Source organism: Cheilinus undulatus, linkage group 6, assembly GCF_018320785.1.
Source record: "Cheilinus undulatus linkage group 6, ASM1832078v1, whole genome shotgun sequence".
NCBI classification, from domain to species: Eukaryota; Metazoa; Chordata; class Actinopteri; order Labriformes; family Labridae; genus Cheilinus; species Cheilinus undulatus.
Window position 1 is genome coordinate 36,898,978 of NC_054870.1, and position 203,101 is coordinate 37,102,078.

Consider the following 203,101-nt stretch of genomic DNA (forward strand, 5'->3'; position numbering starts at 1 on the left):
TACCGTTTCATTATTTCAGCTCCATTCTCAGTTAAGAATTCCAATCACTGATGTTTTCCTGCTGTTGTTTGCTTAAAATGCTGTTCAGAGTTTCTCATATGGGTGCCTTTACTTTTATTTTGGTTAAAATGTAGTTACAATAGTGTTTTCTATCTCGTGTTAGATTAAAATGCAGTTAAATTCAAGTGATGGGAATTTCAGCTCTTTTCAGTGATCCGGGTCATTTGGCTCACCTCACCGAAAGGAGCCGACTCTTTCAGCTCTCAAACAGCTCTTTATTTGGGTACCAGTTGGCTTCATTTGACCTGCCTAAATTATCAATTATATGACATATGATTGATATTTGTGCTGGTAATTTATTCCAATAATACTTTTTTTAATTGGTGAAAATATCATGTCATTATTTTTCAAAATACACTGTTCTGCAAATACACTGTGTCCCCCTAACTCAGGGTTTGCCTGTGGTAGAGCAGTGTGAGCAGACAATCATCTCTACTAATCAATCAAATAACACCCAGACACACACATTATGTACATATATTAATAATAACAATAATAATAAAAACAACAACAAAAACAATATAAAATAGCTCTCAAAAGGGATCCTGATCTTATCAGTCACCGACCGGCTCTTACCAGCTTTTTCACCAACGATACATCACTACTACATTAATCTTAAAAGGTTGTCTGTCTGTTCCTTTTTGTCTTCCATACATCGTCAGGCCAAATAGTAAAAGGTTGTTCTAAAAAATCAGCCCTTCATGAGTTCATAGAACACATTTTTACTTTAAACAGTAATAAATTCCTTTAAGTTTTTTCTCATTGTAATAAAATTATTTGACAATCATGCTTAAATCTGTAGAATTTCCCAGAATGTCTGTCGGCATTAGACACTTTTGCACCATGAGTGAAGTTACCACTCAGTTAGACGAGTCCCACCTGTGGGAGGCAACGTAAACGTAGCATGATGTGCTAAAAATTAGACAAACTTTCACTCATTGTTGCTCGTAGTTACTCAAGTTAGTGTACGTTGGGTGGCACTGACTGTTCAAAATTGAAGTATGTCTTTCTTTCAGCTTAGACATATACATGACTAAAAATAAACTTAGACATGTACCTAACATAGGGATGCATGATATTTTCGGTCTGATATCAGTATCAGCAGATAGTTGATTAAAAAGACAATCATTGGTATTGGCAGATAGCAGCATTTTTGACAATATTTACAACTACAATACTGACTGTAAATATTAGCATATAAAGACTCCAAGTATCAGCCATATGTACTTATATATTTCTGGAGTTTTTGGCTGGACCAACAGACCTACATCAGTTTAAACTTTAGGTATATTTTAAGGAATAAAGTTTCTTTTAAGTATGTTCAAAAGACTGAAGTTTTAGGTCCAGAATACATGTTTAAATATCAATATGAGAATAAATAAATGTGTAAATACTTGCATATTGGATAGTGGCAAAAATCTAATCATGCATCCCTGTCCATACATTTGGAGGAGTGCTTTACATTTACATGTACTTCATATTTGATGCATACGGCCCCAGGCAATTGCCTACCTTTGCATAATGCTAAAACCAGGAATGGTTTACTTGAGTTTCCTACTTATATTAGGTCAATGTGATGATAAAAGATCATCTCACTGGTGTTTTTTTCCTTCTTTTCTTGTTCAAATGTTCATCTTACTTGTATTTTTTTCCACATTCTTTCAGTTAAAAATGCCCTCTCTGCTGGTAGCTCCTTTTATTTGGTCAAAAGTCCCCATCATCTGTGTTTTCCTTCTTCTGATTGGTTAAAATGCCATTTAAGTGTTGACAAGCTCCAAGTAAACAAATCAAAATATACAACCCTTCCTTAAGTGTTATGTATCCAGGGGTTTAGCACATATTGTAACTCTGGGCCAATTAAAGAGTGAAGAGGGCCCTCCTTAGATAAGCATGGGTGTGTTGGGAGGGATGATCAGGGTGGCACTGTCCCAAATCTAGTGGGCCACCCTAAAACAATACCAAGTTAAAGAGTCTATGGTAGTGTGTTCAAAATTTGGAAATTCTTTAAATTGTGACTTTGGACATGCCTTTTCTTCTTGCATCTATAAGAGTTAAGCTTAGAAGCTTAAAAGTTGCTGCTCTGATGTTTGACCTTTTTAAATTATGAAGTTATACACCTGAATATAATGTTTTTCAGGTCAAGTCACACCTTTATAGTAAAACAGCTGTTTCAGGATGTTCACTACGCCCCTCTGACTGTAATATGTGATCAGAGCAAAACAAAGGCCAGTTTCATGCCACTGATTTAAAGCTAGAATCACTTTTAGTTTTTGTTTTTTTCCAGTTAGTAATTGATACTTTAAAAAATGTAATAAACATAATATTTCTCCAAAATATGTTTAAGCAAAAGTAAGATGACTGATTTCGATATGAACTCAAAAAAGTACAAGTATGCAAAAAAGCTACTCAATCACAGTCACTTCAGTAGATGTAATCAGTTATTTTCCAACACTGAAAATCGGCTATAGTAGGTGACATGAGTGGAGATAGAGGGGGTATAAAATTAATTTCATTCATCTGTCTGCCACAGATGGGCACAAGTCACTTATGTCAGGTCTCAAGTCTTTAAGAGCATTAAGTCTAGATCAAGTCTGTAATCATTTCAATGAATGATAATGATAATGGCTAAATAAAAAATAGCATTACTAAGGGCAACAAGCGATTATTTATACTTAATTAGACAAGCAATGCTTAGTGAGTTTAAGTACATCTGTAGTGTATAATTACACTAGGTCCTGAAAAGAGTTTACGAGAGAAAATGATGATGTAAACTACTGTCTCAAACTTGAGTCCCGGCACTGATCAGTCCCAAAAATATCTGGATACATCCATTGTAGCTGATCCCACCAAGCCAATAAGTCCGAAAACAGTGGATGCAATATAAAGTGGTACCTTTTGCACAATATACACAAAAACTTGTTTTTAAAATGAAAACTGTGCTAACATGCTTATTAAAACTAAAGCCAACACTCTCTGTGTTTCAACAAAAATAAGAGGTATACTGGAAAGTCTGAAAATTCAGTTAAACATCAAATCTCTCTCTAGTTGATAAAAAACCCACAGGATGCTTTTATAAATCCAGCAGCCCAAAAATGTATCCCTATTTATGACACATATCTGTTTTCTAAAGCAGAGGTAAACAAATCCATCAAAGTCTAAGACCACCTAAAACAGGCAATGATCTTAAGAGGTAGCAAAACCACATGAATACAATAAAAAGCATAATTTGAGTCTCTCTTTTCAAATCCTTGCTAAATAAAATCAAAAGTTTCAATCAAAATGTTGCTATAACGGTAGATATTTAAAAAACACAATACCTCTAAGTAGACATTTGCATATAAAAGTTTATTTGTCTAAATTGAAATAATATCATGGGAATGAGTAGATCTACATTGAAGGGATAGTGATACCTCTAGGTCATTGGTTCCCAACCTGGGGTCCGGGCCTCCCTAAAGGGTGGCACCAAAGATCTCAGGGGGGCATGAGGCTTTTTCAACTCTGAGGTTGTTGAAATTTGACTTGGACATATGAACTAAAATCATGATAAAACACTTTCTGGAGAGTTGATACAAAGATAAAAACACATATGTAGGCCTAGTAGGATTTTATCAATGAAAATGATTGAAGATGATGTTAATTTTTTGACAGTAATGCATCCTGGGGGGGTCTTAGCTTTTCTTTGATACAAGTAGGGGGGACTCGAAAGAAAAAAGGTTGGGAACCACTGCTCTAGGCGGCACTAAACAGGTACATAGAGATATTTCAGCATGTGTCTCATTGTTGGGAATAGAAATTATTTAATATTTTGCATCTCTTCCCTTCTTATTTACAAAGTGTCATAGTTCAGTCCTTTCTGTACTTCTCTCCAGCTCCGGCTTTTCTCCATCACCAGAGTGTTGAACCATGCCTGTGTGTATATCTTCTCCGAGAACGTATGACAGATATATACAGAGGCACAGACTTAACTGTATATGTAAGTGTACATCATCCAGTACAGTATATACAAATCATACACATACATATGTGATATAAACAATGGAGGATCCACTGTTGACTTCTCTTTAAGTCAGATCAGGATGTGGAGGTTTTTTCTTCGCTGGGCCATGCAAATGAGATGAAATATGAATGATTGTTACGCTTTCCGAGAGGCTTTGTGATAGAAGCATTCTTTTTAGAGTAAAGTGTGTCTGAAAGTTATGTGAAGGAAAGATGAAATATTCCAGTTATATCTAGAAAAACAAGTGGATTCTGATTTAGATATCTTCCCTAAACTGATATTTCCATGATGGTGCAGCGTGCAAAAGTCCTTTGATAGAAGTTGGCTCTCTGTGGCGGCGGCGTTGGTGGCATGATCCAGCGAGGAGGGACAGGTGGGGGGGAATCCCAGGGTGTGGGCGTGTGGGAGCGGGAGGGAGGGGGGCTGACGTCAGGATGATGCTGAGGGTGAGAGTACGGGTAGTGATGTGGATACGGGCGTGGGTGGAAATGGGGGTTGGACTGGTGATGTGGATGAGGATGAGGATTTGTATGAGGGTTAGGACTGGGGCGTGGATGCGGGTGAGTACGAGGGAGATGGCGTGGAGCAGGAGCCGGAGCTGGAGCATGATGTCAGCAGAAGTACTCATTGGGCTGTCCCTCTATCTTAGCTGTGGCCTCAGAGTCCAGGCTGGAGCGTGCCGACAGCAGCCTGTTGGACTCCTCTGGGTTCAGTCTGTTCAAATACTCGCCCTCCAGACCTTTGGCCTTGGTGCCAGGCGACAGAGTCTCAAAGGTCACATATGAGTCTTGGATATCCTTGGATTTCTTCCCCCAGTACTTCTGGATGCGTCTCTTGAGCGCCCCACAGCACACAATGACGGTGAGCGGGACGGCGATGATACAGGCCACTGTGATCACAATCACGTTAATGAGCTTCTGTGTGCCCGTAGCACTGGCTGCTTCATCTGTGGAAAAAATCACACACTGCTCCTTCTTGGGGATCAGCCCCCGTACACATACACAGGCAATGTACTTGGTCCTGGGCACCAGCCCCTCGATGGTGACCCGGTTCTGTCCGGCCCCCACGTTGATCTTCCTCATGTCCCTCTCTCCAAACACAGCATACAGAACACTGAACGCTGTTGTGTTCTTTGCTTTAGGGGCTCTCCAGTTCAAGGAGATTGTATTGTCTGTGTCCCCCACCACCTTCACTGAGCGCACCACCCTGTCCGGGTCCTGCTGTAGTGATGAGGTGTTGGCCGCCAGGTTGCTCAGATTAGTCTTCTCCAGATCCAGCAGGGTGTCTAGGTTTGAAGAGGTGGCTGTCCCTGGGGTGGCTCTGTCCGCCAGGCTAAAACTGGCCTGTTCAGGGTCAGGATTGAGACCAGGGGGGATACCTGGATCAAAGGATGATGTAGAGGCAGTTGGAACCACATATCGAGCCACCAGTTTTTCCTGGTAGGCAGCTTTGCCCACCGGATTTGGTTTCTTGACTTTAGGTCTCTTATCGTTGAGGGTTTGGTTCCCCTCTGGTTTGGGTGAGTTAGAGACAAGCAGGGAAATGACGGCTTCAGCGCTCCCTGCATAGTTTGTGGCCTTGCAGATGTATTTCCCTGAATCACGGTAGGACACAGCTGGGACACTGAGGATGGACCAAGTGATTCCCTCTTTTGAGGTTTCCTGCTGGACTGTGGAGGCAGAGAAAGACAATTATTACAAATTAGGAAATTGAAACAGTGAGATTCCCTCGTTCATAAATGTGCAAATGGAAACAAAGCAGGTGATTATACAGTGTTGCATTGATTATCCTCAGTGTTGCATAACTCTGTGTTGTAGCCACAGCTGTCAGTCAGACTTACAGCTTTACTATCTCCACTGGAAGCTTTCTGTTTAATTAACAGCAGCTCTATACTGCAGACAAAAGCATCTTATCTCAGGCTAAACACAGATACACTCTGACATTCAAAGATCTGCTGTCCCACCTGTTCCATTCAGGGCTCGTCCATCCGCTCTGCGCCACGTCAGATCAGGGATGGGAACCCCGATGGTCCCACACCTGAGCAGCACATTGTTCCCTACGGCGCTGCGGACCCGTGCCACAGCTGTGTGGATGCGTGGGAGCTGACAGCGCCGCAGCTCTGCATCGCTGAACAACACTCCAGAAACACTCTCTGGAGCCGAACACCTCAGTCTAGTGTCAATGAACGCCACCGAGAGAGTGGGAGACTTCTGGAACTGGACCAGGTCGTAGAGCCGGCAGTCGCATACCCAGGGGTTGTCATGGAGACCTAAGGATGAGGGAACAAGTGAGGCTAGAGGAGGAAGACGAGAGTCCAGCTGTGTGCAAAGTGATAGAGCAGCCTGCAGATGGCCGATGTGGATGTTAGGATGCTAATCCTGTAAGAGGATTAACTTTTAATTCATAAACTACATCATGACCATGACTACGGCAATGATGGTGGTTATGATGAAGATGATGGTGATGGTGATGGTGAAGGTGGTCTGGCGATCAAGGTCAGGATCTTGTCATTCCACCCTCGGAGCAGCAGCAAAAGAGCTGACCCTGGATCAGCTGTCTGTGTTTCTGAGTATGAGGATGAAGTAGAAACAGATGATGAGCACAGGAAAAATTAACTCTGTGTTTCATGTTTTACACATACAGATGGCATGGAGGTGAGGCAACACTGTGCATGAAGTTTTTCTAAATTCAAGGGCAAAAGAGAAAAATTCTTGGGACATGTAAATAAGTGATACTTATCTTTGGTTCTTAAGGTATGAATTGGACCAGAAAAGGCTGAACATAAACCAGAAAGAGGAAATAATTGCTCCAAAATTAAATGTTAGTAATGTACTACTAATAAGTACTATTTGAAATTATAAATGAATAAGTTATTATCAAACAATATTGATATTAATTAATATCAGCCTGGCATTCATGTGGCTGTTTACAGAACTAAAGGAATTATCAACATTAAGTTTCCTCATAAATATGCATCATATGCCAAAAATAACTTTATTCTATACTACATGATGGTACCTAATTTTTTTAAAATTATGTTTAAATGTTAACATAGGTAGTTGTAGTTGCTGAAAAACACATAAGCAAACAACTCCTGCTTAAAACTGCATTAAAATTTGCATGAAATCGAAGGAATATTATACGAATAGTATCAATACATGGTTATTAGAGCGTTAAACGCCGATAATTAAATCGTTTCCAAGCGTCTATTGGCCAACAACGTTATCAATTAACACTGAAAATTTTAATTTAGAACTGGAAACAGCAGTTGATGTGTCATTTATTTGCCATTTTCTTAAGTTGCTGTTTAAAAAGCCATGCGTAAAATTGATTTAACGGTCCTTTACGCACAGTGTTGCCAGGGTGTTCTTGGTATTTCATATTGTGGCAGTGGTAAACTTGGAATCGAATGGCTAGATGAAGAGACTGATGATATCAGGGTGCACACAGACCCTTACCAAGTATCATTTTGGAGCTCTCTGGCCCCTGCGCAGGTTTTGCCGCCAGCCAGGTGGACAGCACCTCCGCCGGCAGGGTCAGCAGGCTGTTGCTTGACAGATCAAGATAGGTGAGGTTCTTGATGTAAGTGGTGGCTTCCGCGGGCAGCGAGGTGAGCTGGTTGTTGTGCAAATCGAGAAGTCTGAGACTGGGCATATCCATGAGAGATTCCCAAGGAAAGGCGGTAAGGGCATTCCCGTCCAGGCGAAGCTCTTCCAGGTTGTACAGTCCCCGGAAACTGTCCGGGTTCAAGGCGGACAGCGTGTTGAAAGACATCCAGAGGAATTCCAAACTGGAGAGGTAGTTGAAGGCTTCGCTTGGTATCCGCTGGATGGCCGTCTTCTCGATCCGAAGCTTGGACGTGTCAACAGGGAACCCGACAGGCACCAGAGAGATGTCGGGATCATTGCAGATCACGCTCCTGAAAGAGAGACGGCAAAAACAGAAGTGGTTTCACCCCTTTAAACCATTCTTTCAAAATTACGCGCGAGACATTTTCATATAAGTGAAATAAAATTTGTACACTAGTGTTTAAGTGTCAGTAAAACATGTTTTAAATTTTAAAGATGGAAAACATGTAGTAAACATACACTGGCTAATAAATGTGAAAAATGCTCATTTCCCAGTCTATCCAAACACGCATAAAGCGCGTAGATGGGGGTTGAAAGTGCCTTTGAGAGATAATCCTGCATTAAATAAAATTGGACCGACATGCACTCCCTGAATTATCTTTGGTGCACGTGTTCACCTCCATGCAAACATCTGTCCTGTTTAAGAGGACGAGACCTGTCCGTCTACAGAGATGCGCCTTTACGCACAAATTAGAAAACACCTGAGCGTGTTTCTATATAAAATCAGGTCCATTCGGACCCTCTTCTTACCTGGCTTTTGATCCATCACTCAGGTTGTGGTAAAAACAGCTGCACTGCGTTGGACACGAGCTCACTGGGGAGAACAGTTCACCTGTGGCCACGCAGAGCCCCAGGAGCAGGACGAGGAACATTTTGGCCCACTTTTACGCATACGCAGCTTGCCTACACGCGCCCAGTTCGCGCCCACTGAAGTCAGACAGACTTGCCTTTTTCTCTCATTTACAGCAATATCTTCCGCATGGCTTTGTCCCACCGCTTCGCTGTCCCATAGTGATCCGACTGCTATGAGTCCCGAGATAAAAAGGATAGACAAGGATTAGCGAAAGGACTGGCGTTCTTTTCATTTGGATGCGTATTGCATCCCGGAATCCGATAGGCTGCGCAGAGACGTCCCTATTTATTATCACAGAAAAACACTTCCGAAATGGTCATAATCCACTGTGATGTTTGGATTTTTTTTTTCTGTCCCTCAAATGTAGCTTGTTCATTTGAGCCCTGCCGTGACTGTTAATCTGTAAGTGGACAGCGCTATGTTTTACCACAAGGTGGCCCCTATATCATAGCCTGTGGCTGCTACCTGGAGCCACTAAACAGATGTTCACTTAACATTTTCCTTGATCTGCCATCTCTTTTTCTTGTTTTAATATTACTACAGTGAACAACTCAAAGGTACTGCAGTTAAGGAGCAGATACAGTTTGTAATATAAAAACACAGCCAAATACATTTTTATGTAAAAAAGAGAAAATGATAGAACCATAGAAGGTTTTATAAACAGAATCAAAGAATTAAAGTGTGCAGTTGTGACCATATTCTGAACAGAATGGGATGTTCACTTTTCTTTCTCCATAAGGCACAATGCTCTGCATTTTATAATGTTCCTGCTGCATCCATTTAATGTGCAGACACATCAGCACGAGGATATTTAAAAGAAAAGGGCAACCCACCCATACGGGTGTAAAGGAGAGAGCTTCCTGGGGCCCAGCCAAACTGAGGGCCCATGGAGGTCAGCAAAACCATGGTCTATTGTTAAGTTAATATGTGAAAACCATGTTTTATTTGGACATGAATAATAACCACTCTTATCAAAACAACAAAAAATACATTTTATGTCTTTATGTTGTAGTACAATAAAACATTTTCAAAATTAAACCCATTTTCTTGAAACAAAATTACCTTTTTGGTGGTGCTGAAAAATCTTACAGGGACATAAAATTAAATGAGTACAGAATGAATTTGAAAACTGGCAAAAATTGATTGAAATTGGAAAAGCAGTTAAAGGGTGGCAAGAAATTGGCTAAAATTTGTAAATATGGGTGGTGTAAATGGTGAAAAGCAGTAGAAAAGTGGCAAAAATGGGCTTGAAGTGGCACAAATTGGTTAAAAAAAGGCAAAAACAGGGATAAAACTGCAAAAAAAAGGGCTAAGGGAGGAAAAAAAACTGGCAAATATAGGTGGAAACAATGGTGAAAAGCTGTAAAAAAAAAGTGACAAAAATGAGTTTAAAGTGTAAAAAGTTGGCTAAAAGTGGCAAAACGGGCAGTAAAAATATTGAAAAGTGGTAAAAAAGCAGAAAAATGGTTTAAAGTGGCAAAAAGTGTTTGGGGGAGTGGTTGGCTAAAGTAGTGGAATAGGTTATAAGTAGCCAAAAAATCGCTAAAAATGGCAAAAATGGTTTTGACATGAAAACAAATGTGCCAAAATAGGTGTAACAGTGATGAAAAGGGGTTAAAAAGTGGCAAGAATACATAACAAAATCTTGACACTCTGTTTAGCTCTGTAGTAACTGTTAGCCAGGGTGCTGCTGATCTAATACACATGCATTCATACCATCAATAATCACATCTAATCACAACTAAAAACAAAGATAAAGGAGGAGAAGAAGAAAATAAGATCGGTGTGTTTCTCCCTGTCTGAATGGCACAGACTCCTGGAGGCCATCAGATTTCACATCAGTAATCCATTCGGTCAGAAACCCAAATGCAGGAGGGAAAAATCCTCCTATTGTAAAGCCTTTGTTTTGCAGTTTAGGTAAATACTCCATGAACGAGTTGGCACACTTCCACCACTGTGGAAGTTCAGTTCAGTATTACCCTTGGCTGGCACTACAAAGGCTGCTGATGCTGGCATGCAGAGATGACGAAACAGAGGGCTAGTTTGACTTTGTGTCTGACTTGGCCTCACTTTACATCTGACCTACATACACACACAGAGCACAATAAGACAGGAAACCAGACAAATCACTCCTGATGGTTAATAATGGTGGATTAATAAATATACAGTACAAACATGTTGGGAGGGTGAACTGCAGTCGCGCTCTCCTCTAAGTGTAGGTGTGTTATTTAGAACAAACTTTAATTCTTCCATATAGAATCAGGTGAGTGCTGCACAGGGTCGAAAAATGTATGAAGAGGTGTGACAAGGATCAGATGCTCTTCAAGGATAAGCGGACAGAGATCAAAACTGCAAATTCAGAAATGACTCTTCCAGGTTGTTTGCAGAAAAGTCCAGAGTACAAAAGGTAAATTTTGTCAATTGAAACCATGACTTATAAAGGTTGGTCGACTAACTTTTTTCCACAAGGAACACAAGACAAAGACTAGCTAAAAATAGATCCTCGATGACCAAAACTCTGTAAAAAAGTACGTTTAGTTGTTTTTTTTTTTTATCAATGAGAGTATATGAAACTAAAATTTACATTGCATTCAGTTTTTTGCTAACTTTGATTGGGCTGTTGTGGGTTTGCATTAAAGAGGAGCTTCCATTTATCCACTCTGCCATCAAGCCAAGATGGGTGGAAGGCCGCAGTGATGGTTGTCCTTCTGGATCTTTTCCAGTCTCTACACAGGATCTCTGGACCAACAGGTTCTTGGTCACCTCCCTTACTAAGGCCCTTCTACTCCCACTGCTCAGTTTGGCCGGGCTACCAGCTCTTGGATGAGTCCTGGTGGAGAACTGTGGAGGCCACTGTGCCCTTGAGAACTTTCAGTGCAGACATTTTTTTGTAGCCTTCTCCAGATTTGTGCCTTGCAACAATTCTGTCTCTGAGCTCTGAGGAAGTTCATTTGCTTGGTTCTTGCTCTGTCAGCTGTGAGGCCTATTATAGAGAGGTCCAAATCATGTCCAATCAATTTAATTTACCACAGACGGACTCTAATCAAGGTGTAGAAACTACACATAAATTTCAAGTGTTTTGCAAAGGACCTGAATACTTATGTCAATGCTATACTTTAGTTTTTATTTTTAATAAATTTCCAAAAAATATACAATTCTGTTTTCCCTTTGTCATGATGGGGCACTGAGAGTACATTAGTGAGAATAACAATGAATTATTTTCGACTGCAGCATCACACTGCAAAATAAAAGTAAAATAGTGACATGGGGTCTGAATATTCTAAGAATGCACTGTCATTACGTTTTTGATTGACATTCAAAATTCATGTTATGAGAGAACACAATCTGTAGCTTTTGCTGTAGAAAGCGGAGATCTCAGGTTTTCCACGGTGCATGGAACACACAACTATGATTTGCAATAGGTTTAGGCAAAAAAATGTTTTGACTAAAATGTAATCTTTTTTTTGTGAGCTAAATCTGGAATAAACACTTTTTAATTTTCCATCAACTAAATCTAGAATAAAACTTTAAAGTTAAGAAATTACTAAAATGTGAATAAAGCTTAAAGGAGTCTTAATATGAAGACTAAAGCTAAATTCAAAATAGCTGTCAAAATCAACACTGGGACATGGACTCTTCTGAGTCCATCCCTGTCTAATAAAGGATTGTTATATGACACCAAAGAGCCCAGGTCTGCTTTTTTTACTCTGGACTTTGTTTGCAAAAAGCTGACCAGTCATTCCTGCATTTGTAACTTTACTTTGGATCTACTGTCATGCTACTGTTCGGGACTTCAGTGTTAAAATCCCATGTAGTCACAGGTTCTCAGTATGTTGGGTTTAAGTTGGTGCAGGTCTCTAATGAGGCTCTAACGTGTTGAGCAATCACGCTCCCTCCTGTTTTAAACTGAAACATTCCATATTTGTCTCAAGTAGATAATCTCATTTACTGAGGGTAATAAAGCCTGCCTTTTACGCTGTATGACCGTTGTATGTAGGCTGGACTTTATTTGAGGTGCAGTGTCATTCTTAGTGTGCAGAAGTATCATGAGAACAGCCACGTAATGAAATAGAATTACAACAAATAAGAGTGGAAGTCCTCAGGCAGGATATTAATTGAACAAATATGAAGTTAGATATGTACATTTAACTTTGGAGCTTCTGTGTGGCGTTACTTTCAACAACAAAAAAAATCATTGAAATCTTCCAATCATGATTTATTTTTTTCACAATTTCTTTCAACTTCCACAATAATTTCCCCTTGTTAAATTTCTTAAACGTACTTCCAGAACCGGCCCTTTAAAAAAAAAAAAAAAAGAATGTAAAGTTTCCTTCAGAGAAAAAAAAGCAATCCAGATCTTTACCATGTTCACTTTACACATTCTACCTATGTTTCTCAAGTTTTTCTGATCTTATAATCCGCTGATTGAGACAGACCTCGGCCACACAATGTCAGGCTTGTGTCCGCTCTAACCCTGTGGCATGAAAAGCTGCAATTGATGTTGCAACTACATGAAACATGACAAATCCATTGTGTGCTTAGCATGATGGCTGGATTTGATGTTATTAACACAAATGGCAGCCGGCTAAAGCGGAACATAGGAACACAGGCTTTTATTGTACCACACATGTTTCCCCTTATCGCACATGAAAGTCCAGACTGAACTGAGCTTTTATTGACTTTTGCTGTGTCTGCCGTCTTTAAAAAGTAATTTTTCCTCCTATTTTGGGCAGATGACACAGTTTGTTAATCTCTGGAGGTCAGTGTGTCTGTGAAAAGTTTGATTTCCTGGAAAATAGCAACAAAACAAATGCTTATGTATTAAATTTTAGATACAATGGTTGACAGAAGGGTAACCTTGTCCCCGTCACAAGGGGTGAATGATGAATACAGATCAGTTAAAGGCGCCAACATGGATCCTCTGTAGTCTGACAGTTGTCTGCTATGGAAGCCCAAAGCAGACACACACACATTTTTCCTTGTTTTCCTTCAATAATGAGGAAATTTTGTTTAATTTCTTGAGATCATACAAATGTTAATCTCAGAATAATAGTATTTGTTTTTCTGTGAAGTGGCTTTATTTCTTCAGATTTAAAGCAAATGACTAAAATGAACTTCTTGTAAAAGAAACAAGCGGTTATCCTGAGATAAAAAATGAAAAGTTAGGATGTCAAGGGAAAAACCAAAGAGATGTACTTGCTTTCCACAGGAAAATATAGTTGAATAGAACCACTGTCCTCTCTGGGCTTCCGTAGTTTCTGAAAACGGTATAGACTCTGTCTTCACACTTATTAACATGTGGTTCCCTCTGGATGTGACATCAATCGCCACTTATGAAGAGCCATGGTAGAAAAACAGAAAAGTCTGAAAACTAATGTTATTTTATCTTAGTAAAAAGGAAATGTATGGAAGCCCTAAGCTGTCATGTTTACCTTTGTTAACAAGAAATTCCTGTTTTCTTAAGGTCACATTGTATTTATCTCAGCTTGTTCTCCCATGATAACACATCAGTTTCTTAAGATCTCGAGAAATCAACTAAAATGATCTCATTATCACAGACTAAAGCCTGTGTTGACAAAAATAAATACACTGAGGCCTCAAGAAAACAACCAAACTTTTGTCGATATATAAAAGCTGATGGATGCATGCCTGTCTCAGTCTACATACATTTTCCAGATTTTGGCTCGACTGCATCGTCAGACGTCAGGCCCAACTATAAATGTTGGCAGGGACCCTATACAAGTTCCCACTTTTATCTCGTGTACACAGCCCTGCCCACAGGATTAGCTTGGCCCCTGAAAAACACACTGAATGGGCTCTCCACAGTTCTGGTTTATCGATGGCATAAATGCATGTGTGCTGGGTCAGTAGCACTGGCGCTGGCATTCATCCTGACGGACAGTTACTTCATTTTGAAGCCGAAAAGTGTGTTAAAATATTACTGGCTTCTGATGTTGAAATTATTTTTTTGTGCCACCCTCATAACCACTTTTCCATCCATTTTTTGCCAGTTTTAATCAATTTTATGCAATTTTTACCAATTTTTGACACACTTCGCCCTTTATTTATTCTGTGTCTATTTAATCAGACAAAAAAATGAATAAGATGTGGGTTTGTTTTTTATATCTTGGCATGTTTCGACTGTCATCTGTCTGTCAAGTGTGGTCAGCCTGATAGATATGTCAGTATCAGGCTGACCACATCTGGGAATACCAGCAGAGGTAGACAGCAGAAGACAGTCCAAATATTTCAAGGTAAATAAAACAAACAAAAACATCTACATTTCTTGGATAAAAGAGAAAAAAAAAAAATTAAGATAAGAAGACAAAAGGAATTCACTTGATCTACCTGTTCATCACTTTTCCCACCCCTTTCTGTCACTATTTTTCAACCCCTTTCACACTTTTTCTGCCCATTTTTGGTACTGTTGACCTGTTTTAACCACTTTATGCCAATGTTTTTGCATCTATTAACCCTCTATTTTGAGACTTTTCAGTCCTATTTCACCCCCTCTTTAACTCAAGTTGCCACTATTAACCCATTTTGCCACTTTTTAAAAACCAGTTTCACCATTTCTTTTCCCATTTTGCCACTTTTCCATTCTATTTCACTTCCTCTTTAGCCCATGTTGCCACTTTTATGCCATTTTTGCAACATTTTTAACCCTTTCCTTCACTTTTTCTTACTGTTTTTGTTACTTTTAACTAATTTTTGCCAATTAGATGCACTTTTATCACTTCTGACCCTTTTTTAACAACATTTTGCCGATTTCTTTTTTGCCTCTGTAAACAAAGTCTGCCACATTAATAGATTTTAGCTACTTCTCGTCTATATTTTGCCTCTGTTAACCTATTTTACCGGTTTTGACCCATTTTAATTCTGGTCAGAGGGGTTTACATTTGAAAAAGGCTACATGAATACAGATCTTAAGATCATTCAGAATTTCTAGATAATGCCACCGTAGTATCACAGGTGATCTGTGTTAGGGCTCTTTATCTATCAGCCTTCCCCTTGTGAGTATGACGAATTAAAGAAGGAAAATCTTAAAAGCCTGGGGGAGATGGGGTTAAAGGAAATACATGTCTTCTTAAGGCCACCATAGCTTGTAGATGACAGCATAGTACCCATGTGTTCAGACTTATTGATGTTTCTATTTTTATCCGCAGCCTCTGGTTATGACATCAAAAAGAAGCACAAGCCTATGGCAGAAATGATCAAAGTCTTCAAATGAGTGTTTTAAAGGTCAGTGGTGGTCTTGTTGTTCTTGAGTATAGGAGTATATTTGTGAATGGCAGAATGCTGCAGCCCTGCTCACACCTGTTGTGTCTCTTAAAGCCACACGGAGCTGCACGGCTGCATCAAACGTGTCGCCTCGTCGTTTGACATCAGCAGCGGCTGCATCCTCACCGGGGCGCGGACGCACAAAGGCTTGTTGTGTAACTAATTGAGGGCTTTACTGTTGCGGTGGGCAAATACGCATTAAGGGCTGCGGTTTGTGTGGTTCTGTTCATTAAGGCATTCCTGCACGGATTGGGGCGACAGAGAGAAGGGGGGCTTTACATAATGAAGTGCATGCTTTTCACGTGAAATGCCCCTTTAAAAGCGGGCTTCCTTCACTCTCATTCAGGCACATCGTAAACGAGCCGAGGCGAGGAGTGAAAAGTCTGTGACAGCTGCACTTAGGGGCTTTTTTTTCTGGTCAGATCGGCTTCAGGATGGTCTCGTCGTACCCGTTACCGGAGGGCTTCTCCGAGTTTGATGTGTTCTCCCTGGGATCATGTCTGCTGGTGGAGGGTGAGTGCTTTTGTTTTCTGCTGGAATTCAACCAAATCCTGCGAGGGCTGTAACATCCAACTGTGACAGGACCTGACGCCACCCGGTCACTGACTTCCAGCTGTAATGTTACAAGAGGACAGATCCCGTTTTGTGTGTTAGATCGCAACATAACCTCCACTTATAGACTGTCAAGAAATACCTTTATTGTGAAAATGTGACAGTACGGTGCAGCGTAAGGTGCAAGAAGCGTTTTGCGCACTGTTACTGAGCGCGTAAACACTGCCTCCACTCACACTTATTCTTCCTCTACTAAAGGTCTGCTGGGCTTCTTTCTAAACATGGTGACGATCGTCTCCTTCCTCAAAGTGAGGGAGCTGAGGACCCCCAGCAATTACCTCGTCTTCAGCTTAGCGTTAGCTGACTGTGGCATCTCCGTAAACGCCACCATCGCCGCTTTCTCCAGCTTCCTGAGGTGAGTGATGTAACCAGCCACCTCCTTCTCATAAGGTCGGAGTATACAGTGGGAAAAAATGAAATGTAATGAGCATATAATATCGCTGATATGACTGGTAATATCTGCCCTCGAGGGGAATTAATCGACCTGGATCTGCAGCCTTTAGGAGTAATAGACGAGAGGAGCAATCAGGGCTGCAGAGTGCAGGGGGAGCGGTCAATACACTCACACAGCCTGTGCCATAATGTGCAGAGGATTTCAGCCTGTAATCAGGAGATGAAAGATGCTGCTCCAGGGATTAGATGGACTCTTATTTGTATTATTCCTTAAATATACATCCATAAGTGATTACGCATTCTATTAATTTGATTATTTGTGCTTTAAATAGAGATCCATGGGCTGAAATAGGCACATTCATTGATTGATTGCTTTCTTCCTTTAGTTTCACTGTGTTAGAACATGATCATATTCAGCACAGCTTTTGGCAACCATTTTTAAATATTCCCTTTATGCCAAGTTTGTAAAAATGTTCAATACTTTGCCACTTTAATATCCCATGGTTTTACATGATACAGTCTTCATTATCTTAATGATCACTGGTGGGAAAATGTGCCAAAGCCTTAAAAAACCATCTATTTCATTAGACATGTGCTTTGAAGAGGGAATAATCCATCAGCATGGTTTGACTTTCATGAATACGTCAGCATGGCTTCAATAATGAGATGCTGCCAAGATATTTGTGCAAGTTATAAAGTGTGCAGGAGTTTGATTAAAAACAAGAAATATGCCTAAAATTTGGGGTCTAGGCCTCTAATTGTGTTGTCAACAGGTATCAGTATTGTTTTATGATTACTAATGTCATACTAAAGTTTAATATTCACCACAAACCATCTTTATATGTGTCTTTACTTGTGTATGAATGCCCTGTGTCTCCAGATACTGGCCCTATGGCTCCGAAGGATGCCAGACTCACGGTTTCCAGGGCTTCGTCACAGCTCTCGCCAGCATCCACTTCATGGCTGCCATCGCCTGGGACAGATACCACCAGTACTGCACCAGTAAGTCAACACCTGCCATTGCACCTGTAGGTGATGCATATTCAAATATTTCCCCTCTCATCTGCAGAAAAACACTTAGCATTGGGACAAACACTGAGTGGGTGTTTGCTCCCAGTCTCAAGCTGGTCTTAAGACCTCATGCTATTCACACAGGCCAGCTGATCAACAAGTGGCCTGTTGTCTTTAGATGTGTTCTGATCAGCACGGATAAAAAAAATAGCACAGCTTTTTGTGTAAGCAGATATGTAAAGGGGGTGAAAACTGCAACGTGGGAGACTGGAGTGTCTGCGGAAACACTTTTCTTTTAATAGCACAAAATCAGCCCTGAAGTTATTTTTACTTTTGACTTCACACCCTACCATCTTTTCCTGTAGTTAGACAGTGAGTTACCCTGGTGCTTTGGCCTTTCAATGATAGTGATAATGAATATCTTACTTTGTCCTCCTCAGGGACAAAACTGCAGTGGAGCAGCGCCATCACTCTGTCTATCTTCATCTGGCTGTTCACCGCCTTCTGGTCCGCCATGCCCCTCATCGGCTGGGGAGAGTACGACTACGAGCCCCTCAGGACCTGCTGCACCCTGGACTACAGCAAAGGAGATAGGTACTGTTAAGAATCACATGCTTCACAATGACATGAAGATAATGTCAAAGCATTCTCTTTTATCTGGTTTATATTGAGACTTTTTATGTTGATGTTTCCCTCCACAGAAACTACGTGTCCTTCCTGATCCCCATGGCGATCTTCAACATGGCCATCCAGCTGTTTGTTGTCATGTCCTCTTACCAGTCCATCGCACAGAAGTTCAAGAAGACAGGAAACCCCAGGGTAAGAAGAAAAACCTCTGTTTGCTTTTGAAGGCTATTTTATATCTTTGTAGTTTTTTTAAATTGAAATATGTTGCAATCTTTTAAAGAAATAAAACCCTCTAATATTTGCATTAACAAGTTGATATTGCCATTTTTGGAGAGAATTTTATGGCTAAAAATTGTATATATTCTTTTCTTCCAAACACTCCAGATAGGGAATTTGCTAATTCAGAAACAAATGAGCAGATTTGTTCCAGAAGTGAATGAATAGTGCTTCTGAAAATATTAATTTGTGTCTGAAAAATTGAAGTACTGCTTTCAAACGTTCCATTCTCTCTGTTTTTAATGATCATTTCTTAAATCAAAGACCCTAAAAGCTGCTTAATTCATGTAGTGACACATGATCAGATGAATTAGAAAGTTATACCAGCATTCAAAATAGGACTTAAAAAAATTCCTACAATGAGTTTTGTATAATGGCTCTGAAGTGAAAATTAAAGAAAACAAATCACAAAACACACAAAAAAAGAAAACACAACGTATGAGACAATATTGGTGTCTTCTTATTTGCTATGCTCTCATTTATTTGTGTTTTGTGTTGTTGTTGATTGTGATTTTTTAAATTTAATTGTTGTTGTGTTTCCTTACTTCTTGTTGTGTTTCTTTGTTGTGTGTTTTTATTCGTTGTTTTCTTCTTGTTTTGTTTCCTTGTGTTTTTTTCTGTTTGTTGTTGTCTTTTCTTACTTTTTGTGTTTTGTAAGTTTTTGTTGCTTTTTGTAATTTTCTTTTTTGTATTATCATTTCTGAAGTTGTGTTTTTGTTGTGTTTTGTGATTTTTTTGTATGTTCTATTTTTTGTATTATTGTGTTTGTTTTCTCGTCTTTTATTTTTTGGTCACCTGTTCTTAAACAGTGTTGTTTTCTTATTTGTCACTGTGTTCATGATTTGTTTCTTTTTTATTCGCATATCAGGGCCACCCTACATTTTAGCTGGGTATAAAGAAGACTGAAATTGATACTGAAGTTTAAATTTTTTTTTTTTAATTTAGCCTTGGTTTTAGTTTAGGTTTAATCTTACAACAATGCTTTGTTTCAGTTTAATTTATATTAGTTTAGTGTTAGTTTTGGCTTTTTCAGCAATAAGGGACACGTGTCAGTGGAGACACAAAGAGTCAGAAAAAGTTAACATAATGCAATTTTTAGAAATACATTCAAACACTTTTTTTTAATTTAAATTTGATATTCGAGTACAACTAAAGACCTAAAATTACCTTTGTGTGAAGTCTTATGTAATTAAATCAAACCATATTTTTCTCTCAAGGCTTGAGTGTACATGTCAGTCAGTCTGCTGCTGTCAAAGACTTAAACTAAGGAGATTTTGTTTCTAATTTTATTTCATTTTAGTTATTTTCATAAGCACACAATACAGTTTTTTTGGCAAAGCTTAGTTTAATTTAGTTTCAGTTAACAAAATTAATTTTTACATTTTAGTTATAGAGTTAGTTTTAGTTAGTTATAGTTAACTGATGCCTGTATGCGACCTATAAATCCAGAAACAAGGCCATCACTATAGAGACTGACTATTTTCATGTGGCCATTTTTGATGCATGAAATCACTGCCTCGGGGTAGGTGTCAGATGAGGTGATTCACCGCAGACTGCAGAAACAGCCTTTGTTTATATTCCACAGCACAGATTCACAGGGAGCAACAGTTAAATTAGAGTAGGGTGGGATTTTTCAACAGAAAAATATAAAAAAAAACAATCAGCAAAGAGATAAAATATACTGTTTTGTCCATGGGGGTGAACCAAAAGTTCCTAACAGTAGCTTTAAGTTGAGGAACAGGCTCATTTTTGCTTTGGTGTTTTTATCGACCATTTTAATCACAGGCTTGATTCAGAGGAATTTAGAAATTCCACTAAAACCCAACAGGCTTACAGCTGTAACTGACAAAATGTTTTATCATGGTGTAAAATCACTACAATCATCACATTCACAGAAAGATTCTCCCTTCTTCAAAGCCATTCATCATAGAGAATAACAGGATTTCCTCCATACCGACGTCTTTGTCATCTTTTCCTAGAGTAACTTCCCCACGTGGACTCTTTTCAGAGAAACAAAACAGACTGTGAATGTTCAGCGTGCAGCTTGTGACATATATAGGTCACTGCCATGGGGGAAAAGCCAAGCTCTTTGGTTTGGATCTCTGACAGTAGCAGCTCTTTGAAAATAAACTATCTGTGAACAGAGTTCAGTAGTTGCTCTCCTTAGGGGCAAATCAGGTTGCCTCAATCCACGTTGCATAAGCCCATTACTCACAGTCATCTGAGTTGGCCGGAGACACTTTTCATTACAAGCACAAAAAGCTGCAGAGGAAAGACACCAAGCTCTCCGCCGCACAAAAAAAATGCAATTATGTAATGTCTACCCAGTATGTGGAGCACATGACATGTGTGTGCTGTAAACATCTGCAGGGATTTCATTGTTCAGACGCGTCTCAAAGTTAGGAAGCGGTGAGGAGTTGTGTCAGATGTTGCTGCATTTAAATATACTTGAATGCCTCTGGAAGTGGCATGTCAGGGCAGGACTCTCTTCAGTGTTTTCACTCATTATGAGCTCAAATTTTGTTAAAACCCAAAACACTTAATTGAAAGCTTTAGTGGAGACCCAAAATATGTCAGATATGTTTGGCTGATTTGCAGGAATTGCTGAAAAAATGGTCCAATTTCAAGGAAATTGCAGCCATTAAATAAGAGTAGTGTATAGAAGGGCTTAGGCATCATGCAGCTTCAATACAGAGATGAATAAAGCTGACTTAGAACGAATGTGCTACTTTTACACAGAGTGGAATGAAATTAAAGCCACTGAAGAAGTCCATACTGTAGTAGAGCTATATGTGAAGGTGTTTAACTTTGTAAATTACTGCCATTAGAAGATGAAGCTGTGGTGTATAAGTATTATAAAACATCAGTGGAAATTCAAAACAAGCTGTTAAAGAGTGCATAATCCTGCCAGACAGGTATGGGTTAGTACCAACCTTAAAATATCAAAGATGTGAAAAAAAGAAGATCTGAAAGCTAAGAGGTTAATTTTCTCTCTGTAGGTCTTAACTATGACTAAAAATAAGCCTATTTTGACCCCCAGCTTACAACAACCTGCTCCTTTACTTTTTCTGTTTGCTAGTACAACACAGATGCTGTTTTCCTCTCAGTCATTATCCGCGGCGTGTGACTCGCCCCGGAGTAAAAAACCTCATGACACGAGGCATTTTTTCTTTACTCCTTATGGTTGAACGGTAACCAACAATCTTGTTCTGATCCTCTTTCTCCCGCTCTCTGTTTTCTCCTCTTTTCATTCCTTTCTCTGTTTATCCCTCCTGCTTTGCTCTCGCTCTCTCTCTCTCTCTCTCTCTCTCTCTCTCTCTCTCTCTCTCTCTCTCTCTCTCTCTCCCTTCCTCTCTCCTTTTAGTTCAACCCCAACACTCCTCTGAAGACCATGCTGTTCTGCTGGGGCCCCTATGGTATCCTGGCTTTCTACGCTGCCGTGGAGAATGCCAACCTGGTATCCCCCAAGCTCAGGATGGTAAGCACAGCCAGAATATACATGGCCACAGAAACCCTCATCAAAATCTAAAGAGTTGCATTCAAATCATTTGATTGTAGGCCATAAAACTTCTCACAGTCTCCTCTTACATATGTAAACATTTTAAGCATTTGCAGACATCTGACTATGAGTGCACTCACTACAGAGGGTGGCAGGAGCACTGGTGCTGACATGCATGCATTTTAGTGCATGGTTACTTTCCTATTGTGTATCTGGGAGCCACAAAAGTAAGAAAAAGTAACAAAATAGAGTTTGAATTCCCAACACACGTTTCAGTGATTAGGTGATTCACTCTGAAGGTGCTCACAAACAGAGAAACTTGTGAGCCTGGACTGAAAGAAGCCTTTCTCTGTCAAGAGGCAGCTATCTGCCTAACATAGCTGTATTTGCTGATAACTCTTATAAATCTCATCATTAGACATGTTTTAATGTAACGCTACACAAACATTCATGAGAACTCTTTCTGCTTTCAATATCTCATCTGTTGTAAGTCAATCAGAAACAGGGTCACACTTTGAACTGTAACACCGGTGTTTGCTAGCATTAGTCCATTCAGAGCTGCTGTTGCAAATGAGAGATTGCATTGTAATGTAAAAATATACACATTTTATGCTACATCATTGGATTTTCAGGTATGGAATACTGACATTTAATCAGCTGCTGAGCTCTCTGTGTATAAAATGGGCCTTACAAAGATTGACTCAGGGAATTTGTGAACACGAGTTCACAACACGAGCTCTGGCATCCAGCAAGTAAAGTCACTTTTGCCAGCCAGGCTGAGACAGGACAGAGTTTGTGAAGACAGATGCAAGGTCAATAAATATTGCAAATGTTAATCTTTTTTTACTACAATGTAAATCGTGAAAGCTACACTGTAAGAACAAACAGTAAAAGGTTGTTAAAATAAGTTAATTTAAAAATCCAAAAGAGCTATATCAGCTAGATTTTCTGAGTGGATAGAACACCTTCCTTGTTTTAAGTTAATCATACTCAATCTCTCTGAGTGTTTTTGTCAGTCAGCTCAAATTATTTGTCAGTCACCCCTAAATCTGCATAGATTTCCCAGGATGCCTTTGGGTATTGCACTCTTATGCACCATGAGTGAAGTTGCCCACTCAGCTAGTAAAGTCCTGCCTGTGGGGTTAATAAACTGAACTCTGTGGATGAGCAGTTTCCGGGTTAAAGTGCACCTTTAAGACAAAAGGGAAAATTGCCGTGACTGAGAAACACATAAATTATCTATTTTAACTTCAGTCATACTCAAAGAATTATTTCCACTATGTAACAACTTTTATGTAATCAGTTATAACAAATATTTTGAATATTTTCAACTTGTTTGGTTCAAAGCGTATACATGGTTTGATGGTTTGGTTTGATAGTTTATTTTCAACATGCAAAAAATAAAAGAAAATTAATATTCATATAGCAATGGACAAACATAAAAACAGACATGAAATTGTTAAAAATAGCACTTAATAATTTGGTTTATTGGTTTAATTACTAACTTCCTCATCAGTATAAACATGCAATTATTAATTCATTATCAAAAGTTAAAGCTGCTTTTTTATTATCAAAATCCTAACTGATGTTTTTCTTTATGAACATAAGTATAAATACACAAATGTACAATTATTTACACTGTATGTAGATCTTTTGACATGCAGTTCATATAGAACAATATGTCATAATACATTTAGTGCTCAAACATCATTTAAAATATATATATATATATATATATATATATATATATATATATATATATATATAATTATAGGTTACACTCATATCTAAAGAGAGAAATAAACTTTTGTCAAAAAAGGAACATGCCACTGTTTATTTAAAAACATTCCAACACACTAGTTTCCATTGGAGTTTCCTCTTTTTTATTTTTTACAAAAATGCTCAAAATATCTTGCATTATGTTATCATTTCAAGCTTTAGAGATATATTTCAGTCAAATATTTAAATAGACTAACATGCTTACAGAGTTTATTTCGGGAATAACTGTCATATTTTAGAGCTCCAAAGGTTAAAAGGGCATATTCAAAGCCCCTGTAAGGAGTATTAAACTTGTTATGAAACACTGAAAGTAATATTAATGCTACTTTATGACTTCACATAGCTTTCAAGATAATCAGCACAAAGGCTTACTATTTCTATGGAATTAATATAAATTCCTTATATATAAAAACTCCTGTGGAGGGGTAGGTGTCAAGTGATAAAATGCTCATTTATGCTCCCTTTAGAAGTAAAATATTCACTATTATAATAATAATGATCGCCCTTATTATCGTGCAACTCTTTCAAGTTGGGTGGATGTTAAAAGATTAGTTTGTTGTACCTTACTTGTTTTCTGTGTGTGTGCTGAGGCAGGCTTGCATTTTCGAATAACTCTCACAATATTCTTCGCTATTTCCTTAAAAAGTTCCTCCAGTTTTCATAGTATTCTTCTTTGTTATGTTGTGCTGCTTTGGCTTGAGCTGTTGACTAGGTTGCTCAACACGGCCCAGATGATTATTGGAGGTATTGCAACATTCGCAACTGTTCCAGCAATTGTGCCGAAATATGGACAAAATTAAAGCAGAGTATGATCAGAAGGCTCTGCATTTGTAGCATAAATGAGCCTTAACAGCATGCTGTAAAAGCCTAGAGTTTACATTTTCCATAGCTAATATAAAAGCACAGTAATCTACACACTGGCTGAATCTACCTGTTGATTTTCTGTAGGGTTATTACAAGCTTAATGCTCCCTCTGATTTGTTACCTCATTGACATGTACATCTCCATCCTGCAGTTTCTCCTACAGAGAGATGAAACAGAACACATGGCTGCTTAATTCAATCAGCTTGATAACTTTGTCTTAGTGCATCTTAATGAGAATGTGTAACCTTGCACTGAAAACCATGTTGTCTCTGCAGATCGCGCCCATCCTGGCTAAGACCTCTCCCACCTTCAACGTCTTCCTCTATGCTTTGGGAAATGAGAACTACAGAGGAGGCATCTGGCAGTTCCTCACCGGGGAAAAGATTGATGTGCCTCAAATTGAGAACAAGTCCAAATAAACTAAGCATGCAATAATAACACATACACTCTGTCCTGGTGGTTTCTCACAGGTACTTTGATGTTTTTCTGTCTGTGAGTGTACGTGCATGTGGCGTGTTTTGGATGCTTCTTCCTCGTAAACATCTGTCCTGGATTTGTAATCTTTTGTTGCTGCAGCTGTATTTTGTAAAAGACCAAAAAAGCACAAACAATTCCTTTTGGGAGAATCGACTTAAAGTGACAGTAGCTCATGTTACCACCCAAATGCATTTGACTTGGCTATTTCTGTAACAAACACATGATTTCTCTGGTATTCTTACATCATTGTGGAAATTTTTTTTATTGATTTAATGAAGTAGGGGCAGACTCTCATTAAAACAGCATTTGCTCAGAAATTCTTTTAGTAAACAGAAATTATCAAGAGCACATCAGTTTCAAGTTTTAAAAGACAAATGTTACAGTTAAGTCTTCTGAGGACCAAAAAACAAGATTTTAGCTATTACTATCAATTTTCTTTCAGCTTTTTAATCCAAGACAGCTATTCAACATTGGCTGTCTTAGAGATGAGGTACCATGTGAGTGACAAGTCAACAAAAGGTAGCAATGTGAGCTTCTTAAAGAGGGCAGGACTAAAAATAATTAAAAAAGCAAAGAAGTTACAACAGAGGATTGAGGTCTCAGATTTCTATCTGGAGCTGTGTCCGTCACTGCATACTTTCACTACTCATATTTAAGTATGTAGTACATTCTCAATTCATAGTACGCAATTTTGTGCAGATTAGGGCTGAACGATTTAAGCAAATAATCAAACTGCATATTTCCCATATGCATAATATTGCGATTAAATATGGAATAAATTCCTTATCTTAGGTATTTCTTAACAAGAAAGCAATAGGTCATTCTATATTAAACTAGGGCTGTTAAGATCAATCAAGTTAATTGGGATTAATCGAGGTCCACAATTAGTGCATTTTTTATTGCAGTTATTTACACAGTTTATTGTCTCTTTCAACACACTTTGGCTAAGGTAGGTCAGTAGTTCAAGTTCATATTGTTATCTTAGATCTACCTACAAAAGCAGCTCTGTATCTAAACAGGAAGTCAATTACCTTTAGTTTACAGTAGAAAAACCCAAAATGATACAAAAACAATTTCAAATGCAAAATAGTGGAAATTGAAAAGGTGATAAAAGGGTGCGATTAATTGCTATTGAAAATGTTATCTTTTGACAGGCCTTATAACAACCTCACAATGTTTGGTGGATTAAACTAAGGCTGTTGTGATTATTTGACTCAGGATGAACTGTCGCAATGAAGGAAATGATGATTTCACATCTTTCTTGTTTTTTAAACATGTACAAAAACAAGAAAAATGGGATTTCCTGTAAACTATTCACAATACTGGCACTTGAATGTTTGAATGACGGTAGATCACAGCATCTCTGCTTCAAAAAATTGTGTTAAATTGGTATTTTGACACATTTCAGGTCAAAGAAATATTGCACCATCTGCAATTTGAAAATTACAGTGAGACATATAGCAATATAATCTAAATTTTGTATTAATCACCAGGCCCTAATGCAGCTGACTATAGATTGGCCAGAACTTATAAGAATGATACTAAACTGCCCCCAAAATGCAATGTGGCTTTCAGACTTACCAGCAAACAAGCAGCATAAAAATAAAGTAATTGCACTGTTAATGCATTTTAAATGTTATATAACACTCCAGTAACTGCCTAGCTGTACAAATTATGAACATAAGTTTATTATTAATGAATTCTATACAGACCTGCGTTCACGCTAGCTAGTGGATGAGAAAACATCACAGATAAACTATTGATGTAGAGATGATGGGCTTTAATATATGGTGGAATGGTTGTTAGTTTATGCTGATACACTGCCGTATGTTTCAGCACATAGTAATAGTATGTAGTGTGCAGTTTTGGACACAGCCAAGCTCTGCAGACAGTTAAAAAGGTTTCCCCTCCTTGTTAAGTGCCTGTCAGTAACATGTAGAGTTTACATACACCAATGTCTCGTCATCCTCTCTAAGGTCGTGTGTGAGCTCTGTAACCAGAGTGAGAACTGCACTAATCCTCGAACAAGAGCACCATTCATCAATACACAGCCCCCACCACATGTAAGAGATTAGTCGCTGGTTGTAGATTAACTGGACATGGTTCTCGCCTTCTCATTTGCATATAAACAAAGACGGAAGTTTTGTCTGACATTTAACCATATCCAAATGATTACTGGTATCCACTTAACAGCATTTAAATGATAGTCCTGATTTCACTTAAGTTCTGCTGTTTAATAAATGACTGTTTCTTTATTACAGAGTTAAAATCCCTCGTCATATCATTAAATACTACAAACATTATTTTACATGTGAGGTTTTCTTTACCAACATTACCTCTAAGGGCCCTCACTGACATTTTTGTAGTCTAACCCCAGCTATTGACAGTTTACATAACATAGTGGTTATCATTTAATCAATATGTTCTGACAGTAGGTTTCAAAAACCATCACTTCACTAATGGGATTACGTTTATGTGATACATTTATGTAGTGTATAACAGGTTAAGGATGAGTTTTATAAACATACTGTACACTTGATCAGGGCTAGAGTCTGAGAGGATGTTGGAAAGTTTACATTTCTCTAAATTTCTATAAAATACACACAAAGGTTTGCAGACACAAGTTTCTACAGTCTGTTGCATGCGCATCATTCATGACATTATGATGTAATTTTCTTCTGCATAAAAAGGTCTATTTACATCCTTCCTCCTACATGTTAATGTTAAAATGACTTCAGTGTAGTTTTTAAAAATCCAGAAAGATTTGTTAGAGTGAGCGTCTTGACCCTGGATGTTAGCAGTCCACATGGTGATTCTCCTTCACAGTATAATGTAGAGTTATAGAGAGATTTTGTATGATTATTGACCACTGCCAAACCCTGGAATCTTGATTGTAATTTTTTTTTCTTTAAAAATGTTGTTGTTTTTTTGGTCTATTTAATGTTCATAATTGACAGTAAGTGATTTACCACAGAGTGAATCATCTATTTATCATGCCAAATTTAGATAATAAATAAAGGATTAAACCTGTCTTGTCTCTCTTGTATTTTCTTCAAGTTTAAGTCAACAAAAAACAGAAAGGTCTATCTGCATGGTGTCATAAATCACAGGGATATCACAGAAATGGCACTAATGTTAGTTTAGCCATGAGGCAAAGGTAGGCAGACTCCTGGGCCCTGTGCATCAAGGAGCCTCAAGGTACTGGCAAAATAGTAATAATAGTAATAATCATCATAACCAAACACTAATGTGCAGTATCTTTTATTCTGAAATGTAACATTCTACAAAATAAGAGGTTTTATTATTTTTACTGGAGTAAATGTGTTTTATGCTGCTTCAAAGTTAAAGATCAGAGACTTTTAACCTCTCGATGTGCTATAACAATTAAAGCTGACTAGATGTTTAACCAGCACGCTGCTGATAATGCCCAGAGGTTATAACATACAGTAGAAGACCCCAGTTGGTGTTTCTAAGCAGATTAATTGTCAGCCGCCTGTCAGTGAAGCCGGTTGTTGCATAATTATGTGTTAATGACACATATGTAGCGGGAAAACCGTACTAGTTGTCATGGCTTCTGTCTCTTTTATTCCAGCTAATTCAGTCATCCGCAGGAAAACAACTACAGATTACACCTTCCAAGCTATGATATAGCTGAGATACTGATAAATACTAGATTGTTATTGGTAGAATAAATGACCAGAACCCTGATTACGTGAACATCAGAGCCCCCAGACACTGAAGGACATATGGAGCAGTCAGCTGGTAGAAAGAGTTCGTTTGACCCCACTTCCTAAACCAACACAAACAGATGTTTACAGTTTCAAAGCACATTATGCAACAAATGATTCCAGAAGAAACTTTAAAACAGAGTCAAACTCGGGGCGCAGGTGGCTGAGTGGTTTAAGGTGCTCCCCATGTACGTGGACAGCCTGAGCTCGAATCCGGCCTGAGGCCCCCCACCGCATGTCTCTCCCCCGCTCTCATTCCTGTTTCCAACTCTATCCACTGTCCTCCTCCATCAAATTAAGGCCAAAAATGTCCAGAATAAACCTTTAAAAAAATACAGAGTCAAACTAGAAAAGAGCACTCGGAGAGCACAGACCTCCGCCATTAGCCCTATCTCCCAGTAGTGAAGAATTCTTTAAAAAATTCCTGGATCCGTCCCCATGTGCCCCCCACCATGGCATTCGCCGATTACTCCCTCCCCGGTGGGGTGGAAACACAGTGAGGCAAAGCATTAGCTTCGCTATGGGTGGACTGTCATGGTGGAAGCATTGCCTGCCGGTGCCAACTGACAGTCTCACCCATGGTCTCACTGGACGCCCGGAGGACATGGCAGAGGGTGAATATTCCTCTATTCCTCCCAGCATTGTGAGTATTGTCAATACAATTCGCTGTCTTTCTCTCTGTTACACTCCGACTCGTCTCCTCGACCGGGCATGTGTCTTTCAAACTGTATAAACTCCTGAACTTTGAATAGAAACACACCAAAAAATGCTGCTGGGATTAAAGTTACTCATGTCTGCCATCTCCTGGTGTAAAAGGGTAACAGCGCAGACCAGGGTGCGATTAATTGTGATTAAGTACAGAAATGCTAACCTGACACGCCAAATGGATGGATGTGTCCATCTGGATAATTACTGATATACAGCATTTGGAAAAGGACAGAGCCTCTGAAAAAAAACTGGGAGGGTGATTGGATGAACGTTCCGTCTGTCAGATCTTTACCAGCCAATTAAGAGCAAAAAAACACGTGATGTTGTAGCCGCTATCAAGGTGCGTGTGCGTCGCTATAGAAGAATGAACTCCATATGGAAAGCATAACGTGAACCATGGTGACTGTATACATGTCAGTACACGACTTTTGTCATTTTTGAATAGAAAACAACTCAGTGCCATTCTTTGTTCTTCTTTTAACGAAGAAATGTCGTCAAATTCTGATAAAACTGGCGCTTCAACAGAATCCACGCTAATGCCTTCCGCAACAATAGCACGGGCATCTTTTTGCTGCTTGCTAATGTCACGATCCACCGCGCCAGACAGTACTGCCCCTCATCGCTGATTGGTCCTGTCACTTTCTAACTGGGCACAAACAGTTCAGATGGGAGCTTTGCAAGATGGAATCGCCAGTGAGACACACAGAAACAGCAGATCCATCTGCTTTGCAAGGTTATGGAAATGCTGAGACTAGGAGCTAAATAGAATTACAGGACACAATATAATGCAATGCAAATCAATGTGACAGTGCAATACGATGTGATGCAATGCGAATGTTAAAAAGAACATGACAAATGATACCATGTGATGTGACACAATGAAATAATATGCAATATGATATAAAATGATTCGCAGTGATACAAGATAATGCAATAAGACAGGACGTGATACAATATGATACAATATAATACAATACTTCATGTTTTAATGTCCTTTTTGGGAAAATTGTCTAAAGTCCTGCACACATTTGGCTGCCACTAACCTGTTTATTAAAAAAAGGCTCATGTAAATCAACCTTACATAATAAATCATTGCTCACTTATTTGGTAAAACTATACATACAGTCAGTAAAGAACTGAAATCCTGGCTAAACTTCAGCATGAATATGGAAGCAGTGTTGCTCTAGTCCAGCATATTGAAGGGCTAATGCATTAGCTAATATGATGCCTTGGAGTGATAAAATACCTTTTCTCTCTTAAGAGAGTTTATTTGTATCTAAAAAGGATTTGTCGTCACAGATGATGTCATCAGATTAATCATTTAAACCACCCTGACCAAAGATTTTACGTCACATAACTACTGGATTATGTTATAGTTTGAATCCAAATTCCTGGCAGGAGACCACAGTGTGCTTTTTTTTCCCCCCCCAGCGGCTCACCCTCCCTTACAATCAAACATATTCAGGTACTTAGAGTTCACTGAGGATTATGTCTGGTCAACCAGTGAAGTTTCATATGGGCTTTTTGAGCGGATTACTCCACAACATGACCACGAGTGCAGGAGAAAGAGCGAGTTGAACAGAGTTAGTCTGTTCCAGAAGGAGGGAAGAAGTCATGATATGAATCTGCATTCCTCTGAGAGATGTGGGAGAAAAAATATAAATAACACAAGGATTAATGAGAGAAGCTGTAACAAAAATAATGATATATTTGCTCTGGCAGATATGTCTGGTTCATCTCTTGTTCATCCAAATTTCCTCATGTGCAGGGCTTTGTCTGGCCAATCACAAAAGTTTATTTAACAGGCGGGCTCTTCATGACAGTGAAGATGTTTGGACAAACAGATCTGCTGCTGATGTGAACAGTCTGAATCTGCGATTGATTAATCGTGACCAAACACAGATGTAGTTAAAATATAAACAAATGTTTCCAGTCAAACTATGCCATGCAAAACATCTGTACCTGATATGCACTTAAAAGTCACAAACTGAAACCTACAAGCATGTTGCTTTGTTGTGCATGTAATGTCTGGATTGCCTGCTGCAGCCAGAAGCACTTTAGCTTAAACCTGTTGATAAGCAATTTCAAAATACAAAAATAATACATCATTTTCCAGAATATTATTTGAGAATAGGTCAAGCAATGTCAGACTAAACAAGCAAGCTTACATATGTCATAGCATCATGATATTCAGCAGGTGTAAGGATTTTATCTGTTTTTAGCATTTTACACGCTGATGAATATGTCATAAAAGAGTTGATTGTTGACTGGTATCATGATAATTTTTTTTAAACTTGTTTATTCCCTCTAATGTATTTTACAGTTGTTTAAATTGAAACAAATCAAATGAATGACAAACAGTGTTTAGTCTACGTAAAAACTGCAGTGTTGTACTTTAACTACTGCATGACAGCCATCTGCCTCTGTAAGGTATACAACTACTGAACAGTAAGGTAATTCTTTCTTGGCCTTTTCGCCTTTATTTAGATATGATAGCTAGAGAGAGACAGAAAACATAGGGAGAGAGGGCTGGTGGAAGACATGAACCAAAATCTGCAAAGACCAGGAATCAATCCCATGACCAGTGCATTGAGGACTAAAGCCTCTCTTCATGGTGGCCTGTTCTACCCACTAAACTAAACAGGACAATTATGGTAATGTTTTACATGAAATATATCGTTTACCCTTGAGTCAGAATGGATGACTATGCAAATAAAAAGGAAATCCCTAAAGCATTCTTGAGATATCAGGTTCACAAGCAAGACATGGACATGCAGCCCAAAGACCTTAACCTTTGACCTAGTCAGTTCATCCTTGAGTCAGAGTGGGCATTTGTGGAAAGTTTGAAGAGAATCTGTCAATCCCTTTTTTAGATGTTTTTTTTTAGCCAAAATAACTTCTCCATCAAGAAAGGCTTTCAGTGTGGTTCTTTGCTTTTTTTCTAGTAACGAAATATGGTCCAGTTCTGATAAAACTGCTGCTATACTGTAGCTACATCTGAGCTAATTGCTACACCAGCAGCAGCCATTCCTATCAGCTTCCAGTGCAGCAAAACCCGGCCCACAGTGGCTGCCTAGTTCTCATCAAATGATGCTGATTGGTCAAATCCATTCTCAGACCTGGCACAATCATTTCAGATTAGAGCTGATAACAGACATGAAATCTGGCCAATCCATCTGCAAGGTTAAATAGCTCATATCTTAAAAACTGCATGAGGTTAATCCACTATAATCCCTCCTTTTTGACGTTTTTGAGGCTAAAAGTTCTGCAAACGTGCTTTGCTTTAAGTGTGGTTGATCTGAGGTTCTGGCATTTTGCTTTTTGCCACAACTTTGCCTGCTTCTGAGAGCTCTGTTTTTTGTTTTCAATTCTTGGTCAAAAATACCTCAAGATAAACATATTGGCGAAAAAACACACAGAGAATCTCTGGCAGAGTCTAAAGTCAGATGCAACAAAAAGGATTTATTATCATCCAGCATGAAAAACGCATCCAACAAATTCTGAGTCACTCTCGGTAGAGAACTGATCTCATCTTTCAAACATTCCTCTTTCGTTTACAACAGAAATCCTCCTTTAGTTCATGATTGAAGGGACATATTGTACACTAAGCATTTTATCATAAATCACATACCACCACAGTGCCATTAGAAACTGTGACCATGCCTTCAGATTCAGCAAACATGTCAAAGGTTAAATGCAGAACCAGCGGAACCGATATGGAGGTTTCAGTTTTTTTGCTTCCCTAAGCGCTCTCTCCTCTCATACCTGGTGAGTTTTTATTGCTCAGGTCATTCAGCGGTCACAGCCTCCTCCCAAACATGACGGTCAAAGCATTCACAGGGAGCCTGTCAAAGAGGATGCAAAGCGCAGGTCTCTAGAGTTTGACTCTACAAGATTTACTACATTTGGGGGGCGGTTATAACTTTAAAGTCCAGCTATGATTCTTATCGCACAAAGATATATGGATTAATGTTGTTTTGACACAGAACAGATTATATCATCCTGAGCTTTAGCCTATTTTGTCATGATTACCTATTGCTTCACACAGAGAGCATTTAATTCATTTAATAAGCTGAGTAAAAGGGGGATTTAAACCAGAACACTCCTAAACTGATAAGGAGTTAGTTGGAGTGAACATTTCCTAAATGGTCACCAGCAGCTTTGGTCTTCAATATGCCTTATGGGAGACTACATTTATGTTTATACAGTCTGTGTCTCTACATTGGCAGGCTAAACATCAGCATGGGTGGTCTTACCAACAGGCAAAGACCAGCAATTGCCAAGGGCCTTGCGCTCCAACGGGCCTCAACATAGTCATTATATGAGGGGCATCCAAAAATAAAGATAAATAAAGTAACATTTTCCCAATTAAGGAAGAGTTAAATTGCATGCAATATGTTAGAAAAAGTAATGCATCTCTAATTGCATACTGTTGCATACTGTGTTAAAGTACACTAAAATGCAGTCCACAAAAAGAAACAAAAGTGGGAAGGTTGTCCGTTTGGAAACATTTTAGTCAAGAATGAACTAAAATTTAAGTCACCCTGGCTTATAAGCTGCAGTCTGGTTTTTTGCAATCTCCTCAGGGGAACAAAGGTTGAAACTGTCCTTCTGCGTATTGATTTCCATTTTATTTAAGTCCAAAATGTGCAGTTTCTGTACAGCTGTGTTGCATTTTTAGCACCATCTGTTCTCGCTGTAGGGGTTTTAAAAAAAAAAAAAAAAGACATACCTTTTTCAGGCTTTTTGAGCCATTATTTAGAGAGGAAGAAATTGGATAGAGATGGGATGAGAGAATGGGGGTGAGACGTGCAGGAAAAGAGCCACAAGTCGAACTTGATCCTGGGCTGCCTGTGTACATGGCGCAACGTAACTACTAGGCCATCTGGGACCCTAACTGTACGGAGTTTTGCACTTACTAACTTAAGTATGCTGGGTATGCTCTGTGGCTCCAGTGACTGTTGTGATACGAACCCACAGCCCATGAGTCGCTCTGCCCTCCTCCACATGAACCAGCACTAAATGGTACACTTTTTGCACAGTAAACAGTCAAAAATGAAAGGAATTTTACATTGCTGAATTTTCTGATTAAATGAACTGTTTATGAAATGTAAAATCGTACAGGGCAACAGGACTTTTTTGGGCAGAGACACCCAGACTTTTGTGGCACATTTAATGCTTCCATTTTTTTAATATACAACATATTGATATTTATCGTAACACATTGTTGCAGGTGTGCTAAGCACATTCTAAACAGTTTAACTAATAAAGAGCATAATAACGCTTTTTGTCAGGGTAGACCTTTTAAAATGAGGGTAGGTGCTATGATTTTTAACTGGGCAACCTGGTAGCCCAGATGTTAGAGAAGTGGACCAGTGTTTCACAACAGTACAGAGTTTATTAAATCACAATGTTTCAGATAAAATCAGAGATGGGTCTGGGGTCCTCCCCAAAGAAATTTAGAACATCCAACTCTGAATTTCCTGAATTATTGAGAATATTTATACAACAATATGTGGATGACGATTTTTGAAATGGTATAAAGTTGGCTTGGAAACAAAGATTGGATAAGGACTTATCTTATTCAGAATGCCTTTAAAATTTAAGACCTATCTCTTGTGAAAATCTGACTTTTTCAGACCTTTTCTGGCCTTCAATTTCAAATGAGTACTTCAAGACTATCAAAGACTTTTCAAGGAGCTGCAGGAACGCTGCTTTAAATGCATGATTATGGCTTAACAAGGGAGAAAAGTAGTTTAAAAGCGGCACCAAACCCAACCTGTCTGGTCTGTGTTATGTATTTCAGCACATCCTGAGCAGTGAAGCAGTCATCAGCAATACACAGGAAATGAGGTGAATTTCTAAGTTAGGTTTCATGCAGAGTGTGACACTGGCAGCTGCACACATTCACAGTAATTACATTGTGTATTGTGGCATTTTATACCAGTATATAAGTTGCTGTGGTATATATGCAACAGCCAAATTTTTAGCTGAAAAAATAGGTATTACAAGTGTGGCTTATAGACTGAATATTCTGGAAAATCTCCCTCTGTGACATATTAAAATTTGTCATTCAAAAAAACATTTCTTTGTACGTGAACTCTCAGAAGTCCATCCTATTTGATCCTTTATTTTGCAGTTCAGAGAGGTTTCCGCTCTCAAACCTGAAGCACACAGTTCCAACAAATCGACCCCATTTCCGCTGAATCTCAAGCAGAATCAGCCGGGATTCCAACAATAACACTGATATTGACCTAAAGCCCAGCTGAGCACAAAAACACCAGTGAAATATTTATCTGCTGTCTCACATCGACCGTGATTTCCTCCATCAGTCATCTGTGAGTGTCAGATCTGAAGCCGCTTACATAACCCCGACCCTATAAGACTACACACAAAAACTCACAAACACATGCAAGCTCTTGTCCAGCAGCTTCAGGACAATCAATGGTATTGCTGAGCACAGCTGCTCCTACAATCAATCTGCTGTACACAATAAATGAAAGCATTTGTACACAATGTGATGACACAAATGGACATTTAAGAACACTGAGTGTATACATGCAATCTTAAAACAACAATCAAATACAACCCTAATACATCACATATGAGGAGAAAAAATTGCTTTGAAGAAACTACTTTTACAGGATTAGTGTTTCGGTGTAATCTGGATTAAAGTGGAGCTGTGCGTCACTGCTCTTTAGAAATCGCTCTTTTAATTCATTAAACCGTCCATTTTGACCAGTATACACTGGACAATGTTATTAACGTCTGACATTATTCACACAATGATTTACACTTAAACACACTTTGGCTGCTACAATCATGAAGTCAGGATCAGTTGGTTAAAAGCTTACCAAGATGCTTTAAGGACTTTTGAATCATGTTTGTAGAAGATTCTGCTCTGTACGTCCTCACAGTTTTTCCTCATTGAAATATTTCACAAAACCTTTAGTGGATATGCAGTTTTTCTGAATCCCTGGCACTGATTAGACGGATCCGTTCTCACAACATTTGCCTTTTGTCAATTATGAGCCACCCCAGTCAGCATTGGTTGCAGCTGCACTCTGCTTTGATTAAATGAATGGATTTCACACATGGGGATGACGCTTTTAATCCATTCAGCTGCACGGATTAACCAATCAATCAATTTTCATTATTTTTCAAATGCAATACAAACGCGAAGCACTGACAAAATTATCTAACATTAATTCATTCACATTTCCATCTGATCTGAGATGCTGAGTTTGCATACATGACTGTTGGAGTAAAGGCACATTTCTTTAACTGTTTCCTCCAAGTATCCTTGACTGCATCTGTCTGCTGCCACCAAAAAAATCTGTTCTCCTCTTCCTTTTTCCTCTCTCATTGTCCTCCGCACTTTCCTTCCAGTGCCTTATCAGCTGTTTCCAAAGCCTCAAATATCCCTGAATCTGCAGGTTTTTACCTCTAACTCTGGTTTCCCATCCATCCTGTTTACATTCCTGTTGTCTGATCCCTCTTCTTCCTCACTTATATCCTTCTGTCTTAAATTTTCCTCCTTCCAGCTGATCCTAATCCAATATCAAGATAAAAAGTTAAATTTGCAGCTCAGGATGTTTGCCTTCCCTTTGCTCTTTGTCCTTTTACTGATCACTTTAAGTAAGTGTTGGGTCACTATGGTGTTGTTGCATGGAGATATGAAGGAGTTTCAGCTGCTCTTCCAGACTCCCACCTCTGTAGACAAAAGCTGGAATGCAAAAAAAATGAGATCTCTGATTGTCAGATAATCAAGGAATTTGCCTTTAGACACACTACGTACTGAAATACCTCTGCCCTGCTTTCTGTTTCTCTGCAGCAGCAGCAGACAACTCTTTACTATTACAAGCCTGATCGGTTGATCTAAACTTGCATCCATTTCAGTCCCAGATAACATAAGATAACATGACTGTGTCATGGGAACTGCCACTTTATACCAGTTTTCTTTTCTGTTCAAGCCTAAATTCTTCAGTGTCCAGCCCACTTTCACCTTAAAAAAAACTTAGTCTGCAACTTAGAAGGTCACTTTGACTAGTTTTTGGGTATTTGTTTTAAAGCCCAGGTTAACTAGCTGACTACCTGCATTGAAGAAACAGCTTACCACCACATTGGCTGCCTCTCATCCCACCAGCAAAATGCCAGCATCCCTGTGTTCAACCATCAATTCAGCCTGCTAACCCCCAGTCAGCCTCCAGACATATATGGACAATTCATAGAGCAACAACGACACCCAGCAGTCTTCTTTGGAGGGTACTAACCTGGTGTTTTAATTAGGTTTCACTGAGGACACTAAATGAGATAGGGATCCTTTCTTCATAGGCAGCCTCTGCTGTCTTGCTCAAGAACACTGTTGGAGTAACACATTAAAAAGTTCTCTGTTTTTAAAAGTTGGGGTCCTGACATCCTAGGGTTGTAGAAACTTTAAGGGAGGATCATGGAAAATGGAACAAAATCAAAATAATATCAAAGTTCTTTGTGACAAAATGTTGTGACCTTTTGTTTTTAGGTATGACTAAGTACTGAATTTGGAAAAACTATAAGTTCTTTTAAATACATATCTTTTAAAAAACACAAATATTATGCTAAAGATTGTCTACCTACCAAGTTTTAAAGTATTCAATCTATTTAAGACATTTTGCAAGCTAATGCTTTATGGTGGTCTTTGGCATGGCAAAGATTTTGTTTCAGTGACCCAATTACCCTACCGTTGTAATAAGTAATGTAGAAACGTAATATTCAGCAATCTGAGTAATTTGATTTAACCTCGTAAGGCCCTGCATGCACATATGAGGACATTACATTTTGGCTTCCTCAACATAGTAATTTCTGCTATAAGAAATTTTGAGATAATTTTCAGGAATGTCCATCCATGTTTAAGTAATTTGCTTGAAAAGTTGGGATAATTTGCTGTTTGGATATTTTAGGGACTTTGCTAAGAAAATAATCAAGTACTTTTATGGAAATGTAGAGGATATGTTTGGATATTTTGCAAGGGTTGCATTGGAAGATTTGGAGGACCTGCTTGAAATATTTAGGGATTTTCATGGGAAATTAGGAATTGCTTTAGTATTAGTACATTATTGAGGTAATTGATTGGGAATTTAGGGGAAGGGGTTGCCCTTACAATTTGTTTGGATTTTTCTGTAATTTTCATTGAATTTTGGAAAATGTATTTGTGTTTTTGTTTTTGTTTTTGTTTTTGTTTTGTTTTTTGTTTTTTACTTTGCTAAAAAAAATGTAGGGTGACTTTGCTTTGTTATTTGGGAAATTGAAAATTTTCAAGAATTTACATGGATTTCTTCGGGGGATATTGCGTTGGAATGTGTAGCTTTATGATGAAAGTTTCACCAAAAGTTTTCAGAACTTTTCAAAGAAAATGTAAAGTATTTTTTTTAGAAGAAAAAGGGAATCGAGTATATTTAACCATTTTTTACAGAAAGTTTTGGGAATTTCTTTGAAATTTTGGAGAATTTGTTCAAATTTTGAAGTTGAAAATTTTCAAGAAATTCCTGTTCAATTCCTGTTACTTTTTCATAAAAGCAACCTGCCAATGGAAAAAACACATTGGATTTTTCTGTAACCTTTCTTTAAAAAAAAAAACAAAAAAAAAAACAATAATTCCTGAGGCATGTGCACAGTTTCTGTTTCTCTCCAGCTTCATTGGCAGGAAGTTGAGTACCTGATAAAGGTAAAGCTACACTTGTGTCAGTGTGCATGACTAGCTAGCTAATTAAACTATCAAGATAAGAGACAGGACAGTATTTTCTTTGTGAAAATATCCATATTATGTTGAATTCTTTGAATTAAAGTGTGAGTAACAACAACTTAATGAGAGACAAGTTAGAAAGCTCATGTTATAATGTTTTTATTAAAATGGCTGTGTCTAATACTGTATTTCACAGTTCATTGTTAGAGCATGAGCATATTAAAGGGCTGTAAGAGCTTTATCGCATATTTTAATCCTGTTAATAGGCTGTAGTATTACACATTATGGGCCATGACCTTCTCAGTATGTTGGTAATAATGCCACAAGCTAGTTTTTAAATGGCAGTAATCTTGAATAGTAAGGTTTTTTGTTTTTTTTAAAGTAACATTACCCAACACCGCCCAAGAAGCTTCAGTTACCAAAGGCGGTGCTTTCCCAGCATTACAGAGTTACAACAGCCCTGCCCGTCTCCATGAGGACAGCCTAGACGACACCAGCTCCTGCTCTAGCTGCCCCTACTAACCACTTATCCATACCCAGACAAAATGGGCTCTCTGATCATCAGTTGACTGTCCAAGTAACACACAGCCCAAATTGTCTGCTCCCACTTACTGAACCCTCTTTTTAAGGATTTTTGGCCTTTATTGGATAAGAAAGATACAGAGTGATCGGAAGTGCAGGGAGAGTGGGAATGGTATGCACCAACTAAGCCAAACTAACACCCATCCTGAACTCTCAAAACTTAACCTCAGATGTTCCCACTGTTAGGCTGGTTGAAACCCTGCTGGATATCTATGCAAGTACAGTCATATTCCCAGTTTGCTGCAAGTTACTTTACAGCGGTGCTCCAGTTCACGCTTGGCTGCAGCAACAACCTCTCCTAAGCTAATGCAAAGTCCTGCTTGTGCTGAGTTGCAAGAAAGTCTCCCAAAAGCTGTTGGATTGCACTAAGAGTCTCCTGTTTTTACTGGACAGCAAGAAAAGTCCCAATTCCTGTTGGATTCCAGCAAAAGTTCTTCCTTCAGCAGGGCTCTAGCAGAAGCCTTTATTTTCTGCAGAGTGTAGGCAGTGGACTGTAGCAGTGACCTCTAGCTATGCCTCAGCAGAACCTCGCTGGCTACAGAGGCTCAGCCACCATGTCCCAGCTGAAAACTGGGAACACCCGCAGTAGTAGTACTATGACCTCATACTAGAGTTTCTTCCTGTCTACTCTCCTTTTTGTCTTCCTTTGTGTATGTAGTTTGGTTGGTAAACTCTGTCTTGGCTTTTCCTACTCCTGATGCTGAAATCCAAGCAGGGTCCCTCTGTACCCCTCCTCCTGATCCAGAGCAGCTCTACCCTTCTCTGGATAATGACCTAAGAACTCCTTGTCCACCTCTGCCCTGCCCTTAGGGCATGCTCCTGAATTCTCCTAGGCTAATGTTACACTACCCCCCAGCCCAACTTCCAGCTGTTTCCAGTTACGCCCCTGTCCAGCCATCCACTATCAGCTCCCAGGACACTTTCTCTTGAAAGCCTCTTCAACCCCTCAACCTGTTATTCTTTATGTCCTTGTTGAGCCTTGCAGGACATGTGGAAGTCATGTGTGAGTTCTGGTGGTCTGATCATCAAGGAGTCTGACTTTTTACACAAGTCTTTTCACTGCCTTTTGTCTCCCAATCAATGTACACAGTGCATCAGTTTACACAAAATAGCCTAAGAAAATGCTCAAGTGCCATTGTTTTGGCCTATCCCCAGAGTTTATCTCTATTTATCCATATCGTGTCACTCCTGTATTCCATGCCATCTCCCTTCAAGCTTGTTTATTCGTAGGTTTTGCGAGGCAGATCCTCCCAGACTCTCCTGGCTCCTGGATTCTTGATAATAATCCACCCACTCACTCAACCTGCTTGTCTGCTTTCCCTCCAGTAATTAACTCAGCAGGATTTCCAACCCGGATCTTCACTCACACTCTGCCAGATCGAGGCTCTACAGTAGTTTAGTGATGGGGAAAGCTTCAGGACTCTAACATTAAGTTCTGTGTTGTTCCAGTGTTTTTTTTTTTTTTTACTTCTCATAATGATACAGCGTCACATGATATACACAAAGGTGTGCACAACTAAGCACCAAATATCACCATGATCATTCGACTTTTATGGCCATTTTCTGTTTTCTTTTTCAACTCTTTAGACCATGTTGATGCTAACATCATAGCATTTTGAAATTTTAATAAAAGAACCTGTTACAGATCAATAATAAGCTCTCTACTCAGGGCGAGCTCGACCAAAAATGCTCCATTGAAACCCATTACAACCACAATTTTTGTCCCCTCAGCTATCGCAGTACAAAAAACATGCACTTTATAACATTAGCCTTTTACTCTGAAGTCATTGCTTCAATTTTTCCTGTTGAACCCCAATTGTCAGCCATTTTCACATATTTGGCATGAGAGGAAATTGCATGCTTTTTTCCAGGGTTCCTATGGGGGCCCTGTTGTGACAATTTATCAAAATCTTAAAACTTAAAAAAAAATAATCTCATTATAAATGTATTCAGGTCTGTGATAATTCCATTCAAGGAAATTCAATTTGCATGTAGTAATTAAAAATAGCTCTTTTCTTTCTTTTCTTTTTTCTTTTTACATTTATTGATCAGGATTTTTTGCACTTAAACTGGCATTGAAAGGGTATCATTCCTAACAATCAATCAATATTTGATAATAATGATTAGGTCTGATTTTGATTTTTAAAATGTCACAAAATATTGGAAAATAAATGTTTAGTGTGATATTATTGCTATTTATGTAGGTAAGTATTTATTTATTTATTTTACATTACAAAAAACATTATTATGCTGATCAAACTTGTATTGAAAGGTTTAAATTCCTAAAAGAAAATCAATATTTAATTTGTATTATCAAGTCTAACCTTGCTTAAAATAACGTAAAAACTTGGAAATCATTTTTTAAATGAATAGTACTTCTATTGCTATTTATTTATTTGTTCATTTTTGGCCACTTACATCCTGATTGTGACAATTTAGTAAAAGAAAGAAAAGAAGCATAAAAAAATCATAGTTGTTGCTCATCATTAAGATATTCAAGGCTTTGATAATCTCCCTCAAGGAAATACAACACACAGTGTAAATGAAAAATGTTCATTCTTTGTGTCTTTTTACATTTCAAAACTCTGGGTTTTTGCGCTAGACTGGCAGGAATGGATTAAATTTTAAAAAATTGATACATCATATTAATGATCAGGTCTGATCTTGATTTAAACATGTATGTAAAATAAGTTAGAAACATTTTAATGTATATTATTTTTATTGTTATTTATCTATGCTGCATTTTTTGGCTGTGAGTGTAACAGTTTCTTTAACACCATCTGAGGGTTCATACATTAGACACTGACTGACTTAGAGCCCTGCACTATCTCAAATTTATACAGCATGTGGACCAACGTGCCTCATAGTGGTGGGAGGACAAAAGGTTATGTTAACGTGTTCCCTACCCCCTCTGCCTCACTGAATCAAGGAGCCTAAACCCAACCCCCACAGTGCTGCTGCATCATGCAGGTAAACACAGAAGTATAATTAAGTGCCCTGGGTTTTATTGCATCTCAGGCAGCTATTATCCTCCCTAAGCCACAACTTTAGGATATTAAATGAGTCCAATGATTCGATATTTTAAATCGAGTCAGGCATGTCTGCATGTCTTGGTTTCCCTGTGAATAGGCTAGATGTTTCTAAGAGCTTTCTCCCATGTGAGTTTAAAAACCTCATAGTTTGGGGATTGGTGCTTTCTACGTTCTCTTTAAAACCCGGATGCCCCACTTCTGAGCTTTCAACTCAGTCAACATTAACTCTTTAATGCAAGTAAGAGAGTGGTGGTGTTTTTCTGTCTCTGCTTATGATACACTGCTTCTTATTCAAATAAACTTCTAAATCTTTTCTGTGTACGATATTCACTAACCTGCCACTTCATTAGGAACACATATTCAGCTGCTCATATTGTCATTTAGACATGATCAATATGGTGGCCTGAAGGTTTAGCAAAAGCATCAGAATGGGAAAGAAGAGTGATTTAAGTGACTTTGAACATACCTGGGATTTTCATGAACAAGTATATCTCGAGCTCACAGAGAATGGTCTGAAAAAGAGAAAATACTCAGTGAGCAGCAGTTCTCTGTGCCAAAATGCCTTGTTGATTGCAGAGATCAGAGGAGAATAGCCTCACTGGTTTGGTTTGAAATAAAAAGTAACACAAACTCAAACAGCCATTTGTTACAACCAAGGTATGTAGTCTGGCATCTCTGCACAAACAACTCATTAACCCTCAATGCCGATGGACTACCCTACCAAAAAACCACACTGGGTCACTGGGCCAGTGCACGGTAGTTTAATTCTCAGGTTAAGATTTAACGATTTTTATTGCATGATAAAAACTACTTCACCACTGTAACTAACCATTTATTTCACAAAGATACACGCCCCCTCTCTGAGTCCACCAGTGGTTGCTGCCGTGTGATCGGCATGTTAATAAGCAGTTGAACCAGTGCCTAAATAAGTGCCAATGAGTGCATTTAGACAATTGCTAACCAAAGGATAGTAAATATTTCTTGTTGAAAAAATCTTTATGTCCACATTGACATTTATGATATTCTGTTAACCCTCTATGCTCCTACAGCCTACAGCCTAAAAAAAAAAGATTTTCCTCAATTTCTCTTATGTGTCTGTCTCCTACATTGTTCTATACTATGAAAAATGCACTGCAAGAAAATAACTTGTTACAGCAGATCCAAAAAGTTAAAAGTAGCAGACAAAGTGTAAAGATGTGATAAAAAAGATTAAAAATGTTGATAGTGATTAAAAACTTTGCATAACATTTACAGCTATAACCCTAATCTCATATTTACTTATAACTCTTATGCAAATGGTGCATGGAATTAGGATAAATATTGACCTATATGGGATAACTGCAAAGAAAATACTGTTATAAAAACCCTCAGTCTTGTAATCTTCAACATCCACTGGTGGGGTTTCTATCTTTAGGCTGTGTGCATTTTTCTTCAATGTCATGGGAATTCATAGTGCCATTAGAAATAATTTCTTTGGAAACCACAAGATTACTCGGTGATCTTGCATCTTCCGTGCTGCTCATAAATCATATCACAGCAGAATCATGACAGAAAAAGAAACACTGGATGTTTATGTCCCAGTGTAGCCAGTCTGGTTGTGACGACACAGACTCCACTATGATACCAAACTAAACACAACTCAACAACAGCTGATCCACAGTCTGTTTATCCATTACTATTCCTGACGCTGTTTGCATGCATGTGTGCGGTATGGAGCACAGAAGTCTCCTGAGTAAACCAGAAGCCAATAACTCAAAGTTCCGGCCTTCATGACTCTGCTTAAGCTCTCCAGTCACAGTATGTTCACTGAGGAAAATAAATGTGATTATCAGAGCTGTTCTCTCACTAAAGTGACGTAACACTTCATCTAAAAATAAAACAGAGAAAATTTTGAGCCCCTTTTTTGGTTAGATTCCTAACATTTATAGGCCGGATTTAACTCGTCTACGTCAACAAAGCTGCAGACTGGGAGGGAACAACAGGCTGGATTTCTGTGAATCATTTCAAAGACATTAGAAATGAACTTTGACTTTGCTGCTGTAAAGCTTAAGTCGCTGCATTAAACTCAGGACCACTTTGGTAATATTCAGTCATAGTTTCTTTTCCAATGTGACTTTTTATGTTCACAAGTCTGATGTGTATATTGCTGAGTATTTTGATAAACTCCTTTACCATACAAGAACGTGTATTTTCATAAAAACTGCATCCTAATAGGCATATTCTGCACAAACGGATGATCCAGCATCAGCTATCATTTTTAGGTTGGAAAGATTATGCTTTTGAAAAATCGATCTGCACACTAAATATTATCCAAAGTACAACTTCTCTAACCTGGAAACTCTTTATGGCTCGTATAAGAGTGAAATATCTTAGTTGGGTATGGAGTATAATGTAAAAAAGAAAACTCTAAAATGATTTTTCCTACAGTGCATTCAGAAAGTATTCAGACCCCCTTCATTTTTGCATAAACTGCACTGAAGGACTCTCAGACTCAGAGAAACAAGAGTCTCAGGTCCGATGAAACCAAGATTGAACAGTTTGGCAAGGTTTGTCTTATTTCTGGTCAAAACCTCACGTTACTCTAAATATAAGTCATATTTACCTGATAAATCCATACAAATATCTTATTGTAAGATATAAAAATAAGATCTTAACTAATTCTAATAAATAAACCCTCTGCCATTTCAGCAAGAACATCTTATTTGTGAAGTGTTCTGAAATGAAATGTATTAACTTATTCAGATATTGATGAACTAGTTCAAGACAGTCAGAAAGTCAAATTTGGGGGTTCTTCATCAGGTTATCTCTGCTGTGCTTTGTATTCATTTGTAGACCCGCTCCTTAGTCTCTCACTTGCCCCCTTGTGGCTGTTTCAGAGTTTACACCTTTATTAAAGTGATTTTCCCCAGACAGGATCCCAAAGAAGATCCTCACATTTTCAACAGCAGCGTCTGTGTTCACATAAATCTTTATCTGTTAAGATCTCATATGATGATGTTATTTGGTGAAACCTTTAAACCAACTTAAAAAAAAAACAGTTTGCCCAATGAAGGTCTTGTTCTGAAACATTAACAATACATTTCTCTTTTTTTCTTTCAAGTTAGACAGTGTGTATTTGCTATTAGTTTTGCCTTTAAAATACTATAATATGTTTTAACTCTTCTGTTGTTACCTTCATTCTTTATTTTTAATTTGCAGTCTTTTCAGTTTGTTGTCTTGATTTTAAAACAGGGACTGTAATGTTGAATACTGCATCACTGTTCCCTCAAAAAAAAAAACATCTAAAAATATTTTGAAATCAAAACAAACCTCTTCATTTAAAGGGGCTACAAGGCAACAAAGTTGAGCATCATGGGTTTCACATGAAAGTAAGTAACTGGAGGGACGCCTCATTGATTTAGATGGTTGTTTTTCATTTAGTGCTATAAAAGGAGTCTGTATTAAGCCTCCACTCAGCCTCAAACTATCTCTGATGACGAAGTATCACGTGTATGAGCTTTTAAACAGACCCAGTCAACTACACACTGAGACAGAATAATACATACGTGTACATGAAGACACACTTAGACTGTGACTAAATAAAAGATAAAGTTGAAAGTCTCATCTATCCTGCTGAAACTGCTGTAGAGATGTAAAGGAATATGAGGACACCTAGTGGCTGAACAAGAGCATGATACACTCCATTGAGAGAACCAGCAGGCAATTTAACCTTTAACTAAATGAAGTCACATGACAAAAGTCATAAACTGGTGATTCTCCACTGGTCTACTTCAGGACCCTAAAGGAGGAATCACAACCAAAATTTCTCCAAATTTTCTTGAATATATTTAATGACGAATGATCCAGATGTTTTAAAACGGCCATCATTACAGAAGCCCTTGGAAAATACATGCATGCATATATTTTATTTTACCCCTTTTCCCATGATAACATGGAAATCTTGGTTGTTTTCTAGAGATCTCAAGAACTTAACACATTATAAAAGCAAAATCAGCTTTTGTATCAGGAAACAACAAGATAAATAAGGACAAATCTTGAAAGAACCACCAAAACGTACCAGTGATCACGGTAAAACAGAACAAAATAAAATATCCAGTCATGTGCATAAGTTTTAGGCACGTACGGAACTAAGGATTCATCACAGGGCCTGTGTGTCACAACCCAGGGCTGGAGGGAGGGCAGTCCAGAGTCAAGCTTGACACATGTCGACACACGTGTGTTGTTTGGCAGCTCAATGGCTTCTTTTTTGTCCAGGCCTTTTAACACCTGTTAATATGACTGCTGGCTGTTTCCCGGCCCTTGGGACATCCACAGCATGACCAGGGGCTTGTGTCAACCCCGCTTCCCACCCCCGGCGTCCCCATGTCACCCTAAAAGTTTAGGCATTGTTATTTTTTAAAAAGATGATTTTCCCACACTCCTGGTCATGTGCAAGGACATCGAGAGTACAGTCAGGGTTGTGTCAATCCTCCTTCCTGCCTGATGGTGCCCACAGGCAGCTTAATCGTCACATTACACCTTACTTAAGCCTCAACTTTTGGCACAAACATGCCTAAAATTCTGCACAGTACTGTATGTTTGTCTGTTAAGAGCTTCCATACATTCCAGGCTTCTTGCCACATTTTTTTCATGGGCACAAATTCATGAACCACTGGAAATAACTCGGCAATCCGCTTTGGGTCCTGACCACCCTACTAACCACTACTTTAAACATCAACACAAATCTACATTTTAATGGAAGCAGGGTTTCAATAACAAGTAGGTTACTTTTCTCCACTCTGAACACATTATTCACATTAAAAAAAAAAACAAAAAAAAAACGATGTATTTGAGGAAACAAATCAGCTGATTTTTTTTGTGTGTAATCAGACAGATACAACATTCAATACTACTCTGGTATGGTTATCTTTTTAGATTTCTATGGTTCTTATTCAGTCCATTTCTCCTCCACTAGATGTCAACACTGCTCCGTCTCATGTCTCAGGTTTAATTTAGATTCTGAAGCAGACTGTTATAGTTGTCAAGACACTAAATGTCATTATTGTAGGGGGTTATAGCATCAGGCAGAGGTGAGCTAGAGTCATTAGGTGTGCACAAAATAATGAGGTTTATGTCTAAAATGAATAATAGAGGACCAAAAGTGAAGACAAATGCATCAAAATAAATGTTGATTATCTGAAACAAACCTAGGCAAGACCCCTGGTCCCAACTGCAAGGTCCAGGTCTCTCAAAAGTCCCAAAATGCCCTTTTAAGACCCCCTATAAACACACTAAAGCAATACATTGGTACTGTTCGCATTCCTCCTTTGATGTTGAACATGTCATTTAAAAAGTTCATGGTGGAGTCGGTTCTTTAACCAATATTTTAAAGATAAAGTCAGGTTATTGCAGATCCTTTTTCTCTGTGGTCAGTTACACTCATGTCCACTGAAGGAAATCCAAAACCAGCATTTGAAGAAAGAATGCAAATAGAGTTGGCTCTTCTGACATGACGTAGACTGTTGCCAACAGACAAACTTCTACTTAACCATTGCCATGTCTGCCACATGGTTCACATGTTATTGTTCATGCTGTGTATGTAAGGTTCAGGACTGCCCTAAGCCAGCCAGGAGGACACACATGCTGTATCTGTTTTGCTCTTTATCTTACAATAAAGCTCACAAGATGTAACCCTTTAGTCTCATGAGTTTATCAGAGTATCTCCTCTTATTCCATTGTCAGTGTTATATTAGCCTCAGCCATCTTGGAAACCTTTGTTTACTCGAATATTTTGAATATTTATATTTGGGCCACTATGAGTAACATAAGGTATAGCAGCCATTCCTGCATATGAGCATTAACTTCTAATCAGGGGCATTACTGTGTGGCCAGATGGCATGGCATAAATAACATTTATGATTTGTGTCAGGAGAATGGCTATTGCACCAATAGAGGGCATAAACATATATTATTTTATAAGCAAGCCTAGAGACTAAGGATGCACATTATTATGGGTACATTGGTATCTACAGATATGAAGATTTCTGACGTTTACAACCAACATTTTGGCCATAAAAATCTGCCTCTATCAGCAGAAAATATTGGCTCTACTCCGTTAACTGACTGAACAAATAAGTTAGTGAAGTTTTAGGTCGGAACAACAGATCTACGTCAGCTGGAGTCTTTTTCTTTATTCATCATCATTCCTTACATTTTAAAGTCTGTTTTAAGGATGAAATTTGATCATCCTCAAACTTTAAGTTGTGTGTTTTTAGGACTGAAGTTTAAGGTCTGAACTACATTTAGATATTGGTACTGATATTGGCAAAATAATGTTGTAAATATCAGCAAAAATCCAACATCATGCAGCCCAAATAGAGACATGCTGAAACATTACAATGTGGTGAGTTTGAGTTATTATTCTCCCCTAAGAGATGATGAGCATATTTGGATATGTTCTGTTGTATGACTTTGTTACCAGGAAAGACAGTCTTCACCATTTTTATCTGCTTCTCATGATTGATTTTAGCTAATGGAGGTAAGCTCCTGTGGCCTCAAAATGACCAAAACCCTGGCCATGATAGTATCTTTGTCTAATGCAAAAATGAAGAAACAAAATCCCAGATTATTTGCAAATAAAGCCCATGGTAGAAATGGCAGTCTGAACACACAATCTGAAGCACTCTGATGTAATAAAATGTAATATAGAGGGATTTCTATGCATTTGGACTGCGATGAGTCTTCATCAGGACATCGTCTTCAGTTTTGACTTCCATTTCTACCAAGGACTTTATTTGCAGGTAATCTGGCAAGTCATTGTTTATTCCTTTTGCATTATATCCCTGTCCTCTTATCCCGTAGAGCAGGGGTGTCAAACTCAATCACAGCAGGGGCCGGATTCTGGATTTAGGTCTAACCTGAGGGCCTAACAGGGTCAACATTTAACCATAACTGTCAACCTCATTTTCACCAGTAATAAAATATGAAAAAACCAGCATCGATGATAGATCATTTGGAAATAAAAAAGGTAAAAATTATAAGTTTAAAGGCTCAAATCTGAGATAAAAATTCCAATTTATTAGTTCAAAAGATCAGAACACAATATCAAAAATAGAAAAGTAATGTTTTAAAGAGCAAATATATGAGGAGAAAGTCAAAATCATAAGTTTGAAAGGTCAAAATAAGAGATCAAACTTGAAATCATGAGTTTGAAAGTCAAAATATACTTAAAATTTTAAATTGTGAGTCTGATAGTTCAAAGTATGGGATTAAAAAGCCAAGATTAGGAGTTGAAAATGTCAAAATATGAGCCAGAATTCAAAATGATGACTTAAAAGATTAAAAATATGACTTAAATTCAAAACTGGGAGTGCAAAAGGTCAAAATATGATATAAAAAGTAAAAATTATTCATTTCAAATTTCAAAATATAACAAAAAAATTGAATTCATATTTTTAAAAGCCAAAATATGGGATTAAAAAGCCAAAGTAAGGAGTTGAAAAGGTCAAAATATGACTTAAAGTTTAAAATTAGAATCTAAAAGATAAAAATGTGACATATAAAGTCCAAAATATGAGTTGAAAAGGTCAAAGTATTAAATGAAAAGTCAAAAATAGGACTTTCTCAGATTTTTATGACTTAACAAGGATATTTAAAATAATCAAGATGAAGTTTACATTATCATACTGAGGACATCTACAGACCTCATACTGGTGGGCCAGTAATAATACAAATATGATATGATCTTGCAGGCTGGGTATAATCATTCCATGGGCCGGATTTGGCCCCCGGGCCTTGAGTTTGACACCTGCGGCGTAGAGCACCTGATCCTGGCTACAAACTTTAAGACATTTTTGACCACATGTAGCACTCGCCCTCCTCTTTTCTACAGTATTGTTGTCTATTCTGAGACGTTTAAGCAGCAGACACAGAAATTAGAGGACAGAAATGAATCTTAAGGTTTTATTTTCAGATTACCACATTTTTCCCTGTAACTGTAATCAGCTGCTCAGATGTGTCAGTATCTTCAAACAATTTCTATGAAGAATTCTGGTTCAAATATGACAACTAGGTCAATAAAAGTAGAAAACTGATTTTCATTTCTTAAACGAGTTAAGCAGCAGATAAACTGCCTTCATGTGAGCTGGGACAGTAAATGTTTGACACAGATGCCTTAACTCTTCTGCACCCATAGATGGCAGCGTTTAGCTTTATTTGAGCCCACAGTTCACCGACGTCTGAGTTTTCTTTACAGGCAGAGATTTAAAATGCAGCTCCTGCGAAGACCGTCAAGACATTTGTTAGAGCATTTTAAAATTCATGAGGAGGAAAAGGTGAATAGGTTTAGTGGAGAAAAGAACAAAGGTGTTTTTAGGAACATGTAACCAAAATTCAGTCTGATAAGGAAATATAAAGGGGCAATGATCAGCCTCTCTCTTCTTTTCAGCAGCGTGGCTGTAGAAGGAATGAGTCAGGAGCACCTTGGCACCTCCAACATCAATGCAGAGAGAAAGATTTATAATGTGACAGTAAACTTTTAGAAGAGTTAAAGCTGACACTTTATTTCATCACTACAGTTGATAGAGACCTGCTCTGTGGAGCTGTCCACTTGAGTGTGGTGCTGAAACTGCTCCGTCCTTTTACGCAGGTCAGAACTCCGTGTGCATTTATTTCTTTTTTTAAAGAAGTGTTTTAAGATTGATAAGAAGAGGACTCCTGACACTTCTGAGTTAAAATCTGAGTCAGAAGTGAAAGTTAAGTGAGTGTGCGTATTGTGCGTAAAAATGTAGGACTTGCAGCAAGACACGCATCATTCTTACAAACTTAAAAAAAATGTAAATACCAAATTTGAGAATTCTTTTGAGAATAACTGAGAACTGAGAAGTTTCCTCAGCTCTGCGTTGAAGCAACTGGCTGGGCAGCAGTGTGCACTCGGGGACTTTGTATTTAATTAGCATAAAACATCTTCTGGAGAGCAGAAGGACCGTGCGTCACAGCCAACGGTGAAGATGGGAGGGGGGACACCTATGGGAGTCAACAAACTGCAGTGTGCATTCCTGCCACGGCCGACAAAAAGCAGTCCGGCTGATGTGAAATGATGACTTAGCTGAGCGCGTTACAGGTGACCGGAGACAGCTGGGCGCGTCCTGGAGCAGAAGGGTGCGAAGCAGACGGACCTCAACCAGCGAGTCCTCGGCGCTGTGAGCAGGAGGTGAACCCCCTCAAAACCTGCGAGTTCTGCCCGGGACCAGCGCGTCACCTGAATGACGGGATATGAGACAATGAAGCAGCCAGGGACGACGGGGATAAAACGGGTCCAAGTCACGGAAGTGGAAAAGCGTGTGCGATGACGGACGGCACAGGGGACAGAGAAGAGGTAAAGCAGAGGAAAGTTATCTAGCTGAGTGGTAGGGCTCCCAGGGCTGGAAAAGAAATCAGAATAAAAGACAGAACAGATGTGCCAAGAGTGCGTAATTCTTTAAACAAATCAAGCGGGGGAAGCCGATTTATTTTCCAAGAGACAAGACTCGAGCCAGAGGGGGAGAAATCATGGAGCCGGAAGGGAGCACAGAGGGACAAGCCGTTAATTTGGCACAATCTGCCGCTTCCAAACTGTCCCAGATGGGCGAAAGAACTAAACAACTGGGCAATGCAATCCAAGATCCAGAGCGACAAAAACGGATTATTCTCGTGATAGTCTGTATTGCACTTTTGTTAGACAACATGCTTTATATGGTGATTGTGCCAATTATACCCGATTACCTTGAAGGGCTACAGAAAGCAGCGGATCACGCTTCAGCTGCTGCACCGCGCGCCAACCACTCCAACAGCACCGTCCACAAAGTTTCCCAGGACAACTTCGACCTGCAGATCGGTGTTCTCTTTGCCTCAAAGGCCATCCTGCAGCTCCTGGTGAACCCACTGAGTGGCACTTTTATAGACAGGGTTGGGTATGATATCCCGCTCTTCATCGGCCTCAATGTCATGTTTCTCTCTACTGTTGTTTTTGCCTTTGCTGAAAATTACGCGACCCTGTTCCTGGCGCGCAGCCTGCAGGGCCTCGGCTCTGCCTTCGCGGACACCTCAGGGATCGCCATGATCGCAGACAAATACACGGAGGAGAAAGAAAGGAGCAAAGCGCTGGGTATCGCCTTGGCTTTCATCTCTTTTGGGAGTCTCGTGGCGCCCCCCTTTGGAGGGGTCCTCTACCAGTTTGCAGGGAAGCGCGTGCCCTTCCTGATCCTGGCCTGCATCTGTCTTATGGATGGGGTTTTCTGTCTTACTGTGCTGAAGCCTTTCTCAAACAAGGAGAGAGAAAACATGCCAGTGGGCACCCCTATCTACAAACTGATGATTGATCCTTACATAGCCGTAGTGGCTGGTGCTCTCATCATCTGTAACATCCCTCTCGCCTTCCTTGAGCCAACTATCGCCAATTGGATGGAGGAAACCATGCATGCCAGCCAGTGGGAGATTGGCATGACATGGTTCCCTGCCTTCTTCCCTCATGTCTTAGGTGTATATCTGACTGTCAAACTAGCAGCCAAGTACCCTCATTTGCAGTGGTTTTACGGGGCTATAGGTATGGTGTTCATTGGCGCGAGCTCCTGCACAGTGCCAGCCTGTAAAAACTTCGGACAGCTCATGATCCCGCTGTGCGGAATCTGTTTTGGCATCGCCTTCGTGGACACTGCTCTCCTGCCCACACTGGGTTTCCTCGTGGATGTGCGCCATGTATCCGTGTACGGCAGCGTGTACGCCATCGCAGACATCTCTTACTGCGTGGCCTATGCCCTGGGGCCCGTGGCTGCTGGACAGATAGTACACGACCTGGGCTTTGTGCAGCTCAACTTAGGCATGGGCCTCGCCAATGTACTTTACGCACCGGCGCTGCTGCTGCTGAAAAACGTCACACAGATGAAACCTTCCTTCTCTGAGCGTAACATGCTCCTGGAGGATGGCCCGACGGGACTGTATGATACAATAAAGATGGAACAGAGGGAGAAAAAGAGGAAGGGGCTGTGCACAACGCTCGACGAGAACGGCATGGAAACGTTTGCGCAGCGGTCTTATTCAGAGGAGGAATCCTCCGGAGGAGAGTACGCGTAAAATACCTTCAACTGAGTGTAAAAACTATCAAAGTGCCAAATGTAGACTTGTGTGCATTCTGTCTGATTCAAGCAAATGCTTTACACGGTTAGGATTGTGTAACAGGCTCAATTATTCAATGCTTCTGGTGACAATCCCCGCGGGTGTTGTCAAATCAAGTAGCTTCAAACTTTCGCAGTAGAAAGGCGCGCGGCGTTCCTCCATCTTAAAGTGAGAGTATTGTGATTGAAGTTTTGTTGAGATAAATGTCATTCAGTCATTCACAGTAGTTAGCACTGTATCAGAAACTGACTCATATCGTATTCAGGGATTATGTGTAAATGTATTTGAACAGAACAACAGCTGTAATGTATGCGTCTAGACTGTATCTGTGTCCATTTTGCCAGAGTTGTGCTGCTAAACTCAATATGCAATACTGACTGTGTGTTTAAGAGAGAAACGACGGATGGACATGAAGTCAAATCTGCATCTTGTTGTCTGTTTATTTTGTTTGTTTGGGGAAATGTACTTATGGAATGCATAGTCTCATATAATCTAAGATTGTACAGGACTGTATATTGATGTACATAATTAAATGAATATTATGTGAATGATACTGTTCGTTGAAATCATTTATTTCATCATTAAAAAAACTTGCTGTGCAAAATGAACATTGTATTTTCCCCTAAGGGTAAAACAGCACACACTGATATTATCATTTACTTTAAAATGAAGGTTAAAGTGCGGATTACGTCACCATCCTGCATCTAGAAATGCCATAATTAAAGAAAATAAAATCAAAATGATGACACTCTCTCGGCACTCATTTATAATATACAGTTAGCGTTCGTTTGAGTGCATTCAAGAGAAGATCATTTCACTGTTTTAGAGCAAACCATATTACAGTATAGGGGTTATCATTGTGTTTGCATTTTACATTTTGCAAACAAAATATATATATATATTATCAAAATATGTATCATCAAAAGGCCAAATAAACCAGTAAGGTGAAAGCGATGCATGCGCCAACATTGTGCGCACAACGTGCAAAAAAATACAGAGACCCAAAAGCAGAAGTCCATGTAAAACAGCTCCTAATTGCTCCTCGGATCGGTGTGTGAGCGCGAGAGTCGTGGAGTCGGAGTCTAAATAAGGTGGGGTGAAAATGTGAAGAGCCAAATAAACTTCTCGGCGAATAGAAAGACTTCTGGGAGGAGCTTGGCTGGCAGGAGGGTGAGGTACCCTCTCAGCATCTCTCTTCAGCCAGCGAGGGAGTTGTGCTCGTGCCATGCAGGGGATTTAAAGACAATGATGAAGGATCAAAGGGAAGATATTTGAATGAATATCTCCTGGTAATGGACTGAGGACTGGAAGGATAAACTCCTATTTGGAGCTCCTGGAGGAGTAGGATTTTATCTGTCTGGTGAGTCAAATAATTTATTCTAACTGATTAATTTATACTGAGTACATTTGTAAGTTTTATGATGACAGCAGGATTTATGTCTAAGAACATCACCTTTCTGGAGGAGAAACCTGAAGATGAGAGCACACACCTCCCATAGCTTTTCCTTTTTTAGATATTACAGTATAAAATGTTTTTTGTGATTTTTTTCTTCTAAAACAAACCCAGAATAGTACAACGTTTAAAAGCAACTCCCCTTAATAAGTCTGTAATAGTGACTGTCATTTTGAAGCACTTTTATTTAAGCTTGTCTCTGGTATTATTGTATTTGTGGACACACAGTCTTCCCCTCTGCACCGCCAACATGCCAGTCCTGGACCAAGACCCCTCCAAAGACTCAGGAGGAGACAATGTAAACATTATTTATCTGACTTATTCATAGAAAGTAACTTGAAATCTTTCACACTGGGATATGCATCAGATATTGTTTTAACAATTAAATAGAAATGAAAAAATGCATGAATGCAAAGAATAAGACAATAGAGTGACTTAAAATAAGCAATGTGTATTCAAAGTACTAGACTGTATATAATTGACTATAATGACATATTTTAATTACATGTTTTCATATTTATATCACGCAAAGAGAATAATGTACACATTCTTTTTTGTTTTTGATTTTTTTAGAGCAATAAAGAATGTAGTATCCATTTTATTTTAAAGTGTTTCTTACTTAATTGCATGTGTTGAGGCACACTTTAAAGATTTCAATGCTGAGGTGTCGCCATGCGTTGAAAAATAAGAGTGTTTTTGAGGTTTAATGGGGCTTACTTCATTCTCCTTCCCACTCAGGCTCTTCCTAAACTGCCTCTCCCGGCCCTTAAAGACACCCTGGACATGTACCTGCGGTGTATGGAGCACCTGCTCACAGAGGAGCAGTTCAAAAAAACCAAAAACATCGTGGAGCAGTTTGGGGCCCCCGGAGGAGTGGGGGAGCTACTGCAGAGCAAACTGGAGGAGAGGAGGAAGAACAAGGCCAACTGGGTGAATTAAATCCTCCTTGTTAATTTCTGTTTTAAAGCTCCTGTGAGGAACTTCAAGGTTAAGTCACTTTTGTCGCCCCCTGTGAAGAAAGTGTGCTGTCTTAGCTCTTTGCTGATCTTACATAGGGTTTCTGACAAAGATCTTATCTTTCTCTATGTTGAACATGTTTACACAGTTAACTTTGGTGATGAAAATGTTTAAGAAGGCTGTGTATCACCCAGCCTGACTCATACCCTACAGCAGAATGACATCATAGATTTACTTAACCTTGTTGCAGATAGTCTTGTTAGCTTTTGTGTGGCATACAGTGGAAATTTCAGTCTTGTTTTATTACTGGCAACAAACTCCTCATGGTAGCTTTAGGTAATTTCTGGTTCCAAAACAAGCTACTTTAAATGTGCAACACCAACAAATTTGATAGAAAATTTTAAAAAGTATGATGAACTCTTTGGTTTATATCATCATAAGAGTACAAAGATACATTTTTGTGCTGTTTTCTTGTCTTTTTTTCCCTTTAATGGAAATCTTAAATCTAAAATAGGAATCTTGTTCTGAATGCAATAAATCTAAAAATGTCAAACAGTGAAAAACTTGAAACTTTGGTCTTATGATTTCCCCCCTTTCTGATGTACATTCCCTTTGGTAAGCTCCTATAGTTTGAGGGATGGAAGAGTTCCTGCAGTTTCTCTTTTTCACACTTAAAAAAATGATTTGGTAACACTTAATTTTGGTGAGTCCTAATTACCCACCAATTTTATAGCAATAAGTGGTCATTATCTAGACATTTCTGAGGAATAAGGTGGTAATTACACAGTAATATGTTGGCATTTTACCAAGTTATAACTTGGTAATATAAAGAAAGTGTTTACCTAGCAATAATGTATTATTCATCAAGTAATACTGTGGCAGTTCTGTGGTAATTAGGTGGTATTTTAGCCTAATCCTAACCCCCAAACCCTAACCCTAACTCTGGTAATATTGTGGTAATTCTTGATCTTAAAATAGACTAACTCTAGCCCCGCTGACATCACTGAAGATGTGAACAAACCTTTTACAGAATTAAAAACAACTACAACTTTCAGCTTATGATCGATCGTTATCAATACATTCCAAACTGACTGCTTTCTAAAGTTCCTGTTACAAACTCTGTGTTTGTGTTTGGCACCCCCTGTGGACAAAGTGGCCATGTTTATATCTTTGTTTTCCCGAAAATCTGTAAGTTGTGATTTCTGCAAGAACAAGAATGTCTTCCTGATTCTTATAACAATCAAACATGACACTGAACCTGACTAGTTCCCACAGTTTTCATACGTTTTGTTCATTGGCTCTTCTGATAACTACCCTGCAGCAGCATTAACAGACATCAACAATAACTATATAGAGGATCTATTTTATTGCTGATGGGTTTTTGACTTTTGAACATCATATAAAGGCATCATTGTAAATTTCAGTAAGTACTGTTACCATCAAAAAACTCCTGACAGTAGCTTTAAGTTTTGTAATTCATTAGCTTGTTTTGGTGTTCCACCCCTGTTCACTTTAAGATCACTATTGCTGTTAAATTAGTTTTATATGTAATTACTCCAGCTCACTTGTTATTTTTTAGCTTCTATTTTACACTTCTTTTTCTGTCTTTCTTAATTCTTTGTTTTAATCTCTATATTGAGCTACATTTAGGTAATATTGAACACTTTCATAACCTTTTAAATCATTTCTTCTGACATGTTGCTTTTTCCCTTTTTCTTTATGTTTTAATGCCTCACTTTGAATCACTGCATTGCTGACATGTTCCATATAAATAAAACTGCCCTGCCTTGTCTGCAGGTGTATGAATACTGGCTGAATGACATGTACCTGAACAACAGACTGGCTCTGCCCGTCAACTCCAGTCCTGTGATGGTTTTCCCACAGCAGAACTTCAAGGCTCCCATCGACTCCTTAAGGTACGAGACACTTCATAGAGAAACAAGTAAGTGATCAGAGAAACTTCCTGAGGCAGTAATTATTTTCAGCAAATCTCTTGTTGACTAGATTTTAAAAAGTAGAGAATTTTATGGCATCATAAAAATTAAAAATCTACCTCTTGACGGGCAGTTTTGGGATTAAAATGTCCCAAGGAACTGAGAAATGACAGTAAACCGAGCAGGCCGGCTTTGATCGATTATAACAAATTGAGCACTTCTTGCAGCACATTGACAGATTGGGTCATTACCCAGAACACCTTCAGGGGGTGAGAGGCCAGACCAAGATACTGGTGGTGAGGTTAATAGACAGCCCGACCGTGTTTCATGGTATTGATCTGGAAGTGGACCCTTAACCAGGTGATTTACATGTAGCATTTATAGCGGTTAATTGTAAAACATGGACACTGAGATGCAGAGAAGTATCACCACAGGTAGTGAGACTAAAGAAGTGCAAAAATCACAACGTATGCTTGTATTTTATAAATATCTCGCATAATCAATTGTTTTTTTTTCTTCTCAGGTTTGCTGCACACTTAATTTCTGGAGTTTTGGAGTACAAGACTCTTCTTGATGCGTGAGTTAACAAGCAATAAAAGCACAAATTAACTTGAGAAAATCAACCACAAATGAATTATCTTCATGTATGGATAAAATGTCATTTAAATGCCTGTGTGTCTATTGTAGACGGGCCCTGCCGGTGGATTATGCTCGGGGCCAGCTGGCTGGGACCCCTATGTGCATGGAGCAGTACTATCGTCTCTTCACCACCTACCGTCTACCGGGGCCTGAAAGGGACACACTAGTGGCCCAGGAGAGCAGCGTGATGCCAGAGCCTGAACACATCATCGTGGCTTGTAAAAACCAGGTCAGACACAGTGATTAAAAAAAAATCAAAGTGATTTGCTTATGAAGCTTACATTTCTAGCTTTTTCTAGTGATTACAGCTACATACAAAGTAGTAGATTACCAAACGAGGGTCCTTTTTTGTCCCGATAAAACAGCCTGAATGACCAGGCCAATATGTGTAGATAAGTGGTTCTAAACTGGTGGGATGGGACCCTTTTGGGTCACGGAACGGTTTTGGCAAAATAGTCTTGTAACAGTTTTGCCATAAATGGACAAACATCCACTCATTTTATTTTACTCTCCCCAAGATCTCTAGAAACTGGCAAAAATGTGCCTGTAATCATAGGAAATTGGGTGTAAAATGTGTTTGCTTTGTCCTGTCACTTTTTGTAGTCATATATTTTGTTCCATCTGGGACTGCAACATTTTTCATTAAATGAACAAGCATTGTTAATTTCTGTAAACTTGATTCATGAATCGTTGTTCAGACTGTGGTGTCTAAGGCTAGACCGCTTAAGAAAAATTCATCATTTAATACTTATTAGTTCTATAAAGCAATGCTAGTGACCGTCTAGAAAAGAAAATACATTATTACAGCATATAGGTAGACTATTAAGAACAAAGATTGGAGGGATTGTTGGAACACACTTTAAATGTTTTAATACTGAGGTGAAGTAATGCATGAAGATTAAAAGGATGGTACAGTATACACTAAATTAAAAATCATGTTTGCAGTCTTTAGTTTACTTAAGTTGTCAGAGCTCTAAACAGCCCTTTCAGCACTCACATTAAGCAGGACTTAGAAAAAAGTAAAAATGTCAACTAAGCTTATTTTTCCTTGGAGCATTTTAACTATTTGACACGCTGTCTTCACCAGAATATCAAGCTTTTATGCTAAACCACTGAGCTAGTGCAGATGATAAGCACTACAAATAGCACAGATAAATGCAGAATAGATCTGCCAATGATAGACAGAGAACAATAGTAACAGTGACAGTTTCACTTAATTACAGTGACAGCTAGACTACACATGGTGTTTGTGTTGGAGCAGAACATATTGATCATCACTGAATTGTGTCTGATGTTGCTGTAAACAGACTGAGGACACAGTGTGGACTTATGTCAGAATAAATAATAATTATTAGCCAGAGCCTGATGATATGTTTATAAGAATTATCCTTAGCATGTGTGACATGTGGATACAAAGAAGCAAACCTAACCTGCCAAGGAAAGGTACTTAAATGCTGTAGGTAAGACAGCATGAGCGCTCACTTACTACTCATTAAGTCTTTCAATTAGGCCAGCTATAGACTGTGTTTTCACTAAACTCTAAGATGTCTTAATTATTCTTAACAATCAACAACACTACTAATAACATCAAGACAGTGGATGGACACAAAAACTGCGCTGAACATCCCCCAGAGTTCAGTTAAATCCATCATCAAGAAATGAAAAGAATGTGGCACATCTGCCTAGATCAGGCTATCCTCACAAACTCAGTGACTGTGCAAGAAGGAGGCTAGTAGCTGAGATGGGAAAGACTCTGCATACTACAACTGTTGGCCGGTTCACCAGTCAAAGCTTTATGTGAGAGAGAAAGCCACTGTTGAAAAAAATACGACTTGACTACAGTTTACCAAAAGGCATGCGGGAGACTCCGTGATCAAGTGGAAGAAAGTTCTTTGGTCTGATGAGTACAAAATAGTGGTTTTTGGGCATCAGACAATACCCTATGTTTGGTGGATACCAAAAACTGCACGTTACCACAAACAGATTACATTTCCAGCAAGACAATGACCCAAAGCATACAGTGAAAGCTACACAGAAATGGTTTAAACACAACAAGGTGAATGTTCTAGAGTGGCCAAATCAAATCAATCAATCCAATAGAGGATTTGAGGCTGGATTTGAAAAGGGCTGTTCATGCCTGTTCCTTATGCAACCTGACAAAGCTTGGGCAGTTACGCAAATAAGAAAGGAGTGAAATTGCAGTGTCCAGATGTGCAAAGCTGATTGAGACCTATCATGTAGTAATGGTAAAATTCTTAAATGTCTGCAAAAATGGCCAAGAGGTATAGAACAGATTAATTGCTGCAGTTTCTGCAATCATCCTGGTTAAGTCCTGATCTGTCATCTGATGCAGTGAAATTATTAAATATAGTCTGCACAAGCTCGCCTCAAGTTCTTCCCATCAGTCGAAGTGGCTAGAATAGACTGATATCATTACTCCATCAAGTTGTTTGATTTCTTCTGTTATTACTCAGAATATCATGTCACCTTAAACAGGTGCACTGAAACATTTACCGTAGTGTCTTTGTGAACCTCTGTCCAGTTTTTTGTGATGGATGTGGTGATCAACTTCCGTCGACTAAATGAACGAGACCTTCTGACTCAGCTGGAGAAGATCGCCAAGATGGCGGAAAATGAAGAAGAGCGGCTCCCACAGATCGGTCTGCTCACATCAGATGGACGCACAGAGTGGGCAGAGTCTCGGAGTGTGCTAATGAGAGGTAATTTAGAAAAAAAAAATACTTTTTTAAATTTGTTTTTCTGTTAGTAATTTCTGGTTGTTTTCTTGAGATCTTGCCTTATGTTATGTTGATATCTTAGAAATAAAAATGCTGGTTCTCTCATGATAATAAGCTGATTTCTCATGATCTTAGGAAAACAACTGAAAATCAGTTCCTTATCAGGTACTCCACTTCATGCTTCCATATATTCCCACTAAATTGCCTTTTTAAATGTTTTCATGGTGCAGAGTCCACCAACAGGGACTCTCTGGACATGATTGAGCGTTGTATGTGTCTGGTCTGTCTGGACGAGGCCACAGGACCAGAGTTGAGTGACACAACTCGAGCTTTGCTGATGCTGCATGGAGGAGGAGTAGCCAAGAATGGTGGCAACCGCTGGTATGACAAGCCCATGCAGGTAAGTGAGCAGAAGTATCTCAGTGGCTTATGTAACCTGTGGTTTTGTTAAAAAAAACTCCTTGTTGGATAATTGTTATTGAGATAAAGTAGAATTAATAATTATAATAGAAGGAAGACATGATGAAGGGTGGATGACACAACTTTCCCAAACTAGAAAATAACTGAAAAAAAGGTTCAGATTTATGGCATTAAACTGTAAATACAGAATGCAGCTTGTTTCACTGATGAAAATCCCTCTGAAGTAGCATGACTGTGTCAGTTTGTCATAGGAGCTGACGGCTGCTGTGGAGTCGTGTGTGAGCATTCACCATTTGAAGGGATTGTCCTGGTGCAGTGCACAGAGTATCTGCTCAAATACATGTAAGAAATGAAATGCCCTATGTGTTCCTGATACTTGTTTGCATGCTTTTGAAAATCCAATTAAGACCACGAGAGGAGAAATGCCAGGTTGTAATTAAATTCCCATGACACATCAGGATTGGCAGTCCGTCAAAGCTGGTCAGGGCAGCGAGTGTGAGCGATCTGCACGCACCACGCAGACTCCGATGGAAATGCACTCCAGAGATTCACAAACTCCTCGCCTCTTCTGCTGACAAACTACAGAGGTCTGGTTTTACTCTGCCATGCTTGGATTTGAATCAAAGCCTTTTCTTTGAGTGCAGCCTTTCCTTTAAAAGAACTTACTGGATTAGATACTGGATTGTCCCTTGTGTTTTAATGACTCTAAACTACAGAATTCACTGCTACTGAATCTTAAAAATAAAAGAAACGTAAGATATATCTTTATAAATCTTGCTTTATATGTTGAAAAAATATAACTTTAATTAAAGTTTTTATATGCATTTATACTTATTTTTTGTCTCGAGGAATTGGGTTTTTTTTTTTTTTTACAGTTTACTGATTCTCATACCCTGATATCTTACGTTTAAATTTGTATGAGTATAGGCATTGCAAAAATGTATAAATCATCAGCTTGTCTCTACTAAAATGAAGCTTTTTGGGGTCCATGCTTATACAACAGACACTTTATACACATTTAAATTTCACAAAGCTTAGGACTTTCAGAACATTTATTTATTTATCTTCGTACTATTTTGCTTATTTTTGTCAGGCAGGTGAAAAATCTAGACATGAATGTCCACAAATTCTACGACTACGGTAAAGAGTTCATCAAGAAGCAGAAAATGAGTCCTGATGCTTACATACAAGTTGCACTTCAGTTGGCTTACTACAGGTAATAAACAGACTAAAGTTAGATTATCATACATCATAACAAGCTTACTCTCTTATCTATGAAGGCTTTTCTTTGCATGTTACTCCAGATGTCATAGCAGACCAGTGTCGACCTATGAGAGCGCTTCTATACGGCGTTTTCAGGAGGGGAGAGTGGACAACATCCGCTCAGCCACGCCAGAGGCTCTGGCTTTTGTCAAAGCAATGACTGATGGGAAACTGAGTGTGAGTGGAAGATATTCTATCAATGCCTGTTATCTATCCAGTGATGCCAACTTCATCATGAAAACTATGACTATAAATTAAGGACGATAATGGCATGTATTTATTTAAAACTGTGTTTTTGTCTTCAGGATGCAGAAAAGATGGAGATGTTACGAGGTGCAATAACAGCCCAGACAAAATACACAATTCTGGTAACTCGTCATCTTTAACCTGCTTTAAATTTCTACAACAGTGTTTACTTCACTCTTATCAACTAAAACATATAACGTATTTCTCATTTCTAGGCTATAACAGGGATGGCAATAGACAATCACTTACTGGGACTGAGAGAAATTGCACAGGAGCTAAAGATGGAGAAACCAGACATATTCAAAGATGATGCCTATCTCATCAGCAATCAGTTCATCCTTTCTACAAGCCAGGTATAATCCATACATCCATCCATTTTCTATACCGCTTATCCTGTTCGGGGTCGTGGGGGGGGGCTGGAACCTATCCCAGCTGTCATTGGGCGAGAGGCTGGGTACACCCCAGTCAATCGCAGGGTGCCATGTATAATTATCTGCTTTACATACATATAAAATTAACAATATTTAACAAAAACTGGGATAAAGAGGAAATATCTATACAAAAAAAGTTCAGTGAGATTTAAGGTTCAAATCACAGTCTGGACACAATCAGTATCCAGTGTGGGCCCTTGGGGCCAGGTTCTTAACACCATGAACACCTGTCTACGCCTCAGATATATGTTGCTTTGGATAAAAGTGCCTGCTAAATGATACTGTAACACTGTAGTCTTCACATAAAAGGCAAGCATGTGACATTAGAGGGGAGCTGTGTTGAATCAAAGTTCACTCCCTTATTTTAGTCAAAACTGCAATATTGGTTTTGTTAATGCAGTTTGTTAATATAAACTAGGGCTGAAAGGAGTGATGCATTGATTTCGATTAAGTAAGATCTATACTTAGTGCATTCATTTTTTTTTAAACTGCATGTTTTACCGTCCTTTTCATCTCCCTGCAGCCAAAGTATTGTAAAATAAGTCCACCACTGCTCCTTTAAGTCTCATTTCACTTTAAAAAAAAACTCAGACAGCTCAGTAGGAAAGTCAAACATCATCTGCACCTTATGTTGTCAAACTTTTCACCTTTTTTACTGTTCCCTTATTTCCTTTTCAAGCCAAAATTAATTTATTTTTCTGTGGTTACATTCATGTCATAATCTTCTATGTAGACAAAGGCAGTTTTCTTTCAAAATAAAAGCAGGTCTAAATCCAATCAGAAAGTAAATTACCCAAAGTTTCCAACATTGCAAAAAATCAAAAGTGAAACAAAAACTGTTTTCATTTAAATAGAGGAATTTCAAAATGGGGAGATTAATCGCAATTAATAACAGAAAGTCTGAGATGAATAGCATTGAAAAATTCAATCATTTCACAGTTCTTATTGAGACTCACATATTTCCAATAGTCATGTCTCAACCTGCTCCAGTATTTAGCAAACTCACTTGTTTGCTTCAGGTTCCCACAACTGTGGAGATGTTTTGCTGCTATGGACCCGTGGTTCCTAACGGATATGGAGCGTGCTACAACCCTCAGTCTAACCACATTATCTTCTGCGTGTCCAGTTTCCATGACAGCCCGCAGACGAGTTCAGCAGAGTTTGTTAAATGTCTGGTGCAGGGACTCCTGGACATGAGGGATCTGTGCAATAAATTTAACTCCACCTTAGACTCTACCGGGCCAAAACCGTGCCAGACACTGGAGATGAACACACAGTCAGACAAAAACTGGCAAATAAAAGTGCCACAGAGGCTGACAGATGTGAATAAGAATCAACACACACTGCCTCAGGTTGTGCTGAAAACACCCGAGCATACTACAGCGGAGGCTCAGAGCCAAACGTCACCACAAGGAGAGGCACAGGGGTTCAGAAATGGAAGTAAATCATAGGAATATACAGGTGTGTTTTATATGTCTTTGTGCTTAAATGAGCTATATCTCGAGTCATTTGCAAAATAGACACTATAACTGTGATATAAAATATTGTGTGAAGCTGTTTTGCTGTTAACTGTACTGTACAATGTGTGCTGATGATAATTGACTCAAAGTTATTTGGGGAAATTAAGAGGTTTGTGCTACTGTTGAAAAAAAGATCATATTTATAGTAGTATTCATCGTGCCTGTGAGAATGGCTAGATTGTAAGAGTAAAACTTCAGGCCACATTTAGTCTATTGATTGTTTTGCTCTGATTTGAGATGAATCAGTGAAAGAAAATACTACCGTTATTGTTTGGTGAAAGTCACCAGTCAAGGATTTGTGAGACATGACATAAATGCAAGCTTCACTTAGTCTCGTTCATGTCTGACTCATTTTGTCAGTGAAAGCCACCAGTTGTTGTGACAGAGCTGAAATAGTCTGTGAGTTATGATAAATGGCTGTTTGTTTCACCACACGGTTTAGCCTTTTAGAGTTTGCATGCTGCCACCTGTTGAGTTTCTGAGGATCATGGTCCACTGTAAAATAAGAATTCTATGCAATCTGCATTTAAGTTGTCTTAAAAAGTTGTTTATTGTACCATATATGTAGCAATATCTATGTCGTAAATCCTAATTTGTAATCCACCTACTGTGTTTGTGGACATAAAGGAAAAAGCAAATGACTATGATTTAAAAGAGATATTGTTAGATTTATCAAAGAATGTATGGTCGGTCCAGCACTGTGTATTTGTAAATTTCTGTGCAAAATATATCAATTAAGTTATTTATTTTTGTATAACATATTACAGGATGTAAATGTAAATTTTAATAGTAAGTTTTTAAAACTTACAAGCCAGAGGTGATCACTGTGTTCAAGATTGTCCAAATATTGTATTAATGAAGTGTACTGACTTATATTAAAGTTTAAAAGAAAGTCAGGTCTATTTGAATAAAGCATGTAATATGAATATTTGTTTGTACTTGGAAAAAATGTGGGAATCTTTTATCTGAAAATGTCATACACACTTACAACAAACTACAGGTGCTAAAGATATTCAGCATGAACTAATCTTAATTTATTTTCAAGTCATATCCAATGTGAAATAGCAATATTTACATTTAATTTCATAAAAATATAACACACAACTAGCCTGCATTTTTCTTTTGAGTTTAAAGCTGACAGAGCTGGGAAATAGTATGTGCCCCCTTCTGGATTTCTAATGTTTTTTGCACATTTGTCCTACTTAAATGTTTCAGATTATCAAACAAAAATTCATATTAGACAAAGATAACCAGAGTAAACACTAAAATGCAGGTTTTGAATTATTTCATTTATCAAGGGAAAAAAGCCATCCAAACCTACCTGGCCCTTAGTGAAATAGTAATTGCCTTCTAAATCTAATAACTGGTTGTGCCACCCTTGGCTGCAACAACTGCAAGCAAACGTTTGTCGTAACTAGCAATGAGGAATTTTGTCACACTCGTCTTTGCAATTGTTTTTATTTTTGAGCATGAATGGCCTGTTTAAGGCCGTGCCACAGCATCTCTATCAGATTCAAGTCCAGACTTTGGTTAGGCCACACCAAAATCTTTTTTGGCTGACCACCAAAGTCAGCCCTACACGTGGGTCTATATGTGACTGACTGACAGACTGACTGGGTAACTAAGTGGGTGACAATACTTTCAGAGCCTTACAGGGCAGAGTTGTGCTATGGGTGGGGATTAGTTGTACTCAAAGTTATCGGTAATGGCTGCCTCCACTGTTACCTTGGATGCAGCTTTAGCATAGCGTCAGTTTTATGACAATTGGACCGCGTTTCTGTATGACATAAAAGAAAAAAACAACAATAAAAGTTTTTCATGATGTGAAAGATGTTTTCTTTCTTCTGCTGACCTGCTAGTCTGAGCAAAATAGTCTCTGATTGGCCGTGATGAGTGTGACAGGGGGTCCCTCCAAATGCCTTTTGAGAATTTTGGAAAAAGTTCTGCCCATCCCAAACACCAACTATGGGAGCTCTTCCAAATTAATGGGAAATATATTCATGCAATAGATATATCAAACATTTTATCTGTATCAGGTTAAGTGTTAACTGCCTACAGGGCTTCATATTTTAAACTTTTGAGATCCTTCATTTCTCCACCTACAGACATAAGAGACAGCACAGCCACACACCCCAAAAACCAATCACTGCCAGAACACACAATTCAGTCAGGCATTTCAACAGGCACCCTAGACAGCTGCAGACAACCATTCACTAGGTTTTAACCTAATCTTGTCTGGTCATCAGTGGATTTGACCTCGAAACTCTCCCATCGAAGCCTTATTGTTGAATCATGAACACTGACCTGAACTGAGTCAAGTGAGGCCCGCAGGTCTTTGGATTTTTTACTGGGTTCTGCACTGAAAGCCTGTCCTTGAGGCTAATGGCCTTTCTGAGGTGGGTGTCTTTCTTCAAAATATGTGGAGCAACTTTGTCAAGAAGGTTTTTCTTAAAAGGTCCCAAAGGCCCTTCATATCATCTATCTACATTTGTAAAAACAAAGTTTAGTTGCAAGATCATCCCCGGTGTAGTTCTGATGACCAAACAACGTACTGATGCTAACCTCCAATTCCATTTGTTAAACAATGACTCACTGATTTCCGGTTGTCTTCATTATTGCAAGGCAAGTGACTTAACTGGCACACCATCAATGCCGAAGTGAGTTCCCAGGAGGATGCCGGGGGCCAGGACACACATCTGAGGCGTGGCGCGGCTTTATTGCCTTGCAGCACCATATTGCTTTATCACAGGAGCCACGTAGATTTGAATGTTTTTTTCCCCTTAATAAATGAAGTCTTCATTTTACCTACTTGGGTTATCTTTGTCTAATATATAAAAATTTGTTTGATGATCTGAAATATTTAGGTGTGACAAGTATTAAAAAAAGACATCAAGAAGGAGGCAAATACTTTTTTACTCTATGTTTTTTGTTTGTTTGTTCGTTTTTGTTTGTTTGTTTTTTACAAGGAAACACATTTTGATCAATATCAACATTCAAGCTAACCAATAGGCTATATATTACCCTGTAAGAGTTATCAGGGTTTTTTTTTTATAAAAATGAACTGTCATATAAAATTATTGCACCTCACGAATGGTAATAAGTCGCATGATTCAGCCATATCACATCAGAATGATTGATGTTTTGAGTATTATTTTACGCAGATAATCACAGCAGTGATGATATTTAGCAATCCATCTTCACCACGAGTGAAACATGTCTTTATAAAACCGTTAGAGCAGAGGGGAAAGCAGGACGATAGTAGCAAAACCTAAATATCATCATTATTATTTTAACCTCCAACTGAACTTATTCCAACCGGTTCCAACACTTTAACGGTAGAATGTTACCAAGCAACCGAACAATTTACGGCACTAATACTCTGTCCTTTGTTTACGACGATTCTTTTTACGGACTATGTTTACGACAAGATGCTACCATTGTACAATGGAAGCGGTAAAATTAACCTAATACACTAATAAACGGTATTTAGAGTGTTTTAATGAACCTTATATAATTTATATTAAAGAAATACAAGATCCTATCCCCCATAATAACCCCCTAATTGTGAAAAAAAGCTTTTTCCTTTGTATGAACAAGCGGGACTTTTTTAAGAGGCTATGCTAGCAACAGGTGCGTCGTTTGTTCGTTACCACGGTGACCACACTAAACAATGCCAAAATTAGCGCGTGTGACACTCCGGTACGGACCTTATGAATCCAGTGGACTCGTACAACACCGGACCTTTCGTCTGCAGGGTCTCCAGGGTATGTTTTTCCTCTTCGTTTTCTTCTGTCCTGGCTATTGAAGGTAAGCTCAAGGATTGTCTTTCCATTACGTCCGCAGCCGCTCTGAGAGCACGCGGGCACCAGTTCGCTCTGGAAGAGATGAATGAGTGGGGTACAGTGGAGCTCATCGTGAACGGACATGTCGTTTTCAGCTGTGATATCAAACAGCTGGAATTTGGTGAGTTTAGCTCATTTGACGGAGAACACCTAAATGTTTATCTAATTTGTTCTGGTGTCAACGTGTGATGTTTAGTTACAGTTAAGAAACCCACAGTTACTTCTGCTATTTTTCCCCAAAGGTGGTGATGGAAAACTGGACCCCGTTTGCATAGAAGCTGTTAATGCTGTGGAGAATGCCTACTGAAGATACCAATCCACCAAGCGAAGAGAAAAAAGTATTAAACAACCATGTGTGTCTGCTCTTTACGTTTTCAACAGTCAGTTTTTGAAAAATTCCGTTATTTCATATGTATGTGGGCGAAACTTTTTTCATGGAAGCCCAGTTCTTCCACTTCAAAAAGTAAAAAAAAAAAAAAAAGAGAGAGAGAGAAAAAGATAATTATTCAAATAAATGTAAAATATTAATCAAATAAAGAACTCGTAAGTAGAACTTATGACATAGAATCTGAAAAATTATGAGAAAAAGTCATGAGATAAAATCTCAGTTATGAGATGAGAAGTATATTTCATTCAGTATGTCTTAATGTTGTGATTATGACTTAATATCTCTCAATTTCCCATCTTTATATCATAATTGTAACTGACTTTCTTTGAATTTCTTTCGCATGACTAGGATTATCTAAATCTCAGAATTTAGACTTTTAACCTCATAATTTTGAATTGCTTCATCATTATTTAGAATTCTTATCTCATAATTCTTTTTATATCATTATATTGACTTAAAATTATGACTTACTTTTCATTATTTTGACTTTTTATCTCATAATTATGAACTAATTTTCATAATAAGACTATTATCTGATAAATATGACTTTCTTACTCATGATTTGACTTAGGCTACTTAATCATTAAGACTCATAACTATAGTTATGACTCACTTTGTCATAATTTAGAGATTTCATCTCAAAATTGTCTTTTCATCAATTTTTTACATTTATTTTTCAGAATTTGACCCATAATTTGATTATATATATATATATTACTGCAAGAACTACCACCCTCCAGCTCACCCCATTCAGCACATACACAGAATGCTACTTGATATAAATATAGCTTCAAGTTGTAGGTTTGAATAAGTTTAGGGCAATGTCATCTAAATTTTGGCCTGTTTTATTTTATATTTTGTAGGCCAGTCATTTTTTCAAGGGGTCTATTAAAATATTAACATTTATAATTTGAGTTTGTGAACTCAGATTGAGCATGTCCCTAACTCATTTTTAGTTTTTAAGTCTTTACAAACAAAGAGAACAGATTACAGCTTACTGTTTGTGTGTGTGTGTGTGGGGGGGGGGGGGGGGGGTATCAATAGAAGCCCAAATAGCTAGTTTATGCCTCATGCCACTTGAAAGGATATACACATTTTGAGTGTATCATTTCTGTATTTGTTTCATAAAAGTAAAGCTGTCTAAAGATACTTTCTAGGTATTTTTTATTGGAAATATGTGACATGGAAACTGTTGCAAAAGTAGAGACAGGGTAGGAAACTGAACGGATGTATGCCACATACATCATATTTCTTAATGCTGACTGGAAATTGTATACCAACTGCCTGTAGCGGCAAAACCTCAGAGTACATAGAAAAGAACAAGACTGCTGGTTTTACTGGTTATAAATTCAACTGTCATTTTCTGTATCAACAGTTTGTATTTCTCCGTTAGAAATTCACAGAAGTAACACAAAAAAGCCTCTCGTAACACTGGCATGCATCAAAAATCACAAAAGCATGTTATGGAACTTAAACATATTTTATTGCAGATTTCCACACTCCCAGTGTAAGCACAGCCCTTTTGGTTGTGTATAAGCATCACCTGGCTTACACATGAAAGTTTTAAAACATAAAGTTTTGACAACAGACTTAAATGCTAAAGCTAATTTACACCTTTAAATATGATAAATAAGCTTAGTGCATGGCTGATGGTTAAAAATTTTAGCTTGAAGCAGAAAAGGTATGCTAAAGTGTAGCTAAATATGATGCTTAATTTCAAGGAGCATTTCTAAACACAGTCGTATCTAATATCATCTCTATAAAACACCTGGAGACTTCAACGTGACAAGCAGGCATCAATACTGCTCTCAAAGCATCCAAGGCTTTTCAGTGTTTTCGTGTGTGCATCCCTCAGCCTCCGAAGAGGAAGCTGAGCCGTATGTCCCAAGTAAAAAACATGGCTGCACGTCTCTGTGCCAGCTGGCTCATGTCTCCTGGTGAAGTGAAGTGTGACAATAAATACAGACTCCATCACTAAACAGCTAAGGTAGCCAACGATGAAAAAAAAACGACACTAAACCTACTGAGGTGTTAAATTTCAGAACAGTCTTCTTACCTGTGATATGTGTTTCACATTCATCGTTTAAGAACACTAGTTGGTCTTCTGTGTGCATCTCATAACTACATATATAAATCATTACAGTTATATAAATTACTATCAAACACACTAAAGTAATTCTGGTAACAGTGATTGTCACAAAGTGGTACAAAGAGTCCATGACTGCTATCTCACCCATCGACTAGGTACCTGGAAAGTGTCTGTGTCTATATTAAGGACTTTTCTACCATCTTTTATAATACATATTCACTAGAGAAGTTGTTAAAGGTTTAGCATTATTTAAAGCTGAGAGAACGTGTGTAATTGTGATACAATACTCATTGGTATACAAAATACTGCATTTACTCAGTAAAGCCCTTCAACAGACCCTCAGCTATAGAGAGCTGACTGAACCAAGAACGGTTAAGCAAAAGTCTGATTTCATGAAACATACAAGGTGTTTTGGGGTGTTTTCCCATAGAAGTTAAGATTATAAACGGTTAGGGGATATATAGGGTGTTTTGAGCCATGGATCCACAGTGAGGCTTAAGAGCATTTTTCACACAAACTATTTAAAACTACCAGAAGATTTCAGGACAGGCTGCTCCTGAGATAGAGTCTCAGGGGACAGGGCATAGCGTAAAAAGGCCAACACAGGAATGACGGTCAAAGCAAAAGCATCCAGGTCTATGTCAACATTATGTACCGGTATGCAAGTGCTACGTGATTGGAATTATTCACAGTATCAGTGATGGAGTGGTAAAGATGTTGCTTCAAAGCAGAAAGGATTGTAAAGCAACTCAAACGAGAGCATGACAACAAAACCAGTCACCAGTTTCATGATGTAAATGTTTCAACCCAGCCTGTTAACTTGTGGTGAATTTTCCTTCCTTGGGAAGAGCAGGACTTTTCAAAAAAATCTTGGAACGTGATTGGACAAATGTTCTGTCTGTCAAATGCATTACGGTCCAATCAGAGCAACAAGACTAAAATCGGGAAGTAGGCATGGGCAGCTCTGGATGGAGCCTGACCTCTACCGGCTAGCCCTGCCAAAGTTTATGATCAACAAAGCTTGTTGGTGGATAAAACTCATGCTGAGGCCTGTTGGGTTGCAAAAACATTATTTCTGTCATGTAAAGCCTTTATTGCTGTTTTTTGCTCTAGTTTAAATAAAGAAATGTGGCCCAGTTCTGACAAAACTGGCGCCATACTATGGCTACATCTGAGCTAATCACTACACTGGCGGCAGCCAGAGTATTCTGGCTTAAAGTACAACATAACCCCTCCTGTAACTATCAAAAATTCATGCCTAAGCAGGAAGCTAAGCTGGAAGAAGCACCTTTTCATCATGAAATGCACTTAGTGCTGTTCTTTGCTCTTTATTTAATACAGAGATGTGGTCCAGTATTGTAAAATCTGCCACTGTTCTGCAGCCACAATCAAGCTAAATGCTACACCGGCAGCAGCCATGGCTCTCCTCTCCTAGTGCAACTAAATCCTGCCTATTACTATCGCGTCATTCTCCTCTAATGACAGATTCATTCAGTCAATTTTCAGACCTGGAACAATATTTTCAGACTTGAGCTTTGTTAGCATGAAAAAGCCCTAAAAGAATCTTGAAAAAAGGGACTTTTTCTTGAGACAAGCAGGAAAAAGTCCACATAAAGCTGGGTGAAAAATTTGTCCATTCATGCTCATACATGCAGCTCAACCTCAATGTGTCGGTTGAGCAGTTTGTCACAGTTGAAGTAGAGTAATTCTATATTTAGAAAACTCAAATGGCAGTTAGAAGACTTGGGTATCCAACTTCCCGCCTTCCTTTGCTTGTGTGCTTAAGAATGTATTTTGCAGTTAATGCAGGTTGTGAAGGACTGCTTGTGAAGAAAGGTTAGGACTAAACACTATAATTGATGTGTTTTTTGATCAAAGCAGAATAAAGATCACTTCTTTCTTACAAGATTATAAAGGGTTGAAACAGAGGCAATGCTATGTTTAGATTGTCACAAGGCTAAAAGAGTTTAAAAATGTGCCACCTTCTCACCCAGAGACTTAATTGAAAACACCTAGGTGGTTAAAGATGAAGTTGCACCTCTCGCCTACTTCTTTCCCAGTTTTCAACTACAAGTTGTTCTCCTGAAAGGCGCTCAGGTTGAAAGCTGTGTCCATGAATCTCTTCAGCTCATTCAGGTGCGTTGACTTGTTCCCTGTTGCAGGAGCAGCTGCAGGGTCCCGTCCGACATACCTGAAAGAAAAAATGACAGTATATTAAGATGGACATGTCTCCGTCTCTTTCAGTTGTACAAAAATGAAGCCAGAGTACTCATACGGTAGGTGCTGACATATTATGCTAGTAATGCTTTTTGGAGCAAAGGCACAGATTGGAATTCATTCATTCAACTTGCAAATAGAATGTCAAAGATCCATCAGGTTGGTACAGTCCATAACAAAACAGATTCTTGTGCCCATTTAAAGCATTGTTATGGGAAGTTGATTGCTGTATTGTTGGCTGTTGTTACATTTTGTCTTGCCTTTCCTTTTTTTGTCAATCCAGTTACAAATGCTCCACAAAACCTTGTCCATAAAGCTGTCAAACACAGCATTACAGCCACTAATTTTTGCATGACAAATAAACTACAAAGAAAAAAAAACTGTGCATTTAAACTTCATAGTTTGATTCATGTTCCTTCTGTTAACATGAAGGATGTAGGCTTATGATCTATACTGCAGCCAGTCAGTCAGTCAGTAGGCACTCCAAATATTTTGATATATATCACTCCCAGGTGGCTATTGCTCTGTCCGTCTTAATATACAGTCTGGAAAGAGGGTTATAATAATTAAAATCATTTAGTTGTTTCCCTGTTTAAGCTTTTGTTCTAATCTATCACTGTTATGGAATTTTCAGGCAACAAGAGATTAGAAACCCTTACCAAACGTGTTTTTTGTTGCCCACCACTGTGAGGAAACGTGGCCGGACGTAATCATAGTAGCCCATGTTTTTGTGTTCTTCCTGACACCATACCAGCTCTGCACTGGCGTATTTCTCTGTCTCTGCTCTGACCAGGTCAAATGGGAATGGAGAGATCTGAGGGGAAATTGAAGTAAAGTGACAAATTCTTATTTCTCCCTTTTCAAAAATCCACAGAACACGGTGTGCTAGGACAGAAGAGATGGACTCAAAACCTGTTCAAGTCTGATGATGGCAATGTCACTCTCCAATTTTTGCTGTTTCCTCTCTTTAGCCAGCTCATAGTAGACTTTTCCAGTGCAGAAAATCACCCTCTTCACTGTAGCTGGGCTTTGACCGGCAGGTCCCTCTTCTGGAATCAGCCTCTTAAATTTAGTGCCTGCAGATATTAGGTACAATGTTACTCATCTCTGTAAGTACACAAACATGATGATTTCTGGATTCATGCTTTCAAGAAATGAAATAAAACTCCACCTTTGGTCAGGTCATCAAAACTGGACCGAGCATCAGGGTGCCTTAACAGAGACTTTGGAGTGAAAATGATCAGCTGTGGGGAAAAAAGGAAAAGTTTTCTTAAGTGACAAACAACAGATTGATCCCATCATCCGTATCTGCATTGTGTGCCTTGAAAAACTCCAGAGATAAAAGTTTATATATCTTTTCACGCTAATTTGTTGCCACCATATAGCACGCAACATCAGCATTGGGAAAACAAAACATTTCTTTAACAATCAAATAAATAAAAACCCTTCGTGCTCAGCCGACCAAGTCCAGACTTCCAGAGTTTTTCACAAAAAAACAAACAATATTATCCCCTATTGGCCCCTCGCTAATTTGCTCAGGAAGTAATTTTCTCATGCTTCACGAAGCATTGCATTTATGTGCGACAGGGGATCGGTTAAGACATTCACTGTGGCTGAAAACTAGGAGAGACTGAAACAAGAACTGTGCATATAAGAAAAAGAGAATGCTTTACACCTCAAAAAGTTTCTAAGAAAACTAGTTATTCTTTAGGTCTTTAAAGTGCGAATTAAGAACATACAGAGCCACATCTGTACTCCATAGATATCAATAATATCTTAAATACAACGCAAACATATTACTTTTTATGTTTAAGACTCTGGGTCCATCATATCGACACAATGGACACTTTCCTCATTATAACATTATACTCAATTTGCAGAGCTTGTTGTGATGTGGTGATGTATTCCAGACTGTAAGTTGTATTAACATAGCATTTACACCAAATAAATTTGATTCTACTGCTTCTCTTTTGATCAGAAACTGCATCACAACACTACTTTTAGGATGTTGTAAGATACAAGTAGGATTAAACAGACTTATCTTTGTAACAACATCATATTTGATAAGCGTTTTCAAACAGATGCAAGTTGATGTAAACATTTGGCTGAAATCATAGTTATCTTTGTTATATCTGTTAGTGTTGTACAGTGCTTAAGGAAAGGAAAAGGAGAGGAAAGGAATATTCCTTCATTCCTTGATTCCACCACACACTGGCGGTTGCGCCACACCCCGACCTGCGCCAGGGTGCTAGGGCCCTTCAGTGCTGCTTGCAGCTCTAGTTTGTTTATTTGTTTTTCTTTGCGCTGTCATTGTCAAACAGCTGATCTGCATGAAGAAGTTTGATTTTTATTAATTCGTGATCAGAACCAGCGCAGGAACGTTCTGGAATTTAACAGGAGAGGTTGCATGACAACTTTTTTTTTTTTTTTTTTTACAGAGGAAACTTGATAAGAGTGTTTCTTAGCAGAGAGTGAGTGCGTTAGTCAGGAGAGGGAGAGAGAGGCAGAGTGAATGGACACTGCGTGCTTATCAGTTGATCACAGATGGTACCGTTTTCCAAAAATAGAAATCTTAAGGGTTGGTTTACTAATGTGTGATGCCTGGTTAAAGCTTAAAGTTTGGTCAATGCTTCATATGCACTACATTGATCAAATTTATCATGAAAACACTGGCCTGATGTGCAGATCAGGGGAAAACAATTGCTAATAGTGTAGCCCTTGACATGAGGGTAGTGACTTCACTAATGGTGCAAAAGTGTCTAATGTCCAAGGGCATTCTGGGATTTATTTTAGGGATGTTCATTTGCAACCTCCTTCTAGTCTTTCTTCATCATTCTGTTTCTCATTGTGGTGTTTCAGCACAATGGGAAAGAATGTTCACATGCAGCGATCACAAATCACATTATAATTAAGTCCTGGTTGTATTTGATTTATGGTCTTAAAAGAACATAAGTTCCTGGAGATGTCCCCAAAACTGGTTACTGAGGTAACACAGTGTCACTGTGAACAAGACTGAGAGTGTGTGAAACTGCACGGAGCCAAAAACTCAACAGAAAACAAACAGGCAGGGTGTGGTGATACCAGCAGGTATGACGGTGAGTCATAGTTAAGAGTCTGATGAGCTGTGTTGTGGTATAAAAAATAAAATGATGAGTGGATGTTTATGCCTTTGGCCCTTTTACATTTTTTAAGTGTTCAATGCTCTCCACATCCCATGGGTGATGCAGAGAACATAACAGAAAATAATAGGGAATAATACACTGAAAAAAGTAAAACAATGCTGTTGTAGGATTGATGGGATTTTTTTGTTTTATAACAGCCTAAAATTATTGATTTGTTCATTAAATCTAAATCTTCTAAATTATCTTAATGGTTGAACCTATATTTTTTTATTCAAACTGGCAGCTGGACACCAAATTAAATTGGATCAATGTATTTTTATTGCATTAAGCCTGCTGTGCACATGCGCATTCGTAACAACATCCCGTAGGTCTCAAGTGGATTTAAAAAGCACCTGATGCAACAGCAGCCGTCACTTTCTGAGTGGCTCTCCCTCTACACTCCAGCACAGGCATCCAGCATTGACCTACTTGTCGAAACGCTTGTGTTGTGGCCTGTTATGCCTGAATAAACGTTAAAAAGGGCATTCTGAGTGCTGACCTTCCTGCTTCCAGATTAGCTCAATGAGTTACCTTGCTGACTTTTGACTGGGAGATTGATTGTTCGAATCCCAGTCAGGCCCTAAACTTTGGATAGCAGTGCCTGAAACATCAGGAGAGCAATATCCATTTCCTGCAAGAATCCTATACTACTGTTTTTTCAGCAATAAACTTCACAGGCATGTTTTGGGGACCTCTGAGACCAGTATAAACTTGTCTAAAAGGGCAAAATATGTCCCCTTTAATACATTTCTGTTCTCCCATCGGGCCAAAGTAGCAAGAGTTTTCAGGAAAAATGTGTTGAGTTGACTTTCAAGACTTGTGGAAGGCATGGTGGTGCAGGGGTTAGCGCTGTTGCCTCACAGCAAGAAGGTTGCTGGTTTGCTTCCCGGTCTGGGCCCTTCTGTGTGGAGTTAACATTAACTACCAGTAAATTAGGAACATTTTTTTATTCTGAAAAAGTACAGGGAATTCTTATAGATACACTAATCTAAACATAAAAGAAGAAACATAAAAACAATTAAAATGTAGTAAAGAAAGATCCATTGAATAAGAAGCCAGCTGTAAAAGATTAGTCTTGAGTTTGCTTTCATTAATAGGGTGTGCTGCCCTCAGGTTTTCAGGTGAGCTGACTCACTTTGAGATATTATTCTGCTTACAAAAGACCACTTCAGTAAGACTGAAGGACTCCAGATAAAAGCATGAAGCAAGACCATAACTGCTATAAAAACTGATGAAATAATCTTCAAATCTATTCAAGAATTACTACTGCTACTATTATTATACTACCACAACTATCAGCACAACTGCTCCTGTCACTCCTGGCACTAAACCCACCACAATTACTCCTACTATTATTACCACTACCACTGCTGCTATCACTGTACAGGTTACCCGGTACTACTACTGCTATACAGCAAAACTGGGAGTGCTGAATTCTCAGAGTTAAACATTTCAGAGTTGATTTCAAGCTTTTGCCTCATTGTGACTTGAAATTAATTTTTATTATCTTTATTTTGTTTTTTCTCATGTTAACCAGGGAATTATTATTATTATTATTATTATTATTATTATTATTACTATCATTGTTATTATTATATTTTTTATAAAGACATCACTTTTTGGCTCAACAATCGAGGTGTAAACAAGTGGTAGGCATGGCAAGGTGTTGGAACGAAAAGAACAGAAATCCGAGTATATAAATTTCATCTTCTGACTGATTCGAGGTAGTAACAAATCAAAGCAGAAAATCTTGACACAAAGGTGTTAGGTTAGGTGTGGATGCAGCCAAGAAGCAAGCTTCATCCTGCCTGCCTATATTCGAGCCCCACCCTGTGTCATTCAGGCACTCAGTTTCCATCAGGATATTCTTACTAACTTTCTCATGAGATCAATAAAATGTGTCCGTCTGTACAGTTTAATTCAGAGAGCTTTATAGGAGTGGAAAACATGTGTTGACACTACCAAAGCGGTGTACACGTGAGTTTATGAATTATAGACTTTTTTTTTTAACAATAACAGAAAAAAGATTGCAGTATTATATATGTATATGTATCAAAAAATTATTTCTATTATTAGGGCCTGAGCAACAACCTCGGAGCAAGGAACCTATTGAAATTGAAGGAATTATTAAAAGGGCCCGAGCTGAATTTCACATTCCAGTACCTACATGGTTAGCCAAATCATGCAGAAATTTGTTCCAGCAGTTCCCAAGGAGTTGACATTACACATATGCAAGGGTCAAAATTGTACATAAAAAGGTGTGGCCCTAGGGATTGGAAGTGGAATTTTCAGGGGTTTGTGATACGTGTAAAGCAACAAAAACTGGCAAAAAAAAAACTCTTATAAGCATGCTGAGAGAATTGATGTGATGTTTGTTGGTAGGCATGGCCTATTGGCTAAATGACGCTCCTAAAAATGTAAACATATTCAGCCCCCAAGCAGGTTAGGCCCAGGATTTCAACCATTTGTAAGCATGTGTGCCATATCAGGACACACAAAAAAGCCTCTTGGACCCATATCGTAAATCAAACAGGAAGTCGGCCATTTTGATTTTTTTTTCATTTGTTTTTGGTCAAAATAGGCATAATTTAGGGTCGTATTTGAATGAACTTATCTGGGGGATTTCATCTGATTGACCCCAGATTTTTTGGTTCAAACTAGACAACTTTGAGACCCAAAGTTGTGCTCAGCATGAGTTTTCACCATAGGGTGCTGATGTTATCGGTGCCCAAAATTTAAATTTGTTTTGGTCTATTTTCAGCTGTGAAATTACACCGATATTGCCTCATCCCTATTCAGTGTTTACTTCAATCATCACTAAACTTCACAAGGATAATCGCACATCGGTCCTGAATATATCCATGCATCAATATCATCACTTCATCACAGCACCCCCTTTTGTCAGTCAAACATTCATTTTACTGGTTTTCATATATTTTTCATGTGTTGTAAAAAAAAAAAATTCAGCCCCAGCACATTGTTCAAGTCAGGGTTATGAATTTTGGTGTGGACATAGGTCATCATCAGACCTACATAAAAGCCCTTTTGGACCTATGTCCAAATCCCAACAGGAAGTCCACCAGCATACAGGTGCATCTCAAAAAATTAGAATATCATGAAAAAGTTCAATATTTTTTTCTTTTCTGAAGGTGAAACCCATATATTGTATAGACTTGTTATATAATAGAGGGAAATATTTCACCAATCCCAGTCAGGCCCTAAACTTTGGATAGCAGTGCCTGAAACATCAGGAGAGAAATATCCATTTCCTGCAAGAATCCTATACTACTGTTTTTTCAGCAATAAACTTCACAGGCACGTTTTGGGGACCTCTGAGACCAATATAAACTTGTCTAAAAGGGCAAAATATGTCCCCTTTAATACATTTCTGTTCTCCCATCGGGCCAAAGTAGCAAGAGTTTTCAGGAAAAATGTGTTGAGTTGACTTTCAAGACTTGTGGAAGGCATGGTGGTGCAGGGGTTAGCGCTGTTGCCTCACAGCAAGAAGGTTGCTGGTTTGCTTCCCGGTCTGGTCCCTTCTGTGTGGAGTTAACATTAACTACCAGTAAATTAGGAACATTTTTTTATTCTGAAAAAGTACAGGGAATTCTTATAGATACACTAATCTAAACATAAAAGAAGAAACATAAAAACAATTAAAATGTAGTAAAGAAAGATCCATTGAATAAGAAGCCAGCTGTAAAAGATTAGTCTTGAGTTTGCTTTCATTAATAGGGTGTGCTGCCCTCAGGTTTTCAGGTGAGCTGACTCACTTTGAGATATTATTCTGCTTACAAAAGACCACTTCAGTAAGACTGAAGGACTCCAGATAAAAGCATAAAGCAAGACCATAACTGCTATAAAAACCGATGAAATAATCTTCAAATCTATTCAAGAATTACTCCTGCTACTATTATTATACTACCACAACTATCAGCACAACTGCTCCTGTCACTCCTGGCACTAAACCCACCACAATTACTCCTACTATTATTACCACTACCACTGCTGCTATCACTGTACAGGTTACCCGGTACTACTACTGCTATACAGCAAAACTGGGAGTGCTGAATTCTCAGAGTTAAACATTTCAGAGTTGATTTCAAGCTTTTGCCTCATTGTGACTTGAAATTAATTTTTATTATCTTTATTTTGTTTTTTCTCATGTTAACCAGGGAATTATTATTATTATTATTATTATTATTATTATTATTATTATTATCATTGTTATTATTATATTTTTTATAAAGACATCACTTTTTGGCTCAACAATCGAGGTGTAAACAAGTGGTAGGCATGGCAAGGTGTTGGAACGAAAAGAACAGAAATCAGAGTATATAAATTTCATCTTCTGACTGATTCGAGGTAGTAACAAATCAAAGCAGAAAATCTCGACACAAAGGTGTTAGGTTAGGTGTGGATGCAGCCAAGAAGCAAGCTTCATCCTGCCTGCCTATATTCGAGCCCCACCCTGTGTCATTCAGGCACTCAGTTTCCATCAGGATATTCTTACTAACTTTCTCATGAGATCAATAAAATGTGTCCGTCTGTACAGTTTAATTCAGAGAGCTTTATAGGAGTGGAAAACATGTGTTGACACTGCCAAAGCGGTGTACACGTGAGTTTATGAATTATAGACTTTTTTTTTTAACAATAACAGAAAAAAGATTGCCGTATTATATATGTATATGTATCAAAAAATTATTTCTATTATTAGGGCCTGAGCAACAACCTCGGAGCAAGGAACCTATTGAAATTGAAGGAATTATTAAAAGGGCCCGAGCTGAATTTCACATTCCAGTACCTACATGGTTAGCCAAATCATGCAGAAATTTGTTCCAGCAGTTCCCAAGGAGTTGACATTACACATATGCAAGGGTCAAAATTGTACATAAAAAGGTGTGGCCCTAGGGATTGGAAGTGGAATTTTCAGGGGTTTGTGATACGTGTAAAGCAACAAAAACTGGCAAAAAAAAAACTCTTATAAGCATGCTGAGAGAATTGATGTGATGTTTGTTGGTAGGCATGGCCTATTGGCTAAATGACGCCTCCTAAAAATGTAAAAATATTCAGCCCCCAAGCAGGTTAGGCCCAGGATTTCAACCATTTGTAAGCATGTGTGCCATATCAGGACACACAAAAAAGCCTCTTGGACCCATATCGTAAATCAAACAGGAAGTCGGCCATTTTGATTTTTTTTTCATTTGTTTTTTGGTCAAAATAGGCATAATTTAGGGGTCGTATTTGAATGAACTTATCTGGGGGATTTCATCTGATTGACCCCAGATTTTTTGGTTCAAACTAGACAACTTTGAGACCCAAAGTTGTGCTCAGCATGAGTTTTCACCATAGGGTGCTGATGTTATCGGTGCCCAAAATTTAAATTTGTTTTGGTCTATTTTCAGCTGTGAAATTACACCGATATTGCCTCATCCCTATTCAGTGTTTACTTCAATCATCACTAAACTTCACAAGGATAATCGCACATCGGTCCTGAATATATCCATGCATCAATATCATCACTTCATCACAGCACCCCCTTTTGTCAGTCAAACATTCATTTTACTGGTTTTCATATATTTTTCATGTGTTGTAAAAAAAAAAAATTCAGCCCCAGCACATTGTTCAAGTCAGGGTTATGAATTTTGGTGTGGACATAGGTCATCATCAGACCTACATAAAAGCCCTTTTGGACCTATGTCCAAATCCCAACAGGAAGTCCACCAGCATACAGGTGCATCTCAAAAAATTAGAATATCATGAAAAAGTTCAATATTTTTTTCTTTTCTGAAGGTGAAACCCATATATTGTATAGACTTGTTATATAATAGAGGGAAATATTTCACCAATCCCAGTCAGGCCCTAAACTTTGGATAGCAGTGCCTGAAACATCAGGAGAGAAATATCCATTTCCTGCAAGAATCCTATACTACTGTTTTTTCAGCAATAAACTTCACAGGCACGTTTTGGGGACCTCTGAGACCAATATAAACTTGTCTAAAAGGGCAAAATATGTCCCCTTTAATACATTTCTGTTCTCCCATCGGGCCAAAGTAGCAAGAGTTTTCAGGAAAAATGTGTTGAGTTGACTTTCAAGACTTGTGGAAGGCATGGTGGTGCAGGGGTTAGCGCTGTTGCCTCACAGCAAGAAGGTTGCTGGTTTGCTTCCCGGTCTGGTCCCTTCTGTGTGGAGTTAACATTAACTACCAGTAAATTAGGAACATTTTTTTATTCTGAAAAAGTACAGGGAATTCTTATAGATACACTAATCTAAACATAAAAGAAGAAACATAAAAACAATTAAAATGTAGTAAAGAAAGATCCATTGAATAAGAAGCCAGCTGTAAAAGATTAGTCTTGAGTTTGCTTTCATTAATAGGGTGTGCTGCCCTCAGGTTTTCAGGTGAGCTGACTCACTTTGAGATATTATTCTGCTTACAAAAGACCACTTCAGTAAGACTGAAGGACTCCAGATAAAAGCATAAAGCAAGACCATAACTGCTATAAAAACCGATGAAATAATCTTCAAATCTATTCAAGAATTACTACTGCTACTATTATTATACTACCACAACTATCAGCACAACTGCTCCTGTCACTCCTGGCACTAAACCCACCACAATTACTCCTACTATTATTACCACTACCACTGCTGCTATCACTGTACAGGTTACCCGGTACTACTACTGCTATACAGCAAAACTGGGAGTGCTGAATTCTCAGAGTTAAACATTTCAGAGTTGATTTCAAGCTTTTGCCTCATTGTGACTTGAAATTAATTTTTATTATCTTTATTTTGTTTTTTCTCATGTTAACCAGGGAATTATTATCATTATTATTATTATTATTATTATTATTATTATTATTATTATTATCATTGTTATTATTATATTTTTTATAAAGACATCACTTTTTGGCTCAACAATCGAGGTGTAAACAAGTGGTAGGCATGGCAAGGTGTTGGAACGAAAAGAACAGAAATCAGAGTATATAAATTTCATCTTCTGACTGATTCGAGGTAGTAACAAATCAAAGCAGAAAATCTCGACACAAAGGTGTTAGGTTAGGTGTGGATGCAGCCAAGAAGCAAGCTTCATCCTGCCTGCCTATATTCGAGCCCCACCCTGTGTCATTCAGGCACTCAGTTTCCATCAGGATATTCTTACTAACTTTCTCATGAGATCAATAAAATGTGTCCGTCTGTACAGTTTAATTCAGAGAGCTTTATAGGAGTGGAAAACATGTGTTGACACTGCCAAAGCGGTGTACACGTGAGTTTATGAATTATAGACTTTTTTTTTTAACAATAACAGAAAAAAGATTGCCGTATTATATATGTATATGTATCAAAAAATTATTTCTATTATTAGGGCCTGAGCAACAACCTCGGAGCAAGGAACCTATTGAAATTGAAGGAATTATTAAAAGGGCCCGAGCTGAATTTCACATTCCAGTACCTACATGGTTAGCCAAATCATGCAGAAATTTGTTCCAGCAGTTCCCAAGGAGTTGACATTACACATATGCAAGGGTCAAAATTGTACATAAAAAGGTGTGGCCCTAGGGATTGGAAGTGGAATTTTCAGGGGTTTGTGATACGTGTAAAGCAACAAAAACTGGCAAAAAAAAAACTCTTATAAGCATGCTGAGAGAATTGATGTGATGTTTGTTGGTAGGCATGGCCTATTGGCTAAATGACGCCTCCTAAAAATGTAAAAATATTCAGCCCCCAAGCAGGTTAGGCCCAGGATTTCAACCATTTGTAAGCATGTGTGCCATATCAGGACACACAAAAAAGCCTCTTGGACCCATATCGTAAATCAAACAGGAAGTCGGCCATTTTGATTTTTTTTTCATTTGTTTTTTGGTCAAAATAGGCATAATTTAGGGGTCGTATTTGAATGAACTTATCTGGGGGATTTCATCTGATTGACCCCAGATTTTTTGGTTCAAACTAGACAACTTTGAGACCCAAAGTTGTGCTCAGCATGAGTTTTCACCATAGGGTGCTGATGTTATCGGTGCCCAAAATTTAAATTTGTTTTGGTCTATTTTCAGCTGTGAAATTACACCGATATTGCCTCATCCCTATTCAGTGTTTACTTCAATCATCACTAAACTTCACAAGGATAATCGCACATCGGTCCTGAATATATCCATGCATCAATATCATCACTTCATCACAGCACCCCCTTTTGTCAGTCAAACATTCATTTTACTGGTTTTCATATATTTTTCATGTGTTGTAAAAAAAAAAAATTCAGCCCCAGCACATTGTTCAAGTCAGGGTTATGAATTTTGGTGTGGACATAGGTCATCATCAGACCTACATAAAAGCCCTTTTGGACCTATGTCCAAATCCCAACAGGAAGTCCACCAGCATACAGGTGCATCTCAACAAATTAGAATATCATGAAAAAGTTCAATATTTTTTCTTTTCTGAAGGTGAAACCCATATATTGTATAGACTTGTTATATAATAGAGGAAATATATCACCAATCCCAGTCAGGCCCTAAACTTTGGATAGCAGTGCCTGAAACATCAGGAGAGAAATATCCATTTCCTGCAAGAATCCTATACTACTGTTTTTTCAGCAATAAACTTCACAGGCACGTTTTGGGGACCTCTGAGACCAATATAAACTTGTCTAAAAGGGCAAAATATGTCCCCTTTAATACATTTCTGTTCTCCCATCGGGCCAAAGTAGCAAGAGTTTTCAGGAAAAATGTGTTGAGTTGACTTTCAAGACTTGTGGAAGGCATGGTGGTGCAGGGGTTAGCGCTGTTGCCTCACAGCAAGAAGGTTGCTGGTTTGCTTCCCGGTCTGGTCCCTTCTGTGTGGAGTTAACATTAACTACCAGTAAATTAGGAACATTTTTTTATTCTGAAAAAGTACAGGGAATTCTTATAGATACACTAATCTAAACATAAAAGAAGAAACATAAAAACAATTAAAATGTAGTAAAGAAAGATCCATTGAATAAGAAGCCAGCTGTAAAAGATTAGTCTTGAGTTTGCTTTCATTAATAGGGTGTGCTGCCCTCAGGTTTTCAGGTGAGCTGACTCACTTTGAGATATTATTCTGCTTACAAAAGACCACTTCAGTAAGACTGAAGGACTCCAGATAAAAGCATAAAGCAAGACCATAACTGCTATAAAAACCGATGAAATAATCTTCAAATCTATTCAAGAATTACTACTGCTACTATTATTATACTACCACAACTATCAGCACAACTGCTCCTGTCACTCCTGGCACTAAACCCACCACAATTACTCCTACTATTATTACCACTACCACTGCTGCTATCACTGTACAGGTTACCCGGTACTACTACTGCTATACAGCAAAACTGGGAGTGCTGAATTCTCAGAGTTAAACATTTCAGAGTTGATTTCAAGCTTTTGCCTCATTGTGACTTGAAATTAATTTTTATTATCTTTATTTTGTTTTTTCTCATGTTAACCAGGGAATTATTATTATTATTATTATTATTATTATTATTATTATTATTATTATCATTGTTATTATGATATTTTTTATAAAGACATCACTTTTTGGCTCAACAATCGAGGTGTAAACAAGTGGTAGGCATGGCAAGGTGTTGGAACGAAAAGAACAGAAATCAGAGTATATAAATTTCATCTTCTGACTGATTCGAGGTAGTAACAAATCAAAGCAGAAAATCTCGACACAAAGGTGTTAGGTTAGGTGTGGATGCAGCCAAGAAGCAAGCTTCATCCTGCCTGCCTATATTCGAGCCCCACCCTGTGTCATTCAGGCACTCAGTTTCCATCAGGATATTCTTACTAACTTTCTCATGAGATCAATAAAATGTGTCCGTCTGTACAGTTTAATTCAGAGAGCTTTATAGGAGTGGAAAACATGTGTTGACACTGCCAAAGCGGTGTACACGTGAGTTTATGAATTATAGACTTTTTTTTTTAACAATAACAGAAAAAAGATTGCCGTATTATATATGTATATGTATCAAAAAATTATTTCTATTATTAGGGCCTGAGCAACAACCTCGGAGCAAGGAACCTATTGAAATTGAAGGAATTATTAAAAGGGCCCGAGCTGAATTTCACATTCCAGTACCTACATGGTTAGCCAAATCATGCAGAAATTTGTTCCAGCAGTTCCCAAGGAGTTGACATTACACATATGCAAGGGTCAAAATTGTACATAAAAAGGTGTGGCCCTAGGGATTGGAAGTGGAATTTTCAGGGGTTTGTGATACGTGTAAAGCAACAAAAACTGGCAAAAAAAAAACTCTTATAAGCATGCTGAGAGAATTGATGTGATGTTTGTTGGTAGGCATGGCCTATTGGCTAAATGACGCCTCTAAAAATGTAAAAATATTCAGCCCCCAAGCAGGTTAGGCCCAGGATTTCAACCATTTGTAAGCATGTGTGTCATATCAGGACACACAAAAAAGCCTCTTGGATCCATATCATAAATCAAACAGGAAGTCGGCCATTTTTATTTATTTATTTGTTTTTGGTCAAAATAGGCATAATTTAGGGTCGTATTTGAATGAACTTATCTGGGGATTTCATCTGATTGACCCCAGATTTTTGTTCAAACTAGACAACTTTGAGACCCAAAGTTGTGCTCAGCATGAGTTTTCACCATAGGGTGCTGATGTTATCGGTGCCCAAAATTTAAATTTGTTTTGGTCTATTTTCAGCTGTGAAATTACACCGATATTGCCTCATCCCTATTCAGTGTTTACTTCAATCATCACTAAACTTCACAAGGATAATCGCACATCGGTCCTGAATATATCCATGCATCCATATCATCACTTCATCACAGCACCCCTTTTGTCAGTCAAACATTCATTTTACTGGTTTTCATATAATTCTCATGTGTTGTAAAAAAAAAAAATTCAGCCCCAGCACATTGTTCAAGTCAGGGTTATGAATTTTGGTGTGGACATAGGTCATCATCAGACCTACATAAAAGCCCTTTTGGACCTATGTCCAAATCCCAACAGGAAGTCCACCAGCATACAGGTGCATCTCAAAAAATTAGAATATCATGAAAAAGTTCAATATTTTTTCTTTTCTGAAGGTGAAACCCATATATTGTATAGACTTGTTATATAATAGAGGGAAATATTTCACCAATCCCAGTCAGGCCCTAAACTTTGGATAGCAGTGCCTGAAACATCAGGAGAGAAATATCCATTTCCTGCAAGAATCCTATACTACTGTTTTTCAGCAATAAACTTCACAGGCACGTTTTGGGGACCTCTGAGACCAATATAAACTTGTCTAAAAGGGCAAAATATGTCCCCTTTAATACATTTCTGTTCTCCCATCGGGCCAAAGTAGCAAGAGTTTTCAGGAAAAATGTGTTGAGTTGACTTTCAAGACTTGTGGAAGGCATGGTGGTGCAGGGGTTAGCGCTGTTGCCTCACAGCAAGAAGGTTGCTGGTTTGCTTCCCGGTCTGGTCCCTTCTGTGTGGAGTTAACATTAACTACCAGTAAATTAGGAACATTTTTTTATTCTGAAAAAGTACAGGGAATTCTTATAGATACACTAATCTAAACATAAAAGAAGAAACATAAAAACAATTAAAATGTAGTAAAGAAAGATCCATTGAATAAGAAGCCAGCTGTAAAAGATTAGTCTTGAGTTTGCTTTCATTAATAGGGTGTGCTGCCCTCAGGTTTTCAGGTGAGCTGACTCACTTTGAGATATTATTCTGCTTACAAAAGACCACTTCAGTAAGACTGAAGGACTCCAGATAAAAGCATAAAGCAAGACCATAACTGCTATAAAAACCGATGAAATAATCTTCAAATCTATTCAAGAATTACTACTGCTACTATTATTATACTACCACAACTATCAGCACAACTGCTCCTGTCACTCCTGGCACTAAACCCACCACAATTACTCCTACTATTATTACCACTACCACTGCTGCTATCACTGTACAGGTTACCCGGTACTACTACTGCTATACAGCAAAACTGGGAGTGCTGAATTCTCAGAGTTAAACATTTCAGAGTTGATTTCAAGCTTTTGCCTCATTGTGACTTGAAATTAATTTTTATTATCTTTATTTTGTTTTTTCTCATGTTAACCAGGGAATTATTATCATTATTATTATTATTATTATTATTATTATTATTATTATTATTATCATTGTTATTATTATATTTTTTATAAAGACATCACTTTTTGGCTCAACAATCGAGGTGTAAACAAGTGGTAGGCATGGCAAGGTGTTGGAACGAAAAGAACAGAAATCAGAGTATATAAATTTCATCTTCTGACTGATTCGAGGTAGTAACAAATCAAAGCAGAAAATCTCGACACAAAGGTGTTAGGTTAGGTGTGGATGCAGCCAAGAAGCAAGCTTCATCCTGCCTGCCTATATTCGAGCCCCACCCTGTGTCATTCAGGCACTCAGTTTCCATCAGGATATTCTTACTAACTTTCTCATGAGATCAATAAAATGTGTCCGTCTGTACAGTTTAATTCAGAGAGCTTTATAGGAGTGGAAAACATGTGTTGACACTGCCAAAGCGGTGTACACGTGAGTTTATGAATTATAGACTTTTTTTTTTAACAATAACAGAAAAAAGATTGCCGTATTATATATGTATATGTATCAAAAAATTATTTCTATTATTAGGGCCTGAGCAACAACCTCGGAGCAAGGAACCTATTGAAATTGAAGGAATTATTAAAAGGGCCCGAGCTGAATTTCACATTCCAGTACCTACATGGTTAGCCAAATCATGCAGAAATTCGTTCCAGCAGTTCCCAAGGAGTTGACATTACACATATGCAAGGGTCAAAATTGTACATAAAAAGGTGTGGCCCTAGGGATTGGAAGTGGAATTTTCAGGGGTTTGTGATACGTGTAAAGCAACAAAAACTGGCAAAAAAAAAACTCTTATAAGCATGCTGAGAGAATTGATGTGATGTTTGTTGGTAGGCATGGCCTATTGGCTAAATGACGCCTCCTAAAAATGTAAAAATATTAGTTTTCACCATAGGGTGCTGATGTTATCGGTGCTCAAAATTTAAATTTGTTTTGGTCTATTTTCAGCTGTGAAATTACACCGATATTGCCTCATCCCTATTCAGTGTTTACTTTAATCATCACTAAACTTCACAAGGATAATCGCACATCGGTCCTGAATATATCCATGCATCAATATCATCACTTCATCACAGCACCCCCTTTTGTCAGTCAAACATTCATTTTACTGTTTTTCATGTATTTTTCATGTGTTGTAAAAAAAAAAAATTCAGCCCCAGCACATTGTTCAAGTCAGGGTTATGAATTTTGGTGTGGACATAGGTCATCATCAGACCTACATAAAAGCCCTTTTGGACCTATGTCCAAATCCCAACAGGAAGTCCACCAGCATACAGGTGCATCTCAAAAAACTAGAATATCATGAAAAAGTTCAATATTTTTTTCTTTTCTGAAGGTGAAACCCATATATTGTATGGACTTGTTATATAATAGAGGGAAATATTTCACCTTCATCTACCAGGACATTGTAGAGCACTTCATGCTTCCTTCTGCTGACAAGCTTTATGGAGATGCTGATTTCATTTTCCAGCAATACTTGGCACCTGCCCACACTGCCAAAGGTACCAAAAGCTGGTTCAGTGACCGACCATGGTGTTACTATGCTTGATAGGCCAGCAAAGTGACCTGACCTGAACCCCACAGAGAATCTATGGGGTATTGTCAAGAGGAAGATTGGAGACACCAGACCCAACAATGCAGATGACCTGAAGGCCGCTATCAAAGCAACCTGGGCTTCCATTAAACCTGAGCAGTGCCACGGGCTGATCGCCTCCTTGCCATGCAGCATTGATGCAATAATTCATGCAAAAGGAGGCCCAACCGAGTATTGAGTGCATAAAAATCAACACACTTTTCAGAAGCCTGACATTTCTGTGTAAAACATCCATTTTAATTGATCTTATGTAATATTCTAATTTTTTGAGACACTGAATTTTGTGTTTTCTGATCTGTAAGCCATAATCATCAACATTTCAAGAAACAAAGGACTGAAATATTTCACTCTATGTGTAACAAGTCTATACAATATATAGGTTTCACTTTCAGAAAAGAGTGACAAAAAATACTGAACTTTTCACGATATTCTAATTTTTTGAGATGCACCTGTAATTGCACTTACGCAATAAAAAGTTTTTGGTGGTGCCAAATAACTTGTGCCTCTACTAACATTTAAAAACTTCATCTCACTGAAGATGCCTATGTACAAAGATATAATCATAGTGCCACCTACTGACAACATGAAGAGAAAAAAATGGGTCATAGCTCCACTGATTTTGTCTTTGTTGCCCCCCCCCCCAAAGTAAGCCCCAGAACACCGTTCAACCCAGGCTTCTGAATTTTTGTGTGCATATAGGTCATCATTAACCTTGCAAGGCAGATGGATTCACCCGTTCCCGTGTTTCTCACTGGGGAATCCATCTTGCAAAGCTCCCATCTGAACCATTTGGGCCCAGTTAGAGAGTGACAGGGCCAATCAGCGTCAAGAGGCAATACTTTCGAGCGCGGCAGAGTCGTGACAAAAGCTAGCAGCAGCAAGAGACCAGTGCAATTATGGCAGAAGACATTAGCATGGATGCTGCTAAAGCGTTTATCAGAACTTGACGACATTTCTTCATTAAAAGAAGAATAAAGAACAGCACTGAGTTGTTTTCTTTTCAAAAACAACAAAAGTCATGTACTGATATGTCAACAATCGCCATGGTTCACGTTATGCAGTTCTCTATGGAGTTTACTCCTCAGTTTGGGGCTACAACATCACGTGTTTTGTTGCTCTGATTGGACCGTAAAGATGTGACAGACAGAAGGTTCATCCCTTTCAATATTTTGTCAACTTGACAGTGAGTAGGTGTAACTCTCATACCGAACATCTGATGGCCTTCAATTTTCACATGTATACTCAAGGTCATAGTTTTTTCTTCCTATCACTGCTTTTAACCAATCAAGCTCAGATTTAGATAGAAACGGCCCAATATTTGTTCCCAACACTGACATGTAATGTATTTAATTATTTATTCATTTATTTATTTAATTATTCTTTCATCAATTTTTTCTTTTTTATTCACAAAATAATGTCTTTTACTGTGTGGGCTTTGGTGTGCTGCAAATGGCAGGCACGGAGACTTGGACAGGCTCAAAATGATGGGGAGACATTGGGGTATCGATTACAAATGATTTTCTTTTTTTTTTTTTTACCAGGTCTATGTTTGGTTTTAACCAAAATGTTGTCAATATTTTTCCTTAATATATTTATATGTTGCAGTTTTAGAAAGTGCATTTCTCACAATATTCCATAAATGTTGTTTTACCTTTACGTATAATTCATTTTATCTTATGTTGATGTGTCTGTAATTTTTTTTTATTGAATGTAGTAATTGTGGACCTTTTTAAATGTGATCAGATTATTCATCCAAATAGATTCTACTAACATACATCTCATTTTTTAATAAGGTTCTTTCTTCTTTATCGATTTCTTTCTGTTTCAAAGACTGACATGTCTTATTAAACACAACTGATAATGCTTCAAATTTCAGATTTAAGATCAGGGTCAGCCACGTCACATATTAAAATGGTTGATTCATGGTTTTGCTGTAGCACCACTCTGTTTAAAATGCTAATAGCACCCCTTACATAATGTGCCCTATCCTTTTAGAATTTTACATGCTGGATCATACTGCCTTGATTGCTTTCACATATGAATATAGTTCTTTGTCATCCTGCCGCCTACTGTTGAAGGGCAGTATTAACCCATACACACACTGCTCTGTGGCACTTTTTTTTTCTAACTTAATGCCATTCCAGGGATGCTCTGTGTTTCTGCTGTGCTGCAGCACACTGCACAGGTTTGCTAACATCCAACTATTCCCACATATTAACGATTGCGAGACACCCCGACATGCACTGGGCCTTTCAGTGCTGCTTGCAGCCCCAGTTATAATACAAAATTCATTAGATAACTTTTGTTTTGAATTGAGGCTATACAAACAAAGATTAATTGAGGTTTATAGTGACAATATAGTGTTATAAGAGTGTCATAAACTTGAGCTTGGGAGAGATTCAACCGTTTTATAATAGCCAATAGGTTATCAGATGTAGTGCAATGTCCTATATATAAACAATATCCCTCTGGTTCTCACAGCTCATTGTCTTTTTAGTTGCTCATCATTTGGAAGCATTGAATGTAAATGATTTGTCACATTTCAACACTTAAAATAACAACCCAGAGCCAAGCAACAAGACACATATCACAAGCAGCCAAACACCTTTTTAAGCTTTCCAAACTGAGCCATTAAGTTAGAGGAGAAGGCAAGATGTCTAGAATGGGACATCTTGAAACATCAGCAAGTGTCATCAGATAACCACATGGTGCTTTGTTTTATATTTTCTTTCTGGATACTGTGTTTTACTTTAATGCATCTGCTTAAACAATATAAAAATGAGGATTAAGTGAAGTAAAGTAAGATAAATTGGCAAAAAAAAAAAAAAAAATCACACTGACAGAACAGGGCCAAAACGTTACCGGTTTTCTGAAGGGCAGTAGAATCTGCCGTCTCAGCACATGACAGTAGTTTGCAGGCGTGGAGCAGTTCACCACAATCCAGTTACAGTCATACAGCTGCTGGACTTCAAAATCTCCACTGAACTCCTGCACAAAAATGAATTACAAAGGAATCAAATGGGTTATTGACTTAAAAAGCAAAACCTAAATTTCATGTTGACAAAAGCAGAGTTGCAGCGTTGGCTGCAGAAGTGTTTTTCCTAGGATTGTGTTGGAAATGTAGTGCATGAGTGCATCAGAGCACTGTATCTCTCTCTAGCTCGCACACTGACACATGCACACACCTCGACATGGAAAAGAATGTTAATCCCTTACTATGCTCCCACTAATAGTTTGATCAATATCCCATTTGAAGATGAATCTGGTAAGCTTCTGCTGATACAGCCAGCTGCGGTTTCCACCTTGAATGTACCGTCTCTCCCCTGAGACTTGAGTTACTGCTGAATACCAACACTGCAGAGGCCATAATGAAGAGACTTTTAAGCTTTAGAGAAATTGGCAATCACTTAAGCCAACGCTTAAGTGGTCATGACATCAGCATAGCCAATGACAGAGAAAGCTATTGGATGTTAACTGCAGTTCACTGTCTCTGACACGTATCCACAGGTAATGATGTCTCACAAATTGGTTCCCATTTTAGCCATAATGTAAAACGTAAATGTGAACGTACAGGAAAGTGATCAGGGTCATCTTTGCTCATTTGCAGAAAGCGTTCAGGTCGAGCTGATGAATGTTCGGGGCCCTGTGAACAGAGATGATCGATAAAAAGACACATGATGACATAAAATAATAATCAATAGATGTCCAGATTTATCCAGTACTGTAAACTACTGATTCAATTTTCTGGTTGGTTAGAACATCTCACCATTCCCTCCATCCCATGAGGTAGCAGTAAGACGATGCCGTTATTGCGGACCCACTTGGCCTGGCCTGGGCTGATGAACTGGTCAATGATACACTGGGCTGTGTTATGAAAGTCTCCAAACTGGGCCTCCCACAGGACCAGAGCATTTGGACTGGCCATGGCAAAGCCCAGCTCAAAACCTGAAGTCAAAGTAATTATTACACGTAGCTATTAAATGATCAAATAGAGCCAATTTTATTCCCTCAGTCTCACCTAGAACTCCATACTCTGATAAGGAGCTGTTGCAGACGGTGTATGGAGCCTGGTTGTCCCAGAGGTGGTTCATCGGAACACAGATCCGTTTGTCTACCTCTTGGTCATGCAGAACATGGTGACGATGGCTACAAAACATTAAGAAAGAGACAGACAGGATATACTGAAATGGGCATTTAAAAACAAGAAAATAGCCATGTTATTGGTATTTGGGGCTATATTCATGCCAGAGTATGTCTGAAGTTAACATTGCCTCTGGCTTAAACAGCAAAGCATATGCAAATGTTTAAAATGAGCCCACATCTTAGCTGATTTCCAATACATTTTAATGGTTTAAACTTTAAGCTTAGTTGGGAAACTAGAAAAGCACTCCACCATTTGCCCTATCTCCTAATAGCAAAGAATCCTTTAAAAAACTCCTGGATCCAGACGGTGATCCGGATCACTCACTTTATCAAAAACCGTCCATAACTTTTTGAGTTATGTTGCTAACAAACTAACTAACTAACTAACCCTGCAGATCACATCACCTCCTTGGCGGAGTTAATAATGCCCCCTTTAAATAAAACACACTTTAAAGCTGGGTATGCTTTTTCCCTTTGAGTATTTTACCCTTTCATTGATTTTATAAATCAGTTATGGTCAATATAATTTGGCTATTTTGACAAAATAACCCTCTTTAATATCAAAGTGAAAACAGATTTCTACAAAGTAATGTAAATTGAATAAAAATATGTTGTGTAAAATACATTTTTGCATAAATATTCACCCCTTTAAAATGACTGACCTAATTCAACAGAGGTCAAGCCAACTGGTGTTAATAGTCTCAAAATGATTGAAATGGGGATCATCTGACTGCACTGAATGTGTCTAAATTGACTGTAGTATAAAGACATCTGTGTCTGTAAGGTCCAGTCACTGGTTTATCTGTATTCCTGGCTACCATTACACTACAAAAACAAAAGAACACCCCAAGCAACTCAGGGAAAGGGTTGTTGAAAAGTCTGAGTCAGAGGATGGATTCAGATAAAATTTTGAAGGCACTGAACATCCCTAGAGTTCAGTTAAATCCATTATCAAGAATTTGAGGGAGCATGGCATATTTGTAAATCTGCTGAGATCAGGTCATCCTCATACACATTTAGTGACCATGCAAGAAGGAGACTAGTGAGAGAGGCCACCAAGACAGTTATGACTACTCTGAAGGAGTTCAAGCTTCAGCAGATGAGATAAGAGAGACTCTGGAACTTTTCCCATTTAGGAATTGTGGAAGCAACTGTGCTCTTGGGAAATTTTAGTGTAAATGAATTTTTGTAGCCTCCCCCAGATCTCTGCCTTGCAATAATCCTGTCTCTGAGCTCTGCAGGTAGTTCCTTTGACCTCATGGCTTGGCTTTTTCTCTGATATGCATTGTCAGCAATGATCAAAAAATCAAAAACGAAGGGGGTATGAATACTTAAAATAGACAAGTGTTAATACTCGGATGATTTTTCATTTAACCAGTAGTATTAAAGTATGAAAAATACATGATGGACTCCAAAAACTCCAGAGAGATAGTCCAAAAAATAATTTTTAGGACTTTATGCTGTCTTATAGGATGGTGGTAAAAACAGAATTTTTTTCAAAAAGGTTCCTTACGCTGAAGAAGCAGGACAAAAGCATAGTCAGCCTCTATTCTAGCCCATAAAGGCATTCTAAAAAGAGCACCCTCCTCTCTCCTCATCCTCAGTGAGTACGAAGCCAAACAGGAGCTGATGGGAGCAAAGAGCCGAGCGGTAACAAGCTCTGCCAGTGCGCTCGCTTACAGTGTAGAGTCAGCCTTCAAAACCAGCACGATCAGACAATCACTTAAACCCCTTTAACATCACTTTAATGACATCCACACACTCACTCACAGCCACTGCTGGAGGTTATGTAATGGTCAGGCGGAAGGGCTGCAGGAAACAACCAAAACCTATTGATTATTATCTTGAACATGAAAAATATCTTTCTTGGGAGACTAGATAATCCTGATTTGAACAATAATATCCATAATCAAAGCTAATGAGGGCAATAAGCATGCTGGATAATTGTTTTGTTTTTGACCTTGCTCGACATTCACAGGATAATTTCCTTTAATTGAGAGCAAACATCTAGACCATACAGAGCTAAAGCAAAATTTCATATTTTATATCCTCTTGTGATCCAAGGAGGACCCAAAAAGCCTCTGAGAATGCGTTTTTTGCAGGTTTGCCTCATAAACTGTATACCCACTGCTCTCTTCTTTGTTTTTTCCTCTGCCTGGGGGCCCCATTAGTCAGGGAAAGGGGCGCAATGCAACCCAACCCGATTAAGACGACTGAATCCATTAGTCGACGGCGTTACGTACATCACAGAAACGCAAGCAGGCTCACCCAGCTGTAACATGCCAATATGCTCAGCTCTGAAGAACCATGAAGGGAGACAGGGGAGTGGGGGATGTAAAAGTGGAGGTGGGAGGAGGATAGAACCTAGAAGAGCTGGCGGTGAAGAGGGTAAACTGTAGCTGAAGTACAAAGCCAACATAAATCATGAACTATGGACTCCCACCTGCCACAGAGATGGGTCTAAATAAACAACAGGTGATACAGAGAAGAAGGGCGGATGATTTTTCAGCCGGGCAGGGGACAGAGGATGAGGAGACAAACATGTCAGTGGTAAATGCGGAGCAAAAGAAAAAGAAGCCCCGTAGCCTCTGGTTAGTTAGTGTGATGTATGTCGTTGTGAGCTGCTGGGGGGGCGGAGGCATAGGGGGGTGTTGTTGGTGTCAGCTGAGATGGGCTGGTGGAGAAATGATAGGGAACAGATGAGACAGGCGCAGTGAAAGAGGGAGCTGGTTTTTGTTCATGTGTCACTCGTTCCCTCCATACCATGACAACACCATGTGGCTTTACAGCTCCCAGGAGACCGTGCTGACGTCTTGTGTCTGTCAGGCTCCCTGTGCCACCCTCCCCACCCCACCCAATCCTCCCGCCTCCCTCCATTACTTAATTTACTGCCTTTAGTTGACTGTTATTAGTAACTTAGCCTTAACCTCCAGCCATTTAGGCTAAATATATTATCAACTGATCCCTAAATTTCCTGATACCTAGATTTGTTGCTTTATCTAAATGTAAGAGTCATTATACATGAACGAGTGACAGTACACATGATTGTAGAAATATTGTCCAATTTTCCTAGATAAAGACTATGAATTTAGAAATGTTTATTTAATCATATTTGACTTTTTCCATTGAGCAAGTTTTTTAAATTCTATTTGTATTTGCCTTTTTCCCCAACTCTCAGCTCCCCCAATCTTTCTCTGTTCTTGCTTACATGTTTTTTTTGTCCTGATTGGTTAAAATTAGTCTTATCTCTACCATAAATGAGTCTAACTGTGTTTTCTATTTTGTTTGCAAAAGCAAAAGTTATTATTCTATCAGCAGAGATGGATATGCTTATATATATATATATATATATATATATATATATATATATATATATGATGACTACAGATCAATACACTTGACTGTGCTTGAATGTTTACATGAAAGACAGAAAAATGCATAATTAATTGTTCATTTTCAATGATGATTCATCAGTTTTTATAAAAGGATACAAAGAACAAGGTCATTTCATCACAAGATCATTTAGCTGAAACCTAATTTGCATTTTCCTAATTAGCACGTAGCCCTGCTCTATTCTAAGGCATAGAAAAGGTTTTTGTGAATTCAAAAAGTTTGATTTTTCTTTTAAACTTAGTACACCTCTGCAAGGACTAAGCTATGAAGTAAACATGATAATCAATATATTATGAATATGCTCTCAATGTCTATTGACTAGGGGTGTGACGAGACATTTATCCCGCAAGACTCGAGACAAGACAAGATTTTACTTTTTTTTTAATTTTGAAAAAAATATATGAAATGAAATTTTTGGGTTTATTATCATTATTATTATCATTATTATTGTTATCATTATCATTATTTTTATTATTATTATTATTATTACTATTATTTTGTTTTTCTGTATTTATCTATTCGATTAGTATAATTTTTCTTTCTTTTTAAATTACTTGGGCATTGTTGTGTGTGTGTGTGTGTGTGTGTGGGTGTGTGTGTGTGTGTGTGTGTGTGTGTGTGTGTGGGGTGGGAGTGGGGGGTGGGGGGGTTGTTCTTCCACACTGTGTTTTTCTGTGGAATAAGAAAAAAAAAATGAATTAAGTTTGAACAAAAAAAAGTTGACCATATTCAAGTTATATATTTGTGCATATTATTGGTCTAAGTTTGGTTAAATAGATTTTTAAAAAGTGTAGTTAAATATCATTTTAAAATTCACATTATTGTACATTCTTTATCTTGCATATTCGAGCGCATACTTGTATAAGTGTAATATAAATAATTTTACCGTCGTTCCTCTAGTTTTCTTAGAATTTGGGTCGAAGCTAAGAACAAATCACAGATAAGAAAACTTTGGTGAATGTCAGATCCTTCTTAAAAACTGCATGAGTAAGTTTAAAGGGCAGTTTTCTTCTTAGGAAAGGTGGATGAATGAAGCTCTTTGTTCTGCATTAACCTAACCCAGGATCATTGAAGGTTTCGGGGAACTTTTGGGTTATATCACTTTTCTTACCACTAGTGTACGAAGCAGGATGATTAATCTCTTTTCTGGGTTTGTAAATGTTCCTGCATAGACATAAAAACAATCTCAAAGTGCTGTCTTTCAACAGTGAAACCAATCCCTGACTGCAAGGTTACTTTAGTGACATGCTTATTGCACTCCTTATCTGGCATCTACCCTGTGGTGATGGTTGCAAGCATAAAAAACAAAGAAATTTAAATCAGGTCAGTGATGGTCAAATAGGGGCATCAATATTAATTCAAGTCTGTTTCAAAACTAGTTAAAACCTCCTTACAGCAGCTTCAATAGACAAGAGATTCAAAATGATCATCAGTCAAACTCTGCAGAGGAAGTAGGAGCTCCTGCTAGCATGACCGCATTAATGCAAGAATATATACAAAGCTTTAAAAAAGAAGATTGATACAGGCCCATGTTGTGGACTCACCTAAAGGTGCCTCGCTCTACATCCTGCCCGCTGAGTCGTACATGGATGCCATCTTTGAGGAGGGAACCAAAGGCCATGTACTCTCCCAGAGCCCAGTCCATCTGCCGATTCTTCACCAGGTCAGCTCGCCCACGCAGGATCCGAGACACGCCTGGAGAATGCACATACACACAGAGAGCAAACCAAGTGATCTTTCATATAAGCTCTTGGGGAGGGAGAGTAAAATTCAATGGGCTGAAGTATTGTGTTGTAAACCCCCTTGTGACTGTCTTAATGACTATTGTGTGAACAAAATCAGCTGTGCAGGCCAAACACCTGCTGTTTGGAGAGGGTGTCTTTGCAGGTGGAGTACTTTTATTGACTTCATATTGTGGAGTTATGTATCTTTATCTTATATTAGCAGCATGATTCTTCTGTTGTTTCATCGTATTGCATGATATTTCACAGCTAATTAGATTCTGGAATAATAATGGCATTGTCATGACTATTAGCCTGTCTTGCTGCTCTACTCTCAAGCAAAAACAAATCAAACTTACCAGGGTGTATCTTAAAGTCTTCCAGAGGCACAGAGCTGGCTGTCTGGCCGATGTGCTGCAGAACCTCCTCATCCAGTCCTGTGGGGATGCAGCCCATGCTCTTGGGCTCTCCCTCTGCTGTGAAAAAATCTACAGAGAGAGACGGAGTCAATCCAGCATGAACAGACAGAAAAAAAACAGTAAATCAAAGGAAAGAAATTCTACTTGGATTTGAAACGTTACCTGGCCAGGGGGAGTCAAGCCAGTGTCGAATATGTAATATCTTTTCATCTTTGGAGCTGGTGTACGCCTCTTCACATATTTTGTCATATTTTGCGACTTCTTCCTACAAGAGAGAGACAAAGAAACTGACATATTAACTGATGCATATTTGTTTACTTCAGTTAAAAGACAAGAAACAGTGCAGATCCCGACAGAAAGAAGGAAAGAGAGAGAGGGAGAAAAAGCTCCACCAGCAGTAATGGTTCTCCCTGGCTTTGTAACAAATGGTGCTTTTAAAAGAGACCAAATAGCCGGCCACAAAACAGAAAATAATGTCCGTCAAAAGCCAGGAACTAGCACTCCAGCCAGTTACTGCAATATTTTTCTGACACATGCTATAAAAAATAGCAGAATGGATGTTACAATCAGAGTTTATGTTTAGGATGAAGAACCTCGGCTATTCCATTGAATGGCTGCAGAAATTTGAGGAGTACTTCAGCATCATAGAGCGATATATACTCCATGTGAGGGATTGTAAGGCTGTAGCCAAACTGCAGCAGTAAATTGAAACTCAAATACAGCAGTGCTAGCACAGCCTATTTACTTGAAGGCTAGGGTAATATCTAAGTGTGATTTAATGCACACAGTCCAGCAGATGGTGATATCAAATAGAACAGCATACAGTAGCAGCAGCCAGTATACAGTATATTTAACAGGAGCAAACAGCACTACATCACAAACCTCAAATTCCTGCAACGTCACCACTCCCTCTGCTATGAGCTTGTCAGAGTACTTTTTCAGCACATGCTCCTGTCGGCGGATCTGTTTGTACATCAGGGGCTGGGTGAACATGGGCTCGTCCATCTCATTGTGGCCAAATCGTCTGTAACAAACCTGTGAATACACAAAAAGATGTCACATGTAAGTGCTCTCTTATAGTTCAGTTTTAATCTATTTAGACTGGGTAGTGACTAACCAGGTCAATGACTACATCCTTGTTAAATGTAGACCTCCACTCTGCAGCCACCCGGCACACGTACATGACCGCCTCAGGGTCATCTGCATTCACGTGGAAGATGGGTGCATTGACAACACGAGCCACATCAGTGGGGTAAGGGGAGGAGCGGGCAACTCGAGGGTCTGTAGTAAAGCCGATCTGGGGAGGCAAGAGAGAGCAAAGACGGTCATGATTTTAAGAATCACATAATGTATCAGGATTGTGGAAAAATACTGTCTAGGATGAGTGCTGCTCTGGCCTTCTGACCTCTCAAAGTGACTCATCAGATTCACCCTTTCACACAACATTCATACGCTGATGGCAGAGCCAGCCAGCCACAGAGCTAGGCTTCTCATCAGGAACAAATCTAACACATCCTCACACATGCATTATGTGGGATCCACGTTCTCGATAGACGACATTTCAACAAGTAGAGTGAAGGAGGTGAGCATTTAATCACCCCTCTACTGGTTAGATCCACCTCTACATCAAATCATTTCTAACATAACTGTAAATGTTCTGGTATGTTTTTCCTTGTGTACATTTTTCTTGGAATAATTGATTTAAAGCACTTGTTGGGAGCTTAAATTTTTCTTCAATTGGCAAGTGGTAGTTGTGGGGAAAAAAACAGACTTCTTTAACAGTGACAAAGACAGATTATTTTGTCTAGGGTCCCACAACTGTGACGGTGACTAATGCTGGGGTGGCCTGAAATATGTGTGCGCAGTTACAATAATAGTAACATTTATTGGCCCCGTCTGATTTCACTTAAGTTATCTTATCAAGCAGGTTTTAATTTTTAAAACTTTTTTAAAAAGTGTCAGAATTTATAGTATCAAGCAGTAACAAAAACAAATGTGTGATGAAAAGAAAGCTACAAGCAGCCTGCAACGCTCCTTAAAACAGGGAATCAAGTATTAGCCTGGCCTCTGACAAAGTACATTGCCAATTACAGTTCAGCCCTTGGATATGCCCTTGAAAATTGTTTCAGTAGCATGCTTTTGATCACTTGCCCAGACAACAGTTTTAATTTTGACAGCTATTTTTAATTTTAGTCTCAGTCTTATTCTTTTAATTACATGTCTTTTAGTTTTGGTTACATTTTAGTCATTTCAACCCTTTTTAGTTCTAGTCTAGTTTGAGATCATCGAAAACTCCAAAATATTTTAGTCCAATTTTAGTCCAGAAAAAGTCCTCACATTCACTTCACATTTACGTCTTTACTTTTAGTTCAAGCATTTATTTTCTTGTCAAAATCTGGTACCAAATCATGGTAGTGTGTTCTGTGCACCCTGTCAAACCTGGGATTCCTGCTTTCTACTGCTAAGATGCAAAAGAGATACAGATGCATTGTTTTTTGACAGATTTACCCACATGTGGAGAAATATTATGGATTTTTAATGTCAGCTAAAAACTAAATTACATTTTAATCTAGTTTTAGTCATCTTGATGAAAAGTAAACTTACTTTAGTAAGTTTTAGTCAACACAGATCTATCTTTGGCCAGTCTTAGCCTAATTTTCGCCAGGAAAAAAAGGCAGTTGACGAGCATTTTTAGTCATAGTTTTAGTCGACAAATTAACACTGCCAGACACCTACCCTGCAGCACTGATTTCAGGCATTATGGGTGCACTCACACTAGGTAATCTGTACCGTGCCGGGGCACATCTGAGCGCCAAGTCTGATATGTTTGACCAGTGTAAGTGCGCTTTTCCGAGCTTGGCACATCTCCCTGACCCTGGGATGGATGGACAAGGTGGGCCAAAGAACAACATGAATGCACATGAAGGGGCGCCAGCACAGGAATCTGATCTCAAGTGATGTGGACCTGACATATACGCGAGATGTTTTTGAAAAAGAGGGGATAATTTAGCAATATTTACAAATTAAAACATCTCTTGTAAGCAGTTTTGCCCATTTATTATTAACTGTAATTAAAGCAAAGGAGAAGGTTAATATGATGCAATAAACAATTTAAATGAAGCACATTGAACAATCTTTATAGCAAAGAGTAGCACTGCTAAAAGTAAGTGCTTCAGAGTGCACAGCAGGCAGCAGCCGTGTGCTCAGCAAACACACTATGGCAGGTTTTTTCATTAGAGAGCCGTGTATTTTATCTAATTCAATTTAAACAAGTCCCAAAGATTTTATCAGAGCTGAGGAATTAAACCAACTTTTGGTCGAGGAGCAGCGCTAATATGCATCCAAAATTATGCAGAAAGAGACGGTCATGTTCATGGTGCATGCAGGGATGTCAGGTGGATTCAGATATGGACACGCAGAAGAACGACTGAATGATTAATGCGAGTTTAAAATTTGGGTTTTTCATCCAACAGGAGAAGGGCTTTAAGAAGAACTCTATGATCTGATAAGGCTCCAGATTAGGGGCTCTGGTATGCATTGTTCCCAGGTGAGATGAAATAAACAGTGTGTCAGAATTGAAAGCATATAAATGGACTGCTATTTTACAGCCTTTAACAACAAAACTTAATGTATACTTGTGGTGGGTCATCAAGACTTACATTCATCATCAGTGGATGTGCCACACGATGACATCAGCGTATCTGTGCTTGGGTCTGGATATGTTGAGAAGTGTGAGAGAAGGCCAAATGCTTTAGTATTGTACTAGTACAGATTGCCTACTGTGAGAGCACCCTAAGAGTAACTATATAATTTTTAAATGCCCTTTTTTTCTCTTTTGTAGGTCATACAGAGACATCAGTGTTGATTTCATTATGTTTCAAAGCCTGTTAAAAACCCCTTACAGGAGCTTTAAAGGGATAATCCATTATTTTTGAAGTAAGTAGTATAAGGTACTTGTCAAGTGTACGTACATTAGCCACAGACGTTGGTGAGCTGAGCCCCTCAATTGAGAAATCACAGGATGCAGGCATGGAAACTAGGCTAAACATTGCAGCAGACGGATATGTTTGTAATTCTATTTTTTTAAAGAAAAATCTGGCTTAATAACAATGTTAGTCTAAATACATGCTATAAAAAGAAAATTGTGTTTTACTCACCACTAACAGCCCTTTGGCAGCATATGGCTGATCTGAAAGACATATCTTGTGGCTAACTGACATATAATTGACAAGTACCTCATACCTGACCTCAGAAATACTCAACTGTCAATTTGAACACCATAATCTTTCAGTTATTAACAGTTTGATCACATCTGCCAGAGAGCTGACAATGGAGAATCATCATTGATAGTTGCAGAAGTAATAACTGAAATCAAAACACAAGCATGATGATTGGTGTAAGTGATAAGAATTAATAGTAATGTCATAAAAATATGAATTATCCATGGTGATGTATTTGATAAATGTTTAAAGACATGTGTTACAGGGGGTGTAATTTCTTTCTACCTGGTTGTTGACCACCACATGGATCGTACCATGTGTGGTGTAGGAGGGGAGCTCACTCAAGTGGAAAGTCTCATATACAACTCCTTGTCCAGCAAAAGCAGCATCACCATGCATTAAGATAGACATCACCTGAAAAAAGCACATTCAAGGATTCACTGAAAAGTGAAAAAAATCTTTCCTTTCAGGGAGAAAAATGTTCCTGGCACTGTGACAGTTACCTTCTTTCCTTGAGTGTCTCCCCTGTAGAACTGCTCTGCCTTGGCTTTGCCTTGAACTACTGGGTCCACTGCCTCCAGGTGGGAGGGGTTTGCCATGAGTGACAGCGTGATGTTCTTGTCCGTCTCACGATTTATCCTCTCGTGGTACATCCCAAGATGGTATTTGACATCACCTGAACCCTACAGGTATAGAATGGTTATGAAATACAGTATCAGATACACCTTTGATTACTTTTCTCTGTGTTGTTTTTCAAACTGTGGCACATTGCTGAATCACTCACCTCATCAGCTGCCTCCAGCTTTGGGTCGAACTGACAAAAGATCTGATCCAGGTCTTTACGGATCACGTTGGCCAAGACATTCAGTCGACCCCTGGAAGAAGATTGCACAAAGTCTATATTTAATACAGAAAGACTTAGAAAGTACTAAAAAGGTGACAAAATGAGTCATAAATATTACCTATGAGGCATCCCCATGATGACGCTGTCAATGCCTGCAGCGCTTGACTTGTCTATGATGGTTTTCAGAGCAGGGATGAGCACCTCACAGCCCTCCAGACCAAAGCGTTTCTCCGAGGACCACTTTCTGGCAAGGAAGTCCTCAAACCTAAACATAATTTAGTTATGAAATAAGATTTTGGGTGACAATGTGACTAATGCACCGCTACTAAACAACCAAAATGTCTGAAACGATCTTATGCAATTGAAGTGTAGCATTCAGCATATTTTCCTCAACCAATGGACATATTCAAAGAAACAACTAAACTGTGGCAACACAAAGAAAGGAAGAAAAAAGAAGCTTATGTGGGTTGGACAGACCATTTCTGGAAACCACCTGTGTCTTTTTATTTGTAAAATACGCTCAATTGTAAGAGGAGGTGTTTATTTCCTTAATAGTTGTGTTTAAAAAAGTTGTTTTTAAGTTTTATGCTGCAGGAAGCTATATATCCAAGTCAGCATATGTTTCTCAATACTGACCGTGTTGATCTGATCAGACGGGCCAGTAAAGTCCTTTTCTCAGAATTTGTGAACTGCATGATCCTTGGTGTCTCGAATTTCTGGCGAATCCACTGACACTGATCCACATTATTGATGAACATGAATTCAACCCCTATATGTCCACAGTAGGATGTCTAAAAAAACAAAAAAAAGGAGAGATAACAGCATCATACAGTTTTATTTTTGCCCCTCACATTAGATACATACATGCATAAATAGGAAGAAAACTACCTCTAGTCTGTGAATGATTTCTCTAAGAGGAAGAGTGGTTTCTCCTCCTCCGATAAAGGTGGTAGGGGGCAGCTGAAAGCTCCTGTCCAAGTCCGACTCATCCAGCCCGTAGAAGCCTACAACAACAAATGAGACAAAAGACTGAGAGAAGCCAAAAAAATAATAAGATTGGCCTTGTTGGCTTCAGTGGAGCACCTCACTAATGCAACAAGCAAGGCTTAGGAGAGACTGAAACAAAAGAACAATGAGAGCAAATCCCTTTGCAGCAAAACAACATTTGAAGCACTAAGAGCTGCTTTTACAAAGGCTTATTTGTCCTAAATTTGTATTAATTTGGCAATAAACAGAGCTTAGATGTGCCTGACTCTTAATACCTTTTTATTGTTTTTTTTGTTTTGGAATCAGAAATCCAACAAACAAACAAACAAACAATCTACACATGCAACGCCACACGACCCCACACAGACTAGCCTACAGCTCTGCTAACACTGCTCCAACAGGTGCACCAAAGTTCACTCCTCCTGAGTACTAACAAGGACTAACACTGTCTAATCAGGATGCCTGACCTGAAAAATACCCCAAAACAAGACATGGCTAATGAAAATGAAGACTACAAAATACCATTTTGTTGAACATAAACATTTTTCAGTGTCTTTCTCCTTGAATTCACTCCCGTTCCTCATCATCACACCGTTGCATTCAGGCCTTCCATTCATCAAAGCAGTGCAGTAGGTTTTCTTCAGACAGTTGTGTCAGAACCGTTGTCGTTCTTTTCTTAACTTTTTCCTTCGAGCACAGATTTGATTTCAGGAAAAAGTCACATGATGTTAGATCAGGTGAGTAGGGAGTATGATGAAGCACTGAGATTTGTTTCTGGGCCAGGAACTGTTTTACTGAGAGCACAGTGCGAGCTAGTGCATTGTCTTGATAAGGAATGAAACCATTTTTCCACAGTTCTGGTCTCTTTCTTCTGACTTTTCTCGCAGTTTTTCTATAACCTGTTTGAAATACTATTGATTCACAATTGACCTTTCTGGAGCCCACTCCCACAAAATTCTACCCTGAATGTCAAAGAAAACAATCAGTATGACTCACTTTGACATGCTTTCTTCATCACTGGTGACGATGGTGTTTTCCAATGCACTGACTGCCATTTTGTCTCAGGACTATACTGGAAGATTCAAGTTTCATCGCGTGTAATCACTCCTTCTAAAAAATTAGGGTTTCTTTTAATTTGTTCCAAAATGTCTGGAGTCAGAAGTAGGGGGACAACTTAAGCACACACTTTTGTCATGTTCAAATTTTCATGCAAAATTTGCCGAACTGTATTTTTATCAATGGGGACCATTTCTGCTATCATTCTTAAATCTCATCTATGTTCAGCATTTGAACTGCATACGGATTAACCTTTCAGTCCGTACTATGCATTCATTTCACTCTTCAGCTATGGTAGGAGCAGAGCGCTGGCAACTTTGATGCATCATGCCCCTTAGCAGTCATAGTTCCTGCTCTGTGACTTTACATCCTCTTCCACGTTGTGGCTGAGTTGCTGTTGTTCCTAAATGATTTGACTTTCTAATAATATCCCTTACATTTGACTATGGAATATCCAGCAGGGATGAAATGTCACAAACTGTCCTAATCCAAAGGTGGCATCCATCACAGCACCACTCCTGAAGTCACTGAGCTTTTCAGAATGACCCATTTAGCAACACAAATGTTGGCAAATATTTTCCACAGTCCATGGAAAAAAGTTATTTGGAGATGTCACCTCAGGCTTTCGGGAAATATGGCCAACACTGTTAAAACTTTTGACATTTTATGGAACAAGTTATTAATGAATAGATTAAATAAAAAAAACAAAGAGATTAATTGACAACATTTGCTGCCTGCAGTCCAGACTGCAATTTGGTGTAAACGGTGCCCTAATGACTCAAAGCATTTTCTGATTGGACTTGGTTATTAATGACAAAAACAGTGAATTGAAATATGATTAAGAAATAAAAAGAAACTTTATTAAAGGGGCTGGCCATCCTAGTGGATATAAAGCATCAGTGTCCATGGCTGAACTTAAGTTTTTCATGGTGACAGACCGTACCTGAGATGGCTGGTCAAGCTCAAGAACTCAGGCCACATAAGAGGAGACAGGTGCAAATCATATTAGGAACACAGCAAAGACAAAGGGGTCCAAGAATAGACTCTAGTTCTATCAGCTGACCAAATAAGGGGCCACTGAGGCACTCATTAGCTTTCATTAGGAAGCCATAGCCCTGATGACAATACATAATGCAACACTATGTCCTGACACACACTGATCACTGATAACAGCAGAGGCTACCTCCCTCCCTCTCTCTCTCTCTCTCTCTCTCGCTCTCTCTCTCTTTACGGGTTATTACAGTAGACTTCGATCGCTCTCTGCAGCCGTCCAGCATCCTCCAACTCTCCACCGGGCTAAATGAAATGGAGAATGACAAGGAGCTCGGCCTGAGATTAATGACAGCATTAGTCTGACCAACCCGAATACGGACCAGGCAGAGAAAGTGATGTGGCATTTTATACTGAATTACCACTTATACTCTTGGGTCCTATGACTTATGTAACCCATGATCATGGGTGTGTGTATGATGCATGTGTAGATTCACATGTATGTGGAGTACAAACCCAACAAAAACTAATTTGATTCAAAAAAACCTTCATGTTACTCCCAATCCCTTATTTGTGCTTTTTTATGGCCAGTTTCTTACAACCCCTATACTGATGTTGTGACTCACTTACAAATGTATTTTTTGTGAAGCACTTTGTAACTGAGAGCTTTAAAAGTGCTTTATAAATAAAGTTTACTTACGGGCAAGGTATAGTGAATAAAATGCAGGAAAAGTACAAAAAAGATACGGCGTATGAAGCTTTTGAAGTCAACTTACAAATGTGAAGAGCATGTTTGTGAAATCCTTGAGCATGTGCATCCTGAGGTAATTAGAGGGAAGGACTTCCACAGCAGGAATCTAATCAGTATGTATGTATGTTTATCATCTGGGGTTTACGGCATGTGCTTTTATTTAAAAAGATGGAGATGGAAAGTTCTACCTCTTCTGCCTGGCCCAGTTATTCTATGATTAACATAGACCTGCAATCCGATGACAAGCTTGTTGTTCTCCATCTGTGTTTAAAGCATACATTTGGGGAAAAAATGTACATTTTAGAAGTTAATAAAGGCTGTTTTACCAAATAAAGGTTTATTCAATGGCCTTACTGGACAGTTAAAATTTTGGGTCAACTGATTATTGGGGCTGATAGTTGTCATTTGGACTATTATCTGTATTGGTATTTTTTTTCACCATTAAAACTAATCAGTTACAAAGTGTGCTACTTTGGCTCCACTGCAAGGTGTGACATCCTCTTTGACTTCTCTTTCACTCACCACAGTCTCCCCTAACTTCCTGCAACACTATCTGATTGGGTAGATGTCACATAAGTATTAGCCAATCAACACCAAGGCCTAGGTGCAAACAATGCAGGGAGCATATGGCACCACCTCCTGTTTTCCTACTGCTATTGTGCATTTTGTTTGTCATAATAAATGCATACTGAGTCCAAACACCGGATATCGGTCTTGTGAACTACAACAATCAGTATTACTTCAGCTCTGAAAAATCAATATCTGTCGACCCCTATCAATTTGTAGTCAAGTCAAGCTTCAAAGCTAAATCTGAAAATTCCACTGGGCCTCCCTGATTTTCTTCTCTATCTACTGCCCTGACAGTGATGAGTCTATATATAGACTGAGGGTTAAACAGCTGGTCCTCTGGTGTGGTCAGAACCACCTGGAGCTTAACCCGCAAGACTGTACTCTACCCACCCTCACCATCCTCATCAGTACAATGTTTACTGTGGACACCTTCAAGTTTCTGGGATCCACAACTTCTCAGGACCTGAGGTGGACCGCTCACATAAACTCTATCTAGAAAAGGCACAACAGAGGTTGAACTACCCGAGACAGCTCAGGAAGTTTAACCTGCCCCAGAAGCTGCTAGTCATTTTCCACAATGACCATCACCCTGTCTATTCTCTGCACGTCCATCACCGTCTGGTTTGGATCTGCCACCAAGCTGGACAGAAACAGACTGTAAAAGACAATCAGGTCAGTAGAGTGAATTATCAGGACCAATCTCCCCTCTATCTATGACTTGTACCAGTTCAGCATCAAGAAATGAGTAGGTAACATCGCTGCAGACACTACATACCCCAGACACAAACTGTTTAAACCCCCTCCCTCTGGTAGGCCTTACAGGACACTGCATATTAAAACAATCAAAACAACCCAACAAGGAAACAGTTTGTTTGCTCAAGGCTGTCACTCTGATGACTAGGGGTGGGAGAAAAAATCAATACAGCATAGTACTGCGATACTTTGTCTGGTGATATATCGTATCGTCTTATCCACCAAGTATTGATTTCTTTTTCAAATTGTGTGATTCTCACACCTACTGATGACCAATCAACAGTCACAGAGTGCCAGAAAATAGAACTTTCATTTCACAAGCACCTGTTTAACATTAAATATCCTGCATTGTCTCTTGCTGCTTTTCTGTAACTCAAATAATGTAAGGAAGCTCACTGTGATGAAATGCCTCACCACATATGCACATTTAAACTAAGTAATCTGTTTACTATAACTAAAATACAGTAAGAAAGCTCACTGCGGTAAAATGCATCACCTTTTATGCACATTTAAACCAAGTAATCTATTTACTTAACTCAAATACTGTAAGCAAGATCCCTGTGGAAAAATGCTTCATCTCATATGCACCTCTGTACTTACGAATTTAAACTATCCTGACTAATCTTATCTACTTCATGTAAATCTGCCCACATCCTTGCATATTTTATACTTTTGATCATGTTTAGTTAACATTCTTAAACCCTCAGCACATCTGACACATCATCATGCCAAATAATTACAAGCTCTGATTTCTTAAAAGTAAGCATTACCTGCCTTTTGGGGAATTTGTAAATCATACAATCATACTGCATTTTGGATGCATTGATTAATTAGTAATTGTTCAATTAATGGACAGTTTCATCATAAGAAAATCATCTGTGGTTGTAGCTCTAAACCCAAGAAAAAAAAATCTTCCTCTTTTCATAATTTTGGCATCTAGTGAGATAAGAGTTTATAATGTGTGATTTGCTCAGTCTGTGTGGCTCACCTAATTTATCGATAGTTGTGATCAGATCAGAGGGAACGAAGGAGTCCAGGTCAGCCTCCAGGATTCCTAAAGGGTCCAACTGGGCAACATGGTGACCCCGAATCTACATAGATAGACAAACAGAGAAATGAATAAGAATGAGATAGAAGAAATGGGGAGGATCCAGGTAAGAAGACAACCTGACAGGAAACAGACGGAAAGATTCAGAAAGAACGTTCCACCATGATGTCAAGAATAAACAGCTTGAACGAGTTAATACTCAGTTATAGGTCAACCTCTCTGAGAAAGGAGCCCCATGGGAGGCCTTTTCTGTAAACACATATTTATTCCCCGCAGGATTTCAGCAACCTGGGAAGTGTCACTTTTGCCAAAAGACAGAATTTAATAAATCCCTCGGATAGTTCCTCAAATTAATTTGAGGGCGAGGGGAAATTTTACCACCTGTTTTGTTTAAGTAGTCTCTTTGATATTTCCATTTGAGAAAGCAGCTGGGTTAAGAAGGTTGGAGTTAATCTTGCAATCTGCATAACCTCATGCAGTGACAAACAAATTGTATATTCCTTTTAATACAAGGAGACGAGGTGTAAACAGTTCTCAGTGCCAGTTGCATCTGTTTGGCGATTCAAGTGGGTGTTGTTTGATGCATTTTTCACACAAACAGTCACATGTCAAAGATACAAACGGCCTGCTGTGGCTCGAGGAGGACTACATCTTAATTCTGTACACAGACACTGTATTAAGATCTAAAACGATGCCCCCAAGATGTGATATTCATTTCTTTTGTTAATACATAAATCCAAATGTAAACTTAAATCTGGTGTGGTTAGCCGGCTTGTCTGTGTGTGTGTGTTCTTCACAGCTGGGCTGGATGAGTGCGGGGTACCTGGTAGGCTCTAATGAGAGTGTGCACTGCCAGGTGGTCCTCCACCACTTTCTGTGCCATGTCTGGTGAGTGGGACAGCGCTCGGCCCTGGAGCAGAGCGGAGGGCCGGCTCTCACACGCCTCACCAGACGGACCGGAGGCCTGGATGTTCCGGAAGAACGCGTCCCAAGACTGAAACACACAAAGATGGACAGATTCAGCAGACGGAAGCAGAGCCATCACAAATATGGATCAAAAGTGTTCCTGCTGCAGGCTGGGGGGGGGCAGGACACTCACAAAGGAAGAGAAACAGTAGTTAAGGGACGTGCAACAGGTGCTAGAGCTATTCCCTATAGAATTATCTGAGCGTAGGGATGCTCAGTATAGTGGCAGTATAGTGCCAATATCTAATATGCTAATAAATACAAATTTATTTTAACTTACACTGATATCAATATGTAAATGTAGTGCAGACTTAAAACCTCAGTCCTAAAAATAAACTTTTAAGTCTAAGGAAGAATAAAGACACAAACATCAGTCCTTTGAGCACACATACAAGTTTGATGAATTAACATAAACAAAGCAAAAGACTTCAGCTGATGCAGGTCTCCTGCTCAAAACTCCACCAACTCATTCATACATAGTACAGATATTTACAGCTGATACAGGACGATATTTACTGTTGATATATCGGTTTCTTATTTGCCAACACCGATATTATGCCGATTCTTTCCCTGCCTGAGTGGATATGCTGAACTGTGTTTCCCTGCAGACACTGAGACCTGAATTTGACTGATACACATAAATCCCGAAAACCTTTATTTGTATAGTGCCATGCATAATGAGAAGACAGCTTCCCTTATTTTCAAAATTATAGTGTCACATCTGAACACTGTGAGTGGCAAAGCGATGCAGTGGTCAGCACTGGTACTTCATAGCATGAATGTTCCTGGTTCAAATCCTGATTGGACAAGGCCTTTCTGTGTGGAGTTTGGATGTTCTCCCTGTGCATGTACTGGATCCCTCTGGGTACTCATCTTCCCCCCACAAACCAAAGGCATGCTTGTTAGGTTAAATGTTGTCTATAAATTGCCCATAAGTGTGAATGTGGCTGCTTGTTTCTCTCCATATGCCAGGCCTGTCATTGACTTGTGACCAGTCCAGGGTGTACCCCACCACTCATCCAATGACAGAATCTCTCATCCAAGTATTTTCAGATCTGATACTTGGTTTAAATAAATAAACAAATAAACTAAGTATCAGAATCTGAAAAACTCCTTTGTTAAGAAAACATAACTGAGATTACACTGCTACACCAATTCTACACAAAAATATTCTGGACATGAATCACTTATATTTAATATTTTTGTGTTTTACTAACTTTACTATTTTTAACTAATGTTGAAAGACTGAAACATGTTACACTCTGTTACCTCATGCACATTTTTATGATCCTCCAGCCAGGCGTAGTACATCTCTTCCACATAGCTGGAACTACTGGCCACTGCTGACAGAACAGGAGCAGCACCAGAAGAGCAGCCTCTCCTGGGATCAACCCAGCTCCTTTTGGCTGGGCTACCTCCACCTCCTCGCAACCATTGCCCACTGGCACGACCAGTCCTCAGGACACCTGCTAAGGCCCGGAACTGACTCATGGCTGCGAGGGATGAAAAATAAGAAACTAAAGGTTAAAACCAAAATCAGAAATTCCTTAATTTTCTCTAGGTGGAAATTTGGCATCCTAGTTTCTCTTGTAAAGTAAACAGGCATAACAAAAGGAAAAATAAATTGGAGCAAAAAATATGCAAACATAAATTACATAACCCTATTTCCAAAAAAGTTGGGACAGAGTAAAATGTAGATAACAGAATGCAATGATTTCCAAACCCCATGCCCAATTGTTTTTTCCCAATAGAACATATAAATTATCAGCCAATAAAACTAAGACATTTCACCATTTCACAAAAAATATCAGCTCGTTTTGAATTTGATAGCAGCAACACACCTCCAAAAAGAAGGGACAGTGCAACAATAGGCTGGAAAAGTAAATGGTACTAACAAGAAACTGCTGGCAAGTTCAGGTACCTACGTAATTCTGGGCCTTATTTCAGTGCAGCGCTGACAGGCAGGATTGACCACAGCAGGAATAGATGCAGAAGTTTGTTGAATAAAGGGAACAGATGGTTGAAAATTCTGACTTGTCATATAATAAACAAGTAAACAAACAACATTGAGATATTTATACTGTTGGGTTTTATATTTCAGGAACTTTAATGTACACAAAATGAAACAATAACCTACAAGTTGACAACTTTTTGAGCTCATCTGAGGCTCTCAGGGGAGCTTGTGCCCTTCTCAGGGGAGTCGAGCTCACCTTAGTTCCCTCGTAATTTACTATTAACTAACTATGACCGCATCCATCACAACAGCTTGGTTTTGCAGAAGAAGCCAGGTGCTGAACTAGCCGGGCCAGTCCAGACTTTTCACCAACAGAAACATTGGCGCATCATAAAACGAAGAATCGGGTTAAGACGACCCAGGACTGTTGAGCAGCTAGAATCCTACATCAGTCAAGAATGGGACAACATTCTTCCCTCAAAATTCCTGCAACTGATCTCCTCACTTGCCAGTGCAGACTGTTGATAAAAGAGAAGGGGATGCTACACAATGGTAAACATGGCCCTGTCTCTACTTTTTGAGATATGCTGTTGCCATTAAATTCAAAATGAAGAAATATTTATCATGAAATGGTAAAATATTTCAGTTGCAACATCTGATAGGATAGTTATGTTCTATTGTGAATAAAATATGCTTTTATGAGATTGCAAATCATTGCATTCTGTTATTTACGCGCCTCGACAAAGCAATCCTACTGAATAAATGTGAATATAAGCAGTAAGTAGGACTGAACATGGACGTGGATTGTTGAGAATGAATCGTTGTCCAGAAAGGAATTTAGGAGAAAAATGCAGACATCTAGAGTTAATCATGTTCTTCAGGTTGTCAATCAGTTATAAAAACTCGTCAAAGGTGCATAGAGAAGTCTGACGTCACAGTACCACTAGTTTCAGGTCTTGCAAAATGCACACATGGCACTTGCATTGCCTACAACCATTACGCACGTGTGCTAAATGGATGAAACTTCCTGTATTTATACTTATTCCCCAATACATTTCCACACATCGATGAGGCAGGTTAATATAAACCTCTGCATTAGTAAAGAGCTTCCCATAACGGCCTGCGCGAGTCTTCCAAAGTCGCTGCAGCTGCAAAGAGCGGGTAACCACTTTTAGATCGAATACGTTTCTAATCTACTTCTGCCAAATCTACTGTAAGAACTTCCTCACCGTTTTCCTGCAGGATGCTTTACGGGCTCCTCCACGCTACAGCACCGACATCAATACCAAAACATTGCTTATGTCACTGTGGGTCTGTTACGCTTCCCCCACGACCAAATAATCCCTCAACGTCAACATAAATCCTCATAATCTCTCCTCGGCTGTGCTCATTGTAAACGCGCGGAATCACGGGGAAAAGATAGCGCTTTTAAAGTGTCACCTATTGCATTATTGCTGAAGTTTGCATTTACCTCAGGTCTCACAGCTCTTGACTCTATTGACATCGTCGAAAGGCGTGAAAGTAGGACAGGTGGCAGTGAAGGTGACACAGCAAAGGAGCGCATGCACGTGTTGACACGCCCCCAAGCCTGTCAGGTGATGCTGCTTCTGCACTGAGGGCTGCATGCCTGCACCCAGAGGTGACAGTTACCACCTAAAAAAAGGCAAGATATGAGAAGCAGAACTCGTATAATGAGTCTGACACTGCAGGAGAGAAATAAAACAAATCAAAAGCAATTAAATCTTGTGTTTGTGGTTTGAATACTTACTTTAGTCCTGTCATTTCTGATCCACAAGCCTCGCTTCCACTTCTCCTCCAGACAGGTCATTTTTTCCCCTCTAAGTAACATCACAAATACGTCTCTCCCTTCACTGTTAATTATATGAGCCAATTAAACTTTTATAAAGGCTGAACATGAGTCATTTGGGCAAGTGGTTTCAGATTGATGGGCCTCTACCTTGAGTGGGTTAAACAATAAGATAATTGGGCTCCCTCCCTCCCCTCTTCTCTTCTGTTTCCTCCCTCCTCCTCTCTCCCTCTCATCTGGATTTTCATCATTCATACTTGCTGGCACAGAAGGAGACAGGATTATCAATCACAAAGAACATAAAATATAGTGAACACAAGCTGCACAAGGATCTAACAGCTAAACATCCAAACTGTTTAAATGTCTGAATTAAGCATTAGATTATCAAATAAACAAGGAAGCTAAACCTTTACACACACTCTAACACAACTTGCATTACTGAGAGTCCACCTTGTTTCATTATTTGCATCTGTGCTTGCCTCTGCTCTCAGTCTAACCTTAAGAATGGAGGGTCAGGCAATTATGAACTGAAATGCCATTTTGTTGCAGCGACTTTGCAGCTTGACAAAGATGGAGTAAAGACTCGTTGCTTTCTGGCGTATTATTAATAGTTTTCCTTGATGAAAAGACTGGTGCCGCTGGGTAACATTAAAGGGTTTGGTGTTAAATTACATCCTGTTCAGAATAATGACATTTCAGGACAGTGCAGAAAAGGACCGGCTGTTCAGTGGAGATCAAAGTGACAGTTCTTTAACTTAGTGCTGGTGACCCCTGTGGACAAACGCTTTTACCTTTTGCCTAGCTGATGACCTTTTCCTGCACAGAAGTGACAAATCTCATCGAGCTCTCTTTTAACAAACATAATCCTCAATGTGAAGTATCGTTAATCTAATGGGCTTGCTTTCCAGTATGCTGTTTATCACTTTGCATGATGGCCTTTTAATGCCTCAAATCTCAGCAGCCATTTCAGGCACTCAGAATAACTATATAGAAATCGTCCACTGCTATACTAACAGGCCAGTTTGCTTTGGATGTATAAGGGGTATTAATATCACTTTCAGCTCGTTTCATAACCAGCTTAAAACTCTTAACTGGAACTTTAATGCCATTGAGCAAAATACTGCTTATCCCTTAATATGACACCTATCCAACAGCAGCATTTAAAGATATTTAAAATAACATGTTTATAAAACTGGAGAAGGCGTGGGTCATGTGGGAGGTACTCCAGGAATATGGGGTCCCAGGGCAACTACAGTGAGCCGTCAGGTCCCTGTATATCCAAAGTGAGAGGTGTTGCAGCATCCTTGGTACAAAGTTGAACATATTCCCGGTGCGATGGCCTTCACCTGGGCTGCCTTTATCTCCAGTTGCGATTATCATGGAAAGTATCTCAAGGCGCAGCTAGGTGGAGGAGGGACTTAGTTGGGTGACCTCAGAATTTCATCTCTGCTCTTTGCAGATGATGAGGTTCTGTTTGCTTCTTCAGCCAAGGACCTCCAACATGCACTGGTGCCGTTTGAAGCTGAGTGCAAAGTGGTTGGGATGAGGGTCAACACTTTCACGTCCAAGGTTCTCTGCCATAAAACCCCCTCCAGGTGGGGAGGGTGTCCTTGCCCCAAGTGACCAAAGATGCCCTCTTATTCTTGTTTCTCACTATGTTCAACAAACCCAAGGGCAAGCTTTTGGATCCCCTTGTCAGCAATTTTTCCCCACAGCCTGACCATATGTGTGTGGAAAGCTCAGCTAGTATCATATTGAAGTTTAAAATTCTGGTGTTATGATACTTGCAACCCTACTTCTGCTTATGATGGTCATACTGATGCAGCAGTATTAATGCAAGCCAGCTTCAGTCATAACAAACAAAAAATTGTCACAGAAGCTTTAAAGGTCCTGCTGAAACGTAATAAAAAGGTTGAATGTGTCCTTGACTGTGGCTTTAATTCAGCTGCTGTTCAGCATTACAAATATGATTTGATCCAGGAAGCAAAAAGAAAATATAGTTCATGTCCAGGTGACTGGCACCAACGTCAGCCATCAACAGTCAGGTCTGCCAAACAACATTAACTTTGTGCACAAGTCGGCAGCTCATCTGGTCAATGCCAGGCTCAGGACAAAGAGCGGGAGAAGCAGATAATGTGTAATCCAATTACCATGGCCAAGCCTACACACCATTTATGGAAGTCCACGTCATGAGGTTATTTAGGAAGCCTAATTCATCTAATAAAGCATGTTTGGAGGCTGAATCAAATTTGTCTGAGAGCCTTCGGTGCATAACAAAAATCAATCACATTTCAGGATGATTAAATAATGTATGATTCCATGGAATTAAGTGGCAAACTGCAGTGCCAGAGCACGGTTACAAATGTGTGTAAAGAAATGAATCCTCTTTCAAGAAGGCAAGAGTCTTCTTGAAAGAAGAGAAATCTGGCATTTTATATTGTCCGTAAATAGTGACATTACCCTGAACTATAACTTCACACCTTCAAAGACATGCTCAGGTAGATACTGGGCCAATAGAAATAACGTAAGGGGAATGGAAAAATGTCTTGCACACTGCAAGGCTCCAAAAGTCCAAGTTATGCATTGCACCAAAGCAGTGACGTTTCAGAAATGCTGCTCTTCGTCAGATTAAAGTGACAAGTGAGTAGCACCTCATTATGTAGTCCACAGGCAAAGATAATCACATATACAGATCCATACGTTAACGTTAACGTTTCAAAAGGAAATACCGATAAATAATGCATAAATCTATAAACCTGTCACCATATGAAATACATACACTTTCAAATGTCCGATATACTGTGCCTTTTCGTTAGCAGAAGTGTTGAGATTTTAAACTTTAACAATCTGTGCACACAGAATATAAGTCTATGAACACATGACAGTGTACATCAAGACCGCATTTGTAAAAAAAAAAAAAAAATCCCAGAGCTGCTGGAGTTTTAAAGTTGCAGAAATACCAACATGCCTGAGGGGGAACTCTATAGAATAACATACCAAACATCAGGCAGAAAGCCGTTATCAAATACATAATCAAACTAAAGAGGTGCCTCTGTAAGTTAATGCTATTCAACAGGACCTACAGGCTGTATCAAAACACATTTATGAAAAGTTGACTGAAAGAGAAAAGTGTGGTAAGAAAAGGAGCACAAGCAAAAAAATGAGCTTAACCTTCAGAGGACTGTCTAAAAAAGCAGATTCAAGAACTTAGGGGAGCTTTAAAAGGACTGGACCCGGGCTGGAATCAGTGGATCAAGAGCCACCACACCAGAAAATGGGCTACAAGTGTTGTGTTCTTAGTTTTGAGCCTATCTGGAACCACAGACAACGTTATACATTTCTCATCTGGGCTAAGGAGAAAAAGAACTGCACTGTTGCTCAGTGGTCCGAAGTCCTGCTTTCAGATGAAAGTATATTTTGAATTTCATTTGGAAATCAAGGTCCCAGAGTGTGGAGGAAGATCAGAGAGGCACAGAATCCTTCAGTACCTAAAGTCCAGTGTTTTGAGTTTCCACAGTGATGATTGAGGTGCCATGTCATCTGCTGCTGTTGGTCCGCTGTGCTTTAACAAGTCCAGAGTCAACACTGTCAGCCATCTACCAGTAAATTTTTGAGCACTTCATGCTTCCATCTGTTGAGAAATTTATGGAGAGAATGATTTTCTTTACCAGCAGGACTTGGCACCTGTCCACAGCGAAGCAGAAACTGTTTTACTGACCACAGTGTTACTGTGCTTAATTGGCCAGCCAACTGGCCTGACCTTGGGAAATGCCAAGAGGAAGATGAGAGACTCAACAATACAGATGAGCTGAAGGCTGCTATCAAAGCAACATGGGCTTCATAACACCCCAGCAGTGCCACGAACTGATTGGCTCCATGCCACATCACATAGATGCAGGAATTTGTGCAAAAGGAGCTCCAACCAAGTACTGAGTGCATAAATTAGCATATTTTTCCAAAAGGCCAACATTTCTGTATCATAAAAACTTTTGCTGACTGATATTTTGTGATATTCTAGTATTTTGAGAAAAGTCTTGAAATATTTCACTTTGTAATCTAGAATGCATGGAAGTTTCACCTGTCGAATTAAATAACAGGAAAAACCAAACATTTTCATGACACTGAAATTTTTTGAGATGCACTTGTCACTTTAGTGTGATGAAGAGCAGCAGTGCTCTAAACGTCACTTCTTTGGTGCAATAAATAACTTGGACTTTTTGGAGCCCTGCAGTGTGCAAGACTTTTTTTCTGTTCACTTTTTGTAATCAATCAAATGTAAATCTGATCATATGAGCCGAGAAATACAAATGTAACAGGATATAGTTTAATTAAGAAATTATGATAAAAAGAGTACAACCAAAAGCTACTTTAGTACAGTAATATGCAATAAATTTACAGCCTTTGACTATCTACGAACCCATTATTAAATACTCCCCAGAATGACAATCACAAAAAATATTAAAAGATAATCCTGTCCCAAAAGTAAATGTTGAGTAAAAATATTAACAAAAATACTTTGCGTGCAATTCCTTCTTCTTTTGCTTCCCCTTTTATTTGCATGTACAGTAGCAATACTGTGCTAAATGCTGAATATATAGAAAATAATAACTGAGATAAGAATTAATGTTTTATGATAAAAATGGCCATACATTTTCTGCTTTTCACGGAAATGACTCTCATACCAGGGACCATTTCATTGATATACTTAAGAAGCCTTGAGGACAAGATGTGTGTTGAGCTTTGACATCCTATATGATAGAAAAGAGCAGCATATATTTGAATATTTGATAAATAAATGTTACCCATGCATAGTCTACAGTATGGCATCTTATCTTTCAGTCACCACAGCCTAGGGAGGGAAAATAGAGGAGAATCCTCCAAAAAAGTAGCATGGGAGGATTACCATGTCCTGGATAGTGATTAAGGAAAAATTTCTATAACCATGCATATAATGAATATTTGGCCATATGTGTCATTAGTATTCAAAACAAGAGAATTCCACATCACACTTTGACTAAGAAAGGCCTAACAGCAACCAGGATTTACTATTGCTATATGTCTCTGAAACAGTTCACCCTTATTCAATGACATACTACTAGGCTCCTATAACACCACCAATAAGAAAGGCAGAACTGTGTTTTGGTAGTTTGTGTGTTGAGATCACAAACTTAAAGGGAGTGTTTGTGAGAGAGAAGAAGTGACAAGGCTGACAGCACACTGAACATTTGAACCTGGAGACTCTTTGACACGCAGAGACAGGGAGGGAGATTAAGTCGCAGCTCCCTGTAGCATTAATGAGAGTCCGATGTTGCAGGAGACATCCCAGAATCCTTGGCTGAGTCAGGGGTGTCGGCGGTTGTGGGGGAAGAGACCTTATCGCAGATGAAACTGTAGAGGCTGACGTCAGGGCGAGTGGTGCGGCAGTTCTTACACACCAGGTTGGAGTACTGGTTCAAGAGGGTGTACAGCCTCCCTGTGGAGAGGAAAGGAGGGCAGGGCAGAAAGGGAGGGGTGCAAGGAGTTAGGAGAGAAGGAATAAATATGAAAGGAGATAAAATTAGATTTCAGAGATAGAGACAAAAAGGACAGAGTCAAAGAACAAGCAGTAAAGGCAGAGACAGTACAGGACCAAAAAGAGAAAAATGGAGGCATATTTGGACTCGTTTATAAATCTCATGCGCATACACACGCACATAGGCCGTGAGCTTTTCTCTTTAGCTCCACTTTAGGAAATAGATGGCTGGAGGGGAATTTCTCTGAAAGGCTTCAATAAATGTCAGCAGAAGAAAAATGAAAGGAGGGGGAGGGGGAGGGGGAGAGGCTGGGGTCAGCTCAGGCAGTAATCCACTCTGCAGCTAAAGACTGAATGGATGGGCAGAGGAGCGGAGACGGCTCGTAAGGTGTAATAACTTAACATCGTAGAGGTCTGCGTTCTGTTATTTATAGATACTGTCCGCGTAACAATGCCAACAAGGACATCCTCCGAGTGTTTTAAGAGCCTCAAGAGCCTCACAGTCCCATGAGCCGCTGATATCATCACAACCCCTGCTTATTATTTAATTTAATAAGAGCTGAATGCAGGCAGGGATGGTAGGATAGCTACTGTGTTACTGTGTATGAAGAAATACTCTGACTAAAACACTTGGTGTTACCTATGAGTGGTATCAGTATATAAGACGCAGTCTGTTATGTGAGGGTCCCAGATGGCAAAAAGCTGTCCTTGTTTGGTTCAATTGACATCGTTTTCAGTAAATTCAGCTACATACAGATGAAGATGGCTTCTTGAGTTTCGGGACCGTCTGGTCTAAACATGTGGAGCTTGAAGTCCTGCTAGCAAAAGCTATGGCAGTCTATTTCCCAGCCTGCAGCCATAGATGTGAAGCACAGAGCTACATGTCTTAATAAAAACTTTTTTTCACCTTTAAATGAAACTAAAAAAAATGCCTGTGTTGTGCTTTGGTTCGGACTTTGTTATTTTTGCAACTAATTATTTTCCCATGCCCCTGGCAATATGCAAAGACATCCAGAGCACGATATGTGTTGTATCAATCCTCGTTCCCACCCGACAGTGCCTTAGGTGGCTTACTTGTAAAATCTATGCCTTACTTCAGCCCAAACATGACTAAAAGTTCTGCACAATATGCATATGCATTGAGGACTGAAGACTTTTTGTATAGGCACCTAAACCAGCTCAGTGATAAAAAGACTGGGGAGGCCCATTTGGGAAAAGGAGTCACAGGCCAGACTTGAACCCCAGCTGCCCTCCTACATGGGGCACAACCTATCCATTAATTAATACCCTTTAATTATTCCTTTTCATCTTTATTTAGTTTTTACTCCCTGTTTTGTGATATCCTTTACTAGTATTTTTCTGTAATTTTTTTATACTGCTTTCATTCTTTGATTTCTTTGTAGTAATTTCCTGCTCTCTTCTGAGACCTACCTGTTGAACCTTTGTTGTTTTATTTCATCTTTTCTTGTTGATCATTTGTGTTTTCAATTTGTCTGTGCCTGCAGCCGACCCTTCTCATCCCGGACACTGACTTTTTAGGCCCTCCCCTCTGGGAAGAGGCTGAGGTCCATCAGGGCAAAATCCTCCTGACATAAGAACAGTTTCTCCCCTCTGCTTTTAGCCTCATGAACAATACTCCAGTCCTCCTCTTACAGACTCACTGAACCCCAGAATTGAAAGACAAAAATAAATAATGCATGTTCAAACAGACCCTCTGTGTTACATTAACACACCAGACCTTATCTCCTCTGTTTAAAACTGCACACTGTGTGTTATACTCATTTATTGCAATATAACCTATTTACTAATATATCAGCACATCTGTACAGTTCTCCCCTTGCACCTTTGCACATACTTTTATGATTATTTGATCCATTTATATTTGTATTCTAACAAATTTTTATAACAATAACGTATAACGCGTGTAACTCTTACCGACAGTGACTTTTCTCTCAGTCAGGAAAGTGTGCATTTCATGGACGTCTCTCATGAGCTGAGCATCTCCAAAAGTAAAGTACGCCATGTCTCTCCCAGCCTCTGCTGCTGCCATCAACTGAATCAGTGCTGGAAAATTGAAAAGGGTACATAAAGTCAGCAGTAACATACAGTATGTGTCAGCATCTTGTGTCTTTCAGTGAAGAAGAAAATCATAAATGAGTAACTGAGCACTGGAACAAGATGAGGAAACAAAGTAATTGGTCAATAAGCTACATTAGGTATGACTGCAGGGAGAAAATAGCCAAAGTGACAGGAGCAATTTGTATCAGAAGAGTACATAATCCACCACTGGTAGCATAGACTCTTCAATCTTTTAGCGCACATTAAGGTCTTAAAGCTTTTAAATATTTAACAGAATGGATATTGATTCCTGATTAATAAGCAGAGGAAAACATCATTTGCAAAAAGGGTCTGTAATCTTTGTGAAGTAAAAGATCAGTCTCAGCACAACACCACGAGCTACTTGCATCTGTAATAAAGAACGTGCTTATCGCTTTCTAAAAATAACAGCTATGCTAATTCCAGGGCTAATGGGCGGGGGTCCCCGGAAACTAGTATCATCTTGAGGGACTTTGTCAGGTTGAGCAGACCTATTTATAGCACTGCAGAGGAAATAAACAGCTGGATTTCTGAATGGAAATGTAAGCATACATATTCATGCTACTTCAATCTGGCATTCAGAAATGAGACTGAGTTTGTAAAACTTCCATGAATAACTAGCTGTCAGATGAGAATGAGAAAGCTGAAGATGATTGAAATGTGTAAAGAAATACTAGAAGTCCTCGTTCATGGCATGATGTACTCAAGGGGACAGTAAGGTAAAAAAGTTTATCATGAGTGATGCTGTGTAAGCCCTCGGAGACCTGCATCGGCCGGGATTTATGGTGTCCCTGTAATCAATTGCCCTTTTAATGGAAAACATAAATGTGTGTCAGCTGATCAATAAAAGGAGGGAACAGACAAGTGAGTGACACCCTGGGAGAGCTGCTAATTGACCAGAGAGTTCTAAGAGAGAGGCTGACATCTGAGATTATATTCAGCTATGTGTTGTACAGTCCACAAGAAATCTCAATGTCTTTCTGCAGGAGAACCAGTGCCTAAGAGGAGTAATGCAGATGAATAAGTTGTGTCTGAAGTCTTGTTATGTATCTCTTGCTTCAGAACCAAGAGTTTAAAGAGAAACATAACAATTCACTTTAAGGCTGAAAACTTCCTTACAAGTATCAGAGATTTTATCAGTGTTCTTGTAATAAAGGTTCAAATCTTGACTTTTAAATACCAAGTACAGACCAAAAAATCCTTCATAGATTAATTAGTGACTCTAAATTGCCCGTAGGTGTGAAGGGGAGCCTGAGTGTTAGTGCGTCTCTCTACATCAGCTCTGTGACTGACTGGGGTCCAGGCTGTACCCCATCTCTCACCCAATGGCAGCAGGGATTGGCTCCAGACCCCCATGACACCAAATGGGATAAGTGGTAGAGATAATGGATAAACAGATTTTGTGTTACAAATATGTAAAGCAACTGCCCCCTACAGGTTGAAACCTTGCTGTTGCTACTGTATTTTCTATTGGCTGATCTGATGGAGAGTGAAAAATTTGGTATAAGCTTTTCTACCACAAAGCTTAAAAGTACCTACAGAACTTATGTGCATGATTAGCTGGCTAACTGATCAAATTCAGATCCTTTTGTCAGTTAACCTAATTAATAACAGTTGTAGTTATTTCAAGACATCAACACGGGTCAAATGCTCCTTCTAAAACAGCCACCCACCACTAGTAGCCACTGTAGCTGTTCTTATCGACTACTCCCTTGCTGACACAGTGCTCTTTAATCCAACATAGACAACTGCTAAATGATAGCACCAATAGGTTATTTGTAATCACGAGATCCAAATGTCTGCTGGAGTCAGGAAGTGGGGGAGAGCCATAAGGAATGATTGGAACAGAGGATAGTTAGTGTTTTAAAGCTCTAAATAAACCTGTATGCTGCAATTATGATCAGAAAATGTGTACATCCATTGAGTACGATCCCAACACTTCACAAAACAGTTGTTTTCCAAAGTTTAGCTGATTTACCCTGTGTGGAGGAGATCAATATCACAAATTACTCAGTCCTGCAGACCTCCTAGTATCATCTAACCAGATGAAGGGAGACAAGAATCTTGAGGAGTCTTGTACTGAGCCAAAGGGCTAGCTGAGCCACTTTAACATATTAAAAACTATTTTTTTTGCACTTTGACTGTGTAAACAGCTCAAAACATGACCTTTTGTTCGCACTTCTCTATGCAGAAATCACTACTCCCCCCCCCAAGGGTTTTTCTCTGCTGCGTGATGTCATCTGCAAAGATCCTACAGCACCTTGTGGAACAGCGTGCTTTAGCACTATTTTGATTCACAAAATGGGGTCAAAGATGTCCAGAGGCTGTGCCAGGTTATACAAACTTATAACTGAAGCACAGAGTGATGATATTCAGCACAGGAATGTGGACATGAACCAGCAATGCCAGTGATGCTAACACTGAAGACATTTGCCACATTCTGTAAACTTACTTCAGACCATTACGTTGTGGTTGTTCTACCAAGTGTGAAGTTGGTTTACAAATGTATTTACTTTGCTTTAGACTAGTAGACAAAACATAATAATAATTTGCTTTCAATTAGATAGGAAATTATATGCCTAAGAAGAACCCTAAGAACCTCACACTTTTTCCATTACCACTAACTTCAGTAGAAGCGGCAGATGGACGAAATTTGTTGGTTGGCTCCACCAATCACAGATGTTGCTCTGATGCCCTAGGAATGTTTTTTTTTTTTTTTTTTTACTTTCGATTGCAAATAAACCATGTTTTTTCAAACAACATCGATTACATAAAAGCTTGTGTCTTCTGCAGGAATGTTTACAATTACAAAATAACAAACCTTCAATCATCTTTAGTCAAAAATCAACCATTAAATTCATAGAGCATGAAGGAGTAAGTGTGTATGGCACATCCTTCCCTCCTCCCTTGTTAAAATTCCAAGGTAAGTGCAGCTCAGCTGAAATCCTAAGGTTAGGTTAAACTTGAAATTCTATTGTACGCACTATAACGTGTATTCTCTTATTCAACCATAAAACAAATTCTGCTCCAGTGTATGGAAATGGTTGATTTGGTCAAATTTGTTGCTTTACACAAAGTCATCTCCTTCCTCCTCGTGATGATACCTTTAAGCCGTGTGTCTCCTCCAAAAGCTCCACATCCCCAGTTCCCTGTGGCTATTGCAGAGAGATGCTTTCTGTTGGCGTTATGTCTGAAGAATCCACAGTATGCCTGAATCAAATGCACAGGAAGTAAAAGGAATACAGGAGGGGAAGAAAATAAAGTAATGTGAGGACAATTCCATATTAACATCAGTACAGCTGTGTTATCTTTAGTTTGGCAAAAGGTAAGTGGGATGGACTTTAGAATACACATTTAGAAATGTTAAAGTGTGATGAAAATCCAATAAAAGTTTAAAAACAAAGAAGTGATGCCTTCACTTTGCTTTATGTAAATATTAGTCAGCATACTAACATTCATTTGTGTTTCAACAGAGTAGGATTATTAAGTTAGCTCTTTTCAGCACAGATTACAACAGAAATGAAAAACACGGATGTCCAAAGTTAAAATACTTATGATGCTGTTTTCTGCGACACTGACCAGAGCTCATAATTCTCCAGCATGCCTTTCTGTCTGACTGCTCAGTTTCTCCCGTCGTACTTCCTGTTCTTGTATAGACTGGGATCTGGCTTTCTCTCTCACCTTGTTGAGTTCCCTTGTCATCTTCTCTGGGAGAAACTGCTCTAAGAAGTGCCTGTACTTCAGAGCATCAATGGCCACAATTTCTGTACATCTCCTCTGCCAGTCATCTCTAAAAAACACCAGGAAAGCAATCAGAGAACAAACTGACAGCAACATGGTAAGATCCCCTATCTCTGCTCAAACTTCTTTTGGGTGTGTCAATTTTTTCAAGATAGATTTAAAAAGAAAATTACGTAGAATCACCTGGGTGTCTCATCCTTGTAGCTTTCCCTCCATTTGTAACTCTCAGCGTAGCCTGAATATTTACTGTACTGCTCCGTGCCTGCAGGGCAACAAAAAACACAGTCAAGAAACATGAAATGACATTACTGAGTATTCTGCAGTCAGAGCACACAGCGAGTCTAAATCTGTTTCAGCGCCTTGTTTCTCAAATCAAATTTAGTGCTTTCTATGCTCCCCATGTGGGTACACGGTATCAACTTGTATTGGATTGTCATAAATAAAGGCCATTGATTTAATAAGTAATCCGCTTTGGGGTTTGAAATGAAAAGCTTTCAGCTCTAATAGGAAGAAATGGTTAGAACTGAAGACGCCTACCACGGCCACATTTGCAAAACGATTGTTAGAAATGAAACATAGCCACATCATTTATTAACAAAGACAGTGACATACTTTTCATTCTCAGGCATTGGTTAATTTATAGCATGTACTCGTATGTGCTTAGGGTTCTAGTTAGAAAGGTTCTATCATTCATCAACAAATACATCTGCTCTCTCTTCTGAAAATGATGCCTATTCACTGCCCATACATTATGAATAAGGTGTGGGGAAGTGACACCCGACTTCAATGAAAAAAAGGAGTTAAACATGTCATTTACATAGCCTTTGAAGTTCTACAGTAATGTATGTAGATGCAGAGCTGCATGTGCTAGTTGCAGAGTGAAAGAGTTTAGTATCAAAGTTTACAACAGCAAAGAAATCACATAGTATTTTAAAAGCAATGATAAATGTTTCTCTTCATGAGAAGCATTTTAAAAAATGGTGTGTAAAATATCTGTTTTTACTGTCTTGTAAGGCTGTAAAAATCCTTTAGACCTAATTTTCCAATACTTTGATACATCTGTGTCTGAAAGGTCCGGTCACTGGTCAACCAGTATTCCTGGCTACAATTGCACCATGAGGACAAAAGAACACTCCAAGCAACTCAGGGAAAAAGTTCTTGAAAGGGTTAGTCAGGGGATGGATACACCAAGTTAAGGCACTGCACATCCTCCAGAGTTCAGTTCAATCCACCATGGAGAAATGGAAGTAGTATGGCACATGTGTAAATCTGCCCAGATCAGGCTGTCCTCGCAAACTGAGTGACCGTGCAAGACAGAGACTAGTGAGAGAGGCCACCAAGACATCTATGACTACTCTTAAGGAATTACAAGCTTCAGCAGCTGACATGGGAGAGACTCTGCATACAACTGTTGCCCAGATTTTTCACCATGGAAGAAGGCAAAGAGAAAGCCACTGTTGAAGAAAACTCAATAAATCTCGACTAGAGTTCGCCAGAGGGCATGTGGGAGACTTCATGGTGAAATGTAAGAAAGTTCTTTGGTCTGATGAGACCAAAATGGTGCTTTTTGTCTATCAGACAAGATGCAACGTTTGGCGGAAACTAAAACACTGCACATCACCACAAACACACCATCCCCACTGTGAAGCATGGTGGTGGCAGCATCATGCTGTGGGGATGCTTCTCACTTTCTCATTAAAGAGTTGTCTTATGTGTAAGTTGTCAAATAAAAGTCAAACTATATTGACTGTAACAGATTTAATAAAAAACAACAAAAGGGTAAAACATCCAAGGGGCTATAGACTTTTTATAGGTGCTGTATATTTGTATACTCTGATTATGCAACAGGATAGAAGATTCACAGGTTTCCTCATCAACATCAAATGAACACCACAAACCACCCAACTCCGCTTCATTTTTCACCTGATTCTCTCAAATAGTATGAAGGGAGGCTGGCTGCATTTTGTAATTAATAGAGACCAAAAAAGCCAACATTCAATGTTTTTATAAAGAAAACATTTAAATCTTTACTAGAATTCTCCGAAAGCTTTGAAGTCTGGCATCATGGCAACCTTGCTTGTAATGAACTACACTAAAGTTGACCATAATTGAAAATGTTAAAAAAAAAAAGAAAAAAAAAAAACAACCTACAAATGAATAATTATCTTTTTGCCCCAATCCATGACAATCTATAACTCAAGCTAATGGCCTGTCCTGGAGCCAGGACATAACCCAGCAATGACAGTACAGGAGAAATATATTTCTAGGAGAGTAAAGCCCTGGCAGAGAAAACAAAAGGACATTCTTGCATCATTGTCCAGGTCCAGTCCAAATGAGGTACTCTTCACGACACGAGCGACTCCTAATGTCAAACATCCTGCTACCCATGTCACTCTCCTATCAAGAGCTGTACTCCTCCTCCTCCTTCACTGTGATCCTATTTATAATGGTAACTAACCATGACAGCTTCCTGGCATACAAGTTTCCATCACTTGATTACACTATGGCAGTCCACCTCCTGATCGGAAAACGCCTACGGATAAAAACTGACGTAACCCGTGAGCTCCTAAAGCACAAGAGGGATCATGGTTAGGAAGCCACAAAAGACAAAAAAATATGAGTTACCAGACAGGAAAGAAAAACAAAGACAGAGAAAGAGACAAAAAAGCAAAAGAAAAAAGGACATGACTGAGAGAGATAACACTGCATGCGTGCAAGGAATATTCTGCTAGCTTTTAATGAATCTATGGCGTAGCTGGTCCATTCCATTAGTGGAGCAATGACCTTAGTTGGGCTATAAATTCCTTTCTGTCCAAATGTAATAAAGTTAAGTGGTGAGGAGGAGGAGGAGGAGGAAGGCAGAACGACTGGAGGCAAGGAGGGGCATGATGACTAACCACTGAAGGTGACTTGGAAGAGACGGGAGTTCCAGAGAAGACAGCATGGCGCCATACCAAAGACACTGTGATTGGCTTATCAAGCAGGAGGGGACCAAATGAGTGACGTTGATTGGCTGAATTTTAACATCGACTTAACATGGCAGGTTGTGCTTGTGTGTGTTTGGTGGTACTATCAATGTAGACTGGAGGCTCTGACACCAAATAGACTTTCTTGTCTCTACTCTAACTGTTGCAAACAAGGAGCAGCATCCATCATTGAAAATGAAGTAAATCCAATGCCAATGCTGTTAACTGAGTACCTGCATAAGGCTGGCTAAAAAAACAAAGGAATCACCGTTACAGTCCATGTTAAAATGTTCATTTTTACACCTGATATAAACATTTTCACAGCCTGATACATCAAAGCTGTTTTGATTTCTGTAATTCATTTCTCATTTGGTAAGAACAAAGGTGGTTTGTTCTGAAACTCATCAGTTTTTATCATATTAAAAAACAACAGGTTTTGTATGATGTGTGGCTGACATAACCATCAGGCAGGTGTGTTGACGCCATTTGCCAAGGAACTACAAGTCTGTATCAGCTCCGCCAATAAGTCTGTTAGGCTGGCTGCACACATGACGAGGGTTGCCCAAACGTCTTTCACTGAGGTCCACATACAGAAATACAATGAGAGGATATCGGGGCCTGAAAGTATACGCCAGCTTTTGTGTACAAAAGTTAGCAAACCTAACTCCATAAACATTCAGATGAGGTTAGCAATTAGATATGCTTAAAGAAAAACAAAGCCCATGTCACAGCTTTCTATTCAGTGGAAAAGTGCCAATGTTGTCATGTCAAGAAAAGTCAAGAAAAGTGCCAATGTTGTCTAATCGCCCCTGACTAAGACTGGATCTGCCCCTGACTAGGGTGAGAACGGCGCCCTGTATGAAAGAAAAGTGAGACGCTGGCAGCTTATCTCCATGTTCAGACACAAAAAAGAGCAAATTGCACAAAGCTGATGAACTTCATAAGGGTGGTAGTGCTTAAAAGTAATCACCACGATATGTTTTGCAAATCATACTTCAAGACAGAGCAGAGCAAGATTCATACAGCAGTTTGTTCCAGTAATACTTAAGTCTGAATTCATCCGGACATTATGAGTCAAGATAACATTACTTACTATGTTTACCTCTCTTACTTTATATGTTAAGATTGATCTGCAACAGTTCTTGCAGAGCCTCTTCCATCTCAGCTGCTGAAGCTTGTAACCTTCAAAATAGTCATTGGTGCTTTGGTGGCCTCTCCCACTAGAGTCCTTCTTCCACGGTCACTCAGTTTGTGAAGACAGCCTGATCTAGGTGGATTTACACATCTGTGATACTCCTTCCATTTTTCAATGATGGATTTCAAAAGGGCTGGGCAATCAAATGAAAATTAGATTAAACTGTAAATATGGCTTGCTGCAATTTTCAAATTGCATAAGGTGCAATATGTCTTTGACCTAAAATTTGTGTCAAAATACTAGTTTAAAACTATTTTTTTGCAGCAGAGATGTTATGCATGACATATTATGCAATCATTCAGATGCCATTTTTTAGAATAGTCTACAAAAAATCCTACCTTCTTCATTTTTGTACTTTTTTCTTATTAAATATAAGAGTGACAAAAACCCTTCAATGCAAAAGCTTAGATCCAATTTACAATACGAGTAAAAATCATCAGAATTAGACACTTTTAAATAATTGTTCAGCCCCCATTTAGGAGTAAAAGAAAGTTAAGGAACAATTGCACATCAAATCACAATTATATTGAGGAAAAAAAAATGCAATTAGATTATTATCCAAAATCGTTCAGCCCTAGATTTAACTGAACTCTGGGGGAGTTGTCCTGCAAGCAACTTCGTGTTTTTATACTACAAATGGCAGATATGTGGTCTTGCTAGTGGTAGAGATTTCAAATATAATCCTCATTTTATACAGTCCATGGTTACAAAAGTCAACTTATCACATAAGGTGCAGAATGGAAAGACACTTCAAGCTTGTATAGGACTGAAAATTCTTCATTTTTGGAAGCTCTGTCTCTCTTAAGCAAAAAGTCAAAGAAGGCAACACAAACAAAATCAATCAAGTGCAAACATATTTATTTGAGTTTCTGCACTCACAGTGAAGTTATAATGCCTATCCTTATGTTAATTGGATAGATTTATCAAACTGGGTAATGATGCTTCTTCTGTCATCAAAGTTAAATCTGTCCCAGTGAAATGCAGGCACCATACAGGAAAACATTACAATTAATATTTGTTTTCCAAGTCAACTAGATAAAGTGGCTAATCAAACAAAAATGGTGTAGGCATAAATAAGTTGTTTAATGAATAAATTACAGCTGATTCAAAGCAGTGTGAAGGGAAAATTAGAGGGAAAAAACCCCCAATTGCACACAGTGCTTGATGCATTTTTTGACAAGGATTTCCCTTCTTTGCAGAATTAATCTGGTCGTGTCCTTTCTTTGACCGGTGGTGAGCGAGGTACAGCTGTGAGGCAGGATTAAAAAAATATACGATGGCCAGAAGAGGAGAGAGGGGCTAAGAAGCCTGGAGACTAAGACAGGTTGACTGACGCAGAGTGAGTTGGAGGTAGGAAAATAGAACTATTCTGCTGGAGAGAAATGAAAGATTACAAGGCAGCCCCAAGTGAATCGATGCAATGGATTTACCATCCCAAAGGATGAAAGGAAGGTTGAAACATGAACATAGTCCAATAAATGCACAGGGCTCAATGAACAAGAAAAAATAAATTGTAAGCCAGTTTTACTTGAACAATAAGAACATGAAAATACTAAATACTGAGCTAAATTAACCATTAAAGTCCAACACACTACATGACATGAGAGTACAAAACAGTTTGTGTTTTTAAAGCGAGATAGCACCATGATTTCCCCTGGTTTAACCCTGATAATGGGAAATTATCAATCCATAATATGCTAACTGGTTGTTCACGGAAACAGAGAAATCCATAGCGCTTGACATTCATTTTTGTTTTTGTATACAAGTGTTAAGGGAAGTTCAAATCCCTGATCACTGAAAACGGTCAAGTATCGTTTCTAATACAAAATCAGTGCATTTCTTCCTGCTTCTCTAAGCTCTGTTTTTAGTCACTGTAGTATAAGCATGACAACCCTGGCTTCTTTTACCTTCACCATCTCCTCAAACATCTCCAGGGGATCCTTAAGAGCTCTCAGTTCTAGTTGGATTTTTAATCCCTTGAGAGTGCCCTGGGTGGGTTCTCCAGTCTCCTCCGAGTCACAGTAAGAGCGCGACCGACACTCAGTGAGGTAAAATCCCTGTAATCACCTGTACAAACTGTCCTTGACTGTCATTCATCTCCAGCCACAGTTCATGAACATAAGGTGAGGTTTGGAGCACTGAGAAACTTGTCTACTGGTTAAACTTCCACCTTACTGCAATGATACATTGCTGATTCTCTGTCTGATCTGTTCAACCATACCCTCCTTACATCATGACTGAACAAGACCCCAAGATGCTGAAACACCAATGGATGTGATTTGCTGTACTTCCTTTGGTAGAGTGCCACAGACTGAGACTAAAAGCAGCTGCTAAATCTCAACCCGTCTGTCTTATACCCAGTTGATAGCCCTGTGTGAGTGACATCAAGTTCTAGCAGAAACAATCCAACTACATCATTTGGAAAAAGCCAAGGGGCAGTGATGAGTTCACAAAAACAGACACTCCACGTGAGATTCTACCCATGATATCACAAAAAGAACCGGAGGATAGGCACAGCTTTGGCAAAGCTGGTGTTGAGCTTTACGACATGTTTACGTAGTGGTGGAGATTATTTTAGTTCCATGAACTCGTCAGATACTTTGTTACTACTTATAATATTTGTAAAAGGTCTTTCATTTTCTGTGCCATGACATTTGATTAAACACTTATTTTTGAGATTTTTGACGTACCTCATTGTGATTTTTGATGTACCTCATTGTGATTTTTGATGTACCTCATTGTGTTGAAATATTTATTTTGGTTATTTAGATAGTGGACTTTATCTTCAATGTGATCAACTGACTGTCACATAAATCTGTACCCACATTGTACATTGTATTGAACATTGCAATCCTGCTGTATCCCAAGCAAACCAGTTAAGGACAAGAAACCACAACAAAGAGGAACATACAGTGCCATGAAAAAGTATTTGCCCCCTTTCTGATTCCTGATGTTTTTGCGAATTAATCACACTTAAATGTTTCGGATCATCAATCCAGTTTTTATATTTCACAAAGACAACCCAAGTAAATGGAAAATGCAGTTTCTGAATGATTATTTAATTTTTTAAGGGGTGAAAAAAAATCCAAACCTATCTGGCCCTGTGTGAAAAAGTAATTGCTCCCTGAACCTAATAACTGGTTGTGTCACCCTTGGCAGCAATAACTGAAATTAAGCATTTGCGATATCTGGTGATGAGTCTTTCGTATCACGGTGATGGAATTTTGGCCCACCCTTCTTCACAGAATTGGTTTAACTCAGCCATATTGGAGGGCTTTCCAGCATGAACTGCCCATTTAAGGTCACACCACAGCATTTCAATTGGATTACAGTCCAGACTTTGACTTGGCCACTCCAAAACTTTAATTTTGTTTATTTTGAGCCATTCACAGGTGGACTTGCTAGTATGTTTTGGGTCACTGTCCTGCTGCATAACCCAAGAGCGCTTGAGCTGGAGGGCATAAACTGATGGCCGGACGTTCACCTCAGGATTTTCCGGTAGACAGCAGAATTCATTGTTCCATCAATCACAGTAAGTGGTCCAGGTCCTGTAGCAGCAAAGCAGTCCCAGACCATCACCCTACCACCACCATGTTTGACTGTTGGCATGATGTTCTTTTTATCAAATGCTGTGTTATTTTTATGTCAGATGTAACAGGCTGCACACTTTCCAAAAAGTTCAACTTTTGTCTTGTCAGTCCACAGGATATTTCTCCAAAAGTCTTGGGGATCATCAAGATGTTTTTTGGCAAATGTGAGATGATTCTTTGTGTTCTTTTTTGTCAGCAGTGGTTTTGGTCTGGGAACTCTCCCATGGATGCCACTTTTGCCCAGAGTCTTTCTTATGGTTGAGTCATGAACACTGACTTTAACTGAGGCCAGTGAGGCCTACAGGTCTTTGGATATTGTTCTGGGTTCTTCTCCTGGATGAGTCTTCATTGCACTCTTGGAGTAATTTTGATTGGTTGACCACTCCTGGGAAGGTTCACCACTGTTCCCAGTTTTCTCCATTTGTGGATAATGGCTCTGACTGTGGTTTGCTGGAGTCCCAAAGCCTTAAAAAATGGCTTTGTAACCTTTTTCCAGACTGACAGATTTCAATCACTTTGTTTTTCATTCAGTCTTGGATTTCTTTGGATCGTGGCATGATGCGTTTCTTTTTGAGATCTTGTAGCTTACTTCACTTTGTCTGTCTGTTTCTATTTAAGTGATTTCTTGATTCAACAAATGTGGTGGTAATCAGGCCTGGGTGTGGCCAGTGAAATTGTGTTCAGTTTTCCAAAAACTGTGGTTAATCACATTTAACTCATGATTTAACAAGGGGGGGACAAATATGGCACTAGATACGGCACTGTATCTAGTTGAAGGAAAGACATATACTTGGTGTGCGTGTGACTTTGTACCTGTGATAATGAGGCATTCATTGGGTTCCAAAGCTTCTGTAAAGAGGCGAGAGACGATGAGTTCAGGGTTGATGATGAACCTGATCTCTTCCTGGACCAGCCCATGTCCTGTTACGCCCCCTCCTACAAACCTGTTTGCAAAGTCCACCTGGTGAAATGAAAGGAAAAAAAGAGATGGTCAATGCAAGTAACAAGTGAATGCACTTGACCCCATATTACAAAATAAAGAAAAGAAATAGGCCAATGTTAAACACTAAATACAGTAGCAGGGCTGTACAGTGCAACATATATGACGCATATGCTGCAAGAATTTTGTCTACTCTGCTATGAGGCTATTTCATTTCGTCCCACCAGTACTATAAGAGATTTGGAAAGAGAGGTATGTTTGTCAAGATGGACCCAAGATTTGAGACCTGTGCCCACTCTTTTTATAATTTATTTTTTTGTATATGTGGTACAATATTAATTCAAGCTGAATGCTGGTCCCTAGTACCATGCGCACTGAACATTACTTCTCATTATCATATCCTATATGATAATATTTGATTACTTTTTTCTCATGTTACCTCTGGGGGAAGGGGAAGGAAAAAAACATGGAAAAAGAAAGAAACTTTGCTCCTATGTCCTGATGTTGCTCACTTTACCTGTTAAAGTGTAAAAACAGTGCTTCAACATTAAACCACTTTCATCCTGTACACTTCACCATACAAATGTGTTTTTTAGACTAAAAATATTTTGGTAAAGGATTAAAAGAAATGTTTTTATGGGCACAAGCTGTGCTAGCTGTATCTGCGTGTGCAGGTAAACAAGTGCATTTGAATGCGGCTTGTAAACATCTGGTGGTATTACCGTATACCCCGGTAAAATTCGGGGAGGGTATGAAATACCATCCAATCCTAATAGCTACTTCCAAGCTAATTGCTACTGCAGTGGGAGCTATCATCAACTTGCAGCACAACTAGACCCCTCCGATACCGCCTCACTCTGCTCAAATGATGCTGCTAGATCTGCCTGATGACAGACATGGAATCAAGTCAAACCATTTGCGTTGCAAGGTTAAAAATATTTGGTGGACTGTTTATGTACAAAACCAATGAAACCATCCACCAACCTTAGCTGTATGTTTGCAATTTGCAAATTTTCACCTTCTAATCAACTAAATTATTGTGGTTAGCATGGTGAACCTTAAACCTCCTCCTGTAGAAATGCTGAAGCACTGCTCCAAAGTTTAGGGTTTAGTGGTAGAAAGACTGAGATGCAAAGCCAAAAATATTTATGAGCTCACTGGAGAAATATTTTGATGTGATGCCATGTAAGCCCACTGGTTGTTTTTGTGGCATGGATAAGAGGACAGTCCATTCAATCACAGAGCTGCTCTTTAAGCATGCTGTCAGGGGTGAAGGTTCTGCTCACTGGCCCACAGCTGCGTCAAGATGTGACAGTCAGTGTGTTTGTATGAGCATGTGTGTATGCTTCCTAACCAGTTGCTCAGACTCTCTGGTTCACCCCAAAACCCCACCCCCCTCACCCTTCAATCTCACCTCCTGACAGAATGACAGCCCAGTCTGCCCTATCCAAAGTCAACACAGAGCCGGTAGCCGGCCTGCTGAGGTAGCCATCAATCTACCCGCAGGACTTCTGGCCCGCTGGGTTGCCCCAGTGAGATGGCTCACCCTCGTCATCTTTTCCTCAGTGCACCTCCTTCTCCCTCAACCCTCCACCCTTGGGTCTCCTCCTCCACCTTTGGCTCTCTGAGCTACTCAAGTGTATACATCAGCTGTCATACAGAGTAAAATATGCACCAGCTTTGCTGGAACACCGAGGTGAGTGAGAGATGGGGTGAATCAATGCAGATGTAGAACCAATGCCCTTCACAGACATGCACAAAAAATATACAAAAGATTTTTGATTTTCTGCAGGAACTGGAAAAGTATGCAGACAAACAGGTGAGTCTGACCTTTTAAAGGAAGGCAATGTGACGGCCAGAATCAAGTTTGTCTGGACTGCCAAGAGCAACACTGCAAATCAGTTGTAGAACATCAAACCTGATACTGAGCATCAGTGACAATAACAAGTTTGTGGTGCCTCATAAAAGAAACTACTTTCCTTGTTGCCCCGTTCCTATTGTCTTCACTGTAGCTCATGTAGAGATAGGCAAGGAACAAGGAAAGAGGAAGATGATGAGGAATCAGGAGTGTCAGACAAAAACACTTCCTTGATTTTACACGACACTTAGGTTTATCTGCATTCAAAATAAAACCGTTAATAAGATGAGCTCAAAACTCATAGGGCAGAGAATCAATCTGTTAATTATTTCAATGTGGACATGCTATGGAATTCCTACCTGCAGCATCCCGTATCCGTCATCTTCAATCGTTCCCTCACAGGTGATATGAAGGCGAGCAAGCTGAGTCTGGGAACTTGTCAAAGAAAGGGAGTAAAATTATGTATGAGAACAATAATTCATAGTTGTATTTTGAAGTTAACCAAATTGCCATGTTCTAAAACTATTTTGAATCAAAAGTAGTTTGTAATATTAAGCCTAGTAGCATTAAGTGGAAAAAAAAACTTAGTAAAATGACACATAATATTCATAAGCAGGCCTATGTTTTAATTAGTGTTTAATCACCTGAATATATAAAACTGTTTTATTTTCATTGACTTAGGATAAGGCTTTTATTCAAATAAAGGGAGCATCCCCTCCAAGGAATATGCCATCCTGGATTTTTGCATCATCTACAGCACCACAAAGGGTATCAAACAACAGATGAGCTCCTTTTTTTTTTTTTACCGCTGGTTGCCATGGTTACCACCAGGAGTGGCATAACATTCTAGAATCTGACTGTTAGATGATTAAATGATATAAAAAACATCCTCACAAACCTTATAAGCTTTTTCTAAAGCTAGAAACGTTTTGTTACTTTATATCCATCAGTATATTTGGATATGGTCCACAGATATCAAGATAACAGGTTTATTGAAGTTTTATAAAGGCTACATGAGGGGCATATGTGATTATAGCCTTGTTGCCCTGAGCTTGAGCTTGTAAAGCACTTTTTTATCCTTGTGACCACTTAAAAGTGTTTTTTACTCTGCAGTTCACATTTACCCATTCACACCCCTTCAATCTACATTCACACACTGATGGCGAAGGCTGACACGTAGCATGGCCATCAGTATTAACTAACATCCTTCATACCTGTGGGGCCATACCCCAAGTGGAGGCTCATCGTAAATTATTATTTGTATGAATAATCCCCAAGTGTGTGGCGTCAACATGATTATATAACTGCTCCAAATCACGTTTGATGATTACATTTTTTGGTCATAATGCCTTCAATAGAATATCCATAATAACTAACGAGAATGTTTCACTACTCACAAACATAAACACAACTGTATCTTGATTCCAGGCTAGGTTTCATCCTGATTCTTTTCATATTTTATTATTTTTGTGGCAATTGTAACACATGACAAGATAGCCTGTTGCAAACTAAGGATATCAATAGTCATCCATGTTTATTTCGCTTGTGAAGTCATGTCTGATCACGCCAGATTTGGTGAAATCAATGTAAAAAAGCAATGTATGTGTGTTTGTTGTGTGGTCCTTACTCCCTAGTGGTCTGACAATCTGGCTAAGTTGTCTAGTGTGTGCAAATCAAAATTCATTTGAAATTGTCCCTGTCTGTGGTGTCCCAGGTTTTTAAAGACCTGCCTTACTGAGAAGTCATCAATATAGTCCAGAATATGTTCAACTGGCTTGGATTGGCATCAATATATCAGTTATTGTTTAGGGGAAAAACTCAAAAAAGAAGCTGGAGAAATCTATTCTACTGTTAGCTCAGTTAACAGAATACCACAGTTTAAACAGTAGAAGAGGAGATGTAGTAGAATAGTAAAAAGTAATACCTTTCCCAGTTTGGAGAACTGTGCATTGATTGCCTTGTGAATGTAACAAGACCCTTGGGCTCTTGAATAAGTAAAAAGAAAAAATAGACATATTATCATTGCAAATATGTTCACCAAGTGAAAAACAAGGCAATCGTTGTGAAGAAATAAATTAGTTCATTAGACATCCTGTTGGGCATTTTAAAGCTTACTTGTCTCTGTAACTCTCCTGAAGTAACACAGCAGAGTTTTCAACTTCTCAATTTTTCTTGTTGAAGAACCTTCAAATATCCTGAAACAGAAAAAAACAGAAACTTAGGTAAAATTCATAATTCTGAATTATGTGAGGATATTAAATAAAGGCTGCTTCTTGGGGTCTGCCAGTGGGAGAAGTTTTACACGGTCTACCTGTATAAACATTTCAACTGTGTCCAGTGAAGTCCACACTGAAATTTCTGTACAACCGTGTTGCTCTTTTAGTTAAAATGGTTAAAAAGGGGCTTAATTTGCATGAATGGTGAGAAACAAGTTTGCCAAAGCAAAATAATAAAAACCAACAAACATAAAATATTTACAATGTAACTGATTATCACAATTAAGATACATTAAAACTGATAACAATGAAATTAAATCTAGAATACATTTCTGTCAAAAACACCAAATTATATTGACCATGGTTGATTTATAAAATCAGAGAGAGGAGGTGAAAACTTGTTTAGGCACTGCACACAGTTAATGGAGTTGAATTTTCAATTCAGTAGAGTCTGGACATATGAATGGAAAATGGTGGCAGCTGCACAAGCTGTCATCACAGCACGTGTGTCAGTATTTGATACATGCTTGATGAAAAACTGTGAAAAGTGCTTCTTATACATTGGATTTTTTATGTATATGAAAGTCTTCAGGGTCTTGAGAGCAGAAGTGGTTATCAAGATTTCATATAATATAAAATACCATTCTTATACTATCAAATAGAATTGCAAAGGGCAGACAGTGATGTTTTACTCCATTATCTATAGCTCAGTGCACAACCATGCTTTAGCGTGTCACGAGCGAGGTCAAGCTTTAGACTGGCATGGTATCTCCCATCTACCACTCCATCCTACATACAAAAGCACTGCCTGGGGCTCCATTTCAGCTCTTCATGGTTAATATAAAAACTAGGGTGGACGGAGGGAGTGAGGAGGAGAGTTACAGAAAGATAGAGTATGTGCAAGAGAGAGAGAGTGTAGGGTGGAAAGCCTAAATCACCCTACATTGGCACTCGCCCTCCATTAAAAGCGACCCAAGCTGATGACTAATCACAGCTCAGCATTCATCTCTTCCTCCTGCTGCTTTTTGGAGACGGAAGTAAAGAAATAAAAACAGAGGACAAGTCAAAAAGGAAGTACAAGTCCAAAAACTCATTTATTAAAAGGCAACTCTTACCTTTCAATTGCATTTTCACAAACAATCTAATACTTTTACACAAAGCCTGACTCATGCTCTGAGAACCCAAATGCCAAACAGTCTTAGTCAATGTCTATTAGACATAACTCATCCTGGAGGGCAGTCTGGCTATGAGATAATGTAAGTGAAACACAGGTGAGGAGGGTTAGTGGAAGGTAAGATTTCCACCAGTTATAAATCATACTTTGCTGGAGAGAGAAGAGTAACTAATTATAATGGATTTAGTCATTAAAATATATTGTGACATTATGCCTTTTAATGATAGTTCCATTGTATCCCCTGTAACCTTACCTGATGAATAAAGTGCCTTAGTTGACAATGTTTCTGACAGCTTAACCATCACCAATTAGGCTTTTTTTCCTTGAAAATGAGGTAAGCCTTGTCATGGTGATCCAGATTAGAAACAAAAGTAGGGGTTTATTTCTCCATAATGAGCCTTCATTGTTGGCTAAATGGTTAAACAGGCTTCCTCTTCTTCTCGAACAGAGGAAAACCCAGGCTGAAGCGATGTCTTCTTTCCTCCCCCTCCAATCTATCCATCACTTAGCAGAGGACAAACCTTGACAGTTCTGCCAAAACAGCAATCAGCAGATTGCTTGCTGCTGTGTATAAGACAGAGCACTGTAGTAGACGATAAGCAAAGTGATGGACACTCCCTCAATTACAAGAGGAGAGGGAGGGCCAGTAACGATCCGCGGCCTGTTTTAGACCGCACTGGTCGTCTTGTCAAGTCTCATCTTCGCAGAAACACCGAGACTTTTTTCCCCCTCCAGCTCTTTCCGGTATTTCACTGCCAGCTCAGAGCCAAGTCTCTGCGACCGAGTGCTGGTGTGGGTCTGAAAGACTCAGCCCTGCAGCAGGAATCAATGCTAACATTATAACAGCGGCTTCTTCACTTAGCCTGCCATAACTCTTTTGATGTGGAGACAGATATCATGCAACCTTACAGATGACTGATTGTGAGAGTACGATTCAGCTTTAGATAAAAAAGGAGTTTCAGGAGTTTCTGGTTTATGCTGTGAGCTAGCTATTCTGGGCAGGCAGGCCACTTAAAATGAAAAAAAAAAAGTGTTTCTTTTAAGCATTCTGGCTTAGGTCAGCTTAAAAACGACAGAAAATATTGGGAGAGAGATGAGTGGAAGACATGCACCAAACAGCACCAGGACCAATCCTATGACCAGTGCATTGAGGACTACAACCTCTGTATATAAATGAGCTCTACCAGCCCTAAGGAAGGCCATTTTTAACAACTTTTCTTTCTCATTTTCTGAAATTTATCGATGAAATCAAAACATATGTTTACCCCTTAGTAAGTATGTCTTATGGATTGCAGTTTTTACAGAACAGAGTCCTCAATGCAAAGCAAAAGTGACCTAGCAGGTTGGCAGAGCTAAGCAGCATTTTACCGGATGGGGAAATGCCCACACAGGCCACAACGTTATGGGGGATAAGGGGGCGGAGTTACGCATGGGGGGTGAGCTTGGGTGACTGAACTAATAACTGATGTCCGAGAATAATCGTTGTACATAAACAAGTAAGCGGTACAAAATATGAATGAGAAACAGAAGTCGCAGGTTCAACTCCATTACATAGCGGTCTTTTATGTAACATTCAGTCTTTTCAAGGCAATGATAAATTGAAAACTGCTGGAAATATTTGAGTTATACAAGAACTCAACTAAAACCCAACATAGGGGAAGTCATTTTTCAGTTAATAAAGACATTTCAGAGCAAAAATGTATCACATCATATCCTATCGTATTGTATTATAACATAATTGTAATGTATCATATTCAATCATATTGCATTGTTTAGAAACAATTTTTGAATGAAACACAAGATACTTGTGCCCATAAAGAGGATCAGCGCTCAGTGAAGAAATCCCGAATCCATTACTATCTGCCTCCACAAGTCAACTGTGCAGACCCATAGGTGGTAAGAAACCCGCACTTCACAGGGGTTGTCAAGTGGGAACCCTCCTTCGTCAATTGTATCCTATTGTAACCTTACATATTGTAACATAGCATATCGTTTCATATCATATCTTATTGTATGATAACGTAATGAATCATATTGTAACAAATTTCTTCTTACAGAGTATCTCGTGACCAATCTTATCCTAACAAACTGATTGTAACAAACCGTATCGTAAAGAATCATATTGCGTTGTATCATATCTTAGGGTAATCTAGTCTATTGTAATATAACGTAAAGAGAGGTATTGTTACACATTTTGTACTGTATCATATCCTAATGTATTTTACTATAAAAGTCGCTATGTACAGTATGAATAAAGTATAACATATTGAATAATATGGTAGTGTTTTGTAAGATAATTAATCGTAAAGGGCTGCAACAAACTAATTCAATCATCAGTTCATCAGATGATTATTTTCTTGATTCATCAATGACTTAGACGCTTTTTTTTTAACACAAATTGATATATTATGTATTATATAGATATTCCAAAGCTGTCAAAATAATGTTAAAGTTTAAATGTATTCTTAAAACGTAAATAAAACTACATTTTTTTTAGTGTTAAATTAAAAAAACTTGAACATGCTACAGAATAACACAAAAAAAATGATAAATTATTTTTAAAAATGGAATTATATTTTTTATGGTTTTACCTTGCCTCCCTCCTTACAATCATACATAAACACTTTGAGATCATACTAATGACAACAGCCTGGGGATGTGACTTGAATCAAAGACACTTATAGTGGGATTCTGCTTTTATTACTTCCTCTTGCAATTATTTTATCCCAGAGGAGCCATAGGTAAGCCTCAGTCTCTTAAAGTTATTGATATTATGATAACTTATAAACATTTGTCACTCATTTATTCAACAAGCTAACGTTAGTTTGTTGATGCTTGTTGTCAGACTGACCCTCTCTGTCAGACACACACCCAACTGCTCCTCTTAACCTGTGACTGCAGCTCACGCTTTTCCTTCCTCTCTCCCGGTTTAGCAGACATTTAGAACACAAAGTGAGGCAAATATGGATTACATGAACGCCTGACAGTTCATCACTACTGGATATGTTTTTATCCAGTCTCGTATTGTAACAGAAACTAAACTAAAGTTACGCCAGAGTTTTTACGACAAGGTATTTTTAGATCACTAGTGTCTCATCTCCACCATGAGACACAGTTGACGATTAATATATCCACTCAATTATTGCGCTAATCATCAGTCAGAGAAGTACTAAACTAAGCAAAAGTAATGTTTATCAGCAGTCTGTGTGTGATGTAAACAGTTCTGTGCCACGCCAAGTGATGCCCTAATCATGCAACACAACGATTCGATACATACAACAACAACACATGTGTTGCAAACACTTTTAATTATCGTTTTTTATCGTTTTATTGCTGTAGCCCTATATATGGCATATATGACATACCCTGTCATATCATGTCTTATTCCAAGATAACATGACAGATCGAATTGTAACAAATCATATCACAATGAATTGTATTGTAACATAATGCTACATATCGTATTATATTGTAATGTATGTAATGCATCTCATTGTATTGTAACCCAATGTTACGTAGAGAAACGTATTATATTGACCTATTAAGTAACGTAGCGTAAAGTATTTTAACGTAACATCAGAAATGTGTTGTAATGTAACGTATCAAAATGTATCGTACTGTATCATGATAAAACATATCATATAGTATTGTAAGTGGAGTGCTGGTGTATGGGTGGCATAGGGAACCACTGCTAGTTCATTAACATGCATGTTTTTTGGGAGCTGATTACTCTGCTCTCCTTGCAGTGACATACTGAACTTGCAGAGAGACTCTCACACACAAAGTACGCATATGGTATGGCATGGTATGATATTGTGTTGTATGATGTTGTAATGTGTCATATCCTATTATACTGGACACTACCAAGTTACCTCATGATCCTCACCCATTTATATTTACTGAATTTGGATCTCCTGTATGCCAGGCAACAAAGGCAGGATAAGTCTTCACGCACATCACTAATGAGGAGACAAACTGAGTAGAGGTGATATCTGGAGAATGTCTAGCGTGTTAAGCATTGCCTTTAGTCCACAAATGCAGTAAAAGAGCTTGTATATCTAAATCCGGTTACCAATTCTACTATTTTAACTTTATTACAAGCTTGTCAGCTGTTTAAAAATTTTAATGTCTGCCAGATTGATTGAGACATCTGCTGAATGTGGTCTCATCAAATGTCTTAAGCAGCAATAACAAATCAAGTCTGAACCAATAATTAAATCTTTCTCTAACAGAAGATTAGACGCGCCCTGTTAAGAGAGACGGGAAACTGGAATATAAAATAGAGGAACAACAATGTCACAGAATCTCCAAATTTTACACATACAGAGTAAAAGTTGTGTATTTCAGACAGAAGACAGAGCAGCAGCAGTCTCTCCAGCAGAAGTCTGACTGCATTCATACATCAAATCCCTTCATTTCGAATAACATGACATATCAAGATTGTTAGAAACCCCCCAGACAGAGACAGGTGTGCTGTTTAAAACATCCATCAGTCAATTTGTTTCAATTAGCCATCCCAGGCTGTCTTAACAGACCACTGCTTCTGAGTAGGTAGAAACAGAGAACATCAATTTAAGACTCCTACTCTTAACCTCCCTCCCTCCCACACAGACAGACTCAACAAAAAACATGGAGCTGCCCACCATCTCTATAGGGTGACGGCATACAACATTATCTCAAAACAACCCATAAAAGACCTGCTGTCTTAAAACTAAACTAATGAAAAAGCACATTATACAGCCCAGATTAATCAGCTCAGCCCCCTTTAATTCACCAAGCGTATGAAAACTTGCCAAACACACAGTAAATGACAAGAATCTGAAAAAAAAACCCAAAAAGAATTCATGTATTGGGGGTTTTCAAGGCAGTAGTGCCCCCTTATGGTAATCAGATACTTTTCCAGTGAACCACTAAAAACAGAAATATTCCCTTAAAATGAAACTAATACTAGCAGATTTGGAATAAAAGAAAATATTGCCCGTTCTGAAATAAATCTGTGGGCAATTTAATGTAAACTGACCAAGCCAAGATACTTGAAGTTAAATTAAAAAACTTTAAGACCTTGTAAGCTTACTTAAAAGGTAATTTCAGGCAAAAGTCATGGAAATGCTGTAAGAAGAGGGGAAACAACACTATGACAAGATGTGTGAAATTCACACAGTGCTTTAACTCTTTCTCTCTTGCATACGATTAAACTATGAACACATTCAGAGAAACTGAAAATGTGTCCAGGTATATTTATGACCTCTCGAACCAAGTACTACAAATTTAAAGGCAAAAGGTAGGAAAAATACAACAACCAATTTGTCTTGCATTTGCAGTGCTAACAACATTTTTCTCCAGTCTTGAATAGAATTCAAAATCGTTGTTTATTAGAATGACTTTTCAAACTAAATTCAAGACTTTAAGGCCTTAAAGACTTTACGTGATGTTCAGAACCTTTAAACCAATGAGTACCCTTAGTAAAGGACAGTTGCAAACATTATGAGACGTCCTGACTATATTTTTCTCAGTACATGGCACCAGGGGTTTGAAAAAAGGATTTAAAAAATTAAAAATAACCCTCACTTATCTCAAGATAATTTTAATCTATGACAGATTCCTCACTGTGCCTCTCTGGCAGTCTACATTATCTTAAAAATCAAAATAACAATCTTTTACAAGGGATAATGAATAATTTTTAACCTCATTTATGTTCTACTAACATAATAACTGACTCAGAGACTATAGACATGCATCTGCCGATACCTAATTAGTATATAGCCCAAAAATAGCCTCAGACAAAAGCCATCCTTCTGATCTTTTTTCTCCTCTGTCTGTCTGTAACAGACACTAATGCAGACATGTGAGTTGGTAAAGGGACTTGATACAACAAATTTGCTGACTGGTGAATTAAACAGTTTGCGTTGATGCTTTGACAGAGGGCAAAGTAGAGATACTCAGCAGCGCCTCTTCAGTACAAACAGCATCTTTGTGTCAAGTTGAATCTGTGTTAAAAAAATTTGGTTTAGTTATTCATTCAAACCTGTTTTACAAAGTTTGCAAAGCTAATGTTGCCTTACACAGTATACCCAAAGCCAACGAATCAGATTGGTATCAGAGCTTAAAATGCTTTATCGGTGCCTCATTTCCTGTATCCCCCCTCTCCCTCAGAGACTGATTTTGTTGCATTTTAGAAGATTGTCCTGCTTTTGCCATTCAATTACTGTTATACTATAAATATAATAGTATATAATGTGTCTGGTGATGTGACTTGATGTATATCAGGGCTGTTCTATGACACACTAAAATGCTAATTTTTTTAAAATCAGACCATAATTTTAGTAAAACCAGGACACTACATATGAATACAATAATAGGCTATCATGGTGCACTGATCTTCCAGGAAAGCGAAGAGCCACAGATCATGAAGGAGCACACACAAGTATGTGGACACCTCCCTATAAGAGTACAAAAAAGTATAATGATACCAATGAGTCTAATCTTGTTCCTGTCAAGCAGCATAGTAGAGCTTCTTCATGAAGCGAAGAGACCTCAAGATCAATATCTGAGTCTGAGATCTCTCCTGCTCAAAGTTATGGCTTACAAAGGAACATTTGTGAAAAAACACCACCGACTTCTGCTCTCTAAATTACCTTAGAGGATTATGGTTTTGTGTCTCTGCAGTTTTCTGCAGGGGAGTGTGTAACTGTACCTGTAGAAGTTGATCTCTGGGTAATTGCAATACTCCGACTTGCGGGAGTTGCGACGGGGGAATGTGCAGAAGAAGGCGTTGGCCAGGAGACAGGCTATTTGCTCCTGAGACAGAGTCAGGGAGTGGTTCATCCGTGATTTCAATAAGGGGATTGGCTGAAGAGAGAAAAACCCAAACAGAGACAAATTAGAAGAGAAAAAAAATGAGAGGGCAGAGATGATAGTTGGAAAAAGAAAGATGCAGAAGAAACACAAGACTACGTGGATGCTGCACTGTACATCTGAGGGTGAATGAGGCTGAGATAATTAGTTTAGCAATCTAGTAAGCGGAGGACACGGGGAGGGTTCCATTAGCAAAATGGGTGGTAGTAATTAAGGTCCTGGTTTTCCTGCTCTTCCTCTGGTTGGCTCAGTCACACACATAAACACAGGGCCCATCCATCTTTACTGATTAGGGCTAAAGAGCCTCCCAAGGCTGCCCAGTTAGCAGATCAATACCAGCGCTAATAACACACACGTAAACATTAGCCTTGACGCTTAATACTACACAACAGAGTGGAGAGTCAGAAAGCTTCAGTATCCAAGTACTAGAAAATGAGACTGAGGTGAAAACTGTAACAGAAATCCTCTCCTTTAGTTAAACATGAGGATCCTCGACATTCTGCCCCTGGTTTGTGTCTCCTGTAACAACTAGAGAGATTCTCCTCTGCTCCTCAGAGTTGAAGCTGAATTATTAGATTAAACCGTGGACTCTGAGAAAGATAACTGAATTGCTAAGATACAAATCTTGGAATTCTTGCATTGCTGTAATTGATGACAGAGAGCTTAAATGAAGACAAATGGGGCTGACATTTAAAAGATATGTGGCATGGATCAGCTCCATTTTCTGGGAATAAATGAGAGGGCTGAGTAGATTTCATGGAGGCTGGTATCAGACCTTGTTTCTCTTAATATACAAAGGGCCTCTGCGGGTTTCAACAAGTCAAATTTAAGACTTCTTTAGACTTTTTTAAGACCATAAAGAATACAATTTAAGACCCATTTCACATCCATACTGGCAAAAAAATAAAAAAGACATAAAGGAAAATCAGAGGCTCAGAATAACTTGCAAAGTATATGAATTTATTCACAGATCCTGATGTGGAACAATACTAGCTGATTGAAAGGGTTTGCTGGTGGCATTTTATGACCGTTTTATGTTTTTCTGATTTGCCATGGGATTCCAATGCCTTGATGCCCAATCTTCCAAGTTTCAAAGTTTTCTTGCAGAAGGAGCAGTGTGCTTAATATATGTTTCCATCCACCGGCCTTACCAAACCAGGCATTAAATTGTTCATTCTGGAGCCACAAATCGTTGAACTTGCACTTGCCCAGCTTAAGTAATTCAGCTTTGCTGTGGGCTTTCATTAAGTTTTGTCCGCTGCTATGCTCCGCTGTAACACACCGCGATGCGCGCACAGCACACTAGCTGGTTTTGCTCGATAAATATTGACTGGGCTGTACAGGTACTTTAGTTCTGTTTTGTAATTATGTTATAGTGTCCTCAAAAATCGAAATGTTCAAAAGCAAGATTGAAGTTTATGCATTTGTTTTAAATAAAAGTAACGTTAATACATTTTAAGACCTTTAAAAATCATATTTAAGACATTTCATGAGATTTTAGGAGAATTTTAGACATTTTAAGGCCTTAAATTCAAATTATTGGATTTTAGACGTTTTAGGACTTTTTAAGACCCCGCGGATACCCTGTATACAGCTCCAGAAAAAATTTAAGAGACCACCGCAAAATATTAATTTTTCTCTGGCTCTGCTTTTATAGGTTTGTCTTTGAGTAAAATGAACATTTTTCTTTTATCATTTTATCTTCTTCTTAATGGCCACCACAGCAAAAGCACAGCTATTCCTGGTGCTAACATAACGCATGAAAATGAACCACAAAGAGAAAAATAAAACATCTGAATGAGAATTATTAATTTAGAAGTTTGTAAGTTGGGAGAACTGCTGTATACAATTAAATAAAAATGAAACCAAAAGCAAGCCTGTGCACAGAAGAACCAGAAAAAGACAACATAATTTTATGACTCTTGATTTTTTGTGTGTTGCTAAGAGAAGGAATGGCAGGTTCAGAAATCCAGAGGAAGATACATGATTTTAAACTCCTTCAGCAGAACATATCAGACAGATGACTGGACCAGAGACAGACCTCTCCTCTCTAAGCTCACTTTTCTAATGAACCAGTTCCTGATAAGGACCAAAAATTCAGGAGTTCATCATGTTGCAGTTTGAAGTTGTGAGGTGAACTTGTAAAACACTCACCAGTGAACACACTCCTCTCTTCCCTGTTGAATGCAAACACTTGAGCCCACTTCAGACCAAAGATCTGTGACGCAGCAAGACAACAGGAGACTGTTGCAGCTGCATTAACTGAGTCTTTCCAGCTCGATTCATGTCTGCTAATAGTGTTACCTGTCAGTTTTACTAATAGCTGGTTTTAGAATATAAGGCACATCATGTGTTTCAAAAGCCAATCAGCTCCATGGAGCCCAAAGAGGAAGCCAGCTGGTCCCCAAAGATTGACCTTGTATGAATGGGACACACTGTACATAAGCTATAGCACTGGTTCCCAACCTGGGGTCTGGGACCCCTCCAGGGGAGGAGGGGCTCTGAGGCTGTCAAAATTGGATCCTCATAAAACACTAATGAAAAGTTCATGGAAAGATTTCTAGGCAAGGAAACCTTTGTGTGAGGCTTTTTTGTTTATATTTGAACCATAAAAAAACACTAAATTGATGTAAATGTAAGCGATGCATCGTCCTCTCCTGTTGCAGCAGTTTGAGTTGACAGGCTTTAAGAATGTTCCAGAGAAGCCTGAAACAAGTTTTGCTACAGAAACAACAAAAGCTCAACTCAACAAAAGCAAGGCTTTTGGTCTTTTTTATGGTGTAAAGTGGTTTGCTTTATTTTTTATGGCCCATTCAACTAAAAAGACAAGATAAACGTCATATTTCAAGACATTAAAAAGCAAAAACTGAAGACCTGAATGCTCGTATTCAATAGTTACTGCAGAAAGCAATGACTGTTTGTGAAAGTTTCTTGAACTCAGATGAAGATCTAATTTTTCAAATCAAAAGCATGGAAATAAGGTGTTTATCTAGACTAGTAGGGTGACTGTGGCCTATACACAGTGTAATGAAACTTTTTGACTAGATTCAGACCAGAGACCAAACCATGGCCTAAGGGCCAAATGCAGCCAGTGGTCAATTTAATCGGCCCTCAGCAAATTCTAAAAATGAAACGAAATATGGGCTGCATTACAACAAGAAGCCTGCACCTGACTATATTGTACTTCTTAATTCCGACTAGGCGGTGCTGCTCTAATTCTGTAAACAAACATTTTGAAAAGAGGAATTCATTAACATGCCCCCTTTATGATTAAAGTGAGACAACTTTAAAGGCAAAGCTATTGACAACTAACATGACACGCCAGATGGATGTGTGAAACAAAACCTTCGATATACAGCATTTGGGAAAGGACAGAGCCCTTGAAAAAAAACTTGGAGGGTGTTTGGATGAACGTTCTGTCTGTTACATCTTTACGGGCCAATCAGAGCAACAAAACACGTGACGTCATCGTTGTAATGAGATGCGCATGCGCAGCTACCAAGGAATGAAAGCCATAGAGAACTGCATAACGCGAACCATGGTGACTGTAGACATGTCAGTACACGACTTTTGTTGCTTTGAAAAGAAAACAACTCACTGCTCTTCTCTGTTCTTCTTTTAACAAAGAAATGTCGTCAAGTTCTAATAAAACTGGCATATAGCTAACCTTGCAAAGCAGATGGATTCACCCATGTCCGTGTTTCTCACTTCCGCCATAATTGCACCAGCCTCTTGTTGCTGCTTGCAACAAAAACTAAAAAAAAGGTTTGGCAGCTTTGTGAAGTCTCCTCTTGTTTGAAATGCAATCTGTTTGCCATCCTAAAATCTTTTCAATCATTAGCTAAAGGTGGGTATATAAAAATGGCCCTGTTATCGTTATATTTTTCTACATGTGGCCCTCAGTTTGGACACCTCTGAATAAGAAAAAAATACTGCAACATGCAAAGATTTGAATGTTTAGAGCACATTGACACATCAGAACTAGACTCCTTAAACCCTCTGTGAACCTGTACAGTGAACTTACAATCGTGCAGAGGCGAGGAAGACTGAGTGCCAGGTCAACCATAGCAGGCAGTACAGCCTCAAACAGGTAGCTCACCTCACGATCATCAAGACACTGGAGAAAAAAAGCACAAAAAAGACAGAGGTAGAAAAATGGTTAAATAAGATATCAGTGCGGAGCTGACTGCATAGTTAGGCAGCAACTTACTCAAAGCCGGCAGTCAGTGTGACAGATTAGAGCTGAAGCGACATAATGGTTTGTAACATCACTGATTTTTTTCCTGGCAGAAAAAGTTAAGTAAGAGACAAATTCAGCTTGAAAAAAAAAAAAAAACAGTTTTTATCTCACTCTTGTTTTATCAGTTTCCTCCTTTGTGAAAATAAGGTCAGACAAGTGAATTAACAAGAAACAGAGAGAACTTCTAGACCTCACACAGATAAAAGATCAATGAATTGACATCAAATTGTAGCACGGTGGTAGAACTGCTTATCTGTCTACTGGACGGTTAAGATTTGATCCTCAGCTCCTGCAGCCACATGTCAAAGTGTTCTTCTGCAAGACATTGAATCCTGTGCTCCCACAGCTGGGTCTGTTGATGAATGGGATTAGCTAATACCAGGGGATACTTTTCATACTTCACACGATGACAACAATCAAAAGCACATACAGAAACTCACATTCTCACAGTTGCACGCACTCATACATTTACAACTATGGAGGTGGGGTACTATAGTAGTGTTTTGCATTACATGAGGAAATAATAATGTGTTCTGTTTTTCTGACCTTATTGACATCATTATCCAGGAATTCCCCTCCAAAAAATGTCTGGTATTTTCTCTGACTTAATGACATCATTATTTCAGAATTACCAGATAAGTTTTTTTGTGAGAATAATAATAAAGATCCTGGAGAAACACCACAACCTCCAGGAAATCAGAGTAGGTATTTCAATCCTTGTAAAGTTGACAAATTAATGACAGTACCATTTATGTTTCTTATCAGTATCTCTCAATATCTCCAACCCAAAATAAATCAACCTGTATTAAACTAAACAGTCAGGCCATGTTTGCTTCCTCAAAGTCCCACTAAAGTGAAATCCCAAACTATGTCTTAACACACTAGATATGTTGGAATAAAGTTGCTGCAAAAGTGAAAACCCTAAGCTCTTGTGTGACTGAATTTTGGATTTAGATCATTAAAAAGTTTTCACCCCTTTCCTGGCTTGGTTTAATTTGGGCAGGGCAAATATATCAGTCCACGAAGTCACCAGCTACTATGGGGGAATTACCCCGCCCCCCCAACACTACAACGATATAAAATCACAGCAGCTCATCTCAGTACAGTCTGTCGTGAGCTGATGTCACTGCCATCATTGAAAGTAAACAGCCAGCTACATGCAGTGTCTTTGTCATTGTGAGGTAAATTTCCCAAATCTATCAGCCACAGTGGCCTATGGGGTCATTAAAAGCATTTTAACAGAAAGATTTGTGACAGAAAACAGTGAATCTAATCCCCAACTTCTGTCTTCTGCCAGACAGCCCGCTCTGACCGGAGTTCACCATAAGGTCAGGGGGCAGGCTAATTGCTGGAGTGCTTGTCTATTTTTCACTTGAACCAGTAGGGTCAAACATTTTACCTGCTGAAGGTGTGTTTTAAACCATATTTAACTTGGTTTTAGTCTTGAATGACTAAAAGAAGAAGGACACGGCTTTGCCTGTCTCAAAGCAGTAACAGTCTAATCCCTCTTGTCTGTTAGCATCATGATGCTAAAGTTTAGTAAAAGATCTGACACAAACACTTTCTATTCCTGCCAAGTCTGTCACGTTAAAAGCCTCCAATGCTTATCATTATTGAGGACTTATATTGAAGAGCAACATCCGGAAATTGAGTATTTTCAGAGGCAACTTAAAGACGTCTCATAAATGGGAGACAGACATAGCTGCACGTAACTCTAAAAATGAGACATAAGGAATACCTGAAAGGGTAAATAAAGGATGAGAAAATGAAACAGAGACTTTTTAACTCTGTTATTATATAAACATGATTGTTTCTCTGGTGTTAAAAGTCATAACATGGGAGCATAGCAGACAGATGACTCCTTCAGTCAGTTGCTAGCATATTTTTTTGAAATTTTAGAGGATTGTTTTTCTCTTAAATGGGTGTAGCTTTGGCACATTACACCATCGTCGTGCAGATATTACCGTACCATTTTTCAAGATTTTCAAGTTTAGTTTTAGAAACTTTGAGATGTTTTCATGACTGAAATTTGGCCTGGTGGTTCATAACACAGCAACCTGTCATACAACAACTCTAAAATACAGATTTTTCCAATGACATTATAGGGACTTTATTATCATATCAGAAAATATGAAAATTTCTGCCAATATTTACAACTGATAGATCAGCTGTTAGTGTCAACCAATATCAGCAAAAATTTCTGCAGTATGTGTGAATATGTTTGTGGATTTTTCAATGGAACCAAGAAACCTACATCAGCCAAAATATTTTTCTGTGTTCTCCCTAATTCATTAAACTTTAGAGTGTATGAGGATTGAAGTATGAGGTCTGAACTAAATATCTAAATATTGGTATCAGCTAACATAAATCTGTACACATTGGCATATCAGTTATCAGCAAAAATCCAATAATGTTTCTGCTGAAGTTTTGAGGTGATTAATTCAGAAAAACTGAGAACAATTTTATGTTTTTACAAAAAAACATGTCTCATAATTCTGAGATAATGCCATTAAAGCATTGCCATTGCAATAATGGTGTCACCAATTCAGAAAAACAGTGTCAAACTGTATTTTCTCATGTAAATTCTTCTGCAAGGTAAAATAAAGAATGATCTAAACCATGTGTCAAGGACTCAAAACATGCGTATCATTACCTATCACCAACATGTAGTTTAAAGTTTAAGCCACACACAACTGAAGTCTGCATGAAACAACTTTACACGTTTTTAAGAAAATGTTTTATTTCCCTCATTTGTCTCTACAGCCTGTTAGAAGATACCTGCATTAACAAACCTGTGTGTTTTGATGCCTGCTCAGAAACGTGACAAATATCTGAACTGTTTTGTGGATATAATTGGCACCATTAAGACACACATCTCTTTTCCTCTGCATGACCCTTCTGTCACGGTCACTTGCTCTGCTGTTTTTAACCACTATCAATTTCCTCACTCAAACAGATAACTGATGACCTTAAACCTGCCCCTCAGATATTGCTCTCTCCCCCCATTTCCTTTTAAAAGATGTTTTTGAGACCATTGGTCCTAACATTCAGGCAATTATAAACAGCCTTCCTCTGTTGTAGTCCCTTCTCATTTTAAACATGCTGTGGTGCATCCACTTTTAGAAAAAAAAACTTTGACACTTCAGTCTTGTCTAACTTAGACTGATTTCTAAACTCCCATACCGCTCTAAAATATTGGAGAACGTTGTTTTTAGTCAATTACAAACATTTTCAAACACAAACGGCATTCTTGAGGTGTTCCAATCTGGTTTTAAAGCACTACAAAGCACTGAAACAGCACTTGGAGGGCTTTTTAACAATATTTTCTTAATTACTGATTCAGGGGTTTTAGCTGTTCTTATGTTTTTAAAAATTACATCTGCTTTTAACACAGTGGACCTCAAGATTTTAATTTGTCGTCTTGAGCACTGGGTGGGGATAAAAGGTACAGATCTAACCTGGCTGACAGCTTTTCTATCAGCTTTGGTGATGTCACCTTCAGCCTCTCTTCCATGTGGAGTCCCCCAGGGCTCCATACTTGCCCCAACTTGTTTCTTTGTATATTCTACTCCTGGGGTCCATTTAAAAAAAAAAGGCATTTCTTTTCATTTCTATGCTGATAATGTGCTGCTTTATTTACCACTCTAAATCAGACCTTCTAACCTAACAAAAGTGGATAAACGGTGGCCTGAACAAGAAGGAAATCCTGTCTCTGCAAAACCTTCTCTGCATCACTATTTATCTAATCTATTTGATCATACAAAGCTTTGTCTCCCTGTGAACTTCTGTGAGCAATATCAATAATATGTGAAACCTCAATGTGCAATTTCCTTTTGTAATAATAAAAATAATTTCTGATATGGTTTATCTTTGTCTTGTTGGGAGAAAAACCCTAAAAAATAAGATGAACAGCCAAGTACTTGATGAGAAGTATTGATGGTTTAATAACTGTTTGATGGTGAGTCCAAGGTCGTGACATGATACAGCTAACCAATATCTAAGAGAAGAGGCTCTGATCTCTCATACCTAAAGAGAAATCTCAGTCAGTTAAGGTGCACTGGAAGTTTATTGTTGTCTTTAGGGTTAACCCCCACTTCTCACATATTGACAGTCCTAACACTTTAGCAGTAAAAGAAGAAATAAAAGTGCTGGAGAGCTACTCACGACACAGACCCCATTTCAGAAGAATTTACCATCAATCTGAGAGCAAGCCTGCCACAGCAGAGACATCCATACTTCAGCCTGTAGCTTACCTCAGCATCCATCTGCAATTCCCTCCAAAATAAACACCCAGTTATTCCATCATAGAGCCAGATTTACAACGCAATCACTTATGAGTGTATTGGCTTCGAATGTCACCCTCATCAATCACTTGCCTTACTCTATCAAGGTAAGCAGGGGAGCTTGTGCTGATTAAATGGACCTTCTGGAGCAAATGCAAATGACCAATGGAGGAGAGAGTGACGGGGTGATTTCCAACAGGAAGTCTTTGGTGGGTGATTTGGCTGGGGGGCATTTATATGGCTGCAGAGCAGGTCTGACTAAACGCTGTCAGAAGTAATGAGCTGGCAGACATCATAAAGCGCTCCTGTGGGACTAATAGATGGTGGTTGGTGATGCGGCGGGATGAGGGCAGAAAGATGATCCTCTGGCTTTTTCCACAGCTTCAGCAGCTGGACACAACCATACAAACACACAGTTAGATACACTTTTCACATAAATACTTATGATGGACTGCGCTCTGCAGAAGAGTCCAGATTAACTGCCACAGAGGCTAATGATCGATTGCGTTTTTGAATTCCTTCTGGTCTTCATGGGTTATTTTTATTTCACGTCAGATTAAGTTTTGAGCAACTTGATAGCAATTTTGATCTAGAGGTCTTGAATGAATTATTGATGCTTGAGTATTTTTTAAATCACCATAAAAGATCAATAACTGGAGAAGCAGAGTCTGATGTGAATATAGAGACTGGGTTCTATGGGTCGTTACGTTAATGACAGGCAACATTTTTAACTGTCAAGAATCATATTTGCTGGAATATAGATTGATAAATAGATAATTTAGATAGTCATTTATTGTCATTGCATTGTAAGAATGCAACGAAATTACATTTGGCAGTCTCCTCTGTAGCAGCAAACACAGTGGTCCAAGCGGTGGTTAGAAATCCGCAGCCTCACATCATCCATCCTGCTGATGAGGGAGCAGGCACCTGGGAGAAAGATGCTCGGTACGGCAGGTTTGTGTGGGGCCGCTCTTAGCCTAACCTGCAGCCCGGCTTGTTTGCCCCGCTTCCGCCTTCTCGCACAATGCAGTCTCTGCCTCCTCCTCACTGGCTGTTGTGCTGCTCTGCGTCCTCCTCCTTTCAGTCTCTGAGTCTCCGTCTGGAAAGATGTAAACTCCGTGGGCACACTGTCAGTTCTGGTGTAAGTGTAGGGCTTTGTTTGGCTGCTAGTGATGGAGCACCGGGCCGCTGCGTTTGTATGCGCCGCCCCATGCTATCTCTATAGGTAGTATTCAGGTAGTACTCAGTAGTCTCCTGTTGATCAGGCAGTGTTCTGTGGCAGTTACTTGCAGTTGTTGTTAGCTTTTAAGCTAGCCAGGAGTTGTAGTTTAGACTGAGGTCTTCTTTTTCACCTTTTTTGGGGTTTTCTTGATAGAAATTTCCCGTTCTTTTCCTCACAGGTGTCCTGGACCATCCATCTTTTTTGTTTTCACAGTTTTCAACTTCTGTTGTCAACTTAATAGTGAAAAACACTACAAGTCCAAGATACAACTCAAGAGTGTATCTTTCTTGCTACCATAGAGCATATATTGTCTTCTTTTTTATTTATTTTTTTAGATTATCTATTTTTTTGTATTTATTAGACAGGACAGCTGAAGAATGACAGGAAATATGGATAGAAAGAGTAGAGGAAGATATGCACTAGGATCAGGATTCAAACCTGTGATAAGTGTGTCATGGGCTGTAGTCTCTGGGGGCCTACTCTACAATGTGAGCTAATCTGGTTTCTATTTTTACTTTTTAAATGCAAATACTACGACATTGGGACAAGAAACAATGTTTTTATCGAAAAAAAATTTTTTTGAATGAATATTTGACTAAATTAATATTTAATTGAATAATGATAGCAGCATTTCTTCATTACAATTTTGGTAAAAATAAGATAATTTGATAATTTCATGTCACTAACAATATTAAATGGAACTGGAAATGAAATGGACATCTACTCTTGATCCACCATTGGGTGACTGTAACACGATTAATGTGTAATGTTGGGCCAGAAAGTATATTTGGAGCTTCTCCTGTGTGTTTACACACTGTGCCACTCATTCTCCACTTGTGCCCACATTTGTGTAACAACACATGGAGACACTAGTGTAACACTGTTGCAAATGTAACGTGCAATGTTCTAAAGTGAAGGACAGCTATGGAGGGCTAATGAGTGCTCTCCTTTGTATCTATCCATTTTATTTTTTACAACAAATCTTGTTAGCCTGCATAAAACTAGCCAATCACATCAGTCCCTTTGTAATGGTAGAAAGAAACATAACCATTACAATGTTAAACAAAGCAAAAAAAAACACAGATAATGCTACTTTGCCTTAGACTGTAGAATCTATTAGATGAAGCCTGTGTGATACCAGCCATTTCAATACTAAAGGATGCTTTTCAGTCCAATCCACAGCGAGCACACAGGGTCAAACAATGGCCTAAATATTTTATTTAATCATTCTTTTAAACCAGTAATACATGTTGTTGCTGTTATTAACACTGTTGGAAAATGCTGACTCCTTTTTTCATTCTCTCTTATTTTCCTTATTCATTTTTTGGCTGTGCCACAGGGTCTCTGTTACTGGTTTGATCCATAACGTTGGTCATCAGATGACTCCTTTAAGTACCCATGCTTCATTTTTTTATGTTCTCAAAACTTCAGAGATTTACCTCATTATACACTAAGCTGACATGAATAAAAAGACATTGAATGGGAAATAAACAGATGAGCAGCAAAGCCTAAAAGTAAGAGAGATAGTATGCTGTTGTCTTGCTGTTAAATGTACTATTGGACCATCAGCATTATTTACTCCTGGACTGCTTCCCTGCTCGGCCCTCAGACATTCATCAGAAGGTGACACTGTGACAGTTTCATTTAGCAGGGGAGAAGACAATTTACAGACAAGTCCTAATTTGGATAACTCTCTTTTCCCCTCCTGTGGCTATTACACATTGAGCAGAGTGTCAATCACCGGCCCATGGGCAGCGTACCTCTTGACAATTACCTCTGTGCTGCACAAATGTTGCTCTGGATTTAATTAGGTGGTTTTGGCTGAAGAGCACTGCAGTTTGGATTCAAACTAGCCTCAAAGTACAGAGACAGAGAGGATTAATACTAAAATAAAAAGTATGAGCATCCTTCAGTGAGTAACAAAAACAAAATGTCTAATTAGACGTTGTGTGAGAAATAAATCTAAGATGGTGTGTGGATCTGCTGTGTAGTGGCAGCTGTTAATCATTACTGCTCAACACATGGCATGATGTTCTGGAGACTCATCCTGCATCCATCAGCTGGAAGATATCTCCTGTTCTGTCATGAACAGAAGATATTTTTATCCATCTCACTTTTGCTATAACTCCTACAATTTTCAAAACCTTGACATGTCCTTTTCCTTAAAGCCCCACCCGCCTTAGCTCCATTCCTCAGCAAGAAAAAGCGAGTGTCTTGCTGGCTTCACTTAGCATCCACTGCAGATTTAATGGGAGCTTTTAATTAAATTGGATTAAGCTATAAAAAACACTCAGGCAGCTATTGATTGAACAAGCTTTTTACTTTACTCTGCAAAATTATTTTAGAGAGGAAGAAAAGACGGATTTGGCATGGTCTGAATTTAGCTGAGTAATCAATGATGAGAATAAACAAACATCAGTATTAAAAAACAATCTAAGTGGACTGTAACAAGTATAAAAAGCTTTTTACTTAATTGTAAAAGCTACATTAGAATAATGTTTTTTTTTTTCCTAAAGGCTCTGGCAAAGACATGAAACCAAAAGAACTCGACATGCTCCCGTGGTTACACGTGGATTGTTTATTTCGGTTGTTTTCATGTAAGGATTCTACTGAAGAGGAAGCTTAATATGTGCAGCACTGGAGTCCAAGACAAATGTGGGAACAATGAAGCGTATTCCAAGTATCATACATACTCTACTGTAACATATTATATTTTTCTATCATATTATGTTGTGTTGTGTCATATAAGCATGTAAATCAGTTAAAAAATATGTATATTAAGTTTGTTTTACACCAAAGGTGGGCAGCTGGTGGCCCCGGGACCACATGCATTGCTCCTCCTCACTCAGTGTGGCTCTGAAGTCAGATATCAGCCATCAGGGAACTCTATACATGAAAGACAACATGGCTAAATCTGCCATAAGAACATTAAAAATAGAAACATTTTCATAATTATCTCTAATTACTGGCACATTTGTGGTTCTCTCCAAGAGCGAAATGTTATATGAAACATTCAATGCCTCTGTACCCAAAAATTAGACATGCAAATAAAATACACTAAAATAGCCAGTAATTGTTGCATTATTTGCATTGCAAAATCAGTTTGAACTAGCTTAATATCTGTGTTTAGCTGATTAAATGAAACAGTACTTTTTGCATTTGTACAATGAAAGAAAGCTATAAATTTGTCCCTTTTGTTTAATTTTAAGTAATCAAAGTTGTTAAATTGAGATAATCCCCAAATCTGTGAGTAATTGGCCCTCTAGCAGTAAGAATAAATGGAATGTAGCGCACTCAGTTACCTGATACCCATCACTGTTTTATACTGTAAATGTATAGTGGGTTCAGTACCACCAGTAGTTGTGACATGCCTTTCAAAAAAAAATAAAAAATAAAAAATTTTATTGATTTTAAATGGTATTTTTTATCTATTATTGTCAAAAATCTACTTAAAATGTGTCCAATTTCGGGTGCATAGATGGTTGAGTGGTTTAGGGCGCGCACCATGTACAGGGATGGTGTGGCCTTTTGTCACATGTCTCTGCCCACTCTCACCCCTGTGTCTGATTCTATCCACTGTCCTCCTCTATCTAATAAAGGCACAAAAACACCCAAAATACCCCCCCCCCAAAAAAAGGTGATTTATGCTGAAATGAAAGTAATGTATAAAAATACCTAAAATCTAAGTTTGATCATGACAACAACAATGCAGAGGTCAGCTGCTTCACCTGTGTTGTTGAATGTACTATGTCCAAGTAGTTTTACAGTCTATACGTGGCAACTACTTGTAGTCTGCTTCCAGCTTTTGTAACAATAAATTAATTTATTATATTACATGGTGTTATGGGTAGAAATGTTCCAATACATTTTTTTTTTCTTCCCAAAACCAATCCTGATAGCAGAGCGTTGGGTATCAGCAACTTCCGTAAAAGCTATATAGGCATGGACAGCATCAATGGAAAGGCTAGATTCAAGAGGAAAAAATAAAATAAAAGGCAACAATTTTTGGTTCCACAATTATTTCACTCCTAATAACCATAATCACTTCTTGTCATATACAACAACACTAGCATTGGATTGATGCATAAAAAAGTGTACTTGCTGATATCAATATGAGCATTTCAGATACTGGTGTTGGAATTGGAACAACACTAGTTTTAAGTTATTATGTTCTTTTGTGTTGCTCTAGTGATGGAGAGGTGAGTGTGCACAGCTGTGCTTAGCTGTATATGCTGTAACCACCTCCAGGGACAGTGGAGCTCCCCAGAATCTGGCACTGTTATTTTGGGAGTTGCTTGATGAAATGTTTGGGAATCCCTGTGTTATACAGAGGAGTGTGTTTTTAACACCGGCCAAAATTTCAGTGAAGAAAAAATGCCATGTATGGAAGATCAATTTTCTACATTATGAAGAAAATGCATCAATCTCTGGACTAGGATGCTGTATGTGTGTCTGTTGACCATCATAAACCACGTCCACTTGCAGGAAAGAGATGCCCTTTTTTGACCATCAAAATTAGAATTCAAATTCTAGCATCCAGGAAAGGTATATTAGAGATTGACGGCTACCTCAAAACTGCAGAATATAATTTGGAACTCGTAGTAATTTATTTTAAAGCAGGAAAATTGGAGGTGCTCAAGGGTCCGATGCTTTTATATAGGTGTAGAGTTACATTGGCAGGTATGCAAATGAAACACAGTGAATAATTAAGCCCCCATCCCATTAATCCCTGCCCATGAAAATCTTTAACAATCTTATTCATAACTTAGTAAAACAGAGCTCTGTCTCAAGTTTGTACAGCTGATTTTTCGCAACATATGCAGCATGTTTCATGACCAATTTCTTGTAAATTCATAACTGTCTCATTTTTTGTCATTATGGACTATAACATGACATTTATGCAAACTCAGTCCAAAGCCAACATAACAGTGCTATCTAGAAGACTTCATGAAAAATGTCTGCAGCAAACAGCAGGTGAAGATTCATATCACATGGGAACCAGTTTCCCTCAGAGGTCCTAATTCTCTGTAATTAAAGACCTTAACAGAGGATAAGAAGTGTAAAAACTAAGGAGAAGGGGAAAAATAAGGAAAAAAAAAAAGAAACTCATTCCCCTGGTTCACCTGCACCAGCTGCTGCCGCCATGCTCGGTGCTCATCTGTCCTAACTGTATGATGCCTGTTTAGTCCTGGGAGACTCTCAGGTACTGGGAGGGGACCACACACGCTGACGGACTGGCAACCAAACAGAGAAAAGCGGTCTCCCTTTGCAACAGCAACTCTAGTTTTATAACAGCTTTAGTTTTATTCTTCACTACAGCTCGTTTCAATGACACAATTAATTATGTGGAGTTCAAAAAACACTGCCTGTGTTTACCTAGCATAGCTGACAGAAACTGGCAGTCAGAGGTGTGAAACAAACAAATGGCTGTATGACACTGGTTAGGTGTTTACTTACATGTCAGTTCTTCTTAATTGCAGATGGCCAGTTAATAAAAAACACTGAAGCAACGTGTTTCACTGACACACTAAGGTGATAAAGTACACAGGTAGATTTTAGGGTAATCTTGCTGTTAATCTTTCTTCATTATCATTAGTGTAAAACCAGTCTTAAAAATGTGATATCGGCTGTGTTAAGGTCTCTTACCTCTGTGCAGAGAAGGTTCAGGGCAGTGAAGTCCCATTTCTTTGCATGGACTGTGTTGTATCGCAGTATTGCATCCTGAGAATGACAATAAAAAGTAAATTCATAGCAAATGTTTTAAAATGCATGATACAACATGGCAGCAGATTAAAAACTCAATGCACAAGAATGTTCACATCAAAGACTACAAGTGTTACTGTAACACAAGGATGTGAGAGGCTGAAGTATTATCATTGCAAACTCTGCCACCATGTGGTCGTACTTGGAACAATTTTTGGGAGATTTGAATCAAATCAGTAGAAACAACATGAGCAGAATTTCTCTTCTACCAAAGGGAGACAGGTCAAGTGCTTTTATTGTGATGAAAACTAAATTTGGTATGGTTTACTGCTCTGATTTCCTTCACATGTTCAACTTCCAATATCATTCAGCCTGACAGTCTTTTAGTTTAGTCTGTGTGGAAAAAAAAAACACCTTTGCCCCTAAATATTGATATAAAATGACCACTTCGAAATGTTTACCGGTCTGGGGATCCATTCACAGTCCACTGTTTGGTGCATGTCTTCCCCCACTCTATCTCCCTAAATTTTATGTCTCTCTTCAGCTGTCCTTTCCAAAATACCCTCCCCCCCGAAAGTTTTTGACACAGGTTCTCTGACAAAAATATATTTTAAAATGAGTATTTAAGAACTGATGATCCTCTCCCTGGAAAGCTTAAGTGCTAACACTTCAATTCTTAAATGTAGTTTATTTTCATACTCCAATTTATCATCAAGTCATTTTTATTTTTGTAAAGGGCACTTAATTCATGAAAGTCATTCTAACATATGATACTCTTGGCACGAGTATAACATTTCACAGTACAGCGAGAAATAGACCTCTAGCATCCACACAGAAGTCTAACGATGCCTATAAAGCTGTGCTCTTACATTACAGAAATATCCAGAAAATCCATTGTTTAAAGGGCATTTACTTTTAAATTTTTCAACCATATTTCTTGTTTGTGTGTTGATCAACTATAAAAAAATGACTTTTTAACACATCCCCTGACCTGGAAAGCACAGTTTAAGGTGTAAAGCTGCTCCTGTGACCTGTTAAATCCTGAATGTATGATGATGAACTCTGACCTACTTGGTCTCTATGCCTCAGTCATTGTTTGTGGCAATAATGTACCTCTATTTGATTGCTATCTATTCATTTATTATTTTGTAGTCTTCTTTTATGCTTGGGCCCTGGAGCCTTTAAAAAAAAACTCACAATAACTAAGATTCCAGGGTGCTGAATTTAACTTAAACAACCATTTATCTTATCACCCAACATGCAAACTGACCGCCGTCTTATATCAAACAGTCCTTCAGGCAGCGCGTAAACTTGAAGATGTGTGTAGTATGGCCAGGGCAGTCTCTTTATTCTCCATGGAAAGCTTTTTTCTTTTCTCTTAACCTTTCTTTACGGCACTGCACCACTATGTTGGTAATGCAGTAATTCCCATAATGCCACAGATAGTGTGCACGTAAAAGATGCAGCACACAAACCTTTTAACATCACTGCATCATCTTCTCTCTCTTCTTTTCCATTAACCCTAATCCTAACCCTCATACCATATTTACTGTACATAATGTTATTGTAACGTTAGTGACAGAAAGTGCATTGTGCCCACAAATAACCGTCCGTGCAAAACATAGCACACCCTGGCACACACAGTGCCATGTCCGTACTTAAACCATGTATATGGATACATGACTGATTTAAATGATGCAGATTTGCCTCACAGAAATTTTGTAATCGAGTGACTCAAATTACTCAGGGAATTATTTCAGCCCTACTCTGAATATCACTGAAGTGTACTGGTGGGAGGAAGAGATACTCCCTCTGTACCAGCTTTGGAGGAAGTAAGAGAGGCAGTGCAAAGGAGAGAGAGTGGGATCAGTGGAGCTAGTGGGGGAATGCAAAGCTGTTTTGACATGTTTGACTGTATGTGTTTATGGAGCCCCCAACTGATGGGGATAGCAAATATCTCACGGTCATTAAAATATGAATATTTTCAGTTGTTATGACAGCTTTGTTACAGCACTGTACAGAAATCCACTGCAAAAACACCGTTTCTCATGAAGATCTCAGTATTCAGTCAAACAAGCCCCTCTGTCTTACCCTCACATCCAGACAACTTTTGAACCCCCCGTGCAATGCAGTCTGGATCAGCTCCCAACGACTCTGGACACCTCCTCCATCCTGTCAAGCACATGAAATGACAAATATACCTTAACTGCAAAGTTACTGAACTTGTAAAGTTGCATCCTTTAAAAAGCTTACACAGGGTACCTCAGTCTCAACAGGAAACAGATTTTTCTCAGAGCAGGGCATCTTCACAGACATATCATCCCATGCATCTTTGAACTTGGTGGGGTAGGGGACAGGGAGGTCTCCCTCTCTGAGGAGATCTGTCTGTAACAGGGAAACGGAGCGGAAAAAATGCTTTAATTTAGACATTCATTACTCTTTTCATTGCTCTACAGATAATGAAAACACAAGCTTTACACTTCTTTACCAAAGGTTACACATTCCTTTTCTGGCTGACTAAACTGCTGAAAGCTGGCATTGATAAAGAGATGTGATTTGTTTAAAACAGTAATTAAAGTACAGTATTCTTGTTATGTCACTTAGGTCACAGTAGCCTGTCAATGGTTGAAGTCAGATGTATTTCCACAGCAGCAATGACACTGTTCCTGTGGGACTACAAGTGGAAAACACAGTCTGATAGGAGCTTTACTGACAAGAGGCCCTGAGGGGATCACAGAGAGCTGCCTCCCTTTTATATTTCCACTGTCTGTATCCAAACAGCCTCTCTTTAAGTCTCTCTCCAATGTTTCTATCTTTTTTGTCACCAAGGCAAAGTGTAATAGACTGATCACGCAATGCTCTGTTGTATCTGCATGCACCTTCTGAGTATGACTGCATTTTCCTCCTTCACATACAGGACAAGGGGCTGTTGACTCACCCTGATTGTGACAGTGTGGTTAGGCGCTACTTTTAGGTGAGTCAGAGGGGGGGCACACTGGGGCATTCTGTTTAGCTCATCTATGGGTGTCCCCAGCCATGCTTTGTCCATGTTACGCAATGCAAATGAGACGCTGTAAGGAACAAAAGCAGAAAAATAGACTATTAACTGAGAACAGTGTCAGGATTAAACATACTACACATTCAAGACAATACGTGATACATAGAAGTGAAAATATTGAGGCGTACCTTTCACAAAATGCAGCTGACTGGCCTCTAGCAAAGTCCTGGCTCATATCAGAAGAGCCACTGCACTCCGCTACCTCTGCATCCTGAGTTCCCATGGCAACCAGATGAACTCTTTCTTTGGCCGAACATCCAGAATCTGAGTCTTTGTCAGACTGTTGAGATTCCATTACCTGAGCCTTTGCAAAACCAGAGTCCTCCCCGGGAGCACTGCCGTCCTGCTCCTTGTCAGAAGAGTTGTTCATCTGCATGGATTTACAAACAGGGCTGTCTGGACTTAGCATTTCCACGTCACTCGGTGTACTCACACCCTTCATGGAACTACTGCTAAGACAGAGGGTGAGCTTTGGATTTGGAGAGTTTGAAGTCACACAGGTTGTTTTAACAGGATGAGGACCAGGTGAACCAGGCCTCTTGGATTTCTGTCCATTAGTGCATTGCGTCGGAGCCGTGTTACTTCTGCTGCCTGCGGGGACAGATTCATCCAGCCCACATGTAGACCCACAGTCCATCGAGTTCTGTGATGCTACATCATCTTGAGTGGTCTCAGTCGGCACGCAGTCTTTTGTCACGTCACATTTTTCTGATGCACAAAAGAGTTCATGTTTTCCATCTGATAATTCTGTTTTTGAAACATCATTGTTTACATGTTGTGGATTGTCTTCAGCAGTCACACTGAGAAAGGAAGGCAGAGATGGACGTGTCAGCAGACTAAATCCAGAACAAATAGCATCTTTTTTTCATTTGCTTACATGGAGGCCTCATTACTTTATACTACTAGTCAGAAACTACTATTCATCCTGGGGTCCATACAAAAGAAATCAAGATCAAACAAAATACAACTTCAGTGAAGAAACAAGAACAAAAACAAAACCAGGAACTTACTCAATTCAAGGATTCATCAGCACTAAGCTGTGCAATTAATCGCAAATTATATTAAATCTAGGGCTGCAGTAATTAATTCTTTTTGTGATCGAGTATTCTATTGATTCTTCTGCCAATTATTGAGTACTGTAATAAGAAATATTGCATTTTTTTAATCAGTCACTTTTGCTTTTTATAAAAGTAGTACTAGACAAATGAGAAAAGAAGCTGGGCCCCTTAAATGAGTTACTTCTATATTAAAAATTGGTATTAACAGTTTCTCTAAAGAAAATATATTTTACAAAGAGCAATGAAGTTCTGATGGCAATTTACATTTCTAAAAGTTACAAGGAAAGGAAGTTATATAATTACATTAGATTAAGCCATATTTGAGGTTAAGGGATCCTCTCCCAGGAAATGTTTGGTGCCAATACTTTATTTCTTCTACTGTAGTTTATTTTTATTTTCCAATTTGTCATTAAAGTAAAGGGACACTTAATCATTTTAACATCCTCTACTTTATGCATGAATGTAATATTTCACATTCTAGCCAGAATAAAGTTCCATCATTCACACAGTGGTCTGATGATGGTTGAAAGGTAAACCTTTAGATGAAAGGAATATGGTCTATTTTTCAAAGGGTGTTCACTTTTAATTTTTGCACATTTTTGTTTGTGAGTTTTGACCTGTTGAATCTTGACTATATAATGATGAATTTTATCCTATTTATTTAAAGTCTCAGTCACTGTCTGTGGCAGTAGTGTGTTTCTATTTAATTGGTGTCAGCTATTATAAATATAAGTCTAATCATCTAATCTAGCGTGCAACACAAGGCGCGTTGTCAAAGCTTACAGCGTGGACGTATGTGGATGCATGACTGATTTAAGCGAAGCCTCAAGGCAGATAATTTGCCTCAAGGAATTTTTTTCATCGAATCATTCGAATAATTCAAGGAATAGTTTCAGTCCAAATTAAATCGCAATATGGCCCACTGCAATTTTCAAATTGCAGACATTGCAATATTTCCTTAGCCTGAAATGTGTCAAAATAACAGTTTAATACATGTTTTAGGCAGCAGACTTTTTTTGGTTCTACACATTATGTATACATTCAAGTGTCTTTTTTAGAATATTTAACAAAAATCCTACTTTTCCTGGTCATGTATATGATCTTCTTTAAAAAAGAATGATGTGGGGAGCAGGTGGCCTAGTGGTTAAAGGCGCTCCCCATGTACGCGGGCAGCTCGGGTTCGAGCCTGAGGCCCTTTACCGCATGTCTCACCCCCACTCTTGACCCTGTTTCTGACTCTATCCACTGTCCTCCTCTACCTAATAAAGGCACAAAAAGCCCGAAAGTAAATCTTTAAAAAAAAATAAAAAATAAGAAATAAAAAAATAATGATGTAAAAAAAAATTATCAATATAGAAATTGATACCAAACTTGCTACAGTCAATACATTGGCCTTGCATAGCCTCAAAATACACTACACCTAATGGTACAACTGTACCATAACCAACAGCATCGTGGATCACTATAGATCACTCCTGTTAATATGTGCACACACAACCCTTATATACAGGTGCATCTAAAAAAAATAGAATAACATGAAAAAGTTAATTTCTCCTATGATTTACTGCAAGATGTGAAACTTCCATATATGCTAGATTAATCTCATATAATGTGAAATATTTCAACATTTCAATATTTCAATTAAATATTTTGATGATTACTGCTTACAGCTTGCAAAAATAAAAAATATCAAAATATCAAAGTATCACAAAACATCAATCTAAAACAGGATTTATCATAAAAAATGTTGACCAGTACAATGATGCTCATTTATGCACTCAGTAATGAGTTGGAGCTCCTTTTGTACAAATTACTGCACCTATGTGACGTAGCATGAAGCCAATCAGTTTGTGGCACTGCTGGGGTGTTATGCAGAGCAGGTTGCTCAGATAGCAGCCTTCAGTTTGTCTGTATTGTTGAGTCTGGCGTCTCTCATCTCCCTCTTGTCATTTCGCCAGAGATTCTCTATGGGGTTCAGGAGTTCAGTATGCCAGTTGACTGGTCAATCAAACACAGTAATACCATGATCAACAAACCAGTTTCTGGTAGTTTTGGCTTCACTGTGGGCAGGTTCCACGTCCTGGAAACCTGTATCTCCATAAAGCTTCCCAGCAGATGGAAGCATTAAGTGCCATACAATCTCCTGGCAGACGGCTGACAGCGTTGGCTCTGGACTTGAAAACGCACAGTCAGCTTATTGTAAAACTCCCTAAGTTCTTGAATCTGCTTTTTTTGACAGTCCTCTGAAGACTGAACTCATCCCTGTTGCTTGTGTAGCTTTTCTTAACACACTTTTCCCTTCCAGCCAACTTTCCATGAATATGCTTTGATAGAGCCTCTGAGAACAGCCTGCCCTTTAAGCAGTGACCTTATGTGACTTGCCCTCCTTGTGAAGGACGTCAATGATTGTCTTCTGGACAATATTAGTCAAGTCAGCAGTCTTCCCTGTGATTGTGGTAGTGTGTACTGAAGCAGAATGAGAATGATGGCTCAGGAAACCTTTGCAAATTCAGCTTTCCCACAATATTCGAATAATTTGAGATAGTGGATTTTTGATGTCCACGAGCTGTAAGACATAATCATCAGGATTGAAACAAAAGTCTTGAAATGTTTCACTTCCAGATCAGTCTAGAATATTGAATTTTCTGAGGTAAATCTCAGAGAGAAAAATTAGCTTTTACTTGCTATCCTATTTTTTCAGCTGCACCTGTTAATGAATGTTATGTATATAACTTCTTCAATAAGAAAGTTACTAATTAGCGCCCAAAAAGTGTATATTGTTGGACAGGACTGATTTACCTTTTTTGAGAGTCCATCACTTCATCCATCTTTGACGGCTCTAGCAAGATGAATCATCAATAACTGCATGAGAAAGAAAAACATTCACATCTTAAATGGCTGCGAAGATTAACGTATCTACAGAGTTGTTACAGAGCTAGCTCATATACACGTCGTGTCTCAGAACTGTTTATAAAGCTGATAAAAGATTCAAGGTGTGGTCTTCAAGTAAAGCTACACTTAGACCGTTGATAGGACCATAAAGTCCAGATACAGTTGTTATTTAGACTTTGGTCACTTCACGGCTGATGAAGTTAAGAAGCTTGTCGGACTGAGCTTCTCAGCTTTTATTAAGCTAAAAGATATCAGTAAAACACCTTAATAGTTGGTTTGAACGAACGACCTGACCCATGTCTGCGAGAGAATCGAAAATGAACGTTGCTACTGGCAGGTTTAAGAAAGCTAAAATGAGCTAGCTAACAAAAGCTCACCGCTGTCACACTTTTGGCATCAGTTTCACAGTGGGGAGAGTAGCTCAGCTGTTAAAACAGGGACACAAATACATTTCTGAAGTATTGCGTCTGAAGCTCACAGTCGTGATGCAGACAGGACAAAACCACTAGTCATCATGATGAGCTAACTTAGCTTTGATTGGTCACAAATCTACACGGTAGCTAATATTCGCTAGCCTCGATTCTTTAGATACCCCTATTCCAGCCTCATCAATCTAGCAGTAATGTCTCTAGTAAAACAGAGAGTTATTACTTACACGTCTCTCGTTGATTTCCGAGTAAGACGCATTACACAATTATGTATCTTCTTTCAACGATTTATTCGCAGACAACATATCACTCCAATTGTTATCGTCCGGTTATTGGTTTATTTTCACTTCGCTGTTGTAGCCAGCTGCTATATTGACGGCAGGAGAGTCTGAGCCAATAGAAACGCTTGTTTTGGTAAAAGAGGCGGGATCATGAGATGGTAGCTTAGCAACTGTGCCAGAAAGACGTTTTATGTCGTGAATAACACTGAAGAGAATCAACTAAGCAGATATACACCAATTTTAAATTATATCAAGGAAAATATATTAAGGAAGTTTCTGAACAAGTCCCATTCACAATGCAACAATAGGACTGTTTCACATGTTTAGCTAAAGTTAGAGAGCAAAAGGGGATGACTGCTCAATACTGAATTGTAAAATAAAGTTGGGTGCCCTTGGAGAACAGGTGGATATAATATTCATAATAAAAAAGGAAAACAGGCCCCCCAAACATGAAAAATGTGGGGAAAAAATAATCAGGGGAATATTCAAAGATCCTTTATTACGATGGTGAAATCATTTTCAAAGCCAACATGTGACGGTTTGGTCAAACCTCCATATAAAATAAAGCCAATGACAGTCACAAGAAGAAGAGTAAGAAAGAAGCCAGGCGAGAGTCACTTGGCTTGTGACTGCCTGACATTGGCTGGGCTCCTGAAAAACTCAGTGAATGGGTCCTTCCTAGGAGCCATTCTGATGTTGGGTAGGCTACTGATGTTGAAATTGTTTATGCAGCTTTCTCAACACTTTTCACCACTTTTTCAGCTGTTTTTCTGAGGCTAATTTTGGTGCTTTTTGATCATTTTTACAACTTGTTTTTGCCACTAAATCAAGTGTTCCCAATTCGGCCCTTTTTGCCAGTTTTATGGATGCCACTTTTTATCCCATTTATTGCTCTATTTAGCCCATTTTGCTATTTTTTTATGCCCATTTATTTCCCGTTTTAACCCATTTTTGCCACATTTGTCCATTTTGTACTTTGCAACTTTTCAACCCATTTTCCCTTTTTTGCCCCTTTTTGGACCATTTTTAACTAATCTCCCATGTACTTTGCCCCTGTTAACCTTTTTTTGCACATGCTACCACTTTTAACATATCATGGCCCTTTTAGCGCATTTTTGGCTTTTTTGCCCATTCTTGCCACTGTTATCCCACTTTTCACTTACATTGCCAATTTTAACCCTTTTGTGCCCATTTTTGCCTATTTTAACCCATTTTCACATCTATTGTGCCACTTTTAACCCATTCTTGGCCCTTCTTTTACCATTTTTAGCCACTTTTAACTCATCTTTCCACCTACTTTGCCACCTTTAACCAATTTTTTGCCCTTTTCAGCTTTTCTTTTGTCGCTTTTTACCCATTTTTGTCTCTTCAGAATTTCTCAAAGGAGAAGTAACTTAGTTTTGTTTTTAAGAAAAGGCTATATTTTACAACAACAACAACAAAAAAACATTTTTGTTTCTCTGATAAGCGAAATAATTATAATTGTTTTAAAATTAAAAAAAAAAAAAAGTGTTTACAGCTTGACTTTACAATGGACCATTATTCTGCTAAACTCCATGGTACCCCAGTTTGCCTGGGCCCCAGAAGGCTCTTCCCTTTTACTTTATATTTGGACTAGACAACACCACAAATCCTTGCCTGTCTGGTAAAGACCTATTTGGTTGAAACATTGAGTTATATGGCCACGATACTAAAGGCTTTTTAAGCATTTTCTTTCTCATATTTATTTTACATGTTTGCAGTGCCTGGTTTTCACTCTTTTTCAAGTGACTTGTATCATATGTGTAAAATACCTTTTGATTTCATGTATTCAAACATGATCAAAATAAAACAAAATATCAACAACATGTATACAACACAGTTTATTTAGATATCCTTCCTGGCCTTTCCCTCTATTTTGAACATAAAATAGATCATCTGCTTCACAAGACATAAAAGTAATACTGAGAGTGCAAAAATAAGACACGACATTTCTCCTTATGTCACAGGATTATGATCAGTGTGCTATGACGTGAGCTGAAGAAGCTGTTACATATATCGAAGGGATGGTGACAGTGAAGAGGACTGTAGGCTCTTTAGAAGGAAGTATGCTTCTTAGGAGAATGGTTTCACAATCTTCATTGAGATGTAGTTCTGTAGATATGGGCAGATGATTCAATTAACAATGGTAAAATAATGAAAAAAAAACAATACAGGTTGTTTTAAAAAGAACAAATGCAATCACCAACAATTAGAACTTACTGGTAGGGAGTAGAACATGATCCCAAGGAACAGGACAATCAGCAGAAGGATGGCCCCGATGATGAAGACCCATTTAAATCTGCGCCAAACTATGAACTTCATGGTCTTGCATGGGTTTGTGAACCAGAAGAATGATGTGTCAGGGCGGCTGTTTCAGAAAGACAGTAATATTCACATTATCAAGTACACAAAGCAATTCACAGAAACCACAAGTTCTTATTTTTTTGCTTTTTAACTTCAAAGAGGACTCAGATGTCTTACTTGGGCAGGTCCAGTCTGGGATTCATGTTTGGCTCATCTCTGCCTTTCCCTGCAGGTCTCTCCTGCATCTCCCTCTCCTCAACTATTTCCAGTGTCATCTCTACCTTCCCCTGTGAAAATTTGAAACACAGCCTTAAAAAATGACAAGGAAAAAAATGAAAACGACACCTAAGAGTAATAGGTACCACAGACGTGTTGTGGACGGAAACCTACGCCAAGCACACGCTTCCCATCCTGCTCAATCGCACATGGCCACCAGCCTCGAACAGACTTCTGGGAGAAGAGTGAGTTGGGTTGGGGTTTTTTGGTGTTAGCAGAGCCTGCCATCCCTGGCAGCATCTTCAGGCTGCACTTTTCTGGGCTCTTAGCAGGAGGGATCAGATTGAGAAGGTCCAGCTCAATGGAACCTAGATCATTGACACAGATATGAAGGGAAAAGATTTATCTTTATGAGAGTACTTAGGTGCAACTCTCTCTTTTCAGCCTTTCTTTTTATGGTTAAAAATGCAGTGAATGACAAGACTATCACCTAAATAGTCATCCAAAGAGAACTTGTCATTGTCCCATATCTGGATGATCAATTTAGGAGGGATCCTAAATTCAGTTTTGTCCAGATTCCAAAAGTGTTCCTGTAAAAACATTTAGTATCAAACAATCAATAGAAAAATATGTAAAAATATGTATTCATTGATATGACTGTGCCGCATGATCTCACTCACTTTCCTGGAGACAACACACAGCTGCTCTGCAGGGAGGTACTCAAACCCAAAGATGAACCTCCAGTTGAAATTTCCATCACCATCCAGAGATCTGTAGTGAACATCAGTCTTCTGTTTGTCCTCCTCCATACCTGGCATCCATCTACAACAATTATGCAATGTTAAGTTTAGCTGGGCTTTTAGTGAATGAGATTAATTATCAAAACAATGCATACTTATGTAAATCAGTATAAATGAGAAGTTAAAGTCAGAGACAGGACAAGTATTGTACCCTTTAACGTAGATGTCACTCATGTTTTCTCCAGTGATGCTTGTTTCATCAAGAATGACATCAGTTGTGTTCCAAACAATGGCTCTCAAGAAGTACCTGTTTGAGATATACCGCAATATTTAACCCTAACATTCATTTTGATGCAATTTATTGTTGATATATTGGTATTTGTTATTTTATCTCACTTCTTAGCCTTGCGTGGAGTAATGTCACATGGAGGCCCTGGTAAACCCAGGCTCTTTGGGAAAATGTCAACCCACATCTGGATTTTTCCCTGTAGTTTTGGGGAAAAAAACATAACTAGGCTTTCAATCAAGTTAGCATGCAGCAATACCAACTTGTTCAATTCCAAATGTAGAAAAATAATGGAGTATAGCTTCTGCTATCTTAACCTGGGACAGGTTTGGTTGGTGAGAGCTGCACAGGGTTCTGGTCTCCACATGCTCTGGTACTAAGCCCTGGTTTCTGAGGACATGCAGGGCTAGCCTCTCCCTAGCTGGACCCAAGTGCTGGTGGATCACAGTGTTTGCCTCTGCAAAGGGGCGGCAGAGTACAAAAGTCAATATTAAAAAGATGTCAGAGGTTACAAGTTAAAAACAAAGCTAATGTTACAATGTCATTTAGCAGACGCTTTTATCCAAAGCGACTTACATTCGAGAGTAAGTACAACAAAAGCAAAGATCTAGACAAGAAGAAGTGCCACAAAGTGCTTCAAGTCCATTTGGACGCAGGTACTGCCATGCAGTCTTAAAGGCAATGCACATGGTGTAAATGATTTTTTGTTTTTGTTTTGTTTTTTATTAAATAAATGAACATCAGCAATGAAACAACCAAATATCAATGTGAGATCTCTCATCATCGCCATTAATTAAATTGTCTTCACAAACAAATAATGGCCAAAGTACCAAGTGCTGGGTCATTCACAAAGAGCTGGGCACAACAATCCCAGAAGTAGAGTAGAGTAATGTCAGGAAAATGCACTGTAGTATACTAATTGATAGCTTTTTAAATATTCTGCTGGTTAACTTAAAAAATGAGACATGGTCATTGACATATTGAATATAATTTATAATTCAAACAGTAAAATAATAGGATATTCTTTGATGACAGTACCAAAATCTTGCAGGTTGTATTGTTTTCCTGAGAGCGTAAGTGAGCTTCCATCTGCCTCTATGCGTGGAGGAGGGACACCCCTGACCTTTGCCACATTCTGGAGGATCTGAGAAGGTTTCAGCTGGTCTCTCCACTTATTGATCCCAGAACTATGAGAAAAATGTAGCATTACTGGCTTTGTTTGAAAAAGAAGTACATAGTATATAGCAGAGGTTCTCAACTGGTCAGACATCAGAACCCACCACCATCTCCTTAAGGGTAATTATGACCCAATTTTTTTGAAAATATTCAACCACTCAAATTTATTTGAATGAAAATGTTGCAGTTATGACCCTTAATGAAAAAAAAATTTAAGCAAGAGACAGGACAATACAATCATGTTTGAAAAGCACATCATAATAGAAGGATATGCACGCATGGACCTTATTTTACTTTATTTATAAGACTGCATGGAATTTGGACATTTCTTGCAGAATTTATTCATTATCTTGGGAAAACTAGATGTGTAGTCCAAAGAAAAGAAGATAAAAAGGAGCATTTTCAATACTAGTGCTGAAATGTACTTATTATCATAGGAAAACCTAAAATTGCATGCATTGCTGCATTGTACTCAGGGCTTCTGTGCATTGACTTTTTTCCCATATATTTTTAATTTTCTTGAGTGACCCAGTGGAAAGACCTTTGTGAACTACTTTTGGGTCCAGACCCATCAGTTTAGAATCACTGATTTAAAGGATGTATAAACATAGTAGTGCACACAAATACACAGAGAGTGCATACTTACACACAGTAAGTCTCTGGCACACCACAGCAGGGCCTGAAATAAGACAGGAGTCTGTTTTCCAAATCGATGATCGTCTCACCAACTTTCTCATCCCTGCTCAGCAGGTCGAAGTCATACACGGCAATTTTCAGGTCCTTGTCTTGCGGTAGGAAGCAGGAAAGCTCAAACATCCTGGACAAAAAAAGAATGGACTTTTGCTGCTTCTTTCCTATCCAAACCTACATGTTGTCTGGATTATTTGAGCTAACAGAAGAAAAACTGTTTATTAGTCTCACCTCCCAAACTCTGGATTAAGAGTGTTTGGTTTGTAGTTATCTCTGTCATCAAGTGTTTTCTTCCCCAGTGAAATCTTGATGTATGGATCACACTGGAATGAGAAATTAAAAAAATTATTTTAGTGTCAGGAGTGTAAACTGTTTTTTCAGCATTGATAAATGTTTTCATGCAGATCTTTATCACTAAACTACAGAATGTTTGTTTTTCAGCTGTAGCTTATTACATATCTGACCATGCCGTTTGTGTCTTTAGGCTGCAGGTCAATGCAGCGCACCACATAGATCCGAACCAGACACTCTTGAGGTCCGCTTTCAGGAAGCTCTTTGAACTGGCGTGGTGGAACTGGCATTCCTGGGTCATCAGGAAGCGGGTAAATCTTGAATGAGCCCTGATTATATCACAAAAGACAGCACAAGATGACATGTAGCATGCCTTCACATCCTTATTACAAATGCATTATATTAGGGTACTAATAGATTTAACAGTAATATAAGAGATTATACTTTAAAGTGTTAAGTTTACATTTTATCTATCCATTAAAACAAAGTTGTTTTATAGTCAGAAAAACTAATAAGTGCTCATTTTACTCAGGTAAAAATCATGTATTGTTTGGCAGCTTCAAATAAATCCATTGACTGTAATTCAGATGGTATCCACTAGAGGGCAAACAAAGCACATGCAGCAGTGATTTCTTTCAGTGCCTCAGGAAGATGAAATAACGTGATTTGTTACAGGTACACTTCCTCTTCGTGTTTTGTGTTTACCTTAAACTCTCCCACCACTGAGGGATCCTCTTCCTCATCCTCAGTCTTTCCTCGCTGAAGTTTGAAAGTGGTGCAGAAATCAGTGAGTCCCTGGAACCCTGCAGCCTCTTCAAGCTCAGAGTTATATACCTGAAAACCACAAAACAAAATTATGCAGCTACATCTAGAAGGAAAGTCACATACCACATCTACAGTAATTAAATCCAAAATCTGTTATTTTACACTTCACTGGGCATTTTACCAACAGCTTCAACAATTTCTGTCAATAATTTTCAAATTTGAACTTTACTTAACCAGGCTAGTCTCATACCTTTTTATTTATTTCTTGCTATTTGCACATGTTGTGTTTTAAATGTTGAGTGTATGTCCATGCTGCTGCTCTCTGTGCTTTTTAATTGCCCATCAGGGACAAATAAAGTGTTTTGAATGGAACTGAATTCAATTGAGATCAGAGTTCTATTTTTTGATGTTAAAAATGGTTTAAAACGGCAAAAATGGGCAGAAAAAGTGGCATAAAATGTTTCAAACATGGATAAAGAGATGCAAAAATTGACAAAAATTGGGAAAACCTGGTTAAAAGAGACAAAAATGGCTACAAAGTTGTGAAAAGGGGTTAAAAGTGACAAAAATATGCAGAGAAAGATCCAAAAATTGATTATAAAGTGGCAAAAAGAACTTACAAGTAGTAAAAATGGGTGGAAAGATGCAAAAACTGAGAAATAGTGACAATACTGGGTCAAAAGAGGCTAAAATAGGCTTACAAAGTAGTAAAAATGGATTAAAAGTACCAAAGATGGACATATACAATGGCAATACAGTATGAAAAGTGGCAAAAATAGATTTAAAGTGGCAAAGATTCATAACTGGGGCAAAGATGGCCCAAAAGTTTTTTTTTGGTTGTTGTTGTTGTTGTTGTTGTTTCATAGCTAGTTTTAGTTTAGTTTTTAGTTAACCCGGTCTTTTGTTTATGTTTATAAGATGATAACACATTAAGTGTTGAAAGAAAATCAAAGTAGACCTACTGTTTTAGCCACCATGAGTTGGGAAAGACTTCATGTTCCCTCTAGCTGCCTTTTTGGTTGTTAGATTGTCATCACAGACACAATTTTATTTCTCACCTTATTTGTAAGATTTCACAGAACTCCCTCATTTGAGTTGTTTCTTTTCAAGAACCACCTACTGAATCTTTCTAGTGTTACTATCAATATCAGAGCAGGAAATCTCAACAACAAAGTCACAACCTTGTCACAACTCTGTCTGTGGCTGCAGGGAAACTGCAGCTCTTTAAACGAACACAAACAAAGCAAAGATTTAATACTTCTTTGTGTGACAACATGTCCTCACCTGGAGTTTGTCATATCCTTTTTTCAGGTATGGTCCACACTTTTCCTGCTCTCCAATAGAAGCATAGAATTTACTCCACCAGTCCACTGCTTCCTCCTCCTAAAAGAAAAAAAAAAAAAAGAACAAACAAAAAAAAATTAAAATGAGTCTTTTTAGGAAATATCTACAAGCAGACTATCTGTAAGTTAGAAAACCTTACCTTCTCTGCGTGAAGCTGTAAAGTAGAAAGCAAACAAAGAATATGTATCAATACAAACAAAGCAGATGTGAAAATATTGTCTCTAATCTTGGGTGAGTGTGAGGTTGCATACGTCAGTTTTCACAATTGGTCTCTCCTCAATGTCTATGACAACATCTCCATGGGCAGCAGCTATCATCGCCACTGCAACGTTAGCAGAAACAGGATACAATAAGTCTCTTACATAAACAGGAATTAATGTTTGTGTCTTGTAAGCATGTGTATAAACTGTACCTCTAGCGGACATGCAGACTTCATTGTTAATGCGATACGGATCACAGCGAAACTGCTCCAAGCAGTCAATAGTGCACTGACCCACTACAGGTTTCCTACCAAATGGTCGGTGGTCAATAACCTTCAGCACAATGGGAGGGGTGTACATCTCCTCTTTGGGAAGAAGCTAGAGGAGGGAAGAAAATTAGATACAGTGCCAATAAAAAGTATTTACTCCCTGGATTTTACCCTTCTATTGGTTTTGTAAATTAATCATGATCAATATAATTTAAAAAATCTCTTCAATGTCAAAATGAAAACATAAAAATATGTAAAATAAGAAATAGAAATAGGTAAAATAAGTGATTGCATAAATATTTACCCCCTTGAAAGTGACTGACCTAATTCAACAGAGGTCTAGCCAGTTGGTGCTAGTAGTCTCACAATTAGTGAAATGGGGATAACCTGAGTGCAGTGAATAGGTCTCAAGTGATCATAGCATAAAGACACCTGTGTCTGGAAGTTCCTGTCACTAGTTAGTCAGTATTCTTCTCTACCATTACACCATGAAGACAAAAGAACACTCCAAGTGACTGAGAGAAAAGGTCATTTAAAAAGTATGAGTCAGTGGATGGATACAAAAAAAAAATAATCTAAGGCACTGAACATCCCCCAGAGTTCAGTTAAATCCATCATCAAAAAAATGAATGAATATGGCACATGATTAAATCTGCCTAGATCAGGCCATCCTCACAAACTGAGTGACAAGCTTCAGCAGCCGAGATGGGAGAGACTCTGCATACAACAACTGTTGCCCAGGTGCTTCACCAGTTTATGGGAGAGTGGCGAAGAGAAAGCCAGTGTTGAATAAAACTCAGATTAAATCTGGACTAGAGTTTGCCAAAAAGCATAAGGGAGACTCCATGGTCAAGTGGAAGAAAGTTCTTTGGTCTAATGAGACCAAAATGGTGCTTTTTGATCATCAGACAAGATGCTATTTTTGGCAGATACCAAACACTGCACATCACCACAAACACACCATTCCCACTGTGAAGCAAGGTGGTGGCAGCATCATGCTGTAAGGATATTTCTCAGCAGTCGGCCCTGAAAGGCTTGTAAAGGTAGAGAGTAAAATGAATGTGGCAGAATATAGAAAAATCCCTTAGGACAATCTTATTCAGTCTGCAAGAGATCTGCGGCTTGAGAGAAGATTTAATTTCCAGAAAGACAATGACCCCAAGCATACAGCAAAAGCTACACAGAAATGGTTTAAAGACAACAAGGTGAATGTTCTGGAGTGGCTGAGTAAAAACCCAGATCTTAGGCCAACAGAGAACTTGTGGCAGGACTTGAAAAGGGTTGTGCACATCCGAACCCTGTTCAACCTGACAGAGCTCGAGCAGTTTTGTAAAGAAGAATGGAGTAAAACTGCCGTGTCTAGATGTGCATGCCTGATTGAGACCTATCCACACAGACTCAGTGCTGTGATTGCAACCAAAGGTGCTTAACCACTTAATACTGACTTGAAGGGGCAAACTTTTATATAGTAACTTATTTAATCTTACATATTTTATTTAATTGACATGACTCAGTAGAATTGTGTTCTTTGTACATTTTAAGGATTAGTACCACTTTCAGTGTCAGCACAGATCCAGGGAAGTTTGGGTTCTTTTTGAAGTTCTTGATGACAGCTGTTTGAGCAATCTCACCACCACATTCAACAACCAGACTGGGGGAGGAAACAGTGGCCAGTTGGTAGGTCTTCATGTTCCTCAAGCCCCAAGTCAAGACCTGGAAACAAATAAATACAGCAAGATGCCTAAAAGAAGAATTTTACAGAACATTAAGATTTCAGGAATTAAGTGAAAGAAAGTAAGCAAGAAACATGATCATTTCAACCACAACACAAGTCTGAAGGTTGGTCTTGCCTGATCATGTAATGTGCATAATGGGAATTTAAAGTAGCTCGCAGAGGCACTGTATTGCTTGGTGTTGTACCTCAATAGCGGTGAGCTGCACAACAGGCCTGATTCCCTGGGGGACCATGTACAGCGTCTCTCCTCTTCGAGGAGGAACCAGAGGCAGATCTCCATCATCCACCTTAAATGAAAAGACACAAAACCACCTCCTGAGTACAGTTTTAAAACCTAGAGGCTATGCCTTTTTTTCTTTCCTTAATTCTTTTTCTTACCTTCTCCTTCAGAATGAGTTCTGCAGCCAGCAGCACCTCTCCAGCATTGCGACCCTTTTTGGTGACTGGAAACCACAGCAGCTTTGGGCTAACAGCCACACTGGGGTTCAGCTTAACCACTGGTGGGCAGGTACAGCGACCCATAGGTTCATCTTTACCCTTATAATTAAAATACAGCAGTAGACAAACACTGAACAAAGCCTGATCATATCCATATTGAAGGAAATGCTTGAGAAGTTTGCCATATTAAATACTCAACATACCACTTGATCACTGTCATACAGCTCCAACACCACATCAGGAGGGTTGTGCGCAATAGTTTGTGGGTCTCCGTAGATTTCAATGTCCTCAAAGATGAGGGTTTGATCCCATGTGGGATTCAGGGTAGTCCTTATGACTTCTGTGGTCTTACTCACATGAAGGAATGATACATGGGCATATGGATCTGGATGGGACAAGGCCAGAAATTTTAGAGGAAATCTGTGCTATCTAGTGTAGGTTTTACTTTTTTCAAAAATGAACACCCAAATTACAATAATTTACTTGTTTTTAAGGCTTCTAATATGGCTTTTTTTTTGCTCAGACATAGTTTCTTCGTCATTTTTACCTGAAAAGCTGTCCTTGTCCATTGCACAGAGATTCCTTGCCTGATACACGTACACTCTCAAATGGTAACGGTAAGACCCTGGAGGAAAAAACACATTTCTAAGCATGCTTCAATTTTATCACCACCAAATGAAGTGTAATCTCAAATAATGCCTGAAAAACCACTGATTAGATGAGTGAGTGTGTTTATTCCAGCTTTTATGACTTTGCGTTATCGCACATAACCAGTCAGCGACTTAAAAGAAAAATCAGAGACCAGGAATTCTCCTTATCAGACCCAGCTACTTACGGCTAAAGTGGCAGGAAACTGTGGGGGTGTTGGCACCAAATGCTTTGGCTGCCCCTGCTTTACTGGCCTTTTCATCAACATCAACACCCTGTGAACAAACAGCAGTGTGAGGTACTTAAGAAAACAGCAAAGAGAAACTTTTGAGCATAACTGAAGAAATGTGAAGAGAAAGAAGAAGTAAAATAAACTTCCTGAGTGTTTCTGCCAACATCTGTCAGGAACAGGCACATGCACGAGAATAATGCAGGGATATGACTCAGATGGTATGAATAAGTTGTGTCACCATGACAGTTTCCTTGCTGTTTTATAATACAAAACATATTTTGCAATATTTCTCAACTGAAACTCACTAATGCCCCTTCCAATCTGAAAATTGCAGAGGCCCCAATGCAGTCTGATGGGACCATTTTTCTTCTCCAGCGGCGTCGCCTGAATGTGTCAGAGGAGCGCTCCTTCCTGTGAAACTTCCAGCCAATGAGGGACGAGTATTCCCAGCCTTCTCCAGGTTCTCTCCTCTGAATAAGAGACAGGACCAAGGATTTGATGAAAAACTGTAAATTTCCTTGCAATCTGTTTCTAATCGAAATGGTCAATGACTAATAGCCAATAGTTAAAGTCAATGACCTGATGTATTGTCTGTATAGAGCTTTTCTGGTTGTCAGACTCCTAAAAGTGCTTCAAAGCCGTCATTCCACATTCACACACTAATGAGACAATATAGAGTGGCCAGTTGTTTTTAACCAGTACCATTCATGTGCATCCAAACATATTTACATGCCACTGAAGCAGCAGTGGATGTAATTTAGGGGCAGTAAAATATGATCTTTTCTTATAGGTAAGAACATCATGAGAATAGACCAAGGTTGGTCAGGTAAAGTCACATCTCTATAATAAATTAAAATACCCAGAAATGTGACAGTGTTAATTAAACTCATATACAGAAAAGATCAACACTAACAGTCTTTATATCAGTCCAGACAACATACTGTAAAGTTAAAATACACATTTGAAAATGTTAAATACTTTACAATATGAAAGAGCTGCAGTAACACCTGCAAATCTGCAGTAAGGTGGGTCTCCTATGGCAACAATGCAGAATGTCAGCATCATGGCATGGCAACACACACTGATAAAGGACATGCACTATGCATCCTTTACAAACACCTTAAGTCACAGACAGGAACTCTGACCTTGTGGATAACTTCACTTATGGTGCAAATGTGTCACGTGTCAAAAACAACAATAATCCCCCTGAGACATGCCTGAAAGAACACCAGCACCAGATAAACCACATCCACACACAACTTGTTCCATAACCCGGAAGTACCTTTCACAAAGGCTCAATCCCCACAGATTATGAATTTTGACCTAGAGACCCCTACAAGCAGCTGGTTAGTGGATCTGAGTGGACAAGACGGAGTGTTATAAATTCAGTGGTGCTAATCTTTTTAAAATTTTCAAAACAAATCAGATCTTTAAATCAATCCTAAATTTCACAGGAAGCCACTAAAGAGAGGCTAGGATAGGAGTAATGTTGTGTCAACTTTTTCCAGTGAAGAGACGAGCAGCAGTATTCTGCACAAGCTGTAGATAGCGGAAAGAGGACAAATCCAAACCAGTATACAAAGAATTACAATAGCCTAGCCTTGACGTTAAGGAGGCATGGGTTGCTTTACTAAAGTCGCATTTACAGACACACAGTAATGTGCAGAAGTTTTAGGCAAGTAGGGCGCTAAGGATTCCTCAAAGGACCAGATGTGTCACAACCCTAGGTCATTCTACACCTTACTTCAGCCTCAGTTTTTGTCCTAAACGTGCCTAAAAGCTCCGCACAGTACTGCAGGATTTCCCTTTTGCTCAGAGTCTGAGATGGAAAAAGCATGTTATGACAAAAGAGGTGATCTACTCACCAAATTTTAACACACTCACAATAATAAAACCAAGATTTTAAACAGAGACATCAAAGTGTGGCTACAGGAGCTGGGGACAGAACCCCTGACCCTCCAGTTAAGACGTGGGCAAACCTTCCCTAAGAAACCACAGTTGTCCCGTCTTCCTCACCTCAGTAGCAGCTGTTTTCTCAGATGTCTTTCTTCTCGGTCTCACAAGTCTCTTCCTGCGATGGACATGGTACATTTTCTCTGCTGCAGCCCAGGATTTGGGCTTGTCGTCAGGAGGAATGGTAACTCCGTATTCCCAACCTTGTGTCAAAAATCACATGCAGACAGTGTTTCAAATGTTTTAAGTATAAATCCCCCCAAAGAGAAATTGTGATGAAGTATGCACGGTTACTATCATTACCATTCTCATCAACAGCTCTGTTGCTGTCAAAGCTCCAATTATCCTCCCAGGTCCAGCCAGGTGGACTCTCAAACTCTCCTGGGCTTTGAGCTTTTTCTCCATTCTGCAAAACACACAAATACTCTGTCAAACAAGATCCATAGATGCCTATCTTAAATTCTTCATTACAGTTCAAGCAATTAAATCTCTTTTTTCAGCTATTTGTGGCCTAACTGATTGGATTATTTCCCTCCTTGCTCACAAACAAAATCCAGCGAGAAATAAAAGGGTATTAAGCTGCTGAATTCCTCTCTATGTTGGTCAAAAAATACATAAATTTGCCACTTTGATGTTCATTGCTGTGCAGGTAAGGGGAAGTTTGTTTATTTGAGATTTTCAATCAAAAACAATTGCATGCCATGCCTATAATAAATTATGGGAACGAATAAAAGTTCTGTTTTTTGGGCTAATGCTCAAACCAAGTTCCCTAAAATAAAGTCAAGTGTTTTTACATCAGTGCAACCCACTTGTCTTAACTACACAATATCACAAGAGGAACTGATAACATTAGAAGCTAACTGAATAGAAAGGTTTTGTCCTGTGATTATCAATTACATTTTTGTCATAATGTCCCCAAAAAGTAAACATTTGCACACAGGGATGAGCGTGTGACAGCAGTGTACACAGTGTATGTCATACCACGTCTGTGTAGGGCTCTGCTGCCGGCTTCCACTCCCCTCCAGGGAATCGTGTTTCATTCTGAAAAACTTCATCTGTGAACTCTGTGTGGCCGGCGTCTGCTTCTGTCAACAAGCTGCACAGAAAGAACCAAAGCACATAGACCGATGAGAGCGTCTGTGACTCAGACAGAAGCTATGTAGGACCTGATAAACAGAGTGGGACAGCTCAGGAAGACGTGCTACAAGGGGGCTAGGATGATTTACGTGGACTTCTGTGGGAGAATGTAAGCACTTCAGAGGTAGGAGGCACTAATGAGGGGAGGGAGACCTCCTTTAAGAGAAACACTGGTTAATACCCAAATCCCTTTAATTTCCTGCTATTGTGTACATAACAAGGTTCTGTGCTTTGGCTGGTACAAGCACTGAGTCGTGAGTATTGTCAATTAACAGAAGAAGGCTTTGAATTATGAACAACACTCTGGGGAACGTTCAACTGTTGATCAGAGGATGTTTATACTTGAGACAGAAGAAGTCAGGAGTCGGGGGGGTGGGGGTTAGTGTGTATGCTCGTGTGTGCAAAAGTGAGTTCTTAAACTAACCATCGCTCAGGGTCAACAAACCAGTCCTCATCCCATTCCCAACCGCGTGGTGGCAGAAAGCGTTCCTGTTTAAGTTTCACCTTTCCGGTCACATCTGAAAACTTGTGCCGACCCACCAGGCCATGAGTTCCCCACTTCCCAAAGACCTGGGCCTGGTTCTCATACTGTTTGGAGGCACATAAAAGCATATTAATGTCATGGAAAACACATGTATGTATCTTTAAAATGCCATGGTTTCTGTGGCTGTTCTACCATTTCAGCATAAACACTGAAGTTTCCCTCTGAGAAGCTGTTGAATTTCTTCTCCTGAGTGGAGAGGCCCAGCCACATGTTGACTCGAAGTTGAACAGGGATCTTAACACCCTTGTTTTTGTCCATTGGGTACTAACAATAAAACAATATGAGTCAGGACTCTTTCTGAAATCTAACATTTAGTTTAATTTAATTAAATACACTTCATGTGTGTTTTTTTTTACCTGCATGAAGATTGTCTGGGTCTGTCCGCAGTGTTTGCCACAAGCCTGCTCACTGAAGTTGGAGTACAGGATCTGGTTTGCTGGGATTCGGGCAAAAGCCACCCGTTTCTCTCCTCTTAACATCCAGATGATCACATCTGGCATGCTGTTTTGAGGCTGGTTGAGGAAAAAAAAACAGATCAATCTCTTTAGTCTCAGCCATTTGCTATAAAAAGTAAGGCTTCTGATTATTTTTCTCCTGACCTCCTCAGCCAGCTGCTTGATTCTGTCCACCCAATCTTCAATGTCGCCCACAGTAGCTTTGACATCTGTGGCCTCGTCTCTCATTTGGCCTGCCATCCGTCTGATACCCTCAACAGCAGCATCTCGCAACTTTTTCATTTGAAGGTCCAGAGCGGTCACATTGGGCTTGCCCTCTGGATCCGGAAGCTGGAAACTGTCAAAACTTTGTTAATTAAAGAAATGTTGGATGGGAATTTTTTTTTAAGATCATCTTTGGCTTTTATGCCTTTATTTAGACATAAGGAGAGTGGATAAAGTCAGAAATGGAGATGAGAGAGTGGAGGACAGGAGCCACAGGTCAGACTAACCCTAACCACTAGGCCATCTGCACCCCAAACTTTGTTTGTCAAAGAAATGTTGGATGGGAACAATTTAAGGTAAAACTATCACAAGATTCAACAAAATGCAGATGAAAGCAAATTACTAAAGTTCAACTAAATAAATCTGAAAGCATAACTTCGTACATATATATTTGATGTACAATCCATCTGGTCTCGTCTTACCTATTCAGGTCATCAATCAGGTGATCGATGAGTTTTAGCCAGATCTCTGCCAGACGTGTGTCAGGCATTTTGGCAAGGATGGCTGTCTTTAAAGAGGTGAGATGGGATTCCTAAAAAAAATCACAGACAGATGAAACAGCATTACTCAGTTGTTCAGCTTGTTTAAACATGTATAATATTTGAGTCAATATGACTTGTTCCTACCAGTCTCTCTGCAATAAAGAGGAGAACATTAACAGAGTCCTGACGGTGGCTAACGTCTTCCCAGTATGACGTGAGAGTCACCACAGGCTTAGTGTCAGCCCAGGGCAGGTAATAGTAGTGATTACCTGCAGGTTAAGAAATGAAAACACCCAGTCATCCTAAACACAAATTATGGAGTATGATGCACATTAAATTAGCTTTTCCTGTGCTTTTCTTTGGCTCCTTGAGCCCTTAAACACAGACTTACAGTACAATCAAGAGTTAACTGGGGGAAACAACAAACTCCTCTTAAATTTAATACTACTAACAAACTAAACACATCATTTCATGTGTTCTATTTGAATTGTCAAGAAGCAATTAATAAAATGTTTGGTATAGAAGCCATCTAATTCACCTGCATTTAATTTAAATCATACACAATTCAGAGGTCTTTAAATGATAGTTACGACAGAGGCTTAAAACAGGGTTACAGGTCAGAAAATGCAAGTTCACTAGCAAGGACCACAACATCAACTAGAATCTGATTTGACAATTATTTATCTACAAGAGATAGGAAAGATTATTTGAGAATGTAATGTGAGACATTTGCTGGAATTGGTTTGGGAAGCTTAGGGAGTCCATGGGCATGACTAACACCTTTAGGGCTCTATGGATGGGATCAGGTCTGGTCAAGTATGGGAACTTATGCAGGTTCAGCACATCGCCCCATCAGCCTTGGTCCTGCACTGCTCCGGCCTCCTGATGCCTAGGCCCATACCCCATCTCTCATGATATCCTCCCAGCTGCCCCCTCTATGACAAACATGGAGGGGCGTCTGGACCAGCCCAACAGGTCCTGGACACCCAGTATGTGGTGAGCTGGATCAGGCCTGGGATAGCACGCCAAGTGCCTGTAAAAGAGCAGCTGCCATTCCTGTATCAGGCAGCTAATCCTTCCCATCCCACTCTCCTTAGAATTTCAGAATTAGACACACAGTCTTGCCAACAATAGGAGTCCAGTCAGTGTCTCTGACCATAAATCAACACCCAGGCCTCACTAGAGATTAGCTAGACCGGAGAGACCAAGAACCAAAAGACACAAACGTTTTTATCTGTTAGATTTTTTTTTTTTTTTTTTGGGGGGGGGGGGGTTGTGAAGATACATCACATTTTGTATCAGTTTTCTACCGTTAATGTCGATCCTCAGCCATTGTCATCGAAATCTACGAGCCATTGTTGCTAAACGTTTAAATTGTGAGACGGCTACGGTCAAGGGTAAATTTATGGAAATGCAGGAAGAGGCGTGGTTGATGTGGTCCTGCTCCTGAAACTTTGTTGTGTAACATCACTTCAAAAACGTCTGATTGAAGCTTAATGAAGCAAAAACAAACCAGCTTGACTTCTGCAAAAATTCTCATTTACATACCATCAAAAACAGCAAAACTGTACTGAGTGGTGGATGACAGGGGCTTGCAGGTGGAGTCCAGCTTGTTACCATAGTTACCCATGCTGACCTCGAACTGGATTGGCTCCCCAGGCTCCTGGAGCATACACGCGCTATGAAACACAGCGCACAGACAGTACTTCCTCTTCCTCTGGTATTTCTGTACACAATTAAAAAGGATGTGGCACTTTTAGAGGTCAGGGCTGGGCTTTTTTCAATTATATATTTCTTTTTCAGTTCAAAGTATCCTCTCTGCTACACAGGGAGCTTTAAAGTTCTCAGTTGTAGAGTAATAACTTGTATTATAAAGGTTATACCAGAGATTAAATTACTTAGGAGGTTGCTGTTATTAGACAAAAGTTGATACCTGTGCAACCAGGATGTCATCGTTGGAGATGTCATCGAGGTTCTTATCCACCTTTCCATCCAGCTGAGTAGACAGCTCAACAAAGACCCTACCCCTGTAGGCCACACCTTCACCCTGCAAGAGTTAAAAAAAATCTCATTGCAATAAAGCTTAAACGTCACATTTATATCCAGTGTGCCTTTTGCTAAGTTTCGATAAGCTTACCTTTCCAAAGTTAAGTTCCTCATAGGGGTCAGGGAGGCCGGTAAATTCTCTTGGACTACCATACAGGTTGACGTAGCAAGGCCCAAATGCCGGGAGGAAACCGACCTCAGATGCTGCAGTGCTCACTGTAACACAAACAAACAAAAAAATTATATTCAAATATAAAATGGAGGTTTAGGACTCATTACTGAAGTAAAGGTGAAAAAATCCAATCATTAAAGTCCCTTTAAAGTGATTTTTTTGAAATCTGTATTTCAGGCTTGATATATGACAGGCCACTGTGTTCTGGACCACCGGGAAAAAATTCATTCATGAAAAACATCTCAAAGTTTATAAGCTTGAAAATCATGAAAAATGACGCAGTACAATCTACTCTAGGATGGTGCGGGTGTGTTGTTTGAATACACCGAAGCCACATCCACTCACAAAAAATACCATCCTGTTAAATAAAAAATAATGCTACAACCTGAATGGAGGAATCATCCATCTGCTATGCATTGTTAGAACTCTTTTTTTAAGCCACCAGAGGAAGAATCACATTTATGTCATGACAGAAAGACAGTTTAGAGCGAAAAGCCTAAATTTCCTTTTTTCATCCTGTATCTAACACTCTTTCTCTCCCGTTTATGACACTTATTTGTTTGCTGCTGAAACACTCAATTTCCTGATGTTGCTCTTCAAAATGAAAGTCTTCAATGATTATTTGTATTGGAGGCTTTTATTGTAGCAGGAATAGACAGTGTCTATAACTGGATACTATACTAAACTTTAGCATCGCGATGCTAACAGACATGAGGGATTGAACTGTGCCTGCTTGAAAAGAGATAGCCACATCCCACCTCTTTTAATCACCCAGGACTAAAAAGAAGTTTGTTTCTGTTGCATCTGGTTCATGTGAAAAATAGACAAGCACTCCAGCAATTAGCCTTCCCCCTTACCTTATGGGGAACTCTGGTCAGTGCTGCCTGGCTGAAGTTGGGGATTACATTTACTGTTTTCTGGCACAAATCTTTCTGTTATGATGCTTTAAATGACCCATAAGCCACCAACTGTGGCCATAAGCCAAATGTACCTCACAATGAACAAAAACCCAGCATGCAGCTGACAGTGAAGGCTGCTCTGTGTGATCTTATATGAGTGTCAGGGGGCAGGGTGTTTCTATGGCTAATGGTGATGTTGTGGGCTGTTAAATTTGCCCTGCAGTCTAAATGGTCTAAATCCAAAATTTAGTCATACATAGATCTCAGTGTTTTCACATGTTTAGAAAAACATTATTCTAACATATCTACTGGGTTAAGACACAAATTTTGGTTAAAATCAGAGAATTAAAGTTACAAAGCGATAGGTTATTTTGTACATACCATCAGACACTGAGTTGTTATCAGCCCGTGCATCTGCTCCAAATAAAAAAAATATCAACAGTCATGGTTCTTTATCAAAATTTAATCAAATACAGATTAATCAGAAATAAAAAATACTAGTTTGACATTATTTACCTTCAATTTCTCCACCAGAGGAAGACATTGTGCTTAAATTTAAAAATGTTGTTCCAATGGCATCATTTTTGGTCAGACGATCCCTGGGAATAGCAAAGCATGTCAAATTCTAAAGGAGATATTCTGATCCCAGAAAAACTGTGTATCAATGGCACTGTTGAGGTCTTACCAGTCATACAGAGTCAGTTTGATGCATTCACACATGGATGGGAACTATGGACAGAGACATGTGGTCATGTGAGCTGATGTTTTCTTGACATTTGATTCAAACTCATCTATGCAGGTTAGTGTAAAATGAGTCTGTGATACCTTGACTTGTAAGTTGATGATTTGATTCCACTCTGGATTGGCATTTTTCTCGATGATTTTTGTGCACAGCTAAAACAAAAAAGAAGCCATCTGATAATAAAATGCATTTTCAAAGAACATTTAAACAAACAAAACTTCACCTTACTTAGAGACAAAATACCCTTTTGCCTTCACAGAAAGAAATACTTAATAAACCAATAACAGAGCAAGAAGTAAAGATAACCTTAAAAACAGGCAAAGCCCCAGGCCCTGGCGGGCTGGGCTGCGAATTTTCCAAAGAATTTAAATAATTCATCTCTCTCAATTAAACAAACTTGATTGTGTTGTTATAAGTCTAGACACTGAGAAAGCGTTCAATAGGGTCGAATGGCCCTATCTTTTTTCAACTCTGGAGAATTTGGACCTAGGGGACAAATTTATAAGCTGGGTAAAGCTAATGTATAGTAACCCATTATCTGCTGTCCTGACATATGGTAGGAGGTCACCTTATTTTTGTCTTGGCAAGACAGGGGTGTCCTCTATCACCTCTTTTGTTTGCGACTGCCATAGAGTCTTTGGCAGAGGCCATTAGGCAAACCCCCTCGATTAGCGGTGTTTGTGTTGGCAATAAGACTCGTACAATTGTTGTGCTGAAAGGTCTGGTTGACTATAAATAAGAACTTGATATTGTCTTGTGAAGGATTTACGCTGGAGACTAATAAGCAAAACTGTAAATTCTAGAAGGTGTTTCTGAACTATGCATTCTTTAAATCTTCTATATATACAACACTAATGTAATGTGCTTTGGCCCCCCCTTGCTGTTGTTGTTGTTTCTTTTGTCTATTTCCCGTGTTTAGGTTTAATTGCACTGGGAATCTATATTAATATGTCATTTAATTACCTTTTTCTGTATTATTATGAAAAACCAATAAACATATGTTTAAAAAAATACCTTTTTGCCAGCAAAGCTGACTTCCAAGTATGGATCCACCAAGTTTTTCCTGTCTCCCTCCCCTCCAAAGACTTGTTTCACTGCCTGAACAAAGGCATCATCCACTGCAAGAAGAGGCAATTTTTCAATAGGAGATTCAGGTGCTTTTAAATGCAAGAGTTGCAGAAATCTATAATGGACTTACTCTGCGGCATATCCTCTGCACGATAGACTTTGAGGCTGAGTGTCGCCCATCGCATTGTGACGCCAGCTGGCAACAAAAGATTGCTTTCAATGTCATCCTGCTCGTCACTTTTATCTCTCCGCTCAGTCTGGAGCCAGGAAAGGAGAGATGAGATGAGAAGAGAGGAAAGTTTGACACAGACTATGTCTGTATAACAAAACCTGTAAATGTGATTAAGCAGGTTTACACACCGGTGGCTCATCTCCAGTACCCACAACAAATATGCTGACTTTCAGGTAGCCTCTGGCCCCAGAGCTGGAGTCATCAGCGTCACTCAGAAGGAGCCATTTCCTCATTATGGCATGACCTGGATAAATTCAAAATAAATTTATTATTTACTAATGCTTAAGACAGTATGTATTTCATAAATAAACACTGACCTGGTTCATCATAAACGTATCCAACATCCAGCTGGGTAAAAGAAAAAAATAAAATCATTATGTATTATTAAACCGGCCAGCATGCTGGTATAAAAGGAACAATTCTGCTTCACATAGACTTCACTGGGGAGTGGAAAATCTTAATGTTAAATTCTGAATGAAAAATAAATAAATAAAGCAGAGAAAAGGAATGACATACCTTGAACTCTCCCATTAGACTATCAGATCTTAGAGAGTAAGAGTCATAAACCTGTCAAAGAAAAACAAAACTACAACTTCAGATATCAAAGAAACTGTACAATTATTTTGAGGGCATGTATGCAAGGAGGGTCCTACAGTTTTGATGTCAGAAATCATGTTAAATGGAGTTATTTGCTCACCCGTAGACTGATGCTCTCATCAAACAGTTCTGAGGGGAGCATGTTGACATTGTAGAAAAACATCTGAAGGAAAGAAAAAGTCAAATGAGACTGAACATTTCTGTTTTCATCCTATGCACACAATGCATCTTGATGTCAGACACTCAATGATTCTACAGATATCATAGGACTTACAGTGTAAGAAGAGTTGCTTATGCTTTGGAGGAAACTGAAGCAAGGGAAAATGCACATGAAGGGAGTTAGAGATACAAGAGTGAGCTCATTAGACTGCCTTTAAGCTCCACTGCCATTTCAATGCTGCAGATAAAGAAAGAAATACTCAGCAGAGTTACTAAAGCAGGCGGAAGCTGAGTGGCAGTAAGAGAGTAGGACATTTAAAATAGACAAGCAAGAAGATAAGGGGAAAGTAAGTCTGGAGTCAGGAATTCTACCTGAGTCATTTGTGTTTTTGCATGCATTACCTCATCAAAAAAAGGATTATTCCCTCTTCTGATCCTTGTCCTGTGGGTCTGTCCACACACGTTCACCTTTACCACTGGCTTAACATTGTTTCCAGGCAGCTGTCGAGCCTCGATAACCCTGATACGGATCTGGACATTGAGAGAAACAGTAAGGCAGCTGAACTAACAGAGGGACAATATATCCTGCTTTTATTCAAAAGGTACCACTGATTCATGTGGGCTGACAATTATCAGTTAAGATAGTGCAAACATGAACATTTTGATATAAATCTCTAGAACTTTTACAGGAACAAAAAGGTATGATCCCAAAGATAGCCTCATGTGTGAAATTGTTTTCCTCTGATCCAAAAGTAAAAGGTATTTTTGCAAACCTCCAGCAGCAGGGCATTTCCACTGTTAGAGGTTGCTGTCAGTCATGTGATAAACTGTGAAAAGCTCCTCCATAAATGGCATTTGTAAATATCCAGGAACAAAGTAATCAAAAAACCCACAATACCTGGAAGTCCTGAGGCTTATTGGCCAAGGCTCTAGTTTTCTTTCGGCTGATACGGACTGGCTTGTGGCCAGGTTTTCCAGGCTGGTTTGGTGAGGTCGAAGCTCCGGGACCTCCACCCTGAAACCCTCCATCTGCATCTGCCTCCCCTTCGTCGCCCTCATCACTGCCACCTTGGACGCACAATCACAATCATCTTCTTAGACTGATCTCAAAAGGCCAAAACACAACTGGGACAAAAGTCTTTGATAACTATAGCCAGAGATTATAAGGGAGAGTATGCCTACAATTGATTTCATAACAGATACGTTAAATCTACAGGGCTTCTACACACTTTAAAAAATAAAATGCAAGACTTTTTAAGACTTTAACTAAGAAAAAATGAACACCTTTTCCTCACTTACCTGTGTTCTGTTCATCTAAAGGATTGTTTGATTTTTTTTAGCTTATCACTGTCTCACTAAACTCTATAAATCCTGGTTTGTTTGGACACCTCTGTGATTTCATATCAGTGAAATTACCAGCATCCACGTGAGATACGTCTCCATCAGGTTGATCATTGAGATCCGGAGTTGCATTGGGAGGTGGTTCATACCCAATGAGCAAATTGATTGCTGCCTGGAAAATGGACATGAATTTTTTAATTAGCAATGTCTGCTATATCAGCTACATTTCTTATGCCACATCAAGGAACTTTGAAATAAATTTGAGATATTTGTTCCCTACTGAAAGGAAAGCCCTCAGTGAAGGACACCCCCAAGTCTAACTGACCTTCTGGCCCATGGTCCCAGGCTCTGTGAGCTAGCCAAGTAGTGCACACACTGATACTACCTACTCTACCATATGACCCCTATTGCCCCTATAACTCAGCCATCTAGACTGATAAGTCATTGAATTTATAATCTGTCACAATAACATGAAAAGACATGGAATCTGTTTGGTATCATGTTATTAAGCAATCATTTTACCCCAGTAGGCTGTTGTTTCTCATTGATCAAAGGCACATTCTTGGATGGGAGAGATTTCACTTGACCACTGGCCAAGTCTCTCAGCGAGATTTTTGCCGAACCAATTAATCTGAAAAGCAACCACATACATTTTCATTGGTTAGACAATCATACACACATCAATGAAATAATTATAGAGACCACAAGGAAACAGTTGTTTGAAGGGACCACAAGTATGACAAACTAAACTAAACATTTGTCAGGGAAGGGGGAAATGGGACCCAATTGCAGACCCTGGTTTCTTAAAGTTACCCAACAAGGATAACCACTAAAGCAAGAATGATTAATTGGGAGAAGGGAAAAATCAAAACAAAAGCTCCTTTCTTATTAATTGATAAAAAGGGCGAACTGAACCACCGCTGCCTTGCAGCTGACTAGAAACTTAACTCAAAGGAGACAGAGAGGACTTGATGCTTAAAAGAACTGTAACAGCCACCAGGCTGGTGTAATAAGACAAACTAAAAGGCTGGGTAATGGCTCCCAGCAGAAACAAAGGCAGTTTTCCAATGACTGATAGTTTCACTCATACACAAACATACAGTTGAAACCAGAAGTTTACATACACTATATAAAAAGGCACATAAACTTTTTTTTCTCACCATCTAACATTAAGTCAGATAAACTTTTCCTGCTTTTGGTCAATAAGGATTACCAAAATTATTTCTATTTGCTAAATGCCAGAATAATGAGAAAAGGATTTTTTTAGACAATTTTTATTACTTTCTTCAAAGTCAGAGGTTTACATACACTAAGATTACTATGCCTTTAAACAATTTGGGAAAGCCCAGATAATGATGTCATGTCTTTGGAAGCCTCTGATAGGTTTATTGACAACATCTGAGTTAATTAGAGGCACACCTGTGGATGTATTTTAAGGCACACCTGAAACACACTGCTTCTTTGTGTAACATCATAGGAAAATAAAAAGAAATTAGCCAAGATATCAGGAAGAGAACTGTGGACTTGCACAAGTCTGGTTCATCCTTGGGTGCAATTTCCAGATGCCTGAAGGTGCCACGTTCATCTGTTCAAAAAATCATACGCAAGTATAAACACCATGGGAATGTCCAGCCATCATACCGCTCAGAAGGGGACGGGTTCTGTGTCCCAGAGATGAGCGTGCTTTGGTCCGAAAAGTGCATCTCAACCCAAGAACAAAAGCAAAAGACGTTGTGAAGATGCTGGCTGAAGCTGGTGAGAGTGTGTCATTATCAACAGTCAAATGAGTCCTGTACCGACATGGGCTGAAAGGCCACTCTCCCAGGAAGAAGCCATTACTCCAAAAGAAACATAAAAAAGCCAGATTACAGTTTGCAAATGCACACAGGGACAAAGACCTTAATTTTTGGAGACATGTTCTGTGGTCTGACGAAACTAAAAATAAACTTTTTGGCCATAATGATCATCGTTACATTTGGAGAAAAAAGGGGGAAGCTTGCAAGCCTGAGAACATCATCCCAACTGTGAAACATGGGGGTGGCAGCATCACGTTTTGGGGTTGTTTTGCTACAGGAGGGACTGGTGCACTTCACAAAATAGATGTCATCATGAGGAAAGAACATTATGTGGAAATACTGAAGCAACATCTCAAGACATCAGCCAGGAAGTTAAAGCTTGGGCACAAATGGGTTTTCCAAATGGACAATGACCCTAAGCATACTGCCAAACTGGTTACAGAGTGGCTTAAGGATAACAAAGTCAATGTTTTGGAGTGGCCATCACAAAGCCCTGATCTCAATCCCATTGAAAATTTATGGGCAGAGCTGAAAAGGCATGTGCGAGCAAGGTGGCCTACAAACTTGGCTCAGTTACACCAGTTCTGCCAGGAGGAATGGGACAAAATTCCTGCAAACTATTGTGAGAAGCTTGTGGAAGCATATCCAAAACATTTGACCCAAGTCATACAGTTTAAAGGCAATGCTACCAAATACTAGTGAAATGTATGTAAACTTCTGACTCTCAAGAAAATAATAAAAAAATTGTCTAAAAATGATCTCTCTCATTATTCTGGCGTTTAGCATAGAAATAATTTTGGTAATCTTAATTGACCAAAAACAGGAAAAGTTTAATCTGATTTAATGTTAGACGGTGAGAAAAAAAAAATTTATGTGCCTTTTTATATAGTGTATGTAAACTTCTGGTTTCAACTGTAGGAAGATCCCTAAAATGCTTAAAATAATCTTATGTCCATAGTTCACACTAAAGAAACACAGAAAACCCAAAGAAATGCTCTCCTCATCTCTGACTGTGAGATACTGAGTCAGCACAGAGTGCTGTAGTCCAGGTGTTTATATCAGTTTGTCACATCTGGCCCTCATCAGGGGCAATCAGCTCTCACACACTTGGCACTGCACTGACTGACTTACACTCAGTTGGAGGCCATGCTGAATTCCCTCACAATATTAAGGAGGATGCTTTGGTTTGACATCTGTGGGTGTCGTGTTTATGAGGAGAGTATCTGTGTTGCTCTGATGGTGGTTTCCACTTCCCTATAACACTTCTTTATATATGACAAACCAAACGACACCTACAATGTCATTTTTTCCCTACTAAACAGAAATCATGTGGCACAGTGATTAATACCCACAATGGATTGCAACACTTTGGGTGTTTTCTAAAATCTCCAAAACTAAATTACTGCAAGAAAATTTGAATGAACTGATTTATTCTGAGTAAAAATACACAAGAAGGCCAAGATCTGTCTTACAACTGTATCCAAGAAATTAGGAATAAACGCTCTACTTTGATTGTTTTGTTTAAAGTCCTTTTTGGAGCAGCAGCACTTTGTTTTAAAAGATTTCATTCGCACATGACAACAACCAGCTTGTAGGAAAGTCCAACATGACAAAAAAAGTGCAGGATAGATGAGAAAGATGGAAACAATTAACATGTACCACAGGCATGTGTTAGCCACTCGGTGCCTGGTTTGAGTGTGGAAAAAGTCAGAGCCAAGGAGGAGGGTGGATGGCAGTATGAAGTAAGTAACATGAGAACTAGCTAACTCATTTTCATGTAAATGCTCAGGCTCTTTATTTCTCTCTCTCTCTCTCTTGTGCTCAGCAGTCATGCCAGTATTTATCTTGACTGAAAAATCTGGGGTTGTCCTTAAAAAGCAGGGTCATACTGTGGAAAATAAGATGGAGAGGAAATCTGGCGCTGTCTGTACAGCTGGAGAGGCCACATGCAAGCAATGGTTTATACAGATTATCATTGTACACACAAGACTCTAAAGAACAGCATGTAAAACTGTCCAGTGAAAAAGGGAACAGATTTCTAACCAGTGACAGAGCAAGATGACAGATTCCTTCAATGCTTACATACATTTAACTTCTTGTATATTTCTTGGCTGAGAAAGCTGCAAAAACCACTAGGTCTTCCTGATCTGCCAGTTTATCCTATTAAAAGCCTATTTTGATTCTACCATTTATAAGATGTCCCTGTTAGGCTATGAGTCCCATCTTTTTTCTAGATTATCCAAATTTACAGATGCTGGAGGGAGGTTTTTTAGCCTACATCTTAAATCAAACATCTTTACCTTTAGAATCAGATTCATACTAAGTCTTAAGTTCATTTTTGCAAAGCATGACAGGCTGAGCCGCTACTAGTCACCACGGATGTGCCAGTGACAAGCCTGCGCAAGCTCTCTTATTCACCCCTCCTCATGCGTTTCAGCGGCAGTGATCATGGAAAAATATCCAAGTGCAGTCACGGCTGCAGCAGACAACTCCTCCAAACTCTAACCGCCCTTTGTGCCTGTTTCATTGTCATTTATATTACAACACAACACATTCAGTCACCAGAGTGACTTAGAAAATGTTATGACTTGGTCTGCCTTCTTGCCTGCACTGCATAAAGAAGAAAGGAGTCTGAATAAAGAGTCTTACAAATATCCCTAGTAAAAAGATAAAAACAACTTAATTAAGGAAAGTCATTAATAACATGGAAAGCAGCCTGCATCGTAGGGATGGTTCATAAGAAGTGTTTTGCCTTTTAAGGGAACATTCCTGCTGAGGAGGCCGGAGCACTATTGTGGGGGAAACATACGATGTTTGCTCTTGGACTACAAGTCTTAACACGGTTGCAGTGAGTTCAGCGATAAACAGATATGAGAGGTTTAAACATGCTGCTCTGCTCCTGAGGGAAAGATCATTTATAGCTAAATTCAGAGTCAAATAAACTGTTTTGAGTCACATGGGTGTTTTTTTTAGGGGGGGGGGGGGGGGTTCCAGTGATGAAACCAAGTCATGGTGAGGTCGCTTTACATTAAAAGCCTCCTCCAAAAGAGGCAGCAGGATGTCTGAGTCATTAATATTTCTCTGTGCTGGGGGGATGGCTGAGGGTCATGTTTCTATCCTCTTGTGCATATCAACAGAGTGATGTTGCAGGTAACAACTTTGACATGTGCAAAAGAATTTTCAAACACATACTTGTCTTTGCCGATTGTTTCATAGTCTTTGACAACCACGTTGATGAATGAAGATGCATCCAGGGAAGAGCCTTTTAAATCAAATTCAAGCACCTGCAAAAAAAGGAAGAGAAAGTAACTGCAAACACACTACACCCATTTTTAGCTCTTTAAATAGCAGCTCTTAGGGGAGTTCAACGCCCAGTAAGCAAATTCACACATTGTAACTCAAACATTTTACACTTTTCCTTTAATAACTCACTCACTTCATTCCAAACAGGATTCAGTTCATTGTCAACTGCTTTGGTTTTCTTCTTTTCCCCTAGAAGTGCATTTAATGAAGCCAGATTTAATTAATCAAAATCTTACAAAAACACAAGAGAAACATGGTTATAAAGTACTGGAAAGACTTATTAAAGCAAAAATTTGTGACTTATTTCAGTTTTCTGGAACCGGAGGAACAATTTATGCTCTAAGGCATAAACTTTATAAAAGTAAAGATCAAGCCTTGTGGCCTCTCAAAGACAGTTGCTGTTATTCTGACCTTATAAGGATGTTCTTTTCATTTTGTATGAATCACTGCAAAAACATTCAAATTAAGCTCTTTGCATACTGTACGCCACTTAAAGCTCCAGTGATGAAAAGACTAAGCACTACACAAAGACACAGTTAAATGAATTTAACATGCTGTTCGAATGGCCAATAATAAGAAGAAGAAACAGCATTTCACAAAAGAAACAGTACAATACTGGTGTATCTTACCTCTGAAGACAACAGCAGCAATGGGATCTGGATTTCCAAGTTTTTTCTTGGGTATCCCACTTGCGGATTCAACCACAACCCGCAGCATTTTTAAGTCCAAATTTATGTAATAAAGACAGAGAGATTCATATTCCGTAGAGAGAGAGGGAGATCTCAGGGGAAACTGCACAGATGTGAGGAGGAGAGAGGAGTGGATACCGGAGCCCAGCCTCACGCATGACTCAGAGACACGAAGTACTCACCAGCCAGCCTGGGTAAAGTGGGTTAAACAAGCGAGAGAAAAAAAAAACCAACACATCTGTGGCATTATACCGCTTAAAATCCGCTGACTGCAACTCTACTTTTTCCGAAACATCACTGAGCATGAGGATGAAAAGAGTCATTCGACCATCTTCATTTTTCCAGTGTGCTTTAGCGCCCCCAAGTGGTAGAATATGGATAGACTAACCCAGGTGGCTAGATAATAGCTGACATGTAAAACATGCTAGCATGACTAAAACAGTTCTGAATTAATTATATATCTTTGCCACAAGCTTTGGTAATAAATGAATGTAACTATATGCAGGATACCATGAACTAATAAAGAAAATTTAATGTATGAACTGATCTGATTTAACTTCTGTGCAGAGGCTGGGTTTACGACAAGTTTAAGGAGGTTTGTTGAAAGCAAAGTTTTAGGTCAGAGCCATCTATGTGTCAAATTTTTGCTAAATTATAAGTACACAGAATTTTTTTAAAAAGAAATCACCTTCATAAAATGGAATCCAGTTTTTACGGAAGCCCATTTCAGCCACTTCAAGAAAAAAAATAAGAAAGAGGCAATTCTTTTAAAAAAATCTTACATGCAAATTATGAGAAAAAAGTCACAATTAAGAGATAAAAAGTAGAAATTATGAAAGAGAACCCAGCTGCAGACTTCAGAAAACCATAATATGGGCTCCTGGGCATTCATAAACACATGGATGTTGCCATGTTTTTTTGAAATTGAGGTGTAATTTAATAAAAACCTTACCTCATAAGGTATATAGTAAACAGTACATCAACGTGAACATTATGAATTTCACATTTTGAGAAAGAAACTTTGTGTAATAGTGCCAACATTTTGTAGCCTCGCACTGCATCAGGTTCTCAAAATGCTGTGCATGTGGCCCCTGTTTGCTGGAAACTCAAGCCGGAATCAACAGCACTTTTAAACAGCTTTTCCCTGTCAATATGTGAAATTCATCCACAAAAAATCAAACACTGATTAGCTGAAAACAGACGGCTGGCAACAGACGTGGGCAGAGCACAACGCCATAGGATCTCCACTTGTACATGTCAATTAGGCATGTTCATTGGGGGTTATAGATTCCAGATAAAAAGAAAAAAAGGTCCAAGTGTGCATGTCTTTATGGATGTCTGATATCTTCAGCCAGCTGTCTCTCTAATTATGGGATGAAAAAGTCATAATTTTGAGATGTAGAAAGTCATGGTTATGAGACAAAGAATCAAACATATGAGATAGCAGCCTAATTCATAATAATAAGATTAAAAAAATGAAATTCTGGGAGTTGCAAGCGGCCTAGTGATAAGGCACGCCCCATGTAGGCTAAGCTTGTGGCCCCTTTCCCCCATGTCTCTCCCCCAATCTCTCATCCCTGTTTCCAACTCTACCCACTGTCCTCCACCATGAATAAAGGCAAAAAAAAAATTCCACAAAAAATAAATTTAAAAAGTT

The 203,101-nt window shown here is 38.9% G+C and overlaps 8 protein-coding genes across 11 annotated transcripts; 4 read left to right on the forward strand and 4 right to left on the reverse strand.

Annotated features, from left to right (window-relative positions):
• Positions 1-3,389: 3,389 nt before the first annotated feature.
• On the reverse strand, positions 3,390-8,846 carry lrit1a (leucine-rich repeat, immunoglobulin-like and transmembrane domains 1a). Its single transcript, XM_041788895.1, has 4 exons — positions 8,437-8,846; positions 7,516-7,976; positions 6,021-6,326; positions 3,390-5,726 (listed from the first exon to the last, which is right to left on the reverse strand). The coding sequence occupies exons 1-4, from the start codon at positions 8,556-8,558 to the stop codon at positions 4,669-4,671; spliced, it is 1,947 nt and encodes a 648-aa protein (XP_041644829.1). The 5' UTR covers positions 8,559-8,846; the 3' UTR covers positions 3,390-4,668.
• A 7,041-nt stretch (positions 8,847-15,887) lies between these two features.
• Positions 15,888-28,388, forward strand: rgra (retinal G protein coupled receptor a). Its single transcript, XM_041790207.1, has 7 exons — positions 15,888-16,333; positions 16,631-16,787; positions 17,706-17,827; positions 18,277-18,430; positions 18,538-18,655; positions 22,104-22,217; positions 25,157-28,388. Exons 1-7 carry the CDS (start codon positions 16,255-16,257, stop codon positions 25,298-25,300), a joined length of 888 nt encoding a protein of 295 aa, XP_041646141.1. The 5' UTR covers positions 15,888-16,254; the 3' UTR covers positions 25,301-28,388.
• A 24,048-nt stretch (positions 28,389-52,436) lies between these two features.
• On the forward strand, positions 52,437-54,711 carry slc18a3a (solute carrier family 18 member 3a). The gene has a single exon (XM_041790105.1). The coding sequence runs from the start codon at positions 52,658-52,660 to the stop codon at positions 54,215-54,217; it is 1,560 nt and encodes a 519-aa protein (XP_041646039.1). The 5' UTR covers positions 52,437-52,657; the 3' UTR covers positions 54,218-54,711.
• Positions 54,712-55,947: 1,236 nt separating this feature from the next.
• On the forward strand, positions 55,948-66,024 carry chata (choline O-acetyltransferase a). Its single transcript, XM_041790015.1, has 14 exons — positions 55,948-56,010; positions 56,451-56,642; positions 58,467-58,585; positions 59,127-59,180; positions 59,291-59,471; positions 61,785-61,962; positions 62,211-62,380; positions 62,642-62,742; positions 62,859-62,987; positions 63,494-63,616; positions 63,705-63,840; positions 63,969-64,031; positions 64,125-64,262; positions 65,360-66,024. The coding sequence occupies exons 1-14, from the start codon at positions 55,963-55,965 to the stop codon at positions 65,789-65,791; spliced, it is 2,064 nt and encodes a 687-aa protein (XP_041645949.1). The 5' UTR covers positions 55,948-55,962; the 3' UTR covers positions 65,792-66,024.
• A 3,326-nt stretch (positions 66,025-69,350) lies between these two features.
• c6h10orf53 (chromosome 6 C10orf53 homolog) lies at positions 69,351-70,063 on the forward strand. The gene is made up of 3 exons (XM_041790016.1): positions 69,351-69,624; positions 69,704-69,823; positions 69,945-70,063. Exons 1-3 carry the CDS (start codon positions 69,531-69,533, stop codon positions 70,007-70,009), a joined length of 279 nt encoding a protein of 92 aa, XP_041645950.1. The 5' UTR covers positions 69,351-69,530; the 3' UTR covers positions 70,010-70,063.
• A 1,520-nt stretch (positions 70,064-71,583) lies between these two features.
• On the reverse strand, positions 71,584-117,039 carry ogdhl (oxoglutarate dehydrogenase L). 4 transcript variants are annotated; one of them, XM_041790256.1, is made up of 25 exons: positions 116,863-117,039; positions 116,566-116,747; positions 114,410-114,633; positions 112,998-113,168; positions 112,115-112,217; positions 106,908-107,023; positions 106,656-106,810; positions 106,138-106,284; positions 105,960-106,050; positions 105,679-105,858; positions 105,461-105,589; positions 102,073-102,252; positions 101,838-101,990; positions 101,118-101,220; positions 100,896-101,024; positions 100,360-100,510; positions 95,298-95,425; positions 95,046-95,224; positions 94,851-94,922; positions 94,142-94,267; positions 75,568-75,640; positions 75,309-75,472; positions 75,056-75,210; positions 74,229-74,370; positions 71,584-72,024 (listed from the first exon to the last, which is right to left on the reverse strand). In XM_041790256.1, exons 3-24 carry the CDS (start codon positions 114,629-114,631, stop codon positions 74,247-74,249), a joined length of 3,051 nt encoding a protein of 1,016 aa, XP_041646190.1. In that variant the 5' UTR covers positions 114,632-114,633; positions 116,566-116,747; positions 116,863-117,039; the 3' UTR covers positions 71,584-72,024; positions 74,229-74,246. The 4 variants fall into 4 exon arrangements, with proteins under 4 accessions (XP_041646190.1, XP_041646189.1, XP_041646188.1 ...); XM_041790255.1 differs by having other exon boundaries at positions 74,218-74,370; XM_041790254.1 differs by having other exon boundaries at positions 71,584-74,370.
• A 4,172-nt stretch (positions 117,040-121,211) lies between these two features.
• On the reverse strand, positions 121,212-172,286 carry parga (poly (ADP-ribose) glycohydrolase a). The gene is made up of 18 exons (XM_041789571.1): positions 172,157-172,286; positions 171,409-171,471; positions 167,680-168,351; positions 167,432-167,564; positions 166,756-166,878; positions 166,585-166,665; positions 164,437-164,511; positions 153,070-153,162; positions 148,885-149,039; positions 140,916-140,995; positions 140,725-140,785; positions 139,160-139,235; positions 136,816-136,963; positions 128,435-128,513; positions 128,192-128,300; positions 127,615-127,720; positions 124,349-124,477; positions 121,212-122,374 (listed from the first exon to the last, which is right to left on the reverse strand). The coding sequence occupies exons 2-18, from the start codon at positions 171,435-171,437 to the stop codon at positions 122,193-122,195; spliced, it is 2,331 nt and encodes a 776-aa protein (XP_041645505.1). The 5' UTR covers positions 171,438-171,471; positions 172,157-172,286; the 3' UTR covers positions 121,212-122,192.
• Positions 172,287-174,059: 1,773 nt separating this feature from the next.
• Positions 174,060-201,743, reverse strand: myofl (myoferlin like). The gene is made up of 54 exons (XM_041789570.1): positions 201,385-201,743; positions 200,889-200,944; positions 200,645-200,736; positions 196,179-196,287; positions 195,732-195,828; positions 195,214-195,383; positions 194,718-194,846; positions 194,257-194,319; positions 194,076-194,126; positions 193,877-193,907; positions 193,688-193,803; positions 193,458-193,584; positions 193,274-193,377; positions 192,343-192,411; positions 192,203-192,246; positions 192,034-192,116; positions 191,899-191,931; positions 190,538-190,662; positions 190,334-190,447; positions 189,949-190,126; positions 188,545-188,669; positions 188,341-188,450; positions 187,799-187,991; positions 187,556-187,711; positions 187,332-187,463; positions 187,080-187,243; positions 186,500-186,614; positions 185,822-185,924; positions 185,582-185,721; positions 183,871-184,035; positions 183,521-183,608; positions 183,233-183,310; positions 182,889-183,070; positions 182,626-182,784; positions 182,433-182,534; positions 182,064-182,225; positions 180,456-180,621; positions 180,295-180,365; positions 180,183-180,197; positions 179,984-180,082; positions 178,640-178,768; positions 178,108-178,263; positions 177,875-177,966; positions 177,600-177,770; positions 176,816-176,964; positions 176,095-176,234; positions 175,888-175,976; positions 175,703-175,798; positions 175,432-175,573; positions 175,242-175,341; positions 174,926-175,119; positions 174,713-174,822; positions 174,452-174,599; positions 174,060-174,343 (listed from the first exon to the last, which is right to left on the reverse strand). The coding sequence occupies exons 1-54, from the start codon at positions 201,470-201,472 to the stop codon at positions 174,305-174,307; spliced, it is 6,159 nt and encodes a 2,052-aa protein (XP_041645504.1). The 5' UTR covers positions 201,473-201,743; the 3' UTR covers positions 174,060-174,304.
• Positions 201,744-203,101: the final 1,358 nt, after the last annotated feature.

Coding starts and splice junctions, on each gene's coding strand:
- lrit1a (XM_041788895.1), bottom strand. CDS start 8,558: ATGTTCCTCGTCCTGCTCCTGGGGCTCTGCGTGGCCACAGGTGAACTG. Junction 7,977..8,436: donor AGTGATGGATCAAAAGCCAG/GTAAGAAGAGGG, acceptor TCTCTCTTTCAG/GAGCGTGATCTGCAATGATC. Junction 6,327..7,515: donor GAGCTCCAAAATGATACTTG/GTAAGGGTCTGT, acceptor CCTCATCCTTAG/GTCTCCATGACAACCCCTGG.
- rgra (XM_041790207.1), top strand. CDS start 16,255: ATGGTCTCGTCGTACCCGTTACCGGAGGGCTTCTCCGAGTTTGATGTG. Junction 18,431..18,537: donor GACTACAGCAAAGGAGATAG/GTACTGTTAAGA, acceptor TTCCCTCCACAG/AAACTACGTGTCCTTCCTGA. Junction 18,656..22,103: donor AGAAGACAGGAAACCCCAGG/GTAAGAAGAAAA, acceptor CTCTCCTTTTAG/TTCAACCCCAACACTCCTCT.
- slc18a3a (XM_041790105.1), top strand. CDS start 52,658: ATGGAGCCGGAAGGGAGCACAGAGGGACAAGCCGTTAATTTGGCACAA.
- chata (XM_041790015.1), top strand. CDS start 55,963: ATGCCAGTCCTGGACCAAGACCCCTCCAAAGACTCAGGAGGAGACAAT. Junction 62,988..63,493: donor TCTGCTGACAAACTACAGAG/GTCTGGTTTTAC, acceptor TATTTTTGTCAG/GCAGGTGAAAAATCTAGACA. Junction 63,617..63,704: donor CTTCAGTTGGCTTACTACAG/GTAATAAACAGA, acceptor ATGTTACTCCAG/ATGTCATAGCAGACCAGTGT.
- c6h10orf53 (XM_041790016.1), top strand. CDS start 69,531: ATGCCAAAATTAGCGCGTGTGACACTCCGGTACGGACCTTATGAATCC. Junction 69,625..69,703: donor TCGTCTGCAGGGTCTCCAGG/GTATGTTTTTCC, acceptor TTACGTCCGCAG/CCGCTCTGAGAGCACGCGGG. Junction 69,824..69,944: donor TATCAAACAGCTGGAATTTG/GTGAGTTTAGCT, acceptor TTTTCCCCAAAG/GTGGTGATGGAAAACTGGAC.
- ogdhl (XM_041790256.1), bottom strand. CDS start 114,631: ATGAGTCAGTTCCGGGCCTTAGCAGGTGTCCTGAGGACTGGTCGTGCC. Junction 107,024..112,114: donor CACAACTATCGATAAATTAG/GTGAGCCACACA, acceptor TTGTTGTTGTAG/GCTTCTACGGGCTGGATGAG. Junction 75,473..75,567: donor TTTTGATGACCTGACCAAAG/GTGGAGTTTTAT, acceptor TAATATCTGCAG/GCACTAAATTTAAGAGGCTG.
- parga (XM_041789571.1), bottom strand. CDS start 171,437: ATGGATGAAGTGATGGACTCTCAAAAAAG. Junction 124,478..127,614: donor AGGAGACACACGGCTTAAAG/GTATCATCACGA, acceptor TCAATTTTCCAG/CACTGATTCAGTTGATGGCA. Junction 122,375..124,348: donor TGAGAGAAAAGTCACTGTCG/GTAAGAGTTACA, acceptor TCCTCTCCACAG/GGAGGCTGTACACCCTCTTG.
- myofl (XM_041789570.1), bottom strand. CDS start 201,472: ATGCTGCGGGTTGTGGTTGAATCCGCAAGTGGGATACCCAAGAAAAAA. Junction 180,622..182,063: donor CTGTGCTGACACTGAAAGTG/GTACTAATCCTT, acceptor TCCCTCCTCTAG/CTTCTTCCCAAAGAGGAGAT. Junction 178,769..179,983: donor AAGGATATGACAAACTCCAG/GTGAGGACATGT, acceptor TGTGGTTTTCAG/GTATATAACTCTGAGCTTGA.